A 288,358-nucleotide genomic window follows, 5' to 3' on the forward strand; every position below is an offset into this window, starting at 1 on the left:
CGTCCTTTGGGAGGCTGTGTTACGTCCATGTCTCCATTGACACCTTCTCAGGAGCTATCTTTGCCTCTGCCCACACAGGTGAGAGGGCAGCAGATGTCCAGAAGCATTTGCTTCTGGCGTTCGCTGTCCTGGGCATCCCTAGGGCCTTAAAAACCGACAACGGCCCAGCGTATACCTCCAAGGAGCTGCGGAGCTTCCTGCGACAATGGGGAATAGAGCATAAGACCGGCATCCCCTATTCCCCGACAGGCCAAGCCATGGTGGATAGGGCCCACCAGAGCCTTAAAAGGATCTTGGAGAAACAACGCGCGGCTGTGAAGGTGAAGACCCCCCACGTCCGGTTGTCGAGAGCTTTGTACACCTTGAATTTCCTAAACTGCTCTTTCGACAACCTGAATCCTCCAGTTGTCCGGCACTTTGGCAGTCACCAACAGCTGCAGCCGAAGGCCAGGCCTCCGGTTCTGATAAGAGATACGGAGACCTGGCGAATGGAAGGGCCATATGACCTGGTTACCTGGGGGAGGGGGTATGCTTGCGTGTCCACTCCCTCAGGGCCCAAATGGATACCACCTAAATGGGTCAAGCCCTTCCTTCCAAGGCAGGCGAAGGCATCCGAGGCTGTGCCACAGGTGCAGGAGGCATGTTGGCGGCGGAGGAGAAAACCTTCCACCTTTTCTCATTTCTATTTTCCTGACAGGTTCCCTCCGACAGAGTCCCTTCCCTCACCTCCTCTGTTCCGTGCCCCTTTCCAAGTTGTCTTCGACTCCCGACCCTCCTCCCCAGTGTCTAACTCCTCCTCCAAACTTGATTTACTTTTTGGGACAGAACCATCCATTTGAGAACGAATTTTGTGTTATAACTATGTTTATTTTTTTCTTTCAGTTCATCTCCTGTTTCCTGGCCCACACCACATCAGAATGGCCCAGCTCAGCCCTCGACTGTGGCAGCACCCAAACGCTCTCTTTACATCTCACAATCTTCTGCCTCCTCCTCCCACCCTTGGCGGCGTGGATCGTCCCTCAGCCAAAGGTGAATGTCTGGCGTACCTTGGCTCAGGCGTTGGGGCAAGACCATATCTGCCTCAACTCAGGATCAGCAGAGGACCCGATGTTGTCGTGCCTTGTGGGGATCCCTTTCTCTCCAGGCGAGTTCCCCTCCGCTTTTCAGTCAGCCCTTTCCCCGATTTTGGCCCGGAGCCTCACTATCCTTCCTAGTTTCAATTCCAGTAATGCCTGGAGAGACGGAGTGGTGGTCAAGCTAGATCCTTTACCCTCCGAGCCCACGGAACTACACCTACTTGGTTCTGCCAATTCCTCTATTTGTTTTCAGTTTGAGTACACTTTTTCCCCTGTCGAGAAGGGCAATGAAGTTGTGCAACAAAATAAAGCTGAATACCAAGCCTACCAGTGGTGCAAGGCCGTTTTAAAGATCAGCGGCCCCACAACCACTGGCTGCACCCCATACGCCCTTCCCAGGGGAGCATTTTTAATTTGTGGCAACCGAGCGTGGGCAGGCATCCCCTCTGGTCTGGTCGGAGGGCCGTGCACATTGGGCAAGCTGACGCTGTTTACCCCCAACAGGACTCAAATTGTGAATTGGAAGAAGACAAACATCACAGCAGAATTGGCCAGATCCAAAAGAGATTTTAAAGATCTCCCAGAAGACTGTGACGACGAAATTACACATTGGTCCCATTTCAAAACCGTCGCTTTTACCATTCTGTTGCCATGGGTATCAGTGGCGAAGCCTCTAGGTGAATTGGGCCGCCTAGAGTGTTGGGTGGTTAAGCAAGCCAATTTGACTTTGGCTGCTATATACGACCTCCTCGCAGACGAGTAAATAACAAAGAAGGCGACACTCCAAAACAGGGCAGCAATAGATTTCCTATTGCTGCTCCATCACCCCCAATGTGAAGAGTTCGAGGGCCTCTGCTGCATGAATTTGTCATCAAGAGCTGAGGACGTCAGACACACCCTCCTGAGGATGAAAGACCAAGTCCATCGAATAGAGCAGGAGACATCGGATTGGCTGAGAGACATTTTTAAGGGTTGGGGGTTGGGCAGTTGGGTCAGTTCTGTTTTAGAATCAGTTTTAAAAGTTCTTTTAGTTTTGTTTTTACTTTTAATTTGTTTTTCGCTGATCCGTGGGCTGGTCCAAAGACTCATTAATAAGATCGCTGCTCCAAGCGTAAATCAAGTAGTAGCCAGCGAATCCGCGGAGGTGAGCGACAACCCTTCAGAGGCTGAAGAAGCCATGGATGAAGAAGAGCCCGCCGCGCCTCCCTTGTACCATCAGGAGCTGTGCTATGAAGAAGAAATCTCCTGGACTGATCAGCCCCGGAATCTAGCCTTTTGAACTTTTGAAGCACAGAATTTTCCGTTCTTTTCAATTTTATTTAACAAAAAACGGGGAGATGTTGTGGTGTGTTGGTATGTTCTGTTTCTCCCCCCTTTTTGTTATGATGGTTCTGTCCTCCCAGTTTTCCCCGCCCTAGTTTCTGTCCATTGTTTAGTTGCTATGGTTGCCCCCATGTTATGTAATTTCCCTGCCCTGTATCTCCAAATATGTACAGTCTTCTCTCCTACCTGGGCCCAGTCAATCACTCCCCACCACTCCCAGTCTTCCAGAATGTTCCTCTCGGTGGGAGTAGTGATTGGCTGAGATCCCGGGGCCCCTCCTTTACAATGTATCGATTGGTTTTCCCTTACAGTCTATTATGATAAGCTCATCCCCTGCCCCTCCCTGATTGGTTTTCTGTAAATCCCTCCCCCAGTTACCACCTCCCTTTATAATCCCATGCCCAACCTCTTTTTTCTGTCACTCCCTGCTGGTCGTCCCCCGGGACATGAAACCTGTTTGACCCCAGGAAGTGTCCGGCTCTTTTTCTGCTCCGCCCTTTCCAGCAGCTCTCCACCGAGACCTTGTCCTGCAGTCACAGCCCAAGGCTTCTACCGCCGAGGGGTGTCTGAAGCTGCCAGCCCTGGGGCCCCGCCACTGGGGCTGACACCCCCTGCTGCAGTGGGACTGTTGGCCACCCTCTCAGCTAGCCAGGTCACAAGGTCTCCGGCCGTGGTCATCGCTGCAGTTGTGGTTCCGGGGAACTCTTTTTCTGTTAAGCAAAAACATGATTGTTCTGGTGTTTGTCAATCTATAGATACAGAGAAAGAAAAATTGGCTTTAAGGGTGGAGTCCTTTGAAAGGATGGATAACTCTCAAAAACCTGAAAAAACACGGGCTGAGTTTTTAAAGTGTCATGATCATAATTCTTGTATTTTAAAACAAAACCATCTAAGTTTAAAACCTAGATTTGGGGACTCCCAAGCTGAGTTTTTCTTGGCAGGGAGACAATGTGAAACTTCTGGTAAAGTATCGAACTCAAGGTTAAAAGACCAATGTGGCAATGTTCCCAGAACCGGGGAACACGCCTCCCTCCCGTCCCTTTGGGCCGGACTTCAGAGGAGGCATGTTGTTTGCGGGAGTCCACCCCTGCCTTTTATGGCCGAGTTCCTGGAACTGCCCGAGTTACCGGAGTTGGCAGAACTCCTGGACAAGAGTACAGTGTCCCTGTCAGGAATTTGGATTTGGGCAGAGTGCCTGGAAGGTTTGGATTTAGTGATTTTTCAGAATCAGAAAATGCATTGATTAGAAGTAAAGGTTAACCTGTCATTGATCGAAGTCACAATTTTGATTTTCCATTGAATTTACCTGATTGGTCATACATTAATCAGAAACTGGAAAAAGATTCGGATTTAAAAGAACAATATCTTGCTTTACCAGTAAAATATGGAAGAAATTATAGAAATCCAAAATATGAAAGACTTGATCATCGTGATATAAATGATTTGCGACAGGCTTTGAAAGAGAGTGGATTTTCTTCTCCTTATTTTAATAGTGTGTTGAAAAATACTTTTAACTCTTATGACTTAGTTCCTGCTTATTGCAGGAATGTGGCTTCTCTGATTTTAACCAATTCACAGTACCTACTATGGGAATTACAATGGAAAAAACTACTTAACAAGTTGGTTGAAGGATATGCAAATACTGATTATGCTAATCTAGCTGTTGCTCAATTAGCTGGTGATTCACCTTACAATAGGCCTGAAAATCAAGCAGCTGAACTGCCTCGGCCTGTGTTAACAGACATTAAAGATGCTGCATGACCTGAGGAAAATCAATGAAGTGATTGAAGACATGGGTCCTCTTCAACCTGGACTTCCTTCTTTGCCCATGATCCCAAAGCATTGGCCTCTCATTGTAATTGATTTAAAGGACTGTTTTTTCCATATTCCACTTCATCCTGATGACGCTCCAAGATTTGCTTTTTCAGTTCCCGTCATCAACTGAAGTGAACCCGTTCGAAGATACCACTGGAAATCGCTCCCACAAGGAATGAAAAATTCGCCTGTAATTTGTCAACATTTCGTTGCCCAAGCTTTGCATCCTGCTCGTCAAAAGTTTCCAAGATCCATGATTCTACACTACATGGATGATCTTCTCATCACAGCTTCTACACAGGAAGAGATGGAAGAAACTCGAGACTGTGTTGTTGCTGAAATTCAAAAAGCTGGACTTGAAATCTCTACAACGAAAATTCAAGAAGTTTCACCTTGGAAGTACCTGGGATGGAAGATGACTGAGACGACAATAACACCACAAAAAATTCAGATCCAAACCAGAGTCAACAACCTACAAGAGTTACAACAACTTCTAGGAGAAATCAACTGGGTCAGACCGATGTTGGGAATCGCCAATGATGAAGTGAGTCCACTCTTCGATTTGCTTAGAGGAATTTACGACATTACTTCGCCAAGAACTTTAACCCCTGAAGCTCGTGCTGCTCTCGACAAAGTCACAGAAGCTCTTCAAAAAAGACAAGCTCATCGCTGCGTTCCTGAAAATCCTTTTTTTCTTGCAATTTTAGGAGAGAAGATGCAGCTTTGTGGTCTCATTTTCCAATGGGATGCCACAGAACAAGATCCTTTGTTAATAATGGAATGCGTTTTTCCTCCCTACAGGTTTTCAAAGACCATTTGCTCAGTCTTAGAAATGATTGCATACATTATAATTAAGGCTAGAACCAGATTGTTAACTTTGGCAGGTCAAGAATTTTCAGTTATCTATTTGCCATTGAAAAATGATTACTTCAATTGGGCAATGCAAAATTCTGATGACTTACAATATGCATTTTTGGGTTTTCCAGGTGTTTGTTCTATACACTATCCAGCTCACAAACTACTGCAAGCAAAATTGAGTTACAGAGAAAAACCTAAATTAAGTGAAGAACCTTTAAATGCTGTGACTCTCTTCACTGATGGCTCTGGTAAAAGCCACAAGTCCATTGTAACTTGGTTTCATCAAAAGACTAACGTTTGGGAATCTGATATTCAAGCAGTAGAGGGATCCCCTCAAATTGTTGAGCTTGCTGCAGTAGTTCGAGCTTTTCAGCTGTTTCCTCAGCCTTTTAATTTAGTCACAGATTCTGCTTATGTTGCTAATGTAGTCAGGAGAATAGAAGGTTCAATTTTAAAGGATGTTAGTGATGAAACTTTACATCGTTGGCTTTCATGTCTTTTTATAACTTTGCAATAGAGAACTAATCCATATTTTGTTTCTCACATTAGGGAGCATTCTTCACTTCCTGGATTTTTAGTGGAAGGAAATGCAAGAGCGGACAAGTTGACAGTGGTCATTTCTAACACATTGCCAAACATTTTTGAACAAGCAAAACTGAGTCATACCTTTTTCCACCAAAATGCACAAGCACTCATGCGAATGTTCCAAATCACTAAAAGTCAAGCCAAAGCTATTATTCATACTTGCCCTGACTGTCAATTGGTACAACCTCCTGCTTCTACAGGAGCAATCAACCCCCGAGGCTTACAAAGCCTACAGTTGTGGCAAACAGATGTTACCTAATATCCTTCTTTTGGTAAATTTAAAAATATTCATGTTTCCATAGACATGTTCTCTGGTGCAGTTTTTGCTTCCCTTCACACAGGTGAAACTGGCAGCCATGCCTGTCATCATTTCATGCAAGCTTTTGCTTCATTGGGTGTATCCCAAGAAGTAAAAACTGACAATGGTCCCGCATATATATCTCAAAAATTGGCCACATTTTTAAATTAATGGGGTGTTCAACACATTTTTGGCATTCCCCACTCTCCCACAAGCCAAGCAATCATTGAAAGAACACATCTAACCCTAAAACGCATATTAGATCAACAGAGAGGGGGAACGGAGATCACCCCACAGATGAGACTGAATAAGGCTCTGTATTTTTTTAATTTTCTAAATAGTTCAAGTACAGAACCAGATCCACCAATCTTTAGACACTTTTCAAATAACACACAGGCAAAACTGAAAGAACATCCTCCTGTTCTAATTAGAAACCCTGACTCTGGACAGATGGAAGGTCCATTTCAATTAATAACGTGGGGCAAAGGGTATGCTTCTATTTCCACAGGTGCTGGAATTAAATGGATTCCTGCCAAAAACGTCAAACCATATCGCACTTCAGAACCTGTTGTCGAGCCCACAACCGAGGAAGCAAGTACGCAGACGTGAACCGAATCGAAGGATCCCGGGTCTCGCCTGATGCCTCTTGTGCCCGACGTTCTTTGTGCATTGGTGGAACCCATGAACTCTGATTTTGTACCAATATTATTTATAAGTATACTAATTGAATGCTGAATGTTTGTTTAACAAAGCTAATTTTTGGCTGAAAACTTAGGTTATTGTTTTTGTTTAGAAAGAATTCTGCCAAAACTTAGTTTCTGAAAGAGATGGGGCAAATTCAAATGGTATACTTGTTTTGCTTGATTTTAATTGTTTTTTGTTGTGCAGATTTGCCTGTGGATCAACCGAAAACGAATGTTTGGGTGACCTTAGCCTAGGCTGCCGGATTATATGTCTGTCTATATATGCCAGACTATATGTCTGTCTAATTCGGAACCAGAAAAGCCTTTTTCAACCTGTCTGGTTGGTGTGCCAGTGAAAGAGTTGCCTTTGGTCAAAAAACAATCTAATGGTAAACCAGGTGGAATTGACAATGGAAACAGTCCTTCCTTCAATTGGAACATTTGGTCCAAAAAACTTCTTAGGGCGGCATGTGAACCTCAAGAATTGGAAATCCTTGGTTCTTTGACCATGGATTTTTGTTTTACTTTCATGACTCGTGCCTGGCGAAAAGGTGATCCCCCTCATTATTTTGCATATAAAAATTTGAGGTTTTGGTGTAATGTTTCAAACAGTTGGGATGTGGTTCCGGAAACGGATCAATATCCATGGCAATTGCCGAAAGGGTATTGGTTCATTTGCGGAGACAGAGCTTGGCAAGGCATTCCAGCTCACCTTGAAGGTGGTCCTTGTATCATTGGTATGCTCACCATAATTGCCCCCACTGCCAAAGCAGTGATGAAAAAGAAACAAAGGAAAACAAGAGCTGTTCCTCATTATGATGAGAACTGTCAGAGTGATTTTATGCCTTGGAATGCCGCCAGAAGGGTTTCAGCAGGTATATTTTTACCCCAATTGGCTTCAGCTGTGGCATTGAGACAATTAGATCGAGTTGGATTTTGGCTGAGCAAACAAGCTAATGCCACATCCTCGGCAATCAGTGATATGTTGACCAATGTTGATAGTATTAGACATGATACTCTTCAAAACAGAGCAGCCATTGATTTTCTTTTACTGGCACAAGGACATGGTTGTGAGGAATTTGAAGGATTGTGTTGTATGAATTTGTCTGATCATTCTGAATCCATTCACAAAAGCATTCAAAAATTGAAGGATCTGACAGCCCAAATTAAAGAAGATGGAGGTTCCTGGTTGGATGATTTGTTTCAAAATTGGAGTTTTGCACCTTGGCTAAGGCAACTTTGCAAGATAGGTCTTTACATATTAGGTGTTCTAATACTGATATTGATAGTGGTACCTTGTATACTCTGTTGTGTTCGGCAAATGATGAACAAAACAGTCCGAGAAGTTTTTGTCATTCAAGCAGGAGAATTAGGAAGTAGAAGCACGGAGAGTGTACGAAATCTCACGAAAGCAGTAGATGAGGGTATTGACATGAACGAAGGTTTTGAATTAAGGCCTTGGAATTGACCAGAGTTTTTTGAACGATAACTTGTGACAGTTGCCAAACGTGATTCATATCTCTTTCAGGGATTGGGTCTTAACAGCATTAAGTTGCTGTGCCATAATATAGCAATGCTTCAGTTCAGTGAAAATAGGTCTTCAACAGATAATAAGCAGAAATTTTGCAATAGAGCTATGAAACGCAAGTAGCAAGCGACAAGAAAATGAAAGCTTCTGGGTCAAACAGAGAGGGGGAAATGTTGGAATCCATAAGGTTAGAGGATTTTTAAGAAATGGTTAAAAGAAGTATGTAGGTCTCAGACTGAAGTTTTGTTAGCATTGCAGGAAAGTTTCCCATGCAAGCAGAAAAGTTTCCCAAGCAGTAGACGTGACAAAATAACAATAGGTCTCTGTGGAATTGGCTTTAGGATGGCAACAAGGTTATTTAATGTATATCTTAAGAAGGTTAGCATGAATAGAACTCTGTTCTTTGTCTCTTATGAACCAGTCTTTGTTTTAGCTACGATTACGTATGTTTTATAAGATTGGATAGAATGCTTGTCAATATGTGTTTTCTGTGTCTGATTGGCTGAAACTAGTCTGAGATGATTTTATGTATTGCGGTATGAGCCCTGCTGGAGGAGACATTCTTTGGATCAGTGGATCAGTGAGCTGTCATGTCTCCATTTTGTATTTTGAGGCTGATGTGCTGGAAATAAAAGAAAAAATCTCTTCACTGGTCTGGTTACAATGTTATCCATATTTGGATATTTTGCCGCGGCCTAGTGGGTTCCTTTTTTAAGACGTGGGTTCCTGACACCATTGGACTTATACCTGTCCCGTCCCCCACAGGTGCCTGGAGCAGAAGGACAGTCCTTTTCCATTGGGAAGGAAAGCACAGAGCCTCAGTGTTTTGGCAGCAGATGAGAAATGACCCTCAACATGTAAAGGTCACTTGGACCAGTCAGGCACTCCATGGGAGGCCAAACCAGCTAAACCTGTTCTGTGTTCCCTTGGTTTTATGGGGCTCCATAGTGTCACAATGGTGCCTTGGATCCATGGGGCCCCACAGTGTCATTATGGGGACTTGATTCCATGGGTTCCAGCAGTGTCACATTGGCCTCTTGATTACAAGACCTGCAGTGTCACACTGGCCCCTAGGTTCCATGGGGTCCCACAATGTCACAGTGGCCCCAAGGTGTCATAAGGCCCCGCAGTGCCACAATGGTCCCAAGGATTCCATGAGCCCTTGCAGTGTCACAATGGTCTCCATGGTTCCCCAGGCCCCACAATGTCACAGGACTCCTCTGTTCCATGAGGTATGCAATGTCACAATGGACCTTTGGACCCTGGGGTTTGACTGTGTCACAGTGGTCTCCTCTGGCTCAACAGTGTCACAATGGACCATTGATGACAGGAGACCAATCTGTGACACCGTGGAGCTTTGGTTCCATGCAGCCCTGCACTGTCACAGTGGTCTCCTTTGGTTGCCCAGTGTAACAATGGACCTTCGATTCCATGCAGCCCGGAATTGTCACAAAGACCTCTTTGTTCCATGAGGCCCCACAGTATCACAATGGTCCTCCCAGGGTCACAATGGTCTCACTGGTTCCATGAGGCCTCGCAGTGTCACAAAGCTTTGCTTATTCCATGGGACTCATAGTGTCACAATGCTCTCCAGGTTTCCATGAGTGCCCTGAGTGTCACAATGGTCTTTGTGATTCCATGGTGCCCCTCAGTGTCGCAATGGCCCCTTGGTTCCATGACACCCCAAAGTGTCTCCATGGTTCCATGAGGCCCAGCAATGTCACAGTGGTCTCCATGATTCCATGAGGCCTCACAGTGTCACAATGGTCCCTTGGTGTCACAGGACCCCACAGAGTCACAATGATCCCTTGGTCTCACAGGGCCCCACAATGTCACGCTGATCCCTTGGTCTCACAGGGCCCCACAGTGTCACAATGTTCCCTTGGTCTCACAGGGCCCCACAGTGTCACAATGGTCCCTTGGTCTCACAGGGCCCCACAGTGTCACAATGGTCCCTTGGTTCCATGGGCCCTGTGCTGCTGCATTCTCCCCTCCCCTTCTCAGGCCGCCCTGCCAGCTGAGAAATGCTCCTTGGGCCTCGGCCTTGGCCAACAGACCCTGGGCTCAGCTCCTCTGCAGCTCATCACTAACACTGTCTGCTCTAGGCACTGCTGCTGCCCAACTAGCTCCTGGTTCCTTTAGCAGCAGCCCTGGGAACTGTTTTTGTTCCCTCAGTGGCACAACATCCCTGTTCTCACACTGCCAAAGAAAGCTGTTGGTGCCAAGTGTGGCCAGGATGAGCCATTGCTGGGACTGAAGCCCTTCTCTTGGGGCCCTGCAAACAGTGCTCCAAAAGGAGCCCTTGGAGCTCTCCCGGGCCAGCGACTCCCTCTGAGTAGGGCCTCTCCCAGCCGGGAACTCTCCCGTTTGCTGCACTCGGGGATCCCGAACAACCACAGAGCCTGGGCCGATCCCCCCACTCCTCCAGGCTCAACCCTTTGCCCTTTGCTGGGGAGATGCCAAAGCATCAGCAGTGAGCATTTCCTGCCCTCAGGGGAATTTCTCACAGGTGCCTTGCACTGACTCTTTGTGTCTGTGTGCACACAGGAGTGCCTGTGCTGGGGAAATGTGGCAGAAATGCTGCTCTCTGAGGGGTTGGAGTGCCTTGGGTAGCTGAGTCAGTCAGGCCTGTAGGGAAGGGTAAATCACAAGGTCTAAGTGAAGTTAAATGCAGTTAAAAGTTGTTATTTTTCTAATTTGTTACCTTTAATAAAGGTTATAAGCTAAGTTCAATATTGTTAAGTGTTATTCCTCTGTTAAACTGCAAAGTCATAGGTTTGAGTTAGGTTAAATGCTGTTATGCTCTGCTCTTTTGCTAAATTGTGATGTAGAAAGTATCAGTTAAGGTTAAGGTGTAAGTTAAGTCCTGTTAAGTTTGAGTTCTGTTAAGCTTTTAGGCCATATTCCTTTTATCCTTGCCTCCAATGTTCTTGTGTCACACACACACACAGAGGGACACTTCTCAGTTAATTTCTGGTTTGATTGCCTGGATTCTGTTTGGGTTTTTTTCTGCTTTTTTCCCTTGTGTGCCTGAAGTGACCAGTCAGGAGCACAGTGACTCTTGCCAAGGAACTTTGTGCTGCTGTCCCTTAATATCCAATCTGGTTTTTGCTGCTCCCTTGCTGGGGATTTTTTCAGCGCTCTCAAGGCCTCGTTTGTAACAGGGTGAAGGAGCCCTGGCCCAGGCTCTGGCCCTGGGGGACACGGGGACGCTGCCGGGGGGTCCCTGTCCCCCTGTCCCACCCCCAGGGCCCTGGGCCACCGTCCCAGTGTCAGGCTCTGGGGTTGATCTCATGGAACATCCTCTGAGGGAGGCTGAGGGGCCGGGGGTGAGGGGACCCGGGGGGACAGGGGACCCCGCTGTGCATGAGCAGGGTTAGACTGCTCTGGGGGGAACTGTGAGGGGTGCCAGGGCAGAGTGACCTCCCCAGTGACCTCACACAGCCACTGTGATGTCACACTGCCTACGTGATGTCACACAGTTCCCTCTATGATGGTTTAGCTGCTCAGTGACCTCACACAATGAACTCTGTGATGTCATAGCCCAACCTGCTGGGCTGTGCACAGGAGCTGCCTCTGGCCAGAGCTGTCTCTCTGCAGTGCTGCCCTTGCCAGGAGCTGCCTCTGGGCCAGGAGCCCAGCCCAGCTCAGCAGCACAGACACAGCACAAGGACCTTAATGACCCTCTGGGGCTTCGGTGCTCTTTGCATCAGACCCAGTCCCTCAGAGTGTGCTCAAAAAGTTCCTCAAGAACTCAATATAAGATGGAAACACTCAAGTTTCTTGTACTTTCAGTAGATCCCTGTGAGGCACAAGACTGAAAAAGTGTCCCCATTTCAAGGTAGAGTAGAACACTGGAAGCAGTGATGACAGGCGGGGACAAGCAAGGGAAAGGTGTCTCTGGTGCTGAGCAGACCTGCGCCTCTGTCCCTGCAGGCTGTCAGCATCCCCCGGCTGCCCCACCGGGCTGGCCCCTTCCTTTGCTGACAGCTCTGCCTCCTGCCTGCCTCTGACTGCCCACACAAAGCCTTGGGCTGCTCCAGGCTCCTTCTGGGGGACATGCTGCACCACAGATCTGCCCTGGCAAGGAAATTCCTTTTTCCACATGTCCAGTCTGGACCTCCCCAGCTGCCCTTGCTGCCATTGTTTCCTTCTCATGCTTATGTCCTCTATGAAGAAAAGCTCCAGCCTCTCTGAAACCACCCATCCATCAGTCCCAGACTATTCCTGTTCTGTCCTCAGTCTCCACACCACTGAGCCCACAATCCAGAGTCTCTACCTGCTGGTTATGGGATGAAGCCTCCAAACTCCATCGGATGATTTTTGGAAAAAAAAATAAGGTCTGTGAAAATGGAAAAATAGTGGTCAAATTTATTTTCTCCTAAATCTTGCCATGACAGAAAGAGGTCAATATCTTTAAACTGAATAAGGGTAGATTTACATTTGTTAGAATGAGGAAATATTTTACAATTATGAAAGTGGCAGGAAACTGCAGTTGTTTTTCCAGAGAATTGGATGTCCCATCCCAGGAATTGTCCAAGAGCAGGAGCTTTGTGCAACCTGACCCAGTGAAACCCTCTCATCCCTAGGGACAGAATTCCTGTAGTGTGGGTTCTCTGATGTGCTGGGTGCCCTCACAACGCTTCTGGCCAGAATGTCTGCTGAGGGCAGCCAGGCTGCTGCAGGGGCAGTGACCTCACAGCCATCACCATGGCAGCCCTGTCCCCTGGGCCTGGTTCTCCCCTTTCCTCTGCCCCTGCCTTGGCTCTGCTGGCATGAAGAGTTTTGTCATTAATATCTCGTCCCTAAGGTGCTGGGGCCAATGGCCTCCCAGTCAGGCTCCTGGAGCAGAAGTGGCTATTCAGAGCCCAGCCAGGAATGAGCCCTGAGGTAGCAGCTCTGCAGTGGTGGCCACCAGGCCGGGCTGCCAAGGGAGGCTTCTGGCCATGGCCTGCAGGCAGCTGCTGCTGCCAAGGTGCCTTTGGTGCCTCAGACTCTCCCTGGCACAGCTCCCAGCACAGGACTCTGCCCTTGTGCCCGAGGTCTTCCCTGTGCTGGGGCTGGCCTGGGGCTTCTCCTGCAGCGAGACCTGCCCTGCTCATGGAACAGGAAAGGCAGTTCCTGCTGGAGCAGGAGGCTCTGCCTGCAATGGGCTCCAACAACTCCAGCAACGCCCTGTTTGCAAACCCCCATTGGGAAATGAAGGAGGAGGGTCACCCTGCTTTTGGGGTGAATAATGCTGAAACCAGCCTGACTCTTCCATGCCAAAGTTCAACATCCTCAGAGGGAGCTGAAGCTGTAGAAGAGCTGGAAAAATCCCCAGAGAAAGGAACAACCAAGTGACACCACTGAGAGCTTCTGCAGAGCTGCTGAGCTGGCCCAGCCTGGGCACATCTGGCTGACAGGGCAGCACCTCAGACTAGAAAGGCCCCATCTCAAATCTTAACCGCAGCATCTCCTGACATTTCCTTTCTTGGGAGGTGTGGAGATTCCTTCCTGCAGTGGGGACAACCCTCAAGGTCACTGCTCCAGGCTGAGACAAAGGGATTTGCCCATGGTAATTGGTCTGGGGGAGTGACATCAATCTCTGCTTAAGTACAGATTTTGCTTTAATGCAGTTGATTTTAAATCACTTCATACTGTATAACATGACATAACATAACATAAGATAACACAATATAACATAATACAATATAATATAATATAATATAATATAATATAATATAATATAATATAATATAATATAATATAATATAATATAATATAATGTAATGTAATGTAATGTAATGTAATGTAATGTAATGTAATGTAATATAATATAATATAATATAATATAATATAATATAATATAATATAATATAAATGTTATAACTCCTGTACCTTGGTGTAAATACATCTGATTAAGATAATTTTATCTAATCATTACCATAGTAATTATAAAAATATCTCTGCTTTGCCATCCATAATGTTGTGAGACAAATTCTAAAAAGGTTTAACCCCAAATTTAAAATTATTTACACATGAACTCTTGAAATGTCTGGGGCTGGGACTGGAACCAGCAGCTCCAAGGCTCCTCTCACAGAAGGAATTTAGAAAGCCTGGAAGTCCTGGGAGGTATTTTGGGATCCAAGGGGGGCTATTAGGGCTCCTTTCTGCACCTTGAGGCCCAACAGGAGCTTCTCTAATAAACTTAGCCTGAAGCTCCCGCTGTGCCCATGACAGGAACCCCTGTAAGTGTCTGGGACATCCCGGCTCTTTGACAGCCTGGGGACACCTGGGATGTCACTGTGGAGCCCCCGTGAGTGCCTGTGACAGATCGGTGCCTTTGCAGCCCAAGGTCCCCTGGGATGTCACCATGGAATGGCTGTGACTGCCTCTGACCACAGGGCTCTTTACCATCCCCAGAAAGCTCTTGGAGGTCTCCATGGAGCCCCTGTCTCTGCCTGTGACATTCCAGCTCTGGAGCAGCCTGGAGACTCTTGGAAAGTCCCCATGGAACCCCTCTGAGGGCCTGTGAAAAATCTGATCCTTCGCAGGCAACCATCACCAGATCCTGTTGTTATGGTCTGTTTCCATGGCAACCATCACCAGGATCCATTTCTATAGTCTGTTTCCATGGCAACCATCACCACCCACCCTGTTGCTATGGTCAGTTTCCATGGCAACCATCACCAGCCCCCTGTTGCTCTGGTCAGTCCCGTGGCAGCTCCATGGAGACCCCATGCCAGAGCTGGTTGCCATGGACACCAGCTCAGGCCTGCAGCCAGATCCTGTTGCCATGGAAACTATTTGCAGCCCCATCCCCAGACTCATGGGATCCCAGAACAACACAACTGGCTGAGCTGGGAGGGACCCATCACGATCCTCCAGTCCAACTGCTGGCCCTGCACAGGACACCCCAACAATGCCAGCCTGGGCCTGGCAGCGCTGTCCAAATGCTGCTGCAGCTCAGAGAGCCCTGGAGCTGGGACCCTTCCCTGCGGAGCCTGGGCAGGGCCCCAGCAGCCTCTGGGCAAAAACCTTTTCCTGACATCCAGCCTGAGCCTGCCCCGACTCAGCTGCAGCCGTTCCCTCCACTCCTGTCCCTTGGCACCAGAGGGAAGAGGTTCCCACAGCCCCAGCCAGGGACCCACTCCCGAGGCTGTTGCCATGGACACCAGGGCTGGGACCAGCTGGGATGCTCGGTTTCAATGGGCTGGGGTTCAGGAATGGGATTCCCCAATTTTTTGCTCCTGCTAAAACTGCGCTGCCCTCCCTGCCCTCCCACCTCCCATGGAAAGCACAAAAGGCAAAGATCCTGGGCTGGGATAAGAAGAATTTATTGGGAACAGGAACAAGATAAGAAACAAATGGAACAGAAACAATATTGATAACAGAAGGGATAAATAAAACTTTGACAGGGAAAACTACAACACAACTCACTGGGTCTGCCTGGCCACAATTTCCCCTGCCTGGAAAGGAGTAAACACCACCCCCTTACCCAAACTGGCTCAGGTGTAAAACCCCCACCCTGGGAAGGCCACACACACAGGGGACAATGTCACACTTGCCCTGCTCCAGGGGAGGTCTCTGTCCCTTGTCACTCCCTTGCCATCCCCCCTTTTCTCTTTGTTTCCATCTCTCTACCTCACATTTACTGTTCAATAAAATCCACGATGGATTTTGTCGTGTTAGCACCTTAATTGGGGCAGAGGCATCTCACTAACAATTTTCTTAACAATATTGCCATATTATTTTGGCACAGAGAGTTCAGGGCACTGTTCTCTGACCCCAAGTGCCTTTGACAACAGCATGGTTCCCTCCACTGAGGAGGTTGTGGTTTTTTCTGGAAGAACTCTTGGAACTTGGACACAGTCGCTCCTTCCTCCTGGGGAACTTATGGGAGAAATGATGAGGAAAATGGCTTTTATATGTGGTCAGTGTAAAGAAAATAATTTGTTGTCTTTCCTTGAAAAGTTGTTAAAATCACTGGAGGAAAGGCAGCAAATGTTACCAGCGAGACTGACAAGGTTCATTCACCCCACGGTGAGGAACGCAAGGCGGCTAAAAGTCCCACAAGAAGCCCAGCTCAAGTAGCTAAATTTCCGAATAAGTCCTGAATTCCCAGGCTTGGGGGCTTTACCAAATGTGAGAATCATTTTTCTCTTTATCCCTGTCACATTTGTGACAGCTACACAGAGCTTTCCCTTCCTTTTAATAATCTGTATTGGGCCAAATTTCCACTTTCTTTTACCGAAACCCTCCAGCAGCTGAGCTGGAGCTGTGCAGGAAGCAATGATTATTGGAATTGCCACATCACTGCTTGGATTGTGAGTTTATTCATGTTTGGGATTTGTTTGCGCTTTCATCACAAGTTACTTGTGGGAAGAGCATATATTCTTCAAAGTGATATATGCAGAGTCAAGTTTGATTTCTGCCAAGTTTATTTTGTCCAGTGCCCAGAGGATGCTCAAGGGGTCTCAGTGCCTCTCGCCCTGGGGGATGCTTGGGAGGGGTTTGGGGTTTTTTTTCTGTCACTGTCACTCCAGGCCGTTCCCCAGGGGGTGTCCCTGTAACCCCAGGCCATTCCCCGGCTGTTTGTCCCTATCCCTGTCACCCCAGACCATTTTCCAGGGGGTCTCCATCATTCTCACCCCAGAGAATACCTGGGAGGTCTCCCTCTCTCTCAGCCCTGTGCCAGGGGTGCTCGGGGCAGTCTCTGTCCCTCTCAGCCCAGGGGATGCTCAGGGCTCTCTGTCTCTGAGCCCTGGGGGATGCTCGGGGGGTCTCCATCCCTCTGGCCTCAGGGAATTCCTGTGCAGGGCTGGGGACCAGGGCCTCTGTGTCCCTCTCACTGCTGAGGGTGCTCGGGGCTGGAGGGGCTCTTTGACCTTCTCCCATATGGGGAGGCCGGGGAGGGTCTCTGTCCCTCTGAGCCCTGGTGTGACCCCACCCAAACATCATTGGGGTCAGAGGGACAGAGACACACCCAAGAAGGGCTGAACCTGGGATTTGGTTTGGGGTTGAGGATTTTGGAAGGAGCTGGAATTGCGACTGGCTTGGAGTTGGGGCTGAGATTTGGATTAGAGCTGGGATTGGGGTCAAGGCTAGACATGAGATTACCTTTAGGGCTGGGGTTGGGATTGGGTCTGGGGCTAGGTGAATCTGGGACTGGGATGAGATTAAATACAGAACTGTGAGTGTGTCTAAACATGGAGTGAGACTGAGACCAGGATCAGGGTCAGGTTTGGGATTGAGCTCACCCAGAGCAGGACAGGGGGGATGTCACGGTGGGAAGGTTTGGGGAAAATCCTTGTTTGGGGAAAAACAAGGTGTGAATGCCTTTGGCTGGGGATTCCTCCTACCCACGTCCATTTCTAGAAGTAACCTGATGTCCAAAAATCAAGAGTGAATAAAAAAAAGCCACCAGGAGTTTCCCATTTGCAGTCCCTCTTGGGTTATGGTTGGTCCCCCATCTCAGAGCTGGTGGGGATCCCATGGGTCCTGGGGATCCCTCCTCTCCAGGGTCCTGCTTTTGGATTCTGGAAGGTTCTGGGGTCCCAAGGTCCCCATCTCCAACCTCCGCCCAATCCAGCCACTTGAGGTTCCCCCTTCTTTCCACCACCTTGTCCTGGTTTAGGGCAAATTTGGTTGAAACGCTCCAAAAGGAGTTTCCTCTAGAATGCCAATTCAGCAGCCCCAGCCTCAGCCAGTTCAGGAAAATATTTCTGGGGACAAAAGTGGAAAAAAACTTTATTTTACAGGCAAAGCATTCACCAGCACAAAAATTGAACAATATTAAGCAATAAAAGCTCCTGCTGCTCCAAAATAGATGACAAACTCCGAAAGTCCCTCCTTGGGTTGTAGCTCCTCATACTCACCGTCTTATCAGTGGCTTATCAGTCTCTTATCAGTATATTATCAGTCTCTTATCAGTCCGTCCAGTGCTGGAAATGCCTCAGTCCAGGCCCATTCTGGTGGGCCTCAGGTGGGACCAGCAGGTGGTGTTCTGGTTGTTCTGTCCAGAGCAGGTTTAAACAGCTCCAGAGAAAAAGAAAAACCACAGTCCAGGGAACTTCTCTGCCTCAGAGACCTAAAAACTAACTAAAAGCAAAGGAGAGCTCTGTCCTGCTGTCTGTCCATCCAGCAGCTGGAATGTAGAGGAGTGAGTGCAGTATCTGAAAATAAACTGCAGCTTCTTCCTCCTCCCCTTCACTCTCAGAACCAGCCTTAAAGGTGCAGAACTCATTTCTGGGCCAAACAGACCGATGGGGGTACAAAGCATCATGAAGTCACTCCAGGACATGCCCCTGTCAGGGTCAGGGGGTCCCGTCCCCGCCTCATCTCTGGGCTGCTGGGGGTCCCCCAGCTCCGGTATCTCCCCTTCCCCTCTCCCCACCCCGTGGGTCCCTTGTTCCTCAGCCCTGGCTCTCACGGGGATCCCCAAAACCAATGTCCCGCCCCATCAGTACCGGGCCATCCCCACGTGAACCCCAGGACCCTCCCAAGGGGTGATCGTGGCTCCTCTCCCCCCGAAAAAGCTCCTCTTAGGGAGCCCAGAAATATCCAGGGCTCGAGTCCGGGATCTGCTGGCTCCGAACACTCTCCAAAAAATCCTCCCTGTGACCCCTGGCTGAAGTTATTTGGCAATTTAGCTACTTGATCTGAGATTCTTCTGGGACTTTCAGCAGCCCCTTGTGTTCCTCACATTGGAGTGAAGGAACCTTGTCAGTCTCGCTGGTATCATTTGCTCCCTTTCCTCCATTGTGGAAAAAATCACTGCTAAAATCCAGTAATTTTAACAAACTTTTCAAGGAAGGACAACAAAACATTTTCTTTACACTCTGGACCCACAATAGCCATTTTTCTCATCATTTCTCCCATAAGTCACTCAGAGGAAGCTGCATCCAAGTTCCAAGAGTTCTTCCAGAGCGAATCACAACCTCCTCAGAGGAGGGAACCTTGCTGTTGTCAAAGGCACTTGGGGTCAGAGAACAGTGCCCTGAACTCACTGCATCAAAATAATGTTGCAATCTGGTTAAGAAAATTGTTAGTGAGATGCCTCTGCCCCAATTAATGTGCTAACAAGACCAAATCCATCGTGGATTTTATTGAACAGTAAATGTGTGGTAGAGAGAGAGATGGAAACAAAGAGAAAAGGGGGGATGGCAAGGGAGTGACAGGGACAGAGATGTCCCCTGGGGCAGGGCAAGTGTGACATTTTCCCCTGCGTGTGTGGCCTTCCAGGGGTGGGGGTTTCACACCTGAGCCAGTTTGGGTAAGGGGGGGTGGTGTTCACTCCCCGGAGCAGGGATTATCCCACTGTTTCAGGGTGCCGTGTAAGATGTAACCAAATGCATGTTTTCAATCACCATCTCCAGAAACTGTTATAAACAGGTGGGGCAGTGTTCTTTATCTCTTGCATGACTCACCCTTGATAACGCCCTCCAGGGGAGATAGCTTCTGTGAATGGGCCATTAAGTGTCACTGCAGGACTGATAAAATTCCATCATCCCATTTTGGGATGCTCCGCCCAGGGGGCGGAACCAAGCATTCCTACATGGATATAAGCTGAGACTTTGCTACACCAGACGTAGCTTGCCTACTGGATTCCCAGAGGACAAGAGCTCCATAACCACCATTAGACATCCAGAGGAAGACCAGACCTTCTACAGCATCACTGCTCTGACAGAATCACGTTCGTATCTCCAACAGGACTGCAGTAACCATTTAATAGGACTGCAGCCACCACCCTGACCAAAAGGGTGTCAGGTTATATCCTGACTCTGTCCATTTAAGGCAGTGTTTCTGTGTAATTGCTTTGATCCTAATTTTCTTATTAAATTGTAATTCTGACTTAGACTCTCTCCCAGGTTTGCCTTCAAACCAGTACAAAAACCAATGAGCTCATCTGTTGTTTTCTGCCGAAAAAGGATTTCCCATTCCCAAACCTTTTCCAGATGGAAGAGGAGGCTGAGAGGAAGATGAGGATGCCCCAGAACACCCAGGCAGGTGAGGAGGAAGTCAATGCCCCTTTCTCCCTCTCTCCTGCTCCATCTCCCAGCCCAGCATGGCCCCCAGCTGCAGGACAACCCTGCTGCCAATCCCATCCTGCCGGGGATGCACTGGAGGGATCTCCTTCCTCTTCCCTCTGGCATGGTGGAAAATCCCATCCTCTCCTTGTCCTTCCTCTTCCAGACAAGAAGCTGAGGATGGAGACCAGAGAGGAAAAATCCCCGTGGAAGAACCTGGAGGAAGAGGCTGTTTTGAGTGGCTGCACGGGAAAGGAATCAAACAGAGAGGAAAATCCCCAGAGATCCCACAGGAGGAGGGGCTGCAAACCCAGACAAAGGTGCTCTGTGGAGGAAAGACCCACCCTGAGCCAGGAAGGTGGGCAGAGCTTCAGCCAGAGCTCAGAGCTGGTGGTCCATGAGCAGCTTCATGATGGAGTGAAGCCCCACAAGTGCTTGGAGTGTGGGAAGAGCTTCAGGCAGAGCAGCACCCTGATCCGTCACCAGATGATCCACACTGGGGAATGGGCCTATGAGTGTGGGGAATGTGGGAAGGGCTTCAGCTGCAGCTCCCAGCTCATCAACCATCAACAAATCCACACTGGTGAAAGGCTCTATGAGTTTCCCGAGTATCAGAAGAGGTTTCAGAGCAGCTCCCATCTCCTCCGCCACCAGCGAATTCACACAGAGGAGAGAGCCTTCCGCTGCCCTGAGTGCGGGAAGGGATTCCAGAAAAAATCCACCCTCATCACCCACCGGCACAACCATACTGGGGAGAGGCCCTGTGAGTGTCCCACCTGTGGGAAGAGGTTCCAGACCAGCCCAAATCTCTGCCTGAATGAGCGGAGTTACACTGGGGAGAGGCCCTTCCGCTGCCCCGACTGTGGGAAGGGCTTCAAGAAAAAATCCACCTTTATCATCCACCGGCACATCCATACTGGGGAGAGGCCCTACGAGTCCCCCACATCATGGGAAGAGCTTCTCCATGAGCTCAGACTTGACCAGACACCAATGGAGTCACCAGTAAGGGAAGGTCTGTGAGTGCCCCATCTGCAGGAAGAGCTTCATGCCCAGCTCCAGCTTCTTTCCCCATTGGAAGTCGCATGTTGGGAAGAGTGATCCATTTTTCCTGTGATCCATGCTGGGAAAACAGTTGTCCCTTTTCCTGCCCCTCCCAATGGCATGATGTGTCATTTAAAAACATGAGGGTCTGCCCATGGCCGTGTCATTACATTCACTACCACCTCAGGTCACTGCCAGGGGCAGGAAAGGGACTGTCTCTCTCTCTCTCTCTCCCCTGAGGAGAAGGGTGTCCTTTCCAGGCAGGGGAAATTGTGGCCAGGCAGACCCAGTGAGTTGTGTTGTAGTTTTCCCTGTCAAAGTTTTATTTATCCCTTCTGTTATCAATATTGTTTCTGTTCCATTTGTTTCTTATCTTGTTCCTGTTCCCAATAAATTCTTCTTATCCCAGCCTGGGATCTTTGCCTTTTGTGCTTTCCATGGGAGGTGGGAGGGCAGGGAGGGCAGCGCAGTTTTAGCGGGAGTAAAAAATTGGGGAATCCCATTCCTGAACCCCAGCCCATTGAAACCGAGCATCCCAGCTGGTCCCAGCCCTGGTGGCCATGGCAACAGCCTCGGGAGTGGGTCCCTGGCTGGGGCTGTGGGAACCTCTTCCCTCTGGTGCCCAGGGACAGGAGTGGAGGGAACGGCTGCAGCTGAGTCGGGGCAGGCTCAGGCTGGATGTCAGGAAAAGGTTTTTGCTCAGGCTTCGCAGGGAAGGGTCCCAGCTCCAGGGCTCTCTGAGCTCCGGCAGCGTTTGGACAGCGCTGCCAGGCCCAGGCTGGCATTGTTGGGGTATCCTGTGCAGGGCCAGCAGTTGGACTGGAGGATCCTGATGGGTCCCTCCCAGCTCAGCCAGTTGTGTTGTTCTGGGATCCCATGAGTCTGGGGATGGGGCTGCAAATAGTTTCCATGGCAACAGGATCTGGCTGCAGGCCTGAGCTGGTGTCCATGGCAACCAGCTCTGGCATGGGGTCTCCATGGAGCTGCCACGGGACTGACCATAGCAACAGGGGGCTGGTGATGGTTGCCATGGAAACTGACCATAGCAACAGGACCCTGATAATGGTTGCCATGGATACTGACCACAGTAACAACAGGGTCTGGTGATGGTTGCCTGCGAAGGATGAGATTTTTCACAGGCCCTCAGAGGGGTTCCATGGGGACTTTCCAAGAGTCTCCAGGCTGTTCCAGAGCTGGAATGTCACAGGCAGAGACAGGGGCTCCATGGAGACCTCCAAGAGCTTTCTGGGGATGGTAAAGAGCCCTGTGGTCAGAGGCAGTCACAGCCATTCCATGGTGACATCCCAGGGGACCTTGGGCTGCAAAGGCACCTATCTGTCACAGGCACTCACAGGGGTTCCTGTCATGGGCACAGTGGGAGCTTCAGGCAAAAGCTTTATTTCTTTTTTGGAGAAACTCCTGCTGAGACATGAGGTGGAGAAATTACACCCAACAGCCACCATGGATCCTCAACCCCCTGCAGGGCCCCTGGACTTCTAAAATTCCTTCTAAGAGAGGACACTGGGAGTGGCTGGATCCAATCCCAGCCCCAGATTTTGTCAAAGCTGTAAAAGATTGGACAGGTGGAATTGAACTTTTACACAATTGGTCCCACAGGATTAAAGACTGAATACCAGATGAATTTATATAAATACAGCTCTGATTGATTCTGATCATGATTAGACAGAATGTTCATTTACACCATAGAGTAAATGAAGAAAAGGAGTTATTGTTGTGGTCCGTGGTGGTGGTGGACACAACCTTGTATCAATGGGCAGGAGCCATAAGAGCACAAGCACAGGCAGACAACAGACACACAGACACAGAGACACACAGACACAGACACACACAGATACACATAAACACATACACACATACACACACACACACAGGACACACAGAGATGCACACAGACACACACAGAGACACACACACAGATACACAGAGACACAGACACACACATACAGACACATAGACACACACAGACACACACACACACACAGAGACACAGACACACACACACAGAGACACAGACACACACATACAGACACATAGACACACACAGACACACACACAGACACACACACAGACACACAGAGACACAGACACACACACACACACACAGAGACACAGACACACATATGCAGCAGCTCAGCAGTGAAGACACGGGAGGGTCCAGGCATGGAGTTCCAACGTGCTTCATTGTAGAGCAACACCAAAAGCGTCCAGGGGCCAAAGACAAAGACAAAGGAGGGTCCAGAGTATAAATACAGGCAAAGAAGGTGCAGAGGAGAGCATCAGGGCCCCAATGCTCTGAGGGCTCAGGGATGGTACACAGGGAAGGGACCAATAGGAAATGCCAGAGTAGATGGACAGTGTTACACACCAGTGGGAAGACAGGGAAGGGAGAACTCACCAGAACATAAACATATAAGGGAAAAAGGAATAGGAAAGGCCAATAGGGAGGACAGAACTGGGACAAATTAACATAGTGCTGCAGAGCAGCAGGGGGAAGACTTTTTTCTCACTTTGAGCTTTGAGGAATGCCCAGAGCCTGCGGTGTGTCTCTCCAGGGCATTTCTGCTGCCTTTTCCCTGGTAGGCTCACAGGTTTCCACAGTTATGCAGTGTCACAATGATCTCCTTGGTTCTGCAGCCCTGCTGTAGCTGCTGTGTAACAATGGGCCTGTGGTGCCATGAGGCTCTGTAGTGTCATCCACAGCCCCTCACAGACTTTTAAGGCCTCTCCGAGTTCCCCATTGCCCCTCATGGCCTCTCAAGGCCATTCATGGCCCCTCATGACTGATGGCCCTTCACAGCCCCTCACAGCCTCAGGCCCGGGGCTCCTCCCAAGGCAGGAGAAGAGGTTTGGCCCTACTTGCTGAAATAAACAAGGGCCAGGAGACTTCTTCTCCTTTTTAGTGCCTTTATTAAAAGTGATCAGCTCAGGATAGGGCAGCTCAACGGGTCTGCAGCGTCCTGTCGTCTCTCCCAGGGCGACTCAGAGGAGGAGGATATGCGCAGCTCTGTCCACTAGGGGCAGAGCTGGGGGAAATCCAGTCCTTGTGGAAGCCTTAAGGGTGTGATGTCCCCGTCAGATGGTGCCCCTCCCACTCCGTCAGCTTGGTCTCACCGCTGGGGTCAACTCCCATGGTCAGGGCGAGAGGGTCCGAAGGTGTTCCGCATCTCTGCAGGCTCAGCACTCGGCTCCTCACGTCCAGACATCACTCCAGTCTCTCAACTCTTATTTGGCTCGTTGTTTTTAGGGTTCCTGCACGTTTGGAGTAGGCGTCCCACCGCATGCTGGTCCTTGGAGTCACTTTGCATAGCCCCCCCCCCACCCTCTCAGGTCTCTTCACCCTTCAGGGAAAAGTACACCTTAGCCTCGGGCAAGGCTCTGCTAATACAAAAGGAGCGATTAGCCACAACGACCCGTGATTACAATAACAAAACACGAAGAACTTGGGCAGTTACAGTGATCTGGCTGCCTTTTTGTAACTTTTTCTCACAAAAAAAGTATTAACCAAATTTTTGTTCATAACAGTCCCCCCTCTTTTTCTTTGATCGAGCTTAAATTCTAAGCTCGCATCAACTCCTAATTTTTTTGTTTTGAATCTACTATAAATCTCTTGTGCACTTTGGTAATCATGGTTACTTAACCTTGTTACTTCCTTTGGTTTCTTCAGGTTGGTCTGCAGTGCAAGTACTATTCTACTAAAACAGATAAATAAGCATAGTAAAAAGAGCAATCCTCCAAGTACACACACAGTGAGAAAAACTACCTTTTCCCATACATCCTTTTTGAAAATCTCCAGGTTCTTCCACCCACTGGGATCAAGTGTAGGAGTTTGATCTTCATTATTTACACATGCTAACCTTTTTATTTAGTTTGAAATGTTCCTAATAATTGAATTCTTTATCTTTAATACTGCCTGGAGCCAGATAACTTTGTTTAACATAGATATTGGGATCCGAATTTGGCTTTTACAATTTTGGATTTTCTCAGTTTCTATTTCACTGTGCCTGTTCTGTTTAATTTCTCCCAAATTATTATATATAGGAACTCCCAAATTTGATCCAGTTTCTTTGGGTAATAAGAAAATTGGTTTTATCACTCTAGCGGTGCAGCTGCCAGACGAGATCAAATCTAGGGGTTTAAGGCTCCCCTGAAATGTGTTCCAAAAGGGGTTTATCTCTTTTCCAGTACACTCATATAAATACTTGTAAGAAATAATTTTTCTTACCATTTTCACCATTTCTTTGCTTTTTACTAGATCTGCTGAGCTTGTTTCAGCAGCATCACATTCAAAGCACAACCAGGCTTCCTCTATAGGGCACTCTCCTAGGAGTGGCTGCCTAAAAGTGGCAGTATTGTATGCTATCCAATACACTCTTTTATTTTTCTGATAAAGGACCAATTGGGAGAGGTTTACACAATCAGGGTTAGAACTGATGTGGACTCACGACAAGGAGCTCACTTCCTCCTCACAGAGGGGTTGGTAGCATTCATTGCACAGCTCAGCTGGGCTCCCCTGAGCACCACCAGCAATCAGAGCCATCATTACTACCCTTCCCAAGAGTCCTGTATGGGTCATCTTGCACAGCCTGCCCACCCGGCCTTGCCTCTTGGGGAATTTTACTGAGGAAAAGCTTCCAAGCTCTTTAGAGTCCCTTCTACCCGTTTCTCTGGTTAAACCTCTCTTGGTCTGTTCCCTACCAATTTTGGTTTCCCCTCCCAGGGGAGTGTTCTGTAGAGGATTAACCTGGAGTCTTTAGAAATAAATTGGGGAACTTAACCAGAATTACTTATTTACAGTCTTAAACTTTTTACCAACATAGTTTACACAGAACAGTCTTAAAACATTTTAAGCAATATTAGAACTCTGATGCCAATTTTTTTTTTCCCACACAGTTCAGTCTTTTTGACTCTTCCTTCTGAGAGTCAACTTTAAATCACAGTATACTCAGGTGAATTAACTTGTGAAGCAGATGAATCTTGTCCAGCGCCGGGGGATGAGAGTGATGTGGACTCTGGTCCAATGCCAGAGGGGAAAACTGGGAGTCTGGCCCAATGCCAGAAGGAGAAAGGGGTGGAGTCCAGTCCAATGCCAGAGGAAGAATGGGGTGCAGTCCGGTCCAATGCCAGAAGGAAAAGAAATGGTGTTGAATCCTGGTCCAATGCCAGGGGGTGAGAGTGATGTGAGTCCAACCTTTTCCTTTTGATCTGCACCGTCGAATTAGTAAGGAAGAGTACCTGAAATGGACTTTCAAACACAGGCTTTAATGGTCTGCTATTTAATGATTTTATCAAAACTCAGTTTCTCTGTTTAATGTTATTGGTTAATTTCTCTTTTTCCATAGCTTGCATGTTTCTCTCATCAACTTCTACATACTCTGTATTTTGCAAGGAGTTGTATTTCTCAGCTAACTTAACTCCCAAAGTATTTTTATTCCCCTATTTTTCTGTGTATTTAATTCACTGGTTTTCTGTTCTATTTTTCAAGATGTTATCTATTTATCTCTGGCTTCTGTTTCTTACTTTCACTTACAGCTTAAATACTTCTTTCAACCCCTTACACTTAAATATTTTTTTTTTACACCATTCTTCTACACAGTACACTTCTCTCTAAGGAGATGTGGTAAAACTTGTAATGCACAATCTACATTACCTCTATTCTAATTTGTCTATATTCATTCTCACACATTCCTTCACACCCTCAAGACAAAAACTGGATCATTATTGCTAGATAATCACTGTGGCTCCCCTCACCTTGGGGTTGGCACACAGGTCTCAGTATCCCTGGGCCTCTTGGAAGGGCCCTGGCTCTGGTTGCCTCTGGTGCACATTCACCTGTGAGGCTGTCTGCGTGTCACTCACGCTCTTACAACTACGGCTCCCTCACACATCTGGGGAGCACTAGTCTGGTTTGCAGGTCACACACACACTTCCACTGCCCCCTTCCCACCTGCCGGGGAAGTTGAGGCTGACTTTGTGACTCACTCTCACACACACAACAAGACAACAATAAGGTAGCTTTTACTTTCACATCACTTATTACAAGTTTAGTTTTACTGGCCAGTTTTGTTGCTATTGGATATCCTTTCTACCTAGCTGTTTTTTCTAACTTCAGATGTTTTTCACTATACTATACTATACTATACTATACTATACTATACTATACTATACTATACTATAGTATACTATACTATACTTCTTAGTACTTTGTTGAGACAGGACTTATCTGCTCCTGTATCTATTCTAATTCTTCATTTAGGGATCCCACTTTAAAGTTTATCAAGGACTCTTCTAGATGTTGCATCGGGTCCCCTATAGTGTAAAGCCCCTGACCCTCTAATTGTCACCTCTAAGGATCTTCCCTAAATTATCTTGTTCCCTAGCTATTGCTGCATCGAGACTGAGCTGTCTACAAAACCTCCTGACGTGTCCTGCCTTTCCACAGTAATAGCAATGTCGTTCTCTCAAAGGGCCTTGAGGTGTCTCAATCCCTCTTGTACCTGACAGTACTGACCTATCCTTGCCTCCTCCTGGTGGTGGACCCGCCCACCCTGCACTTTCTCTAGCTACAGCAACCATGATCCTAGCCTTGGCCCTTGCTTTATCTTCCTCCCTCCTTAAATACACCTTCAATGCCTCTCTTAATAACTCATTAATGTCCTTCTCTTGCCAATCTTCCATCTTTTCCAGTTTTCTCCGTATATCACGCCAAGATTTGGTAACAAATTGGACTTTTAGTAGCATTTGACCTTCTGGGGTGTCTGGGTCTATTCTAGAGTACATCTGGAAGTTCCGCCTTAGGCGATTAAGCCAGGCAGCAGGAGCTTCATCCTTCCCTTGTGCACCCTCAAATGCCAATTGGGTGTTAGTTCCTTTGGGAACTGACTCTTTGATCCCCCGTATTATCAAAGACCTATATTCCCTCATGGCCTTCCACTCCTCCTCCTGATTAGGGTTCCAGTTGGGCTCCGTTAGTGGCAATTTCTGTTCACCTGTTGGCACCTGGGGTCCTGGACTGTTATCTTTCTCCCAAATTTTTATGCCAGCCGCCCTTATCATCTGGACCTCTTCTGGGGAAAATAATATACTCAGGATGGAATTCATCTCCCCCCAAGTGTAGATATTTGGACCTAGAAATTGATCCACTTGGTTGGCTATGCCCACTGGGTCCTCAACTAAATGCCCCAACTCTTTCTTGAATCCTCTCACCTCAGAAGCAGTTAGGGGAGCATTCACAAAGCCAACACCTCCCGCCACTCCTCCCATAGGAACCTCTCTGAGCCGAAAGAGTCTCTCTGCCTTGGAGGTCTTGGATCTGGTGCTACAGTATGGCCCATCTTCAGATGCCAAACTACTTTGTGGGTTCTTTGGGTTACCCTGAACTTTCTGCCCATCAGCAGGTGTATTTGCTGATAGCTGTTTACTGGGTGAGGCAGCATTTGTGTCCCAACTCGGAGGAGGTAAAGGGACAGCAATAGGAGGGGGAGAAGAGTCTGAGTAGATATTAAGCGGAGCTGGAGAAGGGGTGGAGAATGCAGCAGGTGGAGTAGGCACTTGTGGTGGTGCAGAAGGAACTGGAGGAGATACTGGGTTTATCATAGCAGAAGCTGAAGAGGTAGAAGGAGGAATTTGAGCAGGTGGTAATGAGATGGCAGCCGGGGGAGGAACCGGACCTGCCATTTGAGGTGCTTGAAGAAGAGGATTATAAGGTGGAGGGGCAGAAGGAGGCAAATAATCTAGGGGGTCCCATCTTTTACTAGTTCTATCATCCCCTCCTTCATTCCCCTCTTTCTTCCTCTGTACCTTACAAATTCGCACCCCTTCATCCCCAACAGTGCTCTTTAACCAGCAAGATACATACAGTAATTGCTCAGGATCAGTATCGCCTCGAGCTGTCAGATAATTATTTAATTGTTGGCACATCCACTTATCCTTTGTCCCACACCAAGGCCATCCTCCTTGCAACTCTAATTCTGGCCACACTTCCATACAATAATGGATCATTTTCACTTTATCTAATCCCTCCGTGGCCTCTATAGAATCCCATTTTACTAACAGTTCTCCTAAGGGACTATTGGGATGTATATACCTCGGTCTCTTGCCGGTCTTTTTACTATTACAACATCCCATTTTTCAGGTCTCAATAAAAAAAGTCCCAAAGGTGCCTCTACTGACCGGGAATTTCAAAAAACCTTGTTTGAGGAGCTTCAGCCTCCTCCACTGAACTTCAAATTTCTGCCTGATGCTCAGGACTTTATAGTGAAACAACTGCCCAATCTCTTGATTGCCCAACTTCCCAGCGTCAGGTCTTACATCTATCGGGACTTGAACACACGAAGCCTCGGCCAAGAATCCAGATCGTGCCTGACTCCCTCAGTCCCTCAGTCAGGAAAAACAACTGCCTGATTTTTTAGTTCACCTAACCCGCCAATTTTTAGGCTTCACTGTATCAGGACTTAAAGCAAACCGCAGCCTCCTTCACTGGGGTTTGTGCCTGACTCCCTTTGTCAGGACTTACTTTGCCTGCAGGGCTTGTGAAACACCCGAATCCTTCTCAGGACTGACAAATCTTACACGAATCCTTCTCGAGACTTACAAAAGTGCCTGACCTCCCTTTGTCAGGACTTTGGGGTGCGTGCCACTCATACACAGTAATTCACTCCGCACGCCCGGAGTGGGGGGGCCCTTTTTCCCCCTTGGGAGACGACTTCACTCACACTAATTCCACTCGCTTTCCCCTGTTTCTGGCCTGCCCCTTCGCAGGAGTCAGGAAACGCAGTGCTAAGGGGACCCTCTCACTTCGAAGGTCCAGCTGCCGGCCCTCGTCTCACTCACACACACATGCGCACGTCTCCCACTCCCGCCACCGGATTTCTCACCAGTCCGGTGCTCCAGTGATCTTCTGCGTTGCTGTCCTGAGCCGGTCCCTCTTGGTCCTGGTAGCCAGCTGTCCTCTGAAGATCCAAGCCTGTGCTGCCCTGAGCCAGCCCTCAGAGAAAGAAAGGATCGGGTTCCAGCGCTGTTTTCAGCTCTGTTTGACTCACCATGAGGTGACAGCAGGAGGCTGCTGGTGCCTTTGCCTTGGGAATTGCAGTTCATGGCTGCTCTTGACCCTCTTCTGCTTACCACCTGAATTTTATCCATAAAAATGCAAGTGCCTCTCAGTTGGTGCTACCCATGGTGCTTTCCTGACAGTGAAGTCAGTATTTTTGTCACAGACATAAAGATCGGCAGATACTGGAATGCCCACTGGTCCCTGAGCAATAAAGTGAGGGGAATTAAAGTCACACAGGCCACATTTGCAGCGCTCAAACACAGCCCTGTTGCTGGCGTTGTTGAAATAGAATAAACTGACAGAGGCCATAACAGAAATTGCCTCTGCAGTGTGGAATTAAATTAAAAAATCCACCAGGAGAAGCAGAAACCAGAACTTCTCGACTCGCTTCATTGCTCCTTCCCAGCAGCAGGAAACGTAGATGCCCAGAGGTGTTTTGCACTGCTGCTGCCCCCAGTTTGAGGCCAGGCTCTGCCCAGTCCCAGCGGGAGCCTGAGCCCAGGCCAGGGAGCTCAGCACACCCGGGGCCAGGCCCAGAGCCCTGGGCACGGCTGCCCATTGTGGGGCAGTGGCGCAGACAGAATGTCCTGCAGCCCAAACCTCCTGCTCCTGCCACACAGCGCCAGCCTTCTCCCCCTCCTCCTCCTCTCCCAGCATGGCACAAATTCCAGCTCGGAGGAGGCTTCCCCAGAGAAGGCTCCGGCTCCTGTTCCAGTCTGAATGTCCCTGCAGAGGAACAGGGCATCTTTCAGCCACTTCCACAAGCTCAGCCTTCGCACTTCCTGGGGAATCTGGGATGCAAATGGCCATGCTAAGAAAGCCAAAAGCCAAAATGTATTAGTAATTATTAGAAAAAAAATCACCCTTCTTCCAGGCAAAGTTCACCAGGTCATTCCCTGCATTTGTCCTTTTCAGATTCTTTCAGTCAGCTGCTCTTAGAGGTCCATCTTGTTCTGGTGCTTATCATGAACTGATTGTGCTCTTGATTTATGTACCAAGGCACCAGATGTGGAATCATCTACACTGAACTCAGAAACAAACTCCCTCTGTCAGAGCATTTTCACATTCCAGATAATTTTCAAGATGTCCAGTGACAGGTTGGAATGATCATCACACAACTCTCCATTTGTGGCTGCAGGCTCTGGAGATTCTTTCTCTGCATTCAGCCAGGCTTGTATTCCCTAACAAGTCCTGGTATCACCTCATGTTTTCTTAGCCTAGAACAGTAACAATGAAAACCTCACCAATGGCACAACTCCCCAGTCCACCAGCAAAAGAAAGGACAAGTTGTCAAGTTCTCTAAACCTTTGTCCTGCTTGGCTGCAGAAGTCGTGCTGCACTCACAGTGTGGAAAGACAAATGAAGCTGCACGTGGTGGCACATCTTGTGACAGGAGCTCGACCTCATTCTCCAGGAAATGTTTTTGAAAAGAGCAGACGGGATTACAGAGAAGATTCCTGGAAAACTGAACCAGCTATCCAGAAGTGAAATGAAAATGGAAAGAAACCATTTGAAATAATTTCCTCTATTTATTTCTATGCTCCCCTTTTCCATCTTGCACTACTTCTCCATGCCATTAATTCCAAATGAATCTCACCTCTAAGATCAATGACTTAGCAAGTTTTAGACACTCTAAAATACCATGAGCTGCACACAGTTGGCCTTCCCCTGTTTTTGTTGGAAAGCAACACTGGAGCCATCAGTGCAGTGCTTGGGTTGGGCACAAATCCTGCAGGCAGAGAATGTGCCCCGGCAGTGTGCAACCCTCAGCAGGGACAATGCTCAGCAGCGTTGCTGTGCTAGGTCTCCATGGAACCATGCCAGGGGCAGCTGCTGAGCTCAGAGGCCATCGCAGCCCCCGCCCTGCTCCAGAGCCCCTTGGCAGGGTGGGCTCCTGCCCTGGCTCTGTGTGCCAGGAGCCGGCAGCACTGGGTGCAGGGAGCCCAGGGAGGGCACAGAAACGCTGGGTGAGAAATGCTGGGGCACAGCAAGATGGGTGAGTGCAGCCGGCCAGGGCAGAGGAGCAGCACGCACAGGGGGCACAGTCTGCAGGACACATGGACAAGGGGAGAAAACAACAAACTTCTCAGGAGGGTGGAGAACAAACTTTTAGTTGCAAACTTCAGAGAATAAGGTACTTGGGAAATCTGAAAAAGCATTGAATTACAGTAAACCACTTGACAAAGCACTGACTGAGCTAACTCTAACCTGTCCAACTTCAAGTTATCCAGATTTTGAGAAGAGGAAGTCAGGAGAAGAGAGAGAGGGAGAGAGAGATCCACAGTCAGTCTTGGATCTCTGCTGCTGTGAGCTCCAGGTCTGTGGGACGTGTCTGTGTCACACCCGTGTCACAGCCTGACCTGCTCTGGTCCCTCTAACAATTGGGATTTTTGGGGTGCCAGGAGCTTGGCAGCCACTTTGGGGCTGCACCAGAGACTGCAGTGGCTGGGGTGGGGCAGTGACCACCCCACCTATGCAGAACTTACCCTGCCCCCAAACACACACTGGAGATGTCTGGGGCCGTTCATCATTTCTCTGCTCTCCAGCGCCAAGGCAACGGACTCTGACTACAGCTCTGAGCTCATGCCCAAGGCAACCACCCCTGGCAATGGAGCTCCATGGAGCTGCCATCAGGAAATCCCCAAGAGCTGGGGACTGCCCCAAAACTGCCTCAGAAACATGAGATACTCCAAAATCTCTTCAGCAATGTGGATTATTCAAGAACTCACTCAGTAATGGGCTCCCCCTCCCTTCATCATCCCCAAACTTTGGCTGTCTCATTCCAGACCCCAACCCACCTCCCCAATCCCAACCCCAACCCATCCCAGCCCTCCTAGATATCATGACCTCCTTCCCAAGCTCTACTTCCCCAATTTCCCACCTCCCAAACCCCCTCCTACCCATCCTGCCTCACCCAATGCCCATCTCACCGCTCCTGATTTGCATCACACTTCGCCCAATCTCCTTACAACCACATTCCACACCAAGGGGTTGTGGAATCGAGGAATTTTGTGGTGGGAGTGAGTAGTTTCAGTGCTATTGAGCTGACAGATCAAACCCTCTTGTCTCTTTGAGTGCCAAGAGAGGGAGAAAACTAAACCAAATACCCCCAAAAACCCCAGATTCTCCCAATTATCTCAGTGAATCCCAGATTCCCCTGAAACATAAGTAAAAAGTGAGGCTTTGGATGTCTTTGATGAATTTATTGATTTTTACCCTGATTTTTTCTGTTTTAAAGGGATGAAGATGAATCCAAAGAAAATTAGGGCCAAAATAAAAGAATACCCAGCCCAGTGTTTTCCCAACATGGATCACAGGGAATGTGGGTCACCAGGGCTGTGACCAATGTGGGTCCTCCCATGAGGGATGAAGCCGGAGCAATGCATGAAGCTCCTCCTGCAGTTGGGGCACTCACAGAGCTGCCCTTACCAGTGACTCTGTTGGTGTTGGGTAAAGAACGAGTGGTGTGAGAAGCTCTTCCCACACTGGGGACATTCGTAGGGCCTCTCCCCAGTGTGGATGCACCGTCCAGCAGTCGGGGCAGCAGAAGGGCCTCTCCTTAGTGTGAATCTGCTCATGTGCAAGGAAGTGGGTGCTGGTGTGAAACCTCTTCTGACACTTGGGACACTCGTAGGGCCTATTCCCAGTGTGGAACCTCAGGTGGACAACAGGTCGGACCTGTAGCTGAAGTTCATCCCACATGAAGGGCCGTTCCCAGTGTGGATCCTCTGGTCGCAGATCAGGTTGAATCTCTTCCTGAAGCTCTTCCCACACTCCAAGCACTCGTAGGGCCTCCAGCTGTCATGAAGCTGCTCATGGACCACCAGCTCTGAGCTCTGGCTGAAGCTCTGCCCACCTTCCTGGCTCAGGGTGGGTCTTTCCTCCTCAGAGCACCCTGGGCTGGGTTTGGAGCCCATCCTTGTGTGGGATTGCCAAAGCTTTTCCTCCCCACTGGGTTTCTGCACTGTGCAGTAACTCAAAATGGCCTCTTCCACCAGGTTCTGCCCTGGGGATTTGTCCTCCCTGGTCTCCATCCTCAGCTCTTTGTCTGGGGGAGGAAGGACAAGGAGAGGATGGGATTTTCCTCCATGCCAGAGGGAAGGGGAAGGAGATCCCCCCAGTGCATCCCTGACAGGGCAAGGTTGGCAGTGGGGTTGTCCTGCAGCCACGGGCCATGCTGGGCTGGGAGATGGAGCAGGAGAGAGGGGGAAAAGGGCACTGACTTCCTCCTGACCTGTCTGGGTGTCCCGGGGCATCTTCCTCTTCCTTGTAGCCTTCTCCTCCTCCATTCAGCCAAGGTTTGGGAATGGGAAATCCTGGTTTGGGGAAAAACACGTGAATGGCTTGGGTTGGGGATTCCTCCCACCCAAGTCCATCACGAGAAGTCATCTGGTGTCCATAAAAACCTTCAAAAATCAAGAGTGAATCAAAAAAAGCCATCAGGATTTTCCCATTTCCAGTCTCTGGTGTTCTGGTGGTCCCCCCATCTCAGGGCTGCTGGAGATCCCATGGGTACTGGGGATTCCCCCTTTCCAGGGTCTTGCTTAGGGATTTTAGGGGAATTTCAGGGTCCCCCACTCCAGCCTCACCCCAGTCCAGCCACTTGGGTCTCTTCCCTCTTCCCACCACCCTGTCCTGTTTAGGGCAAATTGGGGAGAAAATCTCCAAAAGAGTTTCCTCTAGAAAGCAGATTCAAGCGGCCCCTCCCCCAACCGGATTGAGAAAATATTTCCATGGAGAAAAGGGGAAAAATCTGTTTATTTAAAAGGCAAAGCATTCACCAGCACAAAAAATGAACAATATTAAAAAATGAAACCTCTTGCCGCTCCAAAATAGATGACAAACTCAAAAAGTCCCTCTGTGGGCTGTAGCTCAGCTCATTCAGTCTCTTATCAGTCTTTTATCACTCTGTTATCGGTCCCTCCAGCACTGGAAATGCCGCAGCCCAGGCTCTGCCAGGTGGGCCACAGGTGGGAGGTGCCAGTGTTGTTCTGGGTGTTCAGTCCAGAGCAGGTTTAAACAGCTCCGAAGAAAAGCAAAAACCACAGTCCAAGGAACTTCTCTGTCTCAGCGAGCTAAAACTAACTAAAAGCAAAGGAGAGCTCTGTCCTGCTGTCAGTCTGTCCACAGAGAACTGATACTTTAGGTTTTAAATTTTTCCGTTCTGTTTTGATGTGCAGCTTGTAGCTTTATACTGGGATCTTGTCACAGGGTGGTGAAGATAAAACAATCCTCTTCTAGCTGGAGACTCAAGGACAATCTCTTAAAACTTCAGGCCCAAAGCATAAACAACATGGAGAGAAGAGAGCGGGCAAGCAAGCAAGGAAGATGTAACTTCATCATTTGAAACTATTAACTGAGCAGTTAACTTCTATATACAAATGGACTAAAACTTGCTAAAATGTGAGATCTCATGACCAAGCCCTCTTTTGCTCCGAGCTTGAAGCCATCCAGGCAGAGCCACAGCTGTGGCTCCTGTGCTGCCTGAGTGTGGCCTTTGAAGGCATTTCAATAAAAATCCACTTTATTTCTCTTAGCTCCTCTGTTCCAGCTCCTAAAGGCATCACAACACTCCAGGAGCCGGAATGCAGAGGAGTGAGTGCAGTGTATGAAAACAAACTGCAGCTTCTTCCTCCTCCCCTTCACTCTCAGAACCAGCCTTAAAGGTGCAGAACTCATTTCTGGGCTAAACAGACCGATGGGGGTACGAGCATCATGAAGTCACCCCAGGACATGCCCCTGTCAGGGTCAGGGGGTCCCGTCCCCGCCTCATCTCTGGGCTGCTGGGGGTCCCCCAGCTCCGGTATCGCCCCTTCCCCTCTCCCCACCCAGGGGGTCCCCCGTTCCACAGCCCAGGCTCTCACGGGGATCCCCAAAACCAATGTCCCGCCCCGTTGGTACCAGGCCATCCCCACGTGGACCCCCCGGACCCTCCCAAGGGGCGATCATGGCTCCTCTCCCCGCAAAAAAGCTCCTCTTAGGGAGCCCGGAGATATCCGGAGCTTGAGTCCGGGATCTGCCAGCTCCGAACACTCTCCAAAAAAATCCTCCCTGTGACCCCTTCCTGGAGCCGGGGCGGGCTCGGCCTCCACCCTCCCCTGCGGCTCAGGGCTGGGGGTGATGCTCCCAGAGCAGGGAGGGCTGCACGTTCAGCGTGTGGGCACTGGGAGTTCCGGGATTCTCCCGCTCCTGCTCCTGCTCCGCCTCTCCCTTCTCTTCCTGATCCTTGTCCTAATCATCATCCACGGCCTCCTCCCCGTCCTCCACATTCTAATCCTTGTCCTTGTCCTCCTCCTCCTCACCCTCATCATCCTCCTACTCCTCGTCATCCTTCTCCTTCTTGCCCTCATCGTCCTTCTCCGCCTCGTCCTCCTCCTCCTCCTCATCCCCCTGCTCCTCCTTGTCCTTCTCCTCGTCTCCATCGGCCTTGTCCTCATCCTCCTTCTCCTCGTCCTCCTCCTCCTTCTTGCCCTCATTGCCCTCCTCCTCCTCCTCATCCTCCTCCTCCTCCTCGTCCTTCTGCTCTTCCTCATCCTCCTCCTTGTCTCCCTTGGCCTTGTCCTCATCCTCCTCCTCTTCCTGTTCCTTATCCTCTTTGTCTTCCTCCTCCTCCTCAACCTCCTCCTCCTCCTTGTCCTCTTCCTCCTCTACCTCCTCCTGCTCCTCCTCGTCCGCCTCCTCCTTGTCCTCCTTGTCCCTCTCTTCCTCCTCCTCGTCCTCCTCCTGGTCCTCCTCCTCTTCCTACTCCTCCTCCTCCTCGTACTCCTGCTCCCCCTTCTCCTCCTCCTCCTCGTCCTCATCCTCTTCCTCCCCGACCTTGTCCTCCTCCACTTCCTCATCCTCCTCTTCCTCGTCCTCCTTTTCCTCCTCATCCTCCTCCTCATCTTCTGCCTCCTCCTCCTCCTCTTCCTCCTTCTACTCCTCTTCCGCCTAATTCTCATCCTCCTTCTCCTCTTCCTCTGAGTCCTCCTAATCCTCCTCCTCCTCTTCTTCCTTGTTCTCCTCGTCCTTGTCCTCTTCCTCCTCCTCCTCCTCGTCCTCCTTCTCTTCATCCACCTCGTCCTCCTCCTCCTCGTCCTCCTCCTCCTGGTCCTCATCCTCCTCGTACTCCTGCTCCCCCTTCTCATCCTCCTCATCCTTGTCCTCTTCCTCCTCAACCTCATCCTTTTTGTCCTCCTCGTCCTCGTCCTCATCCACCTCATCCTCGTCTTTGTCCTCCTGCTCCTTCTCCTCCTCCTCGTCTTCCTGCTCTTCCTGCAGCTTCTCCTCCTCCTTATCATCCTCGTCCTCCTCTTCGTCCTGGTCCTCATTCTCCTGGTCCTTATCCTCCTCCTCTTCCTGGAGCTCCTCCTCCTCGTCCTCCTCCTCATCCTCCTCCTGGTCCTCATCCTCCTCCTCCTCGTCCTCCTTCTCCTTGTCCTCCTCCTCCTTCTCCTCCTCCTGGTTCTCCTCTACTTCCTCATTCTCCTCCTCCTCATCCTCTTCCTCTTCCTCCTCTTCTTCCTCATCTTCTGCCTTCACCTCCCCCTCTTTCTTGTCCTCCTCCTCATCCTCCTCCTCTTCCTCCTCCTCTTCCTCGTCCTCATCCTCCTTCTCCTCTTCCTCCTCCTCCTCATCCTCATCTTCTTCCTCAACTTCCTCGTCTTACTACTCCTCCTCTTCCTCGTCCTCCTCTTCCTCCTCCTCCTCCTCCTCCTCTTCCTCGTCCTCTTTTTCCTCCTCCTCATCCTCCTTCTCTTCCTCTGCCTCATCATCCTTCTCTGTGGAGAGCATTATTAATAATTGGTTAGCTGAGAAAGGCCACACTGATATAATGCCACTGGTTAAACTGAAGGAGAAAAGTCAGCAGTCAGCAAGCTAAAAGGAAGAGTCAGCAGCGACCTTGCTGCAACATGAGGATAGGGAGTTGAGATTAGCCCTGAATACATCCTAAGAATATGTAGAAAGTATCAAAAGTAGAACCATAGGAATGTAGAAGTAGGCGTAGATGCTGATATGCAAGCTGACCAATCCTGAGCTCAACTTTTGCAATATGTATGAAGCTCATTACTAACTGTATTTAACCCGCCGTACTGATCAATAAAATCGAGCCTGTGATGATCAAAATGATGTCCTGGTTCCCTTCCGTCGACAAATGGTGGAGAATGCGGGCATAACCGAATCTCTGCCCTTTTTCTCGGATTAAAAGAAAAAGGGATTACGCCACGGTCCGGAAGTTGGGTTTGGGTCCCAGCAGCCGGGACGGTGCCGGAATTTGAAGCACCCTTAAGGTTCACAACGGTGACTTAAGCCAATACGTGTCGCAGGAGCCTGGAGAGCTGCAACAGCGCGCGCTGATTAATAGGTATGGATAGGCAAGCGGCATATGATTTATTTACCGCCTATTTAGAGCGGCGTGGGATAAAAGGGATAGATTTAAAAAAGGAGTTACCAGGGTTATTAGCCTATGGCCATGCTAAGGGTATCTTTTCTAATCCTCATACAGTTCATGAGTTGTCAGAGTGGAGAAAGTTTGGGGAAATATTGTGGGATACAGTACTAGACGATGATAAGTCAGCAAAGAAATTCGGGAAGTTATGGCGGGTGGTGTATAACACGTTACTTCAGCAGGTCTCTGAGAGAAAGGCAGCAGAAAGGGCAACAGAAGCTCATAAGAGGAATATAGGGTATGGTCGTGAAGATGATCCCCTGGCACCCTCTGTAACTAAAGTACTTATGCCTAAGAGTCCCCAGCAAAGTGGTGTGGAGGATTTCTCTATAGGCGCAGTGGAACCGTCTGCACCTTTCCTGTCAGAGGGGGAGGGCGAGTCGGATGGTGGAGGTAGGAGCAAACCAGCTTTGCCTCCGCCACCAGCTTCAGGCGGGTCGGATGGTGGGAGTAGGGGCAAGCCAGCTTCGCCTCCGCCGCCAGCCTTGCCTCCGCCGCTACCCCTCAATGAGCCGGCTCCGGTTACAGCCTCGGTGGGGGGGGTCACCTCCCTCGCCCGAGCCGGCTACAGCGGGGGGGCTGGTTCCTCCTCGCGGGCTGGCTCCGTGTGAGCCGGCTCCGGTTTCACTGTCAGCTCCAGCGGGGCTTCCCCCACACGAGCCAGCCCCTGCTTCACTGCCCCCCCCGTGCGAAAACTCGGTGTCTGCACCGAAGCGCCAGCAGCATAGCACCCTTAAAGGGCCAGATCCCATCCCAGGGGCACACCGTGATCCATGGGGGGAGATGGCTAAACAGAGGAGGGAAGCTTGGGCTGCTTTGGCGAAAGAAGTAATGCAAATGGGGGATGGTGAGGCGGTGGAAATAGCTTCTAGTCTTGCATGTCCAGTTACATACACGCCACAGTATGATGCACAGGGGAACCTTACGCATAATATAGCAGAATATACTCCCTTAGATTGGAAGCTGTTAACTCAGCTACGTTCTACGGTTAGTCAGTTTGGAGTAAAAAGTGAACCTGTTAGGCAAATGCTAGATTATCTTTTTAATACTCAGGTTTTATGTCCTAATGATTTAAGAGGAATAGTTCGGTTGATATTTACTCAGCATCAGCAGTTATTGTTTAATGCACATGACCCATTACATGGAGTAACAGTAAAGGAGCTGATGGGCTTAGAGGCATTTTTACGTACAGAGGCACAGATGATATCGGTAGCAGATAAACTTAGAGAGTCTATGTGGTTAGTGCGTGCTGCAATAGATATGGTTAAAGAGCCAGGAGGGTTACCGGCTTATATGGGTATTAAGCAAGGAAGAGAAGAATCATTTGGAAATTTTATCGATAGAACAGCTACTGCTATAGATCGGGCTGGTGTTGCAGGGCACTATTGAAGCAGGTGTGCCTTGCAAAATAGCAATCCAGCAACCCAAAGAGTGTTAGCTACTTTAGGGGCAAATTAGACTATTGAGGAAGCATTAGAGCGAATGGCATTAATGCCAACAGCTTCACAGGCATTTATAGCAGAAGCCTTAAAGGAATTAGGATTAGGATTGCAAAAGCATAGTCTACTCAAAATCAGGTGTTAGCTGCTCTTGCTTCTCTCCGAAATGGCTCACTAGCAGTCACGTAAAGAGGCTCGAGACCATTCATCAAGTGTTACCGATGCGGCAATGAGGGACAGACACAAGTTGCCGCCGTGACATCGGAGACACCAGCAGCTGCCGTAACATCGCTGCTACCTCCTGTCTGCAACCCGCAACAACCGGGAGCCTCGGCTTGGACTTATCAGCAGCAGTAGACGTCACACTAATGACGAACCAGCCTGAGAGGATACCCACTGGAATAAAGGGTCCTCTTATACTAAATGGACAAACATGTGGAGCATTATTGCTGGGACGTTCCTCTATAACTATGTTGGGATTATTTGTTTTGCCTGGTGTTATCGATGCGGACTTTACAGGGGAAATACAAATTATGGCTTACACCCTTTATCCTCCGATTAAAATTACAAAAGGACAACGCATTGCACAATTGGTACCACTGTCACAAATGACATCAGGAATACAATCATTTACTGGGCAAGCACGGGATGAAAAAGGTTTTGGCTCTACTGGTGTTACACTTTTAACTGTGGATTTACAAAATAGACCAAAACAAAAGGTTGAAATTACCTATGGGCATCAAAGCATAACCCTTTATGGATTATTGGATACAGGAGCAGATACTAGCATCATTTCTCCAGAAGCCTGGCCACAACATTGGCCTCTATTTCCTTCATCAAACATGCTCACAGGAGTGGGAGGATTTACATTGGCAAGCAGGTCGCCGTCTTTGTCTGTGTGCATTGAGAATCAACAAATATCTGCTGTGTTTTCAATTGTTCAACTGCCTCCTACAGTTTCCTGTTTAATTGGAAGGGACATTTTAACACAATTGGGAGTGGTGTTAACTAATCAGCACCCTTTGCGGTAATTGCCATTGCTTGGACTTTCCCCATTCCACTCACCTGGAAAACGGATACACCGGTGATGGTTAAGCAATGGCCATTAAAAGGGGAGAGTCTTATGCATGCCCATGAATTGGTACAGGAACAATATACAAAAGGGCCCCTACGACTGTCCACAAGCCCTTGGAATACACCTATTTTTGTAATCAAAAAGAAATCAGGGAAATATCGTTTGATACATGATTTGAGGGCTGTAAATGACCAAATGGAACCAATGGGGGCCTTACAGCCTGGTCTTCCAAATCCAGCTATGATTCCAGAACACTGGCCACTTTTAATTATTGACCTAAAGGATTGTTTTTTCACTATTGGCCTGCATCCTGATGACATGAAGAGATTTGCTTTTACTTTACCAGCAATAAATCGTGGGGAACCAGATAAAAGATTTGAATGGACATCTCTTCCGCAGGGCATGCGCAACTCTCCCACTTTATGTCAGCTTTATGTTGATGCAGCATTACAGCCACTACGTCGTAAATGGCCAGCAACTATAATATATCATTACATGGACGATATTTTGTTTGCACAGCAACAGCCATTCTCCTCTTTACAGATTAACACCATTAAAAATACTCTTGCTGCATATTCACTTGTTATTGCTGCAGTGAAAATTCAGACTACAAAGCCCTGGAAATATTTGGGATGGACTTTGACGGATCAAATAGTGATACCACAAAAATTGGCATTACAATTGGACATTAAAACTCTACATGATGCACAGAAATTGCTGGGAGACTTACAGTGGCTGAAGCCTATTGTGGGAATACCAAATCACTTATTAGAAGCCCTACGGCCTTTGTTAAAAGGTGTGGACCCTACTACTCCTGTACACCTGACAAAGGAGCATTATCTTGCCTTGCAGCAAATTAGTAACTGTGTACAGCAAGGGTATGTGTCTCGTCGACAACTCGACCACCCCATTGACCTTACTATTTGGAATAGCCCTTGCCACTTGCTTGGTGCTCTCTCTCAGTTGCAAAAGAAAACGGGGGAGATACGGGTGTTGGAATGGTTATCACCACCACTACAGCATAAGAAAACAATATCTTCAAAAATTGAACAATTGGCTGCATTAATCAAAAAGGGGCGTCTCAGAATTCTTGAAGTGGATGGTAGAGAACCTGCTACTATTAGATTACCTATGGAAAAAGAAACCTTGGACTGGTACTTGATACATTCAAAGAATTTACAAGAAGCATTATTGATGTCACCTGCTAAAGTAGAGACTAGTAAATTAGTGCCTAGAGTTTTGCAATGGATGACAGAATGGAACTGGATCACTCGACCTTTAAGAGAAGAAAACCCCATAGAAGGAGCTATTACAGTTTTTACAGATGCAGGAAAGAAATCAAGGTGTGCTGCTGTTACCTGGCAAGAAAAAGGACAATGGAAGCATCAACTCCTCACAGCAGACCCTGCAGATAGCTTACAAACTTTGGAATTGTTAGCAGTAGTATGGGCGGTGTCCAACTTACAGGAGCCTTTAAATGTGGTCACAGACTCTATGTATGTTGAAGGAGTAGTCAAACGAATAAAGGAAGCAGCAATTAAGGAAGTGAATAATAAACGATTGTATGAGTTACTGATACAGTTAAGGAAAGCTTTACGGGAAAGAGCAAACGGTACCCTTAAGCAGTATATTGAAAAACATCAAGATTTGACAGATCCACAAGCATGTTTGGCTAAGGTTTTGTATGTGATTAATCATTTATGCATTTTTGGGGAAGATGATACCCCCCCTGCAATGAAACATCATCCAAGGTCAGGTCAGGAAAATACTAAGGAAACAGAGGTCTGGGTTAAGTATAAGAACCCGAGTACAGGATTATGGGAAAAACCTGCAAAAGTATTATATTGGGGTCGGGGGTATCTTTGTGTTTCCTCACCTACAGGGCCTTTGTGGGTGCCTGCTAAGTGGACTAAACCTGTTTTTGATGCAGCCTCTGGTGGATCGCCTTACAGAGGAGGACAGGGAGCGACTGGGGAAGAAACTGCTTCTAGTCCTACAACCACTACTGTTTCAATTGAAGGGGTACTCGGAAGCGGTGGACAGAGCACTGACACGTCACTACCGGACGGCCCAGGAGTTGATTGGTTTCATTGACTCATTATCAACTTTTCACTTAACAGATCCAGCGAAACTACATTGCCTTGACTGTCACAATCCACATTGTGCTGCCTGGATAGCTCTACGTTGTGGGGGTTGTAAAAGAACTTTTTGGATAGAACAATCATTATTACGGGATTTGTGGTGTCATACTTGTGAACACGAGCATACGTGGGGAAAAAGCTGGCAAGATGAATTAAGGAGACAAACGGGGCAAAACGCATATATAGCTTTAAATCTTTATGAGTCTCCTGAACAGAAGGTTCTTGCTTATTATCGATGGGAAATACAATGTATTGTAAACAGAATTAAGGTTCAAAGTAAATCACGTATAGTTTCTATAAGGTGTAGGAAATTAGTGCCTTTAACACAGCATTCAGTTGTAGGACCCTTCCAAGGGGATCCTGATAGAGCATTAGATTACTGCATTGATAAGTTGCAAAAATTAAGTTTGAAAGTGGCAGGACCAGTGAAATTAGGAGCAGCAAGATTGAAGACAGATAAGAAAAAGAAGGCAAAAAAGGGAACTCATTTGAATAGGGGTATCAGTGATTGCTAATTAATTTTCTATGATTAGAACAATTTTACTGTTGTGGGACCCTCGGGAGGATACAGTTGTTGAGGAGGATAACGAACAAGAACTACGATTACAAAATAAGATACACCTTGTGTTAAAGAAGGACCTTGAGCTGTTAGCCTCATATAGTAAAAAGGCTGAAGAGGCTTTGCGATCACCACCATTGAATTGGTTGCTTTGGGTTGAAGATACACAATTTTATACTGGTCCTTACTTACATTCGCTTCCTTGTTATGTTTGCAAAAAGGATAAAGATAAATGCTATGCATGAGTAGCTTTGCATTGTGCAGATTGTAATCAGGTTTATTGGTATTCACAGAAGTCATTGGGATATTTATGGTGTACATCTTGTTTTGGAAAGTGGATTCGAAATCATATCTGGGTTAGAGCTCTTGAACAAAGTACTGGCCTGCCAGGACGGACAGGATTACAGCTCTTTGAGAGTGCAGAACAAGTGGTTATAGCATATCTTAGGTGGAAGTTACAGGAAAACCTTAGAATATTTGAAATTACTAAAGCCTCACGCATCATAGCAGCTCGCTGCAAAGCTGATTTGCCTTCAAACTTACCTCGTGCTATACTTGTGAGCAAGGATGCTGATTTAGAATTAGATCAGTATATTCAAGAATTGACTCAGCCTTACAATAAACAATCTAGCAAACCAGGGAAAAGACAGCGAAGAAAGGAAAAACAACGTAAGCAGAAGGAAGAAAAGGAGAAACAAAGTAAGCAGAAAGAAAAATGAGGTTTGTTTTTGTAATACTGCTCAATGCTGTAGCAAGTGAAGCAGTAGGAGTAACACACTTTAGTCAACCAAGGGAAAATTTATGGGTAACACTTGCTAATCAAACTAACCAATCATCACTTTGTCTTAGTCTTGGAGGAGTCACTAACCCATTTCGAACACGCCTGGTGGGACTTCCGGTGTGGTCTCCTGGAGAATTTTGCAGTTTGATAAACAATCAAACCTTATGTATGTCTAACATGTCAAACATCACATTGCCGGTGCAACAAGGGTATACTGCAGGTCAGAGTGATGGCTATCATCAATGCTTACTAATCCAATCACTTAACACCTCTTTGCACTCTCCTCCTGAGGAATTGGATCTTTTTGGAAGTACAAATGCCAGCATATCTAACACTACAGCTGGTGGATGGTTTAGCTTCAAACTTTCGGGTGCTCAGAATTTAAACCAACCTAAAGAAACATGGGCCACCCTAGATTCATCCCTGAATGTGAGTGAATTCTCTCCACAGCATTACAGTCAATGTAACAGCACAAATATCACGGCACCAATGAAATTACCCACAGGAATATTTTTGATTTGTGGAGACAGGGCATGGAATGGTATACCAGCTAAACCACAAGGTGGACCCTGTTTTTTGGGAAAATTGTCACTGTTTCATCCTAATGTGTCCTTGCTAATGCAGCTGAGTCAAAATTCAAACAGGAGAAAACGTAGCATACATGACTTAGACTGCAGCAGGATAGGAGATCCACGGTTTTGGGGCACATTCAAACAGGTGGTGGTTTCAACTATCTTACCAGGAGGATCTGCCAATAAAGCCATGAATTTAGCAAAACAATTAGGATGCTGGGCAAAGAATGAGCTGAACAAGACATCACAAATTCTAGACATGTTAACTGCAGATGTGCAAAGTGTTAACCATGCTGTTTTGCAAAATAGAGCTGCTGTAGATTTTTTGCTCTTAGCACAAGGGCATGGATGTGAAGAGTTCGAGGGAATGTGTTGCATGAATCTGTCTGATCATTCAGTGTCCATTCACACTAAGATAAAAGAGTTACAACAGGGACTTCACAAACTTAAGGAAGAAGACGGTTTAGGAATTGACGAATGGCTTAAAGGCCTGGGACTCGGACCGTGGCTGAGGAACCTTGTGATCTATGCTATAGGACTGCTGGGTGTAATTTTACTGTTTTTGCTTATTTTGCCTTGTATCTTTAACTGTATTCAAAACATGGTCAGCCATACAATAGCAAAAACATGGCAAACTAATCTCCTTGCACAAGAAGAAAACGGGGGAAATGTGGAGAGCATTATTAATAATTGGTTAGCTGAGAAAGGCCACACTGATATAATGCCACTGGTTAAACTGAAGGAGAAAAGTCAGCAGTCAGCAAGCTAAAAGGAAGAGTCAGCAGCGACCTTGCTGCAACATGAGGATAGGGAGTTGAGATTAGCCCTGAATACATCCTAAGAATATGTAGAAAGTATCAAAAGTAGAACCATAGGAATGTAGAAGTAGGCGTAGATGCTGATATGCAAGCTGACCAATCCTGAGCTCAACTTTTGCAATATGTATGAAGCTCATTACTAACTGTATTTAACCCGCCGTACTGATCAATAAAATCGAGCCTGTGATGATCAAAATGATGTCCTGGTTCCCTTCCGTCGACACTTCTCCTTCTTTTTCCTTGTTTCCTTGTCATCCTCTTCCTCCTCATCCTCCTTGTCCTCTTCCTCATCCTCCTCCTCCTTGTCCTCCTCATCCTCCTCGTCCCTGTCCTCCTCCTCCTTCTCCTCCTCATCTTCTTTCTCATCCTCCTCATCCTCCTCATCCTCCTCATCCTTCTCCTAATCGTCCTTCTCCTTGTCTTCCTTGTCCTCCTTGTCCTCGTCCTCCTCCCCCTCTTCCTCCTCCTCATCCTCCTCCCCCTCCCATTCCTCCTTTTCCTCCTCTTCATCCTTGGTTCCCATGACGCCCTGCTGTGTCACCTCGTCCTCATAATTGTTCTCCTCCTCCCCTTCTTCCCCCTCCCCCTCCTCCTCTTCCTCCTTGTCATCATCCTCATCATCCTACTCGTCCTTGTCCACCTCCTCCTCCACGGCCTCCTCCTCGTTCACCTCCTCCACATCCTCGTCCTCCACGTCATCCTCGTCCTTGTCCTCGTCATCCTCCTCCTCCATGTCCATGTCCTTGTCCTCCTCCTCTTGCTCATCTTCTTCCTTCTCATCCTCATCCTCCTAGTCTTCATCCTCTTTCTCATCCTCCTCATCCTCCTCTCAACAGAACTGGAAATTTTCCCCTCCTTCTTTTCTGTGCACGGTTGAAGCCCAGCTGCCCTTCTCTTCTGGTGCCTCATTCTCTCCTGAGCTGAGGATGTCAAACACACCAGGAGCAGGAAAATCCCCATTCCCTTTTTGCTTGTGGCTGTAGCCTGGAACATTCACTCCACAACGAGATCTTTCTGACAGCACCGCTGCATGACACTGGGAGGTGGTTTGTAAGAAAGGGCAGAAATTGTATTTTGAAACTAAATCAAGTCACAAAATTATTTCTTTCTGTCCCATTCATTTTCAGTCAGTTCCAGTTCTGTTTTTCAGAGTGCCACCTTCTAAGATCATTGTGTTTGTGTCCTCCGTTCTCTCCTGCCTTTCTCTGCCTGCTCTGTTCTCTTTCAGTGTCTCTCTTGACCCAGGACAGCTCCCACCAAAGACCCTGCCCTGATTTAATTCCCAATCCAGGAGCTGCAACAGCCATGGGTGAAGTTATGAAGGCTGGCAGTGAAATGCCACTCTAAGAGCTTGCTTCACTTGGCTTTTGGCTCCTTCTTAAGAACCTTTGCCTTCAAGGGCAGGAACATCTTTTCCTGGCTGGGAACTGGAATTCCAGCCCCTGGCAGTGTGTGCCATGGATCCCAGAGGGGCATTCCCAAGGCTCCCAGGATGCTGCTCCTGCCGTGCCTCCCAAGGAGCTGTGCAGGGCCAGGGGACAAGGTCCTGCAGCTCTGTTGGTTCTGCAGTGCCACAACGGCCCCTGGTTCCATGAGTTTCCCTACTGCCAACAGCGGATCCTTGGTTCCCATGATGCCCTGCTGCTGTGTCACCATGGATATTTGGTGCCATGAAGTTCTTCTGTGTCACAATGGCCTCCCTCACTCCATGAGGTTCCACAGTGTCACAACGGCCTCCTTGGATGGGCAATGTCACTATGCACCATTGGCTCCATGCAGCCCCACTGGTCACCATAGACTCCTTGGTTCCATGAGGTTCTGGGTGTGTCTCCATGGCCCCTTGGTTCCATGGGACCCCAGGGTCACAACTGACTCCTTGCTTCCACATCGCCCCCTCAGTCCAAAATGGCCCCTTTGTTCCATGGGGAACACAAAGGTTTTGTAGAAACATTGAGCAAATCCTGTTGAACACACCTGGGAATATCTGTTTGCATTCAAGAGAGGGGTTAAAGGTGAGGATGGCACCAGCAGCTTCCATCTGCAACAGAGATCCAGGGAAAGGACAAGGATAGAGAATTCAGCTGGAACACTCAGAGAATTCTGCTTCCAGAGATCATTTCTACTCACACTGTCCCTTGGGAAAAGGTGACACCCTTCCAGGCAGCCTGGACTGAGCAGGTGGTTCCTGAGTGGAGTTTGTTGTTTCGGAAACCTGCTCAGGCTTTTCCATTCTTTCCTTCCCAACAGGGAAACTTCTTCTGGGCCTGTGTGCAGGCAGAGCCCTGAGGAGACCAGGTGGGACATGGTGCAATGGGCTGGGACATGGAGCTGCAGAGCTCAGGGGACAAGCTTCTGCTGCAGGGCACAGGGATGTCAGTCCCAGGTGGGCCATGTCAGACATGGTGAGGCTGGGGGTGAGAAGCAGCTTGTCCAAACAGGGTCAGCCCTCCAGGGGCTCATTCTTCTCTGTGCCCAGACCTCCTAAGGAGACATTCAGCATTAGGATCACCTGGGGAATGCTTCTATCAGCTCTTCTCTGAACTGGAAAATAAAAAAATTCTCACTTGATTAAAGAAGAAAAGTCATGAGATGCACTTTGAAATCTTTCTCTTGAAAAGAATTCCAAACTGACTCCAGTGAGCTGTTTAAGCCCTGAAGACCCGAAAACCATTGAAACTAGAGAAAGAGCCCCAAAGTGCTTTCTGTATTTTAATGAAACCCGTGGTGGATTAGGGGCTGAGTCCAGGACCCTCAGGCACTGAGAGAAGGCTGAAGAAGCTGCTCAAGGAGTCAGAAGCAAAACTCCAAGTCCTTTGGAGCATCACTGGACCCCACTGAGGGCAGGGAGTGACAAAGGCTCCCCAGGGACTGCTGAGAGCAGATCCTTGAGGCCAGGATTTCAGGGAGCCAAAGGCTCTGAGCAGGGAACTGCAATGCTGAGCAAGATCTGGGCTGGTTGGAGGAAGCAGAAAGGCCAAGCCCTGAGCCCAGCCTGTGACAGCAGGGCCCGTGCCTCACGGGTGGCTCAGGGCTGTTTGTGGGGCACTGGGATGTGAGGGGCAGCAAGGACAAATGCCATAAACCTGTGTGACACTCTAGATCCTCGTGGAACCAAGGGGCCAGTGGGATACTCTGGGAAGTTGTGGGACCAAGGGGATCATTGTGGCACTGCTGGGGCCCATGGAACCAAGGGGCCAGTGTGACACTCTGGGGCCTCATGGAAACAAGAGGCCATTGTGAGCCTGCTGGGCTGTAACACCCCAGAATGCTGAAATGCTGGGGGTAACCAAAGATTCCTTTCCTTGACTTTTGGTCACAGGAGAAACACCAACCAGATATTCTCAACATGGGCAGATGCAAAGAATATTCTTGGTAGGAAGGGACCCACAAGGATCATCAAGTCCAGCTCTTAAGTGAATGGCCCACACAGGTATTGAACCCACAGCCTCGGTGATACCAGCACCATGCTCTGACCAACTAAACTAAGAGGTCAAAATGACACAAAATTTTACTGGCAAAATACAGGCAGTAAAGGAACTATGGCAAATGTTTTAATACAACATCCACTTCAACATAAACCTCTTATCATAGCATTAATTTCATTGCCTTAGTCCATTTCACCTGAAAATTGTTAACCCTTAAGATATTAAGTTACACAAAAATGTTCCATGTAAGTAGGATTAGAAGGAGAGGAAATAAAGAACAAGAGAAAGACAAAAGATCTATAGAAAGATGCGCACATAGGTACCAACCACTCAGGTTCCAGCCTCAATAACAAAGGAACCACAGGAGAAGCCAGGGCCCAGACCCTGGGCTGGCCTCGTGCTCCGGCTTTTAACACCCCGGGCCCTCATGGGCCCGCCCCTGGGATGGGACTGCCAGTTGCTTCTCCAATCAGAGCCAGGGTAGCACCACCTGGTAGTGTGTGATTGATTGACAGCTGGGCCAATCAGAAGTGGGTCAGGATAGCCCCTGCTGTGTGATTGACAGCTCTGCCAGGCCAGGGGCTCTGTCCCACCATAAACCAAGGCCTGACCTGGCCCTGGCCCCACACGGGCATTCTGAGCATCCCAAGGTGTCTCGGGACATCGATCTCATCCAGCCTCTGACAGTGTCACCGTGACTCCTTAGTTCCATGAGGTTCTGTAGTGTCACTGTGGTGTCCTTGGACCCGCATTGTGACAACTGACCCATGGTTCCATGCAGTTCCATAGTGTCACTGTGGTAGCTGTCAGAGACTGGATGAGATCGATGTCCCAAGACATCCACAGGCCAACCACTCAGACGTTTCTGAGTGACTTACTCAGCCGTCCTATCTCTCTTTTCCCCCGGGGGCCCCTCAATACATACCGTATTTACCGATGCCAGCAGGTCCTTGTCTGTCCTTGCAGGAGGCAAGCTGAGACAAGTAGAGCCCCTCCAGGAAAATCCTGGGGCGCACCTTGGAGGTCCATCTATCCCCTCTGCCCCTGTGGGGACAGAGAAGCACCATCTGGGGTGCCAAAATATTTTGCGGAGATATAGCCAAAAACTCCACAACTTTGTGAAAGTTGTAAAGCCGGTATGTTTATTATTACAGCGCAGGACACATGCAGAGATTATGCTCCTTAAAAGGCATGCATACCTCTGGGAACTTCAGGTCCCTTTTTATCCCCCTCTCAGATACATATGCGTACAATTTCACAATAGGATAATACATATTCATTTTTACTAATTTTGCATGACATTTGCTACCAGTTTTTCTTTATCAGAAAGAATTCCTATGTCAGGTTGACTTGCTCTCACAGCAGTCTCTGTCTCTCTCTATCATCCTCTGTCTCCCCCCCCTTATCTCTGTCCTTCACTGAGCAACTTCACTGAGCTTAGGTTCTGCAGTCAGGCTAAATAGCTATGGTTTCTAACCACAGACTCAAATCAAAAATGTATATTTCACCTAAATCAAAATTAATTTCTACCCTGGAAAATTTCTATTTTGTCTCACACTACAGAACCTCATGGAACCAAGTGTCAGTTGTGACAATGGAAATCCAAGGAAACTATGGTGTGAGTATGGAACCTCATGGAATCAAGGAGACCATTGAGCAACTCAGAGGCCCTATAGAAGCAAGATTCAATTATTAAATAGTGGGGCCCATATAAAAAGGAGCCATTGTGACACAGAGGGGCTGCAGGAAGCCAAAGGACCCTTGTGACTCTGTGGGGGCTCATGAAACTAAGAAGCCATTGTGACATTGCAAGACCTCATGGAATCAGAGAACACTGTGTCAGTGTGGAGACCCATGAAATCAATGGAACATGGAACAGGTCTGTGTAGTTTGGACTCCTGGGGGCTGTAAGGTCCCACTGAATTTGACATGTCAAGGGCTACTTCCCATCTGATTGCGAAGCACTGGGGCTCTGTGCTTTCCTTCCTATGGCAAAGAACTCTTTTTATTCTCTAGTCACCCATGGCCAAAACTGGGATTCTGCGTCTAAAATTCTCTATATCCAAGGGTTACTCCTAGACAAAATCTGCCCATACAGTCAAGTCTGGTTAGACTTGGCCTCTGGTGACTGCCTCTCATCTGCCCCTGCACCGCTGGGGCTCACTTGTTTCCTTCTTATGGAGACCATTGTGACACTGCAGGGTGTTGTGGAACCGATAGGCCATGGTGACACTGCAGGACCTTGTGGAACCTTTTACACTGTAGGAACTTGTGGAACCAAGGAGAACATTGTGACACTGCAGGGTACCATGAAACCAAGGGGACAGTGTGACACTGTGAGGCCTCGTGGAATCGAGAACATCCCTGTGGCTCTGTTGGGCCGCATGGTCCCAAGGGGCCGGTGTGAAACAGCAGGGCTTTGTGGAACCAAGAGGCCATTGCTGCATTTCAGGGCCTGGTGGAGCCAAAGGGCTGTTGTGATCCTGCTGGGCACTGTGGATCCATGGAGAGCATTGTGGCATTGCAAGGCCCCTTGGAATCATGGAGACCCTTGTGACACTGAGGGGCCCCACAGAACCAAAGTGCCATTGTGACCCTGCAGGGCCTCATGGAAGCACGGGGCCATTGTGACACTGTGGGAATTTGTGGAACCAAGAGGATCATTTTTGCACTACTGGGCCCCGATGGAACCAAGGGCCATGATGACACAGAGGGTCTTCATGGAACCCAAAGACCATTAGGACACTGTGGGGAATTGTGCAGCTATGGAGACCATTAAGATCCTTGTGAAACCATTAAGGACTTTTGTAACTAAGGGGACATTATGACACCTTAGGGTATCATGGAAGCAAGGAGCCATTGTGACACTGCAGGGCCCTCTGGAACCAAGGGAATGCAAAATTGATATGGCTGCCTTAGTCTCCCAGGGGTCACCTGACAGGTCTGGCTGACCTTGGAATGTGGAAGGCCACTCCCATCTGCCTCTGAAACACTGGGGCTCTGGGCTTTCCTTTTTATGGAAAAGAACTGTCCATCTTTTCCAGGTATCCGTGGCCAAAATTTGGATTCTACCTCCAAATTTCTTATATCCAAGGATTGCTGCCAGACAAAAGCTGCCAGGACAGACAAGTCTGGTTGGTGTTTGACTCCAGAGTGCCAGAACTCATCTGTTTTCCAAGCACTGGAAAGGGCTCTGTGCTTTGCTTTGTATGGAAAAAATCATCTTTCTCCAGGCACAAATGTCTTCAATTAGGATTCCGCATTCGTAATTTTGAATATCCAAGGGTTGTGCCAAGCAAACCTGCCAGGACAGACAGGTCAGGCTTACTTTGACCTCTGGTGGTTGCTGTTCATCAGATCCTGAACCATGAGGGCTCCATGGTTTCCTTCCTATGGAGACCAATGTGACACTTGGGAGTCCTGTGCAATGAAGGGGCCATTGTGACACTGCAGAGCACCATGGATCCAAGGGACCATTGTGACACTGTGGAGCCTCATGGAACCAAGGACATCATTGTAGCTCTTTTGGGCCACATGGTCCCAAGGGGCCAGTGCACAGCTGTGGTGTGGTAATTAGCCCAGCTGAAACTCAGAGTCAGCCAGATTTTACCCCAAAAGAACTGGGTGTGAGTTTCAAGCCCTGGGAATTATTTGTTTTACTTAGGGTGAGCTTGAGCATTCTCCCATAAGCCTTTAATATTGCTATGGCAACTTGTCCAAGTTCTATTCCCCTATTGGTTACTGGTTTCCCTATATGGTTATTGTTCTAGAGTGTTCTATCCACAAGTGTACATGTTGTAGGTTCCCCTTTGTCTCAGGTCTTTGGATCCTGCCCCTCATACTCTTCTCGACTTCTCCATGTTTATTGTTTTTTACCCTGTTAATAAAGTTCCTTTAAAACAACTCCATTGATCCTGCCCCTTTTCATTTTTGTCACCCTCACCCTGAAGTCAGGGAACCAGAGAGGTTTGTCACAGCCACCTTCACTGCGACATTTGGCACCCAAAGAGTGACCCTGACATTCACGGCTCCCTGTGTCAGTCACGTCAGCTGGGGTTAGCTGATGGATAGGCCAGCGCTCCCTGGGATTTTGGATCGTGCCGGGCCCAGCAGATTCATCATTGCTTCAAGGGACCTTGCCCAGGATCTGCAGGGGTAACGATGATTTCAGCTGCATAGGATTACAGGTGGGTTTGGGGAAATGCAAGACATTTATTGCCCATTTTGCCACTGTGTTTTTACAATATGAACCCACGTCCCATAATTGATTTGGGTAGTTCCGGTGGCTCTTCCCCATAAGGCAGAGAAAGAGAAAAATGGGCAGCCAGATGTCCAAAGTAGAAAGGAGCATATATGGATGCTTTAATTTTCACTGATCATGATATAATATTTTAAAAGAAGAAATTAAAATCAATCATGAGATGGATCATTAAAAACTTTCCAGACACCTCTGCTGATGAAGTCCATACCACTGAATTTTGGGACTCAGTAGGAGTTAAATTGTACAAAGTTTCAATCAAAAGGGACCCCATTGAACCCCGCATGCTCCCGATCTTCCACACCACCCTTGACCAGCAATAGTGTGTTGAAAACTTAATCAGTTGGTCACTCCTAACTCGGGACCTCCCTCCAAACCTGCCTTTCTCAGACCTTCCACGATGGTCCAAAATGGCAATGGCCACGCAGTCTTGGAGCATCATACCCTGGAGAGTTAAGATGGAAGGAGCCTGAATGTGGCTCAGGAGCCCAACCATCCTCCTCCATCCTGGCTCCTCCACTTCCTGCTGCCACAGCCTTCTCTTCCGCCCTGAACAAACCTCCACACTCCACCCCCAAAACTTCAGGTGATGCCCCATTGTCAATCATTCCACCTTCACTCTGGTCCATGCCTGCAGAACTCCACCCCGGAAGTCCGCAATTCTAAATCAAGGCCCTTCCTCCCCAACACCTGACAAAATGGCAGTGCCCTTTGCCTCACTCTCCATCAACAATATACCCCCATGGTCAGATACTAAGCCCAACTGTCACACTATTTCTAATCCAAATGTTTCTGCTCTGAGTTATTCTTCCTCTCCAGAAGACAGTATGGATTCCCCAGAGCCACCTTTCCTCTCAACCCCAGAAGATCCCCAGGAAAGGATCCAGAAAGAAGCAGTTAAGGAAGGAGACTGGCAAATAATCTCGAAACCCCTCATTGCCCCAGGATGTTATAAAAGAAGGGGGCAGAATCCCAGGTATCAGCCATTGGTTTACAGGGAAATCAAGGATCTGTGTAGGAAAGACTTACCTTTTTTAATGGCCTAATGACGGCCATGTTTAGAGCACATGTCTTAAACCCCTATGATTTAACATATATTATGACCATGTTCTTGTCACCTACAGAATACACCCTGTGGGAAGGGGGATGGAAGTGTGAACTAAATCAATTAATAGCAGACTATGCTAATAATGAGGCAAGGCCAGAATTGACAATCAACCATCTAGCTGGAGAAGGACAACACAGCCTACCAGATGACCAAGCAGCAGGTATCCCCAGTATTGAATGATATCAAAGAGATGGCTTTGAAAGCTTTAATCCAGGTATGGGATGGTAGCACCCCCAGTTTGGACTGCCATGGGTGGCTGCAGCTAAAGCTTTAGGACAATTAGACCATCTTGGGTGCCTGTTAAGTAAGCAAACCAATGCTACCTCCCTCACATTGAGTGGTCTGCTCTCAGACATAGAGACCATCAGACATGTCACCTTGCAGAACAGCGATAGAGTTTTTACTCTGGGCACATGGGCATGGCTGTTTAGACTCTGAGGGCATGTATTGTATGAACCTCTCCAGCCACAGCGAGTCAATCCACAACAGCATTGAGGTACTGAAGGGTTCAAGAATCTTCAAATGGAAAACAAAGACTGGGTCAATAAACTCTTCCAGTCCAAAGGACTAAAGGGTTGGATGATATCTAGCTAAAACAGGACTATTAATTCTCTTAGTTGTTGTTGTATTGCTAATTGTCGCATATTTGTTTGGATGCTTTTAGAAAGTCTTACAAAATTCTTTCAGTTCCATCTTTGTTGTAAAACAGAAAGGGGGAAGATAGCCAACACAGGCTCCTCATGGACTCCTTGTAGGAGAGAACTGGAGGTCAGGATGGCACAAAAACCTCTCAGAGACTGGGAAGGAAACACCTTAAAAGTACCTAAAAGTATTCTTAAATCCATAAACTACCTTAAAAACCTTGAGTATCTCAAGGCATTAATGGGCACCACTGAGTGACAATACAAAGCTCTCAAGGGACTTGTTAAAGCAGATAATTGGGGCTGTGATTGCACAAACCTCTCACAGAGTCTGTGAGAAACACCAGAGTCTGTGTCAAAATGGAAACACCAAGTACCTTAAAGTAACTGAAGTACCTTGAAGTAGCAATGAGCCCCACTGAGTGTTGTTACTGACAAAGCCTCTCCAGGGACTAATTACAGCAGATAAGTGGAGGGCATGATTGCAAAAACATCACAGAAATTCAAAGCAAAAGACAAACCCAAAGTCCTTTGAAAAAGCTGCAGCCCCTGCAGGGAGCATGAAGGAGCCCCCAGAGCCATTCCTGAGCAAGGGTCCCCAGGGACTCCTTCCAGCAGATCTTTGAGGCCACTGGGATGTGGGCTAGGGGGGATGCTGAGGGCAGGATAAGGGGCTGACAGTGCCCAGCCTGGCCGGGGCTGTGCCAGGAGGCCCCTGGGCCCCAGGACAAGGTGTCTCCTCCCAGCCCTTGGTGGCACAGATCCTGCTGCTGTGCCCCAGGGCACCAAGACTTGGCTTCTCTTTGTCCCCACCTTGTTGCCTTCTGGTATAAGGCAAGGCGACCTTGTTCTGAGGAACAGCACGGCGACCCACTCTCCAGGGTCGCTCGGGCCAATGAGCATGCAGACACCAATGTGGTGGATGGTCTGTAGTAGAATAGGGTCAGGCGTTCGGAAAGTCTCGCGATGTTACGGAAAGCAGTAGAGCTCCTCTCCCCCTAACTCCTAGTGATAAAGGATCACCCAAGAATATAGTCCCCCCTAACATTAGTAACTTTCTACTCCTTACTAACCAATTACAGTAAAGTAAAGCCCCCTGACGTAGGGAAAAAACTTTCCCGGTATAAAACCCGACGAAACGGGACAATAAAGGTCTTGAACCGTCCACCATACTGGTGTCTGTGTGTGTTCTTGGCCCGAGTGACCCTGGAGAGTTTGGGTCGCCGTGCCGTTTCCTCAGAACCAGGTCACCTCGCCTTGCATCAGAAGGCGACAAGTGGTGCCGGAAACCCGGGATCGAACCAGTGCTCGGGGAACGGGTATCGCCTGGACAGAGGACGGCGGCTGCACAGCTGGCCTTGTGCAGCGGAGGGGACGCCCTCGAATCATGGAAGCGATTGCAAAGGTCGTAAGTGAAGTGTGCACACGATGGGGAATTGATTGTAAGCTTAAAGATACGACTCTCGCATTGTCGAGATTGATTAAGCTGGGGGCTATAGAGAGCCCCGGGGATATTTTACACCCGGAGGTGTGGGATAATTGTACGAAAACCCTGGCCGAGGATACCATGTCTTCGGGCTCGGGGAAAGCCCTAAAATCGTGGGGCAGAGTCATCCGGGCTCTGCAAAAAGCTCGAGAAGAGCAAGAAACCTGGAAAGCTGCCAGAAGCTGCTTAATAGCTACTCCACAGCTAGGGGTGGGGGCAGCGACACAGACCACCCTGGAAAGTGATCAGATTGCAGACGGGGACGTGCGGGGGCTAGGCGCGTCCCACCTCCCCCCGAACCCCAGCCCAGAACCCCCGGGAGACCCCCCAACCCCCCCGTGGAGCCCGCCAGATCCCAGTCCCCCCCCGGAGCCCCTCGACAAAATCGCGGCCCCTCTACCCGTCTCCCCCCCGCCGATTGCCGACCCGACGCAGGAGGCAGAGCAACGGGCGCAGTGTTTTTGGGGGGGGCTGGCGGAGGAGGCGCGGGAAGCGGCGGGACGGTCAGAAACCGCCCGGATCGATACGATCTCTCCGCCGCCGTATGGGCTCGAAAATGGCCACCGACCGCATGGTCAGGGCGGAAGAGAAGAGGGGGGAAAAGGGCGGAAATGGAGTCAGCGCGCCTAACATCGCATGCGCGGGAGAGCGGGGAGGGGGGGCGTTCCCCGCGGTGGAGGGTGAGACCAATCAGAGCGCTCTATTCAAATTAAGCCCACATAAGGCAAGGACCTCCCCCAGCAGGAGGCGGGGGGACCCCAGGGGGAGGGAACAGTCCGCCCTCCGCAGGTGGGGGCGGGGTCGGAGCCCGAGAAAAAGGCAGAGCAGCGCGGAAGTGCTCGGCCATTCCACATCTGACTCCGACTCAGACCCGAGCCGGGACGAGTCCAAGAGGGAGTTGGGGAGCTCCGATTCGGATACTAGCCTTAACAGAGGGAGAGCAACAGCATATAAGGTCTCTAGTCGCAGCGCTCCCGCATGGGTGAAGGGATCATCAGAGAAAGACCGGACCCCGCTTACAGACTGGCGAAAAATAAAGATAGCCTGCGCCGAGTACAACCCTTCAGCTAAGCTAGTGTTCCCTGTCCGTGTGGGGGGGGCAGGCGGAAACCAAAGGACCTATTCACCGTCAATCCGAAAGATGTGCAGGCAATTGTTAAAGCGATTGCAGACAAGGGAATTAATTCTGCCATGGTTAACACACTCATAGACGGGGTTTTTGGGGGGCATGACATGCTCCCCTTTGACATCAAACAGACGTGTAGGATGATTTTTGATGGGGCAGGAATGATTGTTTTTGAACAAGAGTGGGAGGATCAATGCACAAAGGAGCTAGCCCAGATAACGGGACCTGACCATCCACTACACGGCTCCAGCATACAGAGATTGATGGGTAAAGACCCCACTATGATCACCCCCCAGGCCCAGGCTGAGGGATTAAGGGCCCATGAAGTTATGACAACCACCCGGGCTGCCCGAGAGGCCATTCGTTCTGCTTCCAAAGTAGTGGCTAAACCTGCCCCGTGGTCCACCATAAAACAGGGTGAGAGTGAGAGCTTCACTCAGTTTGTGGACAAGCTTCAGGCCGCAGTAGATTCCTCTGCGCTACCCTCAGAGGCTAAGGGTCCTGTGCTGGCAGACTGCCTACGCCAGCAATGCAATTCAGCCACCAAGGACATCTTAAGATCACTGCCACCTGGGGCTAACATAGCCGACATGATCAGACATGTTTCAAAGGAGGAACACCTTGTTCCCATTCAAGCAGCAATCCACACTGCAATAACCAGTACGATGGCATGCCTTGAGTGTGGCCAGGCAGGCCACGTGGCAGCAAACTGCCCCCAGCCAAGGTGCCTATCAGCAGCTGCTCCACCACGAGAAGGAGAACTTAGGGGACCGTGCTGGGCATGTGGGAAGAAGGGACATTTAGCTGAGGAATGCAGATCCAGGCTCCAGGGAAACGGGGGAGGGAGGGGGTGGCCGGGCCGTGTTCAGCCCCCTCCCATCTGGAATGTGCAGCGGCCCAACTACAGCAACCCCCAGTGGGGCAGGGGACCCTCATACCCCATGCCCCCACAGGGAGCAGTCAATTTTACATCCCCACCTACAACGCAATGCCAGAACTGCACACCACCACCAGTAATGCTTTCGCACCCCCCACCGCCACAAGTCGCGCCGGAGTCACGGGAACAGCAGGGGACGCCCCAGCGTGGGATCCCTGGGTTGCCCTGGCCATGAGAATAGGGAAGGAACCCCTGATGGTGTGGGGGACATGCCGCCTTTACGGCAGTCAGCATCCCCACGTCATGGGGTTTCAGTTCTGGGCGGACACGGGATCAGACTGTACGATTTTTCCCCAAGCACATTGGCCCGGACGTTGGCAATTCAAAGAAGTCCCTCCAGTGAACGGAGTGGGAGGGCAGTCCCGGGCGTGGAAAAGCACTCAGTTGGTGGCTTTAACACTTCACACAAAAAAGGGACCAGGAGTGTCAACATCAGCAGCAGCCCTAATGTTGGAAGAAGCAAAGGCAGAGCTGGAGGACGAGAGGGACCGCGGGAGAGACGTGGATGAGGAGCTGCAGCAGAGGAAGCAGAAGCTGCCGCAGCGAGCGACAAGGATGAAGCCGGAAGAGGAGGAAGATGTGTGGGAACTGAACGCGCTGTTCCTCAGTGCCAAGTCCGACATGATCTGGGACAAGCAAGTCCTGGAGAAGCAGATGATCCTCGAGAAACTGACGGAGGAAGAGAGGCACCTGAACAAGATGATGGAAATAGAGCGAGAGAAGGACATGGAGGTCCAGGAGGAGCTGGAGCGCCAGAGGAAGCAGGAGCTGATGAGAGCCCGGCAGGGCATTGTGAAACAGACGGAGCAGAATGCAGAGGAGCGGGCATTGAGGGCTGAGGAGCTGCACCAGGAGGGCCAGAGGCAGCTGGAGCGACTGGGGCAGATGAAAAAGGGAGGATCAGAAGGCCTGGGAGCAGAAACAGGAGCAGAGGGCCCACAGGTGGTAATTAGAAACGGGCTAGGCGAATGGGAACGGGGCCGGAGGCCGATGCTCACGGGGAGGGGGTACGCAGCTGTCAAAAGGGACGGCAAATCAGGTGGTGTCCACTTAAGCCAATTAAGCCGGACCTCCATAGCGAGCAGAATGAGACTGACGAGAGTTGCGAGTTTCTGTTTACAGGACCTGCTCATGGGATGTCCTCGTGACGCGTACATCCCGGTTCCAGACGAAAGTGACCGACCACCAAGCCGTCAGGCAGCACCCAAGAGACCCGCACGGGTGAGACCCAAGCATCAATGGTGTTTCTGTGTGATCTTGCTGTTGGGGCTTGTTGCCAGAGGGCAAATCAGCCCAGACCACAACCCCCATCGGCCGTTCAAGTGGGTAACGCAACACCTTAGTAGTGACAAGGTGCTCACAGAAATCACCACACCAAACACCCCATCCTTCGTGCTCCGCATCACCGACCTGTTTCCAAGATGGCCAAAGGTAGACCCCAATTCCCCACACTCCACACACATGTCCTTTCAGGTAGACCATTTAGCCGAGTCAGACTTAGATCCAATCCTTCGTATGTTAGAAGCTACCTTCCTATCCCTGAACGAATCTAACCCTAACCTAACCGAATCCTGCTGGCTCTGTTACGATGTCGAATCTCCCTTTTACAAAGGAGTCACTTTAAACACTCCCTTCAGTTACCCCACAGCCGATGCACCCAACCAATGTAGATGGGACACCCCCCGCAAAGGAATCACCCTGAGTCAAGTCACAGGCCGAGGCAGATGCTTTGGCAATGCAACCCTAGCTAGGCGGAAAAGCAACGTCTGCACCAAAGTTGTCAAGCCCAACGGGAAAAACAGTAAGTGGGTAGTCCCATCCGCACCTGGGATGTGGGTTTGCCAGCAATCCGGAGTGAGTCCCTGTGTGTTCCTTGCCAAATTCAATGACTCTAACGACTTTTGTGTCCAAGTTCTGATTGTTCCTAGGGCCCCGTGCCGCGCAGATGAAGAGGTGTATCGCCATTTCGGGGAGCCCAGCCGGCTCCACAAAAGAGAAATAGCAACAGGTGTAGCTGTCGCAATGCTGCTGGGCCCAGGAGCAGCAGGAACGGCCGCAGGAGTCTCAGCCCTAGCGACCCAGCACCAAGGACTGTCACAGCTGCAGACAACAATTGACGAGGACCCGCAGAGGATCGAGAAATCCATCTCCTTTTTAGAGAAGTCAGTCTCCTCACTCTCAGAAGTTGTCTTGCAGAACAGGCGAGGACTAGACCTCCTGTTCATGCAGCAAGGGGGCCTGTGTGCCGCCTTGAAGGAGGAGTGCTGCTTCTATGCAGACCACATGGGAGTCGTGAGAGACTCCGTGGCAGAACTCCGAAACAGACTGGCTCAGAGACAGAGAGACAGGGAAGCCCAACAGGGTTGGTTCGAGTCCTGGTTCAATCGATCAACATGGCTAACCACCCTACTTTCTACCCTAACAGGTCCATTGGCAATGCTGCTTTTAGCTGTCACCTTCGGACCATGCCTGCTGAACAAGCTGATCTCATTCATTCAGACCCGCCTAGAGCAGGCCAACATCCTGTTCATAGGCCAGCAATTCGCTGCTGTGAATTCGACCAGAGAACACTGCCAGTCACAAGATTTTCTACTCAGGTTCACCAAACCCCTTTCTCTGTTGACAACCCCATGCCTCAGCTCAGTACCCATGTATATGACTACTTTGTTCATTTGTAAAAAAGGGGGGGGAGATGTAGTAGAATAGGGTCAGGCGTTCGGAAAGTCTCACGATGTTACGGAAAGCAGTAGAGCTCCTCTCCCCCTAACTCCTAGTCATAAAGGATCACCCAAGAATGTTGTCCCCCCTAACATTAGTAACTTTCTACTCCTTACTAACCAATTACAGTAAAGTAAAGCCCCCTGACGTAGGGAAAAAACTTTCCCGGTATAAAACCCGACGAAACGGGACAATAAAGGTCTTGAACCGTCCACCATAGTGGTGTCTGTGTGTGTTCTTGGCCCGAGTGACCCTGGGCAGTGGGTCGCCGTGCCGTTTCCTCGGAACCAGGTCACCTCGCCTTGCATCAGAAGGCGACAGACGAACGGCCCCGGTGCTTCAGTTGCAGCGGCGGCAGTGGCAGCGGCGGCAGCAGCAGCAGCGGCAGTGGCGGCAGCAGCGGCAGCAGAAAACAGATAGTTTTGAATACTCTTTCTCTCTTTCTTTTTCTCTCCCTTTCCCGCGGTCGGGCGCCCTTCTCTCGGGGTCCCTTGCCCGGCATCCCTCTCCTCTCCCCGCCTCCCTCTCCCCGTGATGGGCCGGGCCATGCCCCCGGCCCGCCCCCGGCCCCAGGCGGGGCTGCCCCGTGCCCGGCCCCGGCCATCCCGCCGCGGTCTCGCCTCCGCCCGGCTCTGGCCGTACTGGCGGTGGCGCTGCCGGGCGAGCATCAGTGCCGGGGGCCGGGGCGGCATTGCCGCCCTTTGCCTCCGCCTGGCCCGAGCGCGGCCCCGGCCCCGAGGCAGGCTCCAGTCCCGGCCCCGGCCCCGGCCCCGGCTCCTCCCGGGGCCCGCAGAGGACACACGCGGCGCGGCCGCTCCCGCCGCCTCCGCTGCGTCTTCCCTGGCCCGAGCTCCGCCGCTCGGCAGCGCGGCCGCCGGCCCCGGGCCTCCCATTCCGCATTCCAAGGAGCGAACGCCTGGGCATGGCCGGCCCGGGGCGGGTGAGGCGCGCTCGGGGGCCATTGCTGGCCCCGGGCCGAGCGCTGACAGCTGCGTCCCGCCCGCAGGGGAGGCGCACGAGGCCCTGCAGGAGCGGTACCGGCTGGGATCGCTGCTGGGGCGCGCTCTAGGCAGAGCCATGGAGCAGAGAGCCCCGAGAGTGCCCAAGCTGGCCTGCGTGGAGGAGGAGAAGGAAGAAGGCCCTGGAACTGCCCCAGCGCAGGACACGGAAGAGGTGGTGCCGTTTCCTCCACCGCAGGAGGGTGAGTGGCAAAGCTGGGCTGCAAGGCTGGAGCCTGCAGCCAACTTGGCCCCATGCCATGCCATGCCATGCCATGCCATGCCATGCCATGCCATGCCATGCCATGCCATGCCATGCCCTCCCCTGGGGAAATGCTCAGGGACAGCACGGAAGAGGGGCCGGACAGACACCCCGCAGTGCCCTGCTCCATCCCCCTGGAGCATCCTGGGGCTCTCTCTGCCTTGGCAGTGCAGGACTGGGCTGTGTTCTCCAGCCTCTCTCTCAGCCCCTCAGCTCTGGCTGCACTTGCTCTTTGCCAGATGCAGCCCTGGAGTGCACCCAAGAGCAGGAACACACCCCTGGCTGCTTCCGAACAACAGCACAGGTACCTGCAGCCACCCCCACCTGGGCTGGGCCTGCTATCCCTGCTCAGCCCAGCACCGTGTGTGCAGCGGGTTTTGCAACATCCCCAGCTTCTTGCCCTTCTGCTACAGCTCATTTGCGACTTCATCAGGAGCATTCGGCAGGAAGAGAGCAGCACCATGGGCGCTGGGCTCAGAGCACACTCCGAGCTCCTCAGTCACGAGACCAGTGCCGCCCTGCTGGATTTGCTTCTGGAGAAGGGTGTTGCCAGGCCAGAACAAGTAAGCAGCCTGGGGCCAGGCTTCATGTTCCCCATGAGTCCCGTGGCTTCCCCAGCCACGCCTGCTGGTCCCTGGGAGCCTTTTTGGCCATGGCAGTGCGCTGGGAAGGGAAGCATTCTCTGGGGACCCTGGGGACATTGCTCCCTCTGGCAGCTTTCCAAGGCTCCCTGTGCCCTCTCCAGGTGCCCACCATGGTCAGGTACATTCACCGATGGCTCAAGGCCAATGATTCTGCCGAGCACAGACTGGACAAGGCCCTGCTGAATGTCACCAAAGCACACGCAGATGATGCAGTGGTGACGCTCCTGCGTGTGGCCCCGTCCTGTGACAGGTATGGGGCCCACCTGCCCAGAGGGCTCAGGCCTCCCAGCCCATCACCCTGTACAGCCTGTCCCAGGTGTCTGACCAACAGAGAGTTCCAGGGCCCTCTGGCCGCTGCCTTTCCCAGCCCTGGCACGTCAGCCCCTGGAGCCTGCTGCCATGCTCCCTTGCTGCCCCTCAGGGCCCTGTCTCCACAGAGCTGGGCTGCCTGGGTGCTGCTGGCGAGGGCCAGTGGGCAGAGGCAGAGCCGGGGCTAAGCCTGGGCCCCTAGGGATGCCCAGGCCACAGTGCTGTGTCTGAGACGCCCCTGAGACAGAGCTCTAACCCTGCAGAGCTGCCATCACCATGTGGAAGAGCATCATGTGCTCGCCCAGGACTGCGGAGCTAGTGCAGCTGATCCTCCTGGATGTGCTGGGGAGCTGGCCAGAGCGCAGCACGTACACCTCCGATGGGGACAAAACGGGTGTCTTTGGCCTGGCTGTGAGTTTCTGCAACTGGCCTTTGCTGGCCCCAAGGCCTCCTCTCCAGCAGCTCTCCATCCTCCTTCCCCCACTACATCTGCCTGCCTCAGCGCTGGCCTGAAACCTGGCCCAGGGGCAGCTTCAGGCCCACCAGGCCCCATGCTCCCCCTGCCAAGGTCTCTCGGGGCCTCTCCCTGCCAAGCTCAGGCCCTGCCACATGGACACCTCAGCACTGAGCGCTGTCTCGGGGGGCTTTGTCCTTTGCAGGCAACCGTGGTGATGTGGAAGATCCTCCAGGAGCCCCCTGTCCCACGTGTAGTGACGCTGTACTTCCCCCACCTATTTGTTCATCTGCTCTTCCAAGTGTTCTTCAGCACAGAAGAGATGCCAGAGGAGGTCAAAACCTTCTGGAAGGGATGCCAGGAAGAGCATGGCCTTGCCACCAGCCCCAACAGGTGCTCCATGCCAGTCCTCCTGTCCCTGCCACGTGGCCCGCAAAGGAGCCAGTGCTACCAGTGTGACCTGGGCCTTTGCTGTGCACACAGGTTTGCAGTGCAGACCCTGAAGTCCCTGCTCTGCCTTCTCCAGTGTGAGCATGTGGTGGTGTCAATGGAAGGCAAGCGTGGCTGGGACAAGCTGCTCTGTGTTGATACCCACCACTTTGCTGTGGCTCTGCTGGCCAGGTGAGACCCCCCTTCTCCCCATTGCTCCTGGCATTTGTGCCCTGTGCCTGGGCTGTCCCACACGGTCCCCGTGGCGGTGGGCCAAAGGGATGAGGGACAGCCAAGCAGACTGGAAAAGGCTGGGAAAGAAGGGTGCCCAGGAGTGGCCACATCTCAAAGGGCCCAGGTCCCCTGGCAGGGTGGTAGGGAAAGACAAGAACTGTATGAGTCAGTGCTGGGAGAGGCTTCCTCCCCTGGCTCAGGGTCTTAGTGCCATTTTCTGCCTTCCAGGGAGATGCGCCATGCATCCAAGCCCTTGTGTAAAAGGATCTTAGACTGCCTCCTTGAGATGCTCAGCAAAAAGATGCCGTACTGGGATTTCCTTGCTCTGGCATTCCTTGCAGAGGTGAGCCTGAAGGCCAGCATGACCTGGCTGAGCGGCCTCCCCGCTCTCTGCCCTCTCGTCGCCGCAGCCGCCTGGGACGGTGCCCATGCCCTGCGCTGCTGCCTGTGCCTGGCCCTGTGTGGCTCTGGGCTCCTGCAGGCTGGCTCTGCCATCACTGCCCTGTGCCTTTCAGGGCCTTGAGTGCCTGGACTTGAGGGAATGCAGGGACAGCATCATGGATGTCTTGCCAAGGCATCTGCGGAGGGAGCGCGCAGACACTGGCAGCCAGCATCTCAGGGACCATTCCCCGCTGGTGAGAAGGGGGCAGTGGCTGAAGCCGTGCAGGCAGCATGGGGCTGGGCAACGCAGTCGCTTGGCCTTGCCTGGGCTTTGGGCACTGGGGCAGCTGCTCCCAGCTCTCCTGCCTCCCGCTTCAGCTGCCCAAGTGCTTCAGTGTCATAGACATCTTTTTGTGAAAATCCTTTCTAAGGATTTTTTCCCTTCTGAGAAGCTGAGGCCTCAGAAACAAAATGTAAACGACGGTTATCTGCTGCTGTGGAATGCAACAGGTGGATCCATGATTAGTCTCATGTGGATGTTTGGAATTAGTGACCACTCACAGCAGAGCTGGCTCTCACTCTCTGTCCGAGCCACAGACTTTTGTTTTCATTCCTTTCTATTCTTAGCTTAGCTAGCCTTCTGAGATGAACCTTTTCCTTCTATTCTTTTAGTATAGTTTTAATGTAATATATACATCATAAAATAATAAATCAAGCCTTCTGAAATATAAAAGTCAGATCTACATCTCTTCCCTTATCCTGAAAACCACTGTCACACTTCAGGAGAGGCCTTTGGCTCTGGGCCCTGCGGCAGCAGGGTGGCCTTTCACAAACTTGCCTTCTGCTCAGGCGGAAAGAAAGCGGAGCCTGACCGAAAGGCTCATGGACCTCCTGCTCAGGATGACCACCAGGATACTGGGCTATCTCTTCCTGGATGATGGTGCCGGGATACCCAGCCCCGTGGCCCTGGACCTGGCTAAGCTGTTCCTACCACTCTTTGACAACGTAAGGCTCTGTGCCCCCAGGACACGGCCACTGGCTGCTGCCCAGACACTTGGTGCCCTGTGGAGATGCAGGTCTGCGCCAATGTGGGCCAGAATCAGCTGATGCTGAGCTCTTGCTGCCTTCCTGTTCTACAGGGTGATAGCCAAGTGCAGCAGCTCTCCCTGATTCTCTTTCACACCTTGATGTCTGCTGTAGAAGAAGAAGGAAAAAAGCCCCTGATGACCCAAGTGTGTCAGAGCCTGCTCCCACTCTTCTTCCACTGCCACAATGAGAATCTGCGTGTGGCACTGGTGAGGACTCATGCGCTGCTGATATGCCCCTGAGAGGGGGCTCGGCTGCCTCCTGCCCTGTGCCTGCCAGACTGCAGCCTCCTCAAGGCCTTGGCACAGGAACGCGAGTCCTGTGCCCTGGGCTGTGGGGGCCATCTCTGCGTCTCTGCTGCTCTCCAGGCTTCTCGGGGAACGCTGCTTTGTGCGGTCAAGTTCCTGAAAAGGAAAGATCTTGAAAAAACAGTGAAGAAAGAGAAACTCTTGAAGTTAGCTGAGCTCCTGGTAAGGACAGCCTGCAAGCCCCAGCCTCAGCCTGGAGAAGGCCCCTCAGTGTGCAGGGCTGGCAGCTGTGCCCCCGCCTGCTGCTGCAGCCAGAGGCCGTGCGGGCTCTGCTCCAGGCTCCCATGGGCCCGAGCTGGGTGCCCATGGAGCCCCGGCCCGGCGGGGCTGTGGGGTGGCACCGCGGCTCCCCAGGCAGCAACCGGCCCTCTTCCCCTCCCCTCGGGAGCCCTTGGGCAACGGCTGCTGGCCGCGCCTCAGGGCTCTGCGGCCAGGGGAGGCCGGGGCTGGGCGCAGGCAGTTGAGTCCGTGCCAACCCCTCCCTCCTGCTGCTCTCTCCAGCTGGCAGAGGACAGGAGCCGAGCGACCGAGCACCTGCGCCAGGCCCTGCGCTACGTGGAGAACCCACAGAAGCCCCTGCGAGAGGCGGCCGTCAGGTTCATGGGTGAGCCACGAGCCCGGGCTGCCCTTCCCCTCCCCGGCCCGCCGCAGCTCGGCCCCAGCCCCGGCTGCAGTCCTGGCAGCGCCAGCTGGGCCCGGCGCCGTGGAGCCCCGCCTGGCCTGGGCATTGCTGCTGCCGCCCTCTGGCAGCCGGGCCCTGGGGCGGCAGCGTGCGGCAAGGGCCGGGCTGAGCCCTGCCGGGCCAGCAGCCTGTGTGGCCACAGCGCCGGCAGCGCCGCTGGCAGGGAGCTGTGCCGCTGGGGCCGTGACAGGCTCTGTGTTCACAGGCATGGCCGGGAGGCGCCTGAGGGGGCAGCAGCAAGAGCTGCAGCTGATCTGCACTGGTGAGTGAGGGCAGCGGGCTGACCGCGGGGGCTACCGGGGGAGAGCTGCAAGCCCTGCCCCGGCTGCAGAGGGCTCTGCTCCCGTGGGCAGAGGACACGGAGCTTTCAGGGCCACGTGGGCCATTGGTGGCCAGTAGCTTCGGGCTGATCCCCTTGCTCCCTGCTCCCTCCTGGCCATGGCAAGAGCCGACTGGGATGGCCCTTGCAGGGGGCTCTCCTGGGCTCCCCACAGGTCTGGCTCTGACCGTGCCTCTGTTCCTCTCTCTTACAGCCCTGGAACGCCTGACGAAGGACAGGAGCAGTGCCGTGTCACAGCTGGCACTTGAAACACTGCATGTCCTCCTGGCAATACAGCGTGGGCAATATTCCACCATCCAGAGGCTGCACGGTCAGCTGCGCAGGGCATGGAGGGCTCGGCCTTGCCTGTCAGGGCTTGGCTGCCTGCTCTGCAGGATGACTTGAGGAGAGCTGATCTGGGAGGCTGTCTTTGCTGGGGCAACCTGAGCCAGGGGTAATTTTCCTTTTCTTTAAGATTTTTCTTTTCTTCCTTTCCAGTTTTTATCTATATTGTAAATAAATAAATTCTAGGGTATATTATAATTGTATATATTATTATATCTTATAGATTACTGTAGATAAATCAATTCTAGAATGTGTTATGATACACAGACCACCAGGAGCTTTTCTTTGCTGCCCAGGCTCTGCAGGGCAAGAGGCCGGAAAGGGTGAAAAGGGTGCTTGTGCTCAGCAGCACAGCAGGCTGAGGGGTGGTGAGGCCCTGACAGGGGAGAAGGTTGCTCATGCTAAGCTAGCTGCCTAGGCGTGCAGTGGGCAAGGAGAAATGGCCAGAAGCCCCTTGGCCTGTGGTGGCTCTGCTGAAGCCTTTGTGCTGCCCACAGAGCGGCTGGGCAGGGGCCAGAGCTGCAGGGATCCCTGTGAGAGCAGTGCCTGGAGATGGCCACAAGCCCTGTGCCGGGCAGGAAGTGCCATCTGTGTCCTCCTGCCCGTGTGCTGCTGGCTGCCTTGCTGAGGGCTCCCAGGTGCCTCTGGATGGGGCTGCTCTGGAGCTGCTGTGGGGCTGCGGCGCTGCTGCCGGGCAGCTTGGCCAGGCTGGGGCAGAGCCTGCGGGGCTGGGGCGCTGGCAAGCCCTGAGCAATGGGCTGTCAGAGGCCATAAGCAGCCCTTGTTTGCTTTGGGATCACCGTGATTTTGGGGGGCAGTGCAGGGGGGAAGAGAGAAAGTGTGGGCTTCCCTCAGCCATGGCTGGGTTTTTCCCTACCATGTAGGAGTTGGGCCTTCCTCAAGGCCCTGACAGAGATAAGAGTTTTTACCGTTTTTCTTGTTTTCCCTTTTTGTCTCTAATCTCTTTTCAATAATGTGTTGTCTGTTTTTCCAGAGGAAGCATTCTAGGTGGTCCAGTGTGGATGGGGAAGTGCTTGGGAGCAGCTGTGGCGTGGATGGACCGTGCCCTTGGAGAAGGCTGAGGCCGTGGTTTGGGAGCAGCTTTTCTTCCAGCCATGGGTGGCATGAGGTGGGTCCCTGTGTGCTTGGCAGGGTGGGATCAGAGCTTTTGGGAGATGGCAGCGAGCACAGGAGCATCCTGCTCTGGGCAGCTGCTGAGGGCTGGATGTGCCCTGGCTGGCTGCAGGCTGGGCACATGTGCTGCCCTCCTGCTCTGCTGCCAAAGGCAGCAGGGATGGGCAGCTCTGGGCACAGCTCTGGGCACAGCCAGCATGGCCTGGGCACCGCAGGCCTTGGCACAAGGGCACAGGAGCCCTCAGCTGACGGGCGGTTTCTGCTTTCTCTCCTTGCAGCTGGGCTCTGCGGGTGCTGAGGCTGCTCTGGATTCTGCCAGGGCTCTGCTGGGCTCAGCCCTGGGCCCAGCTGGGCTGGCTCTGCCCTCACATTGCTCTGACAGCTTTGCATCAGATGAGCCCGTTGTGAGCACAGTGCCTGAGCTTTCTGCTTTGGCAGGTGAGTGAGACTCTGCTGCAGGCCCAGAGATTGCAGCTGGGGACGCACATCCAACTGGCAAGGACCCAAACTCTCCACAGTCCCAGCTGAATGCCTGGATCTACACAGGGTGTTTTGTCTGTCCCATTCTTCCTTCTTGATTGGCTGTAATTGTCAATTGCACTTTCTTCCTCCTCTAGAATTGCCACGAGTGGGCCAAGGCTGGTGAGTGGGCCATGCTCTTAAGGCAGTGCAGTCTGGAGCTGATGGATGGAGTATTGCCCTTCTGCACTTCCAAACCAGAGCAAAAAGCTGTAAGTGGGACTTCGTGTCTCTAAGAAATCCCTGACAGTTTCAAAGGGAATGTGCAGCTCATTCCCAGGCTGAGAAAGAAAGGTAATCTTCTAAAGGATTTGGGCTTTGACAGAGTTTCCATTCCCAGTCCTTCTTGGAGCTGGAAGGGCGCAAAGCAATTTCCTCTTTCTTCGACTACAATTTCAAATACCAATGTTGGAAACAAAGCCCAAAATCTTTTAAGAGGCTGCTGAGGTCAGTAAGGTGGATCCATGCCATCAGCACATTTACACTGTAAATAACTGAGTTCTCTTTTTGAAAAGATTATTTACCTCTTAATGCAAAGAATGTAACTTTGCATTTATGTTTTGTTTTTTTAACTAACATTATGTTATGTTTTTTCACTAACACTTGGATTTTATTCTTATCTTTTACAATTTACCTATTTTTCCCTTTTTCCTTTTTTTTTTCTTTAAATAGAAAACATGTCGTATCAAAGGAATGTCCTTTGCTCCTGGTTCCCATGTGGAGCAGCTCCCTTCCTGCTGACTGAGCTGCTCAGGCAGAGCCCGACAGCTCCTGGCCTGCAGGGCTGAGGCTTTTCCCCGTTGCTGGACACAGACTGATGGAGCAGCACTGCTGAACACTGTGGCACACAGAGGGACCAGCAGCAGCTGCCTTTGGCCACCTGAGGCTCCAAGGCCCAAACTCTGAGCAGACAGGGCTGGAAGAGACTGGCAGGATCTGATCCCTGACTCTGGGCCAGGGCTGCACAAATGACCCCACAGCAGCAGCAGCAGCAGCAGCACATGGAGCTGACTTTGAGCATAGCCCCTGCCCCTCTTCCCTCCCGTGTGCAGCAGTGTCACAGCAGCCTGAGGCACCTGGGAGCCCCCAGTGCCAGCAGGGACTGGAGATGGCAGCCCTGGGCTCCTGGAGGCTGTGCAAGGAACGGAGCTGGGCACTCCCTGTCCATGGGGAGCTTCCAGATGGAAAAGGCTGCAAGGGCACAGAAAGGAGGCTCTGGAGCACTGGATCTGTGCCAGTGCCACAGTCCTGGGCAGCAGCCAGCGAGCCCTGGGGGAACAGAGGGCACAGCTAGAGGGACAGAAACAGGCAAGTGCAGAGACTGGAGAGAGCCAGGCCCGGGAGCAGGAGCAGCTGCTCCATTGCACTCTTGGAGAAAGCTCTTGGCTGGTTCAAGGCGCTGAAGGGTGTGAAGGGCAGAGAAAAGGAAACAGCAAACAATGCTCCTGTTTGCACAGCCTCCCCTCTCCGTGTCCCAGTAGGAATTGCATGGACTGTGTTCTTCTCTCCGAGCCGTCTCGTTCAGCATGTGCAGCTCAGCACCAGGAGCTGAAGGAGCTGAAGCCTCAGGCCAGAGGAGCTGGGCAAGAGGGAACTTTTGGAGCAAAGGAATGCTGCTAAAATAGACACAGCTGAATGCAGTGGATATAATCATGGGATCACAGAATCCTTTCTGTTGGAAAAGCCCTCTGAGCTCAGCCAGTGCAGCCGCTCACCCAGCAGTGCCAAGCCCAGTAGTAAACCACGTCCCTGAAGTGCCAAGGCCTGGACACCAGCCCTGAGTGAGGCCTGGACAGCAGGCCCTGAGCCAAAGGTGGCCTCTGGATGAACCTTCCTAGCAAAGGTTATCTTTGTATCTGCTCCCTGATGAAATATGCATGGTCATTAGCACTGTGATAGATGTAGCCACTCCTTAGTGAAACATGTATTGACCTTTGTGTATTTAGAAGCCAGACAAGGCCATGAAATCTGACATCTGACCTTGTTTGGGGCTGTATGGTCAAAGTCAGCTCCCTTGGTTCCTCCTTGAGCCCTGGCCAGGCTTTGGGAGGGACGCAAGAGGAGCATGAAAGCAGATGTTGCCACACTAGCAGTGCTGTCAGTTTGTTCCTTCAGCACTGTCAGAGCTGGGCCCTCTCCCAGCGGGGTTGGAGCCTCACCTGGGGCTGGAGGCACCTGCAGGAATTCCCAGTGCCCAGGAGTGGCTCTGCAGCCCTTGGCTGTGACAGCTTCCCCAGCTGCTGTGTGGGTCTGGGGGATGGTAAAGGCTGAGGGTAAATGCTGCTGGATCTGTGTTAATCACTGCAGGCAATCTTTGGTGGGGATGGTTGGGTGCATTGCTGAGCTATTCCTTTTGTGATTTTTTTGCTGCTCTGAACTGCAGGAAATGACACTGATTCCTTCAGTTGGAGTGTCCTGGTTTAGGACAAATTAGGGGAAATCTCCAAAAGGGAGCCCCCCAAAACAAAACAAACCTCCAACCACCCCTCCCCCAACACCGGGTTCGGGAAGGAATTTCTCGGAGGAGCAAAGTGGAAAACAAAACCTATTTATTTACAAGTAACAAAAGAACACTCCCCAACACAAGAAAAGGAAAGAAACAGACTGTGTATGGTGAGGGCGTCAAGCTTCTCTTGCAAGCTCCAGGTGTCCTGGACGTCTCAGGTCAGGTCCGGAACCGGTCCAGTATCTTCAGGGGAGGGTAAGAAAGAGGGAACAAAAGAAAAGAAAAAAAACAGCGCAAAAAGCAGAAAGCAAGCAAGCAAAGCGGCTAGCCAAGCCAAGCAGCAAAAAGCCAAAAAACCAAAAAGGCCTGGTCAAACACTCCCCCCCTCTCTTCCCCGCCCCGCCGCAGCAAGACGGCCGGGGGGGGGGGGGAAGAGAGAAAAGGCACAGCTGCCAGACACAACACACGATATTGGGATAAAGGCTGTCAACCCACGACACTCCACCCCTTATCCCATATCGTGAATATACAATAAAACTTTCATTTCACGTACTCACACCTTTGACACTTACGCATTCCTCTCATCTTACTTGCTCAGACCTTTGACACTTACAGTTTCCTTCTGTCTCACATTCAACAAACAATGACATTCATATATGAGTCTCATCCCACAATCAGGTCTCCCTGAGGTACACACCGTGTTGTTCCATCTTTCTGCATTATCCACCATGTATAACCTGGTCCTTGAGCAAAGACAATCCCACGGATGGGTTTGTCTGTACTCGAGGCAGGGTTGATCCATACTGTCTTTCCCAACAAACCTCTGACATGGGCCACTGGGGCTTTATCCCCATCTACTATATTAAGGAGCTCAGACTGAGCAGGACCTGCTCGGTTGGTGGAACCTCGAGTGTTAACTAACCAGGTAGCCTTTGCTAAATGCTGCTCCCAGTTTTTAAAAGACCCCCCCACCCAATGCTTTTAAGGTGGTTTTTAACAATCCATTATACCTTTCCACCTTCCCTGCAGCTGGTGCATGATAGGGGATATGGTATATCCACTCGATGCCATGTTCCCTAGCCCAAGTATTAATAAGATTGTTTTTAAAATGAGTCCCATTATCCGACTCAATTCTCTCGGGAGTACCGTGCCTCCAAAGGACCTGCTTTTCAAGGCCCAAGATAGTGTTACGGGCTGTGGCATGAGACACAGGGTAGGTTTCCAACCATCCCGTGGTGGCTTCTACCATGGTCAGTACATAGCGCTTGCCCTGGCGGGTTTGAGGCAGTGTGATGTAATCAATCTGCCAGGCCTCCCCGTATTTGTACTTAGACCACCGCCCCCCATACCAGAGGGGCTTCACCCGCTTGGCCTGCTTAATGGCAGCACACGTCTCACAGTCACGAATAACCTGAGAGATACTGTCCATGGTTAGATCCACCCCTCGGTCTCGTGCCCACTTATAGGTGGCATCTCTACCCTGGTGGCCTGAGGCATCATGGGCCCATCGTGCTAAGAATAACTCTCCCTTATGCTCCCAGTCGAGATCTATCTTCAACTCCCCTATCTTTGCAGCCTGATGTACTTGCTGGTTGTTTTGCTGCTCTTCATTAGCTCTACTTCTGGGGACATGGGCATCTACATGGCGAACCTTCACAGGTAACTTCTCTAACCGAGTAGCGATATCTTTCCACTCTTCCGCAGCCCAAATTGGTTTTCCTCTGCGCTGCCAGTTCGCCTCTTTCCATCTCTTCAGCCATCCCCATAGAGCGTTGGCTACCATCCAAGAATCGGTATACAAATAGAGCCTTGGCCACTTCTCTCTCTCTGCAATACCTAGGGCCAGTTGAATAGCTTTGATTTCAGCAAATTGACTGGATTCGCCTTCTCCTTCAGTAGCCTCTGCAACCCGTCGAGTGGGACTCCATACAGCTGCTTTCCACCTCCGTTTCATCCCTATGACGTGACAAGAACCATCGGTGAATAGAGCGTAACGCGTTTCTTCTGCTGGTAACTGATTGTATGGCGGAGCTTCCTCAACCCGGGTCACTGGCTCTTGTTCCTCATCCGCAACACTAAAGCTTTCACCTTCAGGCCAATTTGTAATTATTTCCAGGATCCCAGGGCGATTTAACTTCCCAATTCGAGCGCGCTGCGTAATGAGGGCAATCCACTTACTCCAAGTAGCATTGGTGGCATGGTGGGTAGAGGGAACCTTTCCTCTGAACATCCATCCCAGCACCAGTAGTCGGGGTGCCAGAAGGAGTTGTGCCTCTGTACCAATCACCTCTGAGGCGGCTTGGACTCCTTCATAGGCGGCCAAGATTTCCTTTTCTGTTGGAGTATAGTTATCTTCAGACCCCCTGTAGCTCCGACTCCAAAATCCCAATGGTCGGCCTCGGGTCTCGCCAGGCACCTTCTGCCAAAGGCTCCAGGACAGACCATGGCTCCCAGCTGCAGAGTAGAGCACGTTCTTCACATCTGGTCCCGTCCTGACTGGACCAAGGGCTACAGCATGAGCGATCTCCTGCTTGATCTGGATGAAAGCTTGCTGCTGCTCAGGGCCCCAATGGAAGTTGTTCTTCTTGCGGGTAACCAGATAAAGGGGTCTCACAATCTGACTATACTCAGGGATGTGCATCCTCCAGAAACCTATAGCACCTAAGAAAGCTTGTGTTTCCTTCTTATCAGTTGGTGGGGACATAGCAGTGATTTTGTTAATAACATCTGCAGGAATCTGACGCCGTCCATCTTGCCACTTCACTCCCAAAAACTGAATTTCTCGGGCAGGTCCCTTGACTTTGCTCTTCTTAATGGCAAATCCGGCTTCCAAGAGAATATGAATTATCTTCTCTCCTTTCTCGAACACTTCTATTGCCGTGTTCCCCCAAACAATGATATCATCAATATATTGTAAATGTTCTGGAGCCTCACCCTCTTCTAGTGCAGCCTGGATCAGTTCCATGACAGATGGTAGGACTGTGTTTCCACCCCTGGGGCAGTCGGTTCCAGGTATACTGCACTCCCCTCCATGTAAAAGCAAACTGGGGCCTGCATTCTGCTGCCAGAGGGATGGAGAAAAACACGTTAGCAATATCGATGGTCGCATACCACTTTGCTGCCTTGGACTCCAGCTCGTACTGCAGTTCCAGTATGTCCGGTACAGCCGCACTCAGTGGTGTAGTCACTTCATTCAAGGCACGATAGTCCACAGTCAATCTCCATTCTCCGTCAGATTTTCGCACGGGCCAGATAGGGCTGTTGAAGGGTGAGTGGGTTTTACTGACCACCCCTTGGCTCTCCAGCTCTCGGATCATTTTGTGGATGGGGATCATGGCATCTCGATTCGTCCGGTACTGCCTGCGGTGCACTGTTGAGGTGGCAATTGGCACTCGTTGTTCCTCTACCTTCAAGAGTCCTACTGCAGATGGGTTCTCTGATAGTCCAGACAAGGTATTCAATTGTTTAATACCCTCTATCTCCACTGCAGCTATTCCAAAAGCCCACCTGAATCCCTTAGGATCTTTGTAATAGCCATTCCAGAGGAAGTCTATGCCCAAAATACACGGAGCCTCTGGACCAGTCACAATCGGATGTTCCTGCCACTCCTTCCCAGTCAAGCTCACCTCAGCTTCCAAAAAAGTCAACTGTTGTGATCCCCCTGTCACTCCAGCAATGGAAACAGGTTCTGTCCCCACGTGTTCCGATGGCATTAAGGTACACTGTGATCCAGTGTCAACCAATGCTTCATAGTCTTGTGGCTCTGATGTGCCAGGCCATCTGATCCACACCTTCCAGAAAACCCGGTTCTTCCGTGCCTCTTCCTGGCTGGAGGCAGGGCCCCTCTAAGCCAGATTGTCCTTCTTTCCTTGGGCATATGCCTTAGAAGTTCCTTCAAGGGGATCGGACATGTCATCGTCATCAGCATACTTAACATCTCGGCTACGAGCGACCGGAGCTGCTATCCTTTTGGTGATACTTTCTCTTTTCTTCAAATCATGCACCCGTTGTGCCAAAGCAGCGGTGGGTTTTCTGTCCCATCTCCTCATGTCTTCTCCAGACTCACGCAGAAAAGCCCATAACTCAGCCCGTGGGATGTACCTTCTCTCCCCATCAAAGGAGCGCCAGCGTTGGACACCAGGGCCTCTAATTTGTACAGCTGAGATTTGAATAAGGTCCTCCTTAATCTCTTCCCGGAGTTTCTTATGATTCTCCTCTATTTTGTCCTCTAGTTTCTGCAGTCGGGTTTCCACTGCTGCAATTCTGGCATGAGTTGGGCCATGTACAGCATCTGCATACGCTCGAAGCTTCTTTGCCATATCGAGCACAGTCTCATATGTATCATCCCGCTTCATTATTGCTAGGGCAGAAGCGTATTCAGGTGGCCCAAGTCGCACAAGTTTCCTCCACATTATAGGTGTGCATGGTACCAGGTCCGGATTCCTAGTTGTTGTATCATCTGAGAAAATTAGCTCTGCCACCGCCATCTCTCTCAGGCGTTGGATCGCCTGTTCTATGGTCTTCCACCGTGTCTGCTGCATATAGAGATCATCCGTACACAGGTATCGTTCTGCTACGCTTCTTAGGACCCGTTCCCAGAGGCTGTGAGGGTTAGCCCCCCTCATCATACCTTGATCAATGACAGGATCATGTGACAGGGATCCCAAATGCCTCGCTTCAGTACCATCCAAAATTGTAACCTCCCCTGCAGCATCCCAAAGGCGGACTAACCAACTAATTATAGATTCGTCAGGTTGTCGTCTGTAATCCTTTCTTAGGCCTCTGAGGTCCTTCAGAGAAAAGGAGTCAATATTAGCTCCAGATTCTGTGCCCCTTGATGTGGCCTCTGATTTTGGTGAGGGTCCTTCTCCTGCATCATCATCATCATCCTCCACCTTTCGATCAGTCTTGCCTTTACACTTTCCACCTCTTGTATTAGCTGCAACAGCCATGGGTTGGGGCCTATTGTCTGATTCAGCTGCTAGCCTGGAGCCTGGGATGTTAGCTGCAGCCTGGGTCACTGGGATAGTAACTAACTTATCTCCCTGTTCCCTTTCTGCTATCTGCTGCTCCACAGTATCTAGCAGAGTACGGTAAACAAACGCCAAGGCCCAGCTCACTGCAGTAACCCTTTCCTCCTTAGTATTACCATGGCACTTCTCCCTCAAATACTTTGCCACCTCGACTGGATCCTGAATTTGATCAGATGGAAAGTCCCAATCTATAGGATCGGAAAATTCCTTTAAAGTCTGGCCCATGTCCTCCCATTTCCCACTCCAGTCAAGATTTTTCCTGCTTTGTTTTACTCCTAAGTCAGGAGTGTCTCTAACCCCTCTAGAAATCTCAGTCTTCATTTTATACACACTCCAGACAGTATAGAAAAGGCTTAATAAATTAAATGCCGGAAAGATGGTTTCTTTCAAACTCAGGGGAAATTCAGTATTTTCTAATAGAGATGTCAACAATTTGGAGGACAAGAAGGAGGACAAAGGCTGAAAAGCCCCTTCCCCTTCTTCTCCCCAAACAAACTGAGTAAACAACCATAACAGCAACCCATACATTTCTGAAATAAAGTCCAGCATTTTTATCCGACACATCATCACACATAAGACCAGCACAATGACTATTCTGGTTAGTGCCCCCCGCTTACAAAAGCTACTTATTAGGGACAACATCAGAGCTATTTTTGGGTAAGGAAATAACCCCAGGGACCACAAAAGTATTAAAACTTCAAAAACCCCTAGGGACCAGAAATACCGGCAAGCTTCCACTCCAAATGACATTATGAATCACCAATATGCCCACCAAAATAGCCAAAACCAAAATATTATTGTTATAGGTTTTTTTTCCACTGTTTTTTTTTTGGCCTCTGTTTCCCGGCCAACGCAACAAAAAGTATATTGTCCTGGTTTAGGACAAATTAGGGGAAATCTCCAAAAGGGAGCCCCCCAAAACAAAACAAACCTCCAACCACCCCTCCCCCAACACCGGGTTCGGGAAGGAATTTCTCGGAGGAGCAAAGTGGAAAACAAAACCTATTTATTTACAAGTAACAAAAGAACACTCCCCAACACAAGAAAAGGAAAGAAACAGACTGTGTATGGTGAGGGCGTCAAGCTTCTCTTGCAAGCTCCAGGTGTCCTGGACGTCTCAGGTCAGGTCCGGAACCGGTCCAGTATCTTCAGGGGAGGGTAAGAAAGAGGGAACAAAAGAAAAGAAAAAAAACAGCGCAAAAAGCAGAAAGCAAGCAAGCAAAGCGGCTAGCCAAGCCAAGCAGCAAAAAGCCAAAAAACCAAAAAGGCCTGGTCAAACACTCCCCCCCTCTCTTCCCCGCCCCGCCGCAGCAAGACGGCCGGGGGGGGGGGAAGAGAGAAAAGGCACAGCTGCCAGACACAACACACGATATTGGGATAAAGGCTGTCAACCCACGACATGGAGTCTGTGGCTTTGGTGCTGACTTTGCCCACTGGTAAAACAAAACTGGCACAGTCTGGCTAGATCCCAACAAAATGTCACTTGTTCAGCGTAAATGTGAGGAATCAGTGCCATCAGAAATTCCCAGATGGGAAGCCCTTTCCTGGAGTTCCCTGGCTCTGGAGTGGGCTGAGGTTGGATCCCCTTGTGAGCAGTGGGGCAGTTGGATAAAAGAAGCTGCACCCCTGGATGGCTTCAAATGCATTCAAAAATTGCACATGGAAAAGGAAAAGGCCGTGTGGGTTTGGGCAGACAAAGATGAATTTGTTGTGAGTACATAGGAAACAGCACCTTCAGAAGAAACAATTATGGTTGGAATGCTCCCACATGGAGCAAGAGAAGAAGGTTTTAATCTTGAGCTGATAGGCATTTGTGCAAATGAAATATCTATATACATAATAATTATATATGTATTTATAGTATAATAAGACCTCAATATGTCTATTTATATAAATTTATTTATGTCTGTATCTATCTATATTTCTATATCACTATCTATCTATAAAATTATATAAAAATGTGAAATAGTGCTGAAAGTAGTAATTTGGTATCTTTGGCTGCTCAGGGATGTAACACTAAATACCCTACAGAACAGGACTGGCCAGGACCCTAATGTCAGTGGTCAACTTTTTGAGATTGTATACAATGAAAAAGGGAGAAAGGGAGAAAATTGGCTATTTTTGCAGGGGTTGCTGATACTGTGATGCAGAGTGCTTTGTCTGTTCCTGTGAAAAATAAAGTGATTTCGCCTGCAGGGTTTTTTATGTACCAGATTATGCACAAGCTGGAGGATTGGTTGCATGGGTGAAGGGGTTGTTAAAAGAGCAGTTGGAAAAATGAGGAGATGGGAACCTTTGCCCATGGAGAACCCATCTCCCAGATGTGCTCCATGCCCTTAACAATGGCCCACGGGGGAAATGGAATCCCCCTGGCTGTGCACGGCTGCCCCCAATTTGCAAATCCAACCATGGGCAGTGAGACTTGCGCTGCCTGGGAAATTGTTGTGGCTGTGATGGCCCCTGGCAGGGCCAGCCCAGAGGCTGCAGGACTGGGCCTTCATGCATTGGAATTAAAGAGGATAAATTCAAAGCAAATGAGAGCTGTCAATTCTGAAACAGGAATTCAGATTCCTCCAGGACACTTTGCTTTGGTAACTGCTCCCTTGCAGCTTGGCCTTGCAAAGTGTTCCTGTCATGGCAGGAGGAATTGATGCAGAATATCCAGGAGAAATTGCAGTAATTCTGTAAACAATAGTGACCAGGATTGGATTAGTCAACCCTGTGACAGGGTAGTACAATTATTGATACTGCATTTTTAGGAATGATTGTGAAAAAAGGAGATCCACCTCCAATCACCACTGTTTGTGCAAATAAAGGGCTTCGGTGCAGCAGTCCTAATAATGGAGCCGGAGTGTGGGTCCAGAGGGCAAAATGCCTCCCAAGGCAGCTGAAGGAGCAGCTCCTAGGAAAGACAACTCTGAGTCCTGAAACCTGGGCAGGAACAATGGGAATGTGTCCCTGCAGCCAAGGATTCTGTGTGAGAACAAGTAGATCTGACAGGATATTGTTTTACACATCCTGCCAAACCAGATCTCCCTGTTTGCCCCAAGGGCCCCTTTGGAAAATGCTCTGATCCACGGGGGCTCAGTGTGAAGGCTGCTGTGACACTGAGGGACTTGCACAGGAATTCCATCCAGGAGCCTGGGTGCCCCTCAGGCACTGGGACCTGGCCCCTTCCAGCCAGAGGGGAAAGGGCCCCCCCAAGCCTTGTCAGCCACAGACAGCATGGTAAAGCTGAACAGCAAAGGGCCTCGGGGCATTATTCTGGAGCTAAAAAGGTGCCAGCTCCATGGACAACAGAATTCTTCTTCCTAACTCAAGTGAGATTGAGGAAAAAAAACGAAGAACGGTGTCACTAAAGTACTGCTGATGTCTGTATGGTGTACCTTGATAGTCAGCCAGAATCTTTGTCTGCCACAAACACCTCTGGTGTTTCACCAAGGGATTGGTCATCAAAATGTAATGATGGGTTATGATGGATTGCAGAGCTTCTTTTGTAATTCTTTGCTAATGATGATGTGCATTGCTGAGCTTATCCTTTTGTAAATCTTTGCAGCTGTGCATGATATAAATGACACAATTCCTTAAGTTGGTGTCTGTGTCTTTGGTAGTGACCCCAGGCCCTGGTGAAACAGGGCCCCCTCTTGCCGAAGTGTTACCTGGGAAGGCAAAAACCCTCCCTCCAAAATTCCCCCCTTCCTCCCTGTTCCCCCCTTCACACACTGAGCATGATGTGCTCTGGTCTGGGCTATGCCTGGGTCAGTTGGGGTCCCCTGTCCTGGCTGTGTCCCCTGCCCAGCTCCCCGGCAGCCCCAGCCCCTCCCCAGCGTGGCCGGACGAGGGGCAGGACAGGCCTTGGCTCTGCTGCGGCTCAGCAAGAACAAAACCATCTCTGCGTGCTCAGCCCTGTGCTCAGCACCCGGCCCAGCAGTGTCTCAGTGCCAGGGGCTGTGCCCTCAGTCCCTGCCAGGGGTTTCCATGGCAATTGCCAGGCCAGGTGACCCGGGTGTCCCCCCCCCAGTGCCGGTTGCCATGGAAACAGTGCCCAGCCCTGCCCCTTTCTGTCTGGCTGACCTGGCCTTTGGCCCTGGCAGTGCCGTTGGCTGCTGGTTCCTGGTGCCTGAGCGGCCAGCGCGGCACAGGGCAGGTGGCCATGGCACAGCCCCTAGCAAGGGATCCCCTCTGGCTCTGGGCACTGACACCAGCCCTGAGCAAGGGCCCAGGGCAGCTTTCCATGGCCACCAATCATCACAGCAGCTCTGGGCATTGGTTGCCATGGCACCAAACCAAGGACCAGGTCCCCGTGGCCGTTGCCATGGCACCTGGTGGCACCAAGGAGTGTCACTGCAATTGTAGCTGGAACAGCCCTGGCACCGCTTTGTCCTGAGGGTTGCCATGGCAGCTGAGGGCAGCAACAGCTGGTGCTCTGCAAGGGCCATGGGGCAGATGGGAAGGAGCAGCAGAGCAGGGGCTGATCCATCCCCAGTGCGCTGCACAGCCCAGGGCAGCGTCCCAGAGCGTCCTCATGGAGCTGCCAACTACATCCCTGCTCTGCAGCCCTGGCCTCTCCCCCAGCTCACACAGGTGACCCATCCTTGCAGGCACAGACACGGCAGCTCTGGCTCAGGAGCCCCGTTTGCATTGCACACAGCAGCGGGAGCACCCCCATGCTGTTGCTGTGGGGACATGAACCTGAGGGAGCACAAATGCCATCAGCCTCTGGGGCCAGCAAGGGCTGGGGGACACCAGGGAAACAACTCAGCTTTGTCCTGGCCTCTGCAGTCAGCCAGAGAGTTTGTTCCCATCAGCTGGGAGTTTCCTGTCCCACTGCAGACGCTGTTGCTCAGAGCCAGGGCTGCCTGGCAGCCACCCCCAAACTGCCCCGAGCATTTCCTTGGCTTCACCTTTGCTTTCTTTACTCTTCCTGATACAAATTTCTTCTAATTCCCCACCCCAGGAGACCCAGAACTAGACAAAGCACTTGAGGTGCTGCCCAAGCAGTGCTGAGCACAGGGGAAGAATCCCTGCCCTGGTCCTGCTGGCCACACTATTCCTGATCCAGGCCAGGAGCCATTGGCCTTCTTGCCCACCTGGGCACACTGCTGCCTCATGCCCAGCCTGCTGTCCATCAGTCCCTGCAGGTCCCTTTCTGCCTGGCTGCTCTCCATCTACACATTCCCCAGCCTGTAGTGCTGCAGGTGTTGTTGTGGCCAAAGTGCAGGACCCGGCACTTGGACTTGTTAAACCTCACCTTATTGGATCACACATCCTTGTTAAACCACACCTGGATCCAGCCTGTCCAGGGCCCTGTGCAGAGCCCTCCTACCTCCATCCTCCATCAGATCCAAACTCACACCCAGTTTGGTGTCCTCTGCAGATTTGCTTATGTTGGACACAATCCCCTCATCCAGACCATTCCATGCAGACATTGAAATCCACGCTGGCTGGCTCTGACCCCTCGGCCATCCTGTGGGTGCCCTGGGATGGCACTCAAGGTGATCTGTTCCATAACCTTGCCGGGCACCCAGGTCAGGCTGACAGGCCTGGAGTTCCCCAGATCCTCCTTCCAGCCATTCTTAGGGATAGGCTCACACTGGCACCTCCAGTGCTCTGGGACCTCCCTGCTGAGCCAGCACTGATGGTAAATGATGGAGAGCAGCTTGGGGAGCTCATCCACAGCTCCCTCATCCCCCTGGGATGGATCCCATCCAATCCCATACACCTGTGAGAATCTGAGTGGCTAAGCAGGTCACCAACTGATACCTCCTGGATTACAGGGGCTGTTCTGCTCCCTGTGCCCATCTACCAGCTCAGCAGAGCACTTGTCCTGAGGACAGCCTGTCCTAATATTGAAAATTGAGACAAACAAGATGTTAAGTAGCTCTGCCTTTTCCTTATCTTTAGTTACTATATTCCCCACTGCATCCAATAAAGAGTAGAGGTTCTTCTTATCCCATGTTTTGCTATTAATTTAATTGTGGAAACATTGTCTATTTTTTTTTCACGGAAGTGGTCAGGTTAAACTCTAATTGAGCTTTCACCTCTTAACTTTTTTTCTGCACGACTTTACAACATCCTTAAACATTTCCTAAGCTGCTTGACCTTCTGTCCAAAGTTGATGCACTTCTTGTTACCCTTGAGTTCCCACAAAATCTCCACAGCCAGCCAGGCCAGTCATTTTTCTCACTAGCTCATCTTTTGCCACACTGGGACAGGCTGCTCCTTCCCCCGTTAAGATTAGTTCCTTGAACTGTGTCCATCCTTCCTGGACCCCTTTGTTTTTAAGGGATGTTTTCCTTAAAAAAAATCAGTGCCTGCTTCACTACTCCCCAAATCTGCATCCTTAATAAGCCAAAGTCTGCCCTTCCTAATTCCAGTATAGAAGTTTTGTTGCTGCCCCTCCTTCTTTCTCAGAACATTGAAAACTTGATTATTTCATGGTCACTGTGCTCCAGGCAACCTCTGAGCCCCACATCTGCCACCAGCCCTTCTCTGTTTGTGAACAGCAGCAGACAGAGCTTTCCTTGGCAGTGGGAGTGTTACCAAAAATTCAGTAAAATAGAAAACTCCTTAACCCCAATGTAGCATTAAGAAGCAGCATTCTTTATTCAGCTGGATGCATGGGGGAGAGCTTCTCCCAAAGCTATGCAGGCTGAGTACACGAAAGTTTCTGTTTATATTCTGTATTTTGCACACATATTCATTGATTGTCCCAGACTAAACATATGATATAATTTCCCTGAAATCATTAACATATTTCCCCTCCCCTTTTGCATGCATTCTTCTGTCCTGGGGGTCTCTCTGGTGGTCCTTGGTGGTCATGGACCCCAATGTTCCAGTGGGCCTGGCTGAGCTGGCAGGACACTGAGGCTGCTGAACTTCCAGTTCCCCTTCTCACACAATGGGCATTGTGTGGCTTCCATAGGCCTGGAATTTTGGAGAACAAGCTCCAGGTGTCAGCTCACCTAGTGTAGACAATTTATCATCTGGTTAGATGAGGTCACAGAGTGGGCTATGACATCACAGAGTGCAGTATGTAAGGTTATTGAGCAGGTATGACATCATAGACAACATCACAGAGCAGAATACGACATCACAGAGTTGGCTGTGATATCAGAGACTAGTTGTGTGACATCAGAGAATGGGCTGTGACATCACAGAGCAGGCTGTGACATCCCAGAGGGGCTGTGTGACATCCCAGCAGGGCTATGTCAGGTCACTGGGTTGGTCACTCTGCCCCAGCTCCCCCTTGCAGTTTCTCCCAACAAGTCCAATGCTGTTCATGCCCAGCAGGGTCCCTGTCCCCTGGGATCCCCCCGGCCCACCTGGAGCCACAGCCTCCACCAAAGGATGTTCCACAGGATCCACCCCAGAGCCTGACAGGGGACAAGGGGCCAGGGCTGTGTGACCAGGACATCAAGGACGGGGATTATCCAGGTCACTGTGGCCTGCGTTGGGTTACCCAGGGCAGGAAAGATGTCTGGCAGCTGGAGCAGGGTCTGGGAAGGGCCTCCAAGGTGGGGCTGCAGCCCCTGGGCTGTGAGCAGAGGCTGAGGGAGCTGGGCTGGTCCAGCCCGGAGCAGGGAAGGCTGAGGGGCTCCTCATGCCAGCCTGGCAGTGCCAGCAAGGAGGGGATGGAGAACACAGAGCCAGGCTCTTCACTGGGGCGCCTGGTGGGAGACAAAAGCCAAAGAGGGGAGATCAGCCAGGGCATGAGGAGATGAAATGAGTCAGGCTGGTTTCAGCATTTCCTCAGCACAAAGAGCAGCCTGACCTCCCTTCTCCATCCACCACTGGTAGCTTTCCAAATCAGGAATTGTTTGAGCTATTTTGCCCCCACTCCAGGTTAAGCATCCTGATAAAGAATTTAATTATGTTTATATCTATCACAGAACCACGTTGTGAGCCCAGGGCAGGACCTGGCCCTTGGCCTTGGTGAACCTCATCCAGCTGTTCTGGGCCCATGGCTCCAGCCTGGCCAGATCCCTCTGCAGAGCTTCCTGCCCTCCAGCCACACTCCCACCCAGCTTGGGCTCATCTTTGAACTGACTGAGGGTGCCCTCGATGGCCTCATCCAGATCAGCAATAAAGAGATTTCACTGACCTGGCCCCAATCCTGAGCCCTGGGGATGCCCCTGGATGTGATTCCATTCCTCAGCAGCTCTGAGTGCCAGGGGTTGAGTGAGGGAAATGGTGGGGAGGGGGTAGTGACAAAGTGTGATTGATTGTCAGCCACAAAGGTCTTGATTTTCATATCTGTTCAAACTGCATTAGGAGGTGCTGGGGATCAATATCCACTGGGGATTGCTGATATCAATCTATAAAGAAGAAAATAAACCAGGACAAAACAGTTCTCTCTGCATTGTTTTCAATATGGTATATTCACTTTCAATAGACTTATGAAATCTGTCTAAATAACCACAGAAGAATTGAAAACTTAGATTATTCCCATAGACTTTTATTGTTTTGGGTCTTTTGAACAAATATTTATGATCTTTTCTCAATTCCTGAAGTGAAGAGCTCAAGGAAGAAGGGGCCCTGGAGTAGGAAAAGTCATCATCAGCCTCCAAGCGGCTGAGGATCCGTCCCCATCAGAGCAGCAATGAACAGAAATGGGCACAGCATTGTGGCTGCCCCAGCTTTGGCATGGGCCCTGGGCCTGGAGAAGGAGCAGCTCTTGAGGGCCCCAAGGCTGGGGCTCTTGTGCTGTCTTGGGCAGATGGGATGGCAGCAGGGGCTGCAGAGCTCTCAGCACCTCAGCCAGAGCGGAGCAGGGCAGCCAGGGAGCCTCCTTTGGCCTTGGCCAAGCACCTTCCCCCATGGTGGGGCTGGGTCCTGTGGCAGCTGCAGCTGCTGCTGTGCCCTTGCCAGGGGCTGAGGCTGTGGGGCCAGTGCCCAGAGCAGCCTGGCCTGAGCAGAGCTGTGGGGCCAGAGCTGGCTGGGATGGGCTGGGGAGAGGCCCTTGGTGCTGCCCAGAGCTCAGGGCAGCTGGGAGAGCTTGCAGGGAGCTGGGCTGGGCTCAGAGAGCCTGGCCAAGAAACCATCATTGTCCATCTCAGCCTGGCTGAGCTTGCAGGGGCAGGACTCAGGCCAGGCCTTGTGCGGCAGGGCCAGCACCTGTGCAAGGCATTGCAAACAGGCAAGTGGCCCAGAGAGGAGGCTGCTCTGTGCCCTTGGTGGCATGGACAGAGCAGGGAGGGGGCCCAGGACATTTGTCAGCACCAGCCTCTGTGCCCATGTGTTGGCAGCCCTGGCTGCTGAGCCCAGCTTTGGCCTGGGCTGAGTTTGGCTGTGGCCCAGCTCCATCCTCCTGCGGGGCTCAGGGCCTGTTCCTGGCCATGGCCAGCCCTGGCTGCGTCTCTGCAGGCCCAGAGGCCGGCAGAGCCCGGGGCAGGGCTGTCTGTGCAGCCTCACAGGTGCCAGGGACTCTGCAGGAGCTGGCAGAGGCTGCCCAGCAAGGAAGCCATGGGGCACAGAGCCCCAAGGCTGCTGTGGGCACCACGGCACAGGGGCCGTTCCCAGCCGCAATGCTCCTGGCCTGGGCTGGGCCTGCACAGGGGCTGGACCACCATGGCTGGGCCAGCACAGGGCCACAAAGGGGCCATGCAGCTTCTGCCGGGGCTGACAGCAAGGCCAGGCACACACAAGCAATTGCTGAGCATGGCCTGTGCTGGCCAGATCTGACTGTGCCAAAGACAGAGCTCAGCTGCCCTTGGGGCTGCAGGAACAGTCCAGAGCCCAAAGAGCCTCCATGGCTGTGCTGGAGACCAGGGCTGCAGGAGGGAAATGCAAGGCTGCTGTAGAATGGGGAGGGCATTGAATTCCAGCACACACCTCAGCTCTCTGATGATCCCGGCACCATGCTGGGCCCTGTTTCAGACTGGAGCAGGGCCAATGTTGATGGGCCAGGAGCCCTGTGGGGCTGTCAGGGACCTGCAGCTTGCAAGGTGCTCTGGTCTCCCTTAGGTGCTCTCTGAGAGATCCAGTCCCAGCTGGGCACCTCAGGGCACAAGTGGCACTGCCTGTTCATGGGCACACAGCTGATGTCTGCCTGGAAATGGGCGCAGGTTTAAATACTTGTTAGTTTCTAATATACAAACAAATTTTTATTATCTGGTAATCTGAGTACTTTGAAGTTATAGCAAAGTTTTCCCATCAAAAACAGGGATTTCCTGGAAGCATACTGATGGCAGAAGGAGAAAAAATACTGATCTTCCCCTCTGCTTGTGGCAGCAATATTTATTCTATGATTTAATCTTTCTTTTCCATCAAGTGTTTCCAGCCCTCCTGTTAAATGGCCATGTCTAAGGACATCTCTTCCTTTACAGCAGGTGGATCTATGTACATCCTGCTGCCCTCAGATTTACTTCTCTAGGTCCTCTCTGGTCATTGAAGTACCTCTCAACTGACTGATTTCATGCTTTGAGCTGCAAGAATTTGCCCAATATTTCTGTAGTTCAAATTAATGTATAATTAAACTTAATCTCATTTGTGTTTATATTTATCACAGTATTGTGTTTACTTATGTCCTTTTTTTTAGAACTCTTCCTGTACAGAAATCCCCTGGGGATGGGGGACATGTCAGATGCTTCTGGGACATCCCAGAGAGAAGAGGGAAGAGCTGTGATGGTTGTTAAACTGTTCAAATGTTCAACTTGTGTTTGATGGCAAGAAACCTTTCTGTGCCTCTGGATGCCACCAGTTCCTGACCACAAAGGACACAAACCTGATGAGTTGTGGTTCCCACTGCAGGGGCTGCACTTGGACCTTGGCTCTGCACAGGAGAGCTCTTCATCCCCTTTCTCTCTTTTCCTCCCTCTGGGCATGGACTTCAATGTGTAACTCGTGTGTGCAAAGAGCAGGTCTGGGCAGAATTGGGGCAGGGAGGGTTTGGTGGGACCTTGGGATCTGTGCTGGGCACAGAAGGTGTTTTCCATTGCTCTGAGACTGCCTGCTGTGGAAAATGGATTGAATATCCAGCAGAGGAATGACTTTTGTATTTGATGGAGCTGTGCCTTCCCTTGGCTTTGTTGGCTGATAAGAAATGAACATGCCTCTTTTTCTTGGGCAGCTCCTTCTCCAAGGAAAGCAGGTGGGAGTTGGAGCCAAGGAGCTGAAAGCTGCAGGTGCAGCCTGGGCTGGACGGAGCTCAGATTTGCACAAGGCTGCTCTGAGTGCCAGGGCTTGGATGGGGGAAATGGTGGGGTGGGAGTAGGGACAGAGTCTGATTGATTGTCAGCCATGAAGGGTCTTGATTTTCATATCTATTCAAATTGCATGAGGAGGTACTTGGATTCAATGTCAATTGGAGACTACACATATTGATTTATGAACAGGAAAAAAACTGAAGAAGGACCTAAAAATAGTTTTCTCATTATTTTTGCAAATATAATATATTCTGTTTGAATACACTACTGAAATCGGCCAAGTAGATGATTTGAAAACTGAAATCAAATTATTCCCAGAGGTTTGGCTTGTTAAGGTGTTCTCAATATCAATGAGCCCTGGGACACTGAATTCCTGCACTGAAGAGCTGAAGGCTGAACAAGCCTCTGCAGCAGGAAAATTCAGCAGCAGCCTCCAAGTTGCTGAGGATGTCAGCAGCCCCCACTGAGTCCATCCCTGCCCAGAGACCGTGGGGGAATGGGCAGACAAGGAGAGCGTCCCTGGGGCTGGGACAGTCCAACTCAGAGGCACCAGCGGTTCCAGCTGGGAAATGGAGTGTGGAATGTGTCTGGGAAAGCCCTGCCAGGGCTGTGCCCAGCAGGAGAGACAAGCCCTGACTCCCTTCCACTAAAAAACTTTCTCAATGAGAGATTTAAAAGAAATTGCAATTGTTTGTTTCCTCTGAGTTGGACACAGTGCAGAAATTCTGACAAGAGATCATCAGGAGCTCAAAAGAACAAGATAGCTTTTACTAGTTATATTAGAAAATTATGGAAACTTGGCAAATGGTTTAATATGACATTTAATGAAAAAAAAAAACCACTTATCAAAGCTTTAAATTGGACCATTCACCTTCACAAACTCTAAGCCTGTGCAGTTTTAAGTTACTCAAGATTTGCAAGAGAAGAGAAATGGAAGAAATATACACAGAAAGAGAAAAACAACAAACCTATACAGAAGCACCCACACAGCTACCAAGTCCTGGATTCCAGGAGTGTTCAGATGGAAATTCCAAGTGGAGGTAGGGTCAAGATGTGTGCTTGCCTTGTGGTCAGCTTGGTTTCCCTGGGCCCTTCTCCCAGGTGGGCCTTGGGCTCATTTGGTCCCTCAGGAGCTGGGCTGGGGAGCAGAGGTGGCTGTGGAGCATTGCCTGTGCTGTGCCAGGGACTGGCAGCCACTGCTGGGCTGGGAGAGAGGCTCTGGGGAGATTGGGGTTCCAGGGCACAGCAGCATTGGAGTTCCAGGGCAGGGCAAGAGTGGACCTGCCCCTTCCTCCCCTGTGCAAAAATGTTTTGAGCCAACAATCTCCTCCAGTCTCTCACAACAGGGAATGTTGGAGGTGAAATCCCAATTCTGTCCATGGGTGCCTGGAGGAGACGGACAGTTCTATTCCACAGGAAGGAAAACACAGGGCTCCAGTGTTTGGAAGGCAGCGGAGAGCCTCACAAGGCCAAGGCCTGGCAGACTTGTCAATAAGAGCAGATTTTGTCTGGGAGCATTTATGAACTGAAAGAATTTTGGAGGTGGAAGGCCAGTCTTGGCCATGGGCACCTGGAGAAGCAGGACAGTTCTTTCCACAGGAAGGAAAGCATGGAGCCTTCCCCAGTATTTTGGGGACAGATGGGAAGTGACCCTCATGAAACCACTGGCAGCTAGACTTGTCCTGGCAATATTCCTACTGGAACAATCTCTGGATATAGGGAAATTTGGAGGTGAAATCCCAATTCTGGCCATGGGTGCCTGGCGGAAAAGAACAGTTCTTTTCCATTGGGAAGGAAAGCACGGAGTACCAGTGTTTCAGAAGCAGATGACAAGAGAGTCTTAATGTTCCAAGGTCAGCTGGACCAGTCAGGTGGCCCCTGGGAGGCCAAACCAGCAAGACCTGTTCCATCTTCCCCTGGTTTTGTGGGGCCCCATAGTGTCACAATGGTGCCTTGGATCCATGAGGCCCCACAGTGCCATAATGGTGTTACATGGCTTTGCAAGGGTTCCTCAGGGGTGAAGAGATAGACGAGAATCTTGGCTTCATGATCAGAAGGCTGGATTTATTAATTCATTATATATAATACATTATGACTATACTGAAAGGAATTGAGAGAAAAGTTCAGAAGCTGCTAAGCTAAGAAAAGAATAGGAATAGCAATAAACAAGAGAGCTCTCTGTGAACCTGTCCCAGAGAGCTTGGTCCTGATTGACCCTTAATTGCAAACATGGAACATGGGCCAATCATAGGTTCACCTGCTACATTCCACAGCAGCAGATAACAATTGTTTACATTCTTCTTCTGAGGCCTCAGCTTCCCAGAAGAGGAAAAATCCCAAAGAAAGGATTTTTATGAAAATATATCAGTGACATATTGGTGTCTTGTTTCCATGGGGCCCAGCAGTGTCACAATGTCCCCTCGGCTCCACAAGGCCCTAAAGTGTCACAATGGTCCCACTGATTCCATGAGGCCTTGCAGTGTCACAGTGGTCTCCATGGTTCCCCAGGCCCCACAATGTCACGTGACTCCTCTGTTCCACGAGGTCTGCAATGTCACACTGGACCTTTGGTTCCAGGCAGCCCTGCAATGGCACAAAGGCCTCTTGGTTTCACAAGGCCTTACAGTATCACCATGGTCCTCTTGGTTCTGTGGGGACCTCCAGGGTCTCAGTGGTCTCACTGGTTCCATGAGGCCTCACAGTGACACAATGCTTTGGTTATTCCATGGGGCCTCGTAGTGTCACAATGTCTCCATGATTCCATGGTGCCCCTCAGTATCACAATGGTCTCCTTCATTCCATGAGGCTGTGAAGTGTCCTAATGGTCTCTCCACGGTTCCATGAGGCCCTGCAATGTCACAGTTTGGACCCTTGGCTCCATGGAGTCTTGCAGTGTCACAATGGCCCCTTGGTTCCATGACACCCCAAAGTGTCATAATGGTCTCCACAGTTTGAGGACTCCTGGCAGTGTCACAATGAACCCTACATTTCATGGAGTCACACAGTGTCAGGACAGTCCCCTTCATTCCATGAGGCTCAGCAATGTCACAGTGGTCTCCATGATTGCATGAGGTCCCACAGTGTCACAGTGGTCCCTTGGTCTCACAAGGTCTCACAGTGTCACAGTCGTCCCTTGGTCTCACAGAGCCCCACAGTGTCACAATTGTCCCTTGGTTCCATGGGCCCTGACTGCTGCATTCCCCCCTCCCCTTCTCAGGCTGCCCTGCCAGCTGAGAAATGCTCCTTGGGCCTCAGCCTTGGCCAACAGCCCCTGGGCTCAGCTCCTCTGCAGCTCATCACAAACACTGTCTGCTCCAGGCACTGCTGCTGCCCAACCAGCTCCTGCTTTCTGTAGGAGCAGCCCTGGGAACTGTTTTTGTTCCCTCAGTGGCACAACATCCCTGTTCTCACACTGCCAAAGAAAGCTGTTGGTGCCAAGTGCGGCCAGGATGAACCATTGCTGGGACTGAAGCCCCTGTCTTGGGGCCCTGCAAACAGTGCTCCAAAAGGAGCCCTTGGAGCTCTCTTGGGCCAGCGACTCCCTCTGAGTGGGGCCTCTCCCAGCCGGGAACTCTCCCGTTTGCTGCACTTGGGGATCCTGAACAACCACAGAGCCTGGGCCAATCCCCCACTCCTCCAGGCTCAACCCTTTGCCCTTTGCTGGGGAGATGCCAAAGGATCCACAGGGAGCATTTCCTGCCCTCAGGGGAATTGCTCACAGGTGCCTTGCACTGACTCTTTGTGTCTGTGTGCACACAGGAGTGTCTGTGCTGGGGAAATGTGGCAGAAATGCTGCTCTCTGTGGGGTTTGAGTGCCTGGGATAGCTGAGTCAGTCAGGCCCGTATGTAAGGTTACATCATTGTGGAGAGATTTATTAATAATTGGTTAGCTGAGAAAGGCCATACTGACATAATGCCGCTGGTTAAGCTGAAGGAAGAAAGTCAGCAGTCAGCAAGCTGAAAGGAAAGGTCAGCAGTGACCTTGCTGCAACATGAGGATAGGGAGTAGAGATTATTCCTGAATATATCCTGAGAATATGTAGAAAGTATCAAAAGTAGAACCATAGGAATGCAGAAGTAGGCGTAGGTGCTGATATGCAACTGACCAATCCTGAGCTCAACTTTTGCAATATGTATGAAGCTCATTATGAACTGTATTTAACACGCCGTACTGATCAATAAAATTGGGCCTGTTATGATCAAATTGATGTCCTGGTCTCCTTCCGTCGACACATCATGACAAATAGGTTAAGTTAAATGTTATTAAGAGGGGTTTTTTTTGCAAAATTTACTATGTTATAAGCTAAGTTGAATCTTGTTAAGTGTTATTCCACTATTAAATCCTGAAGTCATTGGTAGTAAGTGAGGTTAAATACTGTTAAACTCTGTTCTTTTCCTAAATTGTGAAGTTGAAGTATCAGTGAAGTCCTGTTAAGTTTGACCTCTGTCAAGCTTTAATTTCTTTATTCATTTTATCCTTGCCCTCACTGTCCTTGTGTCTCACACACACTGGGACAATTCTCAGCTCATTTCTGGTTTGATTGCCTGGATTTTGTTTGTTTTTGTGGTTGCTTAGTTTCTTTGATGTGCCTGAAGTGTCCAAACAGGAGCAGAGTGACTCTTGCCAAGGAACTCTGTGCTGCTGTCCCTTAATATTAAATCTGGTTTTTGCTGATCCCTTGCTGGGCATTTTTTAAGTGCTCTCAAGGCCTCGTTCATAACAGGGTGAAGGAGCCCTGGCCCAGGTTCTGGCCCTGGGGGACACAAGGATGCTGCCGGGGGATCCCTGTCCCCCTGTGCCACCCCCAGGGCCCTGTCCCCGTGTCAGGCTCTGGGGTCGATCTCGTAGAACATCCTCTGGGGGAGGCTGCGAGGCCGGGGGGACCCGGGGGGACAGGGGACCCCGCTGTGCACAAGAAGGGTTAGACTGATCTGGAGGGAATTGTGAGGGGGGCCGGGGCAGAGTGACCTCCCCAGGGACCTCACACAGCCCCTGTGATGTCACACTGCCCCTGTGATATCACAGCCCCTATGATGCCACACAGCTCTTTTGCAATGTCACACAGCCACCAGTGATGTCACAGCCCACTCTGGCTTGTCACAAAGCCCCCGTGATCTCACACAGCTAACTATGAGATGTCACCCTATGATGTGCTACATCTGCTTTGTGATGTCACAGAAGTCCCAGTGATGTCACAAGCTGCTCTATGATGTTACACAGCCACCCAGTGATGTCACAACCCACTCTCTGATGTCACAGAGCCACCCTCGATGATGGCAGAGACTGCTCTATTGCCTCACACTATGATGTCACAGACAGCTTTGTAATGTCACAAACCCCCCAGTGATGCCACGAGACCTTTTCTGTGCTGTCATACTGGCACTCTTTAATGTCACAGCACATACTTTGAACCTCACAGCCAGCTCTATGATGTCATCCAGCCATGCCATGGTGCCACAGCCTGCTCTGTGATGTCACAGAATCCCCTCTATGATGCTGTAGCTGCTCAGTGACTTCCACAACAAACTCTCTGATGTCATAGACCAATCTGTTGACTTCAAAATTGCTTCCTAGAGAACTATATTCTAAAAATTGATAAAGCTCCTGAACTGTGGAGTAAATAACTTGGGTTAAAATCTTTCTGTCCGATCATGATCAGAATCAGTCAGAGCTGTATTTATATAAATATATCTGGTATTCCATCATCAATCCTGTGGGACAAATTGGGTTAAAGTTCAATTCCACCTGTCCAATCTTTTACACATAAACCTTTGACAAATTCTTGGGCTGGGATTGGATCCAGCTGTTCCCAGTCTCCTCTCTTAGAAGAAATTTTAGCAGTCTAGGAGCCCTGCAAGGGTTTGAGTATCCATGGTGGCTGTTGGGTGTCATTTATCCCCCTCAGGTCTCAGCAGGAGTTTCTCAAATTGAGAAATAAAGCTTTTGCCTGAAGCTCCCACTGTGCCCATGACAGAAACCCCTGTGACAGTCTAGCTCTTTGGCAGCCTGGGAACTCCTGGGATGTCACCGTGGAGCCCCCGTGAGTGGCTGTGACAGATCGGTGCCTTTGCAGCCCAAGGTGCCCTGGGATGTCACCATGGAATGGCTGTGACTGCGTCTGACCACAGGGCTCTTTACCATCCCCAGAAAGCCCTGGGAGGTCTCGATGGAGCCCCTGTCTCTGCCTGTGACATTCCAGCTCTGGAACAGCCTGGAGATTCTTGGAAAGTCCCCATGGAACCTCTCTGAGGGCCTGTGACGAATCTGATCCTTAGCAGGCAACCATCGCCAGCCCCCTGTTGCTATGGTCAGTTTCCATGGCAACCATCACCAGCTCCCTGTTGCTATGCTCAGTCCCTTGGCAGCTCCATGGAGACCCCATGCCGGGGTGGTTGCCATGGACACCAGCTCAGGCCTGCAGCCAGAGCCTGTTGCCATGGCAACCATTGGCAGCCCCATCCCCAAGCTCATGGGATCCCAGAACCACAGAATTGGCTGAGCTGGGAGGGACCCATCAGGATCCTCCAGTCCAACTGCTGACCCTGCACAGGACACCCCAACAATGCCAGCCTGGGCCTGGCAGCGCTGTCCAAACACTGCTGGAGCTCAGAGAGCCCTGGAGCTGGGATCCTTCCCTGGGGAGCCTGGGCAGGGCCCCAGCAGCCTCTGGGCAAAAACCTTTTCCTGACATCCAACCTGAGCCTGCCCTGACTCAGCTGCAGCCGTTCCCTCCACTCCTGTCCCTGGGCACCAGAGGGAAGAGGTTCCCACAGCCCCAGCCAGGGACCTGCCAGCTGAGAAATGCTCCCTGGGCCTCAGCCTTGGCCAACAGCCCCTGGGCTCAGCTCCTCTGCAGCTCATCACAAACACTGTCTGCTCCAGGCACTGCTGCTGCCCAACCAGCTCCTGCTTTCTGTAGGAGCAGCCCTGGGAACTGTTTTTGTTCCCTCAGTGGCACAACATCCCTGTTCTCACACTGCCAAAGAAAGCTGTTGGTGCCAAGTGTGGCCAGGATGAACCATTGCTGGGACTGAAGCCCCTGTCTTGGGGCCCTGCAAACAGCGCTCCAAAAGGAGCCCTTGGAGCTCTCCTGGGCCAGCGACTCCCTCTGAGTGGTGCCTCTCCCAGCTGGGAATTCTCCCGTTTGCTGCACTCAGGGATCCTGAACAACCACAGAGCCTGGGCCAATCCCCCACTCCTCCAGGCTCAACCCTTTGCCCTTTGCTGGGGAGATGCCAAAGGATCCACAAGGAGCATTTCCTGCCCTCAGGGGAATTGCTCACAGGTGCCTTGCACAGGCACTTTGTGTGCACACAGGAGTGCCTGTGCTGGGGAAATGTGGCAGAAATGCTGCTCTCTGAGGGGTTGGAGTGCCTGGGATAGCTGAGTCAGTCAGGCGTGTAGGGAAGGTTAAATCACAAGGCCTAAATGAAGTTAAATGCTGCTGAGAGGTTTTCTTTTGCTAAGCAGTCACCTTTAGTATAAGTTATATGTTAAGTTCAGTATTGTTAAGTGTTATTCCTCTGTTAATATGCGAAGTCATAGGTTTAAGTTAGGTTACATGCTGTTATACTCTGCTCTTTTGCTAAACTATGAGGTTGAAAGTATCAGGTAATGTTAATGTAGAAGTAAAGTCCTGTTAAGTTTGTGCTCTTTCAAGCTTTCAGACCATGCTCCTTTTATCCTTGCCCTTGCTGTCATTGTGTCACACACACACACAGGGACAGTTCAGGGTTAATTTCTGGTTTATTGCCTGGATTCTGTTTGGTTTTGTTGATGCTTTGTTTCCTTGGTGTGCCTGAAGTGTCCGCTCAGGAGCAGAGTGACTCTTGCCAAGGAAATTTGTGCTGCTGTCCCTTAATATTAAATCTGGTTTTTGCTGCTCCCTTGCTGGGGATTTTTCTGCGCTCTCAAGTCCTCATTGATAGCAGGGTGAAGGAGCCCTGGCCCAGGCTCTGGCCCTGGGGGACACGGGGACGCTGCCGGGGGGTCCCTGTCCCTCTGTCCCACCCCCAGGGCCCCGGCCCCCCGGCCCCGTGTCAGGCTCTGTGGTCGCTCTTGTGGAACATCCTCTGGGGGAGGCTGCGGGACTGGAGGCGGGGGGACCCAGGGGGACAGGGGACTCCGCTGTGCACGAGCAGGGTTGGACTGCTCTGGGGGGAGCTGTGAGGGGGGCCAGGGCAGAGTGACTCCCCAGTGAGCTCACACTGCCCCTGTGATGTCACACTGTCCCTGTGATGTCACACTGACCCTATGATATCACACTGACCCTGTGATGTCACAGAGGCAACTCTATGTCACCCTGTGATTTCATACAGCAGCGCTGTGACATCACAGAAGACTGATGTCACAAAGTCACCCTGTGATGTCACAATCTTTTCTGTGATGTCACAGCCTCCTCTATGATGTTACACAGCCTTACACAGCCACCAGGTGATGTCACAACCCACTCTCTGATGCCTCATAGCCACCCTCTATTATGGCAGACACTGCTCTATGGCCTCACACCCTGCTCTGTAATGTCACAGCCAGCTCTGTGATGTCGCAGCCAGCTCTGTGATATCACAGAACTCTCAAGAACACTCAAGAACTCAGTTCTATTGAAACACTGAAGTTTCTTGTACTTTGAAGAGATCCCTGTCAGGGACATGACTGAGAAAGTTTCCCCAAGCCCCAGGCAGAGCAGAGAACTACAGGCACTGATGGCAGCTGCGGACAAAGAGAAGCCAGATCTTGAAGCCCTGGGGCACAGCAGGGTCTGTGCCACCAAGTGTTGTGAGGAGACACCTTGTCCTGAGGCCCTGGGGCCTCCTGGCACAGCCCCAGCCAGGCTGGGCACTGTCAGCCCCTTGTCCTGCCCTCAGCATCTCCCCTCCCAGCCCACATCCCAGTGGCATCAAGGATCTGCTGGAAGGAGTCCCTGGAGAGCCTTGCTCAGGAATGGCCCTGGGGGCTCCTTAATGCTCCCAGGGCCTGCCGGTTTTTCAAAAGACTTTGGGTTTTGCTTTTGCCTTGGAGTCTGTGAGGGGTTTGTGCAATTATGGCCTCCAATTATGTGTTGTAATTAGTCCCTGCAGAGGCTTTCTCAGTAACACCACTCAGTGGGGCTCATTACTGCTTCAGTTCTTTTAAGGTACTAGGTGTTTCCCTTTGGATACAGACTCTGTGAGAGGTTTGTGCAATCATGGCCCCAATTATCTGCGTTAATTAGTCCCTGGAGAGCTTTGTACTGACACACAATGCTTTGTGCTCATTAATGCTTTGAGACACTCAAGGTGTTGAAGGTACTTGAGATTTTCCTTTCCACACTCTCTGAGAGGTTTTTGTGCCATCCTGGCCACCAATTCTCTCCTCCAAGGAGTCCATGAGGAGCCCGTGTTGGAGAGGGACCTCAGTGGGAGCCATGAATGCCTGGAGACACTTGGGGTGTTTCCTCTGCCTTTGATTCCTGGCAAGGTTTGTGCAATCTCCTCCCAGGCCCTGAGGTTCAAGGGCTCAGCTCGAAATGCACAGCGAGGGTCATGAGGATCAAGAAAGTCCTGGCTCTGCCTTGATTTCCCTCTGCTCCAGTGTAGTTCATTAGGAGGGTTTTTTTTACAGTTATGGAGAAATAGTTCAAAGACCTTCCAGGAAATATGTAGTCCTATTTTAAAGGGTGTCTTTTATTGCTGTTCCTATTACACAAGAGGTGATTGCAGCATTCAGTGACTGATATTGATCCAGGGACACTCCTAAGGAGCCCTGGCCTGCTCACAGAAGTGGTGCCTTGAGCTCTGAGCCAGTGTAGACAACCTTGCTCCACATTCCCAAAGCCCATCGTGTCTCTCCTCACTCACCTGGAACCTGCTTTGCTTGGAGAAGTGGCTGCACACAGCCAAAGAGGAATTTTCCTTCTTTGATTTTTGAAGCAATCTAAAACTCCTGAGTTTCCCCATTGCAAACAGGCATCCTCCTCTAGTGTGTGCCAAGCCCAAGCTGCCACCAGGAGCACTCCAGACCTGCCCTGGGCCAGCTGTGAGGGTGGATCATCATCCCAACATGCAGTGGTGCCATTGCAAGGGACTGTTGCCATGGACACTTCAGGGACCCCACTGCTGGGTTTGGGTGCCATGGCAACCCCCATCAGTTCAGGTTTCCTTGGAAACCAGCCCAAGGAGCCATTTCTGCAGCCAGGTTCCATGGCCACTTGCCTGCAGAGCTGTTGCTGCCCTAGGCTGCCATGGCAACCCTGGGACAAAACGGTGCCAGGGCTGTTCCAGGTACAATTGCAGTGACACTCCTTGGTGCCACCAGGTGCCATGGCAACGGCCACGGGGACCTGGTCCTTGGTTTGGTGCCATGGCAACCAATGCCCGGCCCCGTTGTGGTGGTTGGTGGCCATGGAAAGCTGCCCTGGGCCCTTGCTCAGGGCTGGTGTCAGTGCCCAGAGCCAGAGGGGATCCCTTGCTGGGGGCTGTGCCATGGCCACCTGCCCTGTGCCGCGCTGGCCGCTCAGGCACCAGGAACCAGCAGCCAACGGCACTGCCAGGGCCAAAGGCCAGGTCAGCCAGACAGAAAGGGGCAGGGCTGGGCACTGTTTCCATGTTTCAAACCCCTGGCAGGGACTGAGGGCACAGCCCCTGGCACTGAGACACTGCTGGGCCGGGTGCTGAGCACAGGGCCAAGCACGCAGAGATGGTTTTGTTCTTGCTGAGCTGCAGCACAGCCAAGGCCTGTCCTGCCCCTTGTCCAGCCACGCTGGGGAGGGGCTGGGGCTGCGGGGGAGCTGGGCAGGGGACACAGCCAGGACAGGGGACCCAAACTGACCCCGGGGTACCCAGACCAGAGCACATCATGCTCAGGGTATGAAGGGGGGAACAAGGAGGAAAGGGGGGAATTTTGGAGGCAGGGCTTTTGCCTTCTCAGGGAACACTTAGGCAAGAGGGGGCCCTGTTTCACCAGTGGGCAGGGTAACTACTAAAAACACAGACACTAACCTAAGGAATTGTGTCATTTATATCATGCACAACTGCAAAGATTTACAAAAGGATAAGCTCAGCAATGCACATCATCATTAGCAAAGAATTACAAAAAAAGCTCAGCAATCCATCATAACCCATCATTACATTTTCATGACCAATCCCTTGGCGAAACACTAGAGGTGTTTGTGGCAGACAAAGATTCTGGCTGACTATCAAGGTACACCTTACAGACGTCAGTAGTACTTTAGTGACACCATTCTTCATTCTTTTTTCTCGAACTCATTGGAGTTAGGAACAAGAATTCTGTTGTCCATGGAGCTGGCACCTTTTTAATTCCAGAATAATGCCCCGAGGCCCTTTGCTGTTCAGCTTTACCATGCTGTCTGTGGCTGACAAGGCCTGGGGGGCCCTTTCCCCTCTGGCTGGAAGGGGCCGGGTCCCAGTGCCTGAGGGGCACCCAGGCTCCTGGATGGAATTCCTGTGCAAGTCCCTCAGTGTCACAGCAGCCTTCACACGGAGCCCCGTGAATCAGAGCATTTCCCAAAGGGGCCCTTGGGGCAAACAGGGAGATCTGGTTTGGCAGGATGTGTAAAACAATATCCTGTCAGACCTACTTGTTCTCACACAGAATCCTTGGCTGCAGGGACACATTCCCATTGTTCCTGCCCAGGTTTCAGGACTCAGAGTTGTCTTTCCTAGGAGCTGCTCCTTCAGCTGCCTTGGGAGGCCATTTTGTCGCAGAAATTTTTTTCATAGAAATCCTTTCTTTGGGATTTGTTCATCTTCTGGGAAGCTGAGGCCCCAGAAGAAGAATGTAAACAATTGTTATCGGCTGGTGTGGAATGCAACAGGTGCAGCGGTGATTGGTTTTCTGTGAGTGTTTGGATTTGCTGACCACTCACAGGGAGAGTTTGTCCTGGCTTTCTGCTGGACACAGACATTTGTTATTCATTCTTTCCTATTCTATTCTTAGCTTAGCAGCCTCTGCAACTTCTCTCCCTATTCCTTTTAGTATAGTTATAATGTATTATATATCATATATCAATAAATCCAGCCTTTTGATCATGAACCAAGATTCTCCTCCACTTCTCTCACCCTGAAGACCTTATCAGGACGCTGTAATATTTGGTGACCCCTCGTGTCAGAGCAAAAATAATTTGATAAGACCAGAGGAGCAAATTGCTGTACTGGGTAAAATCCTGTATGCATAGCATTTGATGGTGGCTTTGAAGCGACCACAGAAGTGGATTCAAGCCAGGAGCTGAAGAACTGAAGATCCTGATTTGGACAGAGTTCACAGCCAAGGCTGACCACAAGTGAACCTTCTTCTGGAAAACCTTCAGGAAAGATGTTCGGAAAGAGCAGCAGAATCGTGGAGCGAGCCAGAGCATGCTGGACTCTTTCAAAAGGTACTGTGGGCTTTTCCCTTCCTGATGAACCAGCCCTGAGAAGTTTGTGGCTGTTCGTATGAGGGACACACCCCTTGGAGGAAGAGGTTCAGTTCTCTCCTTCAGAGGAGAAGTTTATTGCCCTCTGGCAAAAATGGTGTAGAGAGGACAAATTTTTCTATTCAAAAACAGATCTCTATGAGTTCTTTCAATGGGCAAAGCTTTTTGGGTTCTTTACTGATGTCCTATACGCTTTGGATGTTTTCATGTGGGAATGCATGGACTCTATTTTCCAATTCGTTTGGTGTCAGGTGTGCGACTTCCCTCATGTGTGCCCAGCATTTAGAAAGCACTTCCAAGTTTTGAAACGGAGAGCAGCTGTTTTTCCATGGATTTCTAACTGCTATGGGTTGGGTCTGTTCCCCCCGTCCCCAGCAGGATAATACCCGGTGGAGAATGAGTTGAGGCTTCCCAGCTCCCACTGCTTCATGGCGGGGAGGGCTGAAACTTTGCCGCACAAAGAAGAAGTTTTTTTACTCTTTCTCCCGCACCTGTGCAGATGGAACCTTCTCTTCCCCCCCTTCTCTCTCTCCGGGGGAATGGGAGTGGACAGGCCTGCCTTCCCAGCCGGTCTCTCGGACTCCGCCCCGCTGAGAGATGGGGGTGGTAGCAGTCCCCAAGGCCCCCCTGCCCCTGCCAGCCCCACGGCCACCTCCAAGACCCGCCTCGCTGGCACGGTTGCCATTCCGGGTGATCCCGTCTCAGCCTCTCCAGGCGGTCCCGCCCATGGCTTCACTGGCTTCCCCAGCTGCGTCTGAGAATGCAGAAACAGCGCTTCCTGCACCTGAGTCGCTGTTTCTAGGTGACGACAATGCGTCTCCAGCTTCTGGCTTAGCGGAGGAGTTGTTCTCTCAAGCCCCTTCAGCCACCCCGCCGCTTCCACTGGCCTTCCTGCCACCTCAAGACGAGATGGTCCCTGTTCGGTGCTGGAGAAGGCGCTGAACCCGCAGAACCCTTGGAGCAGCCCGTGGCCGCTCCTACACCCAGCGTGACCCCCCCTCCGAGTGTTTCGGGTTGTCCCGGGACTGCCCCTGCAGCGGCCCCAGCAGCTGTCTCCTTCCTTGGAGCGGGGGGTTCTCGCCAGCTGACTGTGGGGGCAGTGCGTCTGCCTGCGTTCAAGATCAGCATTCTTGGCAGGTTGGAGGGTGGTTTTTCGGGGATTGTCCCATGGAGGCTGCCATCTTTGCCGCCTCTCTTGTGCCCTAGTGGTGGGGGGCAGGTGCGTCCCAAGAGCTCTGCCTTTGGTCCCCAGCCCATTGGTGATGGTGCCATGGGGCGGATGGAAGATACACCTGATGCATTTGCATTGCAGGGGAAGAGGGCACAGATGGAGGAGACCATAGCTGGTTTGCTGTGGGAAACAAACATCTCCAGACCCCAGATGGGATTTCTGGGGAAGGCTTCTATTTCCCTGCTGCTAGCATGCCTCAGTGGTTTTGGGGAAAGGAAGCATCTCACCACCCGTGCTGCCAGTGTACTGGCAGCAGGGTGCAGGCCTGTGGGAATACAGAGCCTGCCTGGTGGGTTTGGCCTGGGCCATTGGGCTCAGGAGGTGCCTGGGCCAGGGCCATCACTTGGCCTCCTGATGTTTCTGGGAGTTGTGGTTTCTCCTACTGGTCCTGGCCCCCCTTTGTGGGCCAGTTTTGGGGTTCCTGGTTCATCATGGGCCAGGGCCCCCAGGGCCTTTTCCTTCTCTGGCACTGCTCTCCTCGGCTGCTGCTCTTTTCGATTAAAAAAAAAATAAATTAAAATTAAATAGAAAAGATTGAAAATAGCGGGCAGTGCTCTGAAGCACTGAAACATTGAAGGGCCAGAAAAGGACATTCCAAAAATTGTTCAAATTGTGTGAAATTGTTTGAAATTGTTGTAAGACTGTCAATGGTTTTTGATAACTATTGATGGGACTTTTGCAGCAAGTCTGTTTCAGGACCAAAAAGGATTCTCAGATATGTCCAAAAGAAACAACTTCAGCCCATGGACTGTTCCTGAAACTCAGCTGCTTGGACTTGAATTCTCTTTGCATTGTTTTTTGCATTTTCTTAGATTGTAGGATTGTTTTAGTGATTTGTTAGTATTGTATATTTTACAGGTGAAGAAATTTCCTGTTCATTTCACATCAGTATTTTTTCTTTTAATTTATATAATTTGGAAAGGTCAGATGTCGCAGACATTTTTTCATAAAATCATCTCTTTTAGGATTTGTCCTTTCTGGGAAGCTGGGGCCCCAGAAGAAAAATGTAAACAACAATTATCTGCTGATGTGGAATGTAACAGGAGCATTTGTGATTGGTCTTCTGTGAGTGTTCAGATTTGCTGACAAACCGGGAGAGTTTGTCCTTGCTTTCTGCTGGACACAGAACTTTGTTATTCATTCTTTCCTATGCTATTCTTAGCTTAGCAGCCTCAGAAACTTCTCTCTTTATTCCTTTTAGTATAGTAATAATGTATTATATATCATATATCAATAAATCCAGCCTTCTGATCATGAACCAAGATTCTCGTCCACTTCTCTCACCCTGAAGACCTTCATCAGGTCGCTGTAATAAGGTGCAGCCTGTGGAGCCATGTCACTGCAGGGCGGCACAAGGGAGCCTGGCACAGCCAAATCCACCCCGAGGGAACAACCGCCATCTCCCCAGTTGGACCCGTCCCCCAGCACACTGTCCCAGGGTGGGGGAGAGAGCTACACCTCGCACAGAAACTCAAACTCCCCCTCATCCATATCTGAGACAGAAGGGCTTCCCTGGGAAATCCAAGAGGTACAAGAACCAGACCCCTGCCAAAGATCCTCACACTTTTTCCACTGCACCAGCAGCAATCCCACGTCTACGCTGCAATCATCAAAGAGTGCCTCCATGAGGCAGATCCCCACGAGAGACCACTCCTCCTTGGAGAACACCTTTGCAGAATCCAAAAAGAGCTGTCGCTCTCAGGCCCACAGAAACAATCTCTCAAAATCATCCCAGGAAATAGAAACCTGTTTCCACTCCAGGACCCCCCTTCAGAGATCCAAAATGAGGGAATCCTCCTTGAAACCCACAGCAGTTGCCATTACCCCAAGCACAGCAGGAAAAGCACCAAAGAGAGGGGAGAATAAAACCTCTCCAGCAATCTGGACTCTGTGTCTCAGCCTAGGCTGCAGTACATGCCGGCAGTCACCAGATGTCATTACAGGACACAAAAGAACAGAAGAGCACACTGCTGTTCTCAAGGTGAAGGAAAAAGGGGAAGTTTATTTTCTGACTTTGACATTTATAGTTTTCCAAAAGTGACAGCAGATTGGAGGGTGACAGTGCCACCTCTTCAATGACACTGATCAAACCAACAGCCCTTCAACTCTCTCCTCCTCCATAAAGGAATGCAAATCAATGAGTTATTTACAGAAAGTGTGTGAGAAAGTTCACTACAAGAATGTCAACATCAGAAGGCTTAAAAAATCTTAAAAAAACAGGGTGACACCAGTCTGGCTAGACTTGGCCTCTGGTGACTGCCTCTCTGGTGACTGCCCCTGCACCACTGGGGCTCACTTGTTTCCTTCCTATGGAGACCATTGTGACAGTGTGGAGTATTGTGGAACCAATGGGCCATGGTGACACTGCAAGTCCTTCTGGAACCTTTTACACTGCACTGTAGGCCATTAAGGAACCAAGAGGAACATTGTGACCTGTTGTATTCATATTGTTGTATAATTATATTTCCTGAGTCTCATACCTTCTTGGTGAGTTTCTCATGGCAGATCTTCACAACAGTGGTGTTGTTGCTTCTCGGTCAGGGCTCCTCTCCCAGGCTCTCCCTGACCACCCCGCCCCCTTTTATCTCAGCTACCTCCATGGGCTACAGCTGCTGCCCAATCAAGGACATCACAGCTGCAGCCCATTTACAATAACTAGAAACAGGGCAGGGTCACTAATACAATACAAAGATCTTTCACTGCCATACATATATTTACAATACATAAGTTAACTCAGGCCCCTACATTTCCCCCTTTTCTTTTAGCAACTTTACAATTACAATACACATATCTGTCCCAGCTCTCAGGCTGCCACAGCTCTCAGCTGTCTTATCTTCTATAGTCCCAGCTCTCAGGCTGCCACAGCTCTCGGCTGTCTTTTCTTCTAGAGTCCCAGCTCTCAGGCTGCCACAGCTCTCAGCTGTCTAGTCCCAGCTCTCAGGCTGCCACAGCTCTCGGCTGTCTAGTCCCAGCTCTCAGGCTGCCACAGCTCTCGGCTGTCTTGTCTTCTATAGTCCCAGCTCTCAGGCTGCCACAGCTCTCAGCTGTCTTTAAACACACACACAAATCCCTAGATGTTCCCCGGCTCTTCTCCTCAAAGGCCATAGTCTTACAGCTCTCTGAAAAGCCATAGTCTTATAGCTTTCTGCTGTTACAGCTCCTTGATTTAAAGGCCTTCCTATATTCTATAGTCCCAGCTCTCAGGCTGCCACAGCTCTCGGCTGTCTAGTCCCAGCTCTCAGGCTGCCACAGCTCTCGGCTGTCTAGTCCCAGCTCTCAGGCTGCCACAGCTCTCGGCTGTCTTATCTTCTATAGTCCCAGCTCTCAGGCTGCCACAGCTCTCGGCTGTCTAGTCCCAGCTCTCAGGCTGCCACAGCTCTCAGCTGTCTAGTCCCAGCTCTCAGGCTGCCACAGCTCTCGGCTGTCTCGTCCCAGCTCTCAGGCTGCCACAGCTCTCAGCTGTCTTGTCTTCTATAGTCCCAGCTCTCAGCTGTCTTTAAACACACACACAAATCCCTAGATGTTCCCAGGCTCTTCTCCTCAAAGGCCATAGTCTTACAGCTCTCTGAAAAGCCATAATCTTATAGCTTTCTGCTGTTACAGTTCCTTGATTTAAAGGCCTTACTATATTCTAGAGTCCCAGCTCTCAGGCTGCCACAGCTCTCAGCTGTCTAGTCCCAGCTCTCAGGCTGCCACAGCTCTCAGCTGTCCTATCTTCTGTCCCAGCTCTCTGGCTGCCACAGCTCTCGGCTGTCCTATCTTCTGTCCCAGCTCTCTGGCTGCCACAGCTCTCAGCTGTCCTATCTTCTGTCCCAGCTCTCTGGCTGCCACAGCTCTCGGCTGTCCGGAGGATTCCATACCTTCATTCGATGTTCGTTGTGGCTGCAGATCTTTATCACGTCGGGGTCACCAGATGTTGTATTTCTATTGTTGCATAATTATATTTCCTGAGTCTCATACCTTCTTGGTGAGTTTCTCATGGCAGATCTTCACAACAGTGGTGTTGTTGCTTCTCGGTCAGGGCTCCTCTCCCAGGCTCTCCCTGACCACCCCGCCCCCTTTTATCTCAGCTACCTCCATGGGCTACAGCTGCTGCCCAATCAAGGACATCACAGCTGCAGCCCATTTACAATAACTAGAAACAGGGCAGGGTCACTAATACAATACAAAGATCTTTCACTGCCATACATATATTTACAATACATAAGTTAACTCAGGCCCCTACAGTGACCCAGTAGGGTACCATGAATCTCAGGGGCCAATGTGACATTGTGGGGCCTTGTGGAACCAAGAACATCTTTGTGTCTCTGTTGGGTCGCATGGTCCCAAGGGACCAATGTGAAGCAGCAGGGCTTTGTGGAACCAAGAGGCCATTGCTGCATTTCAGGGCCTTGTGGAGCCAAAGAGCTGTTGTGATCCTGCAGGGCACTGTGGATCCATGCAGAGCATTGTGGCACTGCAAGGCCCCATGGGATCATGAAGAGTATTGTGACCCTGCAGGACCTCATGGAGGGAAGGGGTGATTGTGACACTATGGGAAGTTGTGGAAACAAGGAGATCATTGTTGCACTACCGGGCCCCAATGGAACCAAGGGGCCAGTGGACACCCAAAGTCCATTATGGCACTGTGGGGCCTTGTGCTTGTGGAACCATGGAGACCATTAAGATCCTTAATGACTTGTGTAGCCAAGGGGCCATTATGACACCTTAGGGCATCATGGAAGCAAGCAGCCATTGTGACACTGCAGGGCCCTGTGGAGGCAAGGGAACACAAAATCGGTATGGCTGCCTTGGTCTCCCAGGGGTCGCCTGACAGGTCTGGCTGACCTTGGAATGTGCAAGGCCGCTCCCACCTGCCCCTGAAACACTGGGGCTCTGGGCTTTCCTTTCTATAGAAAAGAACTGTCCATTTTTTCCAGGCATCCATAGCCAAAATTTGGATTCCACCTCCAAATTTCTGTGTATCTAAGCACTGCTGCCAGACAAAAGCTGCCAGGACAGACAGGTCTGGCCAGTTTTTAATACCAGAGTGCCAGAACACACCTATTTACCAAACACTGGAAAGGGCTCTGTGCTTTGCTTTATATAGAAAAAAATCATCCTTCTCCAGTCACAAATGTCTGAAATTACGATTCCACATTCATAATTTTGAATATCCAAGGGTTGCTCCAAGCAAACCTGCCAGGACAGAGAAGTCAGGCTTACCTTACCCTCAGGAGGCTGCCGTTCATCAGCTCCTGAAACATGGGGGTTCTGTGGTTTCCATCCTATGGAGACCAATGTTACATTTGGGAGCCTTGTTAAATGGAGGGGCCATTGTGACACTGCAGAGCACCATGGATCCAAGGGACCATTGTGACACTGTAGAGCCTCGTAGAACCAAGGACATCATTGTGGCTCTGTTGGGCTGCATGGTCCCAAGGGACCAGTGCAAATCAGTGGCATGGGATTTAGCCCAGCGGTGACTCATAGTCGGCCACATTTTACCCCAAAAAGATTTGGTGTGAGTTTCAATCTCTGCAATCATTTGTTTAACTTAGGGTGAGTTTGAGAGTGCCCCTAAATAAGCATTTAGTGTTGCTATGCTAACTATTCTAAGTTCTACTCCCCTATTGGTTATTTGTTTCCCTTCATGGTTATTGTTCTAGAGTGTTCTACCCCCAAGTGTCTATGTTATTACTTCCCCTTTGTCTCAGGTCTTTGGATCCTGCCCCTCCTACTGTGCTCGACTTCTCCATGTTTATTGTTTTTCACCCTGTTGTTAAAGTTCCTCTTAAACAACTCCATTCGTCCTGCTCCTTTTCATTTTTGCCACCCTTGCCCTGAAGTCAGGGAACCAGAGAGGTTTGTCGCAGCCATTCTCATCGTGAAATTTGGTGCCCGAACAGGAACCATGACATTCAGGGCTCCCTGTTTCAGTCACGTCAGCTGAGGTTAGCTGATGGATAGGCCAGTGATTCCCGGGATTTTGGATTGTGCCGGACTCGGCGGATTCATTGTTGCTTCAAGGGACCTTGCCCAGGATCGGCAGTGACAACAACGGTTTCACCTGCATAGGATTGCAGGTGGGTTTAGGGAAATGCAAGACATTTATTGCCCATCTTGCTACTTTGTTTTTACAATATGCACCCAAGTCACATAATTGATCTGGTGTCCTCTGGTGGCTGTTCCCCCTAAGGTGGAGAAAGAAAAAAATGGGCAGCCAGATGTCCAAAATAGAAAGGAGCTTATATGGATGCTTTAAGTTAATTCTCACTGATCATGGCAAAACATTTTCAAAGAACGAATTAAAACCAATAATGAGGTGGATCATTAAAAATTTTCCAGATGCCTCTGCTGATGAAATCCATACCACTGAATTTTCAGGATTCAGCGGGAGTTAAATGTGTAACCTTTTGATCAAAGCATCCCACATGCTCCCCATCTTCCACACCATCCTTGAGACCGTTCACCAGCAAGCAGCATGTTGAAAACTCAATCCATAGGTTACTCCTAACTCGGTTCCTCCCCCCAAACCTGCCATTATTGTTGTCTGATTGATAAATGACACAAAACTTGGATAAGTTTCAAGTTTTGTGCGGTGCTTTATTAAGGGCCCGGGGAGCCGGTGGACTGACGTCGCAAGTCCGAGCCCCCAATTTCACGTATGGGTACTTCCCTTTTTATACATGCGATTCATAACAAGGTCTCCAAGAAACAGTTCCCTTTGCCTAGCCACAGACCCCTTGCGATACATTCCTTGGTTCACAAACAAGATCATAAATCTTCTGCTTATCTTATTCTAAGAGCATTGTATGCTGCCTCCAGACAGGTTAGCATTCTTACTTTCCTACACTAGTTTAAATATTTATTAAATCCCTAAGACTACCTGCTAGGTTACACACAAAACCCAACACACACTTTCAACGGCTACAAAACTGCTTTTAACAAACCAATTCACACACAACTCATAACTAAACTATAATTTAACATTTTGCTAAATTTCATTTCTTTTCCCACATTATCAGACCTTCCACGATGGTCCAAGGTGGCAATGGCCATGTTGTCTTGGAGTATCATGCCCTGGATAGTTAAGATGGAAGGAGCCCAAATGTGGCTCAAGAGCCCGACCATCCTCCCTCCATCTTGACTCCTCCACTTTCTGCTACCACAACCTTCTTTTATCCCCTGAATGAACCTCCAGACTACACCCCCACAATTGTACGTCACGCCCCACTGTCAATCATTCCACCTCCACCCAGGGCCATGCCTCCAGAACTCCACCCTGGAAGTCTGCCATCCTAAATCAAGGCCTTCCTTCCCACACCTGACAAAACGGCTGTGCCCTTTGCCTCACCCTCGGGCAACAATATAACCCCCATGGTCAAAGATACTAAGCCCAACTGATACACTATTTCTAACCCAAAAGCTTCTGCTCCAAGTGTCCTGGTTTAGGGCAAATTTGTTAAAGAATCTGCAAAGGAGGGCCCCTCCAGAAAGCAAAACCCACACGGCCCCTCCCCCCAACCGGTTCGGGAAAAAATTCCTTGGAGAGAGGTGAAAAGAACCTGTTTATTTCAGGCACAGCACCCCCCAGCACACAAAATGAACAATACCCGATGACACCACTCTGAGAAAGATGACAAAATCAGAAAGTCTCTTTTGGGGGTGGTTGCTCTGTTCTCAGTCCCTCCGGCGCTGGGCCAGCTGCTGCAGCCGAATGGTGTTCCCGGGTCCCAGTCTGGAGCAGGTTCGAGATGGTCACAGAAACAGGAGAGGAGAAACAGTCCAGGAAGGGATGTGGACTGTTTAGCTAGAACTAGCTAATAAGCAGAGGCCAAAGCAGAGCAGAAGCAATAGCGGAAAAGGGAGCAAGCAAAGCAGCAAGCTGAAAGCCAGAAGTGAAAAACAGCCCTATGTACTGCTCATCTCTGTGTCCCTGATAAGAGAAACCCAAACAAAACTTCCATTCTTCAGAGCTGGTCTTAAAGGCACAGAACAGATGAATGGGGATACAAGCATCATAACGTCACCCCAGGACACCAAGTTATTCATCCTCCCCAGAAGACAGTTTGGACTCCTCACAGCCACCTCACCCCCTCAACCCTAGAAGATCCCTGGGAAATGAGGAAGACAGGGAAATAGTCTCGAAATTCCTCATTGCCCCCGTAAGTTATGAAAAAAGGGGGCAGAATCCCAGGTATCAGAATCCCAGAAATCAAGGATCTTTGTAGGGCAGCTAAAGACTTTAGGCAGGACTTACCTTGTTTTAATGGCCTAATGAGGGCCATGTTTACAGCAGGTCTTAACCCCCTATGATTTAAAATACATTATGACCATGTTGCTGTCACCTACAGAATACACCCTGTGGGAAGGGGGATGGAAGTCTTTATTAAATCAATTAATAGCAGACTATGCTAATAATGAGGCAAGGGTGGAATTTACAATCAACCATCAAGCTGGAGAAGGACAACACAGCCTACCAGATGATCAAGCAGCAGGTATCCCCAGAGATGTCTTGGATGATATCAAAGAGATGGCTTTGAAAGATTTAATCCAGGTATTGGATGATAGCAATCTCAATGTGGACTACCTTGGGTGGCTGCAGCTAAAGCTTTAGGACAGTTTGACCATCTTGGATGCCTGTTAAGTAAGCAAACCAATACTACCTTCCTCACACTGAGTGGCCTGCTCTCAGACATAGAGACCATCAGACATGCCACCTTGCAGAACAGCAATAGAATTTCTATTCTGGGCATATGGGCATGGCAGTGTAGACTCTGAGGGTATGTGTTGCATGAACCTCTCCAGCCACAGCAAGTCAATCCACAAGAGCATTCAGGTACTGAAGGAAGGGTTCAAGAAGCTTCAAGTCAAAAACAAAGACTGGGTCAAAAAACACTTCCAATCCAAGTGACTAAAGGGTTGGATGATGTCGAGCTAAATCAGGACTATTAATTCTTTTAGTGGTTCTTGCTGTTGTATTGTTAATTGTCCCATGTTTGTTTGGATGCTTTTAGAAAGTCTTACAAAATTCTTTCAGTTCCATCTTTGTTGTAAAACAGACCCTTTCTGTTTTGGAAGACACCCAACACAGGATCCTCATGGATGCCTTGAAGGAGAGAACTGGCAGTCAGGATGGCACAAAAACCTCTCAGAGACTCAGTGTGGGAAGGAAAATCCTTAAAACTACCTAAAAGTATTCTTAAATCCATAAAGTACCTTAAAAACCTTGAGTATCTCAAGGCATTTATGATCCCCACTGAGTGTCAGTGCAAAGCTCTCCAGGGACTCGTTAAAGCAGATAATTGGGGCCATGATTGCACAAACCTCTCACATAGTTTGTATCAAAACGGAAACACCAAGTACCTTAAAATAACTAAAGTACCCTGAAGCATTAATGAGCCCCAATGAGTGTTGTTACTGACAAAGCCTCTCTAGGGACTCATTACAGCAGATAATTGGAGGTCATGATTGCACAAACCTCTCAGAGACTCCAAACCCAAAGTCTTTTGTAAAACCTGCAGTCCCTGCAGGGAGCATTAAGGAGCTCCCAGGGCCATTGCTGACCAAGGCTCCCCAGGGACTCCTTCTAGCAGATCCTTGAGGCCACTTGGATGTGAGCTAGGGGGAGATGCCGAGGGCAGGACAAGGGGCTGACAGTGCCCAGCCTGGTTGGGGCAGTGCCAGGAAGCCCCAGGGCCTCAGGATAAGGTGTCTCCTCACAACCCTTGGTGGCACAGACCCCACTGCTGTGCCCCAGGGCACCAAGACTTGGCTTCTCTTTGTCCCCACCTGTCATCACTGCCTCCAGTTCTCTGCTCTGCCTGGGGCCTGGGGACACTTTCTCAGTCATGTCCCTCTCCGGGACCCATTAAAAGTCCAAGAAACTTTGGAGTTGGATTCTGGCTTGGAGTTCTGGAGAGGTTTCTTCAGCTCCCTCTCAGGTACTGATGTTCATGGCCTGAGCACAAAGACCAATAGACTCATTAAAGACTTTGTGCTGTGTCTGTGCTGCTGAGCTGAGCTGTGCTCCTTCCTAAATAGCCAAGAAAAGCTTCAAAAGCACATTTCTCTCGATGAACAGCTCTTCTGCCAGCCCTAGGGCACTGCCTGCAGCCACCCTGGGCACAGCACAGAGGCACAGAGAGCTTCAATCAGTCAGGGCTGGGAAGGTGCTGAGAAGTGCCTGGGGCACAATCACTGCCAGCCCTTGGCACAGGAACTTCTGGCTGCAGGACAATGCAGCTGCAGCTCCTGCAGTGATCTCCTAAAGCTGGAACATTCCAATGCTTACAGACTCTGTGAGTACCACTCTGGATATTTCTGGTGGAGGGGAGGTGAAGCTCTGACATGCTGAGGGCTTCTGATCAGTCATAGAGTATTTCCAAGTCAAGGATTTTGATAAAAATGAGCAAACTTTCTAAGACTATGTAGTCATTTTCCGACTATTGCAGAATGAAAGGTAGTGGGGATGAATATTAAAGGTTGATTATGAAGTATTTAATATGAATTTTGACAAGTGCCTGAGACATCTGAACTGTTACTTTTTATTATCAGTAGGTTCACAAGAGATTGCTAATGTGCTTTCAATAGGTTCACAGGAGATTACTAATGTGCTTTCAGCCACTGTGCCCAAGGACAGCAGCAGCATCACTTTTGCTCTTAACCTTCAGGCTCAGTCTGGGCTGTCCTTTCTCCAAGCTGCAAACAGAATCTGCCCCCAGCCACTGCCCTGCAAACAGGCAGGGTTCAGTCAGACCAAGGAGAGTGCACAGAGATTTGGGGTCTGTGAGTGCTGGCACAGAGAGATCAGGAACAGGGAAACACCTGCAGCAGAGAAATCTCCAGGAAGCAGAGAGAAAATCAGGCAATGAGAGAAAACAAAACCCAGCAATGCTGTGGCAGGGAGCGTTTAGAGATGTCCACAGGATCCCCTCCAGTGCAGCCCCTCCCTCTGAACAAGCCCCCTCCCTCCTGTGCCCCAGCCCAGCCTCTGCCCTCAGGGCCAGGGCTCCAAGGTGTGCAGCCCCTCCTGTGCAGGCAGAGCTGCAGCAGAGCCGTGGGGCAGCTCTGCAGCCCTGGGCCCAGTTCCCTCTGCAGAGCACAGGGCTGGGAGCAGCTGCCCGGCCCTGGGGGCTCTGGCAGGGGGCACAGCTGGCTCAGGGTGATGCTGTCCCCAGTGCCCGGCTCTGGGCAATGCTGTCAGTGCAGCCAGGGAAGGAGCTGCATCTCCCTTCATCCAATGCCATCATAAGGACACTTGGAAGTGTCCCTGAGATTTCAGTCCAAGCTGGGAGCTTCATTCCAGGATGCAAATCTGTCCTAGAAAAACTTTGAGTTATAGGATTCATGGGGAAAGGCAGAGGTGTTGTGACACAGAAAATGTTGCTGGGTTGGTGAAATGAGCAACAGGAGTCCTTGGCTGCAAATGTGGAGCTGGGCTGTAGTGGATCCATCTGCTCCCAGCAGTACCTGGGGGTGGGTAATAGAAATTTGGGAGTGTGAACATTCTCCATTTAAGAAATTAAAAGCCCAGAGAAACTCAAAACAGAATGAAGTGACAGATCATCTGCTCCCAGACTGCACTCACCATCTGGCTGCAGGGAACTGACTTTGCTCTACCAGAGGGCAGCAGAAATGCTGAGTGTATCTGATATTGAAGAAGAGCAGGACAGACATGGGGGGAGCTCAAAAGAAAACCTCACAACTCTTAAACACAAAACAGTGTCTGTGTATGTTACAGTGGAAAGTGTATGGGAAATGACTTTGATTTTGGTTACAGATATCTCCTCTGACTCTTCACTGTCCCATTCTCCATGAACAGGTCCCCATGTCCAGGCACAGCAAATGTCCAACAGCAGCTCCATTAGCCACTTCCTCCTGCTGGCACTGGCAGACACGCGGCAGCTGCAGCTCCTGCACTTCTGCCTCTTGCTGGGCATCTCCCTGGCTGCCCTCCTGGGCAACAGCCTCATCATCAGCGCCGTAGCCTGCAGCCACCACCTGCACATGCCCATGTTCTTCTTCCTGCTCAACCTGGCCCTCACTGACCTGGGCACCTGGCACCATCTGCACCACTATCCCCAAAGCCATGCACAATTCTCTCTGGGACACCAGGAACATCTCCTATACAGGATGTGCTGCACAGCTGTTTTTCTTTCTGTTCTTCATGGGAGCAGAGTATTCCCTCCTGACCATCATGTGCTATGACCGCTACGTGTCCATCTGCAAACCCCTGCACTACGGGACCATCCTGGGCAGCAGAGCTTGTGCCCACATGGCAGCAGCTGCCTGGGCCAGTGCCTTTCTCTATTCACTGCTGCACACAGCCAATATATTTTCCCTGCCCCTGTGCCATGGCAATGCCTTGGATCAATTCTTCTGTGAAATCCCACAGATCCTCAAGCTGTCCTGCTCACTCTCCAATTTCAGGGAACCTGAGCTTATTGCTATTAGTGCCTGGTTAGCATTAGGCTGCTTTGTGCTCATTGTTTTCTCCTACGTGCAGATCTTCAGGGCTGTACTGAGGATCCCCTCTGAGCAGGGATGGCACAAAGGCTTTTCCACCTGCCTCCCTCACCTGGCCGTGGTCTCTCTGTTTTTCAGCACTATCATGTTTGCTCACCTGAAGCCCCCCTCCATGTCCTCCCCATCCCTGGATCTGGCACTGTCAGTTCTGCACTCACTGGTGCCTCCAGCCCTGAACCCCCTCATCTACAGCCTGAGGAACCAGGAGCTCAAGGCTGCAGTGTGGAAACTGATGACGGGATGCTTTCAGGAACATTAAACTGCTGGCCAATTTCTGCTAATCACTTGTAATTAAAGTAATCTTTCATACATCTTGTTAGTTTGCTTGTGTGATTTTTTTCTTAGATTTAATTTTTTCATGTTGACCACAAAACATGTCTTGGTTTGTGCCATTTCTCATTTTGTTTCTCACCACCTTCCCTATGGCCACAGACTGTGTCAGTGAGAGGCTGCACTCTTGATGGCTTTAAACAAACTAAAGGTTGTTTAAAGAAAATTTTTCTGCAGAGATGCCCTTTTGTTGCCTTCTCTGGAGCTAAAGCAGCAATGTCTGTGTGCAGAGCTGGGGGCAGCTCAGTGCTAGCACAGCATCTCTGGTCCTTCTGGCCACACCATTCCTGATCCAGGCCAGGAGCCATTGGCCTTCTTGGCCACCTGGGCACACTGCTGCCTCATGTCCAGCCTGCTGTCCCTCTGTCCCTGTAGGTTTCTTTCTTCCTGGCTGTTGTCCAGCCACTCTTTCCCCAGCGTGTAGCGCTGCAGGGGTTGTTGTGGCCAAAGTGCAGGACCCGGCACTTGGTCTTGTTAAACCTCACCTTGTTGGATTTGGCCCCTGGATCCAGCCTGTACAGGGCCCTGTGCATAGCCCTCCTATGCTCCCACAGATCAGCACTCATACCCAGCTTGGTGTCATCTGCAAAGATGTCCTTGGTTCCATGGGGCCCTCAGTGCCACAATGGCCTCTTGGTTACACCAGGGTCTTCTTGGTTCCATGGGGCCCCAAAATTTGACAATTGTCTTCTTAATTTCATGGGGCTTCACAGTGTCACAGTGTTCTCATTGGTGCTGCAGTTTCACAGTGACCCCTTGGTTCCATGGGGCCCCAGAGTGTCACAATGGCCTAATGGTGACATGAGCTCCCACACTGTCACAATGGTCGCTGTGGTTACACAAGTCCCCTCAGTGTCACAATGGAGTCCTTGTTTCCATGTGGCCACACAGTGTCACAACGTTCTTCCAGATTCCTTCAGGCCCCATCCTGTCACAGGGGTCCCTTGGTTACACAGGATCCTGCAGTGTCACAGTGTCCCTTTGGTTCCATGAGGCCCTGCACTGTCACAATGGCCCCTTGGTTCCACTGGGCCCTAGAGTCTCCAATGGTCTCCTTGGTTTTGCAGTGCCAAAATGGTGAAACCCCTTGGTTACACAAGGCCCTGCAGTGTCACAATGGCCTCTGTGGTTCCACGAGGACTCACGGTGTCACAGTGCACTCCCTGGGTCCATTTGGCCCCAGAGCACCACAATGGACCCCTGATTCTATGGGACTGCATGGTGTTGCCATGGTTCCCTTAGTTCAACAAGGCCCTGCAGTGTCACAATGGCCCCAGAGTGTCCCATTCATCACAGAATGACAGAATCAAATAGGCTGGAAAAAACCTTTGGGATCATCAAGTCCAACCAATGCCCTAATACTGCCTTGTCACCCAGACCATGCCACTAAGTGCCATTGGAGAGGGACAGTGACCCTGCCACTTCCCCCCTAGCCAGCCCATTCCAATGCCCACTCACCCTTTCTGTGAAGAACTTCTTCCTATTGTTCAGTCTGAGCCTCCCCTGGTGCAGCTTAAGGCTGTGTCTTCTTGTCCTGCCCTCCAGCAGATCCACACTCACACCCAGCTTGGTGCCATCTGCAGTTTGTGAATGGTGGACTCGATCCCCTCACCCAGATCATTAGTGAAGATATTAAACAGGACTGGGCCCAGCACAGATCCCTGGGGGACACCACCAGTGCCTGGATACCAGCTGGGTGCAGCACCATCCCCACCACTCTCTGGGCCCAGCCTCCAGCCAGCCCTTAAATCTCCCAGTGAGGAGGGAACCTGCCCAAGCCGTGGGCTGCAGCTTTTCCAGGGAATGCTGTCAGAGACAGTGTCAAAGACTTTGCTGAAGTCCAGGCACACAACATCCACAGCCTTTCCTGCATCCACCGGGTGGGTCATCTGGTAATAAAAGGAGACGAGGTTGTTCAGGCAGGACCTGCCACCCCTAAATCCACGCTGGCTGGCTCTGACCCCTCGGCCATCCTGTGGGTGCCCTGGGATGGCACTCAAGGTGATCTGTTCCATAACCTTGCCGGGCACCCAGGTCAGGCTGACAGGCCTGGAGTTCCCCAGATCCTCCTTCCAGCCCTTCTTGGCGATGGGCTCACACTGGCACCTCCAGTCCCTCTCCAGGGACCTCCCTGCTGAGCCAGGACTGATGGTAAATGATGAACAGCAGCTTGGGGAGCTCATCCACCAGCTCCCTCAGGCCCCTAGGATGGATTCCATCTGATCCCACATACCTGTGAGCACCTGAGTGGCTCAGCAGGTCAGCAACTGCTTCCTCCTGGATTCCAGGGGGCTGTTCTGCTCCCTGTGCCCATCTACCAGCTCAAGAGAACATTTGTCCTGAGAACAGCCTGTCCTAATATTGAAAATTGAGAAAAACAAGGTGTTAAGTAGCGCAGCCTTTTCCTTATCTTTAGTTTCTATATTCTCCACTGCCTCCAATAAAGAGTAGAGGTTCTCCTTCTCCCTCCTTTTGCTAAAAATATTTTACACAAACTTTTTTTTTACAGGATGGGCCAGAATAATTTCTGATTGAGCTTTCACCTCTCCAATTTTCTTTCTGATAACCTAAGGACATCCTTAAACACTTCCTGAGTTGCCAGTCCTTTTTTTCCCTGAGCTTCCACAAAAGCTCCATGGGCAGCCAGGACAGTCATTTTCCTGACTAGATCATCTTTTGCCACACTGGGACAGGCTGCTCCTTCCCCTTTAAGATTACTTTCTTGAAATGTGCCCATCCTTCCTGGACCCCTTTGTTTTTAAGGGCTGTTTCCCTTAAAATAATCAGGACCTGATTTGGTACTCCCCAAATCTGCATCCTAAACAGGCCAAAGTCTGCCCTTCCTAATTCCAGTGTAGAAGTTTTTTTCCTGCCCCTCCTTCTTTCACAGAACATTGAAAACTTGATTATTTCATGGTCACTGTGCCCCAGGCAGCCTCTGAGCCCCACATCTGCCACCAGACCCTCTCTGTTTGTGAACAGCAGGGGACAGAGCTTTTCATTGGCAGTGGGAGTGTTACCAAAAATTCCGCAAAAAACTCTTAAGGAGTTAAGAAAACTCCTTAACACCTATTTAGCATAAAGAAGCAGTATTCTTTATTCAGGGGGATGCATGGGAGATAGCTCCTCCCAAAACCCTGAATGCTGAGTACAGGAAAGTTTCTCTTAATTTTCTGTATTTTGCACACATATTCATTGACTGTCCTAGACTAGACATACATATGAATATCATTTCCCCAAAATCATTAACACATTTCCCCTCCCCTCTACCCATGTGTTCTTCTATCCTGGGGGTCTCTCTGGTGGTCCCTGGTGGTCACGGATCCCAATGTTCCAGTGGGCCTGGCTCAGCCGGCAGTACACTGAGGCCACAGCTTCCACCAAAGGATGTTCCACAGGATCCACCCCAGAGCCTGACAGGGGACAAGGGGCCAGGGCTGTGTGACCAGGACATCAAGGACGGGGATTATCCAGGTCACTGTGGCCTGCGTTGGGTTGCCCAGGGCAGGAAAGATGTCTGGCAGCTGGAGCAGGGTCTGGGAAGGGCCTCCAAGGTAGGGCTGGAGCCCTTGGGCTGTGAGCAGAGGCTGAGGGAGCTGGGCTTGTCCAGCCCGGAGCAGGGAAGGCTGAGGGGCTCCTCATGCCAGCCTGGCAGTGCCAGCAAGGAGGGGATGGAGAACACAGAGCAAGGCTCTTCACTGGGGGGCCTGGGGGGAGACAAAAGCTAATGGGTGGAAGGGAAAAAAAGGGAGATCAGCCAGGGCATGAAGAGATGAAATGAGTCAGGCTGCTTTCAGAATTTCCTCAACACCAAGAGCAGCCTGACTCCCTTCTCCATCCACCACTGACAGCTTTGCAAATCAGGAATTGTTGGAGCCGTTTTCCCCACACTCCAGAAGGAGCATCCTGATACAAGAACTTAATTGTGTTCATACCTATCACAAAACACCGTTTGTCGGAAATTAATTTTAGTATGGAAATCACTTGTGGATATTGAACATCAGACACTGCTGGGACATTGTACATAGCTCAGGGAAGAGCGTGATTGTTATTAAATCGTTTCCTGTTCAACTGTGGTCTGTTGGCCATGAAGAGAAACTTTCTGTGCCTCTGAGTCTCACCAGTTCCTGACCCTCAAAGGACACAAACTTGATGAGTTGTGCTTCCCACCCCAGTGGTGGCACCTGCACCTCCCTCCATAGCCAGAGCAGAGCTCCCTTGTCCCAGAGAGTACCTGGCAATGCAGGGATGAAGGAAACAGGACAGGCTGTGGGGATCGGGGCAGGGCACAGCCAGGGATGTGGAGCCTGGTTGTGAGCCCAGGGCAGGGCTTGTCCGCTGGCCTTTGTGAAACTCATCCAGTTTTCCTGGGCCCATGGATGGCTTCAGCCTGGCCAGATCCCTCTGCAGAGCTTCCTGCCCTCCAGCACAGCCACAGTCCCACCCAGCTTGGGCTCACCTGGGAACTAACAGAGGGTGCCCTCGATGGCCTCATCCGGATCAGCAATAAAGAGATTTCACTGACCTTGCCCCAATCCTGAGCCCTGGGGACACCCCTGGATGTGACTCCATTCCTCAGCTGCTCTGACTGCCAGGGGTTGGGTGAGGGAAATGGCGGGGTGGGGGTAGGAAAAAAGTGTGATTGATTGTCAGCCATGAAGGGTCTTGATTTTCATATCTATTCAGACTGAATTTGAAGGGGTTAGGGGTCAATATCAACTGGACATTGCTGATACCAATCTATAAACAAGAAAAGAAAACTGGACAAAACCAGTTCTCTCTGCTTAGTTTTCAATATACCATATTCACTTTAAATACACTTCTGAAATCTGACTAATTAACCACAGAACAATTGAAAACTTCAAATTTTCCCACGGGGTTTTCTTGTTTAAATGTTTTAAACAAATGTTTAATAGCCTTTTTAACTGAATTCCTCAACTGAGTAGCTCAAGAAAGAAGAGGTCTCTGGAGGAGTAAAATTCATCAGCAACCTCCAAGGGGCTGAGGATCCATCCCCATCACAGCAGCAATGAACAGAAGTGGGCACAGCTTTGTGGCTGCCCCAGCTCTGGGATGGGCCCTGGGCCTGGAGCAGGAGCAGCTCTTGAGGGCCCCAAGGCCGAGGCTCTTGTGCTGCCCTGGGCAGATGGGATGGCAGCAGGGGCTGCAGAGCTCTCAGCACCTCAGCCAGAGCAGAGCAGGGCAGCCAGGGAGCCTCCTTTGGCCTTGGCCAAGCACCTTCCCCCATGGCTGGGCTGAGTCCTGTGGCAGCTGCAGCTGCTGCTGTGCCCTTGCCAGGGGCTGAGGCTGTGGGGCAGTGCCCAGAGCAGCCTGGCCTGAGCAGAGCTGTGGGGCCAGAGCCGGCTGGGCTGGGCTGGGGAGAGGCCCTTGGTGCTGCCCAGAGCTCAGGGCAGCTGGCAGAACTTGCAGAGAGCTGGGCTGGGCTCAGAGAGCCCGGCCCAGAAACCATCAGTGTCCATCTCAGCCTGGCTGAGCATGCAGGGGCAGGACTCAGGCCAGGCCTTGTGCGGCAGGGCCAGCACCTGTGCAAGGCATTGCAAACAGGCAAGTCGCCCAGAGAGGAGGCTGCTCTGTGCCCTTGGTAGCATGGACAGAGCAGGGAGGGGGCCCAGGACATTTCTCAGCACCAGCCTCTTTGCCCAGCCCTCGGCAGCCCTGGCTGCTGAGCCCAGCTTTGGCCTGGGCTGAGTTTGGCTGTGGCTCTGCTCCATCCTTTTGCGGGACACAGGGCCTGTTCCCAGCCATGGCCAGCCCTGACTGCCTCTCTGCTGGCCCAGAAACCGGCAGAGCCCGGGGCAGGGCTGTCTGTGCAGCCCCACAGGTGCCATGGGCTCTGCAGGAGCTGGCAGAGGCTGCCCAGAAGGGAGGCCATGGGCACAGAGTGCCAAGACTGCCGTGGGCACCACGGCACAGGGGCCGTTCCCAGCCATAATGCTCCTGGCCTGGCCTGGGCCTGCACAGGGGCTGGGCCACCATGGCTGGGCCAGCACAGGGCCACAAAGGGGCCACGCAGCCGCTGCCAGGGCTGACAGCAAGGCCAGGCACACACAAGCAATTGCTGAGCATGGCCTGTGCTGGCCAGATCTGACTGTGCCAAAGGCAGAGCTCAGCTGCCCTTGGGGACTGCAGCAACAGTCCAGAGCCCAAAGAGCCTCCATATCTGTGCAGGTGACCAAGGCTGCAGCAGGGAAATGCAGGGCTGCTGCGAGATGGGGAGGGCATTGAATTCCACCACACACCTCAGCTCTCTGGTGATCCCGGTGCCATACTGGGTCCTGTTACAGACTGGAGCAGAGCAGATGTTGATGGGACCGGGGCCCTGCAGGGCTGTCAGGGACCTGCAGCTGGCAAGGTGCTCTGTTCTCCCTCAAGTGCTCTCTGAGTGATCCAATCCCAGCTGGGCACCTCAGGGCACAAGTGGCACTGGCTGTTCATGGGCACATAACTGATGTCAGCCTGGATAGGGGCACAGCTTTTATTACCTGTTAGTTTCATAATATACAAGCACATCTTTATTATCTGGGTCATTTGAGTACTGTTAAGAAATGGAAATGTTTTCCCATGCGGAACAGGAATTTCCTGGACGTGTACAGATGGCAGGAGGAAAAATACAGATCTTGCCTTGTACTGGTGTGGCCCATATTTTGTTTATTACTTCCTCTCCATTTTCCTTCAGGTGTTTTCAGCTCGTCTGTTGAAATGGCCATGTCTAAGGACATCTCTTCCTTTATGGCAGGTGGATCTATGTACTTCTACTGCTCTCTGATTTCCTCCTCTAGATGCTCTCTGGTCATTCAAGTGCCTCTCAACTGACTGGCTTCATGCTTTGAGCTGGAAGAAATTGCTCAATATTTCTGAAATTCAAATAAATATATAATAAATATCATCATAATTGTGTTTTTATCTTTCACAGAATTACCTTATGACTTTGTCTAAAACTGTTCCTGTACAGAAATCCCTTGGGAATGGTGGACATGTCAGATGCCACTGGGACATCACAGAGAGCTGAGGAAAGAGGTGTGATGGTTGTTAAACTGTTCAAATATTCAACTTGTGTTTGTTGGCAAGAAACCTTTTTGTGCCTCTGAGTGTCACCAGTCCCTAAGCCCAAAGGACACAAACCTGATGAGTTGTGGTTCCCACTGCAGGGGCACTTGGACCTTGGGTCTGCACAGGAGAGCTCTTCCTCTCCTTTCTCTCTTTTCCTCCCTCTGGGCATGGAGGGAGCTCCTGACTTCAGTGTGTGACTCGTGTATGCAAAGAGCAAATCTGGGCAGAAGTGGGGTAGGGAGGGTTTGGGGGGACCTTGGGATCTGTGCAGGGCACAGAAGGTGTTTTCCATTGCTCTCAGGCTGTCTTCTGTAGAATATGGATTTAATACCCAGCAAAGGAACGACTTTTGCATTTGATGGAGCTGTGACTTGCCTTGGCTTTGTTGGCTGACAAGAAATGAACATCCCTCTGTGTCTTGGGCAGCTCCTTCTCCAAGGAAAGCAGGTGGGAGTTGGAGCCAAGGAGTTGAAAGCTGCAGGTTCAGCCTGGGCTGGAGGGAGCTCAGATTTGCACAAGGCTGCTCTTAGTGCCAGGGCTTGGATTGGGGGAAATGGTGGGGTGGGTGTAGGGACAGAGTCTGATTGATTGTCAGCCATGAAGGGCCTTGATTTTCATATCTATTCAAAATGAATGAGGAGCTACTTGGATTCAGTGTCAATAGGACACTGCACAGACTGATTTATGAACAGGAAAAAGTCCCAAACAGGACCTAAAAAAAGTTTTCTCACTGTCTTTTTAAATATAAGGCATTCACTTAGAACACACTACTGAAATCTATCAAATTAACCACAAATATTTGAACACTTAAATCAACACTTAAATCACACTCCAGAGGCTTGGCTTGTTAAGGTGTTCTGAATGTTAATGAGCCCTGCCACACTGAATTCCTGCACCGAAGAGCTGAAGGCTGAACAAGCCCTTGGAGCAGTGAAATTCAGCAGCAGCCTCCAAGTTGCTGAGGATGTCAGCAGCCCCCACTGAGGCCATCCCTGCCCAGAGACCGTGGGGGAATGGGCAGACAAGGAGTGCGTCCCTGGGGCTGGGGCAGCACAACTCAGAGGCACTAGTGGCTCCAGCTGGGAAATGGAGTGTGGAATGTGGCTGGGAAAGCCCTCCTTGGGCTGTGCCAAGCAGAACAGACAAGCCCTGCTCCCATCCACTAAAAAACAACTCTCTCAAGGAGACATTTAAAAGAAATTACAATTGTTTGTGTACTCTGAGATGGACTCTCTAGAGAAATACCAACAAGAGATTCTCAGGAGCTCAAAACAACAAATCAGCCTTTACTGGCAACTTAAGAAAATCAGACAAGCTTTGACAAAAGATTTATTATGACACTGTAGTGGTTTTTGGTTTGTTAATTTAAGATTTTTCTAATCTGGAGATTTCTTAATGAATGTATTGATGAGTCTGGTGGGTTTTAGTTTCAGTTAATTATTTATGGATTTACTTTTATTACTTTTTAAAACTCTTCTATGTCAAACTATGGTAGATATTTGATCAACAAAAAACACTTCTCAAAAATATTGACTTGGCCCATTCAACTTCACACTCTAAGCCTGGTTAACTTAATGTTAATCAAAATTTGCAGGAGCACAGAAACAGAAGAAGACATAGAAAGAGAAAGACCAAAAAGATACAGAGAAGCACACACACAGCTACCATCTCCTGGATTCCAGCAGTGTTCAGATGGAAATTCCAAGAGGAGGTAGGATCAAGATGTGTGCTTGCCTTGTGGTCAGCCTTAAATACCCCTTGATATTCCTGGGCCCTTCCCCCAGGTGGGCTTTGGGATCATTTGGTCCTTCAGGAGCTGGGCTGGGGGCTGCAGAGGTGGCTGTGGAGCAATGCCTGTGCTGTGCCAGGGACTGGCAGCCACTGCTGGGCTGGGATAGAGGCTCTGGGGGGTATTGGGGTTCCAGGGCAGGGCAGTGCTGGGGTTCCAGGGCAGAGCAAGGCTGCACCTGCCCCTTCCTCCCCCACACACGAAAAGTTTCAAGCCAAAAATCTTCTCCAGTCTTTGACAGTAAGGCAATGTTGGACATGAAATCCCAATTCTGGCCATGGGCACAGCTCTTCTGGACAGCTCTTTTCCATGGGAAGGAAAGCACAGAATCTTGCCAAGTGTTTTAGGAACAGATGAGAGGTGAACCGTCATGAAACCACGGCCAGCCAGACTTGTCCTGGCAATATTCCTATGGGAACAATCCATGGATATAAGAAAATTTGGAGGTGAAACTCCAATTCTGGCCATACGTGCCTGGAGCAGAATGTCAGATCTTTTCCATAGGAAAGAAAGCACAGAGCACCACCATTTCAATAGTGGATGAGACCCTCAACATGCCAAAGTCAGCCTGACCTCTTCGGAGGTCAAACCAGCCAGACCTATACTGTATTCCTTTGTTTTTATGGGGCCCTGAAGTGTCACAATGGTGCCTTGGTTCTGTGGGGCTCCACACTGCCACAATGGCTCCTTGATTACAAGAAGACCTGAAATGTCACAATGGACCCCTTGTTTGATGGGATCCCACAGTGTCACAGTGACTCCCAGATTTCACAATGGTCTCACTGATTCCATGAGGTCTTGCAGTGTCACAATGGTCTCCATGGTTCCCCAGGCCCCACAATGTCACAGGACTCCTCTGTTCCATGAGCCCTGCAATGTCACAATGGACCTTTAGACCCTGGAGTTTTGCAGTGTCACAATGGTCTCATTTTGGCTCCACAGTCTCACAATGGTCCAATGATGACAGGAGGCCCTGCAATGTCACAACAGACCTTTGGCTCCATGCAGCCGTGCAGTGTCACAAAGGCCTCTTGGTTTCATCAGGCCCCATAGTATCAAAATACTCCTCTTGGTTCTGTGGTGACCCCCAGGGTCACAATGGTCTCACTGGTTCCATGAGGCCTCACAGTGTCACAATGCTTTCCTTATTCCATGGATCCTCATAGTGTCACAATGATCTCCGTGATTCCATGAGTCCCCTCAGTGTAACAATGATCTTGGCTCCATGGTGCCCCACAGTGTCACAATGGCCCCTTGGTTCCACGAGGTTGTGAAGTCTCACAATGGCCTCTCCATGATTACATAAGGACTTGCAATGTCACAATGGACCTTTAGCTTCACGGGGTCTTGCTGTATCACAATGATCCCTACATTCCATGGAGCCACAAAGAGTCAGCACAATCCCCTTGGTTCCATTAGGCCGACCAATGTCACAGTGCTCTCCATGATTCCATGATTCCATGAGGCCCCACAGTGTCACAATGGTCCCTTGGTGTCACGGGACGCCACCGTGTCACAATGGTTCCTTGGTGTCACAGGGCCCCACAGTGTCACAATGGTCCCTTGGTCTCACAGGGCATTACAGGGTCACAATGGTCCCTTGGTCTCACAGGGCCTCACAGTGTCACAATGGTCCCTTGGTCTCACAGGGCCCCACAGTGTCACAATTGTCCCATGGTTCCACGGGCCCTGTGCTGCTGCATTCCCCCCTCCCCTCCTCAGGCCGCCCTGCCAGCTGAGAAATGCTCCTTGGGCCTGGGCCTTGACCAACAGCCCCTGGGCTCAGCTCCTCTGCAGCTCATGAAAAACACTGTCTGCTCCAGGCACTGCTGCTGCCCAACCAGCTCCTGGTTCCTTTAGGAGCAGCCCTGGGAACTGTTTGTGTTCCCTCAGTGGCACAACATCCCTGTTCTCACACTGCCAAAGAAAGCTGTTGGTGCCAAGTGCGGCCAGGATGAACCATTGCTGGGACTGAAGCCCCTCTCTTGGGGCCCTGCACACAGCGCTCCAAAAGGAGCCCTTGGAGCTCTCCTGGGCCAGCGACTCCCTCTGAGTGGGGCCTCTCCCAGCCGGGAACTCTCCCATTTGCTGCACTTGGGGATCCTGAACAACCACAGAGCCTGGGCCAATCCCCCACTCCTCCAGGCTCAACCCTTTGCCCTTTGCTGGGGAGATGCCAAAGGATCCACAGGGAGCATTTCCTGCCCTCAGGGGAATTGCTCACAGGTGCCTTGCACTGACTCTTTGTGTCTGTGTGCACACAGGAGTGCCTGTGCTGGGGAAATGTGGCAGAAATGCTGCTCTCTGAGGGGTTTGAGTGCCTGGGATAGCTGAGTCAGTCAGGCCCATATGTAAGGTTACATCATTGTGGAGAGATTTATTAATAATTGGTTAGCTGAGAAAGGCCATACTGACATAATGCTGCTGGTTAAGCTGAAGGAAGAAAGTCAGCAGTCAGCAAGCTGAAAGGAAAGGTCAGCAGTGACCTTGCTGCAACATGAGGATAGGGAGTAGAGATTATTCCTGAATATATCCTGAGAATATGTAGAAAGTATCAAAAGTAGAACCATAGGAATGCAGAAGTAGGCGTAGGTGCTGATATGTAACTGACCAATCCTGAGCTCAACTTTTGCAATATGTATGAAGCTCATTATGAACTGTATTTAACCCGCCGTACTGATCAATAAAATTGGGCCTGTGATGATCAAATTGATGTCCTGGTCTCCTTCCGTCGATAAATGGTGGAGAATGCAGGCAAAGCCGAATCTCTGCCCTTTTTTCGCGGATTAAAAGAAAAAGAGGATTACGCCACGGTCGAGGAAGTTGGTTTTGGGTCCTTGCAGCCGGGACGGTGCCGGAATTTGAAGCACCCTTAAGGTTTACAACGGTGACTCAAGCCAATACGTGTCCGCCAGAGCCTGGAGAGCTGCAACAGCGCGCGCTGATTAATAGGTATGGATAGGCAAGCGGCATATGATTTATTTGCCGCGTATTTAAAGCGGCGAGGGATAAAAGGGATAGATTTAAAAAAGGAGTTACCAGGGTTATTAGCCTATGACCATGCTAAGGGTATCTTTTCTAACCCTCATACAGTTCATGAGCTAGCAGAGTGGAAGAAGTTTGGGGAAATATTGTGGGATACAGTGTTAGACGATGATAAGTCAGCAAAGAAATTAGGGAAGTTATGGCGGGTGGTGTATAACAGGTTACTTCAGCAGGTCTCTGAGAGAAAGGCAGCAGAAAGGGCTACAGAAGCTCATAAGAGGAATATAGGGTATGGTCGTGAGGATGATCCCCTGGCACCTTCTGTAACTAAGATACTTATGCCTAAGAGTCCCCAGCAAAGTGGTGAGGAAGATTTTCCTATAGGCGCAGTGGAACCGTCTGCACCTTTCCTGTCAGAGGGGGAGGGCGAGTCGGATGGTGGGGGTAAGAGCAAACCAGCTTTGCCTCCGCCACCAGCTTCAGGCGGGTCGGATGGTGGGGGTGGGAGCAAGCCAGCTTCGCCTCCGCCGCTTCCCCCGCGCGAGCCGGCTCTGGTTACAGCTTCGGTGGGGGGGCCGCTTCCCCCACGCGAGCCGGCTCCGGCGGGGGGGCCGATTTCTCCACCCAAGCCAGCCTCTGCTTCACTGCCTTCCCCGTGCGAAAACTCGGTCTCTGTACCGAAGCGTCAGCAGCATAGCACCCTTAAAGAGTCAGATCCCATCCCAGGGGCACACCGTGATCCATGGGGGGAGATGGCTAAACAGAGGAGGGAAACTTGGGCTGCTTTGGCGAAAGAAGTAATGCAAATGGGGGATGGTGAGGCAGTGGAAATAGCTTCTAGTCTTGCATGTCCAGTCACATACACACCACAGTATGATGCACAGGGGAACCTTATGCATAATATAGCAGAATATACTCCCTTAGATTGGAAGCTGTTAACTCAGCTACGTTCTACGGTTAGTCAGTTTGGAGTAAAAAGTGAACCTGTTAGGCAAATGCTAGATTATCTTTTTAATACTCAGGTTTTATGTCCTAATGATTTAAGAGGAATAGTTCGGTTGATATTCACTCAGCATCAGCAGTTTTTGTTTAATACACATTGGCAGGTGTGCCTTGCAAAATAGCAATCCAGCAACCAAAAGAGTGTTAGCTACTTTAGGGGCAAATTAGACTATTGAGGAAGCATTAGAGCGAATGGCATTAATGCCAACAGCTTCACAGGCATTTATACCAGAAGCCTTAAAGGAATTAGGATTAGGGTTGCAAAAGCAAGCAGAGTCTACTCAGAATCAGGTGTTAGCTGCTCTTGCTCCTCTCCGAAGTGGCTCACTGGCATTCACGCAAGGAGTTTCGAGACCATTCATCAAGTGTTACCGATGCGGCAATGAGGGACAGACACAAGTTGCCTCCGTGACATCAGAGACACCAGCTGCTGCCGTAACATCGCTGCTACCTCCTGTCTGCAACCCGCAACAACAGGGAGCCTCGGCTTGGACTTATCAGCAGCAGTAGACGTCACACTAATGACAAACCGGCCTGAGAGGATACCCACTGGAATAAAGGGCCCTCTTATATTAAATGGACAAACATGTGGAGCATTATTGCTGGGACGTTCTTCTACAACTATGTTGGGATTATTTGTTTTACCTGGTGTTATTGATGCGGATTATACAGGGGAAATACAAATCATGGTTTACACCCTTTATCCTCCAGTTAAAATTACAAAAGGACAACACATCGCACAATTGGTACCACTATCATAAATGGCAAACACGGCATGAAAAAGGTTTTGGCTCTACTGGTGTTACACTTTTAACTGTGGATTTACAAAATAGACCAAAGCAAAAGGTTGAAATTACTTATGGGCATCAAAGCATAACCCTTTATGGATTACTGGATACAGGAGCAGATACCAGCATCATTTCTCCAGAAGCGTGGCCACAGCATTGGCCCCTATTCCCATCATCAAACATGCTAACAGGAGTAGGAGGATTTACATTGGCAAGCAGATCGCCGTCTTTGTCTTTGTGCATTGAGAATCAACAAATATCTGCTGTGTTTTCAATTGTTCAACTGCCTCCTACAGTTTCCTGCTTAATTGGAAGGGACATTTTAACACAATTGGGAGTGGTGTTAACTAATCAGCACCCTTTGCGGTAATTGCCATTGCTTGGACTTTCCCCATTCCACTCACCTGGAAAACGGATACACCGGTGATGGTTAAGCAATGGCCATTTAAAGGGGAGAGTCTTATGCATGCCCATGAATTGGTACAGGAACAATATACAAAGGAACACCTACGATTATCCACAAGCCCTTGGAATACACCTATTTTTGTAATCAAAAAGAAATCAGGGAAATATCGTTTGATACATGATTTGAGGGCTGTAAATGACCAAATGGAACCAATGGGGGCCTTACAGCCTGGTCTTCCAAATCCAGCTATGATTCCAGAACACTGGCCACTTTTAATTATTGACCTAAAGGATTGTTTTTTCACTATTGGCCTGCATCCTGATGATATGGAGAGATTTGCTTTTACTTTACCAGCAATAAATCGTGGAGAACCAGATAAAAGATTTGAATGGATGTCTCTTCCGCAGGGCATGCGTGACTCCCCCACTTTATGTCAGCTTTATGTTGATGCTGCATTACAGCCACTACATCGCAAATGGCCAGCAACTATAATATATCATTTCATGGACGATATTTTGTTTGCACAGCAACAGCCATTCTCCTCTTTACAGATTAACACCATTAAAAATAATCTTGCTGCATATTCACTTGTTATTGCTACAGAGAAAATTCAGACTACAAGGCCCTGGAAATATTTGGGATGGACTCTGACGGATCAAATAGTAATACCACAAAAATTGGAATTACAATTGGACATTAAAACTCTACATGATGCACAGAAGTTGCTGGGAGACTTACAGTGGCTGAAGCCTATTGTGGGAATACCAAATCATTTATTAGAAGCCCTACGGCCTTTGTTAAAAGGCGTGGACCCTACTACTCCTGTACACCTGACAAAGGAGCATCATCTTGCTTTGCAGCAAATTAGTAACTGTGTACAGCAAGGGTATATGTCTCGTCGACAACTCGACCACCCCATTGACCTTACTATCTGGAATAGCCCTTGCCACTTGCTTGGTGCTCTCTCTCAGTTGCAAAAGAAAACGGGGGAGATACGGGTGTTGGAATGGTTATCACCACCACTACAGCATAAGAAAACAATATTTTCAAAAATTGAACAGTTGGCTGCATTAATCAAAAAGGGGTGTCTCAGAATTCTTGAAGTGAATGGTAGAGAACCTGCTACTATTAGATTGCCTATGGAAAAAGAAACCTTGGACTGGTACTTGATAAATTCAAAGAATTTACAAGAAGCATTATTGATGTCACCTGCTAAAGTAGAGACTAGTAAATTAGTGCCTAGAGTTTTGCAATGGATGACAGAACGGAACTGGATCACTCGACCTTTGAGAGAAGAACGCCCCTTAGAAGGAGCTATTACAGCTTTTTCAGATGCAGGAAAGAAATCAAGGAGTGCTGCTGTTACCTGGCAAGAAAAGGGACAATGGAAGCATCAACTCCTCACAGCAGACCCTGCAGATAGCTTAAAAACTCTGGAATTGTTAGCAGTAGTACGGGCGGTGTCCAACTTACAGGAGCTTTAAATGTGGTCACAGACTCTATGTATGTTGCAGGAGTAGTCAAACGAATAGAGGAAGCAGCAATTAAGGAAGTGAATAATAAACAATTGTATGAGTTACTGATACAGTTAAGGAAAGCTTTACGGGAAAGAGCAAATGGTACCCTTAAGCAGTATATTGAAAAACATCAAGATTTGGCAGATCCACAAGCATGTTTGGCAAAGGTTTAGTATGTGATTAACCATCTATGCATTTTTGGGGAAGATGATACCCCTCCTGCAATGAAACATCATCCGAGGTCAGGTCAGGAAAATACGAAGGAAACAGAGGTCTGGGTTAAGTATAAGAACCCAAGTACAGGATTATGGGAAAAACCTGCAAAAGTATTATATTAGGGTCGGGGGTATCTTTGTGTTTCCTCACCTACAGGGCCTTTGTGGGTGCCTGCTAAGTGGACTAAACCTGTTTTTGATGCAGCCTCTGGTGGATCGCCTTACGGAGGAGGACAGGGAGCAACTGGGGAAGAAACTGCTTCTAGTCCTACGACCACTACTGTTACAATTGAAGGGGTACTCGGAAGCGGTGGACAGAGCACTGACACGTCACTATTGGACAGCCCAGGAGTTGATTGGTTTTATTGACTCATTATCAACTTTTCGCTTAACAAATCCAGCGAAAGAACATTGCCTTGACTGTCACAATCCACATTGTGCTGCCTGGATAGCCTACATTGTGGCGGTTGTGAAAGAACTTTTTGGATAGAACAATCATTATTGTGGGATTTGTGGTGTCATACTTGGGAACACGAGCACACGTGAGGTAAAAGCTGGCAAGATGAATTAAGGAGACAAACAGGGCAAAATGCATATACAGCTTTAAATCTTTATGAGTCTCCTGAACAGAAAATTCTTGCTTATTATCGATGGGAGGTACAATGTATTGTGAATAGAATTAAGGTTCAAAGTAAATCACGTATAGTTTGTATACGGTGTAGGAAATTAGTGCCTTTAACACAGCATTCAATTGTAGGACCCTTCAAAGGGGATCCTGATAGGGCATTAGATTGCTGCATTGACAAGTTGCAAAAATTGAGTTTGCAAGTGGCAGGACCAGTAAAATCAGGAGCAGCAAGACTGAAGAGAGATAAGAAAAAGAAGGTAAAAAGGGAACAGTCTCATTTGAACAAGGATATCAGTGATTGCTAATTAATTTTCTATGATTAGAACAATTTTACAGTTGTGGGACCCTTAGGAGGATATAGTTGTTGAGGAGGATAACGAACAAGAACTACGATTACGAAATAAGATACGCCTTGTATTAAAGAAAGAGCTTGAACTATTAGCCTCATATAGTAAAAAGGCTGAAGAGACTTTGCGATCACCACCATTGAATTGGTTGCTTTGGATTGGAGAACCAGACTTTTATACTGGTCCTTACTTACATTCGCTTCTTTGTTATGTTTGCAAAAGGGATAATGATAAGTGCTATGCATGGGTAGCTTTGCATTGTGCAGATTGTAATCAGGTTTATTGGTATTCACAGAGGTCATTGGGATATTTGTGGTGTGCACCTTGTTCTGGAAGGTGGATTCAAAATTTTTTCTGGGTTAGAGCTCTTGAACAAAGTACTGACCTGCCAGGACGGACAGGATTACAGCTTTTTGAGAGTGCAGAACAAGCGGTTATAGCATATCTTAGGTGGAAGATTTTCTTGCAGGAAAAGTTTTCTTGCAGGAAAACCTTAGAATATTTGAAATTAATAAAGCCTCACGCATCATAGCAGCTCGCTGTAAAGCTGATTTGCCTTCAAACTTATCTCATGCTATACTTGTGAGCAAGGATGCTGATTTAGAATTAGATCAGTATATTGGAAAATTGACTCAGCCTTACAATAGACAATCTAGCAAACCAGGGAAAAGACAGCGAAGAAAGGAAAAACAAAGCAAGTAGAAGGAAGGAAAGGAGAAGCAAAGCAAGCAGAAAGAAAAATGAGGTTTATTCTTGTTATACTGCTCAATGTTGTAGCAAATGAAGCAGTAGGAATAACACACTTTAGTCAACTAAGGGAAAATTTATGGGTGACACTTGCTAATCAAGCTAACCAATCATCACTTTGTCTTAGTCTTGGAGGAGTCACTAACCCATTTCGAACATGCCTGGTGGGACTTCCGGTGTGGTCTCCTGGAGAATTTTGCAGTTTGATAAGCAATCGAACCTTATGTATGCCTAACATGTCAAACATCACATTACCAGTACAACAAGGGTATACTGCAGGTCAGAGTGATGGCTATCGTCAATGCTTACTAATCCAATCACTTAACACCTCTTTGCATTCTCCTCCTGAGGAATTGGATCTTTTTGGAGGTACAAATGCCAGTATGTCTAACACTACAGCTGGCGGATGGTTTAGCTTCAAATTTTCGGATGCTCAGAATTTAAACCAACCTAAAGAAACATGGGCTACCCTAGATTCATCCCTGAATGTGAGTGAATTCTCTCCACAGCATTACAGTCAATGTAACAGCACAAATATCACAGCACCAATGAAATTACCCACAGGAATATTTTTGATTTGTGGAGACAGGGCGTGGAATGGTATACCAGCTAAACCAAAGGGTGGACCCTGTTTTTTGGGAAAATTGTCACTGTTTCACCCTAATGTGTCCTTGCTAATGCAGCTGAGTCAAAATTCAAACAGGAAAAAACGTAGCATACATGACTTAGACTGCAGCCAGATAGGAGATCCACGGTTTTGGGGCACATTCAAACAGGTGGTGGTTTCAACTATCTTACCAGGAGGATCTGCCAATAAAGCCATGAATTTAGCAAAACAATTAGGATGCTGGGCGAGGGATGAGCTGAACAAGACATCACAAATTCTAGACATGCTAACTGCAGATGTGCAAAGTGTTAACCATGCTGTTTTGCAAAATAGAGCTGCTGTAGATTTTTTGCTCTTAGCACAAGGGCATGGATGTGAAGAGTTCGAGGGAATGTGTTGCATGAATCTGTCTGATCATTCGGTGTCCATTCACACTAAGATAAAAGAATTACAACAGGGACTTCACAAACTTAAGGAAGAAGACAGTTTAGGAATTGACGAATGGCTTAAAGGCTTAGAACTTGGACCGTGGCTGAGGAACTTTGTGATCTATGCTATAGGACTGCTGGGTGTAATTTTACTGTTTTTGCTTATTTTGCCTTGTATCTTTAACTGTATTCAAAACATGGTCAGCCATACAATAGCAAAAACATGGCAAACTAATCTCCTTGCTCAAGAAGAAAACAGGGGAAATGTGGAGAGATTTATTAATAATTGGTTAGCTGAGAAAGGCCATACTGACATAATGCCGCTGGTTAAGCTGAAGGAAGAAAGTCAGCAGTCAGCAAGCTGAAAGGAAAGGTCAGCAGTGACCTTGCTGCAACATGAGGATAGGGAGTAGAGATTATTCCTGAATATATCCTGAGAATATGTAGAAAGTATCAAAAGTAGAACCATAGGAATGCAGAAGTAGGCATAGGTGCTGATATGTAACTGACCAATCCTGAGCTCAACTTTTGCAATATGTATGAAGCTCATTATGAACTGTATTTAACCCGCCATACTGATCAATAAAATTGGGCCTGTGATGATCAAATTGATGTCCTGGTCTCCTTCCGTCGACACATCATGACAAATAGGTTAAGTTAAATGGTATTAAGAGGGGTTTTTTTTGCAAAATTTACTATGTTATAAGCTAAGTTGAATCTTGTTAAGTGTTATTCCACTATTAAATCCTGAAGTCATTGGTTGTAAGTGAGGTTAAATACTGTTAAGCTCTGTTCTTTTCCTAAATTGTGAAGTTGAAGTATCAGTGAAGTCCTGTTAAGTTTGACCTCTGTCAAGCTTTTATTTCTTTATTCATTTTATCCTTGCCTTCACTGTCCTTGTGTCTCACACACACTGGGACAATTCTCAGCCCATTTCTGGTTTGATTGCCTGGATTTTGTTTGTTTTTGTGGTTGCTTAGTTTCTTTGATGTGCCTGAAGTGTCCAAACAGGAGCAGAGTGACTCTTGCCAAGGAACTCTGTGCTGCTGTCCCTTAATATTAAATCTGGTTTTTGCTGATCCCTTGCTGGGCATTTTTTAAGTGCTCTCAAGGCCTCGTTCATAACAGGGTGAAGGAGCCCTGGCCCAGGTTCTGGCCCTGGGGGACACAAGGATGCTGCCGGGGGATCCCTGTCCCCCCTGTGCCACCCCCAGGGCCCTGTCCCCGTGTCAGGCTCTGGGGTCGATCTCGTGGAACATTCTCTGGGGGAGGCTGCGAGGCAGGGGGCGGGGGGATCCGGGGGGACAGGGGACCCCGCTGTGCACAAGAAGGGTTAGACTGATCTGGGGGGAATTGTGAGGGGGGCCGGGGCAGAGTGAACTCCCCAGGGACCTCACACAGCCCCTGTGATGTCACACTGCCCCTGTGATATCACAGCCCCTATGATGCCACACAGCTCTTTTGCAATGTCACACAGCCACCAGTGATGTCACAGCCCACTCTGGCTTGTCACAAAGCCCCCGTGATCTCACACAGCTAACTATGAGATGTCACCCTATGATGTGCTACATCTGCTTTGTGATGTCACAGAAGTCCCAGTTGTTGTGGTGTGCTGTATTGTCCCAGTTTGGCCTTCCAGGTCACTTTCCCAGGTGTGCCTATATGTCTATCCCTTCCCCCTTACCCCCATGCTGAGTGAGTCCTGTCACTCAGACTTAACATTCCAGCAAGGCGTCGTGTGGTTGGTCAAGTTCAAAGGATGCCCCTCAGGCCCAGGGGTCATTGGCCTGTCTGGGTGTCATCTTCCCCTGAGACCCTGCCCCTCTCACCTGGTTGGTGGCTCACCTGTACCTCCTCTCCCCCTGTCCCTGAGCTTAAAAAGGTCATGAGACCATGTGGTCTCCGTTCTGTTGGAGCAGGTGCTCACGTTCAGACCTCTGTAACCATGGAATAAACCTCTGGACATTAAACCCTCCAGCAGAATCCTCTCCTTTTTCTCTTCACCATCGCCTGAAGCTAATCCTCCTGAGGTAACGGGGTTCCTAACAAGCCTGGACTTGTTCAGTGCCCAGCTGCAACCACCAGCAAGCCAAGGTATCTCTGGGTTGATACACCGCAGTTGCTGCCTTTGGCCCAGCAGCGAGGGTCAGACTGGCCCAGGCACAATCTAACTGGTAATATTGGGAGCCTTTTTTTCCAATATTTGGCGTCCCTGGGTTGGCAAAGCGACTCTGCAGCCCGAGACAGACCTGCAGTACCTTGGAGAAGCTTCTGGCAGCCGTGCATCCAGCTGAAAAGGGCTTTGGTTGCAAGGCCCTCAGCTAGAGACTTAGGGAATATTCCCAGAAGAAGTTTAGAAGTTTTGTGGACTGTTCGGCGCCTCTGGAAAGCCCAGCTCCTTTCTGGTGAGCAGATTTTCCAGAGGGAGGACAGGGGAGCCTCACTCGCCCACATAGAGGTCCTGTTCCGGTGAAGAGACCTGCCTGTACCCAGCCAGCTACAGCTTCCATTTTGGGTGAGTATCTCTGCTCTCGGTAGGGCAGGAGCTCAAAAACAGACTCTGCCGTGAGTTCTGTTCCTTTTTGCATTTGCATTTTTGGCTGCGCAGCCCCACAGACGGGAATTCATTGATTTCTAGCTATTAGCTTTCTGCCGCGTGTATTACTGTCTTTTGAAATTCGCGCACGAGTGGGAGCTCTCTGCCCTCCCCCCCCCCCCCCCCCCAGCTTTGAAGCGTAGCGTGCTCGGCCTCTCCACGTGGTCGGGAGATCTTTCTCTCTCTCTCTCCACGGGGGAGGGGGGGTTCTCGGCTCTCTTGCCGCGGGGGACTCTCTTTCTCTCCCTCTGTGCGGGGAAGGGGGATTCTCTGCACACGCGGCGCAGGGGGGCCCCGGTTTCGGCTTGCCACGTGGCGTGGCTGCTCTCTCTGCTCCGCGGGGGGGGCTGCATTCCATGGCGGGGGAGTGTCTGTTTCTGCCTCTGCTCAGCAGGGCGTGCCCTGCTGCTGCTGCCCGGGAATTTTAAAAGCAGTATATACAGCTGCATTGTGAAGCTTTTTTGGCTCGTTATCGCTTTCCATCTGTGTTTTTTTTTTTAGAAATCGGTAGCTGATTTTGGCTATGTTTTTGGTCAGGCAGGATTTAGTACTTTGCTTTTTACATCTAACATGGGTTTGAAACTCAGCATTGTACAAAAAGGAGTGTTTTATAATATTGTTAGCATTTTAGACAGTGGTAATGTGAAGTTCTCAAAGGGAAAATTGAAACAGTTTATAAGATGGCTTTTCCTCCACTTCCCACAAATCTCCCCTGAAGAAATCCACAATATTCAATTCTGGAATAAAGTTGGGAATGAATTGATAACCTTAGGACAATCTGGCAATGCCCCCTCAGCTAAATTTGTGTTTTGGAGTTTACAAATTCGTACAGCATTGCTCAAACAAAAGGAAATGGGGAAAAAGCCAAATGTAAAGCCATGTACCTCTGCTCTCCCTGTTTCTCCCTCTCCTAGTTCTAAAACCCCTAAACCTCTTTACCCAAAACTTGGTAAAATGCCTGAGTTGCCCTGTCCACAAGGCCCTGGCCAGGCTGCGTGGAACCTTTCCCAATCCCCTGTGTCCCCTCCTCTGAAACCCACAGCACGTGTTAGCTTTGCAGAGAGCAGTGAGGTCCAAAATGGCCCCCAGTCCCTAGGGGGTCCACAAGATGGTGGATGCCACGTGGCATCTTCCCAAACCTGGTCTTCTTCTTCCCAAAATCCTCTTAAGCATCCTGAAACTCCAGCCCCAGCCCCCTCTCCTCCTGTTCCTCGTGATACCTTCTCCCCTCCCACTCCTGCAGTACCCTCATCTCCGCCCCTCTACTCCTCCCAGGGGGCGTCTGCTGACGTGATGTCACCAGGTGTCTCCGCCCCCTGCCAGCCCCCTGACCCCGCCCCCTGTTCCCACGGTGTCCCCGCCCCTTGCCGGCCCCCTGTCCCCACCCCCTGTACCCGTTGCGTCCCCGCCCCCTCCCCTGGTTCCCACGGTGGGGACACACCCACTGCCATCCCCCAAACCTGTAGCTGTGATCCCAATGCTTCTGTTTCAAGGGATACAGAGCAGGGAACAGCAGATTCAATGCATAGTCCCATGTTGTCACTGGCTCCTGTTACCTTTCAGCCTGCAACTCAGGGGGGAGCAGCTCCAACTGCTAATTGGAGTTCTTTTGGACGACAATTGATTAAGGAGATCTGTAAGTCTCATAAAGAATATGGTCCACACAGTCCATATTTCCGTGGCCTTTTAAATTCTGAATTGAGTAGGACTGTAGTGATTCCACATGATTTAAAACAGCTTTTTTCCTGTCTCATGACCTCCACGGAATTCAAATTATGGGAAATAGCATGGAAACAACTGCTGAATGATGCTCTCCCAGGCTTGCATGCTGATCCAAACACAGCCAAAGACAACAGTGGTAACCCTATCACCATTGAGCACCTCTGTGGTGAGGGCCAATGGTCTTCTCCCTCGATCCAAGCTACTGCAATTCCTGCAGAAACTCTCAAGAAAGTAAAAGAAGCAGCTGAAAAAGCATTCTTTTCCCTACAACCTGAGGGGCCTTTTGAGCCCTATAGTAAAATTAAACAGCTACCATCAGAGCCTTTTTTGAAATTTGTAGAAAGGTTAACTAGAGCTATTGAAATACAAGTTAAAAAAGAGAATGCTAGGGAAGCAATTTTAGAAGAAATGGCATTTACAAATGCTAATGAACAGTGTCAAGCAGCAATCCTGAGCCTTCCTTTTCAACCTTCTCCAACGTTAAAAGTTATGCTTCTAGTGTGTAACAGGAAAGTGCCTCTGATGAGTGTAGCTGAAGACACCAGACAAGGCTGCTGCCAAGACCACCTCAGCGTGTCGCCGTTGCCAGCCCTGCGCCTTTCCCCTCAGCACAGCAGTACCCTGGGCAGCAGCGGAGACCAGCAATGGTTGAGCCCACAAAACCATGCCGGCTTTGTAACAACCTAGGGCACTGGAGTAACCAGTGCCCCCTGAAAAGGGAATTTGATGAATTTAAGAATGGCAGGGGAGGAGAACTACAAGCCCTCCCTGAGGGTCAACAACAACAAAAAAACTGAAAAGAAAGCGCCCGCCTGCCAGGCGTGCAGACACAAAAAGAGCAGGCCAAGGGAATAAGGGTAGCAAAACAAATCAAGCGCGTGATAATATTAATGTTTCTGTAAGTGAAGCAGGTGCTTCAAAGACTGTGTATGATTTAGGTGATCCTGTGTTAACCACGTCTTCTGTCAATGAGCCTTACAGGTTGCAGCTGACTGAGTCACTCCATCTGGAGGACACGGATTGGCATTTTGTGTCTGTAAATCCTGAACAGAAAGGTACTTGGAACCGGATTCGTTGTAAGTACATCGTCATTGGGGACACCAAACACACACCACAAGAGATCGAAATTGCTCCAGGAATGACAACATCAGATCCTGAGCAATTTGTTCTTGGCCTGCATTGTTTCCACCCACCCCTGTTTCTTCCCAAGGGACGAATTGTTGCACAAGCTATCCCTGTGCCATCTTTACCTGAAAATATCAAAAAACAAGGGCCCACAGTCGCCCGAGTACAAGTTATTGGGAAAGACAAACCCAAATTATGGTGTAATGTCAGTGGGGGTGGGGAGTCTAAACGCATTGAGATGCTTGTAGACACAGATGCAGACTGCACAGTAATTCCAGTACAAGACTGGCCAGCACATTGGCCTTTGCAAAATGTTTCCGGTCACCTTCAAGGTGTAGGAGGTCTGGAATTGGCAAGACAATCCAAAAGCATTATTCAATTTGAGGGACCAAACGGACAATTGGCAAATATCCGTCCATTTGTGTTGGATTATTCAGAACCTTTGTTAGGGAGAGATTTGATGGCCCAGTGGGGTGTCACAATTGATATTCCAGACTCTCCACAGCATATTTGTACAGCAGTCATTGAACAACAGCGCCCCACCCAAAAACTGAAGTGGAAAACAGACAAACCAGTTCAGGTGAAACAGTGGCCACTCAGTAAACAAAAAATAAAGGTGCTTGAAGAACTAGTGGAAGAGCAACTAAAAAAGGGCCACATTGTGGAGACCATGTCCCCATGGAACTCTCCAGTGTTTGTCATCCAAAAAGCTGACAAAAAGAGATGGCGGCTCCTCTGTGACCTCCGGCAAATTAATAATGTAATTGAAGATATGGGTTCTCCCCAACCTGGTATGCCATCCCCAACAATGCTTCCCCAAGACTGGAAATTAGCTGTTATTGATATTAAGGATTGTTTTTTCCAAATCCCCTTGCACCCTGATGATGCACCGCGTTTTGCATTCTCAGTTCCTTCTATTAATATGGAATCCCCTATGAAAAGGTACCATTGGACCGTTCTTCCTCAGGGATTAAAGGTATCTCCAGCTATCTGCCAGTGATATGTGTCTTCCCTGCTTTCCCCAGTACGTGCAGCCGCAGAGAAGGCCATTATCTATCATTATATGGATGATATCCTTGTGTGTGCCCCCAATGATGATTTACTCACACATGTGCTTGACCTAACGATCGATGCATTGATTCTTGCAGGGTTCGAGCTCCAGGAAAAGAAAATTCAAAAGATGCCACCTTGGAAGTATTTGGGCTTAGAAATTGGAAGTAGGACGATTGTTCCTCAAAAACTAGAAATCAATCCAAGGATCAAGACCCTTGCAGATGTCCACAAGTTGTGTGGGTCTTTGAACTGGGTAAGATCATGGCTCGGTCTGACTAATGAAGACCTTGCCCCTCTTTTCAATTTATTGAAAGGGGGAGAGGACCCAGGTGCTCCTAGGTCTATTACCCCAGAGGCACGGAAAGCTCTAGAAAGGATTCAGATTGCAATGTCCAGAAGACAGGCCAACCGATGCCGGCCTGACCTGCCATTCAAATTTATCATCCTAGGTAAGTTGCCACACCTCCATGGAATTATTTTCCAGTGGGAGGAAAAACAAACACCTAAGGCAAAGAACACACCAAAAAAGGACCGGGACCAGAGGGACCCTCTCTTGATCATAGAATGGGTTTTCCTCAGTCACAAAAGGTCCAAGAGACTGACAAAGCCTCAGGAGCTGGTAGCAGAACTGATCCGGAAAGCAAGGACCCAGATCAGGGAGTTAGCAGGATGTGATTTTAAGTGCATTCACATTCCAGTTGAGTTAAAATCAGGTCAAAATACTATGAAAATACTGGAACAATTGTTTCAAGAAAATGAAGTGTTGCAGTTTGCTCTGGATTCCTACTCAGGACAAATTTCAGTAGCGCGGCCCACTCACAAATTGTTCGAACAAGATGTTCAATTTACCATAAAACTGAGAAGTGCTCTAAGTAGGAGACCTTTAAAAAAGGCTCTAACTGTCTTCGCAGATGCATCCGGGAGGTCCCACAAGTCCGTTATGACTTGGAAGGATCCTCAAACCCAGCAGTGGGAGACAGACATTGCTGAGGTGGAAGGTTCACCTCAGGTTGCTGAATTGGCTGCGGTTGTTAGGGCCTTTGAAAGGTTCTCAGAACCATTTAATCTGATTACAGACTCTGCATATGTGGCAGGAGTAGTATCCAGGGCAGATCAAGCAATACTGCAAGATGTGTCTAACATCGCACTTTTCGAATTGCTCTCAAAACTGGTAAAGTTAGTCACTCACCGAGAGCAACCCTTTTATGTGATGCATGTCAGGTCACACACTGACTTGCCAGGGTTTATCGCTGAAGGCAACAGAAGGGCAGATGCTCTTGCTGCACCTGCAGTGATGACCACTCTCCCAAATGTTTGTGAACAGGCAAAAATCAGCCACCAGGTTTTCCACCAAAATGCACCTGGCCTGGTTCGTCAGTTTAACATCACTCGAGAACAGGCCAAAGCGATTGTGGCCACATGCCCAAATTGCCAAAAACATGCCCTCCCTACAGTGAGTACGGGAGCAAACCCAAGGGGACTGAACATTTGTGAACTGTGGCAAACAGACGTAACACACATACAGTCTTTTGGACGGCAGAAATATGTTCATGTTAGTGTAGATACCTTTTCTGGAGCGGTCTATGCTTCTGCCCACACAGGAGAATCATCTATTGATGCTATTAAGCACCTCTTACAGGCTTTTTCTTTCATGGGCATCCCCAAGGAGCTGAAAACTGATAATGGACCTACTTACAAATCCAAGGAATTCAGGAGCTTCCTGCAGCAATGGGGAGTAGAGCACAAAACTGGCATCCCCTACTCCTCTACAGGTCAAGCCATTGTAGAAAGAACTCACCGTGATATTAAAAGGGTCCTGGACCAGCAACAACAGGTTCTGAAGGTAGAACCTCCCCACATCCGGTTATCCAGGGTGCTATTCACAATAAATTTTCTGAATTGTTCTTTTGACAGCCTGAACCCACCCATCCTACGCCACTTTGGGGGGAGCAATCATAGGTTAATGAAAGAAAAACCTCCGGTTTTAGTAAAGGACCCTGAGACTTGGAAAATGGTGGACCTTACAAATTGGTTACTTGGGGACGTGGATATGCCTGTGTGTCCACCCCCTCTGGTTTAAGGTGGGTTCCTTCCAAATGGGTAAAGCCCTATGTTCCCAAGGTCTCAGAGAAATCCACAGAAGTACCCCAGGTTGCTCATGCTGCCTGGAGAAGAAAACGCCGCGCGCGTTCTCTGGAGGAAATTCCATTTAAGCCTCCTATCTGGAATAGTTTATAATATATGTTTGTTTCAAGTTTTTGTGCCAGTTTAGATCCCACTGTTCGTGTGTAACCTCGAGACACAATGAGACCGAGCCTGCCTCTCGTCCTACTCGTGATCATCCCACCTGTGACCTCCTGCATAGTGCCTCAGCCCAAACCACATATGGACTTTCTTGACAAAAGCTCTCGGACATCAACAGAGAAACTGACAACTGGCTGAATGGACTGTTCAAAGGCTGGGGACTCTCGGGCTGGTTGGGATTTCTTCTGAAAACTGTGTTTTTAGTGCTGTTTATTTGAGTTATAGTTATTGTAGTTGTTAGCATTGTTTTTGGACTAATCAAACGCATGGTGCTCAAGTTAATTTCAAGCTCATCTCCCCCTCCTGGGGTCTACCATTTGGAAGCCCTCAGTGCTCCAATGGATGACCTGGAAGCCTCAGTGGAAAACACTGACCCTCCTGTAGAGGAAGAACTGATTTACCAACCATGGTTTGGCAATCATTCTGCACCACAAACACAGTCCTCTTCTTTTTAAACAAAACTTGGGGGAGATGTTGTGGTGTGCTGTATTGTCCCATTTTGGCCTTCCAGGTCACTTTCCCAGGTGTGCCTATATGTCTATCCCTTCCCCCTTACCCCCATGCTGAGTGAGTCCTGTCACTCAGACTTAACATTCCAGCAAGGCGTCGTGTGGTTGGTCAAGTTCAAAGGATGCCCCTCAGGCCCAGGGGTCATTGGCCTGTCTGGGTGTCATCTTCCCCTGAGACCCTGCCCCTCTCACCTGGTTGGTGGCTCACCTGTACCTCCCCTCCCCCTGTCCCTGAGCTTAAAAAGGTCATGAGACCATGTGGTCTCCGTTCTGTTGGAGCAGGTGCTCACGTTCAGACCTCTGTAACCATGGAATAAACCTCTGGACATTAAACCCTCCAGCAGAATCCTCTCCTTTTTCTCTTCACCATCGCCTGAAGCTAATCCTCCTGAGGTAACGGGGTTCCTAACAAGCCTGGACTTGTTCAGTGCCCAGCTGCAACCACCAGCAAGCCAAGGTATCTCTGGGGTGATACACCACAGTTGCTGCCTTTGGCCCAGCAGTAAGGGTCAGACTGGCCCAGGCACAATCTAACTGGTAATATTGGGAGCCTTTTTTTCCAGTACCAGTGATGTCACAACCTGCTCTCTGATGTCACAGAGCCACCCTCAATGATGGCAGAGTCTGCTCTATTGCCTCACACTGTGATGTCACAGACAGCTTTGTAATGTCACAAACCCCTCAGTGATGCCACGAGACCTTTTCTGTGCTGTCATACTGGCACTCTTTAATGTCACAGCACATACTTTGAACCTCACAGCCAGCTCTATGATGTCATCCAGCCATGCCATGGTGCCACAGCCTGCTCTGTGATGTCACAGAATCCTCTCTATGATGCTGTAGCTGCTCAGTGACTTCCACAACAAACTCTCTGATATCATAGACCAATCTGTTGACTTCAAAATTGCTTCCTAGAGAACTATATTCTAAAAATTGATAAAGCTCCTGAACTGTGGAGTAAATAACTTGGGTTAAAATCTTTCTGTCCGATCATGATCAGAATCAGTCAGAGCTGTATTTATATAAATATATCTGGTATTCCATCATCAATCCTGTGGGACAAATTGGGTTAAAGTTCAATTCCACCTGTCCAATCTTTTACACATAAACCTTTGACAAATTCTTGGGCTGGGATTGGATCCAGCTGTTCCCAGTCTCCTCTCTTAGAAGAAATTTTAGCAGTCTAGGAGCCCTGCAAGGGTTTGAGTATCCATGGTGGCTGTTGGGTGTCATTTATCCCCCTCAGGTCTCAGCAGGAGTTTCTCAAATTGAGAAATAAAGCTTTTGCCTGAAGCTCCCACTGTGCCCATGACAGAAACCCCTGTGACAGTCTAGCTCTTTGGCAGCCTGGGAACTCCTGGGATGTCACCGTGGAGCCCCCGTGAGTGGCTGTGACAGATCAGTGCCTTTGCAGCCCAAGGTGCCCTGGGATGTCACCATGGAATGGCTGTGACTGCGTCTGACCACAGGGCTCTTTACCATCCCCAGAAAGCCCTGGGAGGTCTCCATGGAGCTCCTGTCTCTGCCTGTGACACGCCAGCTCTGGAACAGCCTGGAGATTCTTGGAAAGTCCCCATGGAACCTCTCTGAGGGCCTGTGACGAATCTGATCCTTAGCAGGCAACCATCGCCAGCCCCCTGTTGTTATGGTCAGTTTCCATGGCAACCATCACCAGCTCCCTGTTGCTATGCTCAGTCCCTTGGCAGCTCCATGGAGACCCCATGCCGGGGTGGTTGCCATGGACACCAGCTCAGGCCTGCAGCCAGAGCCTGTTGCCATGGCAACCATTGGCAGCCCCATCCCCAGGCTCATGGGATCCCAGAACCACAGAACTGGCTGAGCTGGGATGGACCCATCAGGATCCTCCAGCCCAACTGCTGGCCCTGCAGAGGACACCCCAACAATGCCAGCCTGGGCTTGGCAGCGCTGTCCAAATGCTGCTGGAGGTCAGAGAGCCCTGGAGCTGGAACCCTTCCCTCGGGAGTCTGGGCAGGGCCCTAGAAGCCTCTGGCCAAAAACCTTTTCCTGACATCCAACCTGAGCCTGCCCTGACTCAGCTGCAGCCGTTCCCTCCACTCCTGTCCCTGGGCACCAGAGGGAAGAGGTTCCCACAGCCCCAGCCAGGAACCCGCTCCCAAGGCTGTTGCCATGGCCACCAGGGCTGGCACCAGCTGGGATGCTCGGTTTCCATGGGCTGGGGTTCAGGAATGGGATTCCCCAATTTCCTGCTCGTGCTAAAACCACGCTGCTCTTGCTGCCCTCCCACCCCCAATGGAAAGCACAAAAGGCAAAGATTCAGGGCTGGGATAAGAAAAATTTACTGGGAACAGCAACGAGATAAAGAATAAATGGAACAGAAAAACTATCGATCACAGAAGGGATAAATAAAACTCTTTACAGGGAAAACTAAAACACAACTGCCTGGTTCTTCCCAGCAACATATTTCCTCCATCCAATCAAGGCCCCATATCTTCTCTTCACACCTTTAGAACATCTTGCTTCACATCTCTTTTCCTGGCGTACAACTTGGCAAACTTCTTTATATTGTTTGCCCAAGGGCAGCAAGTTTCTGCTCTAAGGCATGTATGCAGGGTTGTGCAGCTTGCTTCTCTCTAGTGTCTGCTCAAAATGCTCTCTACATTTCTGATCTTTCTGACACACCACAGAGACTTTGGGGTTGTTGTATTGGCAAACAAATTTCAGTCTTGGAACTCTTTGAAATACTTCATTTACTCTTTTTATTGCTTTCCTCCAGAAATACTTTCATAATCTAATGCTTCCAGAGAATCTTTTCCTACTTTTTTGGGGAATTCCTCTTACTGCCCTCCCAGATCAGGCCAATTCCCAGGGTTCCTTCCCAAAGTGAGGTGCAGCCCATGGCCTCCACTCTCCAGTTGGAACAGAAGGAAGCACAGAGTTTGCTGTTGTGAGAGAGGAGCTTCTCTTTCCTGCCTGCTTTCCCTTTGGGGCAGGTTGGTGTGTGCTCATTTGATAATGGCAGGTTTAAACTCTGAAGCAGTTGTGTTTCAAACTGCTCCCTTCTCCAGCTCTTCTGTGGGTATCCTTGGACAAAAGGTCTCTTGGTGGGAACTCCCAGTGGCAGGTTAAGGAAGGAGGTTGATATTTCAGGGCTGTGACTGTTGAAAGCAGCTGGTTTCTGGAGGTGTCCAGAGTTGGGAGTGGCTCCTTTTCTCACCTGCCTGCAGAAAAGGAAGTTGCAAAGTGGGAATTTCATTTGTGGAGATGGTCATCAGGGGTTTTTGCCTAAAGGTGGGCTGGCAGAGAGGCAGGTCTTGTGCTAAACTGGCTGCGTGTTTGTTTTGATGGTGGAGAAGGTCAGAGATGCAGACACAGACACCAGCTGAAGGAACAGTGTAGATTACTGTAATGCAAAACTTCAAAAAAGAGTCAGGAAAGGACAAGCTAAGCAATGCACCTCAGCATTATTACAAAAGGGTGCCTCTGGTGATTCAGGAAGATCCATCACCAGGTAGCCCAATGCTTTCCCCTTCATCCAGAGCTGCACATCAGCTGGGGGAAGCTGTACCAGCCAAGCCCTGCAGAGCCAGGGCCGGGAACTGGGAAATCCTGCGGTGCCTCCACCTTTGGTGGCCACGAGGCTCCCGAGTGCGCTGTGAGAGTAGCCCGGCTCCAACAGTGCTGGACGAGCAATGTGCCAGAGCTTCTGCTGGGGGCACAGCTGGTGTCATTCTCCTCTTGGTTTTCTCCCCGAGCCTGGCCAGGGCTCAAGGAGGAACCAAGGCCAGCTGTGGCCTTGTCCATTTTCCTCATGCAGAAAGGTGAAGATGTGTTTCACCAGGAAATGGATGCAACATTCCTTTTGATAATAACACTTGGTTAAGGAGCAGGTACATAGAACATTGGGTTGGGAAGGTCATCTAGAGGGCAGCTTTGGCTCAGGTCCTGTTGTTGAGGCTTCAGTCAGGGTCTGTTGTTCAGGCCTTAGTCCTTCAGTTTTTTGTGGTGCAAATCACACCTGTGCAGAGATGGAAAGAAACAAGTATGTCTTTAGCACATTTGAGACAGGGAACAGCATTAGCCCTGCAAGGCCAGGCTGGGGCCAAGAGCAGAAGGCCAGCACCCTGCTTTGCCCACAGGCAGCCCTGCCGAGCCAGCAGCCCCTCCTGCCCAGGGGCTGAGGTGCCCGAAGCTGCCTCCCCGCTGTGCAGCTCTGCAGAGCCCGCGGGGCGCAGGGTCCTGGGCAGCCAGGGCAGCCCGGCTGCCTTGGAGCACAAGGAGTGGCCCAGAGAGAAGCTGCTGCCCTTGGCTTTGGAACTGTTCCTCAGAGTCTTGTCATTAATCCACAGTGTCTGATGTGTTTTCCTTTCCTCTCCCAAATTTAACACAGCTTTTTGAGAAAATTGACTGATGTAGCTTCTGCTGCTGGTGGTGATGCTTTTGTCTGCAGGTGAAGACAGGTGATTTGAACCAAAGACGGAGTCTATTGTTAATACCCCAGCCTTTGCCAAGCCAAGAAAACCATTCACAATAGGGTTACCAGTGCTGAGCAGTTTTCCTAGTTTATGGAAAGCTACGACCTTAAGAAACCCAAGAGATTTTCCTCTAGGAGGATACCAGCAGTAGCATGATGCCAATGTTTTCCACCCCTTTTCTGTGTCTTTTAAGAGTTCAACAGTGCCCAGCAGGAATGAAATGACTTGTGATAATGGGATTTAAGAGCTCTGTGTTGTTGGTTGCCACATGAGTGTTCATGACAAGCTGGACATCCCACTCGTGGTTCTGTCGAGTTAAATTCATCCCAATTCTGTGCAAACAGCAGCCTCGAGATGCTGAGAAGAGCAAGCACAGTGGGTGGGTGTGCATGCACACACCCGGGGGCTAACTGCATTCCTAATTTCCAGACACTAACTGTCAATGTCATTGACTCTGAAAGCAGCAGAGATGTGCACATCATACTTTATCAATTCACTTGGGGATGTTTTAGGTTCAGATTCTCTGAGGTTTTAGATTTTTAGTTCTCTAGACAATGCTTCCAGGAATCTAAATAGCTTTCAGAGATTCAGCTTTTCTCCTTTTTTCCTCAGTCTTTGCACTCATGTGCACCAGAGACCTTCAGTGAATGGATTCCACTCTAATCCATCTCCAAGTTGAATCTCCCAGCTGTGTTCACAGTGGTGGCTCATGTGTCTCCTCTGCACAGTGCAATTTTAAAATCTTCGTTCCTTATTATCTCTGCGCTTCCTTTTCTGTTTTAGCTTGCAAATGCATGCAAATGTCTCAGAAATGATACATGTAATTTCTGATGCATCAGTTCCTGTCTAGCAATTTCATTTTATCCTGTTCTGATGTCATGCTAGCCTTGTATGTTTTATTCTAAGTGGACTCCTGTTTTCTTCCATGTGGAAGTTTTACAATGCAATGCTCTCATTCACCTGCTTTCATGAAACCCTTCATTAACATTAGCACAAGTAATAGTGTGATTCCCTTCTGCTTTGTAGACGATTTGTGAAACTCAAGTCCTGCTCCTCTACAGAAAAACATACATGGTGCTTCGTAATTCCCCTAAGAGCTTAAGTTAATGGTAAACAACTGCAGCTTATTCATTTCACAGAAATTGGGAGAAAAGACATTGCAAATATTGAGGAATGTAGTGCAATACTGATGGGCATCCCTCAGTTATCCGGACAGACGGATGCCATTGGCAAAATTCCCTCTTTTCCAAAGGTTTTCATTTGCTTTGGCTGTACTTCGTATGGCTGCAGGTCACATTTCCCTTGATGTAAGGAAGTATCTTGGCAGGCGTTCTTGGTGGTATATCTTGCTAATTCTGCCCTTGGAGGAATTACTCAGTTCTGCAGTCCTTATTAAATGCCCTGTTCTAAAAGACTTTTATGCTATTTTCCCTCTCTGTGTGTTTTCACACTTGTTCAACAAGGTTTTCTTTCTAAGAATATTAATCACAACATCCCCAGGGATTAAAAACTGCTTAGGTATTTTTTCCCTAAGTATTTACTAAAGAAAAATAATAATTAAAAAAAAAACTGTATGCATGTAAATCTGGATGTAAAATACAAACAGAAATAAACTTGAGAGTTCTCCCAAAAACCCTTAAGAAAAAACCCCATGTATTCTGTAAAACCCAGTGTAGTCATCTACAGCATACAAAAATGGGCATGTTCTAGAAGAGAAAATTTGTGCAACGGTTCCGCACAGAATTCCATGCTTTCGAGCTTTTTGCCCTTCAGGGGCAGTGCCATTCTCTGAACTGCAATGCTCTGAGCATGTTCTGCTCACCATGGCAGCTTTCTGCTCTGCCCTGGTACAGATCATCCTCCCAGCACAGGGGCAGTGCAGCCACCACAACACGCAGCACCTTCCCACACAGCAAGAACCTGAAGGACAGAGATGGCTTTCACCAGCTGCTGCGGGTTCTAATAGTGCCACCTCTCAGCTGCCGAAAGCCTGAATTTCTGTGTTGCAGTGTGTTAGTTTATTGAGTCAAATGTTCTGTTATATAGTGGTATGTTCAAGTGTTCCCTGAGTTATTAGAGTTAGTCTCTCCCCTATGTTATGCCCTCCTACCCAAGTGTCCCTCAAGGAATCCCCTCCCTCCTCACCAGATTTTTCCCTGTCTGTCAAGACAACCTGGCCCCTTTGCCCCATCCATCAGCCCAAACCCTACCCTTTGTTCCAGAAAGTTCCCTGTCCCTCACCCTAAGATCCAATCCCTATCCCAACACTCTGTCTTCCCCTTGTTCTGATTTGCTGTAGCCCTCAAAACCGCAGCCCAAGAGTCGCTTATTGGTTACTATATGGTGTCCACCCCCTGTTTTGAAAGATTTAAAAACCCGTGCACAGGGTAGCTGGGCGTTCTTTCAACATCTGTTCCCTTTGGGGCTTCCCACCTGCAGAACATTACCCCCGCCTCTCCTGATGAATTTGCTGCACTTTACACCACAGAAGAGCCTCCTCTGCTTCCTTCACTCGGTCCTTCAGGGGTCTCTACTGCTGGCATTTGGCCTAGAGGTTCTGGCTCAGGCAAAACCCTAACCTAGCCAGTTCCCCACTCTTGCCATTTTCCCTGGAGCATCACAGAGCTAGCCAGGGCTGCGGAGGGCAGTGACAGTGACCCATGCCCTGGCATGTCACAGCCCCCAGAGCCACACCTGCCAGGCCACAAGCCCCAGCCCTGGTCGTCACTGCGGCCTCAGGGGCTCCTGGGCATCCTCACCCTGAGTGCAAAGGCAGCCTCAGGAGCCCCCAGGGTGCTCGGGATCCAGGCTGCAGACACCCTAAAGCCATTACTGAAAGGGACATGGATGGGGACTGCAGCTGGATCTTCCAGTGCTCACCACTCCTGACTGCTCTCTGAGTGAACCCAAACCTCATTTGCAGCACCTTGAGCACATTTACCCTGCTTGCCCATCCTGGAACGTGGTGTTCTCACATCATACACCAGCCCTTTGCAGGGAGTGACCAGCTCCCAGCTTCTCTGCTACCCTGGCCTTACTTTCTGTTTGCCAGCCATGAACTTAACAGATACACTCCTGAGAAACCTAGCACAACATTTGCCTCTCAGGAGCTCTGTGGCAAAAAAACTCCACTAATCCCTAGTTTTTGCACAGAGAAGGAGGTCCTGACATAAGGCACAGGCACAGGCAGGGCTCTGGCATACAAATTCCTGAGCCACAGGATTCCACCCATTGTTGTTCCTAGCTGCTTTGCTGATATTTTAGAGCCAGTTCTGGACAGGGGCTGCTGCTGACAGGGTAGGAAAATTTGGAGAAAAAAAGGTGCAGGAGACAACCAAAAAAAACCAAGGGGGGAAACCCGTAGGAACACAGAGCACAACAGAAGTCCTTGGAGATGGGTCAATAGAAAATGCCACCAGCAGTGAGCAGAGCCCGAGGTTGCTCACTGCTGCCCCAGGGGCTCCTCAGTCCCCGTCTGGTTTGTGTCTGATGCAGCCCTGCCTGGAAAGGGCTCCAGGCTCTGATATTCCCAGCTTGCTCCAGGCTACATTCTTAGCAGCACTGAAAAAAAAGGTGAAACAAAGAGCCATTTTCTGTCCTGCCTGCAAACTCTTCTCCTTCAGTGCCATTGCCAGAGATCATCCCTCTGTCAACTTGGCACGGTGCCTGCTGCATCCTCGTCCCTGTCCCTTGCATCAGCTCCTGCACATCAGCACTCACTGTCTCACATCATGAACAGAGAGAGCTGTGTCAGAAGAGCAAGGAGTGCATTTTCTTGGCCTTTCTAACAGACACAAGAAGCATGAGTCCAAATAACTTTGTTGTTTGATCCTGCCCTCTTTTTTGATAACTCTTTTCTACTTTAATGCAAAAGCCTCTTTTCCTATAGGGATGGAATGATCTGGAATTGGCAGCTGCTTCAGGCTGTCAGGAACAATGGGAGTTTTTTCTTGTCTCTGTGATAAATAGGTATGATTCATGCTGATAAAAATTGAAACAGAAATCAATATTGATACCGTAATTAATATTTGAGAACAATAAAATAGTTAAAAAGTTGTAATGCCAAAAAAGTGAGGGAGAGGAGGGGCTCCACCCACCCCCCTTCCCAGCAGATGTTCTCAATGACCACAGGAAAGAAGCTGAAGATACAGTTGCTAAAAATGAGCAAAAAGGGAAGCAAAACCTGGTTCAGTCTCAACAAATGCTAATTTTAAGGGATTTATTGCCTTGATATGTAGATGCAGCAATACGTTAGTCTTGGCTTACATTGTACTGGCTTGATGCGCATGAGTAACCCAAAGGTGAATTAAAGGACAACGAAGAAGACTACAGGGCCTTCATCAGTGACGACCCCCAAAGACTTGTGCGACCACCAAACCGAGTGGTGGCGCAAGGGTGGTAATGACGGTGGAGATAGAAAAATGATGAACCGAAAATAGGAGGAGATGGCATTGACACACGGCATATAAGGGGTGACTTTCACTTGGCAAGCTTGTATGTGAAGTGGCAAGGGTCATTGAACCCTGCCTTCCGTACCCCGTGGTTGTTTTTGCTTATGTGCTATTATTTGAACCAAATTATCCCTTATTTATATATTTTCTAAACTATTCAATAAATTGTTACTACTTTTAATATTGTTTGGGGTTTTTTTTATGATAGGATAATTGGGCAAACATAACAGTAGGGTGGGGCAGGATGGCGCAGGGGTGAGCAGGGTGGGGCAGGGTGGGGTAGGGTGGGGCCGGATTGTGGGGAGCAGTGCAGGGCAGAGCACGGTGATTTAGGCCAAGGCCAGATTGGGTGGAGCATAACAGGGCAGAGCACTGTGGGGTTGGGCAGGGCTGGGCAGACAGAGGTTGGGTAGGGCAGGGAAGGGTGGGGCTGGGTGGTGCTAAGAAGGGTGGGGCGGGCAGGGAGCCCGGGCTCATGAGTCACCCATGAACCTGACGGCCGCCTCTCACAGGGGCTCCTGTGGGCTGTCCTGGCACCGCAGGGCCCGGCGCAGGTGCTCGGCCGCTCTGCTCCTGCCCTCTGCCAGCTGCAGAGTGCCAGGAGGGTGCAGTTGGTGCTGGCTCAGCCCCTGGGCCGGGCTCTCCCTGTGGCCAGCACTGGCCTCCCCTGCCCCACAGCCCTGTGAGGCAGCCAGCAGCCCCTGGGGCCGGGCTCTGGAGGGGGCAGAGGGCTGGGTGCTGCCCAAGAAAAAATAAAGGAAAAATTCTGACCTCCAACACTAAAACAAATGGCAGTATTGGAGATAATTTTTTGCAGGGGATGGACAACACATTGAGCCTGACAAGGTCAGGTGCCCAGTGCAAATGTGGTGGAGCCGTTCACAGCAGGGGCCATCTGAATACTCCAGCTTCATGGGAACAATGCATTTTGTGGATAACCAAGAGACAGTGAGTTCTGCAAACTCAGGAATGATGAGACCATCGTCCATGGCCTGATGCACACTCATATCTCTGCTGTGGTTGTCTCAAAATTAACAGGAAAGATTCAGAGAGAAGATGAGGAAGGAGATGAGCAAGAACAGTTCCCATGTGGCACCAGTGCAAACCAGAGGCCCCAGTGTCAGAGCCCAACATCCCCCAGCTAGGGAGAGGGAGTACACCCATGAGTGGACCTGTGGTTCTTCCTCTATGAACATGGGCAAGACATGAGAGGGTGGAATGGAAAACTCATCTCTGTCCTAGCAGCATGGGTATGCGAGCTAAAGGAGGAAACTACTAAGAGAGGGATTTCCACCCAAATGAATGAAGCCCCAGCTCCCCGTGACCGAGCTGCCAGGTATAGCAGAAGGGAGGATGATATGTCAGATCCCCTTGAAGGAACATCCAGAATATACGCCCTTGGAGGGAACGGTACCCCGGACTAGAGAGGCCCTGACTCTAGCCAGGTAGAGACCCAGGAAAATTGTTTCTCTTGGGCTGCGTGGATCCCTGACACACCAGAGCCATAGATATACAAGTCTTTTGTCAACACTGGTGCACAGTGTACTCTAATCCCATCAGGACGCTGAGGCAAAGTGAAAATTTTCCAGGATAGAAATCCATTTTAATTTAGGTGAAATGTCCATTTTTGAGTTGAGTCTGTGGTTAGAAACCATAGTTATTTAGCCAGACTGCAAGGTCTAAGCTCAGTGAAGGACCGAGATAAAGGGGGGGAGACAGAAGATGATAGAGAGAGACAGAGACTGCTGTAAGGGCAAGTCAACCTGACCTCGGAATCTTTATTGATAAAAAAGGAGCTAGCGGTAAATGTCATGCGAAACCCATAAAAATGAACATGTATGAACCTAGAGTAAAACTGTATGCATATGTGTTTGAGAGAGAGATAAAAAGAGACCTGAAGTTCTCAGAGGTACGCGTGCCTTTTTTGAGAAGAGCAATCTCCGCATGCGTCCAGCGCTGTAATAAACATACCAGCTTTACAACTTTTACAAAATTGTGGGGTTCTCTTCTTTTCTCCGCAAAACGGCCATCAGGTTCATGGGTGAGTCCCGAGCCCGGGCTCCCTCCCCGGCCCGCTGCAGCTCGGCTCCAGCCCCGCCTGCTGCCCCGGCAGTGCCAGCCGGGCCCGGCGCCGTGGAGCCCCGCCTGGCCTGGGCATTGCTGCTGCCGCCCTCTGGCAGCCGGGCCCTGGGGCGGCAGCGTGCGGCAAGGGCCCGGGCTGAGCCCTGCCAGGCCAGTAGCCCATGTGGCCACAGCGCCGGCAGTGCCGCTGGCAGGGACCTGTGCCGCTGGGGCCGTGACAGGCTCTGTGTTCACAGGCATGGCCGGGCGGCGCCTGAGGGGGCAGCAGCAAGAGCTGCAGCGGATCTGCACTGGTGAGTGAGGGCAGCGGGCTGACAGCGGGGGCTGCCGTGGGGAGAGCTGCAAGCCCTGCCCCGGCTGCGCAGGGCTCTGGTCCCATGGGCAGAGCACACGGAGCTTTCAGGGCCACGTGGGCCATTGGTAGCCAGCGGCTTCAGGCTGCTCCCGTTGCTCCCTGCTCCCTCCTGGCCATGGCAAGAGCCGGCTGGGATGGCCCTTGCAGGGGGCTCTCCTGGGCTCCACGCAGATCCGGCTTCTGACCGTGCCTCTGTTCCTCTCTCTTGCAGCCCTTGAAGACAAAACAAATGACGTCAGCCTCGCCGTTGGAAGCCTGGCAATTCAAACACTGCGCATCCTCAAGTCAGGAGAGCAGACTCCCATCTCCAGGTTCTAGTGGCTCTGAAATCACCTGTGCATGGCATGGAAGATATGGCCTCATCTCTCACAGCTCATCTGCCTGCCCTGCCGGAGCTCTGTGGAGAGCTGATGCCACAAGCTCTTTTTGCGGGTGCCTCCTGAGTCAGGAGGAATTTTCTTTTTCTTCAAGATTGTTCTTTTCAGTTTTTTCTTTTCCTTTACAATGTAAATAGAGACTATGGTATAATGCACAGACTCCCAGGATCTTTCTTATGCTGTCTAGGGTCCGCAGGGCATAGGGGAGGAGGGGGAAAAGGGTGCTCTTGCTGAGCCAGCTGTTCAGGTGTGCAGTGGGCAAGGGAAAATGCCCAGCAGCCCCTTGGCCTTTGGTGGTTCTGCTGAAGCCTTTGTGCTGCCCACAGAGTGGCTGGGCAGGGGCTGGAGCTGTGGGGATCCCTGCCAGAGCGGTGCCTGGCAATGGCCACAAGCCCTGTTCTGGACAGGAAGGGCCATCCGTGTCCTCCTGCCCGTCTGCTGCTGGCTGCCTCGCTGAGGGCTCCCAGGTGCCTCTGGATGGGGCTGCTCTGGAGCTGCTGTGGGGCTGCGGCGCTGCTGCCGGGAAGGTTGGCTGGGCTGGGGCAGCCCCTGAGGGGATGGGGCGCTGGCAAGCCCTGGGCAATGGGCTGTCAGAGGCCACAAGCAGCCCCCTGGCAGCCGCCTTGATCCTGACAGAGTTGACTTGCAAGAGGGATCCTGGGCACTCTGGAACCAACAGCATTAGTGTTGTTGGAAACCCAAATGCAGGGAAATCTCAGACCTTTAGTCTTGTCAGCAAAGCTTAGAATTAAATACAGGATTTGATCTGAGACCTTGGAAAGGGCTTCCAAACTTAGGTGCTAGAAGCGAGAATGAGGATTTCTAGTTTATAGCAGAGACACAAGGAGGAAAGTCGTAGGTGAGGAAAGTTTAGAGTTTAAGAGTTCAAGATCTAGAAAAAATCAAAGTAGTTACAATGGTAAAAAAGAAGTTTAAGATTCAGTGCTGTAGGTTTGTGTGTCATAACATGATTGCTAAGGAAGCTTACACTGTAGCATGAGTCCATAAGATGAAATATTGAAGGGTTGGCTCCAAAACACAAATATCCTTGTTGGCCGTGTCTTCTTGGCCAAGAAATCCTTCAAAGCTCTTGTAACTACAAGTCTTGCAGCCCTGTGAGCCATGCGGTGGAGATGTGAACCAAACTCACCCTTCCTGTCCATGTAGAAGAGAAGAAAATGCAATGGCATCATCTAAAACACTCAGAGATCCGCTCTCTAGCTCGTTCCAAAGTCCTTCAACTCCCCCAAAGTGGAATTTAGCTACAAAGACATGACAAGGACTCTTAGTGCTGGCTCTTTGACTCCAGAGCAGCTGCTTTAGAATCTTTCCCATAACCCTGTGTAGTTATGTGCCAGAAATGTCTCATTTGAAGAAACTTTCCCAACTGACTTGCATGGAGATTTGTCTGAAGGGTATTTGAGGAGAAAGGCTCCCAGCAGAGGTCTGGGCTTTGGCCTAGCTGTGTCCCCTGCTGATTGTGAAGTGTGCCATCAGCAGCAGGGCTTTCTGGGCTAAAAATATCATCAAGTTACTTGGACTTGCTCTTTTTGGCCTCTAAAAGCTGGACCCAATTTCAGGGCAATTTCGGAGACCTCATCTATGGGTGGATGGAGCACCTAGGATTTTCCCAATTGCTGGGAATGGTTCTCCAGATCCCTGGACTATCCAGGGCCGTGGTAAGTTCCAGCTGCACACATGCCTTGGCAATGAGAAGCAAAGGAACCCAGCCCTTTTTGTGCTGCCTGTGTTGCTTCACCTGGCTCATGGGATGGGAACACGCAGCCCTTGTGCTGGAGCTGAGCTGCTCTGCCCAGCACTGGTAGCTGCCATCCCAGCTGGTTTTTCTTGTCCTGGTTCCCTGACAGCTGGGGCCCTGGGCAGAGCCCTGATAGCCTGGTCTGCCCCCAGGGAAGGAGAAGGAGCCCCTGGAGAAGCTGTACCGGGTGGGGATGCTGCTGCTGCTGCTTCTGCTGCTGCTGCTGGAGACAGCGAGGGTGACATCAGGGATGACAAGCTCTTCCTCAGCCTGGCCACGGGAGGCTGAAGGTGATGGACTTTGATTCTGACACCTTCTTCAAAGCCAAACTCCACAGGGAATTTGCAGATGAGTCTCCGCCTGGGGAAACTGCCAGATTTGGGCATTGCCCAGCATGGCTGGGAACCAAAGGCTCCCCCTTTTGCTGGTGCAGATGCAACTCATTCTTCAGTCGCTGCCCAGCTGCTTTTGGCAGGGCTGGGGCATGGGCTGGGGTGGGTACGAAATGGGAGTGGGCTCCTGGCCATGCCAACAGCCCCCAGCACCCACCGTGCCCCGGGCTTGGGCTGGGGCTGGGGCAGCCAGCCCGACACAAACAAAGCCCCATGGTGGGAGCAGAGGTGGGACTCCAGAACCTGTGCACAGCTGCTTTGCTGTGCAGGCAAGGAAGGGCTTGAGCTGCTCAGCTGCCCTTGTTTGCTTTGGGGTCACCGTGATTTTGGGGGGCAGTGCAGGGGGGAAGATAGAAAGTGTGGGCTTCCCTCACCAGTGGGTGGGTTTTTCCTTGGCACGCAGGGGTTGGGCCTTCCTCAAGGCCCTGACAGAGATAAGAGTTTTTACCGTTTTTCTTGTTTTCCCTTTTTGCATCTAACCTCTTTTCAATAATGCGTTGTTTGTTTTTCCAGAGGAAGCATTCCAGGTGGTGCAGTCTGGATGGGGAAGTGCTGGGGAGCAGCTGTGGCATGGATGGGCCGTGCCCTTGGAGAAGGCTCAGGACATGGTTTGGGAGCAGCTTTTCTTGCAGCCGTGGCTGGCAGGGTGGGATCAGAGCTTTTGGGAGATGGCAGCGAGCACAGGAGCATCCTGCTCTGGGCAGCTGCTGAGGGCTGGATGTGCCATGGCTGGCTGCAGGCTGGGCACATGTGCTGCCCTCCTGCTCTGCTGCCAAAGGCAGCAGGGATGGGCAGCTCTGGGCACAGCTCTGGGCACAGTCAGCATGGCCTGGGCACCACAGGCCTTGGCACAAGGGCACAGGAGCCCTCAGCTGACGGGCGGTTTCTGCTTTCTCTCCTTGCAGCCGGGCTCTGCGGGTGCTGAGGCTGCTCTGGGCTCTGCCAGGGCTCTGCTGGGCTCAGCCCTGGGCCCAGCTGGGCTGGCTCTGCCCTCACATTGCTCTGACAGCTCTGCATCAGACGAGTCTGTTGCAAGCACAGCGCCTGAGCTTTCTGCTTTGGCAGGTGAGTGAGACTCTACTGCAGGCCCAGAGATTGCAGCTGGGGACACACATCCAATTGGCAAGGACCCAAACTCTCCACAGTCCAGCTGAACACCTGGATCTGCACAGGGTGTTTTGTCTGTCCCACTCTTCATTCCTTTTTGGCTGGAATTGTGCAATTGCACTTTCTTCCTCCTCTGGCAGTGCCACGAGTGGGCCAAGGCTGGCGAGTGGGCCGTGCTCCTGAGGCAGTGCAGTCTGGAGCTGGTGGATGGAGAATTGCCCTTCTGCACTTCCAAACCAGAGCAAAAAGTTGTCAGTGGGACTTTGTGTCTCTAATAAATCCCTGACAGTTTCAAAAGGGAATGTTCCACTCATTCCCAGGCTGAGAAGGAAGGTCATCTTCTAAAGGATTTGGGTTTTGACAGAGTTTCCATTTCCAGTCCTGCTTGGAGCTGGAAGGGCACAAAGCAATTTCCTCTTGCTTCAACCACAATTTAAAATAACAATATTGGAAACAATCCCCAAAAACTTTTTAAAAAGACTGCTGAGGTCAGTAAGATGGATCCATGCCATCAACAAATTTAGAAAGTAAATTACTGAGTTCTCTTTCAAAAGATCAGTTGCCTCTTAATTCAAAGTTAGAGGACATTTTTCACTGCACACTTGGGTTTTGTTTTTATCTTTCACATTTTATATAGTTTTTTCTTACTTTTTCCTTTTTTTTCCTTTCAATACAAAACATGTCCTATAAAATGAGTGTCGTTTGCTCCTGGTTCCCGTGTGGAGCAGCTCCCTTCCTGGTGGCTGATCTGCTTAGGCAGAGCATGGCATCTCCTGGCCCTGCAGGGCTGAGGCTTTTCCCCGTTGCTGGGCACAGACTGATGGAGCAGCACTGCTGAACACGGGCACACAGAGGGACCAGCAGCAGCTGCCTTTGGCCACTTGAGGCTCCAAGGCCCAAACTCTGAGCAGCCAGGGCTGGAAGAGACTGGCAGGATCTGATCCCTGACTCTGGGCCAGGGCTGCACAAATGACCCCACAGCAGCAGCAGCAGCAGCACTAACAGCACATGGAGCTGACTTGGAGCACAGCCCCTGCCCCTCTTCCCTCCCGTGTGCAGCAGTGTCACAGCAGCCTGAGGCACCTGGGAGCCCCCAGTGCCAGCAGGGACTGGAGATGGCAGCCCTGGGCTCCTGGAGGCTGTGCAAGGAAAAGAGCTGGGCACTCCCTGTCCATGGGGAGCTTCCAGATGGAAAAGGCTGCTGTGCCCAGGCAGCTGCAAGGGCACAGAAAGGAGGCTCTGGAGCACTGGATCTGTGCCAGTGCCACAGTCCTGGGCATCAGCCACTGAACCCTGGGGGAACAGAGGGTACAGCAAGAGGGACAGAACCAGGCAAGGGCAGAGACTGGAGAGAGCCAGGCCTGGGAGCAGGAGCAGCTGCTCCATTGCACTCTTGGAGAAAGCTCTTGGCTGGTTCAAAGCACTGAAAGGCGTAAAGGGCAGAGAGGAGGAAACAGCAAACAATGCTCCTGTTTGCACAGCCTCCCCTCTCCGTATCCCAGTGAGACAGTGTAAAGATCCATTCTGAATTAGGTGAAGTGTCTAAGAGAGGTGAAAAGTCTCTGAGGCCAAAGCTGAAGGAAGAACTCGCATGCCGAGACAGCAAGGAGACAGAGAAAGAAAAACAGAAAAGACCACAAGGTCAATTTGCCCCCGACTTAGAAATTCCTTTGATAAAGAAGAACTGGTGCTAAATGTAACGCGGAATGAATATGTATGAACTTATTGTGAAACTGTGTGCATATGCATTTGGAAGGGGGATAAAAGAAGACCCGAGGTCTTCAGAAGTACGCATGCCTTGTTGGGGGACTTGCGTCTGGCACGTCGTAATAAAGGCATACCGGGCTTTACAACTTTTATAAAGTTGTGAGGTTTCTTCTTTTCTCTGCAAAACGTTATGGTGAGCCAGAGGGGACTTCTCTGTCCCCACAGGGGCAGGGGGGATAGACGGACCTCCAAGGCGCGCCCTAGGATTTTTTTTCCTGGTGGGGCTCCGCTCGTCTCAACTTGCCACCTGCGAGGACAGACAAGGACCTGCTGGCCTGCGGAGGAAGATACGGTATGTACTGAGAGGCCCCCGGGGGAGGGAAAGGAGAGCAAGGGAGTAAACCACCCAGAGACATCTGGGTTCAGCTGATGGAGCAGCTGTATTAGAGATGGGGTTCATCGTTCTGATAGAGCAGACCGCAAGCAGTTCTGGGGGTGAGCCAGGTGAACCCGTGTATGTGTTTTGGGGGTTCATAGTACTGATAGAGCAGAACTGCTAGAGGCTCTGGGGGTGAGCCGGGTGGTTCATAGTTCTGATAGAGCAGAACTGTTGGGCCCGTGTGTGTTTTGTTTGTATGTGTGTGTGATGTCCGGACACTGTGTTGCTGTATGGTCAATGCATTGTGTGGTCGGTGCACTGTGTTTCTAATCGTGCAAGTGTATAAGTGTATGGTGTATAAAAGAGAATCTACAGTGCGGGGGGGTCAGGACTACCCGTGTTTGAAGCAGCCGAGTGAGGCCTGAGGCGCCGGCTGCAGCAGGCTACGGGGTCAGGGACAGAAGTGCCCCGCAGAGAAGCGAGTGGAAGAATGTCAGTGATGGTATTTATCGTGTTTAAATGTAGTGATTTGTGTAGATCTGGTACATTTTAACCGTGAGTATGAGCTCAGAGGGTTCCTTTGCCTTGGATGTTTGATTTTGATCTCTAGACTGTATGCTGTTATTTTGATTGTGTCCAAGGAAATTGATGTGAGTAAATGCTGAATTATTGTATGCTGTGTTGTTTTGAGAAAAGCGAGCACTTTGAGAGATATGCCCTTTCCCAGTGGTTTTGTGTGGTGATTTTCTTCTGCTGCATTGTGGTAATTTGATTCTCAGATTGTATAGTAGTGTTTGTAGAGATTTTAAGATTTTGTTGCAACAAGAGTGGCATTTTACATAGGAGAACTATAGTACGGTGATTTATGCCTAATTACGATAGAGTTAAAGGAATTCCAAGAATTCTCCCCCTCACAGCAATTCAAGCCTTGGCTCTAGCGAATTTGAGATAAAGGGGGGGTGTAGGTGCGAGTGTTTCTGTCTGTGGGCATAGCAGAATTTCGGCTGTGACTAGCACAGCCTTTTTGCAAAGCAGTAAAACAAGTGTAAGTAGACACAGGGCTTAATTAGATTGTGCAAGAAGAGAACTAGAAAAGACTGATATTTTGTTTGATCAGAATATAGTGTCTATGTCACGTTTTTGATTAGCATGCTGTGTGAGGTGACAGCGGTTGTCCCCTGGGCACAGGGACAGCTCTGGCTGCCCCATCTCCCCAGGGAACATGGGAATGGCCTGTGAGCAAAAGCTGGATGTGCAGGTATTATTGCAGTGCGGTGTTTATGAGAAACACTGGTTTTGCTGTTCTAATAAGTGTCAGGGCACATGTAAATTAGAGGTTTCTGGTCAAGCGGATTCAGAACCTAAGGTCTTAGAACTTGTGTGTGGGAACCACATCTGATACCTGCCACCTGGAGCTGTGTGTATAGGAGGAAAGTTGAGAAACTACTGTGAAGGTCTGTAAAAAGGTTTGAGTGGAAGCGAGATAGGGCAAGCAGAAATAAATAATGAGAACTGACCAGAGCAAAGAGGTTCCTAAATTAGCTCCTTTTGGGAGGGGCTCACTGGGAGAAGGCTGCCAGTAGGAGCAGCTCAGAAAATAAAAAGATTTATAATACTTCATTGCTGTTAGTACTGTTTTAAAATAGGAGGATAAATGGGATAGAGTTTTGTATGCTGAAATGTCTTTGTGTTTTAAGAAATCACCCAGAATGGCAAAGAGACTGTAAGATCAGACCGCCCTCTGGTCTTGGCCCTTGAAAAAGGAAAACAAGGCAAAGAGAAAGCAAATCAACCGTGTTGTTCAGCATGCAGCATAAGATAGCAATGTATGAAATCAGGCAAGGATTATCATGCTGAAATGCAAAGCAATCTCAGTTCACAAAATGAGTACGTATGATTTGCTAAAGGCTCCTCCCAAGGTAAGGGAGGAAGGGTAAAGCTGACCTCCCCAAAAGGGAAGAATGTTTGTTGACACAAGGGCCATATATTCAGTTTTAAATAAAGCTTTAGTACCTGTGGAGAATGTTTATGTTGCAGTGTCGGGAACAACTGAACAACTGGCCAGTCTGAGAAGGCATACTTGTGCAAACCTTTAAAGTAATATGTGTACTATGTGTACCTAAAAGCTTTTGTACAATTCGCTCAATTTGCTAAACATTCTCAAATGAGAAAGGTTACTCTGGAGGCAAATGATGTAAAGATGTTAGGCTTAACATTAACAGACACTGAAATTAAGAAAGACATTAGTAAGGAGATATTAGAATAAGTAAATAAATGTTTTCAAGGGTATGGGCCTCTGCTGTACCAGGGAGACTTAAAGATGCTCCCCCATGAGCATCAAGCTTAAGGAAAGAGCACAACTAGTGAGAACTGAGTAGTACCCTCAAAAGGAAGATAAGGAAGGAATCAGCCCAATAACTGATAGTACTGGAGTAAGGGCTGTCAATAAGATAACACAGAATTTATACCCTGTGGTAGCAAATCCATATACCTTACTAACTTGTTTAACACCTGAGCTAACCTGGTTCACTGTTTTAGGTCTAAGAGATGCCTTCTTTTGCCTCCCTATCCACGAAGCCAGCCAGAAAATTTTTGCATTCAAACACAAGCTCACATAGTCCGTGTGCCTGAAGGCTTCAAGATTCCCCACTCCGATTGGAGAACAGCTTGCAAAGACCCAGAGTCCCGGGAAGCTCCACAAGAGGAAAGGAGGCTGTTGCAGTACGTGAACGATCTTCTAGTAGCCACTCAGATGAGGGAAGCGAGAGAAGCCTGGACGGTAAGCCTTTTGAATTTCCTAGGACTCCAAGGACGCAGAGTCTCAAAGAAAAAGGCACAGGTAGTGAAAGAGAAGGTAATCTACCTGGAGTAAGAAGTGAGTGCGGAACAGCAGACTTTATGGACTGCTCGCCAGACCCCTCTATGCTCTTATTGCCAATGGAAACAGAGATCTCCAGCGGACCAAAGTCACCACATGGACCTTTCGCCAGCTAGAGAGAGTGCCCTCATGTCGGCTCCAGCTTTGAAACTTCCAGATGTAAGTAAACCATTCTTTCTATTTTTCCCACGCAAGGAATTGCCCAGGGAATATTGGCTCAGGACTTGGACCCTTACTGAAGGGCAGTTTCTTACTTCTCTAAGCAACTAGATGCAACAGCTAAAGGATGGCCAGGTTGCCTCAGAGCTGTAGCAGCAGTTGTGCTGAATATTCAAGAGGCACGCAAGTTTACCCTGGGACAAAAATGACTGTGCTAGTGTCCCACAAAGTGTCTGCAGCACTGGAAGTAAAGGGTGGCCACTGGCTCTCACCACAGAGGTTTCTGAAATGCCAGGCCATCATGGTAGAGCAAGACGATGTAGAGATAGTGGTGACTAATATTGTCAACCCAGCTTCTTTTCTCAGTGGAATCAAGGAGAAGCAGTACACCATAGTTGCCTAGAGACCACCGAAGCTACCTACTCCAGCCGCCCAGGCTTAAGGGACACTCCTCCGGACGATGCAGAGGCCTGGTTCACTGACAGGAAAGCGACATTGCAAAGTTCACAGTGACTACCTGCAGAGAGGTAATCGAGTCTGGACCCTTACCAAAAGGTACCTCTGCGCAGAAGGCTGAGATAATTGCCCTGACCTGTGCCCTGGAAAGGGCAAAAGGGAGGAGAATAACCATCTACACAGACTCAAGGAATGCATTTGGAGTCATACATGCATATGGAGCCATCTGGAAAGAGGGGGGACTGCTGACCTCACAGGGAAAGAAGAGACAATCCAGCTGCTGGAAGCAGTTCAGCTACCTGAAAAGGCATATTAAGGCACACTAGAGAGTGAGCTTAAAATTGGAGGAAAGAAATGAGCTGGCGGATGGAGAGGCAAAGAAAGCAGCAAAGGGTGAGGTACAGATTTTCCTTGAAGGTAAGCCATAATACAATAATACTAATCAAAAGAGACGTACAACTGCAAGGGGTGGGCTACCATTGAAAGAGAGCTAGTAATCCTTTCCCATTTTCGTGGTTACTAGTGAAGGAAGGGCACTAGAAAGCACACTAGGGCCTAACTACTTAAATGCTTTTTATAGAGTGTGGCTCCTTTTTCGAAATGACCAAGGCTGCAAGTGATACAGAGTGCATTGAAATGAAGTGTTGACTTTGAAGCAGTCATTTCCACAGGCTTTCTAGAACACACATCTGATTGAAACAATCATTGTATTATTGTCAGGAATTTATATGCCACTATCACTAAGGTAAGCCGACAATGTGATCCTTGCCTCCAGACTAACCCCAAAATACCCCCCGGCCAAAACTCGGTCAGACTGGGAGAGACCATGGGCCTGTACAACAGTGGCAAGTTAACTTTTCAGAACTCCCAAGGAAAGGGGGGTATCAGTATTTACTGGTATTAATAGATACATTTTTAGGGTGGCCAGAAACATTCCCCACCAGAACTGTCAAAGCTCAAGAGGTGACCAGATTATTTTTATAAGGAATAATACCACGCTTCAGAGTTCCAGCCACGATATCCTCAGATAAAGAATCACATTTCATTTCCAAAGTAGTGCAACAGATTAGTAGCCATCTGGGCATCGGTTAGGAACTTCACACCCCATACCACCCCCAATCAAGCAGCCAGGTGGAGAGAATGAATAAGACTGGGGCAAGAAGTTAATCTACCCTAGCCCAAGCTCTTCCACTAGCACCATTGCAAATTCAAACTAAACCTTGAGCTAAAGGAATGCTGAGTCCTTTTGGAATGCCTTATAGAAGACCATATAGAATGCAAAGGGAATGTCCAGAATGTCCACCTACATGGTGGCATTAAGCAAACAGCTCAGAGTACAAGTGGCTGGAACTCGGAGCAGGGAGTTAGATAGCCTGGGGATGATGTATATGTTAAGTCTCTTACAGAGAAGACTTCGGAACCACAGTGGGAGAGACCACTGCAAGTACTTCTCACCACCTTCACTGCCATCAAAATTAAGGAGCAGGACTCCTGGATTCATCACTCTCGGGTGAAGAAGGCCCAGAAACCCCTTGAGGAGTGATGCCAGGAGACAATGAACTGAGATTAAAATTTACTCGGGCAAAATGAGTACATTGCGGTCGGGAGTAAATCATATTTTAGTTTGTAGAATTGTTTTGTGTGTAATCATAACTGAAGTTTTAGAACTTGAGAGTACCTCTATTCAAAGCAATGCTGAATGGCCTTGGTCCCTGGCATTTAATCAGTATACTGGATCCATAGGAAAACCTTCTGAGATAAAAGATTTAAACATATCTACTGTAGTAATCCACGAGAATCAGGTATATGAGGAGCAAGAATGGCAGGAACAAGACTGTGGACACTTCAAGGAATCAGAGGAGAAGAAATCAAAGTAGGGTGCCAGGTCATCAATAGGGTAGCTTATGAGAAACCAGTGTCTGAACCTCCCCTGGTGTTTATGAACACCAGGAAGTCTGTGATAACCTAAGTGAATCAGACTGTTGGTGTAATTTCACCTTGATGCAGGTGGTGAACTAACCCAAGCAAGGGAGATGATTTTCTTTATTTATAGCTATCCTCTTTCCTACTGAGATATGGATCAGTGATTGTCCCCGTCTGAGGCAGTTGGATTCTGCTTAAAAGAGGTAGACAGAGACCCCCCCCTCAGAGCTCAGCAGCAGGCTGTAGGATTTTGAGCATCACTTTTGTGCTGAGTGTTTCAAGTAGCAGAAACCTGATCCCAGTTTCTTCTGAGGCACTGCAATGAATTTAGGCTCTTCTCTCAGACTTCCCCTTCATTATTTACTTGAGGCTTGGACCTGAAGCTAAGGGCAAGGTGGGTGAGTTTATTTTTTAGACCAGGAGAGACATTCCTGCTTGCCACACGTCTGGGAAATCAGGTGCTTTGGAGGGGGAAGGAGATTCCCTGAGGTCTCTACATTTCAGAACAAACATCTGCCTCAAATATGACCTAAACCTCTGTCAGATACACTTGTGAAGTGTGTCTGAATTTGCAGTGTGAGCCCAGCACATCCCTCTGGCAGGGAGGGATGGTCATGGACAGAAAGCAGTTCCCGTTCCCCATAACAAACATCTAACTGGCATATTGGGGACAAGATTAGGAGTTTTAAATGGAATTGATTCAGAAATACTGGTGAATAAACTGGCCACTGCAGCAGGTAGCCTAACAAAATTGAAGCAGCCTTTATAGTAATCTCTATTTGCATTAGAAACTAGCCAGTGACAGATTTCAAAAGTACTGCCAAAGTAAGGAAGTATGAAAAGGCCAGGGACCAAGACCACAAGTTGATAGTAGAAGCACTTAGTATAGTTCGAGATAATGTGTCTTTAGCTTTCAGTTGTATACAAGCACAGTTATGGATACAAGCAACAGGAGCTCTGATCATATGGGAAAGGGGTGAAGGTAATTTTCCAGCTGAAATTCAAGAAATTGTGTGGGATAAGGCAATTGATTTTAAAAGGAAGTTTCAATCTTGGTGGACTATGGTGAATTTCACCTATGATCCTGTTTCTAATGTGGCAACTGCCTTTGTGCTTACCATACATAATGCCACTGTTTATGTTATCCATCCCATTGTTGCTCTAGGATTAAACCATGAAAAAACAATACTCTATCCTTCAGAACATAGAGTGTGGGCATGAAAGATGAATGGAAAGTGGCAGACAGTAAACTTGGAATCCTGCATTACTAGAGAACAGATGGGATTCATTTGTGAAAGCAATACTATTAATGCTCAGGATGTGTGTTTGGACACTGAACAGAGTATTCGTCACTTTGAAATTCATCCAGTCATTGACCAGAAAACTGTGCTCGTATATACTGGAAAAGGTTGTATGCTTGAGAACTGCCTGTGCTGCTGTACAAATTGATAGCAATGATGTTATTCTGTCTAGTAGAAACCATTCTAATCTCTGTATTTGTAATTATGTTAAGATTATTGGGTGTGATTTTTCATATTTAGTACCAGTAACATACCACCAGCTGATTTAAGCCAATTACACAATGTATCACAGACTACCACCTACCCCTAGTGGGATGAACCTTATATTGGTAAAACAATTAATTAAGCACCAAGACCTATTGGAAGGCTTGAAAGGAATCCAAGGAAGCGGAAAGGAAACCTTAATTACTGTCCAACGTGATACAAAGGAGATAACCAGAGTTCTACAAAGAATAAAACAAAATATGGATCATCACTGGTGGGATGTGATCTTTGGGTGGTCACCAACTGCAAATGGAATCTTTAATAAGTTGTGCCACCCCATTGTAGTTTTACTAATGTTAGTTGGGATAAGCTTAGGATTATCTATTATATTGTTAATTTGGAACTGGAGAATGCTACAACGAATAGCTGTACTAACATCTTTGTCAAAAGCACATGGTGAAGCACTAAAAGACACTTACTGTTGTGAAGGTTTTCATTAAGTAAAAGAATTTACTTATTTCCTAGGAAAGGGGGGAATGAGACAGAGTAAAGATCCATTCTGAATTAGGTGAAGTGTCTAAGAGAGGTGAAAAGTCTCTGAGGCCAAAGCTGAAGGAAGAACTCGCATGCCGAGACAGCAAGGAGACAGAGAAAGAAAAACAGAAAAGACCACAAGGTCAATTTGCCCCCGACTTAGAAATTCCTTTGATAAAGAAGAACTGGTGCTAAATGTCACACGGAATGAATATGTATGAACTTATTGTGAAACTGTATGCATATGCATTTGGAAGGGGGATAAAAGAAGACCCGAGGTCTTCAGAAGTACGCATGCCTTGTTGGGGGACTTGCGTCTGGCGCGTCGTAATAAAGGCATACTGGGCTTTACAACTTTTACAAAGTTGTGAGGTTTCTTCTTTTCTCCGCAAAACACCAGAAGGAATTGCATGGACTGTGTTCTTCTCTCCAAGTTGTCTCGTTCAGCATGAGCAGCTCAGCACCAGTAGCCGAAGGATCTGAAGCCTCAGGCCACAGGAGCTGGGCAAGAGGGAACTTTTGGAGCAAAGGAATGCTGCTAAAATAGACACAGCTGAATGCCGTGGATAGAATCATGGAATCACAGAACACAGAATCCTTTCCGTTGGAAAAGCCCTCTGAGCTCAGCCAGTACAGCCGCTCATCCAGCAGGTCCAAGCCCAGCACTAAACCACATCCCTGAAGTGCCAAGGCCTGGACACCAGCCCTGAGTGAGGCCTGGACAGCAGGCCCTGAGACAAAGGTGGCCTCTGAATGAACCTTCCTAGCAAAGGTTATCTTTGTATCTGCTCCCTGATGAAATATGCATGGTCATTAGCACTGAGATAGATGTAGCCACTCATTAGTGAAACATGGATTGGCCTTTGTGTATTTAGAAGCCAGACAAGGCCATGAAATCTGACATCTGGCCTTGTTTGGGGCTGTAGGGTCAAAGTCACCTCCCTTGGGTCCTCCTGGGGCCCTGGCCAGGCTTTGGGAGGGACCCAAGAGGAGGATGAAACCAGATGTTGCCACACTAGCAGTGCTGTCAGTTTGTTCATTCAGCACTGTCAGAGCTGGGCCCTCTCCCAGCGGGGTTGGAGCCTCACCTGGGCCTGGAGGCACCTGCAGGAATTCCCAGTGCCCAGGAGTGGCTCTGCAGCCCTTGGCTGTGACAGCTTCCCCAGCTGCTGTGTGGGTCTGGGGGATGGTAAAGGCTGAGGGTAAATGCTGCTGGATCTTTCTTCATCACTGCAGGCAATCTTTGGTGGGGATGATTGGGTGCATTGCTGAGCTGCTCCTTTTGTGATTCTTTGCTGCTCTGAACTCCAGGAAATGCCACTGATTCCTTCAGTTGGTGTATGTGTCTTTGGTGCTGACTTTGCCCACTGGCAAAACAAAACTGGCACAGTCTGGCCAGATGCCAACAAAATGTCACTTGTTCAGTGTAAATGTGAGGAATCCGTCCCATCAGAAATTCCCAGCTGGGAAGCCCTTCCCTGGAGTTCCTTGGCTCTGGAGTGGGCTGAGGTCGGAGCCCTGTGTGAGCAGTGGGGCAGTCGGGTAAAAGAAGCTGCACCCCTGGATGGCTTCAAATGCATCCAAAAATTGCAAATGGAGAAGGAAAAGACCTTGTGGATTTGGGCAGACAAAAATTAATTTGTTGTGAGTACATAGGAAGCAGCACCTTCAGAAGGAACAATGATTGTTGGAATGCTCCCACATGGAGCAAGGGAAGAAGGTTTTAATCTTGAGCTCAGATGCATTTGTGCAAGATAAATAATGATATATTGTATCATTATATAAATAATTGTAGTATAAGACATTAATATATATATTTATATATGTATTTGTTTCATTATGTATCTATATTTCGATATGTCTATATCAATATCTACATAAAAATAGGAATAATATGAAATAGTGCTGACAATGCTAATTTGGTATCTTTGGCTGTTCAGGGATGTAACACTAAATACCCTACAGAACAGGATTGGCCAAGACCCTAATGTCAGTGGTCAACTTTGTGAGATTGTATACAATGGAAAAAGCAGGAAGGGTGGAAATTGGTGATTTTTACAGGGTGTGCTGATACTGGGGTGCAGAGTGCTTTGTCTGTTCCTGTGAAAAATACAGTGATTTTGCCTGCAGGGTTTTTCATGCACCACACTATCCACAAGCTGTAGGATTGGTTGCACGGGTGAAGGGGTTGTTAAAAGAGCAGTTGAAAAAATGAGGAGATGGGAACCTTTGCCCACGGAGAACCCATCTCCCAGATGTGCTCCATGCCCTTCAGAATGGCCCACGGGGGAAATGGAAACCCCCTGGCTGTGCACGGCTGCCCCCAATTTGCAAATCCAACCATGGGCAGTGAGACTTGGGCTGCCTGGGAAATTGTTCTGGCTGTGATGGCCCCTGGCAGGGCCAGCCCAGAGGCTGCAGGACTGGGAATTCATGCATTGGAATTCATTAGGATAAATTCAAAGCCAATGAGAGCTATCAATACTGAAACAGGAATTCAGATTCCTCCAGGACACTTTGCTTTGGTAACTGCTCCCTTGGAGCTTGGCCTTGCAAAGTGTTCCTGTCATGGCAGGAGGAAATGATGCAGAATATCAAGGAGAAATTACAGTAATTATGTTAAACAATAATGAACAAGATTGGATTATTCGACCCCATGACAGGGTAGCACAATTATTGATCTTGCAATTTTAAGAACAATTGTGAAAAAAGGAGATCCACCTCCAGTCACCACCATTTGTGGAGATAAAGGGTTTGGATCCAGCAGCCCTAATAATGGAGCCAGAGTGTGGGTCCGGAGGCCAAAAGGCCCTCCCAAGGCAGCTGAAGGAGCAGCTCCTAGGAAAGACAACTCTGAGTCCTGAAACCTGGGCAGGAACAATGGGAATGTGTCCCTAAGCCAAGGAGTCTGTGTCAGGAAAATCTGACAGGAGATTGCTTTACACATCCTGCAGAACCAAATCTCCCTGTTTGCCCCAAGGGCCCCTTTGGAAAATGCTCTGATCCATGGGGCTCCATGTGAACGCTGCTGTGACACTGAGGGACTTGCACAGGAATTCCATCCAGGAGCCTGGGTGCCCCTCAGGGACTGGGACCCAGCCCCTTCCAGCCAGAGGGGAAAGGGCCCCCCCAGGCCTTGTTAGCCACAGACAGCATGGTAAAGCTGAACAGCAAAGGGCCTCGGGGCATTATTCTGGAGCTAAAAAGGTGCCAGCTCCATGGACAACAGAATTCTTGTTCCTAATTGGAATGAGATTGAGAAAAAAGAATGAAGAATGGTGTCACTAAAGTACTACTGATGTCTGTAAGGTGTACCTTGATAGTCAGCCAGAATCTTTGTCTACCACAATCACCTCTAGTGTTTCACCAAGGGATTGGTCATCAAAATGTAATGATGGGTTATGATGGATTGCTGAGCTTCTTTCGTAATTCTTTGCTAATGTTGATGTACTTTGCTGAGCTTATCCTTTTGTCAATCTTTGCAGCTGTGCATGATATAAATGACACAATTCCTTAAGTTGGTGTCTGTGTCTTTGGTAGTGACCCTGCCCACTGGTGAAACAGGGCCCCCTCTTGCCTAAGTGTTACCTGGGAAGGCAAAAGCCCTCCCTCCAAAATTCCCCCTTCACACACTGAGCATGATGTGCTCTGGTCTGGGCTATGCCCGGGGTCATTTGGGGTCCCCTGTCCTGGCTGTGTCCCCTGCCCAGCTCCCCCACAGCCCCAGCCCCTCCCCAGCATGGCTGGACAAGGGGCAGGACAGGCCTTGGCTGTGCTGCAGCTCAGCGAGAACAAAACCATCTCTGCGTGCTCAGCCCTGTGCTCAGCACCCCGCCCAGCAGTGTCTCAGTGCCAGGGGCTGTGCCCTCAGTCCCTGCCAGGGGTTTCCATGGCAACTGCCAGGCCAGGTGACCCAGGTGTCCCCCCAGTGCCGGTTGCCATGGGAACAGTGCCCAGCCCTGCTCCTTTCTGTCTGGCTGACCTGGCCTTTGGCCCTGGCAGTGCTGCTGGTTCCTGGTGCCTGAGCAGCCAGCACAGCACAGGGCAGGCGGCCATGGCACAGCCCCCAGCAAGGGATCCCCTCTGGCTCTGGGCACTGACACCAGCCCTGAGCAAGGGCCCAGGGCAGCTTTCCATGGCCACCAACCATCACAACGGGGCCGGGCATTGGTTGCCATGGCACCAAACCAAGGAACGGGTCCCCGTGGCCATTGCCATGGCACCTGGTGGCACCAATGAGTGTCACTGCAATTGTACCTGGAACAGCCCTGGCACCGCTTTGTCCCAGGGTTGCCATGGCAGCCTAGGGCAGCAACAGCTCTGCAGGCAAGTGGCCATGGAACCTGGCTTCAGAAATGGCTCCTTGGGCTGGTTTCCAAGGAAACCTGAACTGATGGGGGTTGCCATGGCACCCAAACCCAGCAGTGGGGTCATTGCAGTGTCCATGGCAACAGTCCCTTGCAATGGCACCACTGCATGTTGGGATGATGATCCACCCTCACAGCTGGCCTGGGACAGGTCTGGAGTGCTCCTGGTGGCAGCTTGGGCTTGGCACACAGTTGAGGAGGATGTCTGTTTGCAGTGGGGAAACTCAGGAGTTTTATATTGCTTCAAAAATCAAAGAAGGAAAATCCCTCTTTGGCTGTGTGCAGCCACTTCTCCAAGCAAAGCAGGTTCCAGGTGAGTGAGGAGAGACACGATGGGCTTTGGGAATGTGGAGCAAGGTTGTCTACACTGGCTCAGAGCTCAAGGCACCACTTCTGTGAGCAGGCCAGGGCTCCTTAGGAGTGTCCCTGGATCAATATCAGTCACTGAATGCTGCAATCACCTCTTGTGTAATAGGAACAGCAATAAAAGACACCCTTTAAAATAGGACTACATATTTCCTGGAAGCTCTTTGAACTATTTCTCCATAACTGTCAAAGGAAAACCTCCTAATGAACTACACTGGAGCGGAGGGAAATCAAGGCAGAGCCAGAGTTTGTCAGGACTTGCTTGATCTTCATGAGCCTCACTGTGCATGTGGAGCTGAGCCCTTGAACATCAGGGCCTGGGAGGAGATTGCACAAACCTTACCAGGAGTCAAAGGCAGAGGAAACACCCCAAGTGTCTCCAGGCATTCATGGCTCCCTTGAGGTCCCTCTCCAAAACAGGCTCCTCATGGACTCCTTGGAGGAGAGAATTGGTGGCCAGGATGGCACAAAAACCTCTCAGACAGTGTGGAAAGGAAAATCCAAAGCACCTTCAACACCTTAAGTCTCAAAGCATTAATGAGCCCCATTTCCTGTCAGTACAAAGCTCTCCAGGGACTAATTAACACAGATAATTGGGGCCATGATTGCACAAACCTCTCCCAGAGTCTGTATCCAAAGGGAAACACCTAGTACCTTAAAAGAACTGAAGTACCTTGAAGCATTAATGAGCCCCACTGAGTGGTGTTACTGAGAAGGCCTCTGCAGGGACTAATTACAACACATAATTGGAGGCCATGACTGCACAAAGCTCTCAGAGACTCCAAGGCAAAAGCAAAACCCAAAGTCCTTTGAAAAACCTGCAGGCCCTGGGAGCATTCAGGGGCCCCCAGAGCCATTCCTGAGCAAGGCTCCCCAGGGACTCCTTCCAGCCCTTTGAGGCCACTGGGATGTGGGCTAGGGGCGGATGCTGATGGCAGGACATAGGGCTGACAGTGCCCAGCCTGGCTGGGGCTGTGCCAGGAGGCCTCAGTGCCTCAGGAAAGGTGTCTCCTCCCAGCCCTTGGTGGCACAGACCCTGCTGTGCTCCAGGGCACCAAGAACTGGCTTCTCATTGTCCCCAGCTGCCATCAGGGCCTGCAGCTCTCTGCTTTTTCTGGGGCCTGGGGAAACTTTCTCTGTCGTGTCCCTAACAGGGATCTCTTCAAAGTACAAGAAACTTCAGTGTTTAAATAGAACTGAGTTCTTGAGGGTTTTGTGACATCACAGAGCTGGCTGTGACATCACAGAGCAGGGTGTGAGGCCATAGAGCAGTATCTGCCATCATAGAGGGTGGCTCTGAGGCATCAGAGAGTGGGTTGTGACACCACCTGGTGGCTGTGTAGCATCATAGAGGAAGCTGTGACATCACAGAATAGATTGTGACATCACAGGGTGACTTTGTGACATCAGTCTTCTGCGATGTCACAGCCCTGCTGTATGAAATCACAGGGTGACATAGAGTTGGCTCTGTGACATCACAGGGTCAGTGTGATATCACAGGGTCAGTGTGACATCACAGAGGCTGTGTGACATCATGGGGGCAGTGTGACATCAGAGGGGCTGTGTGACATCACATGGGCAGAGTGACATCACAGAGGGGTGTGTGACATCACAGGGGCTGTGTGAGGTCACTGGCGAGGTCACTCTGCCCTGGCCCCCCTCACAGCTCCCCCCAGAACAGTCCAACCCTGCTCGTGCACAGTGGGGTCCCCTGTCCCCCTGGGTCCCCCCGCCCCCAGCCCTGCAGCCTTCCCCAGAGGATGTTCCACGAGATCGACCCCAGAGCCTGACTCGGGGACAGGGGACCGGGGCTCTGGGGGTGGCACAGAGGGACAGGGACCCCCCGGCAGTGTCCCTGTGTCCCCCAGGGCCCGAGCCTGGGCCAGGGCTCCTTCACCCTGTTACAAAGGAGGGCTTGAGAGCGCTGAAAAAATCCCCAGCAAGGGATCAGTAAAAATATCAGATTTAATATTAAGGGACAGCAGCACAAAGTTCCTTGGCAAGAGTCACTCTGCTCCTGACTGGGCACTTCAGGCACTCCAAGGAAACAAAGCATCAACAAAACCAAACAGAATCCAGGCAATAAAACCAGAAATTAACCTAGAACTGTCCCTGTGTGTGTGTGTGTATGTGTGTGTGTGTGTGACACAAGGACAGCAAGGGCAAGGATAAAAAGAACATGGTCTGAAAGCTTAACAGAGCTCAAAGTTAACAGGACTTTACTTATACATTAACCTTAACTGATACTTTCAACCTCACAATTTAGCAAAAGAGCAGAGTATAACAGCATGTAACCTAACTTAAACCTATGACTTCGCAATTTAACAGAGGAATAACACTTAACAACATTGAACTTAACATATAACTTATACTAAAGCTAACCGCTTAGCAAAAGAAAACCTCTCAGCAGCATTTAACTTCACTTAGGCCTTGTGATTTAACCTTCCCTACAGGCCTGACTGACTCAGCTATCCAAGGCACTCAAACCCCTCAGAGAGCAGCATTTCTGCCACATTTCCCCAGCACAGGCACTCCTGTGTGCACACAGACACAAAGAGTCAGTGCAAGGCACCTGTAAGCAATTCCCCTGAGGGCAGGAAATGCTCACTGTGGATCCTTTGGCATCTCCCCAGCAAAGGGCAAAGGGTTGAGCCTGGAGGAGTAGGGGGATCAGCCCAGGCTCCGTCATTGTTCAGGATCCCTGAGTGCAGCAAACGGGAGAGTTCCCGGCTGGGAGAGGCCCCACTCAGAGGGAGTGACTGGCCCAGGAGAGCTCCAAGGGCTCCTTTTGGAGCGCTGTTTGCAGGGCCCCAAGAGAGGGGCTTCAGTCCCAGCAATGGTTCATCCTGGCCGCACTTGGCACCAACAGCTTTCTTCGGCAGTGTGAGAACAGGGATGTTGTGCCACTGAGGGAACAGAAACAGTTCCCAGGACTGTTGCTAAAGGAACTAGGAGCTGGTTGGGAAGCAGCAGTGGCTGGAGCAGACAGTGTTTGCGATGAGCTGCAGAGGAGCTCAGCCCAGGGGCTGCTGGCCAAGGCCGAGCCCCAGGGAGCATTTCTCAGCTGGCAGGGCAGCCTGAGAAGGGGAGGGGGGAATGCAGCAGCACAGGGCCATGGAACCAAAAGGGACCATTGTGACAATGTGAGGCCCTGTGAGACCAAGGGACCATTGTGACACTGTGGGGCCTCATGGAATCATGGAGAGCACTGTGACATTGCTGGGCCTAATGGAACCAAGGGGACTGTACTGACACTGTGTGGCTCCATGGAATGTAGGGATCATTGTGACACTGTGAGGCCCCATCGAACCAAGGGTCCATTATGACACCACGGGGCCTCATGGAACCATGGAGACCATTATGACACTGTGGTGTCATGGAACCAAGCGACCATTGTGACACTGTGGGACCAAGGGTCCATTATGACACCATGGGGCCTCATGGAACCATGGAGACCATTATGACACTGTGGTGTCATGGAACCAAGCGACCATTGTGACACTGTGGGACTCCATGAAACCAAAGGTTCATTGTGACATTATAAGGCCTCATGGAACCATGGAAAGTCAATTGAGACACTTTACAGCCTCATGGAACCAAAGGGCTATTGTGACACTGAGGGGCCCATGGAATCACAGAGACCACTGTGGCACTCAGGGGACTTATGGAGACCATTGTGACTATTGTGACACTATAAGGCCCCATGGAATAAGGAAAGCATTGTGAGACTGTGAAGCCTCATGGAACCAGTGAGACCATTGTGACCCTGGGAGGACCATTGTGATATTGTGGGGCCTCATGAAACCAAGAGGCCTTTTTGACACTCCAGGGCTGCATGGATCCAAAGCTCCAGGGTGACACAGAGTGGCCTCCTGTAATCAATGGTCCATTGTGACAATGTGGAGTCAAAGGAGAGCATTGTGACACAGCAAACCCCCAGGGTCCAAAGGTCCATTGAGACATTGCAGTGTTCATGGAACAGAGGAGTCACGTGACATTTTGGGGCCTGGGGAACCACGGAGACCATTGTGACACTGCAAGGGCTCATGGAATCCTTGGGACCATTGTGACACTGCAGGGCCCTATGACACCTGGGGGCCACTGTGACATTGTGGGACTCCATTGAACCTGGGGGCCAGCAACACTGCAGGTCTTCTTGTAATCAAGTGGCCATTGTGACACTGCTGGAACCCATGGAATCAAATCACCATGATGACACTGCAGGGCTCCATGGATCCAAGGCACCATTGTGACACTATGGAGCCCCATAAAACCAGGGGAAAACAGAACAGGTCTGGCTGGTTTGGCTTCCCATAGACTGCCTGACTGGTCCAATTGACCTTTGCATATTGAGGGTCACTTCTCATCTGCTGCTGAAACACTGGGGCTCTGTGCTTTCCTTCCCAATGGAAAAGAACTGTCCTTCTGCTCCAGACACCCATGGCCAGAATTGGGATTTCACCTCCAAAGGTCCTTATATCCAGGGATTCTTCCAATAGGAATATTGCCAGGACAAGTCTGGCTGGCAGTAGTTTCACAAGGGTCACCTCTCATCTGTCCCCAAAACACTGGGGGAGGCTCCATGCTCTCCTTCCTGTGGGAAAGAACGGTCCTGCTTCTCCAGGTGCCCATGGCCGAGATTGGGTTTCCACCTTCAAAATTCCCTAAATCCAAAATCTGCTATTACTGACATGTGATTTAACCTTCCCTACAGGCCTGACTGACTCAGCTATCCAAGGCTGGCCTTGGCCTACTGAGGCTCTCACCTGCCTTCCAAACCTTGACGCTCTGTGCTTTCCTTCCTATGGAAAAGAACTGTCCTTCTCAGCCAGGTGCCCCTGGCCAGAATTGGGATTTCACCTCCAGCATTGCCTGTTGCGACAGACCAGAGGAGATTGTTGGCTCTAAACATTTTGTGTGTGGGGGAGGAAGGGGCAGGTCCAGCCTTGCCCTGCCCTGTGACCCCAGTCCCCCCAGGGGCCTCCAGTGGGTTTACGGTTTCTACCTGAACCGCGGCACACTGAACCCCCAGCACCGCCGTTCCACCCTGGGCACTGGGGCCCTCTTGGCTCTACTCAGTGCTGCCGCTGTACTCAGGGCACCCTAAACCCCGGTCGGGACCCACGTCCCCCCACTGCAGGGATTGTACGCGACTCACACTGCCCCGATCCTCCACGCACCCAGAGCTCCGTTCGGGGTTTGCGTGCCAACTCACCAATTCATCTGCCACCTTTACTCGAGTTTGGTGCACAGGAAAAACACCAGCCAGATATATGCAAGAGGTCAGGAATTACACAAAATTTTACAGGCAAAGTACAAAAAACCAAGAAACTTTGGAAGAAGATTTCATGCAACATCCAATTACAAAGAAAATACTTATCATAGCAGTAACTTCACTAACTAGTTCATTTGACGTAGAAATCATTGAACATGTAAGCTGTTGAGGTACCCAAAAATGTTCCATATAAAGAGCATTAGAAGGAGAAGAAAGAGAGAGAGACAGAAAGACAGAAGCTCTATAGAAAGACACACATATGACTAACAGCTCCTAGGGTTCCAGTGTGTGTGAGACACAAACCCCAGGAGAGGGCAGAGTCCATACCAGGAGCTTACCTTGCGCTCCATGTTTTCAAGCTTCTGGGCCTTTGTGAGCCTCCCCCCAGGTGGGATTTCTGATCGCTCAGGCAATCAGGGCTGGGTTAGCACTGTCCCCACTGTGTGACTGATTGACAGCTCATCCCACAGTGTCTCAGGACACTGATCTCATCCATCCTCTGACAGTGACTATGGTGACACTGGGGAACTTCATGGAACCATGGGTCAGTTGTGACCAGGTGGGTCCAAGGACACCACAGTGACATCAGGGAACCTCATGGGAACCACTGGCCATTGTGATGCTGTGGATCCCCATGGAACCAAGGGAACATGGAACAGGCTGATGCCTTCAGTTTTAGCTGTCATATTTCCAGATTCTCTACTGCATTAGTCTGTAACTCTGGACTTCATACACAGTGTTAGCAAGTTCTCTTCACAGTGTAGTCAGACAAAACAATCCTTTTCCAGCCCCAGAACCGGACACTGTTGCAGCTTCAGGCACATAAAGTGCAAACAACAGCGAATTGAGGAGAGCAAACCGGGAGGATGGGACTGCATAACCTGAAGCTGTAATTGGACAACTAACCCAAATATTTAAATGGACCAAACCTTATGAAAGTGTGAAAACTCCTGACCAGCCATCCATTTTGAGTGTAGCCTCGGCTGGGCTCTTGACCTGCTCAAGGTGAATCCTTTGAAGGCCTTTTAATAAATCCCAGCAAGAGGCAGAAGCCATGAGAAAGCTGACAACTCTTTGTGAGAACAGAGTTGTGGAGCAGTGAAAAACAACTTGTTTTTACTGAGACAGAGCTCTAGGACTGTGGAAAACAACCTACTTTCCCTGAAAAAGAGCTGTAAGACTGTGATAAACACCAGCCACCTGTATAAACTGTATTTTCCCTCTTAGATAGAAAAATGACGACTATCTCACAAACAACTTTTGCTGCACATACACACCAGGGGTTTGAGTAACCAATCAATACAGGGTAACAACTTGTTGCTGACCAACTGGGGATAGACAGGGGATGTTCTTAAAAAACCCGACAAAAAGGCCTATAAAAAGACCGTATAAAAATAGCACAGGATTGGTCCTTTCTTTTTGCACCATAAAACATGTCCTGCATCCCTCTTTATCGGGTGCTGTTGCAGTGCCCTTTTATTTCATAGCTTTTTGGAGGGTCTGTTCCAGTTCACCCCCTGTATGTTGTCTTTCCCCAGTCTGGATTATTCCCAGGTTATATCCCTCCCCTTTTACACTTCAATCATTATAATCCCCACCCTGTATTCCAGTGCCTTCCCTATCCATCCCTGTAAACTCTGCCCCTGTTCTGGACCCTTCCCTGTCAGTCTCCTGTAAACTCCTCCCCTGCAGGTTCCGCCCCTCGGGAATTCCCCTCATGGATGGTGCCCCATTGGCCCATGTGACCTGCCCTCTCCGCCCCCTTATCCCATTGGTCCCCGAGATGTATTCCCCTCCTTTTGCTCCTCCCACCCTGGTTCCCTATTGGCTCAGCGGTCGTGCCCACCTGCAGTTCTAGTGCTGTATAAAATCCTGAGCACACGGGTGCTCCGAGCTCTTTGGTGCCTGTTCCCTTTGAAGAATAAATCTTTCTCAGAATCTCACACCGAAGGCCTCCCTCTCCTCTTCAGTCTGCTCCCTGATGCTGACACCATTCCAGCTATGGAGCAGGTGGCTCCAAGGTTCAGCTATCCCTGTTTCAGGGGAAGCTGTTCCCCGCTCATGGCACCGCATCGCCCCTGAGCCAGCTGTGGACTCCAGCGCAGTGTCAGCCCGGGGCTCCTGCTGGGCTGAGTCTGCCCTCAGGCAGGGCTCAACTCCCCCACAGCATCTTGGTGTCACCTGTGAGCCCCGTGGAGAAGACACCTCTGTGCCCTCTGCTCAGAATTTCACTGCCAGGACAGCAGGAATGCAACCCAAACCTGCCTTCAACCTGCTGGGGTGGGAAACTCCTGCACCAGCGGCTTTCTCGCCATTCTGCTGCTCATGGCCAAGACAATTTCCCTGCCCTTCTGCCAGGGCAATGACCTGTGCCAGCTCTACTGTGAGGCTTCCCTGGGGCGGTGCCAGCACCAGTGGTTCCTTCAGTATTGGAACTGGAGTCAGCCAACATGACTGAGCCCTGGTGAGCTCTCAGGATGGCCGGGGACAACTGATCCACCTGGCCCACCCCAAAATTCACCCAAGTCCTGCTGGGGCCGATGGACCCAGCGGCCAAGAACAACCCCAGAGCCAGGTAGAACCATTCACCCTTTCCCAGGACACCGTGGTGGATCTACCCCACTGTGGCCAGGCATTACAGGCGACCGTGTAGGGCCCCTCACCCAGGAAACCCCACAGCCCCACAAGGCCCTGTAGACAGGTAGACCCAGCAGTCCCGTCCTGCTAGGGTACCAAATTTCCAGACCAATAAATAATTTCAACATACTTTTGACATATGAAGATTTTTTCTGGCATTTAAATTCTTTTGAGTAAATCAAGAATTTTGGGGGTGTTATATTGTATTTGCAGGGATGCCCAACGAAGGCAGCAATGTTGCATTTGACTCCATGTTCTCAGAAGGCTAATTTATTACTTTACAATATTATATTTCATTAAAGAACACTATACTATATTATACTACACTAAAGAATGCAGAAAGGATACTTAGTGAATGTTCAAAAGATAATAATGAAAACTCCTGACTCTTTCCAGAGGCTCGACACATCTTGGCCATAATTGGCCAATGAGTCAAAATAACTCACACCAGAATCCAATCAAACAAATCACCTGCGGGTAAACAATCTCCAAACACATTCTGCACATGAGCACAACACAGGAGAAGCAAATGAGATAAGATTTGTTTTCCTTTTTCTCTGAGGTGTCTCAGCTTCCCGGGAGAAAAATCCTGGGCAAAGGGATTTTTTCAGAGAATGTGAATGCCACAGTGTTAGAGATGAGTAATGAGATGTTTGGCTCTCCCAACTAAAGGGTGAACACGATAAGTATGTTAAGAAAAGTTGTACAGATGTATAGTTCTGTTACTGCAATGTGTCCCCCCCGCCCAGCATTGTTATCCCGGGCTGATCTTGGTAGTCCAGCATTTGGGGAGGGGCAAATTGTTCCTAAGGGGCAAGGCTTAGCACCAGCTGTCCTCCAATCCAGTTCCAAGAAAGCAGTCTACACCAATGGACAGTGACCAAGAGTCAACAGACAGCCTTTGGGAGGAGCTAGGGCTGCCTGTTGAAACAGCAAGGATATAAAAGGGAGAGCAGCCATTGTGTGGATGAGCCAGCCACGTGGTTACCAGCCACAAAGTGGGGGAGGCTCCCAGCACCATAATTTTTTCCTTATTTAATCCTTTTGTTGTAAGTTTTATTAAGTTTTTAATAGACCTTTCAAAATATTGAGAAGTAAACGGTGATTTCTCACAGGGAGAAAAAGTTGTAAAAGAAAGTTTCTTTGAAATTATTCCTTTTTCTTTTAAACCCAGGCCATTCCTACCACGCTGACAGTGCACCACCACCTTTCTCACCACTTGGACACCCACCCCTCCAGTCAACCCACTCCCCCTGGATTCTGCACAACTCCCAACACACCATTTGTCTGGGGGAAGGCACAGACTGTGTAAAGGCAGCAAAGCCCAGACCTGGCCTGACTTCCCTGGACCACTGGAAAGGAGGAAATCCAGATCCATGGACACACATGAACACAGAGTAAAGCTTTGTTTAAAGGGTTTATTGATTCGTATGACTGATTCTTCAGGGGAAATGGCCCAGGGCTCAAAGGGTTCAGGGGTTTCTTCCAGTGATGATCATCTCCTCATGCCACTGGAGAGGAAAAAGGACACTGGTCCTTCCAACCCTAAAAGACCAACCCCAGAAGGTGACCTCTGGAGCCCACTGGGCCGTGGCTGGGCTTTGTCCCCAGCCCTGTCCCTGCAGGCACGGCTCACCTAGGCATCCAAAGAGGCAGCCAGGTGCTTCTGCCGCAGGAGAGCCCGCAGCTCTGCAGCCACAGGGGGCTGGGGAAAAGGCAGCGTTAGAGACACACTGGGGGCACCGGGCTGCAATGGGAGGCAGGGGAGAGCAGGGGGGCCTTGGGGAAGAGGCTGTGGCAGCAATGGGATGCAGGAGCTGCTGTGCTGCTGCCCAGAAGCACTGGGCTCCTGGCCAAGAGCCACAGCTGGGGCAGGGGCTGCGTCCTGGCTCATCCAGGGGGTCCTGGGGTGACAGGGATGGGAATGCAGCAGGGCCCTGGGCAAAGGCTTCCCTGGGGAGGAGCCCTGGGGCAGGGCATTGTCTGGGCTGTCAGGAGGAGTGTACTGGGCTGTGCTGGGACAGACTGGTATGGCCTGGGCTGTGGTGGCCATGCAAGGGGAGGGTCTGGCACCGGCAGAACTTGTCGTACCTACCAGAGGCGTCTCCAGGACTGCAACATTGTCTAAATCCAACTGCAGAGAGACCAGGAGACCTCACTGGTCACTGGGATGTCCCCAGTGCCAGCAAGGGATGGAGGGACACCACTGCCCCCCAATTCCCTGAGGGGATGCCCTCCAATGCCAGCAGCCCACTCACCTCCTGCAGATCATCTTGGGTTCCTTCCAGGAGTGCCTGGAAAGGAGAACAAAGGCTGGGTCAGGACTGGACCTTGTGGGGCTGTGGGGGGACACACGGGTGCAGGGAGCAGGGTGCAGGCAGAGGGATGGGAATTCAGGGCCTCCAAGGAGATCTGTTTGAGGTGGGGGGAGACCCAAAGACACTGATCTGGGGTCAATGGAGAGTCCAGGGGACAGGGCTGGGGGTATGGAAGGAGCGGGGTGTGAGGTACGGGGGAGGAGAAAGGAATTGACGTGTAGGGACATGGGTGGGCAAGGGATGGGCTTCGTGGGGACAGAAGAGCAAGGACGAGGACGAGTGGAGACAAAACCAACAGAACTGGGAGATGCTCTGGGAGTGGGGGGTGAGTCAGGGAATTGTACAGGGAGACCCCTCTGCATGGCCAGGAAAAAAGGCAAAGGATTGAGAGGGGACATGGAAAGAAAGGCCTCAGGAATGGTCAGTGGGAGGGCACCTGGGGACCCTGAATGGGACGCAGAGGAGGGACCAAAAGGGTGGGATGGGAGGCCAGAAAGGGCAGGATGTGGGGACAGTGTTTGGCTGGTGCCTCACCTTGGCCTGTGCCAGGGGGCACAGCAGGATGGAGAAGAGCAGGGCCACACTGAGCACAGCCACCTTCATCTTCCTCTGGCTCTGGGCAGCACTGCCTGAGGCTGCAGCAGGTGAGGAACACCTTTATCCCTGCCAGGACTCCTCCCTGCACCCTCCCTGCCAGCCCCCAGGCCAGAGCCCAGCTTGGCACAGCCCCAGCCCTGGCCACAAGCCCAGCCCTGGCACAGAGCCCATCCCACCCCACCTGTGGCACGGATCCAGCCCCCTTGCCCGGCATCCCTCCAGCTTCCTGCACGGGGCAGCTGCCCCTGGAAGGGCCCAGGCACCTGGGGGGGGCAAAGGGGGCAGCCAGGGAGCCAAAGGCACCTGGGGACCCTGTGGGGACAACCCCCAGACCAACACAATCCATCCTCCAACAGCCCCCAGTGCCAGATCCCCCATCTCCTGCTGCCCCTCCCCTCCCAGAGCTTTCCCTGGGGGACACCCCAGAGCTGAGCCTGGCCCCAAACCCAACATGTGGGAGAACAAGGGGAACAAGGGACATGTGATCAGGTGGCTGATTGGCATCTCAGGCACTGCAGACACTGGGGAGCACTGGGCAATGCTGATCACCTGCAGACAAGGCTGAGGGCTGGGGAATAGCTCAGCAGTGACAATTCCCACATCCACACAACCCGATATCCCTTTCCCTGCAGATGCCAAACCCAACCAAGCTCCATGCCCAGAGCATTGTCCAGAGGGGAATATGCCCTGCCCTGCCCCTCATCCAGTCACACCTGCAGCCACAGAGCCCTCCCAGAGCACCTGGGTCATGGCCCTGGCTCTGGGCCCAGGCCAGCACTGGCCCTGAGCAGGATGTGCCCATCCCAAGGACATGGGGAAGTGGGCACCTGTCCCCAGGCAGCCACTCGGAGCTAATTGGGGTAACAGAGGTGCCTTGTGAGGAGGAGGGGTGTTGGTGCCCTGCCAGCATCTCTGACAAGCCCTGTTTACCCAGGCCCTGAGGCACCAGGCAGACATTCAGACATCTTGGGCTTTCCAGAAGGAAAATCCACAGTGAACTGGTTCCTGAGAGCTGTCCAAGGCTGTGATTCCTGTTTTACATTCCAGGGCATTAGCGACGGGTTCTGCACATCTCTTTCCCCAGGCACAAAGTGGATCCATCAGAGAAGCGTTATGACCCAGCTGGGAAAACGTTTCAGGCCACTGCCTTGACTGTTTGCTCTGGAACTCACCCAAGGAGACGCAGGGCCCAAGGGCGAAGATTTTCCTCGGGGGTTTTGCGGCTTTGTGCCCTTGGAGGAGAGACCAGAGTGTCCTCATGGGAGATTTGACCAGATGGACAAGAGCTGTGACATCATTGGTGGGCTGAGGTCACCTTGGAGAGAAATTGAGGAAGTGTCTGCAGGACCCTAAATGGTGAATGAATGGATGAAGGAGATTCTCACTGTCCTGACCCACTATCCAGCAAAACCACAGCCAAGGGAAGAGGACTGGTGGAATCAGGGGGGAAGCAGACCTTGTTGAGCCTGGTGCACACTGGGCAGTGTGGGGTGATCCCCTGCTGGTGTTCCAGCTGTCAGTGCAATACCACTGCTCTGATGGACTGGGTCCTTAAGAAACAAAAGAAGTGATCAAGCTCAGGGAAGGAGGGGATGTGATCACACTTCTCTTCTCTGGGAGTTTCTCTCTGAGGGGGGACATTCCATGAGAATTGTGATGCGGTAAAGGACAGGGCTGAGGGCAGCTGCTCCCTCTCTCTCTGGGCTTCGGAGGAGGATGCTGGGAGCTGCTGCTTGGGAAAAGGAATTGGTTGAGCAGGTGGCCAGAGCAGCTTCCCCAGGCAGGTGCTGTCAGGTGCCTGCAGCACTGAAAGCATCTCCACTTGGGGCTGCCTTGACAACTCCCCCAGCCCAGCAGACCCTGAGCCCGGATGGTGCAATCAAAGCCTCACCAGAGGGACGAGAGGACTCTTCACATAGCAGATCCAGCTGGCTTTACTAAGGGAAAATCCAAGGGTCCAGTGAAGTGAGAGTGAAGAGGGAAACAGGAGCAAGCAGGAACACAACCTCTGCTGAAGGGAACCAGAGGCAAAGAGCCAGGAGCAGGGCTGGGGCCAGGGTATGTAACTGGGGAAGGCAGGAGGGGTCAGGGTACAAATTATCCAATGGGGAAGGGAGCCAGGGGTGGAGTTAAGCTGGGGTGACACGGGATGCACCAATGGGGGAGCACAGTGAGAGGGGTCTCTAAGGGAAAGCCAATGGAGGAACAGGGAGTACAGAACTTTCTGGAACTGGAGGATTGATTTGCAGAGAAAAGAAGAAACCTCACAACTTTATAAAAGTTGTAAAGCCCGGTATGTTTATTTACGGCGCCAGACGCAGACGGAGAAAATTCTCCTCAAAAGGCATGCGTACCCCTGAAGATCTCAGGTCTCCTTTTATCCCCCCTTCCAAATGCATATGCATACAGTTTCACAATAGGTTCATACATATTCATTCCGCGTGACATTTATTGCCAGTTCTTCTTTATCAAAGGAATTCCTAGGTCAGGGGCAAATTGACCTCGTAGCTTTTTCTGTTTTTCTTTCTCTGTCTCCTTGCTGTCTCGGCATGCAGTTTTTCCTTCAGCTTTGGCCTCACAGAGTTTTCACCTCTCCTAGACACTTCACCTAATTCAGAATGGATCTCTACTCTGTCTCAGGATGAACAGCAGTCGATTGACAACAGCACATTAACATTAACAAGCAAAGAACCACGGGGAATTGCACCAGTCCCTCACCTTAACTTAAACAGTGCTGTCCTCCCATGGCATTCCAGGTTCATCTTCTCCATGGCTGTCTCCCACATCTCCCGCTTTTTTATTTATTAAATAAACATTTCCCAGTGTTTTGTCAATTCTTTCCTTAAAACACATCAGTGCTGCTGAAACGATAACAACTATGAGAAGGACCCACAATAAACTTTTAAGAATGGGGGCCACCCACACAGGAACGCCCCACTACATGAGCGTTTTGTCCATCATGTCCACAACTTTATTTTCAGTAAGAAGAGACTTAATTTGCTCTTGCATTTGTTTGATGTTGGCCTGGATCGATGTGCTTTTCGATGGCAGGTTAAAACAACAAAGCCGTTTGAAATCTTCACAACCATGGACATGGGAGAGCAGCAGGAAAGTGATGGCTGCTCTGTTCTGAAGGGTGGCATGTCTGGTGGTTTCCTCGTCCACTAGAAGGTCTGATAAGGCAGGGGACGTAGCGTTGGTTTGCTTACTAAGCCAGCACTCCAGGTGAGAAAGCTCACCGAGGGCCTTCGCAGCTGCAACCCATGGTAGAAAGATGGAAACAGCCACCCTCTTTGTCTTGCCCCAATTATAAATTTGGTCATCACAATTTTGATTGAATTGGGAGTACCATCTTTTTTGGCGTGCCAATTGAGTTTCTCGTTTCCAGTTTTTAATTTGGATAGTGTTTGGGGTGAGGGTAGTAAGCTGACCAAGGCTGCAGGGGCCCCCTTTGATCTTTGAGGGGATCCCTGGCCACACCCCCTCCCCACAGATGAGAAACACTCCCTTGGGAAGCACTCTGGGAAACGGAGAGGACTTAGACAATGTTTTGGCAGTATAGTTGTACCAGTCAACGACATTGTATCTCTCATAATTTGGTGATATATCTTTTCTCACTATCATCTGTGGTTTGGATTTCTCATGCCAATTTTGTTAGGGTTGCTCGTAGAAAAAGTTTACACAATAAGTCGCTTTGAGGAACCTGGTAGGTCTAGTTCTTTGGGCTCCTGTGGTGCATGTGGTAAGATCTTCATCCACTCGTCCCAGGTGTCTACCGGGGTGGGCTTCTTACCTGCATAGGGGTATTCATTTGGTGACAGGGGGATTCCCACCTGACATGTAGACAGTGGGTCATTTGCACGTCCCATGGCCGTGCAAAAGTTATCTTGCTTGAGAGATTTTGCCAGTGTGACCCATACGTTTTCTGTTGGTTGTGGCACAACCCATCCAACCGCTGTTTGGATGCACAGGAGCACAATGACGGTGGCAGCAGCTGTTAAGGTATTTTGGGGTGTCCTGGGAGTGGCCGTCTGGTCCTCAAGTGAGTCAGTTATCAACTGTTCGAGCACTGATAGAAATGGTCAAGTTAGTTGTCACTGTAATTTTCTTCGTTTTGTCCCTATGGTAGGGAGGGCGAGGGATTGGCAATTGGGGCAGGTGGAGACAATTGCCTTGGCTTGGTCTGTGGAAATCTTAAATTGACGTACTAAAGCTGGAGCATTCTTATGGAAGAATGCATGGCTTAGACGAGCCTGTTGAAAGACGCGGTGCAGCAGGGGAAATGTGGGTGGCACTTGCTGCCATTGCTAACAAGTCTGCTCTCCGGTTGCCCTCAGTGATGTATCTTGGCAGCTCTGTGTGCGACCGCACATGCAGGATGTGATAAGGTTGCTGTCTGTGGGAGATGAACCAAATTAATTCAGAGAGAAAGCTGTATAATTTTCTATTTTGGACTTGCTTGAGCAGGGCATGCTCTGCCTGCTCTGCTATCCCGGTGACAAATGCAGAATCCGTGACTAATTTGAAGGGTTGTAGAAATGTTCGAAACATCCTCACAGCTGCAGCAAGTTCTGCAGTTGGGGGGGAACCTTCAACAACCTGGATATCAGACTCCTCCTTCTGAGTGTCAGGGTCCCTCAAGGTGAACACTGACTTGCGAGATTTGCCTGAGCCATCAGTGAACTTGGTGATAGCGTTTTTGAGTGGAGTTTTACTTTTATATGATTTTGGGGCCAAATGCAGTGAATCTTTAAAAAGTCAGTGTTTAGGATAATGAATTGAAACTTTTCTGGGATAGCTGTCTAATGAAATTTGCGGATGTTCATTTGTTTGTAATAGAGAATCCAATTGTTCCTAAGTATAAGGGAGGTAAATGCACACCAGATCACAAGCTGCGAGGGTCCGGAAGCGATGTCAGCCTTTAATAATACGTTTGGCTACAAGTTCTGGTGGGGTGGTGACTGTTTGATGTGGTTGGTGCGGCAGAAAAAGCCACTTGATGATGATGAGTGGGTTTTTTGCAGTATCATCCCACTGAAAGAGCAGTGCATGGAAGTGTGGGCACTTACCAAAAATACCGAGGCTGAGGGGAAGGGACCGGTCTGTCCGATGTGCCTGGCGGTGTTCCATGGCGTTGGTGACTCTCTCCAAAGCCTCACAGGCTTCTGGCATTAATGAGCATGGGGAAGCCAGGTCGCCATCTCCTCGTAGAAGGTTGAAGAGCGGTGGTGAGGCCCAGGAGAGGTCGGATCCATGTGATGACACCGCACAGCTGTTGCATGTCTCTTAATGTCTGGGCGTGCTTGTTGATGGATAGAGTTTGAGGCACAATGGTCCTTCCTGTGATTAAAAACCCGAGGTACTTCCATGGGCTTGATAGCTGGATTTTTTCCTGAGCTATCTGAAACCCCGCGCTTTCAACAGCTGCGACGCTCTTGGAAAGTGCTGCGTCTAAGTGAGACTTGGTGGTAGCGCAGATTCGTACATTGTCCATATAATGTAGGTGTGAGACATCTGCCTCACGATCGTCATTGGGGACCACTGAAAAAAAGACCCTTGTATGAAGTTTCTGGCCCTGTTGGAGAAAGTTACATGCCAAGGGCCCCGAAACCTGAGCACAGCTCTTGGCATTGCTGAGCTATTTTTCACAGGTATGTTTGCTGTATGCTACACTGAACCCAATGAAAGAAGAAGGGGGCAGCTTGCCTTTTTGCAACACTACCCTTGGAAGTTGTCCCACCCCTTGGCCTGTCTGGACTTCTCCTGAGTTTTGGGTGGTCCCCCACAGAAGACTCCTCACTTGTCTTACAACTGCCACGACAGACAGACTGAGACGTAAGAAGCCTCTCCATCAAAGATCGAGACATGAAATCCCTACGTGAAAAGGCCCCCATACTCTTTCCAAGGACTGGGACTGAGGGCCCCTAACCTGGGGGAGGTGTGGGGGGGAGGCAAGCTAACCAAAGCAAGATGGATGTTGCAGGTGTGAGCATTGGACCAAGAAGACAATGGCTCTTGCCCACTGCTGAGAACATGGACTGTGTGTACCCTTCTCTAAATATCATTTTTTCCCCAAAAAGTACAATAGACCACCTTTTACCCCTTCCCCCATCAAAAAAAAAAGAGTACAATAGAGTTCAGATGAACTGCAACCCTGAGATCTCCCCGGACGTGACCTGGTCAACTCTTTTGGCTGGACATTGAAGAACTTCACTGTTTCTACGTTTGGTAGCTCTATACCTTCCTTTCTCTTCCTCCCTCTTTTACCCTTTTCCCCACTTCCTCCCCAACGCATTGTGTTGTGGTTATTCAATAATGGTACATTTGTTTTGATTATCACTGCAATCCCCTGTATTGTGTCAGTGTTTTTTGCATTCTGAGATCAACCCACGAACCATCATGACACCGGTTCGTAAGGACAGATCATGACACTTGCATACATACTATAGAACCCTTCTGTCAAGCCTTAAAAATTCTCTACAAATTCATTTCCAACATTACTGGGTCTGGCACTGCCAAGATCTGGTGCTTGCTGCCACCACCAGTGCCCAGATCTGGAAATTCCCTTGTTCCGGCAGAGTCAAGTCCAGCAATTTTATGGTAAACAAAGCCAAAATCTGGCAATTTCTGCTGCCGGCACCGGCAATGCCAAGATCTGGTGTTTGCTGCCACTGCCCGTACCCCAGTCTGGACTTTTCTTGGTTCCAACACAGCCATTTTTTGGAAAAAGAAGACAAAATGCAGCAATTTCCTGGTTCCAAGACTGTTACCACTGAGAGCTGGTGTTTGATGGCACTGCCCATGCCCAGATCTGGATATTTCCCTGTGCCACCACAGCCCAAGTGCAGCAATTTGATGGCAAAGAAAGCCAAAACCAGGCAAATACCTGGTGCCTACACTACTCCGATCTCATGTTTGCTGATATGGCCTGTGCCCAGATCCGGAATTTTTCAGGTGCCGGTGCAGCACAATTCCAGCAATTTCCTGGCACAGAAGGTTAACATTTGGCAATTTCCTGGTGGCAGCATATCCCCTGCCAAGATATGGGGTGCGCTGGCACTGCCAGTGCCCACATCTGGCAATTTCCCAGTGCCGGCACAACCCAAATGCAGCAATTTTCCGGCATAGAAAGCCCAAACCCAGCAGCTTCCTGGTTCTGCCACCAGCAGCACTGTCTCTGTCTCTCTGGGAGCCTCTCAGGAACCCTCAGCCAGTCCCGAGTCGGCAGACACTGGAGGGGCAGCCCCGACACGGCCGACAGTGGGGAGATGCTCTCTGTGCCCCGAGGGTCCTGAGGGCACCTGGGCTGGGCGCCTTTGCAGCACAAGAGACACCAGAGACATCGGTAGGAGATAAAGGGCCTACTCTTAGCAGGGGTTAATCCAAGGTTTTATTCTAGGAGTCCCCAAGGAGCACCTACACCTCAGGGGAGAGACCCGGGAGATGTGTGGAAACCAAAAGGAGATAACATTTTATTGACCAATAAGTGACCCTAAGGGATGGGTATTGGGGGATAGACATTTAGGACAGTGTATGGGGCAAGGCTTGGGGGCTGATCCCTGGCCCTCTGGCTGATCACTCGACATCCTGGACTGAAGCTTCTAGATGGAGGGGATGGGATGCTGAGTGATTGACAGAGAGGCAGGGTGGGGATTTGGGGATGATCTCAGCAAGAGGAAGGGATTACACAGGTAAAGGGAGGGAGGTACAGTCTAGAATAAACCATTTGGGAAAAATATGGGGATACAAAACAAAACTACTTCCAAGTATTACAAAGTATAAAAATGTACTACAACATTTGTTATAAAGATACAGTTTTTATTTCTGTTGTTAATTATAAGCTTAGACATAATAGTGAAATAGCTGATATAAGTATGCTTGTGTATAATGCCTGCTTGGATGGGATAACATCCAATGAACATGAGATGAAGACACCTGGTACAGATGTGCCAGCCATCAGCACTCACTGTCTGAAGGCAGTGTGGGCCGTGGCCAAAACTGAAGATGATGATAAAAAAGGACCAAAACCACAACCAAGGCATGTGCATGCTCTAAAAAGGTGGAACCAAGGAGGAGCCATGCTAAACAGTTCTTGGAATATGGAAACTAGTTTGGGAAAAAAGTTTACTGTGCATGAGGGTCCATGAATATGCAACAGGCTGATGGAAGGAAAAGATATTTAAGGGATATCCCTAAGATAACAGGGTGGTCTTGGCTCATTGCCAAGATGCACCCGGCGGTAATAACCTTTGCTCCATGCTTCCCTTGACCTTTATTAAACTCTTTGAATTTTCCCAGGAGAGTGACCGTGTTTCTCCCAGCCCCGAGCAGAGAGCTCTGCCCGGGGGCTCTGGACAAAGGCAGTGGCGCTCGGCAGCAGCCTCAGCCTGCCCAGCCCCGGGCATTGCCCCGCACCGGGACAAAATCCTGCCCGAAGGAGCCCTTGGAATGCCCGCCCGCCGCTCCTGCGCATCCCAAAGCTCCCGTTGCTGCCTCCGGTGCTACCGCAGCCGCGGGTCTGGAGCAGGGAGGGTCTGCGGGACCCCCGGGCCCGGCCCCCTCCCAGCCGTGCCGTCCCCGGGGCTGATGCTCGGCCTGGGCTCTCTCGCTGCTCCGGCTCCCGCACAGCCCCGCTGGGAGCGGGCCCCGAGCCCCTGCCCGGCCCAGGGTCAGTGTCCATGGCCGGGCCCTGTCCGGGGCTGCGGCCCATGCCCACCCCCGGCACAACCTGCGGCTCCAGCGCAGCTCCCTCCAGCCGGGCACTGAGGGTTCCAGCCAGGAACAACATTCCGGTCATGGCATCTCTGCTATCTCTGCTCACATGGGCACAACATCCCGGTCACGGCATCTCTGGTGTCCCTGCTCACATGGTGTGAAAAATGCATGTATTTTATGACTGGCTTTTTGCAAAAATTAAAATCAATATTATATGTGTTGTGTTAGAAAGCAATGCTGAATGAATTTTCTTAAGTACTGCGTTAAATATAGTTTTAGGTTCTAAAAATTGTTAAAATAGAAACTATGCTATATAAGATGCTTTGTTTAAAAGAAAGGACTTGTAGCGAGATAGCAGCCGCAGGACACCTAGATCTTTCAGAGAAAAAGAATTTATTGCCTTCCTATCAGAAGAAACAAACTTCTTCCTGCCTGGAAGGCACGGTTAGGATTAGAGGGAAGAAGTTAACACTGACCAGACAGAATCCTGTGTTTGAATGGAATTTATGCATCATGTATGAATATGCAATGGGCTATTGTTTTTAAGGGTTCGTCCTTTGTTAATGGGTGTCCTTTTTCAGGCTCATGCTGCCCAGAAAAAGGTACCTGGATGTCCATAACTCTTTGCTTTTATTATCTCATATTGTCCTAATTCAATTTGTCTAAATTGTTACTACTCTAATTGTGTCACTATTCTTTTTAACCATTTTATTACTATTAAACTTTTAAAAAATTTAAAAACAAGTGACTGGCGTTTTTCACAATTTGGTAGCAGAGGATGGTTTGCCGGCCAGGAGCGGGCTGGCTCCCTGGCAGAACTGCCAGGGGGGCTCCCAGACTGTCGGGGTCCCGAGTCCAGGATGGCAGCATCGGCCCGGTAAGTGGGCCGAGAGAGAGGGAGAAAGAGAGAGACAGAAAGAGAGGGCAAAAGAGACCTAGGGCAGCCCCCAGGGTCCCCATGCCCGGGGCTGCTCTCCCCGGCTCCGGCCCTGCAGCCAAGGGGCCGCACCGGGGGAAGGGCCAAGAACAGCACTGATAGCAAGGCCATGAAGAGAGGGGGAGGGGGACTAGCACTAAAAGATAAAATCAAAGCAGAGATTGCTGACTCTCCAGACCTCACAAAGTGGTGTCGTGGTTTGACCGGAAATGGGACATCTGGGATATGTTGTTTTTGCTGTGGTCACCAATGGGTGTTCGGATTTTAAGATGAGCACCTGGTTTGACCAGTGGGGCATTGGATCCGCCTCTTGAGACTACAAACCCAAGGAGTTAAAAGCAGGGCTCTTGTCCTTCAGAGCCCTCTTTGGATTTCCGGCTGGAAGGAGTTGGGTCTCTCCCCCGGCCCAGTTGCTGGCTGGGCTGGGGAAGGGAAAAGCCACGTGGCCCATCTACGGTAAGCCTGGATTCGGTGGAAGGGTGGGCACCAAGCGACCTGTTTACCCCCCCACACACACTTTTTTTGGAGACGGAGAGAGAATGCAGCCTGTGCTTGAACTGTTACCTTGAAACTTGGTATCATGTGCTGGCAGCACGGCTGGGAGGAGAAGGGGGGGGGGCAGCGAGCAGCCCAGCTGCTTGGGAGAGCTTTTAACCCTTGTGGATAATGAGAACTTCACGGAACATTACCTTTCCTAGGAAAGGGATAAGAGTGGAAGATGAAGGAAGAAACAGGCCAGTAAGGGGGTCTGGCAAAGAGAAAGAGAGATGTTGAAGGAATGGAGGAAGATGGAGTGGCAATTTTGCTGGACTCTTTTGTTGTAGATCCATGGACTGTTTCCTGGTGATACAGAGGCTGCATTGCAGTGGGAAGCGGGGGCTCGGAGCCAAGAGAGTTTGGTGTTGAGACCCCTCGGCCCCAGGGGGTATAGAAGAAATGGGGGGGACAAAGGTCCCAGAGAGGAGACTGTGCTCTGCTTGGAACGAGACGAGGCATCCTTAAAAAGGTCCACCCTGAAAGCAGGCCTCTGCCCCATCCCATGCCTGGTGGTGAGAGCACCTTGGCATGGAAAGGAGATGTCACGAGATAGCAGGACTCCGGGTGGTGCTAATTGTGACAAGAAGTCCGTGGTACAAGGAAGGACTCCGTCTACTCTTCATGAGCTGAAGATTTGATTTTCTAAAGGGTGGTGCCAGACCGAGTGTGGATAATTTTGGGAATCGTAAATGTACTGGGGATCTGGTAGGAGGAGGAGGGGGAAGTGTTTCTGTGTAGTTTTCATTTTCCTTGTGGTTTTTTTTCTCTCTTTTCCTTTGTAGTTTAGTTTTTGTAGTTTAGTTAATAAAGTTTTTTTCCTTTTTCCATAAGCAGGAGCCTGCTTTGCTTATTTCTGGGTACCACCTCACAGCAGATGCCAGGGAGAGGGAATTTTCATGGGGGGGGGGGGGGGCACTGGCATTGTGCCAGTGTCAAACCATAACAAGTGGTTTGTTTTTCTTAAGTAAGAAGTTTTTTGGTTTTTTTTTTCTTTTGTGTATTTTGTTTGCTGTTAATGAGAAGGTTTTTTTCCTGAAGAAGAAGACGCTGCTGTAGAGAAAGCTTTTAGCTAAACCCAGAAAGTTTAGGAGGAAATCAAATAGTAAAAGTTAATGCAGTATTATCTTTCTTTTATTACTATGCTATTAAGAAGTCCTTTCCAGGTACTACTGAAGCAACGATCAAAATCATGGAAAGAGAGTGAATTCATGCCAGCAGAATCAAAGGACTTCTGAAGAAACATGAAAAATGGACTATCACATTTAAACTGGGTGATACCAAACTGACTTTCCAATGGGGACTGAGTGGTAATAGTTTGAGAAAACCCAAATGATCCAAGAAATGTAAAAAGAATAACACTGAATTTAGAAATAAGATAACACTTATATCACTGGTTTTGAGCACTGCCTGAATAAAACATCTCCTTGGGGGAGGAATACTTCAGATAGAAAGATCAGGAATGTTTTTGTATTCTGACCTTAGCCTGAGAATTGTACAGGGGAAAGGGGAATTACCATTTCCATTAGTAAGCTTCATTTGATTCATTCCAATACTAGACATGCTAGCTGGGTTATAAGTAAATGCTTATATTGAGAGAGTAATTAGTATTGTAGTTCACAAAATTTATGCTCTTATTGCAAAAAGTGTTAAAGCAATAACTTTGTTTTGTGGATGGGAATTATTAGTGCCTGTTGAATGAGAGATACCTGAGGAACAGTAAGAGACCACAGTTAAAGGGCGTCAAAAACAATTTGCCTAGAAATTAGTTAAGAGAAAGTAACAAGAAAATAGAGGGCAAGACCAAATTGGCCTCTGTATTTCGGCACTGAGAAGATCAAATACACCTGCTGTGGGTTGCAGCCTCACAGGCATGGGAGGTGGGAGTATAAGCCATACTGGCCCTCTGTTATTCCTGTTTCTGGCACTCATTTGTTGTCTTTTCCCTTTTGGGATACGAGCAAGATTGTGTCAAAAATGCTACAGAAAGCATCACATAGAAAGAAACCAAAGTTCCTCTTTTATTACACACACCTATGTCAACAGCAACTGTTATAACCCATCCAAATTAGGAACCTGTAGGCAAAACAGAGTAAATTATTGGATTACAAGAAATTTAAGAAAAAGTGGTAATAGATTTGGAATTGAATGTCCAAAAGGAGAGAGATGGATTTGTTTTAAATTTAATCTTGAAGATACAGTTCAAGATTTGGTAAAAAAACAAATAATAAACAAAAAGGTGAAACCAGCACAGCAATCTAACTCTGTATTGACTCCAAATTATCTGTTGAGTCGTATTACAAGACTCCAAGCAGTTACAGAAATGGTAGCAAATAAGGCTGCCCAAGCATTAGAGCTAATATTAAGCCAGTTAAGCCAAACAAAAACTGTAGAGTATCAAAATAGGTTGGCTTTGGACTATTTATTGGCCAAAGAAGGGGGTGTTTGTGGAAAGTTCAATATATCAGATTGTTGAAAATTGATGACCACAGAAAAGTCATTCTAGCAAAAGCAAAAGAAATCAAAGAAGAAAAATTTATATGCATATAATAACCCAGGTACCAACCCAAAAATTAGAAAACAATGTTAAATCTAGCTGGTGAGGTAATGTATTAGAAGAAATTAAGATCTTTCATTTTGTGTTACAAATGTTTTTGTATTTCTTCCTTGTGTAATCCCCTGTTTTATTTTGCCAGCATAGGCCAGAAGATACAAATAGATAAGAAATATTGCTCAAGCCAAATTATTTACAAAGAATAAGAGTGGGAGTTGTGAAAAATTCATGTATTTTATGATTGGCTTTTTGCAAATATTAAAATGAATGTTTTATGTGTTGTGTTAGAAAGCAATGCTGAATGAATTTTCTTAAGTACTGCGTTAAATATAGTTTTAGGTTCTAAAAATTGTTAAAATAGAAACTATGCTATGTAAGATGCTTTGTTTAAAAGAAAGGACTTGCAGTGAGATAGCAGCTCCAGGACACCTAGATCTTTCAGAGAAAAAGAATTTATTGCTCTCTTATCAGAAGAAATGAACTTCTTCCCGCCTCGAAGGCGCTGTTAGGATTAGAAGGAAGAAGCTGACACTGACCAGACAGAATCCTGTGTTTGAATGGAATTTATGCATCATGTATGAATATGCAACGGGCTATTGTTTTTAAGGGTTAATCCTTTGTTAACGGGGGTCCTTTCTCGGGCTTGTCCTGCCCAGAAAAAGGTACCTGGATGTCCATAACTCTTTGCTTTTATTATCTCATATTGTCCTAATTCAATTTGTCCAAATTGTTATTACTCTAATTGTGTCACTATTCTTTTTAACCATTTTATTACCATTAAACTTTTAAAAATTTTAAAAACAAGTGATTGGCGTTTTTCACACATGGGCACAATCAGCTACTGCTGAGGCAACCCCAGCTCCCACTGAAGGCTTCCCACCCAAACGGCTGCCTTCAGCTCTGACACACCATCCAGGAATCCAAGAGCAAAGCTGAAATCTGATTAGAGAATCTTGCAAAATCACATCCCAGAACATTTTGTTATAAAATCACGAATGTTGACAGAAGCTGAGAAAGCCAACAACATTGGAAAACAAGCTTCCAACACTGGGACTAGAAGATCTCAGGCAATGCATTTGATTGGAATGAGCCCTCTCTTTCTGACATGTGAGCAATGCCATGGAATTTCCCAAACCAGGGAAATGGGGAGCCTGGGCAGCAGCAGCTTCACACACAGCAATGACACAGAACAGGGCAGGGCAAGAGGCTGACAGAATTATAACTTCTACTTGCAATGAAGAACTTTTGTTTTGAGTCCTACTATAGCCACTATTTACAGAGTAAAAAATACTAAAAAATATTATTAGTAATAAAAATAATAGCTTAATGTTAATAGCAATAATAGTCACAATAGCAATAAGAAGAATTAATAATGGTAATAAAAACCCTGCCATGCTATACTTGGCCTGGTTTGCATGGCCAGGTTTTGGTAAGGGGAGCTCTAGGAGTGCCTTCTGTGAGAGGCTGCTGGAAGCAGCTGCTCCTCTGTGTCCCACAGAGTCAATTCCAACCAGCTCCAGGATGGAGCGGCCGCTGGCCAAGGCTGGGCCAGTTGGAAAGGGTGGTGACACCTTTGGGGTGAGAGATTTCAGGAAATGGGTGATGGTGTAGGTGTGAGTATGAGCAGGGAAGAGCAGGGTGAGAACACTGAGAGGAACAACTCTGCACAGCCCAGGGCAGGATGGGCAGCAGGAGGGGCAGGAGCTGCTCCAGTGGCTGGAGCTGATTGCCCTGAGATTCCCTGGGCAGTCCCTGGGGAGGCAGCTGGGCCCCTGCAGCCCATGGAGGGTCCGGAGAGCAGAGATGCACCTGCAGCACCTGGAGGAGCCCGTGCTGGAGCCGGGCGGGCCTGAGTAGGGGCTGGGAGCCCATGAGAAACCTGTGCTGGAGCAGGGACCAGGCAGGGGCCTGCAAAGCCATGGAGAGAGGAGCCCATGCTGGAGCAGGGTCCTTCCATGTGAGCCCATGGGAGAGTGAGGCACGCTGCAGCAGTTTGTGAAGAGCTGCTGTCCCTGAGATGAGCTCACCTTGGAGAAGTTCATGGAGAAGTGTCTCCAGCAGGGACCCCATGGTGCAGCAGGGGAACGACTCCTCTCCTTGAGCAGCAGGAGAAACAACAGGAATGAACTGAGCAGAACCCCATGCCTGTCTGCCTGCACCTACTGGGGGAGGAGGCAGAGCTGGGAAGAAGGGAGGGATGGGCAGAAGGTGTTTGTGAAGCTTTATTTTACTTCTCACTATCCTGCTCTGATTGATAGCAATAAATTCAACTAATGTCTCTAATTTTGAACAGTTTTGCCCATGATGGCATTTGCTGAGTGATCTGTCCCAGTCCTTAACTCAATCCATGAAAACTTCATTATATTTTCTCTCTCCTCTCCATCTCTGGAGGGGAATGAGAGAGCAGCTTTGGTGGGTGCCTGACATCCATCTCTGCTCCTTGTGATGTCACAGGCCCATGAGTGTCCCAAGTGTGGGAAGAGCTTCTGCCAGAGCTCAGCCTTGACCCAGCCAAATGGAGGCACCACTAAGGGCAGCCCTGTGAGTGCCCTGAGTGCGGGAAGAGCTCCGTGCACTTCTCCAGCTCCATCCCCCATGGGACAGTCCACGCTGGATGATCCCCAGTGACCCGAGGTGGGAAGAGCCCCGGTGATCCTCGGTGCTAGTGATCCATTTTGGGACAACATCTGCCTGGGGGGCTCCAGTTCTTTCTGGCTCCCTGTACCCTTGATTGTCTTTTAATTTCTCTTTGGCCTTTCAAAAAACCCAAAAACTGGGTAAAAATAAAGATGTTGAACTAAGGCAAGGATGGGGACATGCGGGAATCTTGCAGGGGATGTGGGAGATACTGGGTTTGAGGGAGCTGAGGATTCCTGGGAGGGACTTGAGGGTTGCTCAGGCCTTTGGGCACCCCAGGCCGAGCAGCTCCAGCTGCACTGGGAGACCCCGGTGGAGGTTCTGGGGCAGCTGATCAAGGAGCCCCTGGCCCAGGACTGTCCCCATGTCCCCCCATCTCAGTTCCCGGTGTCCCCTGTGCAGGATCCCTCTCTCCCTGTTTTCACCCCCCTCTAGCCCACCAGTTCCCATGTCACCCTGCTCTGGGACATGTTATGCTCCCATCCCAGTGTGAATTCCACTCCTGGTCTCAATTCCTGTTTCTGTCCCACATTGCCTGTCCTGTTCTTAATGCTGGTCCCAATGCTCCTCTGAGATTTCCATTCCTGTATTCCCTGTCCCGTTCCCATATTCCCATTCCTGGTCCCATTCCAGGTCCCTCTCCCATATTCCTGGTCCTACTCCTGGTCCCTGTCCCCATTCATGTCCTTGTCTCCAGTCCCGTATTTCCTGTCCCTGTAACCATTCCTGATCTCAGTATTGGTCCCAGTCCCATACTCCCGGTCCCATCCCTGAGGGCCGCCTCTCCCATGGGGCCCTGAGGGCTGCAGAGCTCGGGCTGGCTGTGCCACACGAACCGTTCAGCCCTGCTGCTGTCCTTGGCCAGCTGCAGAGAGCACAAGGCTTTGGGCATTTCTCAGAGGCCCCCAGCTGGCCGGAGCAGCCCCTCCTGCCAGCATCCGCTGTGCCTCAGAGCCCTCCCTCACGCTGGGGTCATGCAGGGGCCATGGGCCTGGAGGAGGCTCCTGTTGTTGAGACAGGAGCCCCTGTCTCTGTGTGTGACATTCCAGCTCCTGAACAGCCTGGACACTCTTGGAAAGTCCCCATGGAACCCCTCTGAGGGCCTGTGACAAATCTGATCCTTAGCAGGGAACCATCACCAGGACCAAGTCTCTATGGTCAGTTTCTATGGCAACCATCACCAGGCCCCTGTTGCTATGGTCAGTTTCCATGGCAACCATCACCAGGCCCTGTTGCTATGCTCAGTCCCTCGGCAGCTCCATGGAGACCCCATGCCAGGGGTAGTTGCCATGGAAACCAGCTCAGGCCTGAAGCCAGAGCTGGTTGCCATGGCAACCATTGGCAGCCCCATCCCCAGGCTCATGGGATCCCAGAACCACAGAATTGGCTGAGCTGGGAGGGAACCATGAGGATTCTCCAGTCCAACTGCTGGCCCTGCACAGGACACCCCAACAATGCCAGCCTGGGCCTGGCAGCGCTGTCCAAATGCTGCTGGAGCTCAGAGAGCCCTGGAGCTGGGACCCTTCCCTGGGGAGCCTGAGCAGGGCCCCAGCAGCCTCTGGGCAAAAACCTTTTCTTGACATCCAACCTGAGCCTGCCCTGACTCAGCTGCAGCCGTTCCCTCCACTCCTGTCCCTGGGCACCAGAGGGAAGAGGTTCCCTAAGGCCCCGCCAGGGACCCACTCCCAAGGCTGCTGCCATGGCCACCAGGGCTGGGACCAGCTGGGATGCTCGGTTTCCACGGGCCGGGGTTCAGGGATGGGATTCCCCAATTTCCTGTTCCCAATAAAACCGCACTGCCCTCGCTGCCATCCTGCCTCCCCTGGAAAGCACAAAAGGCAAAGATCCCGGGCTGGGATAAGCACAATTTATTGGGAACACCAACGAGATAAGGAACAAATGGAACAGAAACAATGTTGATAACAGAAGGGATAAATAAAACTGTTCACAGGGAAAACTATACCATAACTGACTGGATCTGCCTGGCTACGTATTTCCTCCTTCCTGGAAAGGACACCCTTCTCCTCAGGGAGAGAGAAGGTCCCTTTACTGCCCTGGCAATGACCTGAGGTGGGAGTGAATGTATTGACAGGGCCATGGCCAGACCCTCATGTTCGTCAATCCCACATCTTGTCACTGGGAGGGGCAGGACAAGGGTCAGGTGTCTTCCCAGCATGGATAACAGGGAAAATGGATCCCCAGGGCTCTTCCCAATATGGGTCTTCCAATGGGGGATAAAGCTGGAACTGGGCATGAAGCCCTTCTGCAGTGAGGGCAGTTGCAGGGCTTCCCTTACTGGTGCTTCCGTTGGTGTGCGGTCAAGTCAGAGCTCTGGGTGAAGCTCTTCCCACACTGGGAACGCTGATATGGCCTCTCCCCAGTGTGGATGTGCCAGTGCCTGATGAGGGTGAAGTTTTGCTTGAAGCCCTTTCCACAGTCAGGACAGCGGAATGTGCCTCTTGCCAGTGTGAATCCGCTCATGCAGGAGGAAATTTGAGCTGGTCTGAAACCTCTTCCCACACAGGGGACACTTGTAGGGCCTCTCCCCAGTGTGGATGCGCTTGTGCCTGATGAGGAGGGAGTTGCGCTTGAAGCCCTTCCCGCACTCAGGGCAGAGGAAGGGCCTCTCCTGTGTGTGAATAGGGTGGGGCCTGAGGAGATTGGAGCTGATGTGAAACCTCTTCTGGCACTCGGGACGCTCGTAGGGCTTCTCCCCAGTGTGGATGCGTTGGTGGGTCACAAGGGTGGAGCTGCAGCTGAAGCCCTTCCCACATTCCCCACACTCATAGGTCCATTCCCCCGTGTGGATCATCTGGTGGCTGATCAGGGTGCTGCTCTGCCTGAAGTTCTTCCCACACTCCAAGCACTTGTAGCACTTCTCCCCATCATTAAGCTCCTCATGGACCACCAGCTCTGAGCTCTGTCTGAAGCTCTGTCCACCTTCCTGGCTCAGGGAGGGTCTTTCCTCCACAGAGCATCCTGGACTGGGTTTGCAGCCCCTCCTCCTGTGGGATCTCTGGGGATTTTCCTCCCCGTTGGATTCCTGTGCCCTGGAGTCACTCATAACGGCCTTTTCCGTGAGGTTCTGCTGTGGGGATTTATCCTCTCTGGTCCAAATCCTCAGCTTCTGGTCTGGGGGAGGAAGGATAAGGAGAGGATGGGATTTGCCTCCGTGCCAGAGGGAAGGAGAAGGAGATCCCCGCAGTGCATCACCAGAAGGACGGTATTGGTAGCAGGGCTGTCCTGCAGCTGGGGGCCATGCTGGGCTGGGAGATGGAGCAGGAGAGAGGAGGAAAGGAGCACTGACTTCCTCCTCACCATCCTGGGTGTCCAGGGGATCCTTCCTGTTCCTCACAGCCTCCTTACCCATCTGGCAAAAGTTTGGGGATGGAAAATCCTGTTTTGGGAGAATACCAAGGGATGAGCGCATTGAGTTTTTTACTGGTTTGAAGGCAAACCTGGGGGAGGGTCTAAGCCAGAATTGCAATTCAAAACCAAAATTTAGATCAAGGCAATGGTACAGAAACACTGCCTTAAACTGACAGAGTCAGGATATAACCTGACACCCTGTTGGTCAGGGTGGTGGCTGCAGTCCCAATAAATGGTGGCTGCAGTCCTGTTGGAGTGATGAAGGTGATTCTGTCGAAGCAGTGATCCTGAAGAAGGTTCTGGTCTTCCTCTGAAGGTACAGTAGTGGTTATGGAGCTCTTGTCCTCTGGGAATCCAGTAGGCAAGGTGAGCTTCTCCTGCTGTTGAAATCCTCAGCTTATATCCAGGTGGGAATGCTTGGATCCTCCCCAGGGCAGAGCATCCCACAATGGGAGGATGGAATTTTATCAGTCCTGCAGTGACACTCAATGGCCCATTCACAGAAGATATCTCCCCTGGAGGGCATTATCAGGGGTGAATCATGGAAGAGATAAAGAACATTTCCCCACCTGTTTATAGCAGTTGATGAAGATGGGGATTGAAAACATGCATTTGGTTAGATCTTACATTGCAACCTGACACAGTGGGGTAATCCCTGCTCAGGGGGTAAACACCACCCCCTTACCCAAACTGGCTCAAGTGTAAAACCCCCACCCTGGGAAGGCCACACACACAGAGGAGGCAACATCACACTTGCCTGCTCTAGGGGAGGTCTCTGTCCCTTGTCACTCCCTTGCTCTCTCATCTTTTCTCTTTCTTCCCATCTTTCTACCTCACATTTACTGTTCAATCAAATCCATTTTGGATTTGGTCTTGTTAGCACCTTAATTGGGGCAGATGCATCTCTCTAACAATTTTCTTCACAATATTGCCATATTATTTTGGCACAGTGAGTTTAGGCACTGTTCTCCGACCCCAAGTGCCTTTGACAACAGCATGGTTCCCTCCACTGAGGACGTTGTTGTTCTTTCTGGAAGAACTCTTGCAAACTTGGACACAGTCCCTCCTTCCTCCTGGGGAGCTTATGGAGCTTATAAAAGCTTTATTTCTTTATGGGAGAAATGATGACGAAAATGGCTTTTATGGGTGGCCAGTGTAAAGAAAATAATTTGCTGTCTTTCCTTATAAAGTTGTTAAAATCACTGGAGGAAACGGAGCAAATGTTACCAGTGAGACTGACAAGGTTCATTCACCCCATGATGAGGAACACAAGGCGGCTAAAAGTCCCACAAGAAGCCCAGCTCAAGTAGCTAAATTTCTGAGTAAGTCCTGAATTCCCAGGCTTGGGGGCTTTACCAAATGTGACAATCATTTTTCTCTGTGTCTTTGTGACAGCATCACAGAGCTTTCCCTTCCTTTTCATAATCTGTATTGGGCCAAATTTCCACTTTCCTTTTATCGGAACCTGCCAGCAGCTGAGCTGGAGCTGTGCAGGAAGCAATGAATATTGGAATTGCCACATCACTGCTTGGATTGTCAGTTTATTCATGTTTGGGATTTGTTTGCGCTTTCATCACAAGTTACTTGTGGGAAGAGGATATATTCATCAAAGTGATTTATGCAGAGTCAAATTTGATTTCTGCCAAGGTTATTTTGTCCAGTGCCCAGAGGATGCTCAAGGGGTCTCTGTGCCTCTCGTCCTGGGGGATGCTTGGGAGGGGTTTGGGGGTGTTTTTCCTGTCCCTGTCACCCCAGGGCATTCCCCAGGGGGTCTCCATCATTTTCACCCAGGGAATGCTTGGGGGTTCTCCCTCCCTCTCATACCCTGTGCCAGGGGATGTCTGGGGCAGTCTCTGTCCCTCTCAGCCCAGGGGATGCTCGGGGGTCTCTGTCCCCTCACCCTGGGGGATGCTCGGGGGTCTCCATCCCTCTGGCCTCAGGGAATGCCTGTGTAAGTCTGGGCACCAGGCACTCTGTGTCCCTCTCACCACTGAGGGTGCTCGGGGCTGGGGGGGCTCTCTGACCTTCTCACACTTGGGAGGCCTGGGGGGGAAGGTCTCTGTCCCTCTCAGCCCTGCTGTGACCCCACCCAAACATCATCGGGGTCAGAGGGACAGAGACACACCCAAAGCCCCAGAAGGGCTTAACCTGGGATTTGGTTTGGGGCTGAGGATTTAGGAAGGGGCTGGAATTGGGGCTGGGCTTGGAGTTGGGGCTGAGATTTGGATTAGCGATGCGATTGGGGTTAAGGCTGGACATGGGATTGGCTTTAGGGCTGGAGTTGGGATTGGGTCTGGGGCTAGACAAGTCTGGCACTGGGATGTGATTAAATACAGAACTGTGAGTGTGTCTAAACATGGAGTGAGATTGAGACCAGGATCAGGGTCAGGTTTGGGACTGAGCTCACCCAGAGCAGGACAGGGGGGATGTCACTGCAGGATGTCCCTGGCGTTGTCCCAGCCCTCCTCAGGCACCTCCAAACATGAGGGGCAGCTGGGTGCCCCAAGATCCAGGTGCTCCCATGCTGCCCCTCAATACCAGGCAAGCATTTCCTGAGGGCAGCCCTGACTGTGACCCCTGGAGCTCTGGGATCAGCCCTCACATCCCTGTGGGAGCAGCAGCAGACAGGATGAGAGATTCCCCCGCCCAGTTTTTCCTGTGGAAGGGTGAAGTCCAGCTGCCCTTTCCTTCTGGTGTCTCCTCCTCTCCTCAGCTGAGGATGTCAAACTCCCCAGGAGCAGGAAAATCCCCATTCCCTGTTTGTTTGTGGCTGCAGCCTGGAACATCCACCCAGAATGAAGGACTTTCTGACAGCCCTGGTGAATGACACTGGCAAGAGGTTTGTGAGAAGGGGAAGAAATTGTATTTTGATAGTAAAAAAAAGGTGCAAAATTATGCCTTTCTGTTATATTCCTTTTCAGTCAGTTCTGGTCTGTTTTTAGAGTGCCACCTTCTCACCTGATTGTGTTTGTGCCCTCTTTTCTCTCCTGCCTCTCTTTCCCTGCTGTTTCTCTCTCAGTGTCTCCCTTGACCCAGGGCAGCTCACACCAAAGACCGTGCCCGGATTTAATTCCCAATTCAGGAGCTACAACAACCATGGGGGAAGTTATGAAGGCTCGCAGTGAAATGCCACTGTAAGATCTTGTTCCACTTGGCTTTTGGCTCCTTCTTGACAGCTTTGCCCTCAAGGGCAGGAACATATTTCATAGCTGAGAACTGGAATTCCAGACCCTGGCAGTGTGTGCCGTGGATCCCAGAGGGGCATTCCCGAGGCTCCCAGGGTGCTGCTCCTGCCGTGCCTCCCAAGGAGCTTCTCTCCCAAGGGGAGAAGATCCAGCAGCTCTGTGGGCTCCCAGAGCACACAGCAAAGGTAGCTTTGATGGACATTTTCCAGGGACTGGGGTGGAAAGGGACCCTGTCCATGGATTACGACCCCGCGAGGGAGAGACGCCTCTGCCCCAGTGAAGGAGCGAATGAAAGCGTGGGAAAGCAACCGACGATTATTGAGCGTGGACTGAACGGAACAAGAAATGGGGAGGAGAAAGAGAGAGAAAGAAAGCGGGAAGAGGTCTCAAAGAGAGAAAGAAAAAGGAAAGAGGATTCAGAGACCAGAAAGAAACAGGAAAAGGCTCCCGCCCGGACTCCGCAGCTCCTAGGCACACCCGCAGGGCGTAGCGCCTTTTACAATTCCAGCCAATCAGAGGACGCGCTAAACAATTTCCAGCCAACCAGAGCATTTTTCTCTGATGACTCACCGGTTGCCAGGCGGGCCCGCAGAGCCCGGCGGCCCCGGAGCGGAATTTGGGGCTCGGGCCGGGGGACGGATCCGCCCGGGGGGGTCCCCGAGCGCCCTGCCCAGCCCTGGGGCCGATCGGGGGCTCCCCCACCCAGCAGCCGGCGCTGCGGGGCCGCGGGGCAGAGGGGAGGGAAAGGGGGGTCCGGGCTGGGAGCGGAGGAAATGCGGAGGAAGAGGAGGGAGAGGAGGAGCAGGAGCGGGAGAATCGCGGCGCTCGCAGCGCCCGCACGCCGAGCCTGCAGCACCCCCTGCCCCGGGAGCATCGCCCCCAGCCCCGAGCCGCAGGTGAGGGCGGAGGCCGAGCTCGCCCCGGCTCCAGCCCGGGGTCTCCGGGAGGATTTTTGGAGAGTGTTCGGAGCCGGCAGATCCCGGACTCGAGCCCCGGATATCTCCGGGCTCCCCAAGAGGAGCTTTTTCGGGGGGAGAGCAGCCGCGATCGCCCCTCGGGAGGGTTCCAGGGGTCCACGTGGGGATGGCCCGGTACCGACAGGGCGGGACATTGGTTTTGGGGATCCCCGTGAGAGCCTGGGCTGTGGAACGGGGGACCCCCGGGGCGGGGAGAGGGGAAGGGGCGATACCGGAGCTGGGGGACCCCCGGCAGACCGGAGATGAGGCGGGGACGGGAGCCCCTGACCCTGACAGGGGTGTCCTGGGATGACTTCATGATGCTCGTACCCCCATCGGTCTGTTTAGCCCAGAAATGAGTTCTGTGCCTTTAAGGCTGGTTCTGAGAGCGAAGGGGAGGAGGAAGAGCAGTAGTTTGTTTTCATACACTGCACTCACTCCTCCACATTCCAGCTGCTGGATGGACAGAGAGCAGGACAGAGCTGTCCTTTGCTTTTAGTTAGTTTTTAGCTCGCTGAGGCAGAGAAGTTCCCTGGACTGTGGTTTTTCTTTTTCTTTGGAGCTGTTTAAATCTGCTCTGCACTGAACAGCCAGAACACCACCGGCAGCTCGCACCTGTGGCCCACCTGGCTGAGCCTGGGCCGAGGCAGTTCCAGTGCTGGAGGGACTGAAAAGAGACTGATAAGAGACTGATAAGACACTGAGTGCACGGAGCTACAACCCAAGGAGGGACTTTCGGAGTTTGTCATCTACTTTGGAGCAGCAGGAGATTTTATTGCTTAATATTGTTCAATTTTTGTGCTGGTAAATGCTTTGCCTGTAGAATAAGGTTTTTTTCCACTTTTCTCCCCGGAAATATTTTCTGGGACTGGCTGAGGGTGGGGCTGATGAATCGGCATTCTAGAGGAAACTCCTTTTGGAGGGTTTCAACCGATTTTGCCCTAAACAAGGACAGGGTGGTGGAAAGAAAGGGGAACCCCAAGTGGCTGGATTGAGAGGAGGCTGGAGAGGGGGACCTTGGGACCCCAGAACCTCCCAAAATCCAAAAGCAGGACCCTGGAGAGGGGGGATCCCCAGGACCCATGGGATCCCCACCAGCCCTGAGATGGGGGACCAACCATAACCCAAGAGGGGTGAGACTGGAAATGGGAAACTCCTGGTGGCTTTTTTGATTCACTCTTGATTTTTTACATCAGGTGACTTCTAGAAATGGACATGGGTGGGAGGAATCCCCAACGCAAGGCATTCACAGCTTGTTTTTCCCCAAACAAGGATTTTCCCCAAACCTTCCCACCGTAACATTCTCCCTGTCCCACTCTGGGTGAGCTCAGTCCCAAACCTGACCCTGATCCTGGTCTCAATCTCACTCCATGTTTAGACACACTCATAGTTCTGTATTTAATCTCATCCCAGTGCCAGTCTCTCTAGCCCCAGACCCAATCCCAATCCCAGCCCTAAAGCCAATCCCATGTCTAGCCTTAACCCCAATCCCATCGCTAATCTGAATCTCAGCCCCAACTCCAAGCCCAGCCCCAATTCCAGCCCCTTCCTAAATCCTCAGCCCCAGACCAAATCCCAGGTTCAGCCCTTCTGGGGGTTTGGGGGTGTCTCTGTCCCTCTGAGCCCGATGATGTTTGGGTGGGGTCACACCAGTGCTGAGAGGGACAGAGACCCCCCCGGCCTCCCCAGGTGTGAGAAGGTCGGAGAGTCCCCCCAGCCCTGAGCACCCTCAGCACTGAGAGGGACACAGAGGCCCTGGTCCCCAGCCCTGCACAGGCATTGCCTGAGGCCAGAGGGATGGAGACCCCCTGAGCATCCCCTGGGCTGAGAGGGACAGAGAGCCCTGAGCATCCCCCTGGCACAGGGTATGAGAGGGAGGGAGACCCCCCAGGCATTCCCTGGATGAAAATGATGGAGACCCCCTGGGGAATGGCCTGAGGTGACAGGGACAGGGACACTCCTGGGGGAATGCCCTGGGGTGACAGGGACAGGGACAAGCCCCCCAAACCCCTGCCAAGCATCCCCCAGGGCGAGAGGCACAGAGACCCCTCGAGCATCCCCTGGGCACTGGACAAAATAATTTCGCAGACATCAAACTTGACTCTGCATAAATCACTTTGATGAATATTTGATTTTCCCACAAGTCAGATGTGATGAAAATGCAAATAAATTCCAAACATTAATAAACTGACTGTACAAGCAATTTTTGACAATTTCAAGTTCCACTGGTTCCTGCACAGCTCCAGCTCAGCTGCTAGCACATTCTGATAAAAGTGTGAATTCAGCCTAATATAGACATCATAAAAAGGAAAGGAAACTCTTTGTAGCTGTCACAAAGGCGACAGGGATGAAGAGAAAAATGATTCTCACATTTCGCAAAGCACTCAAGCATGGGAATTCAGGAGTTATTTGGGAATTTAGCTACTTGAGCTGAGCTTCTTGTAGGACTTTTAGCAGCGTTATGTTCCTCACCATGGGGTGAATGAACCTTGTCAGTCTCGCTGGTATCATTTGCTCCCTTTCCTCCTGTGATTTTAAAAAACATTTCAAGGAAGGATGTCACAGACATTTTTTCATAAAATCCTCTGTTTTACGACTTGTCCTTTCTGGGAAGCTGAGGACCCAGAAGAAAAATGCAAACAATAATTATCTGCTGATGTGGAATGTAACAGGACCATCTGTGATTGGTCTTCTGTGAGTGTTTGGATTTGCTGACCACTCACGGGAGAGTTGGTCCTTGCTTTCTGCTGGACACAGAACTTTGTTATTAATTCTTTTCTTTCTATTCTTAGCTTAGCAAGCCTCTGCAACTTTTCTCTTTATTCCTTTTAGTATAGTTATAATGTATTATATATCATATATCAATAAATCCAGCCTTCTGATCATGAAGCAAGATTCTCGTCCACTTCTCTCACCCTGAAGACCTTCTTTAGGTCGCTGTAATAGAAGGACAACAAAATATTTTCTTTACACTCCAGGCCCACAAAGGCAATTTACCTCATCAGTTCTCCCATAAGTCACTCAGAGGAAGCTGCAGCCCAGTTTCAAAGAGCTCCTCCAGAGAGAACCACAAGCGCCTCAGAGGAGGGAACCATGCTGTTGTCAAAGGCACTTGGGGTCAGAGAACAGTGCCTAAACTCACTGTGCCAAAATAATTTCACAGTCTGGTGAGTCTGGTTAAGAAAAGTGTTAGATTCCTCTGCCCCAATTAAGGTGACAATGAGACCAAACCCAAAATGAATTTTATTGAACAGTAAATGGGAAAGAAAAAGGGGGACAGGAAGGGAATGACAGGAAAAAGAGCCCTCCCCAGGGGCAGGGTAAGTGTGACATTGTCCCCTGTGTCTGTGGCCTTCCCAGGGTGGGGTTTTACACCTAAGCCAGTTTGGGTAAGGGGGATGGTGTTCACGCCCTGAGCAGGGATTACCCCACTGTTTCAGGTTGCCATGCAAGATGTAACCAAGTGCATGTTTTCAATCCCCACCTTCAGCAACTGCTATAAACAGGTGGGGCAGTGTTCTTTATCTCTTCCATGACTCACCCGTGATAACACCCTCCAGGGGAGATATCTTCTGTGAATGGGCCATTGAGTGTCACTGCAGGACTGATAAAATTCCATCCTCCCATTGTGGGATGCTCCGCCCAGGGGGAGGATCCAAGCATTCCTACCTGGATATAAGCTGAGACTTGCCACACCAGGAGCAGCTTGCCTACTGGATTGCCAGAGGACAAGAGCTCCATAACCACCACTGGACCTCCAAAGGAAGACCAGACCCTTCTACAGGATCACTGCTTCGACAGAATCACCTTCATCTCTCCAACAGGACTGCAGCCACCATTTACTGGGACAGCTGCCACCACCCTGACCAACAGGGTGTCAGGTTATATCCTGACTTTGTCAGTTTAAGGCAGTGTTTCTGTATCATTGCCTTGATCTTAGTGTTCTTTTAAATTGTCATTCTGGTTAAGACCCTCCCCAGGTTTGCCTTCAAACCAGTACAAAAGACAATGCGCGCACCATTTTTTTTCTTCCCAAACCAGGATTTTCCATTCCCAAACCTTGATTGGATGGAGAAGGAGGCTGTGAGGAAGAGGAAGGAGCCCCGGGACACCCAGAAAGGTGAGGAGGAAGTCAGTTCCTATTTCCCCCTCTCTCCTGCTCCATCTCCCAGCCCAGCACAGGCCCCGGCTGCAGGACAACTCTGCTGCCAGCCCTGTCCTGCTGGGGATGCCCTGGAGGGATCTCCTTCCCCTTCCCTCTGGCACGGAGCCAAATCCCATCCTCTCCTTGTCCTTCCTTCCCCAGGGAAGGAACTGAGGATGGAGGCCAGGGAGGAAAAATCTGCATGGCAGAACCTCGTGAAAGAGACCGTTTTGAGTGATTCTAGCACACAAGAATCCAACAGGGAAGAAAAACCTCAGGAATCCCCCATGAGGAGGGGCTCCAAACCCAGCCCAGGGTGCTCTGAAGAAGAAAGAGCCACCCTGAGCGAGGAAGGTGGGCAGACCTTCAGCCAGAGTTCAGAGCTGGTGGTCCATAAAAAGCTTCCCACAAGTGCTTGCAGTGTGGGAAGAAATTTAGGTGGAGCTCCCACCTGATCAGCCACCAGATGATCCACACTGGGGAATGGCCCTACGAGTGTGGGGAGTGTGGGAAGGGCTTCAGCTACAGATCCAACCTTGTGACCCACCAACGTCTCCATACTGGAGAGAGGCCCTACGAGTGTCCCCAGTGTCAGAAGAGGTTTCAGAGCAGCTCAAATCTCCTCCAGCACCACCGGATTCACACCGAGGAGAGGCCCTTCCTCTGCCCTGAGTGCGGGAAGGGCTTCAAGCACAACTCCAACCTCATCAAGCACCGGCGCATCCATACTGGGGAGAGGCCCTACCAGTGCGCCACATGTGGGAAGAGGTTTCAGACAAGCTCCCATCTCCTCCTGCATGACCGGATTCACACGGATGAGAGGCCCTTCCACTGCCCCGACTGTGGGAAGGGTTTCAAGCACAACTCCACCCTCATCACCCACCGACGCATCCACACAGGGGAGAGGCCCTACGAGTGTCCCCAGTGTGAGAAAAGCTTCACCAGTAGCTCTCACTTGACCAGACACCAACGGAGCCACCAGTAAGGGAAGCCCTGCAAATGCCAAAAATGCAGGAACAGCTTCATGCACCACTCCAGCTTCATCCCCCATGGGAGAACCCACATTGGGAAGAACCCACATTGGGAAGAACCCTGGTGAACCAGTTTCCCTGTGGTCTATGCTGGAAAGACACCTGTCCCTTTTCCTGCCCTTGCCAAAGACATGATGTGGGATGGAAGAACATGAGAGTCTGGCCATGGCCATGTCACTACATTCACTCGCACATCAGAACATTGCCAGGGGCAGGAAAGGGACTCTCTGTCTCTCCCTGAGGAGAAGGGTGTCCTTTCCAGACAGGGGAAATTGTGGCCAGGAAGAGCCTGTTGTTGATGTATTAGTTTTCCCAGTAAACTGTTTCATTTATCCCTTCTGTTATCAATATCATTTCAGTTTCTGTTTGTTCCTTATCTCATTGTTGTTCCCAATAAATTGTTCTTATCCCAGCCTGGGATCTTTGCCTTTTGTGCTTTCCATGGAAGGCGGGAGGGCAGCGAGGGCAGCGCGGTTTTAGCGGGGGCAGGAAATTGGGGAATCCCATTTCTGAACCCTGGCGCCGGGAAACCGAGCATCCCAGCTGGTCCCAGCCCTGGTGGCCATGGCAACAGCCTTGGGAGTGGGTCCCTGGCTGGGGCTGTGGGAACCTCTTCCCTCTGGTGCCCAGGAACAGGAGTGGAGGGAACGGCTGCAGCTGAGTCGGGGCAGGCTCAGGCTGGATGTCAGGAAAAGGTTTTTGCCCAGAGGCTGCTGGGGCCCTGCCCAGGCTCCCCAAAGAAGGGTCCCAGCTCCAGGGCTCTCTGAGCTCCAGCAGCATTTGGACAGCGCTGCCAGGCCCAGGCTGGCATTGTTGGGGTGTCCTGTGCAGGGCCAGCAGTTGCACTGGAGGATCCTGATGGGTCTCTCCCAGCTCAGCCTGTTGTGTTTTTCTGGGATCCCGTGAGCCTGGGGATGGGGCTGCCAATGGTTGCCATGGTAACGGGCTATGGCTGCAGGCCTGAGCTGGTGTCCATGGCAACCAGCTCTGGCATGGGGTCTCCATGGAGCTGCCAAGGGACTGACCATAGCAACAGGGGGCTGGTGATGGTTGCCATGGAAACTGACCATAGCAACAGAGGGTTTGTGATGGTTGCCATGGAAACTGACCATAGCAAAAGGGGGCTGGTGATGGTTCCCTGCTAAGGATGAGATTTGTCACAGGCCCTCAGAAGTGTTCCGTGGGGACATTCCAATAGTCTCCAGGCTGTTCCAGAGCTGGAATGTCCCAGGCACAGACAGGGGCTCCATGGAGACCTCCCAGGGCTTTCTGAGGATGGTAAAGAGCCCTGTGGTCAGAGGCAGTCACAGCCATTCCATGGTGACATCCCAGGGGACCTTGGGCTGCAAAGGCACCGATCTGTCAGAGGCACTCACGGGGGCTCCACGGTGACATCCCAGGAGTCCCCAGGCTGCCAAAGAGCCGGGATGTCCCAGACACTCACAGGGGTTCCTGTCATGGGCACAGTGGGAGCTTCAGCAAAAAGCTTTATTCCCTTATTGCAGAAACTCCTCCTGATACATGAGGTGCGGAAAGTACACCCAACAGCCACCATGGATCCTCAAACCCTTGCAGGGCTCCTAGACTACTAAAATTCCTTCTAAGAGAGGAGACTGGGAACAGCTGGATCCAATCCCAGCCCTAGAATTTGTCAAAGGTTAATGTGTAAAGGATTGGAGATGTGGAATTGAACTTTACCCCAATTTGTCCCACAGGATTAATGATGGAATACCAGATAAATTTATATAAATACATCTCTGATTGATTCTGATCATGATCGGACAGAAAGATTTTAACCTGAGTTATTTACTCCACAGTTGAGGATCTTTATCAATTATTAGAATATAGTGCTCTAGGAAGCAATTTTGAAGTCAACAGATTGGTCTATGACATCAGAGAGTTTGTTGTGGAAGTCACTGAGCAGCTACAGCATCATAGAGGGGATTCTGTGACATCACAGAGCAGGCTGTGGCACCATGGCATGGCTGGATGACATCAAAGAGCTGGCTGTGAGGTTCAAAGTATGTGCTGTGACATTAAAGAGTGCCAGTATGACAGCACAGAAAAGGTCTCGTGGCATCACTGAGGGGTTTGTGACATCACAAAGCTGTCTGTGACATCATAGTGTGAGGCAATAGAGCAGTCTCTGCCATCATTGAGGGTGGCTCTGTGACATCAGCAAGTGGGTTGTGACATCACTGGGTGGCTGTGTAAAATCATAGAGCAGGTTGTGACATCACAGAGACTTCTGTGACATCACAAAGCAGATGTAGCACATCATAGGGTGACATCTCATAGTTAGCTTTGTGAGATCACAGGGGCTATGTGACAACCCAGAGTGGGCTGTGACATCACTGGTGGCTGTGTGACATTGCAAAAGAGCTGTGTGGCATCATAGGGGCTGTGACATCACAAGGGCAGTGTGACATCACAGGGGCTGTGTGAGGTCCCTGGGGAGGTCACTCTGCCCTGGCCCCCCTCACAGCTCCCCCCAGAGCAGTCCAACCCTGCTCGTGCACAGCAGGGTCCCCTGTCCCCCCGGGTCCCCCCGCCCCTGGCCCTGCAGCCTCCCCCAGAGGATGTTCCACAAGATCAACCCCAGAGCGTGACATGGGGACGGGGGGCCGGGGCCCTGGGGGTGGGACAGTGGGACAGGGACCCCCTGGCAGCGTTCCCGTGTCCCCCAGGGCCAGAGCCTGGGACTGGGCTCCTTCACCCTGTTACCAACGAGGCCTTGAGAGCACTGAAAAAATCCCCAGCAAGGGAGCAGCAAAAACCAGATTTAATATTAAGGTGCAGCAGCACAAAGTTCCTTGGCAAGAGTCACTCTGCTCCTGAGTGGACAATTCAGGCACACCAAAGAAACAAAGCAGCAACAAAACCAAACAGAATCCAGGCAATCAAACCAGAAATGAGCTGAGAACTGTACCAGTGTGTGTGAGACACAAGGATAGTGAGGGCAAGGATAAAATGAATAAAGAAATTAAACCTTGACAAAGGTCAAACTTAACAGGACTTCACTGATACCTTAACCTTAACTGATACCTTCAACTCCACAATTTAGGAAAAGAACAGCACTTAACAGAATTTAACCTCACTTACAACCAATGACTTAAGGATTTATTAGTGGAATAACATTAAACAATATTCAACTTAGCTTACAACATAGTAAACTTTGCAAAAAAAAAAACCTCATAACTTAATTGTCAAGATGTAACCTTACTTACAGGCCTGACTGACTCAGCTATCCAAGGCACTCCAAGTCCTCAGAGAGCAGCATTTCTGCCACATTTCCCTAGTACAGGCACTCCCATGTACACACAGACACAAAGAGTCAGTGCAAGACACCTGTAAGAAATTCCCCTGAGGGCAGGCAATGCTCACTGTGGATCCTCTGGCATCTCCCCAGAAAAGGCCAAAGGTTTGAGCCTGGAGGAGTGGGGGGATCAGCCCAGGCTCCATCATTGTTCAGGATCCCCGAGTGCAGCAAACGGGAGAGTTCCTGGCTGGGAGAGATCCCACTCAGAGGGAGTCGCTGGCCCAGGAGAGCTCCAAGGGCTCCTTTTGGAGCGCTGTTTGCAGGGCCCCAAGAGAGGGGCTTCAGTCCCAGCAATGGTTCATCCTGGCCGCACTTGGCACCAACTTTCTTTGGCAGTGTGAGAACAGGGATGTTGTGCCACTGAGGGAACAAAAACAGTTCCTAGGGCTGCTCCTACAGAAACCAGGAGCTGGTTGGGCAGCAGCAGTGCCTGGAGCAGACAGTGTTTTTCATGAGCTGCAGAGGAGCTGAGCCCAGGGGCTGTTGGCCAAGGCCGAGGCCCAAGGAGCATTTCTCAGCTGGCAGGGCGGCCTGAGAATGGCAGGGGGGAATGCAGCAGCACAGGGCCCATGGAACCAAGGGACCATTGTGACACTGGGGCCCTGTGAGACCAAGGGACCATTGTGACACTGTGGGGCCTCATGGAATCATGGAGAGCACTGTGACATTGCTGGGCCTCATGGAACCAAGGGGATCGTGCTGACTCTGTGTGGCTCCATGGAATGATGGGATCATTGTGATACAGCAAGACCCCATGGAGGCAAAGGTCCATTGTGACATTGCAAGTCCCTATGTAATCATGGAGAGGCCATTGTGACACTTCACAGCCTCATGGAACCAAGGGGCCATTGTGACACTGTGGGGCACCATGGAGTCAAGAAGATCATTGTTACACTGAGGGGACTCATGGAATCATGGAGATCATTGTGACACTATGAGGATCCATGGAATAAACAAAGCATTGTGACACTGTGAGGCCTCATGGAACCAGTGAGACCATTGTGACCCTGGGGGTCACCACAGAACCAAGAGGAGTATTTTGATACTATGGGGCCTGATGAAACCAAGAGGCCTTTGTGACACTGCACGGCTGCATGGAGCCAAAGGTCTGTTGTGACATTGCAGGTCCTCCTGTCATCATTGGACCATTGTGAGACTGTGGAGCCAAAATGAGACCATTGTGCCACTGCAAACCTCCAGGGTCTAAAGGTCCATTGTGACATTGCAGGGCTCATGGAACAGAGGAGTCCTGTGACATTGTGGGGCCTGGGGAACCATGGAGAACATTGTGACACTGCAAGGCCTCTTGGAATCAGTGGGACCATTGCGAAACTTGGGAGCCACTGTGACACTGTGGGATCCCATCGAACAAGGGGTCCATTGTGACATTTCAGGTCTTCTTGTAATCAAGGAGCCATTGTGGCAGTGTGGAGCCCCACAGAACCAAGGCACCATTGTGACACTTCAGGGCCCCATAAAAACAAAGGAATACAGTACAGGTCTGGCTGGTTTGACCTCCGAAGAGGTCAGGCTGACCTTGGCATGTTGAGGGTCTCATCCACTATTGAAACAGTGGTGCTTCATGCTTTCCTTCCTATGGAAAAGATCTGACATTCTGCTCCAGGCACGTATGGCCAGAATTGGAGTTTCACCTCCAAATTTCCTTATATCCAGGGGTTGTTCCCATAGGAATGTTGCCAAGACAAGTCTGTATGGCAGTGGTTTCATGAGGGTCACCTCTCATCTGTTCCCAAAACACTTGGCAAGATGTTGAAGGAGGGAGACCAGGACACCAGATGGTCATCAACACATCCTCTTTATTGAAGAAAGCATCAGACACTTATACAACAAGTAATAAGCTTGGGACCAGACAAGAGATCCAAGCCTTGAGGGGTCCTCCCGAGCCGAGTCCGGGGTCGGGACCCTCTGGCGCCCCTGACAAATTTTTGTCAGAAGAGACTCCCCCCCCCGGACCAGTGCTTTTGGTAGACGAAGGGTACCCTGCATCTCCTGCTCCAATTAAGAGGTATTTTAATTGTTTATTGGTTTTGGGATAAAGCGCTTTGTTGGGAAACGGGGGTCAGACGTGACTGCCCGAAGGGAAAGCTGGGGGACGCCCCAGTAAAGAATCCCAGCTGGGTTAGAGTCCCGGTAATAGAAACGCAGGTTAAAGTCCTGCTACTGGGTTAGAGTCCCGGTAATAGAAACGCAAGTTAAAGTCCTGCTACTGGGTTAGAGTCCCGGTAATAGAAACGCAGGTTAAAGTCCTACTGGAAGGAGTATTTGTTTATCTTGGTATCTTTAGTCTGTTTTTACTGTGTGGGAAACTGTTTTAAACATTGTGTTTAATGTTATAATACTGTGAATTAAGGGTCAAGAACTAAGATTGCTCTCTGAGAGGTCTGTCAGCCGGTGATCTTCTTGTGTCTGTTCTATGTGTCTGTTGCAAAATCTTACAAGAAACATCTTTATACTGTCTACGGTTGCGATTGCATGAAACTGGCAAACCAGTATCTCACGGTCTGTAGGCGACCTCTCGTGACCAAACCTGGTAAAACAGTCTGTTCTGATATAGACCATAAGGTAAGAATTATTTCATAAAGGTGTGTGGGTATGGCTGAGAGTGAATGAGACGCAGCATCGCTGAGAAGCGAGAGGGAGTCCCGCTCCGCATTTCTTGAACTTCGCGAGAAGCCAGGTCGGAAAAGGACAAAGTGACTGAAAATTGTGTGTGTGAAGTGTTAAAGTAAATTAGCATACAGTATTTGCGAGAAGGAGACTGATCTAGTTAAACAGACACAGGGAATAGACATGGGAGGTCAACAGAGTAAGGACGTAAATATGAAAACCCCCTTAGGATGTATCTTAAAGCGCTAGAAGGACTTGGGAGAGATTCCAGGGAGAAACATAGTAAGAAGACACTCCTTAAATATTGTACACAGTGGTGGCCGTTGTATAAGTTAGATGACAATGTGAAATGGCCACCGGAGGAAACAACTAATTGTAATACTATTTTACAACTGATGCTCTTCCTCCGCCGACTTAATAAATGAGACGAAGTGATGTACGCTGACATGTTCTTTACCCTAAGAAATAAGCCAGAGTGGCAAAAAGAGTGCGGAGTAAACGTAGCACCTCAGGACCCCCTAGTACTAGCCCTAGAAAAAGATAAGAAAGGTTCAAAGCCTAAGGAACGTTGCTGTGATGCATGTAGCATTGGGCAACAATGTCTTAAATTGACAAGAAGGGATAGCGGAAAAGAGAGTGAAATAAGCCTGTGGGAATACCATCCATTCGCCCCAGGGCGGGAAGGGCCTCTTCCCAGGCCAAAAGAGGAACAAGGAGATCCTAGCCCATTAAAAGAACTAGAACGATAGAGGAAATCCAGGTTTGGGCACAGCCCTCAGAGACTAGACAACAGTTGGGAAGAAGATACCCCATTAAAATCAAGGATTGACAAGAGAGAAAGCAGCCTGCAGAGACCAGATAGTCTACAGGGGTCGGGGAGCTACAGGGAGGCTGACAGCCCACCCAGACTAGAAGTTGAGAGGGAAGAAGGCAGTCCACATGGAGCAGAGAGCCGAGGGGAGACACGCAGCCTGCCCGAACTGAGCCCATGTGGGGATAGTAGCACACCTAAGAATGGAAGTTTAGGGAAATCAAGTTCCTGTAGAATAGAAGCCAGCACACCAAAGACTGGAGACAAAAGTAACTCACTGGCAAAGTTGAAATACAGTGAGAAGAATGACAGCGAGACATGCGAAAGGGAGGCAGAGAACAGCTCACAGAAGCTGAATATAGTAATTCAGATAGAGGATAAGAGGGATGGAAGAGGAACAGAAAATGAAGAGGACAGTAGCCCGGAACAGAATAGGCGTTGGCAGATGCGGGAAGAAAGGCGACAGATGCAGAGCAAGAGGCGGTTAGATTGTGTAAACCATGCTAGGGGAGTAGTAAGAAAAGAGTTAACAGAAATAGAGGAAGAAGATGAAGAACGAGAAAAGAGAAAGAGAAGAGAGAAGAGAAAGAATAGGGGAGACATTGAGGTGCAAGAAGAAGATCCCGGAGAGAGGACCAGCCACTCGTATTATACCAGATCTGTAGCACGGAGAGAAGCAAAGCAAAGAGAAGAAGGAAACCATACAATAGCTCCTCTCCGACAACTTATGCCAATGGTAAGAGAAAGAACTAAGATAAAAGTGCCGTTCTCCACGAGTGACCTGAACAATTGGAGGGATGAGGCAAGGAACTTCAGGAGGAATCCAGAGGGAGTAGCGAAGAGGTTTGAACTAATGGCAAAGAATTTAGACATTGATTGAGAAGATATAGAGGTGATGCTGTCAAAATTGACAGATACAGAAAAGGAACTCGTATTAGAGACAGGAAAACGACATGCTCAAGTATTATCAGGGAGACTAGAAGATAATTTTCCCAGCAGTAAACCAGAATGGGACCCGGGCAACGAAGAGCACTATCGGCGGCTAGTGCAGTATAGGAAACTGATAGCGATGGGCTTGCATAATGCGATCCCTAAGGCTATCAATTAGTCAATGCTATATGACATCAGGCAGGGAAAAGATGAGACCCCATCAGAGTTTTTGGACAGACTTAGGGCAGCCATGAGACAATACACACCCCTGGACCCAGCAACAGAAGAAGGAAAACAACACCTGTTAGGATTAATGATGGGACAGAGTAACCCAGACATCAGGAAGAAATTACAAAAGCTTGAGCATCCGGAAAATAAAAACCTAGAGGCATTGCTGAATGAAGCATGGAAAGTATATAATAATAGAGAAGTTGAGGAGAAGAAAAAGGAAGACAAGAAGACAGCTCGAGTAGTGGCTGTGGCAGTGGCAGCTCAGAAGACAAGTTACTCGGAACCTAGAACCAGGGGAAGGGGTAGAGGCAACCCAGTAGGAGAGGGAGGGAGGCTCCAACCCCACCCAACTAGAATAGGGCCAAATCAATGTGCGCACTGCCCACAGATGGGACACTGGAGGCGAGAATGCCCCCAACTAAGGGAAAGGCTAATAGCCACTACTACTACCACACATCAGGATAGTGAATAAAGGTGACCGGTGGGCCGTACCCTAGCAGACCCACTAGTTAAAATAGAGCTAGGGGAAGGTAAAAAGGAATTGGACTTTTTGATTGATACGGGAGCAACTTTTTCTATTACCGCGCCTGAGTGGGTCGCAGCTGGTGATAGAGAGACGGTGAATCTTGTATCTTGATCAGAAGGCTTGATTTATTAAGATAATATATATAATACATTATGACTATACTAAATATAATATAGAGAGAGGTTTGCAGAGCTGCTAGCTAAGCTAAGAATAGAAAGAAAGAATCCCAAACAAAGTTGTGTCCAGGGACTCAGTCCCCTAGCTTGCACTGGTGATTGGCCCTTAATTATAAACATAGAAAATGAGCCAATCAAGGTGAATCCTATTGCATTCCACAGCAGCTGATAACAATTGTTTACCTTCCCTTCTAAGGCCTCTGCCTTCCAGAAGACACAGAAATCTGAAAGAAAGGATTTCTGTGGAAAAATGTCTGCGACATCTCACCTTTCTAAATTGTATAAAATAAAAGAAAAATGCTGATGTGGAATGAACAGGAAATTTCTTCACCTATAAAATATACAATAACTAACAAATCACTAAAACAATCCTACAATATAAGAAAATTGCAAGAAACAATGCAAAGAGAATTCAAGTCCATGCAGCTGAGTTTCAGGAACAGTCCAAGAGCCGAAGTTGTTTCCCTTGGAATATCTGAGAGTCCTTTTGGTCCTGAAACAGACTTCTGCAAAAGAGTTCCATCAATAGTTATCAAAAACCATTGACAGTCTAAATAAAATTTTAAACAATTTGTACAATTTTGAAATATTTTGAAATGTCCTTTCTGCTGGCCTTTCAGTGCTTCAGCGCTTCAGAGCTGCTGCCCACTATTTTCACTATTTTCAATCTTCTTTATTTAATTTTTTTTTTCTCTTTTTTGATCGAAAACAAAAGAGCAGCAGCCAGCTGAGCAGAGCAGTGCCAGAGAAGGAAAGGCCCTGGGGACCCTGGCCCATGCTGGACCAGGAACCCCAAAACTGGCTCACAAAGGGGGACCCGGACCGGTAGGACGAACCAGAGTCCCCAAAAACATAAGGAGGCCAAGTGATTGCCCTGGCCTAGGAACCTCCTGAGCCAAACGGCCCAGGCCAAACCCATAAGGAAGGCTGTGCATATCCACAGGCCTGAACCCTGCTGCCAGCACAATGGCAGCACGGGTAGTGAGACGCTTCCTTTCCCCTAAACCACTGAGGCATGCCAGCAGCAGGGAAATAGAAGCCTTCCCCAGCAATCCCATCTGGGGTCTGGAGATGTTTGTTTCCCACAGCAAACCAGCTATGGTCTCCTCCAGCTGTGCCCTCTCCCTCTGCAATGCATCGGGTTTGTCTCTCATCCGCCCCGTGGCATCATCCCCATCCCTTCCGGGCAGAACTCTCTGGATGCACCTGCCCCCCCATGCCACTAGGGCACAAGAGAGGCGGCGGCCTCCATGGGACAATCCCCGAAAAACCACCCCCCAAACCGCTGAGAATGCTGATCTTGAAAGCAGGCAGCTGGACTGCCACAACAGTGAGCTGGCGGGCAGCCCCCGCTCCACGGAAGGAGAGACCCCCCACCAGGGTGGCTGCTGGGACGTCCGGGGGAAGCAGCCGGGAGGGAGCCGGAACTGGGGAGGGAACCGCGCTGAGAGTGGGATCCGCCGCGGGCTGCTCTGAGGGTCCCGCAGGTTCAGCGGCGTTTTCTGCTGCTGACTCCGGGGTCTGCTACGGAGGTGCAGTCGCAGTCGCCGTCACAGCACAAACAGGCAGCAGCGGAGCCGGGAGGAGCGGCGGAGCGTCGCTGTTGCTTAGCAACAGGTCAATCGCTGACAGTGCTGTCTCTTCTGCCTTCTCCGAGACAGCCTCTTGCGGGGCCGGGGAGGCCGGTGAAACCGCGGGTGGGACCTCCTGGAGAGGCGGAGACGGGATCTCCTGGAGTGACGGCTCTGGCAGGGGCGTGGAGGAAACCTCAGAGACCGGTGCCGCCCCCCATGTCTGAAGGCGGTGTCTGAGAGGCCGGCGCTGGCTTGAGCGGCCACTCCCAACCCCCTGGAGAGAGAGAAGGGGGGGAAGGAGAAGACTCCATCTGAGCATGCTCCGGAGCAAGAGTAAAAAAAACTTCTTCGTGCCGCGAAGAAGTGGGGGCTGGGAAGCCCAAAGTCATCACCCATGGGGTCTTCTGCCAAGGGCGGTGGAAACAGAGCTTGGCCATAACAATTAGAAATCCATGGAAAACAAGCTGCTCTGCGCTTCAGGACTGGGAAAAGCTTTATAAATGCTGGGTAGATGGAAGGCAACACGCGTCCCTCAATGTAGACGCGCTGGATAATCGATTCCATGCACTTCCAGACGAAAACATCTAAAGCATACAGAATATCAGCAAAGAACCCAAAAAGCTTTGCCCATCGAAAGAATTCATAGATATCTGGTTCTGACAAAAGGAAACCATCTTCTCTAGACCAATGTTTCCAGAGGGCCATAACTTTCTCCTCTGAAGGGGAGAATTGAATCTCTTCTGGCAAGGCATGGGTCTGCCATATGAACAGCCACAAGCTACGAAGGGCTGGTTCATCAGGGATAGAAAAGTGAACAGTACCTTCTGAAAGAGTCTAGCTTTCTCTGGCCAGCTCCACAGGTCTGCTGTTCTTTTCCATCATCTTTCCTGATGGTTTTCCAGAAGAAGGTTCTGTTGTGGTCAGCCTTAGCTGTGAACTCTATCCAAATCTTCAGTTCTTCAGCTCCTGGCTTGAATTCACTTTTGTGGTCACTTCAAAGCAACCATCAAATGCCACACATACAGGATTTTTACCCAGTGCAGCAATTTTTGCTCCTCTGGTCTTATCAGATTAATCTTTGCTCTTACACGAGGGGTCACCAGATATTACTGCGCCTGAGTGGGTCGCAGCTGGTGAGAGAGAGACGGTGAATCTTGTATCTTGATCAGAAGGCTTGATTTATTAAGATAATATATATAATACATTATGACTATACTAAATATAATATAGAGAGAGGTTTGCAGAGCTGCTAGCTAAGCTAAGAATAGAAAGAAAGAATCCCAAACAAAGTTGTGTCCAGGGACCCAGTCCCCTAGCTTGCACTGGTGATTGGCCCTTAATTATAAACATAGAAAATGAGCCAATCAAGGTGAATCCTATTGCATTCCACAGCAGCTGATAACAATTGTTTACCTTCCCTTCTGAGGCCTCTGCCTTCCAGAAGACACAGAAATCTTAAAGAAAGGATTTCTGTGGAAAAATGTCTGCAACATTTTTCAGTTTTAAATCAAGAATTAGTACCTAAAAGTGATGAATTTGTACAAGTTGTGGGAGCAACAGGCCAACCAGAAAAGGCTTACTTTTTGAAACCCATTAAATACAGAATTGGGAAACAAATGGGAATTCATCTAAACAACCTGATTGCAAATTGCATCCGTTTAATCCCAGTGATTGAGTGTATGTAAAAAATATTTTAAGAAAACCCCTACAAGAGAAGTGGAGGGACCTTTCCAAGTGCTGACTACCTTCACCGCAGTTCAGATCAAAGAGCGACCTACGTAGATCCATTATTCACAGGTCAAGAAAGCTCCGGAGAACAAACAAGAAAAAGAGAACAAACAAGAAGAGCAGACGTCATGATCCTGACTCCACCTCACACCTTCACAACTCTGATCATTGGACTCTCGATAAGTATAGCTCTTCCTCAAGACCCTTCCCCAATAGACCCATGGTCTCATGCACACCAGTGTATCCACCCAGAGTTGAGATTGAGAAGACCCCATTTCGAAGTTTATGCCTTACGTAACAATCAGCCATACGCGAATGAAGTATGGCATCAGTCCCCCATGGTAGCATACGAGAGAGACCAAATCCAAATTGAGTGTCGAGAGCTTGACCCAGTAGAAGAAAAGAAAACAAGGTGGCTAGTGCTAACAATTGAACCCTTGATGCCAGCCTCTGAACATAACCTAATTACCTTTAGTCCAGTGAGAATGGGCAGGCCCACTTCCTAGATCCAGCAAAAGGGCCCAATTTCATGTCAGTGGAGTGACTTCAGAGAAGATCCACCTAGATCACAACCCCGAAACTCAGTGATTTATAGAGAAGATCCACTTGGGGAGCTACATCCACAAAACATAACCTATAACCCTCACCCCCTTCTCTACCCTGCGAGAAAGATCGTAGCATCTAGTAGTCCTGAGGAAGGGAAAGCACAGTGTGAGATGGCATTTAGATTAGATCAGTCGATGACGTTCACATGTGAAAGAGAGTTGAAAACGCTCGAACAGGGTTTTAACTTCCCTAGGCGTGTCGCCATGTATAAAGTAGAATTACCGAGAGACGTGATTTCATTGTATCCAGATTTAGACTTGCCCCAAGAAACCACTCGACCAGTAGAATGTAAAGCAGTACATAACCTAACCTTTATAGGGCCTCAGGTGATAAGAAAATCTAATGAATTAAAATTATTGTTAGACCCCACTTATTCCCTAAAAAAGGTGCAGATGAACATTCACACCGATATTACGTACTTGCAAAAAGATTGCCGACCATTTATGCAGCAAAGCCTTAAGAGATGGAATGCATGGCTAGCAACAAGGTCTCATCACAGAAGAGCAAAAAGAGATCTAAGTGAGTGGATTAGCACCAGATTTAGTATAGTAAACACAATAGATCAAGAGGTATTAGTAAAAAAATTAAATACCGTCACATCGAACTTAAGAAAGCTTAAGATGCCCCTCAGTTCATCCATGCTTACATTAGCTGAAACACAATCGCTAGTAGTGAAATTACTAACCATGGTAGCAAACCATACTGCAGAAGATTTTGTAAAGCTCGCTGACTACACAAGAGAACTTAGCAGAGACATTGCACTCGCTATCCAATGCTCTCAGACGCAACAATAGGTACAATCAGTAGCAGCAAGAATAATGAGGGAAAGAACGTCAAGTATATTACCTCAAGAAATAAGGGAAACAATATTAAAGGACAATCATACTACACAATTTGAGAAGGACCATCAGGCTTGGTGGCAATTAGTGAGCTTCACTTATGAGCCTCAACAAGAACACATTGAAGCTTATGTCCTCACCATTAGTGCAGCAGAAGAAAGAGCTATCTTTCCCATCCTTACTCTAGAGACAATACATCAAGATGTCATTGTCAGGCCAATAGACCATAACGTCTGAGCCAGTTATGATTACACCAAAAATAGGTGGCAATCGGTTAGCACAGAAGCATGTATTCCTAGAGGACAATTAGGCTATGTTTGTGAAAATGCTGTGGTAGAAGCCAAAGATTTATGCTTAGATGCTGAAAATAGTGTATGTACCTTAGAAATGCTTCCGCATGATAGAACACAATCACAAGTTTACTATATAACAAATGGGTGTGCTTGCGTAAAGACAGCTTGTGACAACGTCACTATAGATAATTGCCAAGAAGAGACTAACAATACTAACTTCTGTGTATGTAACTTTACCAAGATCGTAAGTTGTGATTTTCATTACACTGTCCCAATAACTACCCAACAGCTAATTAACGCAGATTTCAACCTATATCAAGAGATACCGAAATTACAAATAGGGATGGATGTCAAGATTCTTAAAGCAATGCTCGCACATCCCAAAGTAAAAGAATTGGTGCAAAAAGTAAATCAAATGACTAAACGAATAGTATGGCAGGTAGAACATAATTCAGAAAAGATAAAGAATGTCCTGACGGAAGTAGAACAAGTGGGCCAGCATCATTGGTGAGATACCTTTACAAGATACTCCCCAACAGCTACACAGGTCTTCAACTACCTGGTGCACCCAATGCTAATAGTAATAGTAGTTCTGTTACTATTAACTCTCATAAATATTTGTATGTAGTAGAAACTAAGAGTCATAATGAAAAAGACCCAAATAGTTTAGGCTATAGTACGAGCGTATCAGCGCCCTATAGGATCAGAACTTGACAAAAGAATTCGCAAGTTATAAGAAAAAGGGGAGAATGAAGCCCCAAAATAGATAGTCTTCAAGAAATAATGAGTTAAAACATAGAATTTGAGGCATTGGAAGGAGGCATAGTATTAGGAAACACATAGAGCAATTAATCAGCTAAAACATGGAACACAATGACAGGAAAGAGATAGGGATAGGAGAACTGATGGGCTAAGCATGTTCAGTGCCAACAATGTCAAACTGACCCTAAGGACTTTGCCAAGCCATAGAGACCAAGCCAAGTACACCGGGAATTGACCAAATTAGGAAAGGAGTTCAAAAGTTTAAGGAAGAAGACTCATCAGGGGACCCCAGCCCATGATGAAGGCAACCAGAACGACCACCAAGATGATCCTCAAAAGAGGTGTCCCCGTCCACGCTCCGCCTACACCACGCCCCCTATGAATATTCATGCAAAGACATGATTATATATATGATCTGATGTAATCCTATATTCAAAACTGTATAAAAGGCTTGCTTTGTTACGGGAAACTCAGAAATCCACTTTGTGATTTCTCCGACGCGTCGCAATAAAATACCTCCTGCTTATCTGACTTAGGCTGAGTCTCTTAAGCAGTTATTCTCGCCTTTTGGGGCAAAATTCGGCATCAAGCTTATGAATATTCTGTAAGCCAAGCGATCTATTGGGTAAACTATACCATCAACTCTTCCTCATTCCTTTGGGCCTACGTTCTCTATTTCTTACGTCTCTCTGTCCACTTGTTATCATACTCTGCTAGGCCCAAGGACATGTTATCTTGCAGGTGCAGGACTTGGAATTAGCCACGGCCTTGTACTTTTCCATTCTCTAGTCGGCTAAATTCCCAACAGACACCCTGCCTGCAAAAAGGGCCTCTGCCCTAGTTAGGACATCTTTACCAAATTGATTCGGCTGTGTCCCCTCTCCTCAAACCACTCTTTGACAAAACTCTCCACACTTCCCCCGTTTTGTTCTTGGGCAAGGAGGTTAGTCTGCCAGGTTCTTTCTATCATTTGGCTGACCATGTTTTGAATACAATTAAAGATACAAGGCAAAATAAGCAAAAGCATCAAAATCACACCCAGTATCCCTATAGCATATGTCACAAAGTTTCTCAGCCACAGTCCAAGTCCTAAGCTTTTAAGCCATTTGTCGATTCCTAAACCCTCTTCTTCTTTAAGATTGTGAAGTCCCTGCTATAATTCTTTTATCTTTGCATAAATAGATACAGAGTGCTTGGACAAATTCCTGCAACACATTCCCTCAAACTCTTCACATCCATGACCTTGTGCTAAAAGCAAAAAATCTATAGCGGCTCTATTTTGCAAAACAGCATGATTAACACTTTGCACATCTGCGGTTAGCATATCTAAAATTTGTGACATCTTGTTTAGCTCATCCTTGGCCCAGCATCCCAATTGCTTTGCTAAGTTCATAGCTTTATTTGCAGCTCCTCCTGGCAAGATAGTTGAAACTATCACTTGCTTTAACTCACTCCAAAACTGTGGGTCTCCTATCTGGCTGCAGTCTGAGTCATGCAGGCTTCGTCTCTTCCTGCTTGAATTTTGACTCAATTGCATTAATAAAGACACATTGGGGTGAAACAATGACAATTTTCCCAAATAGCAAGGTCCACCCTGTGGCCTGGCTGGTATACCATTCCAAGCTCTGTCTCCACAAATTCAAAATATCCCTGTGGGTAATTTCATCAGTGCCGTGATGTTAGTGCTGTTACATTGGCTATAAAGCTGCTGAGACACTTCACCCAAATTCAGGGATGAATCTAGGGTAGCCCATGTTCCTCTATGCTGATTTAAATTCTGGGGATCTAAGGGATCGAAACTGAACCATCCACCATTTGAGGTGTTAGTCATACTGGCGTTTGCATTTCTGAAGATATCCAACTCCTCTGGAGGAGAGTACAAAGTAGTATTAAGTGATAAGATTATTAAGCATTGGCGGTAACCGTCACTTTGACTTGTAGTGTACCCTTGTTGTGTGGGTAACCTAATGTTTGTCATATTCTGCATGCATAGAGTTTGGTTATCAATCAGACTACAAAATTCCCAAGGAGATCACACTGGAAGTCCCACCAAGCATGTTCAAAATGGGTTAGTAACCCCTCCAAGGCTAAGACAAAGCGATGATTGGTTAGTTTGATTAGCAAGCGTTATCCATATGTTATCTCTTGGCTGATTAAAGCGTGTTACTCCTACTGCCCCATCCGTCACAGCACTGAGCAGTATAACAAAAATAAGCCTCATTTTTCTGTTTTCTTTCTCGCTTTCCTTTTCTTATCTGTCTTTAACCTCATCGATCCTAACTCTTGCAATCTCCATCTCTGTAGGGCCTCGATGCAGGAGTCCAATGCCTGATCGGGATCTCCTCTGATGGGTCCTACAACCGAATGCTGTGTTAAAGGCACCAATTTTCTACACCTAGCAGAAGCTATGTACGACTTACTTTGAGCTTTAACTCTTTTCACAATACACTGTACCTCCCACTGGTAATAGGCCAAGATTTTGTGCTCGGGACACTCATAAAGATTTAAAGCTAGAGCCGTACCTAGTCCCGTCTGTCTCCTTAGTTCCCTTTGCCAGTCTTCCCCCCATGCGTAGTCATGCTTGCAGGTGTTACACCATAAACCCCAGATCCCGGACTGTTCTAACCAAAAGGTTTTACCACAACCCCCATAATACAGAGCTACCCACGCAGCACAACAGTGGCTATGACACTCAAGGCAGCGCTCCCTTGCTGGTCCTTTTATGTGGAAGGTCGATAGTGTTTCAACATTGTCAATCAGCTCCCTGGCCATCCGGTAGCGGCGTGTCACTGCTCTGTCCACTGCTTTCGAGTGTCCCTTCAGCTGCAGCAATAAGGGTTGTAAAATCAGCAGCAGCTTCTTCTTCAGGCGCTCCTTGTCCCCCTCCTTAAGGTTGTTCACCAGATGCTGCATTAAAGACAGGTTTAGTCCACTTGGCAGACACCCACAAAGGCCCTGTTGGTGAGGAAACACAAGGATATCCCCGACCCCAATATAGAATTTTTGTGAGTTTTTCCCATATCTCTGTGCTTGGGTTCTTCACCCAGATCTCTGTTTCCTTAATAGTTTCCTGACCTGATCTCGGGTGATGTTTAACTGCAGGGGGGGCATCGTCCTCCCCAAAAATACATAAATGATTGATCACATACAAAACCTTAGCCAGGCATGCTTGTGGGTCCTTTAAATCCTGATGTTTGTCAATATATTGTTTGAGGGTACCATTTGCTCTTTCTACTATCGCCTGTCCTGTGGGGGAATGCGGAATACCTGTCACATGCTTGACAGACCATTGGTCCAAAAACTTTCGGACTCTAGCACTTGTGTAAGCCGGACCATTATCCTTTTTGATACCTTGTGAGACTCCCATAACAGCAAAGCAACTCAATAAATGCCTGATCACATGTATCGCTTTCTCTCCTCCCTGAGCTGTAGCCCATATATAATGGCTATATGCATCTATCGTAACATGCACATACTTAAGCCTGCCAAACCTAGCTACATGCGTGACATCCATTTACCATTTCTCATTCATTTCTAAACCTCGAGGATTAACTCCGCAGCCCAGACCTATTCCCCCATTATGATAACTGCATATTGGACATGCCCTGACAATGGCCTTGGCTTCTGATAAGCCCAGATCAAAGTTCCTCGCCAACCCTTTCACATTTTGATGATATCTACTATGGGCTTCTCTTGCCAATGTATGCTTATCAACAGGACAAGAGTTATCAATGGGTAAGGTAACCATCTTCTCTGCACGCTCATTCCCTTCCCCCAGACCTTCAGACCACTTATGACTCCTCATATGGATTACAGAATACACTGCACTTCTATCCCGGAGAGCTTTCCTTAATTGAACCAGTAACTCATACAGCTGTTTGTTATTCACTTCCTTAATTGCTACTCCTTCTATACGTCTGGCTACTCCAGTGACATGCATAAAGTCTGTGACCACATGCAAGGGCTCATGCATGTTAGACATTGCCCATACTACTGCTAACAATCCTAAGGTTTGTAGGCTGTCTGCAGGGTCTGCTGTAAGAAGTTGATGCTTCCATTGTCCTTTTTCTTGTCAAGTGACAGCAGCACATCTCGATTTCTTCCCTGCGTCTGTGAAGTCTGTGGTGGCTCCTTCTATGGGGCGCTCTCTTCTCAGCGGCTGAGTGATCCAGTCCCATTCTGCCATCCATTGCAGGACCCTGGGCACTAACTTGCTTGTCTCCACCTTTGCAGATGATGTCAATAATGCTTCCTGTAAGTCCATTGAATTAACCAGGTACCAGTCCAGCGTCTCTTTTTCCATGGGTAACCTAATGGTGGCAGGTTCTCGACCGTCCACTTCTAATTCTGAGACCGCCTTTTTTAATCAACGCAGCCAATTGTTCAATTTTTGAAAATATTGTTCTTTTATGTTGTAATGGTGGTGACAGCCATTCCAATACCCGTATCTCCCCCGTTTTGTTCTCGTATTGGGAGACAGGGCCAAGCAGGTGACAAGGGCTATTCCAAACGGTGAGGTCAATAGGGCAATCTAGTTGTCGACGAGACACATATCCTTGTTGTACACAATTACTGATTTGCTGCAAGGCAAGATGGTGTTCCTTCATGAGGCACACAGGGGTAGTGGGGTCAGTGCCCTTTAACAAGGGTCGCAGGGTTTCCAACAAGCGATTTGGTATTCCCACAATGGGTTTAAGCCACTGTAAGTCTCCTAGCAACTTTTGAGCATCATGTAAAGTCTTAATGTCCAAGCGCAGTTCTAATTTTTGGGGTACCACTGTTTGGTCCATTAGAATCCATCCCAAATACTTCCATGGTTTCGTGGTCTGAATTTTCTCTGTGGCAATAACAAGTGAAGATGCTGCAAGAGTGTCTCTGATGCTGTCAACCTGTAAATAGGAAAATGGCTGTTGCTGCACAAACAAGATGTCATCCATGTAATGATATATTATGGTAGCTGGCCACTGCTGACGTAATGGCTGTAATGCAGCGTCAACATAAAGCTGGCACAATGTGGGGGAGTTCCGCATCCCCTGCAGCAATGTCGTCCATTCAAACCTTTTGTCTGGTTCCCCACGATTTATTGCTAGTAGGGTAAAGGCAAACCTCTTCGTATCATCGGGATGCAGCCAATTAGTGAAAAAACAATCCTTTAAATCAATGATTAGAAGTGGCCAATCTTGTGGGATCATGGCTGGATTCGGAAGACCAGGCTGCAAGGCCCCCATCGGTTCCATCTGGTCATTCACAGCTCACAGATCGTGTACCAGGCAGTATTTCCCTGACTTCTTCTTGATCACAAAAATGGGCGTGTTCCACAGACTCGTTGAGAGTCGTAAATGTCCTTGCTCATATTGTTCCTTCACCAATTCATGGGCATGCATAAGACTCTCCCCTTTCAAGGGCCATTGCTTAACCATCACCGGTGTATCTGTTTTCCAGGTGAGTGGAATGGGGAAAGTCCCAGCAATGGAAATTACCCCAAAGGGTCGTGATTGGTCAATACCACCCCCAGCTGTGTTAAAACATCCCTGCCTATCAGGCAAGAGACTGTAGGGGGCAACTGAATGACTGAGAACACAATGGACACTTGTTGCCCATCAATGTGCACCGACAGAGGCGGTGTTTTGCTTGCCAAAGTAAGTCCTCCTACTCCTGTGAGCATATTAATTGATGGGAGCAGGGGCCAATGCTGTGGCCATGCTTCTGGCGATATAATGCTGGTGTCTGCTCCCGTATCCAATAATCCATAAAGGGTTATGCTCTGATATCCATGGGTAATCTCAACTCTTTGTTTTTGCCTCTCTTGTAGATCTACAGTCAGAAGTGTAACACCGGTAGAGCCAAAACCCTTTCCATCATGCTTCTGTCCAGTAAGGGATGGAATACCCGATGTCATCTGCGGTAGCGGTACCAATTGTGCAACGCATTGACCTTTTGTTATTTTAACTGGGGGATAAGGGGTGTAATGATTTGTATTTCTCCGGTATAGTCCGCATCTATGACCCCAGGCAATACAAACAGTCCCAGCATGGATGTCGAGGAACGTCCTAATAATAATGCTCCACATTTTTGTCCTTGTAGCATGAGAGGACCGTTTACTCCAGTTGGTATCCTTTCAGGCTGGTTCATCATTAAAGTGACGTCTACTGCAGCTGCTATGTCCAAGCTGTTTTGCGGAGAAAAGAAGAAACCTCACAACTTTATAAAAGTTGTAAAGCCCGGTATGCTTTTATTACGACGCGCGCCGGACGCAAGTCCCCCAACAAGGCATGCATACCTCTGAAGACCTCAGGTCGTCTTTTATCCCCCTCCCAAATGCATATGCATACAGTTTCACAATAAGTTCATACATATTCATTCCACGTGACATTTAGCACTAGTTCTTCTTTATCAGAGGAATTCCTAGGTCTGGGGCAGATCGACCTTGCGGTAATTTCTGTTTTTCTTTCTCTGTCTCCTTGCTGTCTCTGGAATGCGGCCTTTCCTTCAGCTTTGGCCCTACAGACCTCTCACCTCTCCATGGCACTTCACCTAATTCAGAATGGATCCCCACTCTGTCTCATTCCCCCCTTTCCTAGGAAATAAGTAAATTCTTTTACTTAATGAAAACCTTCACAACAGTAAGTGTCTTTTAGTGCTTCACCATGTGCTTTTGACAAAGATGTTAGTACAGCTATTTGTTGTAGCATTCTCCAGTTCCAAATTAACAATATAATAGATAATCCTAAGCTTACCCCAACTAATAGTAGTAAAACTACAATGGGGTGGCACAACTTATTAAAGATTCCATTCGCAGTTGGTGACCACCCAAAGATCACATCCAATAATCTTAACAAAATTACATATACAGAGATTAGAATGGTTTCTACTAGACAGAAAAACATCATTGCTATCAATTTGTACAGCAGCACAAGCAGTTCTCAAGCATACACCCTTTTCCAGTATATACGAGCACAGTTTTCTGGTCAGTGACTGGATGGACTTCGAAGTGACAAATACTCTGTTCAGTGTCCAAACACACATCCTGAGCATTAACAGTATTGCTTTTGCAAATGAATCCCATCTGTTCTCTAGTAATGCAGGATTCTAAGTTTACTGTCTGCCACTTCCCATTCATCTTTCGTGCCCACAGTCTATGTTCTGAAGGATAGAGTATTGTTTTTTCATGGTTTGATCCTAGAGCAATGATGGGATGGACAACATAAACAGTGGCATTATGTATGGTAAGCACAAAGGCAGTTGCCACATTAGAAATAGGATCATAGGTGAAATTCACCATAGTCTGCCAGGATTGAAAGTTCCTTTCAAAATCAATTACATTATCCCACACAATTTCTTGAATTTCAGCTGGAAAATTACCTTCACCCCTTTCCCATATGATCAGAGCTGCTGTTGCTTGTATCCATAACTGTGCTTGTATACAACTGAAAGCTAAAGACACATTATCTTGTACTATACTAAGTGCTTCTACTATCAACTTGTGGTCTTGGTCCCCGGCCTTTCCATACTTCCTTACTTTGGCAGTACTTTGAAATCTGTCACTGGCTAGTTCCTAATGCCAATAGAGATTACTATAAAGGCTGCTTCAATTTTGTTAGGCTACCTGCTGCAGTGGCCAGTTTATTCACCAGTATTTCTGAATCAATTCCATTTAAAACTCCTAATCTTGTCCCTAATATGCCAGTTAGATGTTTGTTATGGGGAACAGGAACTGCTTTCTGTTTATGACCATCCCTCCCTGCCAGAGGGATGTGCTGGGCTCACACTGCAAATTCAGACACACTTCACAAGTGTATCTGACAGAGGTTTAGGTCATATTTGAGGCAGATGTTTGTTCTGAAATGTAGAGACCTCAGGAATCTCCTTCCCCCTCCAGAGCACCTGATTTCCCAGACGTGTGGCAAGCAGGAATGTCTCTCCTGGTCTACAAAACCTCACCCACCTTGCCCTTAGCTTCAGGTCCAAGCCTCAAGTAAATAATGAAGGGGAAGTCTGAGAGAAGAGCCTAAATTCATTGCAGTGCCTCAGAAGAAACTGGGATCAGGTTTCTGCTACTTGAAACACTCAGCACAAAAGTGATGCTCAAAATCTTACAGCCTGCTGCTGAGCTCTGAGGGGGAGTCTCTCTCTACCTCTTTTAAGCAGAATCCAACTGCCTCAGACTGGGACAATCACTGATCCAAATCTCAGTAGGAAAAGGGATAGCTATAAATAAAGAAACTCACCTTTCTTGCTTGGGTTAATTTACCACCTGCAGTTCAGCACCCTTTACCAGTCATTGCCTGGGTGTTCAGCCAACCGGCTTGGAAAATGACCTAAGGAAACTGTTGTTCAGTCACATTCTTTACTACGTTAGGTTCAAGTTTGGAGTTTGGGTAGGGTCTGAACTAGTATGGGATGTATAAGGCCCTGCTGTGGTAAAAAGTGCAGAGTCCACTTTGAATTCAAATGAAAGTCTGATAGTAATTCGAGCTCAAAGGCAGGTCACTTCTACAGGCTGTATCAAGGTGAAATTACACCAACAGTCTGATTCACTGAGGTTATCACAGACTTCCTGGTGTTCATATACACCAGGGGAGGTTCAGACACTAATTACATCTGGTCTCTCATAAGCTACCCTATTGATGACCTGGCACCCTACTTTGATTTCTTTTCCTCTGATTCCTTGAAGAGCCCACAGTTCCTGCTCTTGCCATTCTTGCTCCTCACATATCTGATTCTCGTGGATTACTACAGTAGATATGTTTAAATCTTTTATCTCAGAAGGTTTTCCTATGGATCCGGTATACTGATTAAATGCCAGGGACCAAGGCCATTTAGCATTACTTTGAACAGAGGTACTCTCAAGTTCTGAAACTTCAGTTATGATTACACACAATACAATTCTGCAAACTAAAATATGAGCTACTCCCGACCGCAATATACTCAGTTTGCCCGAGTAAGTTTTAGTCTCAGTTCATTGTCTCCTGGCGTCACTCCTTAAGGGGTTTCTGGGCCTTCTTCACTCGAGAGTGATGGATCCAGGCATTCTGCTCCTTGATTCTGATTGCAGTGAAGGTGGTGAGAAGTACTTGCAGTGGTCTGTCCCACTGTGGTTCCGAAGTCTTCTCTGTAAGAGACTTAACATATACATCATCCCCAGGCTATCTAACTCCCTGCTCCGAGTTCCAGCCACATGTTTCTCAATTACTCTGAGCTGTTTGCTTAATGCCACCATGTAGGTGGACATTCTGGACATTCCCTTTGTATTCTATATGGTCTTCTATAAGGCATTCCAAAAGGACTCAGCATTCCTTTAGCTCAAGGTTTAGTTTGAATTTGCAATGGTGCTAGTGGAAGAGCTTGGGCTAGGGTAGATTAACTTCTTGCCCCAGTTTTATGATTTGCTGCTTAATCAAACGATTCATACTCTCCACCTGGCCGCTTGATTGGGAGTGGTATGGGGTGTGAAGTTCCTGATCTATGCCCAGATGGCTACTAATCTGTTGCACTATTTTGGAAATGAAATGTGATTCTTTATCTGAGGATATCGTGGCTGGAACTCTGAAGCGTGGTATTATTCCTTATAAAAATAATCTGGTCACCTCTTGAGCTTTGACAGTTCTGGTGGGGAATGTTTCTGGCCACCCTGAAAATGTATCTATCAATACCAGTAAATACTGATACCCCCCTTTCCTTGGGAGTTCTGAAAAGTTAATTTGCCACTGCTGTACAGGCCCATGGCCTCTCCCAGTCTGACCGAGTTTTGGCCGGGGGCGTATTTTGGGGTTAGTCTGGAGGCAAGGATCACATTGTCGGCTTACCTGAGTGATAGTGGCATATAAATTCCTGAGAACGATACAACGATTGTTTCAATCAGATGTGTGTTCTAGAAAGCCTGTGGAAATGACTGCTTCAAAGTCAACACTTCATTTCAATGCACTCTGTATCACTCGCAGCCTTGGTCATTTCGAAAAGGAGCCACACTCTATAAAAGGCTTTTAAGTAGTTAGGCCCTAGTGTGTTTTCTAGTGCCCTTCCTTCACTAGTAACCACGAAAATGGGAAGGGATTCCTAGCTCTCTTTCAATGGTAGCCCACCCCTTGCAGTTGTACGTCTCTTTTGGTTAGTATTATTGTATTATGGCTTACCTTCAAGGAAAATCTGTACCTCACCCTTTGCTGCTTTCTTTGCCTCTCCATCCGCCAGCTCATTTCCTCCAATTTTAAGCTCACTCTCTAGTGTGCCTTAATATGCCTTTTCAGGTAGCTGAACTGCTTCCAGCAGCTGGATTGTCTCTTCTTTCCCTGTGAGGTCAGCAGTCCCTTCTCTTTCCAGATGGCTCCATGTGCATGTATGACTCCAAATGCATTCCTTGGGTCTATGTAGATGGTTATTCTCCTCTCTTTTGCCCTTTCCAGGGCACGGGTCAGGGCAATTATCTCAGCCTTCTGCGCAGAGGTACCTGTTGGTAAGGGTCCAGACTCGATTACCTCTCTGCAGGTAGTCACCGTGAACTTTGCAATGTTGCTTTCCTGTCAGTGAACCAGGTCTCTGCATCGTCCGGAGGAGTGTCCCTTAAGTCTGGGCGGCGGGAGTAGGTAGCTTCGGTGGTCTCTAGGCAACTCTGGTGTCCACTGAGAAAAGAAGCTGAGTTGACAATATTAGTCACCGCTATCTCTACATCGTCTTGCTCTACCATGATGGCCTGGTATTTCAGAAACCTCTGTGGTGAGAGCCAGTGGCCACCCTTTACTTCCAGTGCTGCGGACACTGTGTGGGACACTGGCACAGTCATTTTGTCCCAGGGTAAACTTGCGTGCCTCTTGAATATTCAGCATGACTGCTGCTACAGCTCTGAGGCAACCTGGCCATCCTTTAGCTGTTGCATCTAGTTGCTTAGAGAAGTAAGCAACTGCCTTTCAGTAAGGGTCCAAGTCCTGAGCCAGTATTCCCTGGGCAATTCCTTGCGTGGGAAAAATAGAAAGAATGGTTTACTTACATCTGGAAGTTTCAAAGCTGGAGCTGACATGAGGGCACTCTCTCTAGCTGGTGAAAGGCCTGTGTGGTGTCTTTGGTCCACTGGAGATCTCTGTTTCCATTGGCAATAAGAGCATAGAGGGGTCTGGCGAGCAGTTCATAATTATAAACCCACAGCTGGCACTACCCTGTCATGCCTAAGAGGGTTCGGAGTTCTTTCGTTGTCTGGGGTTTCAGGGTTTGGCATAGGGCTTCCCTGCCTTAAAGTCTGCTGCTCAGCACTCACTTCTTACTCCAGGTAGATTACCTTCTGTTTCACTACCTGTGCCTTTTCTTTGAGGCTCTGCGTCCTTGGAGTCCTAGGAAATTCGAAAGGCTTACCGTCCAGGCTTCTCTTGCTTCCCTCATCCGAGTGGCTACTAGAAGACCGTCCACGTACTGCAACAGCCTCCTTTCCTCTTGTGGAGCTTCCTGGGACTCTGGGTCTTTGCAAGCTGTTCTCCAATCGGAGTGGGGAATCTTGAAGCCTTCAGGCACATGGACTATGTGAGCTTGTGTTTGAATGCAAAAATTTTCTGGCTGGCTTCGTGGATAGGGAGGCAAAAGAAGGCATCTCTTAGGCCTAAAACAGTGAACCAGGTTAGCTCAGGTGTTAAACAAGTCAGTAAGGCATATGGATTTGCTACCACAGGGTATAAATTCTGTGTTATCTTATTGACAGCCCTTAGTCCAGTACTATCAATTATTGGGCTGATTCCTTCCTTATCTTCCTTTTGAGGGTACTACTCAGTTCTCACTAGTTGTGTTCTTTCCTTAAACTTGATGCTCATGGGGGAGCATCTTTCACTCTCCCTGGTACAGCAGAGGCCCATACCCTTGAAAACACTTTTTTACTTATTCTAATATCTCCTTACTAATGTCTTTCTTAATTTCAGTGTCTGTTAATGTTAATCCTAACATCTTTATATCATTTGCCTCCAGAGTAACCTTTCTCATTTGAGAATGTTTAGCAAATTGAGCGAATTGTACAAAAGCTTTTAGGTACACATAGTACACATATTACTTTAAAGGTTTGCACAAGTATGCCTTCTCAGACTGGCCAGTTGTTCAGTTGTTCCCCACACTGCAACATAAACATTCTCCACAGGTACTAAAGTTTTATTTAAAACTGAATATATGGCTCTTGTGTCAACAAAAATTCTTCCCTTTTGGGGAGGTCATCTTTACCCTTCCTCCCTTACTTTGGGAGGAGCCTTTAGCAAATCATATGTACTCATTTTGTGAACTGTGATTGCTTTGCATTTCAGCACGATAATCCTTGCCTGATTTCATACATTGCTATCTTATGCTGCATGCTGAACAACATGTTTGATTTGCTTTCTCTTGGCCTTGTTTTCCCTTTTCAAGAAATCTGGGTGATTTCTTAAAACACAAAGACATTTCAGCATACAAAACTCTATCCCATTTATCCTCCTATTTTAAAACAGTACTAACAGCAATGAAGTATTATAAATCTTTTTATTTTCTGAGCTGCTCCTACTGGCAGCCTTCTCCCGGTGAGCCCCTGCAAAAAAGGGCTAATTTAGGAACCTTTTTGCTCTGGTCAGTTCTCATTATTTATTTCTTCTTGCCCTATCTCGCTTCCACTCAAACCTTTTTACAGACCTTCACAGTAGTTTCTCAACTTTCCTCCTATACACACAGCTCCAGGTGGCAGGTATCGGATGTGGTTCCCACACACAAGTTCTAAGACCTTAGGTTCTGAATCCACTTGACCAGAAACCTCTAATTTACATGTGCCCTGACACTTATTAGAACAGCAAAACATGTGTTTCTCATAAACACCGCACTGCAATAATACCTGCACATCCAGCTTTTGCTCACAGGCCATTCCCATGTTCCCTGGGGAGACGGGGCAGCCAGAGCTGTCCCTGTGCCCAGGGGACAACCGCTGTCACCTCACACAGCATGCTAATCAAAAACGTGACATAGACACTATATTCTGAGCAAACAAAATATCAGTCTTTTCTAGTTCTCTTCTTGCACAATCTAATTAAGCCCTGTGTCTACTTACACTTGTTTTACTGCTTTGCAAAAAGGCTGTGCTAGTCACAGCCGAAATTCTGATATGCCCTCAGACACAAACACTCGCACCCGCACCTCCCCCTTTATCTCAAATTCGCTAGAGCCAAGGCTTGAATTGCTGTGAGGGGAGGAATTCTTGGAATTCCTTTAACTCTATCGTAATTAAGCATAAATCACCTATAGTACTGTAGTTCTCCTATGTAAAATGCCACTCTTGTTGCAACAAAATCTTAAAATCTCTACAAACACTACTATACAATCTGAGAATCAAATTACCACAATGCAGCGGAAGAAAATCACCACACAAAACCACTGGGAAAGGGCATATCTCTCAAAGTGCTTGCTTTTCTCAACACAACATAGCATACCATAATTCAGCATTTACTCACATCAATTTTCTTGGACACAATCAAAATCAAACATCCAAGGCAAAGGAACTCTCTGAGCTCATACTCACGGTTAAAATGTACCAGATCTACACAAATCACTACATTTAAACACGATAAATACCATCACTGACATTCTTCCACTCGCTTCTCTGCGGGGCACTTCTGTCCCTGACCCCGCAGCCTGCTGCAGCCGGCGCCTCAGGCCTCACTCGGCTGCTTCAAACACAGGTAGTACTGACCCCCCCCGCACTGTAGATTTATTCTCTTTTATACACCATACACTTATACACTTGCACGATTAGAAACACAGTGCACCGACCACACAATGCACACATTAACCATACAGCAACACAGTGTCCGGACATCACACACACAAACAAAGCACACACGGGCCCAACAGTTCTGCTCTATCAGAACTATGAACCCCCAACACACATACACGGGTTCACCCGGCTCATCCCCAGAGCCTCTAGCGGTTCTGCTCTATCAGAACTATGAACCCCCAACACACATACACGGGTTCATCCGGCTCACCCCCAGAGCCACTAGCGGTCTGCTCTATCAGAACGATGAACCCCATCTCTAATACAGCTGCTCTATCAGCTGAACCCAGACGTCTCTTGGGTGGTTTACTCCCTTGCTCTCCTTTCCCTCCCCTGGGGGCCCCTCAGTACATACCGTATCTTCCTCCGCAGGCCAGCAGGTCCTTGTCTGTCCTCGCAGGTGGCAAGTTGAGACGAGCGGAGCCCCACCAGGAAAAATCCTAGGGCGCGCCTTGGAGGTCCGTCTATCCCCCCTGCCCCTGCGGGGACAGAGAACTCCTGCCTTGGCTCGCCATAATGTTTTGCGGAGAAAAGAAGAAACCTCACAACTTTATAAAAGTTGTAAAGCCCGGTATGCTTTTATTACGACGCGCGCCTGACGCAAGTCCCCCAACAAGGCATGCGTACCTCTGAAGACCTCAGGTCGTCTTTTATCCCCCTCCCAAATGCATATGCATACAGTTTCACAATAAGTTCATACATATTCATTCCACGTGACATTTAGCACTAGTTCTTCTTTATCAGAGGAATTCCTAGGTCTGGGGCAGATCGACCTTGCGGTAATTTCTGTTTTTCTTTCTCTGTCTCCTTGCTGTCTCTGGAATGCGGCCTTTCCTTCAGCTTTGGCCCTACAGACCTCTCACCTCTCCCAGGCACTTCACCTAATTCAGAATGGATCCCCACTCCGTCTCAAAGCCGAGGCTCACTGCTGTTGCTGGCTGCAGACAGGAGGTGGCGCTGATGTCACGGCGGCAAGTTGTGTCTGGGCGCCGCCACTGAACGCGCTCCGCCGACCGTTTTCCGATCAGCGCCGGCAAGCCGTAGTGTTGTGGGAGCTGGATTGGCAGCTTTGGCTCCACACGCCGGCCGCTCTACATTCTCGGCGCGTGTGTCCCCCATTGCCGCATTGGTAACATTTGGGGTTTGTTCTCAAGCCTCCCTGTGTGACTGCCATTGAGCCGTTTCTGAGAGGAGCCAGAGCAGCTAACACTTGATTTTGCGTGGATTCTGCTTGCTTTTGCAGCCCTAATCCTAATTCCTTTAAGGCATCCACTAAGAATGCTTGTGAGGCTGTTGACTGTAATGCCATTCGCTCTAGCACTTCCTCAATGGTCCAATTTGCCCCCTGAGTGGCTAGCACCCTTTGCGTGGCCGGATGGCTATTCTGTAAGGCACAATGCTTCAATAGCGCCCCCTTCATGTATTCTGCAACTCCCGCCCGGTCTATAGCCGCAGCTCCTTTGTCAATAAAACCCCCAAACGATTCCTCTCTACCTTGTTTTATGCCCATGTACGCCGGCAGCCCTCCTGGCTCTTTAATCCTGTCTATTGCAGCACGTACTAACTGCATGGCTTCTACAATCTTATCCGCTCCTGATATCAACTGTGCCTCCGTGTGCAAATATACCCCTAAGCCCATGAGCTCATCCACTGTCACTCCATGCAGTGGGTCCCCCTGAGCTCACTGTGTCGCAACTGACTCATTAGCCAAGGCTTGCCAATGTGCATTAAACAACAACTTCTGATGCTGAGTAAATATTAACCGCACTATTCCCCTCAAATCATTCAGGCAAAAAATTTGCATATTAAAGAGATAATCCAGCATCTGCCTAACAGGTTCGCTTTTCACACTGAACTGACTAACTGTGGATCACAACTGAGATAACAACTTCCAGTCTAAAGGAGTATACTCCGCCAGATTCTGTGTGTGGTCCCCTGAGCATCATACTGTGGCGTGTATGTAACCGGACAGGCAAGAGCAGAAGTGGCCTCCATTGCCTCATCATCCCCCACTTGCATTGCCTCTTTTGCCAGAGTAGCCCAAGCCTCTCTCCTCTGTTTAGCCATCTCCCCCCATAGGTCACTGAGTGCCCCTGGGATAGGATTGTACTCTCTGAGAGTTTTGCACTGTTGGCACTTCGGTGCAGGCCGTTCGGGTGGGGGAGGCAGCAGGCTCGGCTCGCTCTCTCTGCGGGGGGTGGCGGGCTTAGCTCGCGTTCCCTGTGGGGGGGCGGCGGGCTTAGCTCACATTCCCTACGGGGGGGCGGCAGGCTCAGCTCGCGTTCCCTACGGGGGGGGGCAGTGGGCTCTGCTCGCGTTCCCCGCGATCCACCAACTCGTCCTCCTCCTCTGACAGAGGAGGTGCAGACAGCCCCCCCACGCCTGTAACAAGATCCTCCATACCACACTGTTGTGAACCCATCAATATCACCACCTTGTTTACCGAAAGTTTGAGAGGATCATCCTCACGACCATACCCTACATTCCTCTTATGAGCTCCTGTCGCCCTTTCTGCCACCTTACGCTCAGAAACATGTTGAAGCAGTGTATTGTGTACTACTCGCCATAGCTTGCCCAATTTCTTTGCTGTCTTATCATCTTCTAACACAGCTTCCCATAGTATATCCCCAAATTTTCTCCATTCCGTGAGTTCATGAACCGTATGTGGATTAAGGAAAGCCCCCTTAGCATAGCTGTAGGCTAACAACCCTGGTAGCTCCTTTTTTAAATCTATCCCCTTTACTCCTTGCCTTTCTAAATATGCGGCAAAAAGATCATATGCTGCTTGCCTATCCATACCTATTCGTGAGCGTGCTCTTTGCAGCTTTCCAGGCTCCAGCAGCATGTATGGCTTGAGTCACCGATGTGAACCCCAAGGGTGCTTCAAAATTCCGGCACCGTCCCGGATGCAAACAGGACCCAAGTCCAACTTCCTCGACCGTGGCGCGTCCTCTCCCTTTTTCTTTTAGTGTGAGACAAGGGGGTCAACGTTTGGGGTCACCATTTATTGAAGGAAGGAGACCAGGACACCAGATGGTTCATCACAGGTTCAATTTATTGATTAGTTCAGCAACTTAAATACAGTGTCTAATGAGTCTCATACATATTGCAAAAGCTGAGCTCAGGATTGGCTATTCAGCTACATGTCAGCCTCGTGTAATCTAGCCTTTTGGTTACATTTCTGTGGTTAGCAAGCACAGCAGCTTCTGTATTCTTCTTATCCACAAGGACACTCTAGCCTTGAAGAGGCCTCTGCTCTAGCTAAGACTTCTTTACCAAATTGAATAAGCTGTGTCCCCTTTCCTCAAGCCACTCTGCGACAAAACTCTCCACAGCCCATGTCCCCTTGCTGGAAGGGTGCTGGGGAAAGATGAGAACTGGATGAGTCACGCCTGGGAGAGGTTTGCCTCACTAGCTCAGGCTCTTGTTTCCTTTTTCCCCTCTTCAGAGAAATACGCCGCTTAGCCATCCACTTTTGTTCCACGGCTGCATTCTGCCTGCTCGCCCTGCTCGGCAAAGAGATGCCATACTGGGATTTCCCTGCCCTGGCATTCCTTGTGGAGGTGAGCCTCAAGGCCAGCGCTGCCTGGCTGACCTGCCTCCCAGCCCTCTGGCCTCTCGCAGCCACAGCTGCCAGGACAGTGCCCGTGCCCTGTGCTGCTGCCTGGGCCCAGCCCTGTGCGCTGCTGGGCTCCTGGCAGCCGGCTCCCCTGTCACTGCCCTGTGCCTTTCAGGTCCTCAAGTGCCTGGACTTGAGCGAATGCAGTGACAGCGTTCTGGAGATCCTGGCACAGAACCTGCAGAGCGAGCACATGGCCAGGCGTTACTTGGCAATCCGAGGCCTCATAGTGCTGGGCAAGGATCCCTTGATGGTGAGAAGGGAGCAGTGGCTGAAGCCGTGCAGGCAGCGTGGGGCTGGGCAAAGCAGTTGCTTGGCATTGTCTGGGCTTTGGCCGCTGGGGCAGCTGCTCCCAGCTCTCCTGCCTCCCGCTTCAGCTGCCCCAGGGCTTTGAGACAGGCCTTTGGCCTCTGGGCCCTGCGGCAGCAGGGCGGCCTTTCACAAAGTTGTGTTCCGCACAGGCTGAAAAATGCAGAGCCTGACTGAAAGTCTTGTGGAGCTCCTGGAGGAAAATGACAGCGACATGATCAGGATGAGCATTCTTCTACTCAGATATTTGCTCCTGGATAATGGTGCTCCAATAGTCACCCCCATCGCCCTGCAGCTGGCTGAGATGCTCCTGCCACTCTTTGACAGCGTAAGGCTCTGTGCCCACAGCCACGGCCACTGGCTGCTGCCGGGACAGTTGGTGCCCTGTGCAGATGCAGGCCTGTGCCCTGGGGGGCCCGAAGCAGCTGATGCTCATGTCTTTTGCCCTTTCCTTTCATCCAGGATGATATCCAGGTGCAGCTGAGCTGCGTGGCTGTCTTTCAAGAGATGCTGTACCTGTTAACAGAAGCGGGAAGAAAGGCCCTCCAGTCCCACGTGCACCAGAGCCTGCTCCCTCTCTACTTCCACTGCCATGATGAGAATCAGATTGTTGTTGAGGTGAGCACTTGTGGTCACCTGCTGTCCTCCTGGCAGGGGCTTGGGCTGCCTCCTGCCCTGGCACCTTGTGGGCTGCAGCCTCCTCCAGTCTGTGCCATTGGAATGTTTTCCTGTGCCCTGGACTGTGGGGCCATCTGTGCATCTCTGCTGCTCTCCAGGCCTCCCGGGAAACGCTGCATTCCTCAGCCAGATTCCTGAAGAGGAGGGATATCGAACAAATGCTACACATGGATCAGAGCTTTGGCGAATGCCTGGTAAGAGCAGCCGAGAGCCCCCAGCCTCAGCATGGCCAAGGTCCCTGAGGGCGGTGCTCAGCGTGCGGGGCTAGCAGCTGTGCCCGCTGCTGCAGCCAGAGGCTGGGCGGGCGGGCTCTTCTCCAGGCTCCCATGGGCCAGAGCCAGTTGCCCATGGAACCCCGGCCCGGCCTGGCTGCGGGGCGGCACCGCGGGTCCCCGGGCAGCAGCCGGCCCTCTGCCCCTGTCCCTGGGAATCCTTGGCCAGTGGCTTCTGGCCGCGCCTCAGGGCTGTGCGGGCAGGGAAGGCTGGAGCTGGGTGCAGGCAGCACCCGGCCCAGGGGCTTAGCCCGCGCCAACCCTTCCCTCCTGCCGCTCTCTGCAGCTGGCAGAGGACAGGAGTCGAGCGGCCGAGCACCTGCGCCGGGCACTGCGCTACCTGCAGAGCCCACAGGAGCCCCTGCGAGAGGCGGCCGTCAGGTTCATGGGTGAGTCCTGAGCCCGGGCTCCTTCCCCAGCCCGCCGCAGCTCAGCCCTGGCCCCGCCTGCTGCCCCAGCAGCGCCAGCCGGGCCCAGCGCCGTGCATCCCCGCCTGGCCTGGGCATTGCTGCTGCTGCTGCCCTCTGGCAGCCATGCCCTGGGGCGACAGCATGTGGCAAGGGCTGGGCTGAGCCCTGCCAGGCCAGCAGCCCATGTGGCCACAGCGCCGGCAGCACCGCTGGCAAGGAGTAGTGCCGCTGGGGCCGTGACAGGCTCTGTGTTCACAGGCATGGCCAGGCAGCACCTGAGGGGGCAGCAGAGAGCTGCAGCTGATCTGCACTGGTGAGTGAGGGCAGCGGGCTGACCCAGGGGCTGGAGGGGGCAGCTGCAAGCCCTCCAGCGGCTGCGGAGGGCTCTGCTCCGGTGAGATTTCAGGGCTACGTGTGGCATTGGTGGCCAGCACCTTCAGGCTGATCCCCTTGCTCCCTGCTCCCTGCAGGCCATGGCAAGAGACGACTGGGATGGCCCTGGCAGGGGGCTCTACTCGGCTTCCTGCACATGCGGGATCTGACCTTGCCTCTGTTCCTCTCTCTTGCAGCCCTTGAAGAAATGGCATGTGACAGCAGTCCTGCAATCAGAGATGCTGCCATTGAATCGTGTATAGTTCTCCGGGCTGTACAGAGAGCACCCTACTCCCCATGGCGCAGGCTGCGAGATTGATTCCGCAGCGCATGGAGGAAATGGCCTCGTCTGTGCGGCACTGCTTTGCTGTTCTGCTGGAGCTCCCCAGGGAGGTGATCTGAAAGACTGTCTGCTGGGGCCATTTGAGCCAGCAGAAATTTTCTCTTTCTTCTTCAAGATTTTTGTAGTTTTATTTTCGTTGGTTTTCAGTATGTAAATATAGAATATCTTTCAATACACAGAGTCCCAGGATCTTTCTTTTCCTGCACCAGGTCTAGAAGGCATAGGGGAAGAGGGGGAAAGGGTGCTTGTGCACAGCCAGCTGCCCAGGCATGCAGTGTCACAGGGAAAATTGCCAGAAGCCCCTTGGCCTTTGGTGGTTCTGCTGAAGAGTTTGTGCTGCCCACAGAGCGGCTGGGCAGGGGCCAGAGCTGCAGGGATCCCTGCCAGAATGGTGCCTGGAGGTGGCCACAAGTCCTGTGCCAGGCGGGAAGGGCCATCGTGTCCTCCTGCCAGGGTGCTGCTGGCTGCCTTGCTGAGGGTTCCCAGGTGCCTCTGGATGGGGCTCCTCTGGAGCTGCTGTGGGGCTGCAGCGCTGCTGCCGGGAAGCTTGGCCAGGCTGGGGGAGACCCTGAGGGGCTGAGGCACTGCTAAGCCCTGAGCAATTGGCCAGCAGAGGCCATAAGCAGCCCCCTGGCAGCCGCCTTGATCCCGACAGCCGGCTGCTCTTGTGCTTCCAGGTTGGTGGCCAGTTGGAGGGACCTCCTGGAATCAGGCGTGGAACTCTGGTCCTGGCCTTTCAGGGCTCTGAGGCCAGCCGTTGTGGGGCTGGGCATGTGCCCTCCCTGTGCTCCAGACTGCAGCCTCCCACCCCTCAGCCTTAGGCATTGAGCTCCACTGCCTGATATCCAAGTCTTGTTCCTCTTGCTGTGGGGGAGGCTGAGCTCTGTGGCTTTAGGCCCCATGGAGCCAGAAGAGCAGCAGCTTTGAGCCCACAGGGGCCACAGAAAGGCCCTCTTAGACCACGGGCATTCCTGTCGTTCCCAGGCCAGGGACACATGAGAGTGCAGCGGGCACCTTCAGGGTGCCACGCTGGCTTTGCACTGGGCCACCTCACTGTGCTGTGCATGGCTGGCTCTTTGCTTTGCTGCCCTCAGCCTTGTGTCGTCGTACTCCTCTGGCTGCCTGCAGCCAGGGGCAGCCCTATCAGGAGGGTGAAAGGCCCCGTCTCCAACATCTCAACGGGGGAAATGGAGCTCTCCCAGCCCTCAGCCTACGCTGTAAGCAGAGCAGAGCCTTTTCCCCAGCCCCGCTGGCTTTCTGCCTGCTTCTGGCCCCTGGCCACCATGACCCACTGCACTCGCTCTGAGTCACCTACAGCATGGCTGGTGCCTCTTGATTTGCTGACCCTGGGATGTGAGGCTCACTGAGGGAAAGGTGGCTGTCCCAATGCTGAGGGCACACGTGGCTCACTGAGCAGACTTGAGGCTTCCCCAGCAGCTTGCAGGTGCCTTATGTGTCATGTTACAGCGCTTGTGCTCCTGCCTCTTCCTGTCCTTCTTCTCACCCTCACCCAACCTGCACCCTCTGACCTACCTTCAATAAACCCTGTTGCATCAGACCCGGTGTCAAGAGCCCTCCTTCGGCTGCCGGTCGAGGGCACGTTACAACCTCCGGGCATGAGAGCAAGGTGGGCTGGGGGAGCTGGTCTCTCAGACCAAGAGGGAACGGCTCTCGACAGCACCTGCCCATGGACATTCCCCGCACCAAATAAAATCATCTCCAAGCTTAGCTAGTAAGCTAGTAAGGTATAAACCATTAATTGTCTGGAAACCTGGCACTAGTCTCTAAGTTCCATTAGGTTTCTTTATTGCTGATCTAGCAGTATTAAATTTTGACTCCCGTTCTTCCAATAGTCCTGATGTCAGGAATTTATTGATTGTTGGCTCTATTCCTTTCCTAGCTTCTAATCTTCAAGGGTATTGCTTTCTAAATACTGGCCTAACTCTTGTCTGTAGCTCAATTTTCATAGGGTCTGCTCGTTTTGATTTTACCTGGGCTATGAGTATCCCATACTCTTAGGTACACCTGATTCAATACTTGCTCTAACTAGTTCTTCTTGTTTGTTGGTCTTCTGTCAATTGTCAGTCCTCTTGCTAGAACTGCTCATTTGTCTTCAGGTACCTTCCATTTAGGTTTTCTTTTTCTAAACAGAAATGTTGCTGCCAAATTTTCAAGCAAATCCCTGCGTAGGACAGATTTGGGTGAGTTGGGTAAACAAAGAAACTGATGTATTCCCAGTTTCTTCTTGATTTTACATTGAAGTGGTTTCAGGAAGAAAACTTCTTCTGGCTGGCCTATAGTGGCTTCTATTGCTTGAGATAGTTTTCCCTTTTGGGTATCAGTTCTTGATTCAAGAGTGATAATGTGTCTCCACAATTTCTTAAAAATTCAACTTCTTTATCATTTTATCATTCTTTAGCTGTATTTTAACCGGTGGCCTGCTGGGGTAAGAATTGCCAGTCTTGGTCATTTCTTATCATCTAGAGTGGCTGCAAGAGTTTTGTGTACTTTGTCTGCTAACTCTGGGCACCGGAGTTATTTCCAGTGTCCTGATTTATTACATGATGCACATTGATTTGGCCCCAGCTTGGTCTGTGGCTGCTTTGAACCTCTTCTGCCTCTGATATTGTTGCCCCTGCCTCTGCTTCATCCAGAGGCATCCCACGTCCTCTCCCTGGTGCTCATCCAGAGCTGCCACCATGGCTGCAGGGAGCTCTTTTCCTTTTTCTCTCTCTTGATTATCATCCACTTTCTATGCTTTTCTCATTCATGCCTTTAAGTCTCTCATGACAGGCTCTTTCAGCTTCTCAAGTTTCTGCCTGACATCTGGGTTAGATTGCCCTGACATCAGGGAAACGCACTGCTGCTTTCCCATATCCGAGCAGGGATCCAGGGCTGTGCCTTTACGTGCAGCTGCTCAGAGCCTGTCCACAAAGTCAGTGGGTGACTCGTGCTGTCCCTGTGTAACATTCTCTATTACTGACCAAGTTATTGCTTTTGGAATGGCATTTTTTAATTCCAATGTGACTATGTCCTGGTATCTGGTTAACATTGCACAGCTGCCTGCATTGTTCGCGTCCCACAAAGTGCTTACAATAGGACACAGCTGGTCCACTGTACCTTGTAAGGCTCCACTAGCAATTTGTCCCTGCACACATGCTCTGGCTACCTTGATCACCAACTCTTCTGCTGGTTTTGTTAGCTCTGTCAACATGAAATCAGTATCACCTCAGTCTGGCTCCTGATTCTTGACTATGAACTCCAATCTTTTTGCCACTTCGCTAGGGTTTTCTCTATCCATTGTAGCTTTCTTGGTTTTATTCCTTGGGTTGCTTGTCACTGGGGGTCTCTGAAATTGTCCCCTCACTTGGGGACAATTATTCATCTCATCCTCACTGCCATTTGGCTTTCATTCAGGGGGTGGAGTGGTTGCCTGAGGGGGAGTGTACCTGAGCTGGCCTGGACTAACTCGGCTCTAAGTCTTGGACACCTAGAACACAATTTTCGTGGTGCATTGGAGCCAATTTCAAACATCTCTGCCCTATGCTGAATTCTTATCGACATCTCTTTCTTTTCTGCCTCTTATCTGTTTCCAAAGTAAGGACTAAAGGTCCTGTGGGGCCAAATCAAAGCCACATTCTTTCTGACACTCAGGTTTATTCTTCAGTATTACAGTGACCTGATGAGGTCGTCAGGGGTGAGAGAAGTGGACGAGAATCTTGGTTGATGATCAGAAGGCTGGATTTATTGATATATGATATATAATACATTATAACTTTACTAAAAAAATAAGGAGAGAAGTTGCAGAGGCTGCTGAGCTAAGAATAGAATAGGAAAGAATGAATAACAAAGTTCTGTGTCCAGCAGAAAGCAAGGACAAACTCTCCTTGTGAGTGGTTAGCAAATCCAAACACTCACAGAAGCCCAATCACCGCTGCACCTGTTACATTCCACACCAGCCGATAACAATTGTTTACATTCTTCTTCTGGGGCCTCAGCTTCCCAGAAGATGAACAAATCCCAAAGAAAGGATTTCTATGAAAAAATGTCTGTGACATTCTTCAGGGTAAAAAAACATGTCTGCATATATCACAGGATCTCATTTTTCTTCTTGTCTTAAAAATAGCATCAACTGTAACAGTGTATTGTAAAGTTCCATTAGGGGGTGACTTCTCACCACTTTCTAATGGATACTAAGCCTACCACTGGGAAGAGTATTTCATCCGATTACCTTTCCTTGAAAAAATACCCTCTGGGATTCCTCCCAAAGCTTTCTCATCTGCTAAATTACATTCTAGTGTACTCTTTTTAATACCATCTTTACTTCTTGTGTTATTCATTCTTCATGCTATCTAAATTTCCAAACTTGTCAGGATGTATTAGTACTTCTCTTTTCCTTCCCTTTATCCCCTGTAGACTACACTTAACACACACGGGCTGTCTCTGAGTCATCCAGCACCAATGTTTTCTTTATAGTCTTAAAAATCAATGAAAACAAAAGCATTCCATGTGTGGTAAATAGGTATGATTCATGCTGATAAAATTTTAAAAGTAATCAATATCGATACAGAAATTTATATTTGGAAATAATAAAACATTTAAAAGTTGTAATGCCAAAAAAGAAAGAGATAGGAGGGGTTCCACCCCCACTCCTTGGAGATGTTCAAGGAGAAGAGATAAAAGCAAGAGATAACAGTTACTAAAAATTAACAAAAAGAAGGGAAAATCTGATTGGGTCCCAGGAAAATGCCTGCTATAAGAGATTTATTGCTTTGATGCTTAAATGGAGTATTATGTTAGTTTTGGCTTACCTTGTACTGGCTTGGTGCTCATGTGTAACCCAAAGGTGAATTAAAGTGCCTAGAGGAACAGAAGAGGCCTTCATCAGTGACGACCTCCAAGGACTTGTGAGACCATCAAAACAAGTGGTGGAGCATGCACGGTAAAGGTGGTGATGAGGGCAGAGGTAGAGGTGTGATGAAACGAAAATGGGAGGAGTTGACATCGATACATGGCATATAAGGGGTAATCTTCACTTGACAAGCTCCTATGTAAGGTGGCAAGGGTCCAAGAGCCCTGCACTCCGTACCCCGTGGTTATCTTTTTCTTACAGGCTATTATTGGAATGAAATTATCTCTTATTTTTAGTCCAATTTGATTAAATATTTCAAGTGTATCCAATTTTATATATTTTCTAAACTATTCAATTAAAATTGCTGCTACCTCTAATATTGTTTGGTTTTTTGATGATGGGATAATTGGTCAAACATAACAATATGGAAAAACAGGCCTGGGAGCCTCCCTCACGACTGCTTACCACACAGCTCATCTTTGACATGGGCGCTTCACCTTTTATACCTCTGGGGGTTGCATCAGCCAACCCTGGCCCCTCCCAAAGTCTGTCAGTCAACTCTTCTTTGCCGTTTATTGGTGGAGATTGCTTTCCTGCAACTTGATTGGTGGGTCAGGTGGTGCCATGCTGTGCCCTCCAGTAGCAATGAGCTTTTTCATTCTCAGCTGCCCTGTAGGAGGGGCACAGGTACACGCCTTCCTTTTACTTCTCCTAAACGACCCAGGCTGTCCAGTGGCGACAATACAGAGGATGGGGAAAGGGGACTGTGAGGAGAACTGAGGGCATCTAAACAATAAACTACAATAACATTCCTATACATCAATAAAACTTCTCTTAATATTCACACAATATTCGTTCCTTAATTGTTAGAGCCAATCATCTCATTATTCATCTATAACAATTTTTATTTTTGTTTTTACATTTTCCTATTCCTACTCCCATATCTTTACCTGAGAGCCCCTTAATTCCAAAATTTTAATAATTCAGAGGGAAGGGGTTTATATTTTCCATTTCCAGAGAAGCTCCTTCCTTCCTTAACAGACACCTGTCTTTCAAACCAAGATAGAGCCCCAAAAATCCTGCAAATCCCACAAATATTTGCATAAAAACCTGACCAGGTTCCTCCTTCCTGAGCCAATCAGGGCAGACCTGAACAAACAAAAACCATTTCTCCTGGTTTAATGAAAAAGCTGCGTTTTGGATCCCATAAGAGGGACAAGGGTCCTGTGCCCCCTGCTACTGGGGGAGGGAGTGGGGAGCTCCTGGGGGTACTGGGAGCACTGGAATGGGGAGCTCTGGGCAGCCCCATATGGGACCCCACACTCGTGGCCACCCCCCATGGCACGGTGGGCACCCACGGGAGCTGGGGGGCGGACACACAGTTGGAGGGGCCCTCAGGCAGGAACCTCCAGTGCCCCCAGTGCCCCCAGTGTCACAGCATGTTCTCCTACATGTCACTGGGGTCCTGTTGTTGCCCATGGGGTCCTGACAAATCTGCATTGGTCACCTGGGGGGATGTGGCACAGGGGGGCACTGCAAGAGACACCGGGTGGGGGAACCTGGATGGGAGGTGACACCCCTAGGATGACATGTCCCTGTCCCCCCACCTGTACTCACTCCCTGCCTTCTTCTTTCGCACGACCTGGCTGTACAGCAGCTCCCCTGCCTTTGGAGGGACCGAGGGCACTGGGGGGGCCCTGCAAGGATAAGGGGGTGTCTGTGGGGGTGTAGGGGGTCATAATGAACATAAAATGGGGGTTCAGGCCTGGACCCCCCACTCAACTTTCCTGCTGTTTTCTGAGGGCTGCAAAGGAAAGAGGGGAGGGGTGACTGTGGAGCCCTCAGGGCCTCTGAACACCCCTGAGACTTCTGACTGCCCCCAGGAGCCTGGTGCATCCCTGAAGCCCCTAATGAGCCTTGAATCACCCACCGAATCCACTGAGACCCCAAACTCCTCCAAACCCCTGACAGAACCCCCAGTGTCCCTGCACGACCCTGCAGGACCTCCCCAAATCCCCCAGGACCCCCAGGTGAGATCACTAGGGATTCAGCTTCACCCAAGTCAGGAGCTGTTGGTGCTACCCTCTGGACCTCAAACTCTGTGGGGGTTTCACCCCAGTCCCTGGGACCCCCATTCCCCCTCATTGTCACCCACCCAGGTGGTGCCACCAGTGCCAGCCCCTGATGACAGCCAGGAGCAGAACCAGGAACAGCAGGGACCTGCAGACCCCTGCGGCCACTGCTGAGGACAGAGAGGGACACATCAGGGTCACCCAGAACCCCGGGGGTCCTGCACCCCCCATGTGACCCCAAGTGACCCCACCTGTGTCCTGTTCCTGCGCTGTCACCTCCAGGGCCAGCTCTGGGCTCAGTGCCTGGTGCCCGTCCTGTCCCAGCTGGTTGGTGGCCACGCCCTGGTAGGTGCCTGAATATCCCACATCGACAGCCCTGAGCTCCAGGAGGGGACCTTGGGCCACCTCCTGCCCATTGTGCTGCCAGGTGAAGGTGACAGGGGCTGAGCCCCCCTGCACCGAGCAGCGCAGGGTCACGGGGTCACCTGCACACACCCGGTGTGACAGGGGACTGAGAGTGATGGTGGCATTGGCCACGGGCACTGTGGGGACACAAACAGGGCTGGCACCTGGTGAGGTTGATGGGGGTGCCATGGTGGGGTCACCCCCAGCCTGACGGTCCCGCTCACAAAGGACAGTGACATTCAGGGGGACACTCTCAGCCATGCTGTCTCCACTCTGGTAGTGGCCGCTGCCCTTGTCCCCAGTGTGGTGCAGCTCCAGGAAGGGCCAGTGCCAAGCGGTGCCCCCGAGCCCTCCCGGGAACCAGGAAATGGACAGGTGACCTGTCCCTGTGGCCACCGTGCAGCTCAGCACAAGGCTGTGCTGACAGAGACACCCCCGAGGGCAGAACCCCTGCGGGAGGGGGTGACACCAGGGACATTGAGGGATTTGGGGGAAGGTCAGGGAGGGGCAGGGAGAGACCAGTGAGGGAAAGGAGAGGAGGTGCAGAGCTGGGGCGGGGGAGGCTTGGATAGGTACCCCAAGGAAGGATGGGGGGTTTAATGAGGGGACACATGGAGCAGGAGATGGGAGGACCCCAGTGCAGATATGGAGACCCAGAGAAGGTATTGTGGGACTTGGAGACTGCAGGGAAACAGCAGAGAGGGGTGGGGTTGACTCAGAGATGGGTGAATGGACCCAGTGAGGGATGGGGGGAATGGGGCAGTAATGGAGGTACCCAGGCAGGGGGCCCAAGGAGGCCGTGGGGGCTCCCTGTGCCCATCTCTGCATTCACTGGGCACCGTGACACGGAGCAGGGCACTGCTGTTCTGCACAGCCCCCACCTCGGAGTGCACCTGGCAGCTGTAATTCCCTGAGTGGGAGACCCCCACGGCAAGCACCAGCAGCTGCAGGGATCCCTGCCGGCCCCCCACCACCGTCCCGTCCCGGTAGAACACGTGCAGGAGGGGGGCTCGGGGCCCCAGGGGTTGGGGGTGCTGAGGCAGCTGAGAGTCAGGGGGGACCCCTCGGTGGGCTCAGAGGGACCCTCCAGCACCGGCACAGAGAAGAGCTCTGGAAAGGAGAGGGGAGGGAGATTTGTGAGCCCGAGTCACTAGGGAGGGGCTGCGGGGGGGGGTTGGAGTGGCAGTTGTGGGGTGCTCACCATGCTCTGTCACTGTCACTGATTCTGACTTCTCCCATCCCCATGATACCCTGGATTTCACCATGCTCCCACAGCTGTAGTGGCCGCTGTGTTGCAGATGCAAAGGGGACAGGGACAGCTTGGTCCCATTGCAGAGCTCCTGCAGTTTCTTCTCCTCATGGTAGAAGGACACTGATCTGACCGGGTTGTCCCGCCAGCACCGGCAGCACAGTGTCACCATGTCATCCTCCAGCAGCGCCCGCACTGGCACCTGCAGCACCAATGGGGCTGTGGGACACGGGGGTCCTGTTACACCTGGCGGGTCCCAATGCCACCACGAACCCCGTATTGACTCACACACAGAGCACCAGGGATCCCCAAATCCACAAACAGGGTCTGCCAGCACTGGGATGCTCTGGGATGCCCCCAGAGTAGGGGACAGGCTCTGGTCACACAGGAGGTGACCCATGGAGCGGAGCCCACTCAGAGCCCTGGGGTCACTGCTGGTGCCAGGATGGGGACACCCAAACCCTCCTCACCATCTAAGATTGTCACGGTGGGGCTGAGCCCAGTGCTGAGTCTCTCACATGTGTAGTTGCCTCTCTCAGTGACAGTGAGGTGGTTGTGTCCCCCCCCGCCTCTAGCGCCGCCAATTCTTGTACCAGGTGGTAACACCAGTGTTCCCCGAGCCCTGGCAGGTCAGTGTCACCCGGTCCCACAGCACCGCCAGCCTCCAGGGGGGCTCCATGAGGAGTTGGGTGGTCTGGGCACCTGCGGGTGACAGGAGACACCAGCCTGCCAGGGCTAGCGTGGGGCTGGAGACAGCAGGGTGGGGACATGGCATCCCCTGAGGACTCACCAGTGAGGCCGCGGGTCTGGGCTGGAAGGGAGAAGGGACAGGGCTGGGTTGGGGTGGCACAATGGGGACAGTTGTGTACGTGGGGAATGGGTCATAGAGGCTGCCCCTGAACTATCCCCATGGTGACATTGGTGTGGCACAGATGTCTGGATGGGGACACTGTGCTAGCACAGGTCTCCCCTGCCAGCCCCATGGCCTCTGTCTCCATGGCCCATCCACATTGTGCTTGTCTTCTTTTCCCTGTCCCTGCATCCCTGCATCCCTGTGTCCCTGTCCCCACAGCTGCCCCAGCCCCAGGATTTCTCTCCCCACATTCCTATCCGTCCAGCCCTGTTCACCCTCTCCTGTCCCCACGGCCACCCCATGACCCCGGTCACTTCAAGCTCTGGCTTTGCTGGCATTGGGAACCTCAGGGAACCCTATAGGCCCCCTCTGCCCCCTCCCCACCACTCTGCCTCACCAGCGCCCATCACCGGGGTACTATCAGCCTGGCCCGTGCCCGGGGCACTCACCCCACAGGAGTAGTGGCACCTTCCCGGCCATCCTGGTGTCCCCAGCCATGTGCACTGGCTGTCACTCACTGCTGTGGCCACCGCTCCCCTGGCTGGCGGCTCTTTGGATGAAGGGGAAGGAAGCGAGGTCAAGTCCATCCCCATGTGCTGGTGGCACCTGGTGGGGGCAGGGTGGCCCCAAGCTGGGGACAGGCTGTGGGCAGTGTGGGGACATGCTGGGGACAAGGAGGTCGCTAAGTCGGTGGGACATGGGCTTCCCAGGAGCAGGGGGGCGCTCAGGGGGTTTGGGGAGCCAGGGATGGGTGTCCAGGGGAATGGGGGGTCCAGAGAATGGGGATCCAGGTAATGGGTCCATGGGGAACTGGGGTCCTGAGGACGAGGAGCCCTGCTGTGAGAGTCTAAGATGGTGAGGGGGGTTTGGGTGTCCCCAGCCTGGCACACACAGGGACCCCGAGGGCTCTGAGTGTGCTCCGCTCAAGGGGTCACCTCCTGTTTGACCAGAGCCTGTCCCCTGCTCTGGGGACATCCCAGAGCATCCCAGTGTGGGGGGATCCCCATGTTGGATCTGGGGATCCCTGGTGCTCTGGGTGTGACCCAATGGGGGGTCCTGGTGCCATCAGTTGCGGCAGGACCCCTCTGTCCCCCAGACTTGCTGGTGCTGCAGGTGCTGGGGCGTGTGCTGCTGGAGGGGGACACAGTGACACTGCGCTGCCGGTGCTGGCAGGACATGTCGGTCACTGGAGTGCAATTCTACTCTGGGAACAAAGAGGTGGAGAGGTCCCTCAATGGGACTGAGGTGTTGCTGTCCCCTCTGCAGCTGAACCACAGCAGCCACTACAGCTGCAGGGGCTTGGTGGATTCTGAAATGTCACCATGCGCACAGTCAGAACCAGTGACAGTGACAGTGCACGGTGAGCACCCCCATGGCTAGAACTCCAATCTCCTGACACCCCCAAAGCCACTTCCCAATGCACTAAGAGTCACAGTCCTCACCTCCCCTCTCCTTCCCAGAGCTCTTCTCTGTGCCGGTGCTGGAGGGACCCCCTGAGCCCACCGAGTGGTTCCCCCTGACTCTCAGCTGCCTCAGCACCCCCAGCCCCCTGTGGCCCCGAGCCCCCTCCTGCACATGTTCCACCGGGACGGAACGGTGGTGGGGGGCCTGCAGGGGTCCCTGTAGCTGCTGGTGCTCGCCGTGGGGGTCTCCCACTCAGGGAATTACAGCTGCCAGGTGCAATCTGAGGGCGGGGCCGTGCGGAAGAGCAGCGCCCGGCTCCGTGTCACGGTGCGCAGTGAGTGCGGGTATGGGCACGGGGAGCCCCCACAGATGCCTTGGGTCCCCTGCCTGGGGATCCCCATATCCCCCAGACACCTTTCCTGTTTTCCCCCACCTCTGCCCTGTGTCTCCTCACCCTTACCTGATATAACCCCATCCTAAACATTCATCCCATCACACCCATCCCCCCCACCCCTATCCCCCCACACCGGCTGCCAGGCCCTCCCTGTGGCCTCAGCCCTGTCTGTGTCCCTGCAGTGTCCGTGGCCATTGTCACCATCACCCCTGGTCCCCAGGCACACCAGGTGCCTGTGGGTGACAGCGTGACCTGGCACTACTTGGTGCAGGTGGACTCAGCCCCTGTCACCTTCACCTGGCTGCACAACGGGCAGGAGGTGGCCCAAGGTCCCCTCCTGGAGCTCAGGGACATCGATGTGGGACATTTGGGCACCTGCCAGTGCGTGGCCACCAACCAGCTGGATGGGCACCGCGTGTTCCGGGCACTCAGCCCTGAGCTGGCCCTGGAGGTGTCACCTGGCTCACCCTGGGTCACAGGTGGGGTCACACAGGGTTTCTGGGGTGTTCAGGACCCCCATGGTTTAGGGTGACCCAAATTTGTTCCCCTCTGTCCCCAGCAGTGGCTGTGAATGTTGGCAGGACCTGCCTGTTCCTGCTCCCATCCCTGCCAGGCCTGGGGTTCTGGGGACCCAGAGGGTTCAGGGCACCGGGGGGTTGGGGGCCCTGCATTGGTGCAGAAGTTCTGGGGGGTTCAGGGGTGGTCAGAGTGTCCGGGGAGAGTCAGGGGTCCATTGGGAATTGGGGCTGCAGTGGGGATTTGGGGGTCCCGTGTGTGATGGGAGCTGCCGAGGTCCCAGGAAGGTTCAACGGTCCCGGTGTCCCCATGGTCACCCCCTCCCCTTTCCCTTGCAGCTGCCAGGAAGCTCCAGGAGAGTGAGTGGGAGTCTCTGGCTGGGACTCCCCTTTCCCACCTCCCCAGACACCATCAGCACCCCCCTTATTCCCACAGGACCCCCCCAGAGGAGGAGGCTGCGCTCAGTGCCCACATCAGGGGCACTGAGTGCTCAAGGACTGAGTATAAGGGAGGCAGGAACACATCACCCACTGGTGTCACCTCCACCCAGGTCTGCACCACCGGTGTCTCTCTCAGGGCCGTCATGGGTGTCCCACACCCATGCCCCACCTCGGGATCCCCAAGTGACTAACGCAGAGCTGTCGGGATCCTAGGAGGGACAGCGGGACCTCTGTGATTACGATGACGGTGACCTGCTGTGACACTGGGGGCACTGGGGGCATTGATTCCTCTCAGGGGTCTCTTCTCCTTCTTCACAGCACATCATGGGGCTCCTCATTCCCCCTCCCAGTTCTGGGGAAGCACACAATGTTTTTCCCTCTTATTGTACCCAAAATTCTGTTTTCCGGTCAAACTGCGTGAGAAAAAAGGCTCGCTCATCAAAATTTAAAAATGTTTATTAAGGAATAAAAGGGACAGTAAACAGCATGCTGGGTGCCTGGAAACTGCCAGAGGCACATGGTTAACTACAGCAATTCTCCTTACATACCTTTTCATTGTAATGATGAAATACATACTCAAGTGGGTTATACATATTCAAACAATCTTTCCAGTTTACATGTTCTGGGAATTTTTTTGCTTGGTTTGACCCTTCATTCATTCTCATCAAGTACATGCCATACTGCAGATTAAATTTATATATTTTATGTCCTCACAAGGCCCCCCTGTTCTGTGGTTTGACAGTTCTTGATAACAGAAGGGTCAGTGGTAAATTCCTCTTTGCATTCTGTCTTTTGATATTTTTTCACTTGCTACTTTTCAATGTGTTCTTCTCCTACAGATGAGATACACCACCAGAATATTAAATCAACATTAGCTATTTCACAAATTATCTGAGTTATTTTCACCTTTGTCACTTAGTTACACAAATAAAGGCATTAGCTACTTCTGCAACACTTAATGTTGTAATACACAGCACATTGTCTCTATCTTGATCTTTTGGGAGAGCCTAAACTATTATGTATTTATCACACTTAAATATATATTCTACACAGGGGTTAGGGTAAAAAGGCTAAAAATTGTAGTGTATCAAAAGCAGTTAAAAAGTGATTACAAACAGTATTATATCAAAATAATTTGGAAAAACCAATATAATAGTTAAAGCCAATTACTACAAAGTTATTCATAACAGGGGGAAGGTATATTGAAGGGTTTATTTGACTTATCCTTTTCCTGCTCTGATTTTGACAGCAATAAATTCAATTCATATTTCTAATTCCAAGGCAGTTTTACCCGTGACAGGATTTGATGAGTGATCTCTCCCGGTCCTTGTCTCAACCCAGGAACCTTTTGCTCAATTTTCTCTCCCCATCCAGGTGCAGAGGGCAGTAAGAGAGCGGCTGTGGTGGGTGCCGGGCATCCGGCCACTGTCCATCCATGGCAAGGCAGGGAGGAGGAGGAGGGTCCAGGTCAGGCTGTTGAGCAGATTGGTGTGGGATTTGCAGTAGTTTTGTGGTTCTTTCAGTCCCTTACCAAGAGGAGCAAATGAACAATTGCTGCATTTCTGGACTGGTTCCCTCACAGCTGCCCCTGCAGGGCTGGTTTCCAGCCAGCCCTGCTCTGAAAACTACCAAAGGCCCTCACAGAGCCACTGCTTGGGCTCCCTTTGGGTTTTGTTCTTCTTGCAGGGCTGAGCAAACCACAGGCAGTTCTTTTTCCCCCATAGAATTCTCACCTCGGCAGCAGCTCCACACACCCAGACCCTCTCAGAATCTGCCTGCGGTGACCCCCGGGCCACCAGCACCTGGTGGGGGCTGTGTTAGGCTCTGGGTCACCCCAAAATCTGAGGCACTCAGGGAAGGAGCTGGGACCTATGGGTCCGCCCAGCCACTGCCTGTCCCTGGCACTTCCTTTCCGCTGGAAATCAAATCATGAGTACCCCATTTCTTATCTCCCCACCCTCCCAGGGAGCCATATCCCAGTACTGACATTCCCCAAGATATCCATGTCCCAGGACTCCTCCTTCCCAAGGAACCCTCTCCTACTCATTCCATCCCCTGAAATCCTCCTTTCCTCAGGACCTTGATTTTCCCAGGACCTCCCATTCCCACGGGAACTCCCAATCCCCAAGCATCCCCATCCCATGACCCCACATCCCTGGAGCCCACGTTCCTCTGGGACTCCCATCCCTGAGCCCCCGAGGCATGGGACCCCCATTCCCATGGCAACACCATCCCCAGTGACTCCTCTTCCTCAGCACCCCCATTCCCAGGGACGCCAATTCCCCAGGGACGTTCCATTCCTCTGGACACTCATTCCTGGGACCCCAGACCCTCTGAGCCCCACACTCCTGGGAACCCCATGTCCCACTGTGTCACACCCAGCATTGTCCTCATCCTGTCCCCACCCTGCCCACAGCCTGAGCTCAGCTTGTGGCCACCATGCCCCACCAAGGGCCACCTACACATAACGTGACCTTGCTTCCTTCCCCTTTGCCCAAAGAGCCACCACCCAGGAGACAGCCACCACTGGCAGCTGTGACAGCCAGTCCACATGGCTGGGGACACCGGGATGGCCGGGAAGATGGTGCTGCTCCTCTGAGGTGAGTGCCCCGGGCATGGGCCTGAAGCGCCAGAGATGGGGAGGGAGGGGGCACAGGAAGCCTGCCAGGTCCCCTGAGGTCCCCAATGCCAGCACTGCCAGTCCATGTTACCCACAGTGGACCTGAGTGGGAACGGGTATGGAGGGTGGCTTTGGGGACAGGAACAGGGGGCAGGAATTTGGGGATGGGGATGTGGGGACAGGAATGTGGGCACTGGCACCTTTGGGCTCAGGTAGCTCTGGTCATAGGGACAAAGGAACTGGGATGCAGGGACTGGAGGGGACAAGAACAGTGATGATGTGGCCATGGGGATGGGATCATGAACTGGTGGGGGTGACCTGGGCCAGCATGGGCTGTCTCTGTGGTGTCCTCATGCCAAGGGTGTCCAAACTGTCCCCATGTTCTGCCTCAGCCCAGGGTGGCCTCGGTGTCCCTGTTCCCAAGGCATCTGTGCCACAGGGATGTGATGCATGGGTGCCTGTGACACAGACATCTCCCCCTGCCTCTCCAAATCTTTTGGGGGCCACACTCATGCACTTACTCACAAGAACTGCTCTTCCCACGGGGACAGTTTGGCGACAATCCTCACACCCTGTACCCCTGTGTCTCCTTTCCCACACTGCCACCCTGTCCCTTCTCCCTTCCAGCCCAGACCCTCAGCCTCGCTGGTGAGTCCTCAGGGGTTGCCATGGCCCCACCCTGCTGTCCCCAGCCCCACACTGGCCCTGGCAGGCTGGTGTCTCCTGTCACCCACAGGTGCCCAGACCACCCAGCTCCTGGTGGAGCCCCCCGGAGGCCGGCGGTGCCGTGGGACCGGGTGACACTGACCTGCCAGGGCTCGGGGACTGCCGGTGCCACCACGAGGTACAAGGACAGGCAGCACTGTTGGCAGGGACACAACACTGTCCATGTCACCAAGAGTGGCATCTACACGTTTGACAGACCCGGCAGTGGGCTCAGCCCCCCCGTGAGACTCCTAGACAGTGAGGAGGATTTGGGTGTCCCCAGCCTGGCAGCTCGAGGGCTCGAGGGCAGCTCGGGGACCTCGAGGGCTCTGGGTGGGCTTTGCTCCATGGGTCACCTGCTGTGTGACCAGAGCCTGTCCCCTGCTCTGGGGACATTCCAAAGTACCCAGTGTGGGTGGAACTTGTGTTGAAATCGGGGAGCCCTGTGCACAGGGTGTGACCAGACGGCGGTGTGCCAGTGCTCTCCCCCAGACTGGCTGGTGCTGCAGGTGCTGGCACAGGTACTACTAGAGGGGGACACAGTGACACTGCGCTACCAGGGCTGGCGGGGCAGCACGGTCACCTTGGTGTCCTTCTACCAAGAGGAGACAGAACTGGGGGGGCTCTGTGGTAGACCGAGCTGTTCCTGTCCCCTCTGCAGCTGCACCACAGTGGCCACTACAGGTGCAGGGGCTGGGTGGGATCCTGGGCGTGGCAGGAGTCAGTGCCAGTGCCAGTGCCAGTGCATGGTGAGCACCCCAGAGCCCCCCTCCCCCAACACCCCCCACAGGCCCTCCCCAAAGCCTCGGGCTCACAAATCCCCCTCCCCTCTCCTTCCCAGAGCTCTTCTCGGTGCCGGTGCTGGAGGGTCCCCCAGAGCCCACCGTGGGGTCGCCCCTGACTCTCAGCTGCCTCAGCACCCCCAGCCCCCGAGCCCCCCTCCTGCACGTGTTCCACCGGGATAGGCAGGTGGTGGGGGACCCACAGGGGTCCCCGCAGCTGCTGGTGCCCGCTATGGGGGGCTTGTCCTCGAGGAATTGTAGCTGTGAGGTGCACCCCGAGGGCGGGACCATGAGGAACACCAGCGCCCGGCTCTGCATCACGGTGCCCAGTGAGTACAGGGATGGGCACGGGAGCCCCCAGAGACCCCCCCTGATCCCCTGGTTGGGCACCTCTATGTCCCCCAGACACCTTTCTTGGGTCCCTCCACCTCTGCCCTGGGTTCTCTCACTCCTCCGTGATGTGACCCCATCCCCAACATCCCCCACAACACCCATCACCCTGTCCCTATCCCCCCTACACATGCTGCCCTCCCTTTGCCCTCAGCCCTGTCTGTGTCCCCGCAGTGCTTGTGGACAATGCCATCATCACCCCCAGTGTCCTGGAGGTGACACTGCTGGAGACAGGGACACACAGCGACACAGGTGGGGTCACACAGGGTCACCAGGGAGTGCAGGACCCTTGGGGTGATGGGTGACCCTGATGTGTCCCTCTCTGTTTGTTGCAGTGGCCGCAGGCGTCAGTGGGGCCCTTTTGTTCCTGCTCCTGCTTGTGGGTGTCATGGTGGCCTGGCACTGGTGGCACCGTGTGGGTGGGTGACAATGAGAGGACAGGGGTCGTGGAGAGGGGTGGGAAGGCCCCCAGAGAAGGGAGGCCCTGAGGCGGCACCCACAGCCCCTGACTTGGGCAGGGCTCAGCCCCCAGTGGCCATGGCTCAGAGCCCTGGGGAGCTGTTGGAGGGTCCTCCAGGGATGTTGGGGGTTCTATCGGGGGTCCTCCACCCTGCCAGGCTCGGGGTTCTGGTGCCTCAGGGTGTTGGTGCAAGTGGGGTGGGTCAGGGATACTTGGGGGGCCTGGGGAGAATTGTGTGTCTGGTGGTGGTTCAGCATTGCCAAGGGTGGATGGGGCTGCCTGGGTCTCCAAGGTCACCCCTCCAATTTTCCTTTGCAGATGCCAGGAAGCACCAGGAAAGGTGAGTGCAGCCTCCAGCCATGATACACCTTTTACTCAAACCCTGAGCACCTCCCATCCCCTTCCACACACCCCCTTATTCCCACAGGGCCCCCCGAGACCCCCTGGCACCCCCAGTGGAGGATCCTCAGGCGATGTACATGGAGGTGCAAGGGCAACCATGGGAACCCAGTGACATCTATGACAATCAACACCAACAGTTGTGATGCTCTGGGAAGCGGGAGGCACTGGGTGACACTGGGGGTGCTCCCTCCATGCCTCCTGTGGTTTCCCATCCTTCCAAGGGAGGTGGTCCATGGGTCAGGGGAAGGCTACACAGAACACTCTGTGCTCCCCATTTCCTCTCCCAGTACCCCCAAGGGCTCCCCCATCCCTTTGCTTGTACTTGCAGGGGTTCCCCAGCCCCATCCAAGTGCCCAAGTACCCTCAGGGACTGCCCCATTCTCTCCCCACAGTGCTTGCAGTACACACAGGGCTTCCCCATTTCCCCTCCCACTACCCCTGTCCCATCCCGCTGTAAAAGGTGGAGTCGGGGAGGATCCTTGCTGAAAGGTTTCTCAGATGAAAATGAAGCACAAAAGTGGCAATATTATATCTGAGAACTGTCTTTTGATAAAGGAGGATAAGCATTCGTACCGAAGGGGGAGAGAAGGGAGTAGAACGGGAAAAGGATAGAGAGAGAAACAGAAGACAGGGACAGCGTTACCACAAGAAGCCCAGGCGCTCTGTGGGCATCAGCTTGGCAGATGGAGTGTGTGTGCTGCAAGCCAGGGTGAGCCCACATGGCGTTTGTGAGTGGCTGGGCGTGATTTCCAAGGATGGCACCTGCGTGTCTCTGGCATGGGCAAGCGATGGCTGCGGGCTGGCTGCTGCGGGCTGGCTGGGGGCTGGTGCCGCGGCACTGGTGGCTCTGGGCTGGCTGCCGCGGGCTGGGGCTGCGGTGGGCAGGTGCAGCAGGCTCGGGGCTGTGGGCAGCATGGGAAACATGGCAGAGGAGGCAGGTGGGTGCAGGCAGCATCTGCTCCATCAGGGAAAGCAATGAAGGAATGTCCAGGATGAGCAGGACTGAGCTGCCTCGGGGAAGCAGCGAAGCAGGGAAGAACGGATACGGAGAGGGAAGAAGGACCAGGGAGGAAAAGACAGCGGGGAAGTATCGGTGATAGTTTTTTCCAGTGTCCGGGAGAGATGATGCATCTGACTCCATCCTATCAGAAGGCTAATAAATTACTTTATTGTACTATAATAATCTATATTATATTACATTACATCTAAACTGAATCTGCCAAGCACTTCACTCCACTGCACACAATCTGATGACTTTCAGCCGACAGTGCCCACAAACACACACACACCTGGATTCAACTGGTCAGTGAATCAAAACACAGTGAATCAAAACACCAGAATCCAATGACAAATTCCCTTCAGATAAACAATCTTCCACAATGCATTCCATTTGTGAACAACACAGGAGCAGTAAATGAGAATTGTTTGGATCATTCTTTGCTTCTCCCAGGTTCAGAGAATGTAAATCCCATGGGGAGGAGGGCGAATCTGACCCTCCGAGCAAGCCCCTGATCTCTCCAAGAAACTCAAAGCAAAACGCTCCTGTTGTGTCACAGTTTGATGCTTTTATTTGCAAAGAGTCCTTCCAGAGCCCGATTTTCCCGGGCATTTTTTCCCAGGCATCTGTCCCATCATCCAGTAGGGGTCACTCACAGCCCGATCACTGGCAGCTTTCTCTCCCGATTCTCTGTCGTTTGAAGCCTCGCCCGGGACAGGGCTCCCAGCACATGTACAACCCACAGAGTCATTTTTCACCTCATGTGTAACATATGTTGAGACATAAATGCAAATCAGATTTGTTCCTCTTAACCCCCATGTGCTTAGTGGCTCGGCAATCCCCCTCCTGGTGCACCCATTAAAGTGGCTTACTGGTGCCTGTCCCAGTTCCAAGGGGGCACAGCACCCGGTTCCCTGTTCCTGGGAAAAAAATGCAGCTCTTTGGTTAAACTGGCAGAAACGGTGTTTCTTTGTTCAGCTCTATCAAGGAAGCTGAACAAGGTGGGAACCTCCCTTGCAATGGAAAATACGACCCCCTTCTCTCTGAACTATTGTAACTTTGAAATTATGGGGCTTTTAGGTAAAGATGTGGGAACAGGAATAACAGTTGTTTACTGGTATGTGCTGTGAGAAACAAGTTAATGGAAGTTGACTTTCACTGGACATTAAAAGAATTGATATAACATTATTGATTATATTGTTGATTAAATATTGTGATGTTGTTGGGACAGTGATGTGTATTGTGGAGCGGCTGATGTTGTTGTGTCCATCCAAGGGTGGGGCCCAGCCATGGCCCAGCCCCACTGCACAGGGATGGCCATTGCCCAGCCCTGCTCTGCCCAGCCCCAGGTGGCAGCCAGCACCTGAGGGTCCCCCCTGCCCCCTTGGCTTTGATTCTGGCCGCTTTAGAGCTGGATGGGAAATTGAGGAGAGCCATTCTCAGCAGCATTCCAGGAGCAGCTTCCTCTGATAAATCCCTTTTTTTGGGAATGTGGAAGGGGCTCTACCCAGAGCAGGAGGTTCTGGCATTTCCCACTACAGGATAGAAGAGTCTCTTGTTCCCTCATTCCATGGGAAGGTTCTGGTGGGAAAAGCTTTGGATTCAATGGGTGGAAGGTGGAGGTTGGATTTCTCATGGAATTCCTCTCCCACCCCTTTCCCAGGGAGCTGGGAAGAAGCTCCCCAGCCCAGTGCAGCATTCCCTGGATATAATGGAGGCAGTGTGGAAAACATCTCGTCCACCAGCTGGGCTGGGATCTGAATTCTTCTATTGGGAACAACAGAGCTGCTGGCAAAGGCTGGGACATCCTGGAATCTCTGAATCTTCCAGTTGGAGGAGCAGAGCTGCTGGCAAAGCATGAGGACGAAGCAGAATTCCCATCACGCCAACATGGATGAGCAAGGGCTCCATGACATAGAAAACATTCCGGGGTTCCTGTTCTGACAGGGATTGAGTCATTTTCCACCAGGATTTGGGAAAATTCCCTGACTTTGGGTCTGTCAGGGGAATTCACTGTGAGGAACTGGGCAAGGAGCATCCTGGAGATGGAGACCCCTGGGAATGGATGGGGTGCATGAAGGATCTAAGAAATTCCAGAGGATATGAATAGGAGAGGGGAGGGAAAAGGGGGGAAAAGGGGAAAAGGGGAAAGAAAAAATGGGAAGAGAAATCAGCTGGTGATCAAAGAGATATTAGCTTCCACTTCCAATCCATTTCCTAAATTTTCCAAGGTTAAAGACCCCTCAGAGCTTCTGGACAAGGAAATTCCCACTGCCTGTTCCTGGGGTGAATTCCCAGCAGTGCCTTTGGTGAGCAGAACACTGGGAATGTGCCGAGCCAGCAGCTCCCACTGCAGTGCAGAGACCATTCCAGACCTTTCCAAGGCAGAGCTGGCTTCTCCCATCCCACAAAATGGAAATTGAGCCCACAGAGAGAGGGACAGTCCAACCTCCTAAGGGAAAAGCCTTTGGCCTCACCCATGAATGCTGGGAAGACATCAATTCCAGAGATTATTCCATCAAAATCTGACACCTTCCCAGTGCTGCACCTGTTCCAGAGGTTTCTCTCCAGCAGGAATGAGTCTGGTGGGATCCAGGATGCCCCAGCCCTGCCCACCCCACCTAAATCCGCCCCTTTTCCCACTCAGTGTTAGGGATAAATCCCTTTTCCCTCCATTCTGTCCTTCCTCAAACAGCTCCAGAGCTTCTCTTCCTGGTGGATTGGTGCTTACTCAAGAGGTCAATTAGCTCCCATTTTCTGTCCATGCAGATTCCAGAGCATTCCAGAGCCTGGGAAGACACAGGGAGGAGCTGGATGCTGGATCAGGGAGGGAAGGATGGAAAAAGGACCCGGAGCATCCGTTGGTGTCAGATAAGGATGGGGAAGAGTGGGCTTTTCATGGAAAACACACTTGGATGAGTGATCTCCAGGGTTTTACAGGATAGGGATGAGCTGTGGAGTGCCAGAGCCACAGGTGAGTGTCCACATCCCAAATATCTCCCATAAATCCCAGCAGAAATCCCTCAGGAGCAGAACAACCTCCTTGCTCAGGCTCTTCCTCCCCAAAAATTCCCCTCCTCGGGGCCGGTCTGCTGGGAATTCCAGGAGGTGGGAAGGAAATCCTGCATGGAATCAACACCCTGAACATCCCAAATCCACCCAGGCAGCTCCTCCCGGAGCTCCAGGGCCTGGATTTTGGGGAGTTCCCTCTGGAGGAACCGGGATGGCCGGGAGAGCGGATTTCCCTCCCCGATCCCGCTGCTCCCATGAAAAGAAGGGAAATCAGAGCTATTTTGGGACTCCTGGCTTATTTTTCCTCCTCCAGGAATTCCAGGAGTTGGGACTTTCACAGAGCTGAGGAAAATGAGGGGGCTTTCATGCTGCCAGAACAGGGATGAGACTTGGGAATTTTGGGGCGGTTTCTGCAGAAAAATATGGGAATGCTGGGCTATGGGAATTGGGTAATCTTGAAATATTGAAAAATAGGGATATTGGAATATGGGAACATTGAATTATGGGAATATTGGTATATTGGAATATAGGGAAATAGGAATACGGCAGTGTTGGAATACTGGGATATTGAAATAGCAAAATACTGGAATATTGAAATACTGGAATATTGAAATATTGGAAGGCAGGATTACTGAAACTGAAAAATAGGAATATTAAAATATTGGAATATTGATATATTGGAACACAGGAATACTGAAATATTGAAATATAGGAATCTTGAAATATTGGTGTACAGGAATACTGAAATATAGGAATATTGAATTACTGGGATGCAAGGCTGTTGGGAAATTGAAATACTGGAATGCAGGAACACTGGATTATGGAAATATTGGGATATAGGAATACTGGTGGAATATTGAATATTAGAATACATAAATATTGGAATATTGAATATTGGGATACCTAAATACTGGAATAGGGCAAGAGCCAACCTGTCAGCCCTACAGGACAGAGGGACTAATTAAAGCCACCACTCCCAGGAAATAAACGGATAAACCAAGAGGAAATTCCCAATCCTTCCACCTCCCATAGGGATACCAGGATTGGGAGACCATAAGCAAACCCCCTTCATTAACCATCATTAACCCCAGGGCTTAATTATTTCACACACCATCCCCCAGCCCTCACCTGAGACCAGCCACTGAACCCCAAAATTCCAGCACCAAGCTCCAAACCTCTCTCTCATGCCAAACACAGCTTTCTTAATGTTCCCCAAAACACTCAAAAATGAGGGAAAATTTCATCCCAGTGCCCACAAAACCCTACCCCCTCAGCCTGGGAACGCTGCTCCCCCAATTGGCACATCCCGGTACAGAATTTCTCCTGCTCCCAGTACTTCTCCTGCATGGAAAAATCAAAGAATCGGGAATTTGGGTCAGCTGGGACAGAGCCAAATCCCAGCTGGGATTTCTGCGGGATTCGCCGGCCACGGGCAGGTCCTGACAGCCCCTCACACCCCTTGGACTTCCAGAGCTGGCAGCAAAACATTCCTGCAGCTCGGAAATCCCTGGAATTAATCAGTAATTGGACTTAACCGACCCAGAGCGAAGTGCGACAGTGGGAGGATCTGGAGGGATCCCTGAAAACCAAACCCTACGCTGGGGTTTGAGGGATTTCAGCCACAAAGTTTAAGGACATTTTTTGGGGAAAGAAAGATGAGTTTCCACACAGCAGGAATATTCCCATGGGAAGGTGTTTTCTGGGGCAAAGTTACAATATTGGGTGTTAAAAAGCAGCAGCTGGAAAACACAAGAGCCAGGAATGGGAAGGAAGTGTCTGCAGGTTGGAATCCAAGGGGTTTATCCCTAAAAATGCTCCTTTGCCCTCCCCAGGATGGTCCTCACACTGAAATCCAAGGGGTTTACCCCTGAAAATTCCCTCCCAACCTTCTCAGGAGGGTCCCCACATTGAAATTCAAGGGTTCCCTCTTGAGAGGCTCCTGTAAGACCCCCCCCCCAAAACCCCCAGCAAGGGTTGTGGGGCTCAGTCTGGGCTCAGCACCCCCCTCAGGACCCCCCAAATTCCCCTCAAGGGCTGGGGGCTCATGATACCCTCAGCAAGGCACCTTCAGCCACCTCAAGACCCCCACTTTTGGACCCCCTAAACCTCACCAAGGGATCCTCTGCCCCCTTGATGCCTCCTCAGGATCCCCCCAAATTCCCACCAAGGGCTGGGGGTCTAAACCCCTTCTCACAACATGCCCACCAAGGAACCCTCATCCCCCTCAGGACCCGCCAAATTCCCACCAAGGGCTAGGGGTCTCAACTCCTTCTCATGACGTCCTCACCAAGGAACCTTCAGCCCCCTCATGACCCCCTAAATCGCCACCAAGGGTCAGGGGCTCCCCCTCCTCCCCAGTCACACCCTCACCAGGGGACTCTCAGAGCCTGCAACACCCCCAAACCTCACCAAAGGACCCTCAGCCCCCTCAGGATTCCCCCCAGACCCCCAGCAAGGGCCAGGGGTCCCAGTCCCTCCTCATCACATGATCCTCAGCCTCCTCACGACCCCCCAAAACCTCCCAATGTCCGGGGTCCCAATCCCCCTCATGACCCCCTCACCCAAAGCCCCGCAGAGCCCCTCAGAACCCCAACACCGCACCAAGGGCTCGGTGTCCTCTCAGCCCGCATCCCCAGAGCCCCCTCATGGCCCCCAGAGCCCCCTCATCGCACCCAAAGCCCCCTCAGGACCCCCATTCCCACTCCCCCGAGACTGCCCCTGTGTGTGGGGTGCATTCCCGGGCCCGGCTGCAGGGGGGCTGTGGCTGGGTGGCCCTCCCGTGCTCACTGCTCCTGCAGGCCGGGTCCCCCTTGCGCACCCCGGCGCGGTCGACAGCCCCTCCGCCCAGCAGGGCGCTGACGCTCTGCAGCGGCGCATACAGCTTGCTATTGATGCTGCATGAAATGAACAGGGCAGGGGACTTTTTCTCCTTTTAATGCCTTTGTGAAAAGTGATCAGCTCAAGGTTGGGAGGCTCGACTGGTCTGTGGCTTCTCCGTCATTGCTCCCAAGGGCAGTCAGAAGAGAAGAAACGTGCAGCTTTGTGCCCTAAGAGAGCAGAGTTTGGAGCACCGTCCTCACAAGACCAGCAGGGTTATACCCCCTATTTCTCTCAACTTTCAGGTTTTGCTGTCCCGAGGTCTTGGCTCCAGCTGAGGTCTTTGCTCAGAGCGAGAGGCAACAAAAGTTCTCAGCATCTCTGCAGACCTGGTACTTTGTTCCTCACATCCAGACATAATTCTGATCTCTTAATTCTGTGTTGGCTCGTTCTTTGGGGGTCTTTTTGGTAAGTGTGGTTAAGTGGCTTCCCATGGCATGCTGGTTCTGAAGTTATTTTGCATGCCCTCTGATGCCCCCTACCATATCCCCTCCTCTCACTGTCTGGGGAGAAGGGCTGTCAACTTAGCCACAGGCAGGGCCTTACCGATACAAAAGAAGTAGTTAACGAAAACAACCGGTGATTACAATAACAAACAGGTAGAACTCCACCTTGGCAGCAACTGGTCCAACCTGTTCACTTTGCAACCTTTTTACAAAAAAAATGGGTAGCCTTTTTTTACTCGTAACACCATGCAGCTGCTCACCTGCGCTCATTTGCCCACGGACGTTAAAGCCATAACCCAACTTGGACTTGACAATGTGGACGACGTGGGGCCTGCCCGGGGATCCTTCCCTGGCCCTGCTCCACACCCCTGGCCGAGCTTCCCCCTCCTCGTCCGCCATCTTGGCATCCGCTCACGGCGCGTGTCACGAGAGCAGGCCCGTGACGGCCACCGTAGAAACCCGCCCCTCCCATCCGCGCTGTGGGGAGCGATGGGAAATGAACTCCACAGAGCGGTCGAGCACCATACCATGCCGCGGGCCGTGGGGGTGCTGGAAAATGTAGTCAGAGAGACGGAGAGGTGGAGACAGGGCAGCGCATGCGCTGTGGGGGGTGTGGGAACAGGGGTGTTGCCATGGGAACAGGGAGAGGTGGGCATGGTAATGGGGGCTACAGGTGCCATGGGCCTGGGGGGGGCTGTTACTGTGGGAATGGGCAGATGTAGGCATGGGAATGAGATGCTGTTTCCATCGTAATTATTGGGCTGTAGGGGTGGGAACCGGGAGGAAGGTGTTGCCATGGGAACAGAAGGTTGTTGCCATGGGACTGGGGGGGGGTCTGAATGCATGAGAACAGGGGGCTGCTGACATGAAAACGGGTGACGGTTGCCATGGAGATAGGATGCTGTTGCTATGAGAATGGGGTGTGCGTTGCCATGGAAACAGAGGGTGCGGTTTCCCTGGGAACTGGCAGGGGGCACTGTTTGTGGCAGTGCTGTGCGGTGACTCCCAAAAATCCTCCAAATCCGACAAGGATCTGCTCAACAACCTGACAAGGACCCTGCATTTTGGGTCCTATAAGAGGGACAAGGGTCCTATGCCCTCTGACACCAGGGGCAGGAAGGGAGAGCTCCTGGCTGTACTAGGAGCACTGGGAACACTGGAATGGGGAGCACTGGGCAGCCCTACATGGGACCCCCCCCCACTCGTGGGCAACCCCAAAGCACGGAAGCACAGTATCCTGGTGGGAGGACGCATGGGGAGTGCCCTGGGGCAGGGACCCCAGTGCCCCCAGTGCCCCCAGTGCCACAGCACGCTCTCGTCGTCATGGGGGTCCCCCTGTCCCTTGTGGGGTCCCAACAGCTCTGCTTTGGTACCTTGTGGATCATGAGGTGGGGCAGTGCCAGGGGACATCCATGGGGACCGTGAGGCTGACACCAATTCTGGGAACCTGGGCGGGGGTGACATCTGTGGGTGACGTATCCCAGGGTAACCTACTCTACACACCCCCTGCCCACTCAGTGCCCACCACGTGGGTGTTGAGACCAGCCCCCTCCTCCATGGGGGGCCCTGTGGGGGTAGGGGGGGATCTGGGAGGTTTGTGAGGAGGGGGAAAGGGGAGTCCCAGCCAGAGCCTCCAACTCACCTGTCCTGGAATTTCTTAGTTTCTGCAAGGAAAAGGGGAGGGGGTGACGGTGGGGACCCCGGGACCCCTGAACCTTCCAGGGACCTTGGCAGCTCCAACCACCCATAGGACCCCCAAATCCCCACTGCAGCCCCAATTCCTAGAGGACTCTGGACTCCCCCAAGAAAATCTGAGCACCCCTGAAGCCCCCCAGAACTTTTACACCACTGAAGGGTCCCCAACCCCCGTGGTACCCCTCACCCTCTGAGTCCCCAGAATCACAAGCCTGGCAGGGAGGGGCACCCCCCAAACCCCCCAGGATCCCAAAAACATCCCCCAACATCCTTGCACATCCTAGTGCCACCTCAGTGTTCCACAAGGCCCATCTGGGATGGCCCTGAAGTCAAACCAAGACCCTCCAAATTCCACCCAGATCCCCCAGGACCCCCAGCCGAGGTCACTGCAGGCTGAGTGTCCCCCAGCTCAGGGGCCCTGGGTGCTACTCATCTCAGCCCCTACTCTGGGGGCTCCCCCTCACTCCAGGACACCCATCCCCTCCATTGTCACCCGCCCCTGCAGTGCCACCAGTGACAGCCCCCAATGACAGCCAGGAGCAGGAGCAGGAACGGGAGGGTCCTGCCGACATTCACAGCCACTGCTGGGGACAGAGGGAGACACATTGGGGTCACCCTGAACCATGGGGGTCATGAACATCCTGGTGGCCATGTGTTATCCCACCTGTGACCCAGGGTGAGCCAGGTGTCACCTCCAGTGCCAGCTCTGGGCTGAGTGCCTGGAACACGTGGTGCCCGTCCTGTCCCAGCTGGTTGGTGGCCACACACTGGTAGGTGCCCAAATGTCCCACATCGATGTCCCTGAGCTCCAGGAGGGGACCCTGGGCCACCTCCTTCCTGTTGTGCAGCCAGGGGAAGGTGACAGGGGCTGAGCCCACCTGCACCAAGCAGCGCAGGGTCACATTGTCACCTGCACACACCAGGTGTGCCAGGGGACCGGGGATGATGGCGTTGTCCATGGGCACTGTGGGGACACAGACTTGGCACTGGGCAAGGTGGGATGGGGGTGATGTGGGTGAGGTCACTCACAGCCTGAGGGTCCTGCTCACCCAGGACGGTGACATTCAGGGGGTCACTCTCAGCCACGCTGTCCCCATTGCTGACCTGGCACCGGTACTGGCCTCTGTCATTGTCCCCAATGTGGTGCAGCTCCAGGCCGGGACTGGTGCCCAGCAGTGCCCCCAGCCCTCCTGGTGCCAGGAGCAGGACATGGGACCTGTCCCCATAGCCACTGCGCAGCTCAGCACCAGGGGGTCCCTGAGTGCCACCTGTCCCCCAGAGGCTGTGCTGACAAGGACACCCCCGAGGGCGGGACTCCTGTGGGAGGGGGACACAGGAGGGATTGGGGACCCAGGACAGGCAGGGGGACACAGGAGGGGAAAGAGGGGATTGGATGGGAGCAGACAGGATCCCAGTGAGCAGAAGGGGACCCTGGGAGGCATGCTGGGACCTGGGGACAATGGCGAGATCCCATGGAAAGGTGGAGAGACCCAGGCAGGGATGGGGAATCACAAGTGAGACTGAAAAGACTCAGGGAATGATTTGAGGTTTAGAGATGGGCAGGTGGACCCAGGGAAGGAAGGGAGGCGAGAGGGTGACACAGGGAGGAGTAAAGGGAGGGATGAAGGATTCAGGCAGTGGTGGGGAAACCCTTGGAGGATGATGGGCTTCCCTGTCCCCATCCTTGCACTCACTGTGCACTGTCACTGTCACCAGTTCTGACTCCTTCCACTGGAACACTAAATGGCTCACATAGCCCTTGCAGCGGTAGCAGCCACTGTGGTTCAGCTGCAGTGGGGACAGGGACAGCTCAGTCCCATCATGGGGCCCCTTCAGATGCTTCTCTTCATGGTAGAAGTAAATGTCACTGAGCGGTTTGTTCTCCCTGACCTAGCAGAGCAGTGTCAGCATGTCCCCCTCCAGCAGCGCCTGTGCGACCTCCTGCAGCACCAGCCAGCCTGAGGGACAGAGGGGTACTTGTCACACTGTAGGTCCCATTTTCATGGGGATTTCCCCATTGGATCCCACCCAATTCCAACATGAGTTTTCCCCGCTCTGAGATGCTCTGGGATGTCCCCAGAGCAGGGGACAGGCTCTGGTCACACAGGAAGCGACCCATGGAGCTGAGCCCACCCAGAGCCCTTGGGGTCACTGTGGGGGCCAGCCTGGGGCTCAACCCAAACCCCCCTAACCATCTGAGACTGTCATGGGGGGGCTGCACCCGGTGCCGGGTCTGTCATACCAGTAGGTGCCTTCCATGTTGATAGAGAAGTTGTCAGGTCCCTCCTGCCCCCAGTGCTGTACTTGTACCAGGTGGTGGCACCGGTGTTCCTCGAGCCCTGGCAGGTCAGCATCACCCGGTCCCACAGCACCGCCGGCCTCCAGGGGGGCTCCACGAGGAGCTGGGTGGTCTGGGCACCTGTGGGTGAAAGCGGACACCAGCCTGCCAGGGCCAGTGTGGGGCTGGGGACAGAAGGATGGGGCCATGGCATCTCCCAAGGACTCACTAGCAAGGCCAAGGGTCTGGGCTGGAAGGGAGAAGGGACAGGGCTCAGTGGGGGTGGCACTGTGGGGACAGAGGCACCTGGGGCACAGGGTGTGGGGGATATCCCATACTGTCCCTGTGGGGACAGCAGTTCTTGTGGGAAAATGCTTGGGAGTGTTCCCCAAAAGATTTGGTAAGGCACGGGGACATGTCTGTGTCACAGCCACCTGTGCACCACATCCATATGGCACAGACACCTTGGGAACAGGGACACCGAGGCCACTCTGGGCTGAGGCAGAACATGGGGACACTGTGGACACCCTGGGCATGAGGACACCACGGACACAGCCCATGCTGGTGCCCAGGTCACCCCCACAAGCTCACGATTCCATCCCCATGATCCCATCCCCATGGCCACATCCTCACCGTTGTTGTCTCCTTGTGTCCCTGCATCCCAGTTCCCTTGTCCCTATGCCCAGAGCTACCTGAGCCCAAAGGTGCCAGTCCCCACATCCCTGTCCCCACATCCCCATCCCCAAATTCCTGCCTCCCTATTCTTGTCCCCAAAGCCACCCTACAACCCCAGTCCCACCAAGGTCCACTGTGGGTAACATGGACTGGCACTGCTGGCATTGGGGACCTCAGGGGACCCTGCAGCCCCCCCTGTGCCCCCTGCCCTACCCATCCCAGGGGTGTCAGGCCCGTGCCCGGGGCATTCACCCCACAGGAGCAGCGCCACCTTCCCAGCCACCCCAGTGTCCCCAGCCATGTGCACTGGCTGTCACTCACTGCTGTGGCCACCACTCCCCTGGCTGGCGGCTTTTTGGATGAAGGGGAAGGAAGCAAGGTCAGGTCCTTCTCTACATGGAGATGGCCCTTGGTGGGGGCAGGGTGGCCGCAAGCTGGGCACGGGCTGTAGGGAGGGTGTGGAGACAGTCTGGGGACATAGGTGGGGCTGTTGTTGCCAGGAGGGGGGGGCTCAGGGGATGTGAGGCACCAACGATGGCTTTTGCAGGAGATTGGGAGTCCAGGGGAATTGGGGTCACCATGTCTGGGGACATTCAGGGATTCCCTGAACATGGTCCCCCGAGATTTGGGGTCATGGCATGTGGGTGGCAGGGTTGGGGGTGCAGGGGGAAAAAGGGGGGCCTTGGGAATAGGGGTTCTGCGGGAAGAAGCAGCCCATGGGATGGGATCAAGGCAATGGTGGTGCTGGGCAATGGTAATCTGGGGATGGGGGTCCCCAGGGAGGAGAGAAACCAAGGCAATGGTGGTCCCATGGTTGGGTTCCCAGGGGAATGGGGGTGCCAGGGATGGGCAGTGGCTGGGTGGGCACAGGGCAAGATAAGGAGAAGTCAAATAAACCCTTCAATACACCTCACTCCTGTTAAAAATAACTATGTTGTCATTGGTTTTCACTATTATATTTGTTTTTCCAAATTATTTTGATATAATACAGGTTGTAATCAATTTTAACTGCTTTTGATACACTACAATTTGTCGGTCTTCTTACCCTAATCCCTGTGAAGAACATATATTTTGGTGTGATAAATACATCATAGTTTAGGCTCTCACAAAATATCAAGATAGAGACAATTTGATGTGTGTCATAACATCACCTTTTGCAGAAGTAGCTAATGCCTTCATTTGTGTAACTAAGTGATAATGGTGAGAATAACTCAGATAATTTTGTGAAATAGATATTGTTGATTTAATGTACTGGTGGAGTATCTCATCATTATGAGAAGAACACATTGAAAAGTAGCAAGTAAATAAACATCCAAAAGAAGAATGCAAAGAGGAATTTACCACTGACCCTTCTTTTATAAAGAACTGTCAAACCACAGAACAGGGGGGCTTTGTGAGGACATAAAATATATAAATTTACTCTGCAGTATGGTGTGTACTGTATGAAAATAAATCAAAGGTCAAACCAAGCAAAAGAATTCCCAGAACATGTGCACTGGAAAGAATGTTTCAATATCTATAACCCTCCTGAGTATGTATTTTAACCATTACAATGAAAAGCTATGTAAGGAGAATTGCTGTAGTTATGCATGTGCCTCTGGCAGTTTCCAAGCACCCAACACACTTTTTACTGTCCCTTTTATTCCTTATTTTACATTTACAAAATTTAAAGAGTGAGCCTTGTTTCTCACGCAGTTTGACCAAAAAACTGCATTTTGGGTATAATAAGAGGGAAAACGTCATGTGCTCCCCCAGTACTGGGAGAGGGAAGGAGGAGCCCCGTGGGGTGCTGTGAAGAGGAAGAAGAGACTCCTGAGGGGAATCGATGCCCCCAGTGCCCCCCAGTGCCCCCAGTGTCACAGCACATCATTGTAGTCACAGGGGTCCCGCTGTCCCTCCTGGGGTCCTGACAGCTCCGCGTTGGTCACTTGTGGATCCTGAGGAGGAGCAGGGCCGGGGGACACCCGTGGGGGCCCTGAGAGAGACACCGCTTGTGGGGACCTAGTTGGGGGGTGACACCCGTGGGTGATGTGTCCCTGTTCTCCCCTGTACTCACCGCCTGCCCACTCAGTGCCCATGATGTGGGTGTTGAGCACAGCCCCCTCCTCTGGGTGTCCGCAGGACCCCAAGCAGGGAGGGGTACGCGTAAACTCATCCAGGACCCCAGAAAGATCCCAAACATACCTGCACATCCATGCAGGAGCTCCCCAAATCCTCCAGGAGCTCCCAGTGTCACTCCAACATTCCTCAAAGCCCACACAGAGAAGGCCCTGTGGCCCAACCAAGAATCTCAAAATTCCCCCCAAATCCCCCAGGACACCCAGCTGAGGTCACTGCAGGCTCAGTGTCCCCCAGCTGAGGGGCCCTGGCTGCTGCTGATCTCTGCCCCCACTCTGGAGGCTTCCCCTCATTTCAGGATCCTCTTATCCAACCCATTGTCACCCACCATGGTGGTGCCACCAGTGACAGCCCCCGATGACAGCCAGGAGCAGGAGCATGAACAGAAGGGTTCTGCTGACCTTCACAGCCACTGTTGTGGACAGAGAGGACACATCGGGGTCACCCTCAACTGCAGGTGTCCTGAAAGCCCAGCAACCCTGTGTGACCCCACCTGTGACCCAGGGTGAGCCAGGTGTCACTTCCAGGGCCAGCTCTGGGCTGAGTGCCCGGAACACACGGTGTGGGTCCTGTCCCAGCTGGTTTGTGGCCATGCACTGCATGGTGCCCAAATGTCTCACATCGATGTTGCCAAGCTCCAGAAGGGGATCCTGGGCCACCTGCTGCCCATTGTGCAGCCAGATGAAGGTGATAGGGGCTGAGTCCACCTGCACTGAGCAGGACAGGGTCACGGGGTCACCTGTGCGCACCTGGTGTGCCAGGGGACCAGGGGTGATGGTGGGATTGGCCACGGGCACTGCGGGGACACAGGGCTGAGGGCAAAGGGAGGGGCTGGCAGCTGGTGTAGGGGGTATCGGGATGGGGCATGGATGTGATAGGGGATGTCGGGGATGGGGTCGCACCAGGAATGGTTGACGAGACACAGGGCAGAAGTGGGGGTACCAAAGAAAGAGGAGAAGCTCTGTCCATCCTTGGGACAGTGCACAGGAATCTGTGGAAATGCCTGTGTGTGCCTCAGGGACTGATTCCCTGGTAAACCAACTCCTCCAGCCTGCCCTGAATTCCCCTGCCTGGGCACTCCCTGCTCCTGCTGTGACACCCCTGTTCCCCAGCCTCTCGTGTGCAGCCCCTGCTCAATATTTCCACACTTTTCCCTCTCTTCTGGTGTGCACATCCAGATCACAAACATTCTTTCCACGAGGTTCCAAAGGGCTGCAGGTTTTGTTCAAGAAGGAGAGTGCATGTCAGGTTGTTGAGCAGATTGTTGTGGGATTTGCAGTAGTGCTGGGGCTCTCTCAGTCCCTTGGGCAAAGGGACAAAATGATCAATTGATGCATTTCCAGACTCCTTTCCCCTCAGCTGGCCCTGCAGGGGGAGTTTCCAGCCAGCCCTGCTCTGAAAACCATCAAAGGCCCTCTCAGAGCCACTGCTTGGCCTGTCTTTGGGTCTTGTGCTTCTTGCAGGGCTGAGGAAACCACAGGCAGGCCTTTTTCCACCCACAGAATTCTCACCTCTGCAGCAGCTCTAAATCTGCCAGAATAAAAGCCAAGGGGGCAGGGAAGACCCTCAGGTCCTGACTGTCACCTGGGGCTGGCCAGAGCAGGACTGGGCAATGGCCATCCCTGTGCAGTGGGGCTGGGCCATGGCTGGGCCCCACCCTTGCATTGACAGGGGTCCCCAGGATGTGCCACCCCTGGGACAGGCACCCTGCCAGGAACGTGCAGGGACATTTCTGGAACTGTCACCCTCTGGGACAGGACCCCCCATGCCAGGATACGTCACCCCCGGGGACAGGATTCTCTCAGGACAGGACCCCCCTTGATGTGTCCCCCAGGACAGAACCCCGCCCCTTTCCCATCTGAAACTGAGCACAAATGGCCTCTTCCTTCTTGTCTAGGAAAAAGAAAGTGAAAGTGTTGAGGGGACACAGCCCAACACCCCCATCCCCCACAGCCTGCCCACCCTTTCCTGCGTCCCCCACTCCCCATCTTCCCTCTCTCCGGGGTGCCCCCAACCTGTTCTTTGCTCAGGTGTTTCCCAGGATTGCTGTGTCAGGAACTGGGGATGGGGGTACATGGCACAAAAGTGAGGAAAATAGGGAAATAAGAGAAATAAAGAGAGGAAAAAGTCAAGGGCAGGGGTGGGCACAGAGGCACAGCAACCCAGGACCCCCATGTGATACTTCCCCAGGAAATGAGCACCCCAGGGAGGCAGCGCTGGGCCCTGGGTCACCCCGATTTCTGAAGCACCCTGGGAAGGAGCTGTGACCCCTGTGCCCACCCAGCCACTGCGCATCCCTGGCACCCCCATTCCCCTGGGAACCCAACCATGGGACCCCCATTGCCTTGGTCTCTCCTCCCTGGGGACTTCTATCCCAGAACTGCTATTGCCCAGCACCACCATTGCCTTGAGCCCATCCCATGGGCTGCTTCTTCCCCCAGAACCCCTATTTCCAAGGATCCCCTTTTTCCCCCTGCACCCCCAACTCCGGCACCCACATGCCATGACACCAAATCCTTGGGGACCCTGTTTCCACAGCACTCCCATCCCTGAATCCCCCTAGGCATGGAGACCCCAATTCCCCTGGACACCCACCCTTGGTTCCCCACATCCCCTGAGCCCCCCACTCCTGGCAACACCATCGCCAACCATGTCCCCAGACTATCCCAGAATGTCCCTGGCCTGTGCCCAGCTTGTGGCCGCCCTGTCCCCACCAAGGGCTACCTACACGTGGGGACGGACGTGACCTCACTTCCTTCCCCTTCATCCGAAGAGTCACCAGCCAGGGGAGCGGTGGCCACAGCAATGAGTGACAGCAAGTGCACATGGCTGGGGACACCAGGATGGCTGGGAAGGTGGCGCTGCTCCTGTGGGGTGAGTCCCCTGGGCACAGGCCTGACACCCCGGGCATGGGGAGAGGACAGGGCACAGGGGAGCTGTGGGGTCCCCTGAGGTCCCCAGGGTCAGCAGGGCATTGAGCCCAGTGTGACCAGAGTCCTGGGGTGGCTTTTGGGGACAGGAACAGGGCTCAGGAATAGGGGAACTGGGATGTGGGGACAGGGGATAGAGATGTTGGGACAAGGATGTTGAAGAAGGAACCTTGGGGCTGGGGCAGCTGTGGGGACAGGGAAACAGTGATGCAGGGACAGGGACAAGAGGACAAGCACCACGCTGATAGGCCATGGAGACAGGTGCCAATGGAATGGGACCATGGGTGCAGGGCCATGGGGATGTGGCTGTGGGGCTGCTGATGTTGACCAGTGTCAGCACAGGGTCCCCATTCCTGAGCATGGGTTGGCCACTGTGTCCCTGCCCTTGAGACATCTGTGCCACACCAATGCCCCCATGGAGACCTTTTGGGGACAGCCCCAACACCCCATATTCCTTGTGCTGCTGTCCCTGCAGTGCCATCCCCCATCCAGCCCTGTCCCTTCTCCCTTTCAGCCCAGACCCTCAGCCTCGCTGGTGAGTCCTCGGGGGATGCCATGACCCGACTCTGCTGTCCTCAGCCCTGCACTGGCCCTGGTAGTCTGGTGTCCCCCTGTCACCCACAGGTGCCCAGACCACCCAGCTCATTGTGGAGTCCCCGTGGAGGCCGGCGGTGCTGTGGGACAGGGTGACACTGACCTGCCAGGGCTCGGGGACTGCCAGTGCTACCACCTGGTACAAGGACAGGGAGCGCTGGGTGCAGGACGGACAGGAAAACATCACTGTCACCAAGAAAGACACCTACCGGTGTGTCAGACCTGGCACCAGGCGCAGTTCCCCCCTGAGAGTCTCAAATGGTGAGGGATGTTTAGGTGTCCCCAGACTGGGACCCACGAGATCCCTGAGGGCCCCTGGTGGTCTTTGCTCCATAGGTCACCTCCTGTGTTACCAGAGCCTGTCCCCTGCTCTCGGACATCCCAGAGCATCCCAGAGTGAGAGGATCCTGTTGATGGAATTGATGACCTCTGGTGCACTGAGTGCGACCCAGTGGGGGTCCCGATTTCACCAGAACCCTCCAGATCCCTGTCATGTGATGTGATGTGATGTGATGAATCCTCTCTGTCTCCGAGACTGGCTGGTACTGCAGGCACTGGGGCAGGCGCTACTGGAGGGGGACACAGTGACACTGTGCTGCCAGGGCTGGTGGAACAACACGGTCACCTTGGTGTCCTTCTACCAAAAGGAGACAGATCTGGAGGTGTCCTCCGATAGCACCGAGCTGTCCCTGTCCCCTCTGCAGCTGAACCACAGTGGCCACTACAGCTGCAAAGGCCAGGTGGAATACTGGGTGTGGAAGGAGTCTGCGCTGGTGACAGTGACAGTGCATGGTGACCATCCCAGAGCTGCCACCCTGACACCTCCAGCCCCTTCCAGGGAACTTGGGGTCACAAATCTCCCTCCCCTCTCCTTCCCTGAGCTCTTCATGGTGCAAGTGCTGGAAGGTCCCCCTGATCTCACCGTAGGTTCCCCCCTCACTCTCAACTGCCTCAGCATCTCCAGGCCCCTGCGGCCCTGAGCCCCCCTCCTGCACGTGTTCTACCAGGACGGGCAAGTGGTGGGGGGCCTGCAGGGGTCTTCGCCCGCTGTGGGGGTCTCCCACTCGGGGAATTACAGCTGCCAGGTGCTCTCCAAGGGGAGGCCATGTGGAAGAGCAGTGCCCGGCTCTGCGTCACTGTGCGCAATGAGTGCTAGGATGGGTACAGGGAGCCCCAAGAGACCCCTTGGGTCTCCTGCCTGGGCACCTCCATGGCCCCCGGACACCTTGCTTGTGTCCCCCCACCTCTGCCCTGTGTCCTCTCACCCCTCCATGGTGTGACCTCATCCCCGACATCCCCCATCACACCCATCCCCCCCTGTCCGTACCCACCCACACCGGCTGCCAGCCCCTCCCTGTGCCCTCAGCCCTGTCTGTGTCCCCACAGCGCCCGTGGCCAATGCCACCATCACCCCCAGTCCCCTGTCACACCAGGTGCGTGCAGGTGACCCCATGACCCTGCACTGCTAGGTGCAGGTGGGTTCAGCCCCTGTCACGTTCACCTGACTGCACAATGGGCAGGAGGTTGGCTGGGGTCCCCTCCTGGAGCTCAGAGCCATCAATGTGGGACATTCGGGCACCTACCAGTACGTGGCCACCAACCAGCTGGGACAGGACGGCACCGCATGTTCTGGGCACTCAGCCCTGAGCTGGCACTGACAGTGAAAACATGGGGACACAGGGACACAGGTGGCGACGCACAGGGTCACCAGGGAGTGCAGGACCCCGGGAATGATGAGTAACCCTGACACCGTGTCCCCCTCTGTTTCTTGCAGTGGCTGCAGGGGTCGGTTGGGCCCTTTTGTTCCTGCATCTGCTTGTGGGTGTCATTGTGACCTGGCACCATATGGGTGGATGACAATGGGGAGACAGGGGTCCCAGGGAGCTATAGAGTTGGGGAGCAATTAGACAGCACCCACAGCCCCAGAACTGTGACCTTGCCTGGGGGTCCTTTAGGGTTTGGGGAGGTGCTGGAGGGTCCTGCAGGGATGTTGGGGGTTCCCTTGGGGGTGTTTGGGTGTCTCTGTCTCTGCCGGGCTTTGGGTTCTTGAGGCTGAGTTGGTCAGGGGCACTGGGGATGTTCATGAATTCTGGGGGACCTCAGGGATGCTTGGGGGTCCTGTGGGAAATTGAGGGCCCCTTGGCTGTTCAGGATTCCTAAGAGGGGTCATAGCCCTCAGATCCCACAGTCACCCCTCCCCTCTTTCCTCTGCAACTGCCAGGAAGCAGCAGGAAAGGTGAATGGGGGCTCAACCCACACTCTCCCCTTTTACCCCTACCGCCACGACCTCCCATTTCTTCCCCCACATCCCCTTTGTTCCCTCAGGGTCCCCCCGGATCCCCCAGCCCCCCCAGAGGAGGGAGAGGTGCTGTACACCCACGCGATGGTCACCAAGAGAGCAGGGGGTGAGTACGGTGGGGACACACACAGAGGGACACCTCACCCACGAGTGTCACCCCATCCAGATCCCACAGCCCATGTGTCTCGCAGTGTTCCCCCCTGCCACCACCCTCCAGGATCCCCAGGTGACCTACGCGGAGCTGCAGGGACCCCAGGGGCGACCACAGGAACCCGGTGACATCTACGGGAATGTGCTGTGACACTGGGGGGCACTGGGGGTGCCCACCCATGGGCACCCACTCTTGTGTGTGCCGCCACTAAAAAATTGCTCCTCAACCTCGTTGTGAAGGGAGAAAGATCCCAAAGGACTGAGAGAAGAACAATTTCCTGAAACAGCAACAAGAGAGAATGAAACCACCAGCAACAGCAACAAGTTTCAGAGTCCAAAGAGTCACAAAAAGAACAATTTCCTAGGAGAGCCCCCAACAAGTAAGAAACCCTGAACACTCCTCCCAGCATGTTTCACACCCCAGAGTAACCTGGCACGGCCTTGGATCTTCCTCGCTCTGATGGCCAAAGCAGCCTTCAGAAGGCTTGGGATTCTCTTCTCCCCTCCTCTTCTCCCCTCCCAAACCCCTTCTCTCCCGTGATCATCCCCCAATGATGCCATGAAGGCCCTGTGAGGGTTCTGGAGCCTGCCCCTTTGCCAGAGCAGTTAGGATCAGACCATGGCACATGGTGGGGTGTCAGAGACAGGAAAAGTGTGATGTCTGGAGACATTTTGGAACACCTGTGTGTGGCAGGGGTGGGTCAGGCCTTGCTTTTGGTGAGACAGGGCCCCGTCTGTCCATCAGTCTGTCAGCCATGGCACACTGGGGACAGTGTGACACTCTGCCAAAGCCAGCTCCTGAGTGGCTGTGTGAGCAGAAGTGCCATCTGGGGAGACGGCCCTTGGTGGCCCAAGTGGCTTAAAGGGCAGAGCATGACGTGGCCAAGTCCCTGATCCTGTCTTCCCTATAGGTGTCTGTCCCATCCACACTGCAGCTCAGGAGCTGACATCTCGTTTATAAGCAATATGAGCCAAGAAAGTGGGAATGTTCCTGGAATAGAATGAAGACCCATGTCAAAAATATTTTCTAATTTCAAAAATGGTGGGGCTTCCAGGCCAAAGTGTAGGAAAAGGAATAACAGGTCTTTACTGGGAAATTTATAAACCAGAACAGAACAAACAAAAAAAACCCAGAACTTTCCCTCCCGCTCAGGGCTGTTGGTTTTTGTGGCAGTTCTAACTGCGGCCATCAGGGGGCGCTGCAGGGAGTACTCCCGGCCAGCAGGGGGCGCCCTGGTCCAGCTCCATCCCCTCAGGGGCCATGGCGGCCTCAGACGGGAGGGAGGAGGGGAAATCGCTCCTTTTGCAAACTCACGGGCACCAATCGCTCCTGGCACCACCACCAGCAGCGAGCAGAAGCTGCCAAGGCAGCAGGTTGGATCACAGAGCCCACTGGCAGCGTAGCAGTGTCCCAGGGCCTGGCACACGCCCTGTGCAACACCTCCAACTGCTCTCCCTGATCCTGAATGGAAGGAAGGCAGCACCTGACCCCAGGCAGGTCTTGGGTCCATAGCAGCCCCTCTAGTGGCTTTACACCGAAATTCCTGCAAACTCTCAGCCTTTCTCTCCGTTTTCTTCCTTCAGCCCTGGCACAGCCACTCTGGAAATGTTGAATTACCCTGGCACTTTGAGGAAAGCTGGTACTCGGTGCTGACTCTGCCAGGGCTCCTCAGGGGGCTCCAGAGCACGTTTGGAGTTCCTGCTCTTCCTGGGCCACTGCTGGTCCCTACACAGAAGCCACAGGGGGAGGAGGAGAAGGAGAGCAGAGCCGCAGCTCTGAGGGCTCTACAGCTGCAGCTGGAGCACAGGGGCAGCCTAGGCTGGAAGCAGTGCCTTGGGAGGGCAAAATGGGGCAAAATTGGAGCTGATTGGGCCAATGCCCCAGTTCTGCTCTGGGTGCTGCAGACCATTAAGGAGACATTGTAATTAGGGCCGGGGTTCCTAAATTTCAGCCATGGTTCTAAAGCATCCCAGTGCACAAACATCCAGTGCCTCTACTGGCGATTTTGGGCTACACAAGGCAGCACTGGACACAATTTGGGGGTCCGATGCTGCCAGCTCTGCCCACAAGGAGCTTTTTTGGCTGTCTGTGTTATGTTTGCCCAATATTCCCATCATAAAAAAAAGCCAAACAATATTTGATTTAGCAGCAATTTTAATTGAATAGCTGAGGAAATATATAAATAAGGGATAATTTGGTTCAAATAATAGCGCATAAGCAAAAAAAATGTGGGGTACAGAGTGAAGGGCTCTTGGACCCGTGCCACCTCACATATGAGCTTGCCGAGTGAAAATTACCCCCTTACATGCCATGTGTTAATACCATCTCCTCCCATTTTTGGTTTGTCATATTTCTATGTCCACCCTCATTATCACCTTTTCCGCGCATGCGCCACCACTCAGTTTGGTGGTCGCACAAGTCTTTTGGAGGTCGTCTGATGAAGATTTTGTAGTCTTCCTGTTGTTGCCCGATTGATAAATGACACAAAACTCGGATAAGTTTTGTGGGTGCTTTATTAAGGCCCGGGGAACTGGGGGACTCACGTCCCAAAATCCGAGCCCCCCAAATTCACGTATGGGTGCTTCCCTCTTATACATGCAATTCACAACAAAGTCTCCAAGAAACAGTTTCCCCGTTCCCCTTGCCTGGTCACAGACCCCTTGTGATACATTCCTGGGTTCACAAACAAGATCATTAATCCTCTGCTTATCTTATTCTAAGAGCATTGTATGCTGCCTCCAGACAGGTTAGCATTCTTACTTTCCTGCACTAGTTTAATTATTTATTAAATCCCTAAGACTACCTCCTAGGTTACACACAAAACTCAACACACTTTTCAACGGCTACAAAACTACTTTTTAACAAACCAGTTCAGACACAACTCACTATAATTAAATATTTTGCTAAATTTCATTTCTTTTCCAACATTTCCCCCCCTTTTGAGCATCCTTCAGTCCTGCTGCAAGGATGCTCAATCAACAGTAACATCTTCATAACGAGGTGGGGAGTGTTCTTCATTCTGCCGCCCGTGGGTCATCGCCTTCAGCAACCGGAGAGATCGCCTCTTTTCCTTTTTGATCACACCTAAGAGGCATCTATATACAATCCATATAGTCACTAAAAATACTAAAAACATTAGTACATATTTATAGCAGATGTAATCCAGCCAGACAGGTGAAGCCCCAAAGAATCAAATACTGCTCCTATCCAATTATGCTGTGCTTCCTTTTCAATTTCCTTGGTTTTTGTTTCCACTTCTGCCAGTTGAGAAATATCTTTCTCAACTTCAAGTGTAACATTTGGAATGTGTACACAGCAATGATCTATTCTCCTACTCAGGTAACCACAAACTCCATGTTCCTTTAACAATAGCAAATCCAATGCCATTCTGTTTTGTAGGGTCATTCTTGATGTAGCTTGCAATTGCAAATTTAGATCTTTAAATCCCTTCTTAGTAGCTGCTGCCAACCTTTCTGTCTGTCCTAACAAATTGTTGAGCATTTCCCTGTTTCGATATGTCGCTACCGGAGGGAATAATGACTCCAATATCCATCCAAATTGTACTCCTGAGCCAGGTTCATGCCACTGCTCCTCTAGGGATTCTTCCCTCTTTCTGAGTCCTTTCCGTTGGACCAATCTATTCTGTTTCCAGTATGGACACAATGTGGGAACCCCTAGGGTGATTTGTGTTACTGATCCATCTAGAGGTAAATGTGTGGTCCACTGTCCCTGTCCCAACACCCAGACTAAATTTCCAGGGCTGTGCACAGTAGTATATCTGCAATCTATAGGTCCATCCATGGACTCTCTGCTAACCGTGTGATCATACCCCCTACACTCGCATCCCCACTTTAATGCCATTTTCACCGGTACGAATCCAATTCGGTCTTCCGGTGTATCACATGTAAAAACCTCAGTAAAATTCCAATCCTCTTTCTGCGGTCTGAACTCTCGGGAAGATGTAGACGTGATAAGGGCCCTATAATGTGGCTGATTCTTTACTCCTGACCATTGGATGCACCATTGTACTTCCCCAAGGTAATTATAGTGTTCCAAAACACTAGGTCCCCATAATGTCTTCCAACTATTCCAGGTGTCAAAATTCTGTGTGACATTCTGGCAACTCATCTCATTTCGTTGGGATTTCGTTCTTATTCGTACTGTATTGCATGGCTCATCTATTGGGGTTGCAATTAAACACCTCCTGGTATTTTGAATCCAACCATAATGATTGGATTTCTTTTCACATTCCTCTCTAGTCATAGCCCGAATGGTCATACACAAATCCCTCCATACATCTACTGGTTTGGGAACTGACTGGCAGGACCATGAAACATTCTTGAATGTTTCAGGCATTTTGGTTACCGGTATTATTCCCCAGGGAATTGGTTCACCTGCAGCCTGTGGTAATGGCAGGCAAGCTGTTATTTTAGTCACATTCTGCATGATCCCAAAATCTCTGATTAATCTTACTACTAAATTTTCCTGCTCAGTATTTCGTTCTATTGTATCATTAACCTCCCGTCTACTCCTTCTACCGTGTCTCTGTAAGGATAACATCATTCTGTCATGCCTCCACCATGCATTTCCTATTCTAGGATTAGTGACATTTGACCACCCACAACCTTTGCCTTCCTTCCCCCACCAACTGGTCCCGTCCTCTATTCTGTCCCAGGTCAGTTCCCTATTTTGCTTCCACCATTTGACCCGAAGGTTCCTTTGATATCTTGATCTTACTAGGAAGGAACAATTTATTCTGAGAGGTGGCCCATCCCACATGTCCACTGCCATTGATACTGGATTAACCTTTATGTTTTCAGCATGATCCCCTGTCCATGGCAAAACCCTCATACTCACTCTTTTGTAATCAAAACTATCCCGTATTTTGACCAAACATGTATATTCTCCCGTATCGTTTGTGGTTACCTTGGTAAGATTCAGTACCGTGTTTCCTTGTTGTTTATCCTGATCCCAACTGACTCCTATCTTGCCTCGGCTTCTTTCAGACCCCCGTTGCCATATTGCAATAACTTCACCGGCCTCAACTTTCTGGCTGTCAAAGATAACACAAGTTAATTGAACATCCATCCCTTCCATGACTGTAACCTTTGTTTCTTCAACCTGTACTAGAGTAGACCCTTGAACGGGTAATAGTCTCATGATCACTAGCAGTAATATAATTAAGAAGGCGGCTTTGCATGGAAGATCATCCGGGTTGGAAACACTATCTGGGTTTCCCATTGGAACGGTGCCTTCTTTACCCTGGTGTAATGGATCCAAGCATCCATCCCCTGGACCTTCACCGCCGTGTAGGTCGCCATCATCACCTGGTGGGCTCCGCTCCATGATTCCTGTAGCGGATCCGTGATCCACTTCTTGACGTACACCTGGTCCCCAGGCTGGATGTCGTGGACAGAATTCTCCAGCGTGAGCGGTCTATTCCACTGTAATGTATTTCTTAAAGAATTCAAGATCCTATTAAGTGACATAACATACTCTGCAATCGCCTGGTCCCCACTCACATGTACCTCCCCTTTAATACAGTTGCATGATATGGTTTGCCATAT

General features: G+C 50.5%; 1 protein-coding gene across 1 annotated transcript; it reads left to right on the plus strand.

Moving 5' to 3' along the window:
• Positions 1–4,734: 4,734 nt before the first annotated feature.
• Positions 4,735–211,009, plus strand: LOC131094397 (zinc finger protein 418-like). Its single transcript, XM_058041990.1, has 4 exons — positions 4,735–4,758; positions 20,511–21,112; positions 207,505–207,514; positions 210,381–211,009. Exons 1-4 carry the CDS (start codon positions 4,735–4,737, stop codon positions 210,942–210,944), a joined length of 1,200 nt encoding a protein of 399 aa, XP_057897973.1. The 3' UTR covers positions 210,945–211,009.
• Positions 211,010–288,358: the final 77,349 nt, after the last annotated feature.

Source organism: Melospiza georgiana, chromosome 29 (genome assembly GCF_028018845.1).
Source record: "Melospiza georgiana isolate bMelGeo1 chromosome 29, bMelGeo1.pri, whole genome shotgun sequence".
Lineage (NCBI taxonomy): Eukaryota > Metazoa > Chordata > Aves > Passeriformes > Passerellidae > Melospiza > Melospiza georgiana.

Coding starts and splice junctions, on each gene's coding strand:
- LOC131094397 (XM_058041990.1), top strand. CDS start 4,735: ATGTTGGGAATCGCCAATGATGAA. Junction 4,759..20,510: donor TGGGAATCGCCAATGATGAA/GTGAGTCCACTC, acceptor TGCTCTGTGGAG/GAAAGACCCACCCTGAGCCA.